We start from the raw sequence: 288,358 nt of genomic DNA, 5'->3' as shown, positions 1-288,358 counted from the left end.
AATGTGTGTGTGTGGGAACTATTATATATTTGTTTTCAAGCTGTTATTACCCAGTTGAAACACCAGACTAAGATGCATCCAAACTCAGAGGAAGGCAATGGTAAACCACCTCTGAATACCTCTCACCATGAAAACCCTATGAATATATTCAAAAAATATTGATAGGGTCGCCATACGTTGTAATCGACTTGCAGGCATATAACAACAAATTACCTATTAATTTTGTCAGGTGTCCTGGCAAACAAGTAAACAGATGATAAGGAGCTGCAGAGTGGGCTATTATCTTCTCCTAGGACTGGCTAATGGCATTTGACAAGTATTTAGCATCCCCGCCCTGCTAGAATTTTTCAAGGGAGGAGGCTCAAGAGGAGAAGGAGATATGTTCTGTTTGGACTCCCAACGCCACCCAAGATAAAATCCATCATCACTGAGGATTCCGAGGATTTTGACTCCAGGGTGAGGTGCTGAGAACTTTGAAGGGTGCTAAATAAGGAGGGCATTAGGCATAAAGAGAAAAAATCTTTATAGAGGGATCTTTTAAAAAGTCCCACCCATTTATTTATTATTTATTAAAGTTATATCCTGCCTTTCCTCCCAGTAGGAGCCCAAGGCGGCACCCCTTGCAGGTGTGAAGGAAGAGCACATTGAATATGGTCCATTTTGAACCTGAAACCAAAGTAGTTTACATAGGAAGTTACCTTACGGAGTTACGGAGTCAGACCATTAGTCCATCAAGCTCAGTATTGTCTGCACCAGTGTTCTCATCCCTGGTCCCCAGATATTGTTGGACTACAACTCCCATCATGACTAGCCAGCTGATCCAATGGTTAGGATGTTGGGAGTGGTATTCCAACATCTGAGGACCGAAAGTTGAAGAACACTTGCTACACTGAGTAGATCCCTAGGGTTTCAGACAGGGGGCTTTTCAGCTCTGTCAGAGGATGCTGGGGATTGAACCAGGTACCATCTACATACAAAGCAATTTTCTACCACTGAGCTATGGCCCTTACTGTTCTCAAGCATTATTTTACTTTAAGCATTCATATCCAGTTTTGGGGCCAAGACCTCAGGACCAGCTCCAGATCTGAGTCTCCAGTGTCCTGGCAGGACCACTGCTGATGCCTGTCATACTCCCCCTCCTTTCAAAAATAATCTGGCTTGGTGTTCTTAGCTTGGTCTAGCCACCAGTTTAAGAACTTAAGAACATAAGAAGAGCCTGCTGGGTAAGGCCAGTGGTCCATCTAGTCCAGCATCCTGTTCTCACAGTGACCAACCAGATGCCTTCGGGAAGCCCTCAAGCAAGATCTGAGGGCAACAGTACCCTCTCCTCCTGTGATTTCCAGCAATTTGTATTCAGAAGCATACTGCCTCTGACTGTGGACAATCTAGTCTCCCATAAAATGCTCCCAACACAGCATCAGTCCAGGTCAATGTGGGGAATTAAAATAGCAGCTAAACCCATTCTCCCAACACCCCATTCAGAGTTTTGCAATTTTGACTAACGTACACACTGTTGCAAGCAATGTCTCCTAATATAATACATTTTGTATGTTATTTTCACAAATATATAGTCACTTTCATGCATATTTTTCCCTAATATATGCATTTTTGTAAACATTGTTTGGTTGGGTACAGCGCTGAAAAAGTGGGGTAAGTGTGATTTTGAAGGATGGCTGTCTTTCAGTCCTCATGTCCTTCTGGCAAGTGTGAATTTGAAAGACTCAGCTTTAAATGTGAACTTCATCAAATCTCCCACCCTCCCACACCATTCCTACTGCCCGGTATGCCTGCCAAGGCTCTCTGATAGAGGAGAAGGCCCATCAGAGTGAGCTTTGTCGAGGCCCTCTCAAATCTGAAGCTAGTCTTGGCAAGTTAGATGTAAGCTATGAGCCTAGTAGACTTAGAACTACCACACACACACACACACACACACACACACACCATGCCAGATGGGTTGGATGCGAGGAGTCATTGTTGAGAAAAAAGCATTCTGGAGATACTCGGAGGCATGGTTCTAGTTATGCATGCCCCAGGGGTGGTTGCATAGAACACATTCTGGGATGAACTACTGGTGGGCTAGTCCTGGTTCCAAGCAAACCCTTCTTATAAGCATCCCAGAGGGGCCTGGCCATAAGTGCAGATGGTCCAAGATGGAGAAGCATGTTTTGCTTCACGGTTGTGAACTTAAGAAGAACTGCTGGGTTTCCGATCATGTGATTATTGAGTCCTTGTTTTGCTTCTCTGGAAGGAACCTCAGTCATTGTGGAACTGCAAAGCTGAGCTGCCATAAGACGATGAGGCTGAAACAGGCGAACCTCCTGCTGGGAATTTCCTTCCTGCTCTGCACTCCTAGCAGTCCCACAGGTAAGTCCAAGGGACGATGGGAAAACCCTGTGCCTGTTTTGATGTGGGATAAGGCAACGTATCCCCATATATGGATTCTATAAGCTTAGCTTTGGCTTGGAAGGGAAGGTATTTTCTATGTCTTTTGAATTCTGTCCCCAACTCTGAAAAGGAAACAATATCTAGCAAGATTATTGCAAAACAAACTGAGATTTCTCAAAAATATATCATGTTTTTCTGTTGACAACCATATCTTAGGATATTTGTACTAGTCACTGAATTTTAATCCAGATTCTGCATTTGCAAGATCAGTTCCCTAGACCTGCCCATCTGCAACCTTTTGGCAAACATGTTCTGTGGATTTGATTGCCCAGTACCTAGGACATATATGTGTATATATGGACATTCTGGCCCCTAGTTCTCAAACCTAATGCTCACTGTAATTTTCACTGGGTAATATTCAGCGCTTAGTCCTATTCAGAGTAGACACATTGAAGTTAATAGAAATGACAAACGTGTTGTATCCAACTAAGTTCCATCAGAGTTAGGACGATTGAAATTAATACCTAAATTAATTACGGCCATTAATTTCTCTCCTCTGGTGAGGACTAGCTTTGGATACAACCCATTAGTTCCAATGCAGAGGGACTATAACTCAATGGTAACAAGCTTGTTTGCACGCAGAAGGTCCTTACTTCAGTCCCTGGCATCTCCTATCAAAAGGGATCAGGAAAGAGGTCCATGACCTCTACCTGAATACTTGAAGAACCTCTGCCAGTCAGAATAGACAACATTGGGCTAGATCAGGGCTGGGAAACCTGTGGCCCTTCAGATATTGTTGAATTCCAGCTCCCATCAATCCCATCCAGCATGCCTGACAGCCATCTGATGGATATCTGAGAGTTATATGGAGGGCCACAGGTTCTCCACATTTGGGCTAAATGGACAAAATAATTTGACCAGTGTTATGGCAGCTTCCACTCTGCAAATGTTTGGATGTTCAAGCTATCAACCAGTCTCATTTGTCACGCAGCATGTCCTGACCCCAACAGCCATGGGTCAGGGATGCTGAAGTTGCAACCAACATTGCATATCCTACATTGGACAAGGGGTTGGACTGGATAACATCTAAGGTTCCTTCCAACTCTATAATGCTATAGCTCTGAGTAGCGTTACTGCCCAGTTTCATCAAAAGGGATTTTTTTGAAAATGGAAACATCTAGGGATTTTAGGGAAAACAAATACAATTTCTTCTGGGGGTGGGGGGTGGGGGCAGTCTGTACTTATAATTTTTTGGCATGTGTAATAATTAATAGGTCATCTTATAATAATGAGCACTAAGCACTTGGTTGCATGGAGGGAAAATCGGGAACCAATGACGGTAATTATCCCATTAGCAGCTCTGTAGACGTCCCTTCTATGAAATGCACCCTGTTCTTTCTTTCAAAGGCACAAATACACTCCATTAAAATGTTCTTGGTTAGCACAATATTCCCTGTATGGAACCCTGCTTGGCAAATGCTCTACTCCATGTAGTTAATAAAATCAGACCAAGATTTATTTATTCATTTGCCAGTTGAGGGTCAGACAGCTATCCCACAGTAAAAATTGTCTGCTGAGGGATAGCTCTCTGCAGATCCCAAATGAAGCCAGCCCTCTGTGTGTGTGTGTGTGTGTGTGTGTGTGAGTGTGTGAGTATGTGAGTGTGTGAATGAGTGAGTGTGTGAGTGTGTGAGTGAGAGAGAGAGAGAGAAATGCACCTCCCTTCCTTAATTGGCACCCATGAATCAGGGCAGGAAAGGCAACAGGGTGGTAGGAGTGACTGCAGAGCAAGGTGGAAGCATATCCCAAAGAAGACTTCTCCTTGGCCAAGCCAAATAGTTAAGGATGACTCAGGGAAGGTCCACAAATTAGGGATGGGGAAGAATTTCGATTCAGTTCACATTTCAAGCAGAATCTATCAAATTCACACTTTCTGAAATATTATGAGAACCAAAATGCAGCAGCTCCCGAAATTTGTACTTACCCTAATGTTGCTCTGCAGATCTCCAACCAACGTTTACCAAAGTGTCTAGATTTGAGGAAGGTGTACATAAAAAGGAATATATTTGTAAAAATAAAATAAAAAATGCACAAAAATGCATTGTACTCAGATAAATTCCTTGCAAGAATGAATACATTAGTCAAAACTGTTTATTAGGAGAAATTTGTGCTAAAATGCTGAAGAACTTTCATGAGGACTTTTTTTTAAAAAATCGCAAATTGCTGCAGAAATAGGAACTGAATTTAAGATAGGAAAAATGAGAGAACTGAGAGAACTGAGACTGACAGATCCTTCTATCCCTACCACAAATACAAAGAACCAGAGGGACATTGAGGAAGCCTGACTCTGGTTGTCGGAAGTGGGTCCTCTGCCTGAGATTGCTGGATGTTGATGCCAGCCCAGCATTGGGAGATGAGAACAAACTTGCTTCAAATAATTGAATCTTAGAGTTGGAAGGGACCTTAAAGATTATCTAGTCCAACCCACTGTCTATGCAGGAAGTCTGCCGCTACCGCATCCCTGATAGGGAGCCATTCAACATTTGCTCTACCCCTCAATCAAAACCAATCTGGAAAAAAAATAACATATTTAAGGCCCACCTAATATTGTTTACGGATGTTGCTTCAACAAACATTAGTTAGGCTTTATTATTGTTGTTGAGATTTTTAATGTTTTAATGTATTTGTATGTTTTTATTTTGTATGTCGCCCAGAGTGGCTGGACAGCCAGCCAGATGGGCGACTAATAAATTTAATAAATAAATAAAAAATAAGTTATTTACTTTGATTCAAGAAAATGTTACAATTTTAATTTCCAGAAAAAGAAAATGTGAAATGAGATTATGCCAGAGAGACTCAGGGCTTAATTTTAGAGGTGCAAGAGTGGTGTATGCATTCAATGATGAAGAAACGGCACTCATCATTTCAGAAGTTCAAAACGTTGGATCATTTTTCTTTTGACAATAAGGCATTGCCATATCAGTCAAGATTTGATTTAATTTAAAGAGGGAGGCAGAGAGCAGTTTGAGGAGGAAAGCAAGGGGACAAGGGGCCCACTGAGAGCCTGTGCCCACAGGCCCACAGAAACATGCCTTCAGCCTTGCAGATGGGAGGTGGAGTCCATCAACTTACATCAAGCGTGAGAGAATTTAATCTTCACTTTGAGCCCCACAAGACTGGGGTTTTTTTGTGTGTGTGCAGATGTATTCTGAAAAAAAAAATTTATTTATTTAATATCCCGCCCTTCCTCCCAAAAGAAATCCAGCGTAGCAAACAGGTGAGATAGCAATAAAAACATCTGTGGAAATGGACTGCCTTCAAGTGAATTCCAACTTATGGACAGAGCTTGGAAAAGTTACTTTTTTGAACTACAACTCCCATCAGCCCCAGACAACATGGCCACTGGATTGGGCTGATGGGAGCTGTAGTTCAAAAATGTAACTTTTCCAAGCTCTGCTTATGGAGACCTTACGAATAGGGTTTTCCTGGTAAGCGGTATTCAGAGGTGGTTTACCATTGCCTTCCTCTGAGGCTGAGAGGCAGCGACTGGCCCAAGGTCACCCACTGAGCTTCATGGCTGTGTGGAGATTCGAACCCTGGTCTCCCAGGTCATAGTCTAGCACCTTAACCACTACACCATACTGGCTCTATAGAACATCTTAAAAACAAATCATCTTAAAAAAATATTTAGAAACAAAACATCTAAAAAACATCTTTTACAAATTTTTAAAAGCGTCTTTAAAAACAATCCCAGCAGAGATGCAGACTGGGATAAGGCCTCTACTTAAAAGACTTGTTGAAAGAGGAAGGTCTTTAGTGGGTGCTGAAAACAAAGACTGTGCCTGTCTAATATTTAAAGGGGTTGAGTTATAAGGGGGTAGGTGCCACAATACTAAAAGTCCCCTTGCTATGTCATGCGGAACGGACCTCCTGATAAGATGTATCTTGTCAAAATGTCATTGTCACAATAACAGTGCATTAGTGGTGGATTTTTACTGGACCATCCACACGTCATTCCACTTTCTTGGTACATTTGTGGTATATAAAATTACAGGATTTCAGCAGGAAGTTAGGAGACATGCACCAGTTTTGCAGGCACAAACAATGTTGGGAGTTGGATTGAATATAACCACCCTGCTACCATCAAGAGCACAAATCATCATGCATGTGCAATAAAAAGGATGTCTGGAGGGGCCCTTAGGAGCCTCATCATGCCCAGAGAAGTGAACTGTGTGTCCTCCAACCCTGGATGTTTCTGTTTTGCCTTCCTTCAGCCCTCAGCACCAACTACTCCGTGGTCCAGTTTCCATCACAGGTCAGTGCCATTGTGGGAGACAACGTCACACTGAAATGTGCCTTCTCCATTCAGATAAAGGCCACCTCGGCCAAAGGGGCCATGTCCTGGTTCAAAGGGCCAAAGGGGACAGAATCTGTGATCATTCCGGGACACCGCTTCAGCCTGACTTATCCAGACACCTTTCTCAGTCCAGGAGAGGGACTGCTGGTCATCACCAATGTCTCCTTGGAGGATGCTGGGAACTACATGTGCCAAGTGATGTTGTGGGGAGAAGGGGAGATACATGGTAATGGGGTCAAGCTCAATGTTTATGGTAAGACAGACCGGTTACGGATAGTCTCACTGGACAATTTTGGCTGACCTCACTGGCAGCTTTGTCTTACCAAAAATTTATTCTGCATTTATACAGTATATTTTGCACCTACCATGCTTCTTTGTTCAGGGTCTCTGAAGGGCAGGGACAGCCAATGTGGTGCCCTCCAGATGTCGTTGGACTACATCTCCCATGCTCCCTGGCCATTGGCCATACTGGTTGAGGCTGATGGAAGATGGAGTCCAACATCATGTGGAAGGCACCAGGGTGACTACCCCTGCTGGAGGGACTCGCATCAAAAGACAGGTGTGATGGCAATGCTCATATATAGCAAACACTACAAAGGCTTCCATGGGATGGGGAGTCAGTTTTCCCTGGATGAGCCATAATCACCAGATTTCTAGATTTCATTTCTTAAAAAGTAAGTTAGTTTCTAGCACTTATAGAATATGCCAAATGTATTCGCACTATTCTTATTTTTGTGTGAGAAACTAGCCTGCTCCCCTCTTTCAATGTTTTACTTTGCCATCCCGCTAAGAACAAACAAATGCCAACACCCGTGAGACAATATCCTTGTCTTAATCATAGATGCATATATGGATTCTACACAAATGCGTTTAAAAATAAACCAATCCAACCTTATTATCCTCTTAAAAATTCTCTCCTCCATCCTGTTCCCGCAGAATCTCTTTTTACCAGTTCACTCTCAGTTCCAGAAGTCCTCTTTTGCAGCTTTTCCTGGCTGGTCACAAAAAGGAAAAGTTCTCTTTGTTTCACTTGCAAATGCACCTGAATTGTTGTCTTTCTGCTGTCCCCTTCAGGAGAAGCAGGGAAATCATGTGCACATATTAGCTGTCAAAAGTATATTTCAAGAGTCAGCTGGCTTCAGTTGTGCATGCTTACCTTTTCTTTATTTCATTTTTTTTATCCCCTGGTCCACCAGTGTGTTTTAAAGGTATAAAACAAGAAAGCGTACTCAGGAGCTCTTAACTGCAAAGACACAACTAATCTCTTTTAAGTTATTCTAAAACTGCATTCTTGCAAAGGGTTAAACAGGGGATGGACCAGGGCCTCGCATGCAAACCCCACCCTGTTGTGCACTCCCTGCTCTTTAGGTCTTTGCATGATTAGTGCAAAGGTCTGGAAGTTGGTTTTTTTTAAGGCAAGTTCAACTGAACATGTTTAGGAGCTATCTCTGTGATCAGAAACCCTGGTAAGCCAGGATCCCTCACTTGCAAGGAAGCTTTTAAGTGCGATCAATCAGGCTTAAAAGCTCTCTTCAGACCTTTCTGCTAATCCAACCTTTGTCAGCCTAGTGCCTTCCAGAGGTTTTGGACTACAACTCCCATCAATCCCAGCCGCATATTTCTGCATGAAATTTTCTGTACTGTATGTTATGTATGTAATTTTCATGAATATATGCATTTTGGGGGCACACTTTTTCCAAATTTGCACATTTGTGGAAATTATTTGGTTGGAGAACTGCATCACAACATTTAGAAAAGTGTGAATCTGGAAGTTTCAGTTTGCATATACCAGGAATGCGGAACCTCCCCCCGCCCCCTGAATGACAACTCCCATCAGCCTCAGCAAGTATGGCCAATGGCCAAGGATGATGGGAGTTTTGCAATGCAGTTCACCAACCAAACAATATTTTTAAAAATGTATGTGTTAGGGGGAAGTGTGCGTAAAAATGAATATGAGTGAAATTAACATACAAAATGCATTCTATTATGAGAAATTGCTTGCAAAAATGTGAATATTAGTCAAAATTGCCTACAAAATGTGTTTTATTAGGGGAAAGTCACACTAAAATGCTGAAGAATTTTCATGAGTTTTTTTTAAAAAAATCACAAATTGCTGTAGCAACGTGGAGAACTGAATTTCAGAATGGAAAAATAAGGAACTGTAAGAATTGAAATGTAGAGATCTTTCCATCCCTGATTGGTAACTATTCTCTTTATTTGCCTGTCACAGCTCGCCCCTCCCACCCCGTCATTTTCCTGCAGTTCCAAGCTAAGCCTAAGTCCAAATGGATCCTCGTTTGCGGAACTGACGGCTTCTACCCTGCTCCCGTGTGGCTGAAGTGGTATCATTCTGGACTCAAGTTGGCTTCCTTCCAGCAGGATTGTTCAGGCCCCACTGGGTTCTTCCAGGCTTCTAGCCTCCTGGACTTGCCTCATCCTGACCAGAGGGCAAGTTACACTTGCAGCGTGGAGCACCCATCCTTGTCCAAACCAATGAGTGTTCAGTACTTTTATGGTGAGTGGGTGCAGAAGATCCTGGATTATTTAGAGCACTTCCACCCTCTTGTGGTGGTGTGGGAATGGGCCCTAACTCGGTGGCAGAACATCTGCTTTGCATGCAGAGGTCCCAGGTTCAATCCCTGGCATCTCCAGGTAGGGCTGGGAGTGACGCCAGCCTATCTGAAATCCTGGAGAGCCACAGCCAGTCACTTAGCTAGATGGACCAAAGGTCTGACTCAGTACGAGGCCAGCTTTCTGCATTCCTATGAGCATGCACGGAAGGTTTAGGGTCTCACAAGCAGAACTGCAGTCATGTCCCTTCAGGTTATAGGGATGATGGCTTCTCTCAAATAGTTACAAACTCATTCAAACTGGCTTGCAAAAGTTCTAGTTTGTTTTTCTCAATCAAGTTTTCCCCCAATATTGTTTTTATTAGCAAGGTGATATCAGTGCCATTGCATTAAAATTCATCAGCACAACTGGATTTAAATGTTTAAAGAAAGAATACCCCAAAGTACAAAAGCGGGAGGCATAATTGCACAGACAAGCTCAATCTGGCAAGCTCATTTGTCCAGAAATGAAAACTAGCAGAAAAATGCCACAAAATCAGAATCGATTGCTTTTTAGAACGTAAGTATCTTCAAGCAACATTTCAACACTGGAAGGATTTGTGAGGGTTGGGAACCTCAGACATCAGAGGGGGAATGCAGCCCTTCAGCCCTCACTGTCTGGCCCTCAGGACCCATCCTTCCTCACCAGTGCCTTCCTCATGTGCTTTTGCCTGGCTGAAATGTAGCTGAAATGAACTGTCTTAGGGCTTGTCCACATTTGAGCATTATTTAGCTGTTACCCCACTTTTACCCCATTCGAATTAGACCAGAGTAGTCCATCCCACATGCATTTGAATGCATATATGAGGAGCAACTTTGGTCCCTTCCGTTCATACAGAAGTGATGATGGATCCACCCACCCCAAAACACTGAAAGAAATAATCTGCAACTCTGAGCAGAGAGGTTTGGAGCCTGATTTTCCCCAATTTATTGGATTATCTCTGTATCGGATTAAAGCCAAATTTACCGTGAAAAAGCATCGAGATTGGTGTTGTTTGAGGGTAACATATGGACTATGCATATTAAATGGGGATACAAACAGCTGGAAACATGCTGGAAATTCCTGTGTGGGCAAGCCCATAATGCCTCCTGCTGGAGGATGGAGGATGAAGGTGTGTGTGTGTGTGAAGGCATTTTTCATGTAATAGTTGTATGTCCAAATGGACACCTAGCTTTTGGCCACCCAGCGGACACAAATAGATACATAAAATGTAATTCATGAAGCAAGAACACAAATTCAGAATGGAAGCCACCGAAACATTGACTAGAGGTATGAAATGTTAGTGAAACTGAATAAATAAAATAAACAAACATAGGAGTAAATTGCACAATAATTCTTAAGTTTATTACAAGCCACCAGTCTTTCTGAAAAAAACTTCTTAACAAAATCTCCCTGTACACTGTGATGTCTAGTTCTCTGTATCTAGTTCTCTGTATCTTTATATATATAAGAATTCTGCTACAGCAGGGCATGGATCATATGCAGAAATTCTTAATTTTAATTTGCTTTTTAATTAATGTATTTACTAGTGGGTGGGAAGGCTAATAAGATTTTTGGTACGCTAGTAACATGTAAATGCATTTTCAAGGCTGTATTCACTTCTTCTTTTTAAGTTTGAACCACTTTCTCCTTAATCCAAATGTCAGGGCTCATACGTGCTAGAGAGGTTTCCATGTGCAAGCCATCAGAATAAAAAAATGGACACCCAGGAACAATTCCTTTAAAAATGTGTACGTGTGTGCCCGTGTGTGTGTGTATAATCTTTGACTTTTGCATGGTACAAAAGTGTCCCATTTGTTGCTCCACCAACATTTGCCTTTGCCTCTGTCCACAGCTGGCATATGGCCCTGGGAAGGTTCTCTATAAGGAAATGCAGCCTTCAGTCTGAACAAGGTTCCCTAACCCTGGCATTGCCTATTACAGGGATTTTTCTTGTTCCAATATTGGATAACCGCCTCTGCCCCCATCCCCCAATGCACCATTAACCTGCCCTCCCTTGGGAAAAGATGCATTTAAAAGTTTTACATTTTAAATGATGTTGATTTATTTAGAGATCAATCCTATAGGCGACCACACCAATCTACTCATAACACACCATAGATTCTCCTCTTTCTAGAGCCACAAAGTCAAGTCAGCCTATCCTCCTCAGTGATTGAAGTCCTGAATTTACTAAAGATTGGAGTAATCTCTGGTATCACCATTGGCTTTCTTATACCAGGTATGGAATAATCCTTTCCCTCCCTATCCCTCTCCTAGAATGCACTGAACTTAGGTATATCTGTTGTTGTTTTTCAACTGATGGCATGACTACTCTCCTCTTTTGACACTACTCATTCTTTCCCTGGTTAGTTCTGCTTGGATGTCATTTTCTCAGGCTGTGGTTTCATCCACCTTCTGGGTAATTCACATGGGCCATCCCACCCAATCACATGCAATGAATGGAATGAGGTCACAGTGCTACATACACAGCCAGACTTGATGATGTCACTAGGGCAAGTGAAGGCAGCTGTAAATGAGGGCATTGTAATTAACCACAAAACATTTTCTTTTCTTTTATGTGTTTATATGCCCCTGAGAACGATGGGATGAACATGAGGCAGAGGTGGCTTTCAGCATTGCCCAAATTGATTGCAAAAAACTTTTTCATTACTTTTGGTCCAGCTCTAATTTATATGATTTATATGATTAGGTTGGGTGACCAGTTCCAAAAAAGGACAGTGTTCCTGTCATTTTTCAGTAGCATGGAAAGGGCCATAGATTAATGGTTGAGCACATGCTTGCATGCAAAAGGTCCCAGTTTCAATTCCCACTATTTCCTGGTATGGTTGGAAAGGACCTCTGCCTGAAATCCTGGAGATCTGCTGCCAGTCAGTGCAGGCAGTACTGAGCTAAATGAATCAAAGGTTTGACTTGGTATAGGGATGGGATCTGCATTTTGGTGCCAGTTCAGTTTTCGTTCTGTCAAACTTCCTTCCAGAAGGGTTAACTATTTGTGATAAATACCTATCTGGAGGGGTTATTTTGCAAAAATATCAATATTGATGTTTTTTAAAATATCATTTTTTCATAGCTTTTTAAAAAAAGATTAATATTTTCTCCAAAGAAGGAAAATACTAATATATCAATATTTTAGGTGAATTTTTTAAAAAATCTGCTTCAGCTGCAAAGGACCACTAGAAAAAAAACCCAATCTGCAAGCACCAAAAAATACATGAATAAATAGGAAATCTGGTGTCAAGTTTGAATTTTGCAAATCTCAAGCACATCCCTAACTTGGTCAGGCAGCTTCCTATGCTGATGGAATTTCAATAGGTTCCACTTATCTCATATAGAAGGAGCCTGGCATCCTCTTCACTTAGCCACTCTAGGACTGAACTAATGTCCACATCATTGTAAATAGATCACTCTTACTGTCAGTTATGTATTGGTAAATCTCATGAACATCTATGGGGCTTCTCAAATGATTTTAGGGTTGTAGTCTAGAATTGTAAAGGTATTAACACACATCTCCGAGTTTTGACCCAAGCTTGTCAACCGATGAGAAAAAAAAACTGTCTTGACACAAAGAATTCAGCAGCAAAGGCTTTTTCACAGCATGGAAATTAAAAGGATCACCTGCCGATGTCTGCCAATTGTGCTGCTGTGCAAGGCAGAGCCTCGGCAGCTGGCTGAAAAATTGGCAACTTTAGCCGGCTCCACAGTTCAGTCTTTTCTTTTCATGTCAAGCAGACTATCTGTCAAGGAGATGGAGTGATGGGGAAATCTACTTCTCTCCCCATGCACACACTGTTTTAAGATACAGGAGCCCTGCAAAGAGGGGAGTTGACAATTCTGTCTAAGGCTCATATGGTTACCTGCTTCTTTGACAGTATGACTTTGTTTCTCTTCTACAGCATGCATAGGTTGCTGCAAAAAACATTCAAGAAGATCTCTGGTAGGTTGTGCCACAGAATCGCAACACTGGGCCCTAGGCTCTGCCATCAGGGGGCCCTTCTAAGAGCAAAGGCAGGTATAGTTTTTGAAGAACAATGAGGCTAGTTCATTCAGTACAAGCATGCTTTTGTTTCCAGAGTTGAAATCTGGGATGGAGAGAATTGTAGTTCTGTTTATTTGTAGCAAAACCCCTGCCTATTGGTTAGCGCCTGTGAAACTACCAAGACATCTTTCCCTGTACTTGCTGGAACAGATTTGTAGCAGTATTAAAAGTGTTTCCATTTTAAAAATATGATGCAGTATGAATGTATAAACAGATAGATGTGTACGTATGTGGTGATTTAAAAAAATATAAAGTAGGCTGCCCAGTAGCAGCATGGAATGAAGGGCAGGTTGACTCAGGATTCAGCTTGTGAGACTATAAATGGTAAAGCTGGGAATTAGCTCTCTCTTCACACAGAGGTGAATAATTCACCGTTTTCACTTTAAAATACTACATTTGGCTTCATTCTGATTTATGCTGCCTTTTGTATTAGCACTTCACCAGTCAGCTACGACGATCCCCAGTTATCTGGTTGCCAGCTTTTCAACTGACTTCTGTTGCAATGCCTTTAACAGCAGCTTAATGTACAGACCTGAGGTGCTAATGTCTGTTTCCTTGTTGTGAATAGCTATCTGCTGATTTCGGCAGATCAAGCAGCTGTTCAAGAAACAAAAGAAAATCAGGAAAATAAATAAAATAAATAATTAATAATAATGTATTGGCAAATCCAGAAGTGCAGGGTCCCTTCATGATAGTCATGCCATACCCCCTCACAGCTCCGCCCCGTTATTCACTTGCTTGCTCTGTCATCATCTCCACACTCCTCAGTCTTTCCCACACATGCCTTCTTCCACAATAGCAGACATCTCTATGAGCCAATTAGCATGAAAGGGGAGTGTGTTAGCTACTGAGAAAAGTCTTCTCAGTGGCTGACTCATTTTCACTCTGAATGGCTCCAAGCAGCAGGGACAAGGAAGCATGTTAGAAGACTCTTCTTAATGGATTCCCCTTTCATAGTGATTGGCTCGTAGGATGTTGGAGACATAGGGACCCTGCTACAAAAATGTGAGTCTAAGATCTCCCGAGACCCCGTATGACTATACCCCTAGGGGTTTTAAAATTGTAATTCCACCCCTCACCACATGGGGCTTGAAGTGGTTGAATCCAGGAAGAAGTCTGGCGCATGATTTTGCTGAGCATGTGAGCTGTCTCTGAGCTCTACCTCAGACAGCAGGTTTGGAAATGGAAGTAACAAGAAACCAAATCATGGTGTTTTTGATAAGGGTGATGTTGTTAGCTTGCTACCCACATATCACCAGGGAGTAGGGTTAGGGGAGAAATTCAGTTCTGTTTCCATATAAGGGTGAACGTACCTAATCCACACTTTTTGAGATAATTTGTGAACCACAACACAGTCATCCTTCAAAATTCACACTTATCTGAATTTTGCAATGCAGTTCTCCAGCCAAGTTAAGTGTGCAAAAATAACACACAAAAATGCATTATTAGCTTATCCACACAGGAGCATTACTTACTATAGATGCTATTTTTACCTCTACTTTCTATCTGCAGCATCCCCAGTAAAGGCTCAATGCCAGCTGCAAACACGGTGTTTTCTATTCACACTGAGGGGAAGGATCAATCACACAGTTTCTTAACGACCATATCCTGAAAGTTAACATTTCCACTCCCTCTGGTTGCTTGGCGACCGAGCATGTTCAGTTTGTTCTACCAGCTGCAATAGGCTCAATTTTAAAAAACAACCTGGAAGCACGATTATTTGCATTTTCGCTGATATGATACAGCTGAAATACAACTCTTTGTTTAAACAATGTTACACTTTTGCACACAACTTAGGGGGGAAAGAAAAAAAGGTACCATTTACAGCAACATAAAAAAGGAAAGTAACCCAAAGTTGCTTGTCAGCCTACAGGAAATAAAATGAACAAATGGAGGAGGACGGAGTGGGAGTGGAAAGGGAACAATTGACACACCCACCTAAAAGCATCAGAGCAAAACACCTGCAAGCACTAGAGATACGGAGTGAAGACTTTTTTTCTTCACTTTTCATATTGCCAGTGGATTGGGGTAGTACGGATTTATGAAAAACTGTGTGATAGCTTCTGTTTCCAGGTAAGATCATGTGAACCATGCAAATTAAAAGGAGATGTAAGTAGCACCAAACTGTCATGGCCCCATCAGAGGACTCATCAGACGAGGATGACTCAGGAGTAACAGCAGCAGACCCAGAAGCAGCAGACCCAGAAGGAGAAACGGAGGAAACTCCTGAGAACCCAGCTCCTTCTCCCCCTCAGCTGCAGAGCACCCCAGACACAGCTGAAGCCCTTCAGCCAGACGCAGCCAGTGAACAGGATACTCCCCCGTCACCTGCAGAACGTAGACAGCAGAAGGTCAGGCAGAAGAGGGGCAGGCCTGTCCACTTAAGGCCAAAATGCTGAGGGCTCACACCTGCTGACAAACCTGCTCCTTAAAAGACAAACCTTGGATTCAGCTTGTTGCTGACTACAATGTCAGGCGTGGCTTCGTGTGTTTCTAGTTTCCCTGAATCTTATCTTGGACTGACCCCTTGGCAATTGAACCTGGACCTCTACTGACCTCGCTTCTGGACTTCTGGCTTGGCACGTAAGCTTAGGAAGGGCCTTGCCCTTATCATGCTTCATCCTCGTTAGCCTGGCAGATTTACGACCAGACTGCCAGCTAAGGACTTTCCCGCCCTGATAACTACCCAGGAATTTCCAGCCCCCACCGGCACTGCTGTCTCAGTGCAGAGCTGACACAAACACACAGTAAATTACCGTAGGACTAGACAAGACTGGGAAAATGAGAAACTGACATTGACAGATTAGCCCATCCCTATCCAAGAGAGAGTAATAATGAATAAAGGAAGTTCAAAAGGATATCGTGAATGATAATATGGATCCAGATAGTCGAAAAACACATCAACTTTATTAAGAAGAGTGCTGTTGACATGGCCATTTATCTTACATGCGAACAGGATTATATTTACATGACCTGTTCTAGATAACTAACAAATCGCTTTCAGTGTCTCTCGGCAGACAGCACCTCTGAAGAGCCTCAACAAACTCACCTGCATCAAGAGACACTGACTGCAAAGGAAGACTCCACACCTCGGAAGAAGGAAGCTGATGCAACCACTGCTCACGGCAAAAAGAGGAGGGTGCTGGTGGTTGGAGACTTGTTGCTCAGGGGGGTAGAGGCACCGGTATGCCAGCCAGACAAAATGAATCGAGAAGTCTGTTGTCTCCCTGGGGCGCGCATCCGGGACGTCGCTGACAACCTGCCGAGTCTCATTGGGAAACAAGATAGGTACCCCTTTCTCCTCATCCATGTGGGCACAAACGACACGGCCAGAAACACCTTGGAACAGATCACCTCGGACTATGAGGCTCTGGGTAGGAAGGTCAAGCATTTGGGGGCGCAGGTGGTCTTCTCGTCAATTCTTCCCGTGAAGGATAGAGGACTACAAAGGGAAAGGAAGATACTGCAGGTCAACGACTGGTTACGCAGATGGTGTCAACGGGAGAGGTTTAGATTCTGGGACCATGGTCTAAGTTTCCTGGAGGGGGGACTGTTGGCAAGAGATGGGCTGCACCTCAAGAGGACTGGGAAAAATCTCTTTGGCAGAAGTATGGCAAAACTCATCAAGAGGGCTTTAAACTAAAGCCTCTGGGGGATGGAGATGATAGTTTAAAGATCGATCCAAAGACAGCGGGTTGTAAACGCAGCGATTTGAAGGGTACAGGAGACACTGGGAGAGAGAAAGGGATGCACGGCAAAGCTCACGGTATATTAATGGAGGAATCCAATCAGGACAAAAGAGACTTCTGGTGTCTATATACCAACGTGCGGAGCTTGGGAAACAAGCAAGGGGAGCTTGAAGTCTTAGTGCATCAAGGCAAATATGACTTCATAGGGATAACAGAAACTTGGTGGGATGACTCCCATGATTGGAATATAGCCATTCAAGGATATAAACTCTACAGAAAGAATAGAAGCAACAGAAAAGGAGGGGGAGTAGCATTATACGTCAAAGACAAATACACCTCTATGGAAATCCAAGAGAGCGAACAAAGTGGTCCGATAGAGACCATTTGGGTAAAAATAAATGGAGAAACAAATAAAACCGACATAGTAGTAGGTGTCTACTACAGAGCCCCTGGCCAAGAAGAGGTGGTAGATGAGGTCTTTCTCAAACAAATCTCTGAAATCTCAAGCAGGCAAGAAGTAGTAGTGATGGGGGACTTCAACTACCCGGATATCTGCTGGGAGACAAACTCTGCGAAGCACAAAGCCTCCAACAAATTCCTGATGGGCCTTGCTGATAATTTCCTCTTTCAAAAAGTAGAAGAAGGAACAAGGGGATTGGCAATCCTGGACCTGATCTTAACTAACACGGACGAATTGGTCACGGGAATTAAAGCGGTCGGTACCTTGGGGGAAAGTGACCACATAATGCTGGAATTCGGGATTCTGGGGAAAGCCAAAGAAGAATATAGTCAAACATGGACTTGGATTTCAGGAAAGCCGATTTTAGCAAGCTCAGGGAAATGATGGGTAGGATCCCGTGGCTAGATAGACTAAAGAAAAAAAGGAGCCCAAGAAGCGTGGGAGTTCATGAAGAACGTATTACAAAAAGCGCAATCGCAAACAATTCCAAAGAGGAAGAAAAATGGAAGACATCGGAAAAAGCCAATGTAGCTACACGGAAGACTGGTGGAGGAGGTAAAAGTAAAAAAGAGCATGTATAACGAATGGAAGGGAGGACACATCACCAAGGAAGAGTACCGACAAGCGGCTTGGGCTTGCAGGAATAGCGTAAGGAAAGCTAAAACTCAGAATGAGCTGAGGCTGGCGAGGGAAGCGAGGAACGACAAAAAGGGGTTTTTCAGATATGTTCGAAGCAAGAGAAAGACCAAGGAAACGGTGGGACTGCTGCTCAATGAGGATGGCAAAATGTTGACAGATAACGAGGAAAAAGCAGAACTGCTCAACACCTATTTTGCCTCCGTTTTCTCCCAAAAAGGGAACAGTGTGCAACCTTGCATCGGTAGCAATCTCAGTAAGGGGTCAGGACTGCAGTTCGAGATTGATAAGGAGATAGTCAGGAAATACCTAGTTAACCTAAATGAGTTCAAATCTCCAGGGCTTGATGAACTGCATCCCAGAGTATTGAAGGAACTTGCGGATGTACTCTCGGAACCTCTTGCCATCAACTTTGAGAAATCCTGGAGAACGGGAGAGGTGCCAGAGGATTGGAGATGGGCAAACGTCGTCCTGTTCTTTAAAAAGGGTAAAAAAGAAGATCCGGGGAATTACAGGCTGGTCAGTCTGACTTCAATACCGGGGAAGATATTAGAACGGATAATAAAAGAGTCCATTGACAACTATCTAGATGACAATGCTGTGATTAGAAGGAGCTAGCATGGGTTTGTCAAGAAAAAATCCTGTCAAACTAATCTCATCTCTTTTTTTGATCGGGTCACTAGCTTAGTAGATGGTGGAAATGCTGTAGATGTCATCTATCTAGATTGCAGCAAGGCGTTTGACAAAGTCCCCCACGACCTTTGGATTAGCAAACTAGTCAAATACGGACTACATGGAAATACTGTCAGGTGGATTCACAACTGGTTGGAAAACCGTACTCAAAGAGTGGTCGTCGGTGGCTCTGCTTCGAACTGGAAGGAGGTCTCGAGTGGAGTGCCACAGGGTTCTGTCCTGGGGCCGATACTCTTCAACATTTTTTTCAATGACTTAGATGATGGGGTGGAGGGAAGCCTTATGAAGTTTGCGGATGATACGAAACTGGGAAGGATAGCTAACACAATGGAAGACAGGAATAAAATCCAAAGGATTCTGCATTTAGGCCACAAAAACAAAATGCACGGGTACAGGATGGGAAATACCCGGCTTAGCAGTAGTGCGTGTGAGAAGGACCTTGAAATTGTAGTGGATCGCAAGTTGAACATGACCCAGCAGTGTGATGCTGCGGCAAAAAAGGCAAACGCGGTTTGGGGCTGCATAAACAGAGCTATAGTTTCTAGGTCGAGGGAAGTAATAGTCCCACTATATTCTGCATTGGTCAGGCCTTATCTGGAATATGTTTTTACATATGTTTATTTTGTATTTATTTTGTATTTATTTTGTATTTATTATGAGATTTTGAGATGTTTTTGTATTTTTATATTTTGTTGTACACCGCCCAGAGAGCTAATGCTAGTCGGGCGGTATAAAAATCTAATAAAATAAAATAAAATAAAAAATAAAATACTGCGTTCAGTTCTGGGCGCCTCATTTTAAGAAAGATATAGACAAGTTAGAGCGGGTTCAGAAGAGGGCGACAAGGATGATAGCCGGTATGGAGAACAAGTCTTATGAGGAAAGGTTGAAGGAACTTGGCATCTTCAGTCTGGTGAAGAGAAGGCTGAGGGGTGATATGATTGCACTCTTTAAGTACCTGAAGGGCTGTCACATAGAGGAGGGTACAGATTTGTTCTCTGCTGCCCCAGAGGGTAGGACTAGGTCTAATGGTTTTAAGTTGCAGGAGCGTAGATTCAGATTGGACATTAGAAGGAACTTCCTGACAGTAAGGGCAGTTCAGCAATGGAACCGACTGCCTAGGGAGGTGGTGGGACTCCCTTCACTGGATGTCTTCAAGCAGAGGCTGGACAGCTATCTGCAGGAGATGCTCTAGCTGTGGATTTCCTGCTGTGAGCAGGGGGTTGGACTGGATGGCCTACAAGGCCCCTTCCAACTCTATGATTCTATTCTATTCTATTCTATAACTGGTTGGGGGAGGGGGAACACATGGAGATGTGATATTAAATCTTTCTGCCTGACATCAGATCAGAAAGAGGTGCTCAATAGTTTTCCCAAGAAGTCACTGTTTAACTCCATTGAATGAGCTGATGAAGGAACCCACAGTACACCGGGGGCATAAAACCTGGAGTGATTGCAAACACTTGAGAGCTGCCACAAGGAACCTGTGGCTTAAGACTATTTTCGAGTGGCAGTTGTATTATCTGGCTCACCACATGCTGCGGGTTTATTCTTGCTTTCCAAACCACTTCTCTGGAGATTGCTTCCTCTTCGGCTGCTTTGCACATGTGGTTGTGGTTGTTGTTTTCTGTACAACAATTCTCCCCGAGAGCAGCAGAATGTTATCAAGCCCCATCACTCCCAGGGGGACTTGCTGTATTGCATTCAAAGCCTGCTGCAGCAAGGACTCCCATGCACAAGCCATGCCAGGCTACCGGTGGTGGGATTACCTATTTTTAAAAGTTTAAAAGACAGAAACCTCTTGTAGAGGAATAGGGGGACACAGGCAGGGTTGTAGCCCTGAAACCACTTGTAGAGTCATAAGCATTTTTAAAAATTAACTTGGTTTAAAAACATCCTTATCCAGTCTAGGATACTGCTTAACATCTCTCCTCCTGACAGCTGCTGGGAATGTGGCAGAGCGTGGAGACCAGCCAGTTTAAATGGGATTCCTCTTTCATGTTTATTCTAATGCATTTATGTCATGGCTACGGAACCTATGGCCCTCCGGATGTTGTACTCCAACCACATCTGGTGGCCACAGGGTCCCCAGCCTTGGTTTATGTTACACTCTTTTCCTCACCCCAAATGTGCAAAGCACTTCTACAATCATCCCCTTTATAAGGAACGGTCTGATGGAGGTCCTGATTATAGCCAGTGTTATTCACGATGAAATGAGGTTCCAAGCTTATGACGGATGTGAGATTCCTCAAGACGTATATGTTCCCTGGCTTGAGAATATGAAACTCGGCAACTCATCATCCTTGCCTAATATCAGAGGTGAGCATGATGGTTCCAAGAGAGTACCTGCGCAGAGAGAGAGAGAGAGAGAGAGAGATTTTAACCAAGTCTAATATGATGCAACCAACATTACTAATTTAGGAATCTTGGGGGGGGGGGTGTATAAAACATCCTAAACATTTTAAGCAGGGGTGGGGAATTGTTTCCAACCCAGAGGGCCACATTCCTTCTTGGGCAACCCTTGGGGGTCCATATGGCAGTGGTGGATGGGAATCAAGGATAGGATCCGTTGGCCAGTGGCGGTTCAAAAGCATTCTGTCGACCTAACAGGCTGGTACCAATTTGAGATTGTTCTTTGTCCACAAGCTGCTGCTTTTAACTGATCTGGGTTTTCTTTTTCCCGTCAGAAAAAAATATTGATATTAATATCGATATTTATAAAGGACATGCTGATAAATGAAAGGAAATGTCAATCAACTGAAAGAAATATCAATAAAAATATTGATATTAATATCACTATTTTAGATGTGGATTGTTAAAATTAAGAACCTGTTCCCAATAATAGCCACGGAAAATCACTGCCTAAAAATCCGATCTGCAACGATAGCAAATAAGCAAATTAATGGAAAATTCGGTACCAAATTCGAATTGGGTGGAATTCCATCACATCACTAGTGGGACCAGAGGCAAAAGTGGTCAGAGCAAATGACATGGCTCTTACTTCTGTACAGTAGGCTACATTCCAGCCATGCAAAAGCCGGTGGTTTCTATGTACACACAACTCCATCCAGGCAAGCAAAAGGTGGTGAGGGGTGTGGCTTGGGGTGGAGATGGGGTGGCCAGAGATGAGGCATAGCCTGGGGAGAGTTCCAAGGGCCAGACAGAGGGGTCTGGAGAGTCACATTCTGCCACCAGGCTTCCACCCATTTTAAAGTGCATACTGTAGCACCACTAGGCTGGACTGTATATCCTACTCATGCCCGTCGCTGTTGCAGATGTGTGTGGTTCCCTTTCCATCCCTGGGGTGCTGTAATGGTATAGCCTTTATCACATTATGATCTCATCTAAGAGCATCAACTGCCTTGCAAACATTAGCTAATTACATTTTCTTAAGCTCCGTTGCTACAGCCAAATTGTCCTCTCATGAGCAACGCATGGCAACAGCTACAGAGCCACAGGAAGGGGAGAAAGGGAATCAATGGACCCCCGAAGTCATGTATTTTGCCTCTTCGACCACCCATGCTCCATCGTGCACCTTTGGCCACTTTGTTCCACTTCTAGGCAATGGGAAGAAAGCCCGGCGCTCTTTTCCTGTTCTCGCCCAACCGGCTCCATCCAAACAGGCTGCCTTTAATGCAATTTAAAAAAATAATAAAAAAGGAAATGACCACCGTTACCCACCTTCTGATATGCTCGCTTATCGCTCCGTGAGCTGCTTTGCGTCACTAAGAAAGGGCTATGATCCAGGATAATAAATCTTTGGCTCTCAATGGCTGTTTCCCAGAGGTCTCTTTGTGTGTCACCTCTCTCCCAGCTGGGCAATGCCTGCCAAGTTCCTAATTAGGCACTCTGAACTGCAGAAGTGGCAGCAGCTCATAGGAGACATTAATTACTGGAGAGAAAGCAGAGAGCTATCAGCAAACTAAATCTCTCCAAGCCTGACCCAGTCGTTACACCTTCTCAATCTGGCTGAACTGAACTGCCATTTATTACAGTCAAAAAACCAGATACAATAAAATATTAGCAACAATATCAAAAGATTAATTCACGAAGAAATATAAAAGTTTTTATAAAAGGTAAATATTTAAAAATTAAAAAGCACACATTTAACAATCAGGGGTACATATTTTTCTCCAACGGATTGCAGCAACTGTGTATTTGGCAACTACAAGAGTAACTTGGGGAGAACAATCCCCTAGTAAATAATCCACATAAAATCTTTCTGGTCTACCGGGTAATGACTTTAAAATGGGCACGATTAGTTGTTGTCTTAAGTCTTGATAAAAGGAGCAACGAAAAAGCACATGCTCGCTAGTTTCTATCTTGTCATATCCGCAAGGACATAGCCTTTTTAAGTAAGGTATTTTATTATACCTGCCCTCGAGGAGAGCAGAAGGGAGTATATTTAGTCTAATTAATGTGAAAGCTCTCCTATAATTAGGTAAGTCCAAAGCCGATAAATAAGACATTAAAGTGCAAAATTTGGGGTTATGTCTTTGATTCCTAATTTGCATTAAATGCTCTTGAAAATCAATATCACTAAGACGCTTTTTAATCGTTGCGCTTGCCAAATTAAAGCCCATCTGTAAAATATTGGGAAGGGAAAATCCCAGATTAGATATTTTAGCGAGAACAGATTTAAACCAAGGGGAACCAGAAGAATCCAATAAAACTTGCGGGGCCAGACCTTTCGGATTGAATAGCAATTTGAGCCAGAACAATAGTTTCATTTTCCAAACGAGGGATTCAATGGATTGTAAACCGACTTCCAACCTCAGTATAAAACTAGGCACACATGTAGGTACTCCAAGAATAGCTCTGAGAAATGAGTTTTGGATAGATTCTAAAACTAAAATGTTCTCACTTGTGGTTATTTGTGAGCCATAGAGTAATTGAGGGACAACTGTTGCTACAAATATTTTTATAATGGGTGGAACAAATTGTCCATCCTTGTTATAAAAGAATGATAATAGAGCCTTAGTTGTTCGCTTAGCATTTAGCATAGAGTATTTAAGGTGCAATTGCAATGAGCCTGTTGATTGAAAAACAATTCCTAAATATCTGAAGGATTTAACTTGGTCTATACAATAGTTATTAATTCTCCATACATGATTTATTTTTCTCCTTGTGAAAATTAGGACTTTCGTTTTCTCATAATTTATTATAAGTTCTTCTTTCAAACAAAAAGAAGCACAAGTCCTCAAAAGTCTTTTCAAACTGATCGGTGATTGGGATAACAGTACTATGTCATCCGCATATAAGAGGCAGAATCTCGGTGAGCCAACTAAATTCGGAGGATGAGAGGGAATAGAAGCAAGGTTTTCCACCACTGCATTAATATAAATACTAAACAGTAGGGGTGCCAGTATACATCCTTGCTTTACCCCTTTAAAAGTAGGAATTGGATTTGTTAGGTGCCCCTTGTTATTACAACGAATTTGTGGGTACGTATCATCATAAAGACCCTGTATTAATATCAATAGGCGCCTATCTATGTCCAGGTCTAATAGTTTGGACCATAATCTTGTTCTCGATATCAGGTCAAATGCTGATTTAAGGTCGATAAAAGCCGCGAACAAGGCTCCTCTTTTTTTACAAGCATACTTAGTTGCCAAATGTTGCAAAACGAGGGCATGATCAAGAGTTGAACGCCCTAAACGAAACCCAGCCTGTTCTGGGGCTAAAATTTCATTTTGATTTATCCAATATGATAATTTTTTATACAGATAACTTGAGTATAATTTGCTTATTATATTAAGTAAGCTTATAGGCCTGTAATTTGCCGGATCTAAAGTGGAGCCTTTCTTATAAATGGGTACAATAATTGCAGTTCCCCAACCCTCAGGAATTTGCAATGTAGAGTTTATTGTAGTAAACAATACTGCTAGGATTGGGGCCCACCACTCAGCATTGGCCTTAAAGACTTCCGGAGGTATACTGTCCGGACCAGGAGCCTTATTTGGCTTCAGATCTTCTATAAGTTCCATCACTTCGACAATTGTAACAGGCGGCCAAAAAGGAATTTCAGATGGTAATTGCAATGGTTGCGAGAATCCAAAACTGGTCACTTGGAACAGATTACCATAGTAATCTTCCCATACAGTTGGAGCAATTGTACACTCAAACTTAAAAGATTATTTAGGCCATTGAAGGGCTAATTGCCGCCAAAAAATAGCCGAATTTTTTAATTTGGAAGCTTGCAAGAGGCTTTGCCAGGATTGTTTTAAAGCTAGGCGTTTTTTCTTTTTTTTATTAGGGATTTATATTGCCTTCTAGTTTTACAAAAATTGACCAAGTTTTGCTGAGTTCTAGAATTCTTATAGATTAAATGTTTGGCATTTAGTTGTCTTTTATATGTCAGGCATTGTCGATCAAACCAGGGCTTCGACTTAGGGAATCTGCCACTCAGTTTGGACTCAGTAGATTTAACAACAAGCAGTTCACGAACTTTGGTCAACAAAAGGTTAAAGCAGTTATAAACCTCCAAAGTTTGAGCTGTAGACATTAATTGAGTTTTTATAATTAGTAATTTGGTAGAAGTTAGTCTATTCAAAATCTCTTCCTCCAATTTAGGTAGCCACTTTATCCGTGCTGGGTGTATTATTACATCATCTATATCAAATGCTTGTTGATCTAAGAGTAAAGGCCCCTGATTCAAAGCAAGCGTTAGAATAAGTGGGTAATGGTCACTTTCGGGTCGAGGCGTGACCTTAAAACTATCAACCAGAGGGAACAGCTCTTGAGAGACAAATATCATATCTATTAGAGACGCTCCTCTAGTTGATAGATAGGTCGTTTCTCCCACCAAGTCGCCTTGCGCACGTCCATTTAGTAGCACTAAGTTCTGTTTTGATGTTAATTGCATTAAACATAATCCAGCATAATTTATACCCTTATCTATAGATTGTCTAGAAGGGATAGACATAGGGCCGTCAAATATTGGAACCTCTGATTTAAATTTAGCAAACAATGCATGGTCAGATATACCCATCCTAGCATTAAAATCGCCAGCTAAAATTAGCATGGCTTGAGGATGGGATTTTATTAAATGATTTAAATAGGCTTCTAATTTTTTGAGTTTTTTAACGACAGAGCTTTTATCTCGACTAGGTGAAATATAGACATTAATAAGAAGCAAAGAAATATGTGAAAACTTTAATATTACGGCCAATGCTAAGTCAGGCAGGGGTTTTAAATGAATAAACTTAGCCTTAATTTTGGTTGTAACAAACACACAAATACCCCCTTTATGTCTCCCCCCTTTTTTGCTTGGGGCAGCATCCAGTATGGCTGTTGAGTAACCATCGAGGTGCAAGACATCACCCATCCATGTTTCTTGGACTAAAATAACATCATGTTGTGAAATAGTACTCAAGAACGTCCGGAGTTGGACTTTATTAATCCACCCAGCAATATTCCAAGATATAATTTTTAAATTTTGGGTGGACTTCCCCTCGCTTAGTCAATTTAATGTTCTAGGAGCGGGGTCTTTTTCTCCGTTGTTAACAGTAGTTAATTGAGCATTGTTTGGAGAAACATGGCACTCGGTGGGACTTAATCTCTTTAATGCCACCATAAGATATTCAAGGCTATTCATAATATCAAATTTAGCCTCTAGTGGTAAAGTAGAATAAGATTCCAGAAGTATTAATTCTTCTGGGATAAAATTTTCATATACAATTGGCGGGTCATTTGATTCCTTCTGTTTCTGGGCAACTCTGAAGACCGAGTCAAGTTGTCTAGATGGTGATTTAGAAGGTCCATGTGTTTCCAACATCTGATTTGGCTCCATGGACAGTGTAACAGGGGGATGCGTTAATATACCTTCCTCTGGTATATTCGGCTGTAGCACTACTGGTGATTCTTCCTTTTCATTATTAGCAGTAAATAGATTTTGCATTACAGGTAAGCTTTGCATTACAAGCGACACATTTGAATTACTATGGTTAAATGCAATAATGCTCTGAGGTTTAACCAAATTATCATAAACCCGAGAAATGCCTAGATTGTTTTTAAAAAATAAATCTTTCTTACCATAGAAACGTTTAGCCTTATCTACCCCATGGAAAGTTATCATGGCTCTGGCATTAATATAATTATAAAAAAGGTATTCAATATTTACAACATCTTTCTTACATATAACACCGGGTGATATTTCATTGACGATCTTTATAAGATGATGTGTCCTTTCTTCCTGCGTTAAATATCCTTTCATTTTGGGGTAGTTTATTAGAGCCACCTTTTTGGTGTTTAATACTAGTTTCCAATTTCTGACATTTTGCTTGGGAAGTGAAGAGTTTATATTGTTTATATTCTTAGTAGTTTTTTCCAGATGTAATACAGCCATGTCACACAATGGAGATTTTAGCTCTTCAGTTTGAGCTTCTGGAGTTATTGGAATTATTGGGTCTTGAATGATCTCAGCTGAATTTGGACGGTTAAGTTCTTGTCCAATAAAAAGTTTACGCTTTGTCTTCTTTTTCTTTTTCTTTTTCTTCTTGGTCTTTTTCTTAATAGACAGGATTATCTAATAACTTAAATAACTTTTTAAACTTCATATGGCATCTACGGTGAGATCCACTCACTTTGATGTTTTTGCTCTTTTTAATGCATTGAGCTGATGATTTACTAGGCTTCTTATTGTTAACCATTGAAGGGCAAATTATCAGCAGTGAGGTTTGGCAAGCCTTTGAGGTTGTCTCTGTTGTCACAGACTCAGCAACAGGATGAAATTCTTTAGTTGCAATAAGTTTTGTCAGTGTTGTGAGCAACATATTCGATTCAGCCACAAATGAAGAAATTTGAATTAATGAATTGGACATTGCCTGACACCAGCTTTCGTTCATCATTGCTGTTCGTGTATTAGATGACACAGTGGCTTTTGCCACATTTTGGTGCAAGAGGGATAACGGTGAACTATATCGGGTTGCCTCAGATGAGTCAAAAGATTCAAGTGGTGGCATAGAACTGGCTGTGCTTATTGCTGAGATATTAAACTCTAGCATAGGTCGTAGTAGATCTCTTCCCTCCGTAGCCTCTTCGGCTTCTTGGGCTAAACTTAATGAATCAAACTCTTCATTGTTTAGCATCCAGAGAGGAAGGTTATTTTGCATCCCATTGTTAGTTAGTTTATCACATTGCTGGCTACCTTTTATCTCTGACTTGTTGTTTGTCTCATTGCCAAACTCATTTGGATGGTAATACTGTGTTATTTTAGCTTGCTTCCCTCTATTGGTAAGCGGCAGTTCTTCCGTTTTCAGCAGGATACCTAAGTCTTTGTATCTTTGTCTTGTTAGAACCATATTGATATTTGTTTCCTTTTCCTTTTGATACACAGAAATCCAAAGCAGCTTAATAGCTTAATTTTAAGTTTATCTGTATGTTGCAGGCTACAAGAGGATAGGCTGCATATCATCTCTTATTTTACATTCCAGGCTGATTTCCGGGCAGCTGTGTAACAAACAATCCGCTCTCAATTTGCAACAAGTTCTAGGGATTTACATTCCAGCTCTGGTAATGTTCTACTGTATTTTCATCGAAGATAACAGAATGACAAAACTGTTGGACTTACTTGACTTCTCTCAATCTGGCTGTGTTAATTAAACTGTCAGAAAAGTCTCTGCTATCTTTTCGGCGCCTTTTGAAGACTTTCCTCTTTCAACAAGCCTTTTAAGTTGAGACCTATCCCAGTCTGCGTCTGTGTTAGAATTGCTTTAATATGTTTTCTTTAATAATGTTTTTAACCCTTTTTTGTTTTTAAAGATGTTTTTAAAGCTTTTAAAAATGTTTTTAACGTTTTGTTTTAATTATTTTAAGGTCTTTTTATGATGTTTTAAAGTGTTTTTAGCATTTCTGTTTGCTGCCCTGGGCTCCTGCTGGGAGGAAGGGCGGGATATAAATAAATAAATATATATATAAATAAATAAATAAAAGTCTGTCACTGCTATGCATGCTTTGTGCCGGAAGATCAGCTTCAAATTGATGCGCTGAGGCAGGGCCTTCTCGGTGCACACACACACACACACCCCGATTTGTGGAATTCCTTCCTGAAGTATATACAGTTCTGGCTTTTGAATGGGCCTTGAAAACCCCATTTGTTTCAAATGGCTTTGAGCTGGGATGTTTTCCCATTCATTATTTATTCATTCATTTGCTGGACACAAAGATGGCCCCTGCATCACAAAAAACGATCACAAAGCAGTTTCCAAGATATTTATTTGTTTGTGTAGAAAAACACATTTAAAACACACATACAGTAAACAATAAAAGCAATCTCCCAACAAAGAGTAAAAAGGCAGCGGTGCAAAGTAAAACCTTGGGAGCTTGAACAACAAATCAATTTCCTCCCCAAACCAGGGAAAGAAATATGTGGGAGGCCGGCAACAGGATCCTAACGCCGTAGTTGTGATCTGCACCTCCAAGGGAAGAGAATTCCATAGGGGGGTCGCAAAGTCAAGAAGGCTCTACCTTGTGTCACCAATCAGTGGGTGACACCCTTGGTTTAAGCAAACAGAGATCCTGGCAGGGGCTAAAGTGGCTTTAACCCTTTGGGCTGTATTTAACTAAGCCCTACTCAGAGTAGAACCTGAGGGTTTCCCTGAAATTGAGGGATCTAAATTAGTCATGTCTATTGCCTTCAGTGGGTCTACTCTGAGTAGGACTAACATTGACTCCCAACTGGTCCCAGTTCAGATCCCTAGGGCACGCTATCTGCATTGGAAGAAAGACCTCCATTAGGGTTTTTCCTTCCAATGCAACTAGTAGATCCAGCCAGGGGAGGGGCAGCCAATCAAATGTGAACTATGGCAAAGGGTTAAGGCACCCTCATTGCTCTCTCCCCATTCCCAACGCCATCATCTAGATCAGATCCAGCATCAGCTATTTGCTTTTTAAAAAATACACTCATGTACTCCCTAATTTCTGTTGTCAGGTATAATTCAGCATCTAGGAATCCTCGGGAAGGTATCAAACCCTACAGACAAGATGTATATCTTTCCCACGTGAAGATTGTGGGAAAATTAAAAGGGTGGCAGGCTGCGTCCAGCCATACAGGCTTGGGATTCATAGGACCATGGTGTTGGAAGGTACCTCAGAGGCCCCCTCCCCAAAGCTGTGTCTACAACAGTCCTGACAGATGCTCATCCAGCCTCTGCTCATCCAGCCTCTGCTCATCCAGCCTCTGCTCATCCAGCCTCTGCTCATCCAGCCTCCTGCCAGCTTTGTCTACTGCCACTGTTAAGCTACTTCCCTACCTCTTGGTAAGCCCACTGGAGAGGCTCCTCACAGGACAATTTCCCAGGGCCCACCTTAGTTCCTGAGATCACTGGGATTCATGTAGCCCTCTGAATTCAGCTTGACAGTACTCCTCTCCTTTCTTCTGAAAGTCCATCATGTGAGGCAGGTGAGGTCACCCAAACTGCATAACTTACCCTTCACATACCATTTCTAATCATATGACTTCTGATGAATGTGATTAAAAAATAAATAAATTAAAACAAGAGGAGACCCACATCATTTTAAAAAAATAAATAAATAAACATTTTTACTGCAAACAGAGCTAATCCAATACCAGTCCTTGTTTTCACAGAAGAGTGTAGTAGAGGCTTAGGTCACATTTGCACTATACATTTGAAGTACTATGATACCACTTTAACAGTCATGGCTTCCCTCAAAGAATCCTGTGAAGTGTAGTTTGTGAAGGGTGCTGAGAGTTGTTAAGAGACCCGTTCCCCTAACAAAGTTCCAGAGTTCCCTGGGAACTGGAAAGAGAGAATGATTTTTAAACCACTCTGGGAATCATAGCCCTGTGAAGGGTACAGGGGTCTCCTAACAACTCTCAGCACCCTTCACAAACTACACTTCCCAGGATTCTTTGGGGGAACCCATGACTGTTTAAAGTGGTATCATACTGCTTTAAGCTGTAGATGTGGCCTTGATAGGGATCTAATTTGCATCACAATCCTCTGCCATCAAAATGTCCTCTCTTTTTCTCTGCTCTTTATCAGGGCCAACTCAAAACATTTTAATGCCTGAAATGTAGAATAAGATGCCTCCTCACCATTTCATGTACAGAATTCAACTGGATCTTACATCAACACTGGTGATAGGACAACATTCCCCAACATACCTGAGAGTAGCAGGTTATTTAGGGGATGCACAGCAGGTTAGCTTAGGGGGCAATGGTTGGTAGCTACTGTCACCTCCAGCATTTGCCACCTGAAGCAACTGCCTAATGTTAGGCCAGCCCTGCTCTTTGTCTATCCCCCCCAGTTTGCACATAATGCTAAGCCATGGTTTATTAAGCAATGGTTAATTAAACCATGGCTTAGTGTTATGTGTGAACCCAGCCCAGCAGCGTAACAATAGTTTATTAACTATGGTTAAAGATTTCTTGTTAACCCAGGTTTGTAGTTGGTTTATAAACCTTAGCTAACATTAACCATAGCTTAGTGTTATCTACAAACCTGGACTGCCTTCTTAACTGTGGTTAAGAAGCTATCATTGCCCAAAAGCTACAGAGTGAAAAGCAGCAAAAAAAAATCAACAGCTCTCAAGGCTTGGCTGCTCTTGCTGGTGCTTTTAAATATTCTGTAATGTAATAGACCAAAAGTTAAATAATTGTCTGCCAGATGCCTCAGCTGTAACTAGGTTTATTAACCATGGTTAACATTAAACATGGTTTAGTGTTGTATGTGAACCAGGCCTTTGAATTTCTGCAGTTTCTTATTTTTTTCCTCTTGAATTTTCTTTGTGTTTCAGAACTATGATTCTCTCCCTTTCTCCACAACTTCCTTAGCAACTCCTACCTATGTCACTAGGGGCCATTACATCTTGCAACTTCAAATTATGTGTATTCAGTACTAAGGAAGGGCTTCCCCGCATATCCTCCAGGGGGTGATAACACATCACATGGGGCTAATCATGGCTACTAAATCAGGCTTTTAGATTTTTCTCACATCTTCTGAGTGGCTTGAAGCATGACAAAATGTTTCAAGACAAGAAACATTGAGCTGTGTTTCCTCTTTTGGCAGTGCTGGGGTAACCAGCAAAGTGGGAAACATGCACTCAAGCGCAAACATGCACACCCCTTGGGGAAATGTATGTCCTCCATCTGTTCCTCAGAACTTGTGAAGTCATCCTTGACTGGATGTGGTTTCCTCTCTCGCTTCAGTACTATCACCCTCTATTCTCTGCAATTCTAGCATTTGACGTTATCCGTGCCAATGATCTGAATTCTCACTTCTTCAGAAAATCCATTTCCAGCAAGGATTCTGAGTACTCAGAAGCATGCATTGGTCCTTTCTCCAGCACAGCAGAGGAAACAAGAAGGAGTTCAATGCCCCATCATTCCTTTTTTGGAAACATTTGGGAAGTCTAAGTCTCTCTTGCAGGAGCCCTCCCCACTCCCCCTCTGTCTCCCCTCTTCCCCTCCAAACTTACCTGACAACACTAACAACAGGAAGGGTTGATTCCATTAGGATCTCCATTAGGCTTTAGATGCTGCTATGATTATGTATAGCAGCATCCAGGGTATCAGGAGCCATGGGAACTACATTTCATATGACTCCAGGTTTATTGGATGTCTCTGCAAGAATCACAGCAGTGCCTAGGGTCCAGTGGAGGCCCTGTTGTAAGCTACAGCCACCAACAGGTAACTTTTGGAGATACATATATAAAAAAGGAGTGGGGAAAACCTCATGGATAGAATGATGGCTCAAGGGATACAGAGAGGAGACCTCCAAGCCCCACTGAGCTCCTGATGGTGGGGCCTAAACTCAGAATCAGCTTGTAAATAAACCTGCCAACTTTTCAAGCAGTCCTCATGCACTTGTCAAATTAAATTGTTTTTCATCAAAACTTATGCTCCATCAGGCTGAAGGGAGGTGGATCTCCCCACTACTTCTAGGCTTCAGGAACGAAGAGGTGTGAGGCCCAGTTGTGATTCCTCAGTCCAGAGTAGAAAATGTACTCTGGAGATGCTCAGAGGCGCTGTCTCCTCCAGCAAGCCCAGAGGTGCCGAAGCTACAGAAGTGAGTGACATGAGAGTTTCATTTTTAGAGGTCTGAACCTATTTCAGTCAACCCTAGATCAAATGTAGCACTGTCCACTTGGCTTATAAAGAAACTCTCAGTCTCTGGGCATTTCCACAGATGTGGGAGGTCATAACTTTGAACAGCCAACTGGCTCCTGAGTACCTGCTCCCCCCAGCTTTTCAATCCCTCTGCAGAAGAGCTTACGGATGACAGGAGGGAAAGAGAAGACCCATTCTACCCGGGCCAGGAAGCCCCAACACGAATGCTGCACAGCAGAGGAAGAAAAATAGAAAATCACAGGATCCAAGCTAGCATTTAAGGTGCTGAGAAGCAAGGCTGCATCCCTCCATCCTGGATCTCTCCCCTGGATAAAGCCAACCACATGGGAGATGTTGTAAGGTGAGAAGCAGATGATGAAGATGGCTAAAGTGGCTGCCACCAGCCCTACAGCTCGCTGCTTTTTGCTCCTGCAGATGTGCGGCGAGGAGATCACGATCCTGATAAAGCCAAAGTAGCAGAAGAAGGTGATCAAGGATGGGACCAGGAAAAGGACGATGCCAAGCTCCAGGCGGACGGGGAGCAGGATTGCGAGCTGACCATCTGTGAAGTTTTTGTAACAGTTCTTACTGGAGTTGTCGCTTGGTAGAGTATTGTTGTCCGGTTGAAACTCAGTGATGTACACAATGCTGCAGTGGGCAAAGGAGCAGGCCCAGAGGCCGAAGCTGGCTACTGCCACGTAGGCCGAATGACACCTCAGCTTGTAGTGGATAGGATAGGCCACGCCCAAGTAGCGCTCCACGCTCACCGCCGTGAGGAAGAGAGTGCTGGAGTAGATTGTGCTGAAGTAGACGAGTCCGCTGAGGGGGCACAGAGGATCAGGGAGTGGCCAGTGGCCGATGACCTCCTCGGCCACCTTGAAGGGCAAGAAAGCCAAGAAGCAGAGGTCGGAAATGGTGAGGTTGAGAAGGAGGATGCAGTTGGGGGTGGCCTTGGTCTTCAGCTTCTGGATGAGGGCGCTCAGGGCCAGCAGGTTGGTGGGGAAGCCTGTCAGGATAGTGAGCAGGTAGATGGAGAGGTAGGCCTCGGGAGGCATGCTGGAGGCTTGCCACCTGTGGGGAGATGAGGCGTGTGAGAGAGAGGCAGTTTGTGAAGAGAGGATAGAGAGGAGAAGGGGAAAGAGATCTGAACCACATTCGCATCATACATTCATTCCACTATTATTCCACTTTAAACAGTCCCGACTTCCCCCAAATAATCCTGGGAAGTATAGTTTGTGAAGGGTGAGAGTTGCTAGGAGACCCTTATTCCTCTCACAGAGCTACAATTTCCAGAGTTCTTTGGGAAGAGGCACTGACTGTTAACACTCTGGCAGTTGTAGCTCTGTGAGGGGAACAGGGATCTCCTCACAACTCTCAGCACCCTAAACTTCCCAGGATTCTTTGGGGGAAGCCATTACTGGAAGCGTGGCAACAGCAACTCCCATTGGGTTCTCTTGGCATGCCTGAGAGAGGGTCCTTCAGATGCCTATCCTTACCTGTGTTCCTCTACCTGTCTTCCTTCCATTGTAAACTGATATTCTCCCAAATATGCCCATTTTACTATGCAATATGTGCCTCATATGCACAGTTTTGCAATGACATTTCCCTGAATATAATGCATTTTTGAATGCTATTTCCATATTCATTTTTATGCGCACATTACCTGAGTATACGCATTTTTGTACACTTTACTTGGCTAGAGAATGGCATTGCAAAATTTGGAGAAGTGTGAATTTTGAACGGTGGCTGCATTTTGGTTGGCATATTGCTTCAAAAAGAGGGAATCAGGTAGGCTCACCTTTGAATCTGAACTGAATTGATTTTTTCCTCCATCCTTAGCCCTACCCCCCCAAACACCCTTAGGCAGTATATATAAGAGCTCCAGTTAATTTGAAGGTTGTTGAGAGAAAAGATGGTTCTAAGAAGACACTGGAACATTTGGTTCTCTGTTTGCTTTGCAAGCCTCTTTTAATCCACCAAAGAGATTCAAATCTGCTGCTCCCTCTGAATTTACCACCTAGGGTGGCCCTGCATGGGCAGACAAGATCTACAGAGGCCCACTTATAATTGAGCCAGGGTAGGGAGGTCTGCCAAGAAGAGGTGAAGCAATTTCAACATATATATGCGCAATACACAGAAGCCGTGGGGAAATTGAGACAGCAAACATGGAGGCGTTTATTTGTCTACTTCGGTGGCTCTTGAGCAAATCTCTGCACCAGCCTGTCCCAATCTCCACCAGACTGGCTGTTCTGGGTCATGGGTTCTCTATGGTGGATAATTGGGAAAGAGCAAACTCCTGGTTTTATATATCCCCTTAAGTCTCTCGCTTTTCCTAACGTCTCTTTAGGAACCTAGGAAGCTGCTTTATACCAAGTCAGACCATCAGCTTCTCTAGCTCTGTACTGTCCGCACTGACTGGCAGAGGCTTTCCAGGGGTTCGGGCAAGGAATCTTTCCCAGCCTTACCCAGAGTGATTTTATAAGCCACGGTGGCTGAAGTTTGATCAAGTGAGGTCTGAAAAACCCGCTCTGAGAGAAGATGCAGTAGCATCTACAAAACTCCTCCGCCTCATTACTTGCTATATTCATCTCTGTTTGTCAGTTCTGTACTAGGACCTGAGTTGGCTCCCTCACCCTTAGGATGGCTTCAGACATCAGCTCAGAAGCAGGAAACCAGTAATGATGGATAGAGATGGCAGGTTAGAAAGTGGGAAATTAGGATGGAAAGAGTCAGAGGAATTCTTAGGGTATATATGCTTGGAGGGTGAGAAAGGGTGATTCAAGGGCAGTGTTACAGGAGAGTCCTGCAAAGGACCAGCTGGAATTCTTTAAAACTGCACCCCATTCCCCATGGCTCTCTATTAGTGGGATAGTTCTTTTTTTCTTGTCTGCCCTAATAATAACTGCATTTCAGGGTTGGCTTTGATCTACAACAATCTCTTCCAATTTGGCAGCATCCCCAGAAAAGGTCAACAAGGGATTTTGGTTTACAAAGCCTGCAACAAAAGAGCTGTCTGTTTGGATAGAGTGATATGGGCACTGGTCCAGCACCAACCTGCTGGCATAAACCATCCTGGCACACTTGGCATCATGCCCTGGGCAATCATTGCTGGTTTTCTCCTCACTTTTCTTTGTCCTTCCTGGCTGTCTATGCTGATGGGTGGCCTGATCCTAAGAAGGATCCAAGGCCACAGAGTAAAGGGTGCTTAGTAGGCCAGCCTTGCAAATATGCCCACGAAGTAACTTAGGCCACATTTGTTTATTTATTTATTATTTGATTTATATTCCGCCTTTCCTCCAGGCAGGAGCCCATGATACTCCCATCTAGTCACACATACTCACATGGAAAACTCCTGTCAACATATAAATACAAATGTTCCTAAGGCTTTCCTGTCTATTTGCTTGAAGATAATATATACACACAGTTCTGAAAGCAACAAAGGGAACTTCACCCAAGCTTGCTCTGGATTCCTATAAGGATTCCATTAATCACCTAAAAATATATGCACATAATTGTGATTAACAAAACAGAGGTTTTTATTGTATTACCAAAACGTTTCGGCTTCCTCCTTCATCAGCTCCTAACATACAAATGGTGGTGATACACTGATGACATCTTTATGGTCTGGACAAATGGTAAAGAGAGTTTAGAACAATTTAAAAATTACATCAACTCTATCCATCCATATATTAAGTTTACATTTAATAGTACAAATGATAATCCTCACATCCCTTTTCTTGATGTCCTTTTTACCATTGAAAACAACAAAACAGCCAATGATCTCTACAGCAAATCTTCTGGTGCCCACACCTATTTAAACTGGAAATCCTGCCATCCTACACATATAAAGAAAAACATTGTGTATAGCTTAGCTCTGAGAATCAAACTTATTTGCAACACTGAAGATAAATACCAGAGAAGGATCACTGAACTTAAAGAACACCTTCTTCTGAGAGGATATCCTTCATGTATTATCGATTGCAACATCCACCGAGCCTCCATTCTGTCCAGAGAAAACCTCCTCCATCATAATGAGGTGTCAAAGAACAAAGAGCAACGGATTCCATTTGTGGTAGATTTCCATCCAGCATCTCCTAACTATCACCGAGCAATCAGGGAGAGCTACCCATTGCTGGCAAACTCTGAACATCTTGCTACAGCCATCAGCAGCTCTCCTGTTGTAGCATTTTGCCAGCCTCCTAATTTGTGCAGACTGTTAGAGAGAGCTGTGCTTAAGCCACTTATCACCAATCCTGGGTCTCATCCTTGTCACTCCAAACGCTGTGTTACCTGTGTCAGGGAGACAGCTACTTTCACAAGCACTAGGACAGGCAGGACATATTACATCAAACAGAACATCACCTGCAGGTCCTGCAATATAATTTATGTCACTGAATGCTAAAGACCAGGATGTCATATCCAATACGTAGGAAAAACCACAACTGACCTACGCACACGCTTCAGAAACCACAAATTGGCAATCTTAACAAAAGAAGTGGAGCCACCAGTTGCAAAACATTTCAACATTGAGGGTCACAGCCTGTTGGACTTTTCTATAACAGCTATAGAGATGCCAACAGATCCAGCAGCATTGACTTGGATATACTCTCTGGACACATTGGCACCACATGACCTGAACCTGGAGGACAGTACAAACATTGCTTAGCTTCTGCAAAGGAAGGTCCTCTGAGCATTCCATCCTCAAAGCTCTATAGCTGCCACCTTGGTAACAGCATTTGTATGTTAGCCAGAGCTTGGAAGATTACTTTTAAAAAGTAATAAATTACAGTTACAGTTACATGGCCCCCCAAAAGTAGTAATTACTGTTACAATTGCAATTGCTCTGAAAGTAACTGATTACTTTACTTTTATTCAAAAGTGATTGCTACAATTACATTTTAGTTACTTTTTTTTAAAAAAAAAAGCCTACATGGTGCTGGCCTTGGCTGCTGCGTGTCTAAGTAGCCTAAAACAACATTAAAAATAAGCACGCACACACACAGAGGGTAGTAGTATATATATATTTTTATCCATAAGATTAACAGAATGGCATAACAGAATCTCACATCCCCTCACCCCACCCCCAGCAATGATACCCCAACGCACATATTATTGGATATATATTGCCTCCAGCTCTTTTCTCCTTCCAATCTTGTCAATTTTTAAACAATTGTTTTCTCCACCCCGTCTTGCTATCCACCTCCTCCCTTGTAGCCTCCTAAGCACCCATAGAGCATGAAGAACAACGCTGCACAGAAGCCCAATTTGAAGTACATGATTTTTATTCACAAATCAGAGGAGCAGAAGACTTCTCCTGCTCCCCCCCAAGTAATATGCAAAAGTAATGCTAGAAACATTACAATTACTCCTCAAAAGTAATTAAGTTACTACTCATTCTATTACCAGCAAAATGTAATGAAGTTACCCACTCGTTACTCAAAAAATAATAAATTACAAGTAATTCGTTACTTGTAACTAGTTACTTCCAAGCTCTGATGTTAGCAGCTGATGAAGGCGGAAGCCGAAACGTTTTGGTAATACAATAAAAACCTCTGTTTCATTAATCACAATTACGTGTATATATATGTATCCTTCGTAGTCCAACCCTCTAACCACTACACTGCACTGGCTCTCAATTATCACAGATAATTAATACCACAAATAAATGGCTATTTATAGAGCTGCCAAAGGTATAGTCAAGAGTGAAGCTGAGAAGGTAGGCAATGAGTTCAAGCCCCTCCTCCAAGGAGAACATAATAAGGACTCTGCTGGATCACACCAAAGCTCCACCAAGTCCCACATCCTCTTTCTAGGCAGGGATAGGTGAGATATTCCATTCAGTTTGCATTCCAAGCTCAATCTATCAAATTTGCACTTTCTGAAACAATATGAGAACTAAAACACAGCCACTCTTCGAAATTTGCACTGAATCAAATTTTGCAATGTAGTTTACCAACCAAACACTGTTACAAAAATGCGTATGTAAAGGGAAAGTGTGCATACAAATGAATATATGAGTGAAAATAACATACAAAAATGCATTATGATGAGATGCAGCTTGCAAAATGGGTACATCAATCAAAACCGCCTGCAAAAATGTGTTTATTAGGAGAAATTTGCACTAAAATGCTGGAGAATTTTCATGAGGATTTTTTAAAAAAAACAACAACATGCAAATTGCTGCAGAAATGTGGAGAACTGAATTTAAGACTGGAAAAATGAGAAATGGAGAGAACCAAAATAGACAGGTATTCCCATCCCTTTTTCCAGGCAGAGCTTGAGCAAGACATTTTGCTGCGTGAGGTGGAAGGACAGGCAACGGCCCCAGATGTCAATGAGGCTGCAGCCCTATATGTTGTGCTATGTGTAGTTGTGTTGCTTAATTTGGTTTAAAAGCAGCACCAGAGCAGCAGAGAGTAACAGCAGATGTTGAAATGCGAGTGTGCCAGCGTGTGTGTGTGTTTGCCTAAGAAAGCAGGGTTTTACCCTGCAACAGCATCACTGAGACTGGAGACTTAGTGAAATAAGAAAAGCTACTTTATTTATAGAAATACATAGTAGATAGAAAAGGCAAACCTAGTTCTAACTAACTAGCTAAGCTGGAGGCATAACTCCCAGGTGTAGGAGTCAGCCCCACGCTTGGAGAGAGAGCAGAGACAAAGGGAGTCTCCTCTCTCCTGGATGAAGGGAGTGGAAAAAGGTGCAAGGAGGAGGGGCAGGTAAGCTTCCCTAAAGGTGTCACAGTCAGTCAGAGCATCACAGGTAAAAGGTAAACAAGCCTATCCATCTGGAGGACCCTAGCTCTGTCTTCCTTCTGGAGCACAAACAAAAGAACAAAACAGGAGTTGCTCTTGCCCCACTTCCAACACTATAATCACTTACCTAGGAGTGAGCCCCACTGAACTCACTCTGGCATCTCTGGGACCTACTGCCTGATCCCAGAGGCTCCAGTTGTCTCTCTACACAGGGCCAGCTCTATGGACAGAAGGTTCCAGGAACTCCACATGCACAGCATGAACACAGTTGCTCTCCCTGCTGTTGGTTCTCCACAACTGGCCCTCAATGACACACTGCCTGTGTGAACATGGCCACTCTGGGTGGAATGCAAGATCCCGATGCTTTTGTCAGCTCAGCAACCCTGTAAGGTAGGTGAAGCTGAGAGACAGTGACCGGCCCAGGGTCACCCAGCGAGTGCACTGCAGCTGGGCAGGCATTTGACCTAAGGTTGGCATTCTTGTCACTGCACCACCATGGCAACAGCTTGACCCTCACCAGAGAGACACGTTGCTCAGATTAACAAGTCGGAGCGAGCTCAAAGAGGAGTACAAGCCGTCACATTGTCAGTGCCACCCTCTTCCACCATCCTCGGTCACCTGGCAGAAGTGCTGAGTCAGTGTGACTCTCAGAAAAGGCTGGCTTACTGTGCCTGCCGTTCCCCCTTCCATTTTGCTGTAGTGGCGGTTCTGGAGAATAGCAGATGGCAGGACTCCCCAGGCTAGCAAATGGGACTGGAAAGGCAACTTTACAATGAAAAGCGAGAGATGGGGAAGATCTATGGAGCCCTCTGTATGAGGTCAATAAAGCCCTTGAGAAAGCACATGGATGGATGGGGAGGTCAAAGCTCCGACGGAGGGTGGAAATAATTTCCTGTAACAAATGCTGACCCCAAAACACTGGCAGGGTGCCCACTTGGACTTCAGAGAAAGCTGATCTGTCTCAATCATGCTGTTTGCTTTGGAAGTGGGAGCTCTGCATCTTGCCAAGTTTGCACGTGTTATTTCTCTCTGCTGCTTCAAGGAACAGAAAAAAAGCTACTGCTTCTTGAAAATCAGCCCATTTGGGACTCAGAGATGCCCAAGACAGACCTGTTCATCTGCTTTGTCTAGGAGCAATTTATGGGCAAGCTCAATTAATCCTCCCATGAGAGATTCCAGAAAAGTAGCCCTGCTTGTCTTCTCTGTCTGTCCGTCTTTCTCTGTCTCACTCACACACTCACTCTTTCGTTCTCTGCAACAGACTAAGGCTCTGTGATACATTGGAGGTCTGTGATTGGATTTCCCATCTCTTAATATTTGCGCAAAAAGCACAGTCACCATATGGGTGTTTGGATTTAGATCAGAACTGCAGTACTGGAGGATAGTGGTTGACCTGTACCCAGGGATGGGAGAGAAATACGATTCAGTTTGCATTTATAGGCTAACCTACCAGCCTTGCAAATATGTCCGCAGACTTACTAGTTCCAGAGCTATAATTACAGAGTTGTTTAAGAATCGCTCTTCCCAGGGAACTCTGGGAATTGTGGCTCTGAGAGTGTAGTAGTGGTCTCCTCTCTGCACCCTTAACAAACTACACTTCCCAGGGTTCTTTGGGGAAGAATCCCAGAGCTACAATTACCAGAATTCTCTGTTAAACCATTGTAGAATTGTAGCTTTGTGAGGGGAACAGGGGTCCCCCAACAACTCTCAGGACTACACTTCCCATGATTCTTTGGTGGAAGCCATGACTCTTTAAAATACTTCTTCACCCAGAGCATCGTTAAACTACAGAATTCCCTCCCAAAAGAGGCAGTGATGGCCACCAACTTAGATGCTTTTAAAAGAGGATTAGACAAATTCATAGAGGATAAGGCTATTAATGGCTACTAGCCATGATGGCTATGCTCTCCCTCCATGGTCAAAGGCAGGATACTTCTGAATACCAACTGCTGAAAACTGCAGGAGGGGAGAGCGTTCTTGCGCTCAGGTCCTGCTTGTGGGCTTCCCATAGGCATCTGGTTGCCCACTGTGAGAACTGGATGCTGGACTAGATGGGCCACTGCCCTGATCCAGTAGGCTCTTCTTATGATCTTAAACTGGTATCATAGTGCTTTAAATACATAGTACAGATGGAGCCCAAGTCAACTCCATCTTCTATATCTGTGTTTCTCAAACAGTGGGCTGGGATACACCGGTGAGAGACCTCTTTCAGGTGGGCCTCAGTGCCACAGCCTGCCCAGTGCCTTGTCACCTGCCTGCCTTGCTCCCTAGCCATGCCATATCTGTTTGATTGGAATTACTCCTTGCATGCTGAGTAGAAGAGGCCAGGAGACAGAGAAGATTCAAGGGGCATGGAGGATAAAGGGGTAGGGGCTAGAGGAAGTGTTGAAGGAAATTAGAAACTGAGATATAAAATTAATATGCAATAATAATAATAATAATAAATAGAAAAGATGAGAAATGAGAACTGTTATAAGAGAGAAGAGAAAAGTGAATGTAAAAAGACTAGGGAGGAGCGATGAAAGAAACTGACAGTTGCGGTGGGAGATAAAGTACAAGCTGAGCGTGAAAGGAGAATGGGAGAAGAAATTACAGGAGAGGAATAAAAATACTTCGAGAGACATGTGGGGTTAAGGAAAATATAGAAGAAGAAGCCATTTAGAATCTTTGGACTAGCAATTACTGCCTATGATGGGGAGGCTGAGTCACAATACCTCTAGGGGGGGGAAATGCCTGTTCTTAGCACAAGGGAAGCTGAGCTATGGAACTCCTTGCCACAAGGAAAAGGCTGTGGCAAAGAATTTAGCCATTTCCAAAAATGGATTAGATATCAGTAGAAAATGATGTCACTAATTTTAACCAACTCTGTCTCCATCTGTCACCACTTTCAGACTGGTGCTGCCCCTGAACCACCATTTTGTGACTGAGGGGGAGCTCAGTAATTTTCAGCAGTTTGAGAACCCCTGCTCTACATGGCAACCCTTCAGATATCTGAAGACCACTGTCACGTCTCCCCTTCATCTTCTCTGTTCCAAACGTATCGCCACTGATTTTTCCAGGATGTTAGGGTTCTATTTGCATTTATTAATCTTTTGCCTTTTTTTGGCATTTGTTAATCCTGCTTTTCTCTTTTAGTTTTCTTTTCTTTTGTTTTTGGTCATTCAGCAAAACAATACACCCTCCTTTAGTAATGTCACAGTTTGGTAATGCTGTGGAAAGGTCACTCAAACAGAGCTGACGCTCTTGGGTAACAACTAGGAGGCTTGCACCCAATTTATTGGCTGCAGAAAGAAGCGATCCAACTGTTGACATAGGATATCAGACACTGTTGATGGTTGCCCTACTAAAAGATGCGTAAGCCAATGGTAATAATAATATGCTAACAGAAGAAGCTAATGAAATACCTGTCGTAAATGTCGATTGGAGATAAAAGAGCAGCTGGGGGTATTTGGCTCTTGCATGCACAGCTCACTGCAGTGCCAAGCTGACTGTTATCTAAGTTCAGGCACAGAGATGTGGGTTCATAGGGTGTGGGCAGAGAGGCAGATATACAGGGGGGAGGCAGATGGGGCAAAGTGTATTGGGTGGGTGGGAGCTTTGTCCCACACTAGGGGTGGGGGAGAAAATTTGGTCTGCATTTAAAGCTGAATCTATCAAATTTGCACTTTCCAAAACACTATGGGAAATTCACACTTATCCAAATTTTGCAATGCAGTTCTCCGACCAAACCATATTTTCAAAAATGCATATTTTTTTGGGGGGGGGGAATGTGTATTCAAATGAATACATAACATACAAAAATGCATTCTATTGGGAGAAACTGCTTGTAAAAAAAGTGTACATTAACCAAAACTGCAGACAAAAAAAATGTGTTTCCTAGGAGAAATCTGTACTAAAATGTTGAAGAACTTTCTTGAGGGTTTTGTAAAACAAAATGTACAGATTGCTACAGACATGTGGGAAACTGAATTTAAGACTGGGAAAGATGAGAGAGAACCAAACCTGACAGATTCTTCCATTCCTATCACACACATTAGATTACTGAACGGGAGGGGGGACAACTCTATATTTCACATTAAGGTTGAGCCAACATTTCTAAGAAACCATTTCTGCCAGCATTATGTAGTGGTTCAAGTAGGAAACCAGGATTCAAGTCTCCACTCGGCCCTGGTTCTTAAAGATCAGCTGTTGTGTGTGCCACTTCGTTCTCAGAGCTCCTCGAGAATTTTGTGCAAAAAATCAGAATGAATGCTCAATAAACAGATCATCTGATGATCTCACCACCTGATGACCATGGAGACAGTAAACATGGAGCACAGAGGCTTTGGAGGTGCCAAGGGAAGACCTCAAGTGCACCATTGAGTCCATGGGCACCACATTTGTGACCCCTGCTTTAAAGCATGGCCACAGAAGGAACAGGGGTCATTTAGGGAAGGGTCATAGCTCAGTGGAAGAGAATCTGTTTTGCATGCAGAAAGTCCCAGCTTCAGTCCTTGATAGGGCTGGGAATGTCCCCTGTCTGAATCCCTGGAGAGCAGCTGCCTGTTAGCATAGTTACTCAATGATCTGACTCAGCATGAGGCACATGGCACCACTTGCAGGGTTTGTTTCCCAGATTGCCACTTTCCTGGATGCATCACCACCCACACCATCCTGTGCAAAAAGGTCATGCTAGCCAGCCAGCCCTGTTTCTTGAAATGATCCATCTGAGACCGGCAAAGCTGTTGATGGAAGGCTATGAAAGCAAGAGGTGATAGGGATCAGATTCTGCCAGATCAGATGGCAAACTGTTGCTAGCTGTTAGCAGCTGACCTGTGTTCTCGTTATCTCTGGAAAGGAAATTGCTGAGGATCCAACTCTATTGCTTTTGTCCCTGATAAGGGGAATAATACATTTCCGGGCAGTCTGGCTGCATGGTTGAGTTGATTCATCCCTGGGATATGGCATGACATACATTGGGTTTGATGAAAGAACAGCAAGTGAACTTTGCCCTTCAGTTGCACAGCCTAAGGGCTCCTTAGGACTCCTAGAACTCAGGGCATGGTCTGAAGGCACACGAAGCAGCATCAACTCGCTAAGGTCAATACCTTGATGGGAAACTTGCTTGGGAAGACCTACGCACATTGTCTTGAATAGAATCTGGGGTTCATCAATCTTGGGGCAGTCAGAGTGGATTTTAATTATAGAAGTAAGGGTTACCTCTGAGTATGTATAACAGGGGTTGGGAACATTTTTCAGCCTGAGGTCCGGATTCCCTTCTGGGCAACTTTCTGGAGGCCACATACCAGTGGTGGGCAGTGCCAGAGACAAACGTGGGCAGTGCAGTAGTCTAGTTTATGCACACACATGCACACTTAGGCCACATCCACACCAGACATTTATTCCCCTTTAAACAGTCATGGCTTCCCCCACAGAATCCTGGGAAGTGTAGTTTGTGAAGGGTGCCGAGTGTTGTTAGGAGACCCCTATTCCTCCTCTGACAGAGGTCCAATGGCTGGAGTGGTTTAACAGTCAGCCCCTCTTCCCAGGAATTGGCGCTCAGTGAGGGGAATACTCTGAACATCTCTCAGCACCCTTCCCAAACTACACTTCCCAGGATTCTTTGGGGGAAGCCACGACTGATTAAAGTGGAATAAATGTCTGGTGCGGATGTGGCCACACACTCACACCTCTACGCCTATGTCTGCCATCCAGGCTATCAAGAGGCATTATCAAGGGAATTCTAGCCAGGGGAAAACATTCAAGAAGTTGTGAAGCAAGGGTGGTGAGGGGTGTGTCCTGAGTAAGAGGGGGAAAGGTGGGTGTCCTAGGAAGAGTCCCAAGGTCCAGATACAGAGACCTGGAGGGCTGCATTTGACCCACGGGCCTGAGACTCCCCACCTGAGGTAGACTGTGGTCCCCATTTTTATTAGTGGCAAGGGTGCTTTCACACATGGGGCTAATAGCACTAGTTTAACGGATTTAAAAGGTAGCACTTCTGTCTTGATTTCTAAAATCCCTTTCACACTTCAGTACCTCTTGCAATAAGGAACAGTACTTTTTCAGCCAATATAGCGGCATTTCTCGCAACTGTCTTTCACACAGCTTGTTTTCGTCCCATGCACACTGTTCCCCACTGTGTAGGAGGTCAAAGATCTTGTCCCGTCGCCATGCAAGCTCTCTCCCTTTAGGATCTGACTTTTTAAATTGTTTTAGTTGTATCAAGATGGGGTGTGTGTGGGAAATGCTGCTGCTATCTGCGCTGATGCCAGAATACCGGTACAACGTTCATCAGGCAAAAAACCCCAACAACCTGCGTGACTAAAGGGTGGGAACACACTGCATGCTGGGATGCCTGTCACATGAGCAGCAGCAGCTAGCAAAACACTCCTACGATCTTCCGGGTCCCCAGCCTTGCTAACAGATTATTTCTGGTATCATTTATTGCGGAAATTAGCGCTACACTTGCACCCCTATTTGGATGCTCATCATAGCTTGCTTTTTCCTGTGCCTTGTTTTCAGCAAGTTTTCCATAATTGGGCTTCTTCCTGTGAATTATGCCATGCCGTAATAGAATACGTAAGTCAGGAAATCAGACGGTCCTCAAGCCCATTAGTTCTAATGACTTTCACTGCTCTCTGGGGACATAGAAAAGGCAGGCAATTAAAGAGCAGTTTACTGCGGGGCCTGGTGATGACCCAATGATGTAAGTGAGGTCTGATAAATAGGAGTGTCAGAAGCTAATTGCCATGATGGGCAGGGCAATGCACCTTCATTTTGACAGTCAGTCCTTGAAAAGCTTTCCCTGGGCCTATAGGAGAAAGGGAGGCAATGGGTCACACACAGAAGGAGCCCCCTAACAAAGTTTCAGGACCCCATGGCAGTGGAGAGCAGAATGGGAAAGTAAGGCTGCGTACATACTATACATTCTGTGGCAGCTGGTGGCTCTTTCGACAGCTCCTTGAAAGTCTGGACTAAAACCTGGAGTGGATTCCCCTGCCCCACTGACATGTATGCCACTGCATACATTTAAAGTACCTCTTACGTTGCTGGGTCCCCTCAGGGTTATTTAGCAGTGGTGGTGACAGCAACACACAAAGCCACCATTTCCATTTCCCACAATGCCCTGGGGCAGCCAACAAAGTGGGGCATTGTGGGAAATTAAAATGGAGACTCACACATCTAGCCACCGGACATGATGAGCCTGGAGATGGTGGGCCCTCCTGGGTTAGTGGGGCCCTGGGAGTTGCCTTAGGATGCCACGTGTTGATGCCAGGCCTGGCCACAGGGAGTTCTGTCTGGGGCTAGAGGAATGTGACAATTCTAAGAATCACTCAGGATATTGGGAACAGGGAGAGACATCTTGGGAAAGCCAGCCTGATCCATGATGAATTTCCTGTCCCAAAGGAGAGCCACACAGAAGTTAGGGCAGAAGCAGGCAGACACTTGTAAATTCACCAGCCACTGGTTGGGCCTCTATATAGGGAGCCCTTATCCACAATCCTGATCTTTAAACTACAGTAGTTCTTTGATAAGATATCTGAAATATGGAAGCATCATATGAAGACACAGGATTGCAAACTGTTTCGCTCACCCACTTCAAGTCTTCATACCCTTTCCTTTTGACCTAAAAGAATTGGCTCTTTTCAGTTTGAAAAAATGTGTCAAAGGCGATGGAAAGATATGTGCCTTCTGGTGGCGCCTCTTTCAGTGTCAGTCAAGCAACAGAACTAGGCTTTCAATTGAGGGTGTCGCACCTTGCTTCTGATGATGTCAGATGAAGCCCTGGCTGGCTGGCTCCACAGAGGTGAGTGCACATCAGAACGCAATCCCTCCCAAGGGTTTAAATAGGCAATCTCCCATTCCCTCCTCACTGGAATGTAAAATCCAGTTATTGTCTGAGAGTGCCAGCTAAGGATGAAAGGTTCTCCCTGTTTCTCATTTTTCCAAACTTCAGTTCAGTTCCCCACATTTCTCCAGCAATTTGTGAATTTTCTTTTTAAAACCCTCGTGAAAATTCTCCAGCATTTTAGTGCGAATCTCTCCTAATAAACGTGTTTGCAGGCAGTTTTGACAAATGTATACATTTTTGCAAGACATCTGTCCTAAGAGAATGGGTTTGGGTGTGTTAGCTTCATTCATGTATTCCTTTCGATGCACACTTTCCCCTAATATATTCATTTTTGTAAACACTGGCTGGTTAGAGTAGTACATCGCAAAATTCATGTAAGTGCAAGTTTTGAAGGATGGCTGTGGTTTGGTTCTCAACTTGTTTTGTAAAGTGCGGATTTGATAAATTTAGCTTCAAATGCACACTGAATCAAATTTCTCCCCCATCCTTAGTGCCAGTGGTTAGGAAGTAACAGAGGTGGAGGAACTCTGGTTACCAGGGCTTCTGGGTTCTCTTTAGGGCTTCTGAAGGGAGATCCGCTGCAACAAAAGGGTGCAGTGCATCCTTGCCTGTTTAGGGTTCCTGCCAGCCAACCATGCCTCCCTTCAGATTACTATATGGTGGGAGAAGCTTTAGCCTGGCATTTCTCTTCCCCCACCTGCTGATTTCCCATAGTTTCCAAATGACATTCCATGGCTACTGAGCATGCTCAATCCTCATTGGGGTTTTTTGGGGGGAGGGGGGTCTCCAGGGTTTCAGACATGTGCCTTTCCCAGCTCTGGGTGGAAATGCTGAGGATCAATCCTGGGATTTTGTGCCTGCAAAGCATGTGCTCTAACCACTACAGCCCCTCCTTCCCTCCTGGCTGAGCAGGGATTTGAAGCAAAGTGTCCCAAATTCTAATCCAATACTCTAGCCCAGGTGCAAGGAACCTCTGGTCCTCCAGATGTTTCTGCACTACAACCCTCCATCATCCCTGGCCATTGGCTACAATCGCTAGGGCTGATGGGAGTTATAATTCAGCAACAACTGGAAGACCAAGGATTCCCCAATCCTGCTGTAACTGCTGCATCCCACCAGCTTTCAAGGGAGGGCCACCTGTCTCTATAACCCAACCAGAGGCTATCTGGGTGGGAAATGGGCTTACCAGTGAAAATTCTACAGACCCACAGGAGACATATGGCCCTGAATGGGGCAAAGTTGAGGGCAGGGTGGTTGGCAAGTTGCCCAGGTATGCTTCCTGGTGCATGATGGGGTCTGAGAGTTGTAGGGGCTCCTCTGCTATGCTATACACCAGTAAACACAGCGAGTCTGTCGACTACCATAACAAGATGGTCTTTAACCTCAGTAGCTGGGAGACGGCAGACAGCTTCAAGCCACTGGGAAATGTGTTGCACAGCGCAGCTGTTTGGTTTCAGGCATGATTTGTCACCTTTCTCCACTCTGCTCACATGATCACACACTTCAGAGCAGACAGAGGAGCCCTGGCAATCTGGGAGTCCAGGTGGCTGCTTAGTCCAGAGACTGGTTGGAGATTGGCAAGAAAGCACCTCTTTGCAGAAGGCCCCCGCCATCTCATATTAAAAAGGATCGTGGAACAGGCAAAGAAGAAAGACCCCTTTCTGCCTGGGAGCCACTGCAAGCCAGCCTTTCCCAAACTTTAAGTCCCCAGATTTGGCTGGACTACAGTTCCCATCATTCCCGACTGTCAGCCATGTTGGCTGGGGCTGATGGAAGTTGTAGTCCAACAACAACTTGGGCTCCTGCTGGGAGGAAGGGTGGGATATAAATCAAATAATAAATTAAATAAATAAACAACTTGGGACCCAAAAGCTGAGAAAGGCTGGAGCAGACAATGTTGGGCGATACAGACAAATTGTTTCTAGGTTAGTGTCATGGCCCCATCAGAGGACTCATCAGATGAGGATGACTCGGGAGTAACAGCAGCAGACCCAGAAACAGCAGACCCAGAATGAAAAATGGAGGAAACTCTTGAGAACCCAGCTCCTTCTCCCCCCCAGCTGCAGAGCACCCCAGACACAGGTGAAGCACTTCAGCCAGACGCAGCCAGTGAACAGGATACTCCCCCCTCACCTGCAGAACGTAGACAACAGAAGTTCAGGCAGAAGAGGGGCAGGCCTGTCCACTTAAGGCCAAAACGCTGATGGCTCACACCTGCTGACAAACCTGCTCCTTAAAAGTCAAACCTTGGTTTCAGCTTGTTGCTGACTACAACATCAGGCGTGACCACTGTGTGTCTTCCTATCCCCTGAACCTTGACTTGGACTGATCTCTTGGCAAACTAGACCCAGACCTTCACTGATGTCTCTTCTGGATTTCTGGCTTGGCATGTAAGCTTTGAATGGCCTCTGTCCTTATCTTGCTTCCTCCTTGCTAGCCTGGCAGATTTATAGCCAAGGTGCCGGCTGAGGACTTACGGCCTGGCAATTACCAAGGAATCTCCAGCCCTGCCTGCACCCCCACCGACACTGCTGTCTCAGTGAAGAGCTGACAGTTAGGAAGGTCTTTGAGCCATCTGCCTGGCATGTTGTAGTGCAGAGGGAGGGAATCTCATCCCAAGGGCCGCATTCCCTTCTGGGCAACCTGCTGGGGGCCACAGGCCAGGCAGAGGCAGAAGCAGAGGCAAAAGTGGGCTGAACAATGAATATAAATTTTACCTTTGCGCAGTAGGCTAGTATTGACACGCACTCACACACTCTGTCTTCCACCCAGGCAAGCAGGAGGCATTCTCAGAGTTCAAGGACACATTCTGGCAGGGCAACAACCCTCAAGGAAGGTGCAAAGGAGTGGCCTGGGGAGAGGGGGTGTGGTGTGAGTCCCAAGGGCCATATAGAAGGGCTTGGAGGGCCACATTTGTACCCCTAGGCTTGAGGTTCCCCACCCCTGTTGTAGTGGGATCCTGAATTGCAGCCCCTGCATGTGCCAGAGGGCTGGACTGGATAGCCTCCAAAGTCCCTTCCAGCTCTTCTGTGTTCCTATGGAGAAGTCACAACTGGTCTCAGTTATTGGTTCTGGTGCATGGTAGTGCCACAGCCTTGACCCAGGCTGAGAGTCGAGAGGTGAAACCAACAGAACCACACGATTGCAGCTCTGGCTGGACTGTACCACTGCAGCTGGGAAAATGTGTGTTTGGAAGACTCCCCTAGATAAAAACTCCCTGCAGAAAGAACAATAGTAGGTGAAAGGAAGGGTGTTGAGTACGCCACTGATATACTCATCCTTTAATGTGCAAAGAGGGTTTCTTGTTTGCGTCTTTTAAATTGTATGGGAAGCGTTCTTCAAACATGCAGTCCTCCACCTGTAGTCTAAAATGGGCTAGTCCAGTAGAAGCTGTACAATGTGATGCTCTAATTAAAAATTGTGTCTGAAACAGTCATGGGAACTAGTAGTTGGTTGCTGACCTTAAGCTGTGATTGTCCCTAAGACAACTAGTAGACATCTGCAGAGGATTAATCAGAAGATGTTCACAGCAGGGGGGGGGAGAATGAAACTTCAGTTCCCTAAAGGGCTTCTGAAGCGGAGCAGAAGTGCTGTGTGCCAGCTTGGATTCTCGCTGAACATCAAGAAAAACTTCCTAACTGTTAGAGTGGTACGACAATGGAACCCATTACCTAGGGAGCAGGTGGGCTCTCCAACACAGGAGGCATTCAAGAGGCAGCTGGACAGTCACCTGTGGGGGAATGCTTTAAGTTGGATTCCTTCATTGAGCAGGGGGTTGGACATGATGGCCTTATAAGCCCCTTCCAACTCTACCATCCTATGAGTCTATGATTTGCCAACTAGCCTAATGATCTAGCTGGCCAGGGTCTCAGTCACAGGTCTTTCCCATTGCATCTGCTACATGCTCCTTTTAACTCAGGGATGAGGAACCTGTGAGCCTCTAGACATCAGTTTTAATGAGATTCTGGCAGGCCTCAATACATGGCCCATGGGTTGAGGCCAGCATGGTGGTCTGAGTTACACAGGGCTAGTTTAAGACCTAGGTGGGCAACCACCATACCTGTAAAGTAATTTCTAGAAGAAGGGAGACATCAGGGCTCAACACCACTCTCTGATCTTCCTTTCACAGCTAATCCTTACTGCATGAGGATTCTCCTTCGTAGTGTCGCAATTTCATCTGTTCTTGCTTGATATGTTCCAGGGTAAGAGAGGCCTAGCTATTGAAAAACAGATGCTCAGACAGAATCCTGGCACCAATGAAGACCCAGCCTGCCCTAAATCATCTCAAATTTAAATATTTGGACTTCATCCGATTACGAATGGAGCCATTTAGGAGCATTTGGAATGTTGGGGTCGTTCAGCCACCTCTGGGGAAAAGAGAGCCTGGTTATCTTGTAAGAGGAATGGTGGAAGCCAGGACATCACTTGCGCCTGATGGGAAAGGAAAGTCCATTTGCAGCTCTCTAGGAACAGTGGGAGACATGAACTGTGTTCTCAGCAGACGGATGAAAGCTGTTTCACCTGCTGCATTAGGTGCTGAAGCCCATCACAATGCTAAACCTTCGATCACTCTAAACCCATGATTGCCAGTTCCTCTGAACATAAGGCAGTTGCTCGGAATCACAAATGGGGAGAGTGTTGTTGCATTCAGAGCTTGGAAAAGTTACTTTTTTTGAACTACAACTTCCATCAGCCCCAGCCAGCATGGCCACTGGATTGGGCTGATGGGAGTTGTAGTTCAAAAAAGTAACTTTTCCAAGCTCTGGGTTACATTCAGGTCCCCGCTTGCGGGTTTCCCATAGGCATCTGTTTGGCTACTGGGAGAACAGGATGCTGGACTAGAAATGGGCCTCTGGCCTCCTCCAGCAGGGCTCTTCTTATCTTAGTTAGCTCCATAGCCTCTTTGGGAAAAATCCCATGCCAACCTTGCTCCAACAGGCGGCATCCCTGGGTAGACACTGTGGCCCCAATAGGATCCAGTGCTAATGCTTGCCCTAGCCCATGGATATCAGCAGGGATTTTTCCAGGGGAGGGGGAGGAGGCTGATTTCTCACATGCAAACATTGAAAAGAATCATGCCTGTTCATTTTATCTCATCTCTCAGGTTCTACAAATGCTGGAAACTGTCTCTTATTAAAAAATGAATGCTGGAAATCTGGGGATTAGGGTTCATACAGGGGGCAGCAAGGGGGACAGTCACATCACTCCAGGGCATTGTGGGAAACGCTGATGCCAGCTTGCCACTTGGCTTTGACTGCAGTTCTGATGCCACTGTCATTCCCACTGCTGCCAGATAAGCCCACCAGGGTGCCCACTGATGCCAGAACAAAGCCGCCAGGGGCATTTTGCCAAGAGGCCAATCAAACTTGTAGCCAGCCCTACTCACTTCATTTTCAATGGAATGTCATTCTGAAGGGAAAACCATGTTAGTGTGTTGCATCAGACAACAATAAAGAGTCTTATTGCACTTTAAAGATGAACATATGTATCACGCGTAAGATTTTATGGCCCAGAGCTCACATCACGGCATGCCTATAGGGTATAAAGATCCTGACTACATACAGAAGAAGAAACATATTGCCTGCACGAACCAGCAATGCAAGAGTTAGATGGTGTGTCAAAGCACTACGGAGAGCACAAATGAAAACAACCAATCAAATGAATCCAATAAGCTTTGATATGAGCTGCTCAGCCACTGGTGATTAATAGGATGTTCAGCAGTGAAAGTATGCATGTAAAGAAGGCCAATTGCTCTCTGCTGTGAGCCTACCATTGCCAGGAATTGTTGAGACCAAGATCCACAGTGTCGAATCCACATATGAATTCCAATTTAGCAGGATACACTTTACAACATCTTCTTAGGTAGATTCAGAAGACACATGCACACACACACACACACACACACACACATGGCCACACAAGCTAGCTGAGCTCCCTCTCACCGCAGGCAGCAGCCAACCTTCCCCCAGTGCCTGAGCGTTTGGAGAAGGGCTCTGTGCACAATGTGCATGCATAGAGCTCCTGCATGCATGGAGCTTCCTGCCTCAATCAGTATGCATTGGGGGTAATCTGAACCCCCCTTTTTCAAACACAATTTTATTGGAACCATGGCAGTGTTAAAGGTATGCCACAGAACATCCTTGGAGATCAGTGAGATTCTGGTGGATGCCCCCCCCCCATCTGGGGGAAAGTTTCTTGCAAGATGCTGTTTTTAGATACGTTGTTTCTAACGTGGGAAGGGGGTACAGGTGCTTATGACTTTGTTGGGGTAAGTTCAGCTCTTTTTTTAATTGAACTATGTACAACACTGAAAGACTATATCTGTTTTGAACATTTTGTCATGTCAATCCACCTTTGTTTTTCAAAATTAATACATTATATATATATATATATATATATATATATATATATATATATATATATATATATAAATAAATTATGGAACGATCACACTGACGAGGTGTGCCTGGCGCAAACACTGTTATCTTTTCGGCGCCAGGTCAAGACTTTCCTCTTCTCCCAGGCATTTTAGCATGTGTTTTAAATTGTTTTTATATTGTTTTAAATTTTTAAATTGTGTTTTAAATTGTTTTAAAATATGTGTTTTAAATTGTATATTTGTTTTAATGTTTTTGGTTGCTGCAAACCGCCCAGAGAGCTTTGGCTATGGGGTGGTATACAAGTGCAATAAATAAATAAATAAATAAATAAAATAACGTCTGAAGGTTTACAATAGGCAACAGTTCTGGAGATGTTGGCCAAGATCCAAAACAACCATGCAATGAATTCTGCAAACTCATCAGAGCTTTGGATGTGTAGCTGTTTGCACAGCAGGGAGACCTGGGTTCAAATCCTCGCTCAGCAACAAAGCTTACTGTCATTCATTCTCTCTCTCTCTCCCCCCCCAAACTAAACCTACCTCACAGGGTTGTTGTGAAGATAATTCCCCCTCCCAGTATGCCACCTCTGAACTTCTTAGACTGAAAGCAAGAAATGCAAAATGATAACTGAATATCAGTTCTATCTCTTGCCTTTCATAGGTGCAGTCAGAGCTCTCTCTCTCTCTCCCCCCTGAGTTGGCATTGTAGCAATTCCTAAGATTTTTTGGGGGGGGGGAGGTATGGATTTTTCATCTCTTGTTAGGAGTCTCATGTTTTTGTGGACCTGAGTCAACAAGTATGGTTTGGCTATTCCATTCCTGGTTTGTAAAGAGATGGAACCAGATATACAGGAGAATCATAGATGTTGTAAGTCAGTCAGTCAGCCCCTTCTCAACAAATACTTTCAGTAGTGTAGTGGCAAATTCAGAAGTGCAGGGTCCCTTCATGTCAGTCATAACCACCACCACCCCATTTTTGCTGCTGGGTTGAGAATTAGATTCTTGTTAATGCCTTCTCTCACAAAAACAGACATCCCTAGGAGCCAATAAGCATGAAAGTGGCAAGTGTTAGCTACTGAGAAGAGTCTTCTCAGGGGCTGACTCACCTCCTTTCACTCTTTGGCTCAGCAGGAAGGGACAAGAAAGTATACTAGAAGACTCTTCTCAGTGGCAAACACATTCCTAACAGTGTGATTGGCTTGTAGGATGCTGGAGACATAGGGACCTTGCTTGGACCCTGCTCCCAAAAACGAAAGGGATCCAAGACCCCCTGAGGCCCTGGACGACTACACCCTGCACACTTTACCACTTACCTCCTTAGGTCGGGGCAACTGGACTCCTGGGTCGTTTAAGGAAAATAAAGCGACTGCATCACTGGTGCCCAGTCTTGTCCCCTGGATTTCTTTTGCAAGATCTCAGTTCTTCTCTATCCTGTATATTTGGAGGTAGTGCTAGCGGATCGCTTCTTGGCCCTTCTTTGCCGGGTCCTGGACTCCCCTCCCTTCCACCTGAGCCCTCCTCAATGCCCCACAGAAAAGCATTCTAGCGGACGGATGGAAAGGCGACAATCCCACTGACGGCGCGGGGGCGGAGCTAGGGAAGAGCGGGGGCGGGGCTTTGAGGAGAGCCGTCGCGCGGGAGAGGCTGAATGGGGTTTGACCGCTGCTGGTCAGGAAACACGGAGCCCTCACCAAAGAGTGCACGTGCCTCCCGATCCTCTGCAGGCTTACTCAGTCGGAGGTCGCTCCCACCAAGGTCAGTGTGAGACCATTCTCCAGGTAAGTATACATAAGGCTGTGCAGCCTTCATGAGCCATGTCTGCAAAATGTGGCTGTGAATGCGATCTTATCTACCAACATATACTTCTTGGGAGCAGTAAGGCTCCTTGAACTCAGCGGGACTTACTTCCGAGTAAACACGCACAGGACCGGGCTGCAGGTTGTTGGGATGGAAAAAGGAGGGGAGAGAGGACAAGAGGGGATGGAAGCGGGCATTGTTGTTGCTGTTGTTCTTATTTTAAAGCAAAGAGATGGGGAACAGGATTATAACGAAAAGGACTCGTATAGAGTTGGCAGGACTCAGCCAGGGGTGTAGTCATGCAGGGGCTGAGGAGGTGTCTTAGAGCCTTTACGTTTTTGGGAGCAGGGTCCCTATGTCTCCAGCATCCTACGAGCCAGTCAACATGAAAGGAGAGTGTGTTAGCCACTGAGAAGAGTCTTCTAACATGCTTCCTTGTCCTTTCCTGCCGACTGGAGCCAAGCACAATGAATGGAGGTGAGTCAAACATTGAGAAGACTCTTCTCAGTAGCTAACACTCTCCCCTTTCATAACTATTGGTTCCTAGGCATTATCAAGGATCTCATTCTCAACCCCACAGCAAAAAAAAAATCAGGGAGGGGGTACGGCTGTGATTAACATGAAGGGACCCTGCACTTCTGAGTTTGCATCTACACTACTGGACTCAACAGAAGGAAAATGAACAGTTGCAGTTTTCCCTGACATGGGTGTGCATCAGTGGGGGACAGACAGAACCAGCTGAACTTCTGCCTGTCATATCGCTAATCCACTTTTTAAAGGCAGAAGCTTTACTGGATTAAAAACGATGATATCTACTTTTAACGCTTTGGGGTTGACACACACACACACGTCCTATGCTCGTTGCTCTCCACGTGTTGTTGAACTCCAGCTCCCCACACCTGTGACCATTGACCCTGCTGGCTGGGGCTGATGGGAAATGGATTACAACAAAACAAAAGTTTATAAATTCTTTATGCAAATTTCACTTTGGACAAGGATTATGCCCTCTGTCCCTGACCGCCACTGTGTTTAAGATTCCACACAGGACACCGCCACCACACACATGCACACGCTCTTCATGTCCAGGAAAAAGAAAGTTATATGGATTGGAGGGGTGCACAAAAGGATGGAGTTTGGGGCCCCCAATCCTTGCATTCATTCAAAGTGGGCATAATTGGATGCATGGAAGAAGCAGGGTTGTGCGGGTCAACTCTGGGCGCTTCCAGACTTCTGCTCTTTTTGGGTGGGGTTCAACCAAAAACTGGCAAATCTGAGTGGATTGGGAGGTTTTGCTCAGCAAAGAAAGCGAGAAGGAAATGCAATGGAAAGTGTGGGATAACACCTGCTTTGTCATCTAAGTTCCCCGCAAACAAATCTGAATGAATGCTGCTTGCCATAATCTCCCTGCAAACAAAGAAGGATGAATACACAATAAACAGATGGTCTAGAAGTTCCCTCTGATCCTGATTGACCTGGAATTGACGGGTGGGGTGGGGTGGGGGAGCCTAAATGTGATTCTTAAACAAATACAGTCCTGAAAGGTCCATGCTGTAGCTATGCTCCTCTTCCCCCTCCCCCACGTGCATACACTTCACACTCTGTGATGAGCTCTTGACCTCTTTCCTCTAAGAGTGCAGTTCTCTGCCTGGAATGGACTTCTTTAACTGGACTTCCTCTGCTTTCATCAATGGGCTTCCAGTTCCAGGCAAATGAAGGTAGGCCGACACTACTATTAAGCAGAGTGAGTTAGCTGCTTCATGCAGTTGATGTGGGCTGTCAGGGTAGCAAATGTGCTAGCTCGTGCTAGTTGTAAGTGGGAGCTGCGACAAAAAGTGGCCACATGGAATGTTCCTTGTTCAGGATTCCAGCCACTCCATTCCATCCCCACCAGTGGTGTAGTGGCAAATTCAGAAGTGCAGGGTCCCTTTATGATAGTGACAGCCATACCCCCTCCCAGCCCTTCCCCCCCTCGCTGAATTCAGAATGAGATCCTTGTTATGCCTTCTCCCACAACAACAGACTCCCTAGGAGCCAATCAGCATGAAAGGAGAGAGTGTTAGCTACTGAGAAGAGTCTTCTCAGTGGTTGACTCACCTCCTTTCATTCTGATTGGCTCCAATCAGCAGGAAAGGGCAAGGAAGCATGTTGGAAGTCTCTTTTCAGTGGCTAACACATTCCGCTTTCATGTTGATTGGCTTGTAGGATGCTGGAAACATAGGGACCCTCCTGGGCCCTGCTCCCAAAAAGTAAGGGGTCTAGACCCCCCCGAGTCCCCAGATGACTACACCCCTGATCCCTACCACCCCAACAGTCAGTCAGCACCATGACCACTGAGTATGCTCAGAGGAAGCTGTGTTTTACCGAGTGGGACCAATGGTCCATCTAGCTCAGTATGATCTTCCCTGACTGGCAGCAGCAGCGCTCCAGGATTTCAGACTGGGGTCTCTCCCTGCTGTACCTGGAGATGCCAGGATTGAACCTGTGATATTCTGAGGGTCAGGTGGATGTTCTACCACTGAGGTAACAGCCCTTCCCCAAAAGGAAGTCGGTCTCAATGTCCAACCAGGCTCCAGGGAGAGGGGCCCTTGCGATCTCATTTCTTTCCCTGAGGCAGCCAGGCTGAAGGGGTGTGTGTGTGCAACTTCCCCTGCAGAACTTGGTTTTACTCTCCAGATTGGTACACCAGCTGGCTGGCAACCACAGCAACTTTCACCCATTTTAAGGTACTGGCTCTTCTCTCTGGGTGAGAACTTAGCAACCCTGCCTAGTGGTGAGGGTAGCCCTGTGTAGCCCCATCAGTTCTGACTGGAGGACCAAAGCGGATTCTGGGCTCATCCAGATGACTGCAAAATGTGTGACACGCCCGCTATGTGTGTTCATTATTTTTCGGTCGTCCAAATGACGTCTTGCGCTGTTACGCATTTTTGCGGGTTAAATCCGCTCCTTGCAATACCAGCAAAAATGCGATTTGCTGTTTAAAATCGGGAATCATCCGCTGTGCCTTCAGGAGTTAGGATGCAATACCGCGGACTTTACAGCTGATGGGCGGTTCTTGGGCGTTTACCCTTGCCCCTTCTCTTCATTCCAGCCAATCACGTATCTGCACTTTTGCGCATGTGCATGAATAAGCCCGGGAAAATTTATTTATTTATTTATTTATTTATTTATTTCAATTTCTATACCGCCCCTAGCCAATGGCTCTCTGGGCGGTTCACAGCAAGGAATAAAATACAATACAATAAAATAGACATCAGATAAAATCCCTAAAAAAGACAACTTAAGCATTTAACAACTTGATATAAAATTAACTTAACATTAAGCAATTAAAATGCCTGGGAGAATAAAAAGGTTTTAACCTGGTGCCGAAAAGATAGAAGAGTAGGTGCCAGGCGCACCTCATCGGGGAGACTGTTCCATAATTCGGGGGCCACTACTGAAAAGGCCCTGGATCTAGTAACAGCCCTCCGAGCTTCCCTATGGGACGGGAGTCGGAGGAGGGCCTTAGATGTTGAACGTAGTGAGCAGGTAGGTTCATAGCGGGAGAGGCGTTCCGTAAGGTATTGTGGTCCCGCACCGTGTAAGGCTTTATAAGTCAAAACTAGCACTTTGAATCTGGCCCGGAAACAAATAGGTAGCCAGTGCAAACGTGCCAGAACAGGTGTTATATGTGCGGACCAATCATCGCAATGGTGGGGTGTTGGGGGGGGGTCTGCAACTACTGCACAGATGCATTTAATTTTTTGCCAGCCTGCAAACTGGGCGGCCGCTCTGGGTGAGAACTGCAATGCACAGCAAGCGAGAAAGGGGGGTGGTCGGTTTCAGCCTGCCTCCGAAAGCTTTGTCAATTTCATTCTACTTGCTGGGGTTTTTGCTTCAAATCAGAAAAGCATACATTCCTTTAAGTATAATATGGCAAATACAAACAAGAAAAGGGCTTCTGGTCGGTTTCAAGCCTGCTCCAGAAAGCTTTGTCAATTTCATTCTCCTTGGGAATGAAAGGGAGAAGGAGGGGGGGGGGAAACGTTTCTTGCTTTTTTTGGAGAAATAAGTGCAATTGCCAGCGTGTGTATCTCCTTAAATATCAATAAAGACAGAAAAGCATAAATTCATTTAAGCATAATATCGCAAATACAAACAAGGCAGGCGTGAAACCGACCAGCAGCATTTCCTTCCAAGGCGAGAACTCCTTTACAGCCATATTGTGCTTCGTTGCAAAGGGGGAGAGGAGCATACATCATTTTTTTCCTGACCAATTGGTTGATAGGCGGAGGTTTTAGAGGCGGAGCTTGGAAAAAGCTAAAAGAATGTAGGGGTCTTACCGCTGCGTGTGCGGGTGCAAAAAAGCATTTTTTTTAATTGGGAAAGAGCGAACTAAAAGGCAAAGTGAGGACTATCAGATGACAAATCGAATATGGAAACCGTGGATTATCCCGCTCGGTTTGGATAAGCCCTCTGATTGCTTTAAGCGACCCCTTGACTCTTTCCCTCCCAGCAGCTGCTTGTGTGCCAATATTTGTGTATCTTTTCCTTGGTACACCCTTCCTATTATCTTAAACAACTTCCCCAATAAAAGCAGAGGGGGGATCCCTTCCCGGTTCCAGCAACCTTGTGACTCAGTATCTCTAGCTATCTGTGTTCTCCTTTTTACAGCTTGTTCCTTACAGGGTTAATAATGTCTCTCAAACAAACAGGAAGAGAGAATTACAGGAGAGCCAGTGCTCCCTGAACAATATTGGCCCAGCTTTGTTGCCCACAATGCATTTGGTGTCAGCTTCAAGAAGTGATTTGGGCTGAAAAAGAGTTGTCAACCATTTCATCTTTTTATTGGTTCACGGTAACCAGAATCAGGGTCTGAAAGAGGCAGTAAACTTCAGAGTGGCCCAACAAAGCTTTTTATTTTATTTTATGCTATAGAGGGCAGGTTCTACTTGGTGCTTGAGCACCCAGGCGTATTTATTTTATGGAGGACAAAGGCTGTCAGGGGCTTTCCATCAGACTGTAGGAGAAGAGGGCAGAGAAGGGGTGCAGGGCCATTCCATCGGTACAGTTGATTGACCAGCAATTTTTGGTCCCTTCTCTCTTCAGTTTTTCAACCCCAACTGGTCATTAGAACAACTTGTGTAACTAAGAACTTGAATCTGAGCTTGCTTATTTCTTCCTCCAATCCAATCCATTTTCCTTTTGTATGATGTGTTTTTAATTGGAAGCCTGAGAACAAGAACTGTCCTTTCCCCCCCTTTTAGTTTGATGAAAGCTGCTCTGGGAGCCTTATTTTTTATTTTTTATTTGCTAAAGAGCAGGACCGAAATAATACTTTAAATAAAATAAATAACTACATTGCTTGAAAGCTTCTACTGTTTGAAGGGCTATTCTTTCAAAGTCCCCTTGTGGAAAGGCAGCAGCCTAGGGGCTAGCAGCTTTTAAAGGGTCAAAGCTGGCAACAGGGTTAGGTGTTCCATTGCAAACCTTTACGTTTGTCTTGTGAGAATTTTTCTTTGATTTTCAACTAAGTCCTTGTCTGTTTTGAAAAGTCACTGGGAGCAGGACTTGAATGTGCAGACTGACAAAAACCAATGGAACCAAGTTATGGGGAAGGGCCATAGCTCAGTGGTAGAGCATCTGCTTTGCGTGCAGAAGGTCCCAGGTTCAATCCCCGGCTACTCCCGTCTGGGAGAGACTCCCTGTATGAAATCCTGGAGAGCCACTCCCAGTCAGTGCACTGAAATGGTCCGGGGGGGGGGAGTTTGAGAACTACTGATCTGGAGCAATCAACCCTGTTTTCACATTTCCCAGTGCTTGTTGCCCACCCTGCAGGGCAGGCTGTTTAAGTAGGTTGGTCTGGGGTGGCAGGCAGGATGCTCTAATGTATACCTGCACTTTTAGGGTGGGACCTATTCAACTCCTCTAAAGTGGGTAGGGATTTTCTGCTGCTGGCAGAAGAGGAGAAATTCAGATGATGGGAGGGGGGGAATTGGTGAAGCTTTGTTTTTTACCTTTCCCTCACTTAAAAACAATGTGTGGGTGCTCATAACAGCCTTCTGGGTCATAGACTCTTCCTGATCCAGCCCCCAAGCTAAGGATGAAGGGGGAGGAGTGAGTGTACTGTGCTGTGGCCATAGAATGCTGACTGACTGTTGATTGTGGGGTGGTGGAAAAGCTATGGGGAGAGGAACGAACATGTGATCATAAGAAGATCTCTGCAGGATCAGGCCAATGGTTCTTCCGGTCCAGCATCCTGTTCTCACTGTGGCCAGTCAGATGCCTTTGGGAAGCTCACAAGCAGGACCAGAGCGCAACAGCACTCTCCCTACTTGCGATTCCCAGTAACTAAGATTCCAAGGCATACTGCTCCCGACAGTGGAGGTAGAACACAGCCATTATGACTAGAAGCCATTGAGAGCCTTATCCTCCATGCATTTGGAAGGACCCTCAGTGAGAGGCAGAGAAGTGGAGATCTCTGTGAGAGACTGGGAAAGGAAAGGAAAGCTGTCAGGGGAGAGCTGGGAGGGTCTGCCATTTTCAGTGGGGTGTGGAATGAAGAGCTAGTTTTCCACAGAGAGAAGTATATGTACGTGTTCCCTGTTTCTGCAGTTAAGATATCCTGCTGCTAATTTTTCTATCCCTTGTTGGGTTTTTTCCAGAGGCAGTTATTATTATCTATCTATTGTGTTTTATAACAGCTGGTATAGCATAGTGGGGAGGAGAGCCTGGCTGGGAGGCCAGAGTCTGTGAGTTCAAATCCCCGCTCATGTCTCCTGGGTGGAAAGGGCCAGCTAAAGATCACCCCCACAGTGAGTGGCTCAGGGGTTACGTGCCCTTCATAGTCCCAAGGAGCCCAGTTGCGCCCCAGCTGGCAGTTGTGGACAAGGAAGGGGCTGGCTTGTGCAGCTGTGGCAAGCTGAGCAGGCCCTAGCCAGCTGGGGAGGACTAGCCTCAGAGGGAGGCAATGGTAAGACCCTCTGAACACCAATTACCATGAAATCCCTATTCAAAGGGGGAGAGAGGAGCAAGCTCTAGTACAGCCTTTCCCAACCAGTGTGCCTCCAGGTGTTGTTGGACCACAACTCCCATCAGCCTCAGCCAGCATTGCGAATGGTCAGGAAAGATGGGAATTGTGGTCCAAGAACGTCTGGAGGCACACTGGTTGGGAAAGGCTGCTCTAGTACTTCAACATGGCATGGCATTGATCTTGCAGCCGATCCAGCAGCAGGCAAAGCCTCTCTTTTCCTGCCCAACAGGTGATGGTGATGGGAGGGGGAGCCAAACAAACCAAAGAGCCAGGCAGCCAGAGCACTCTCTCGTGTGCGCATGCCCGGTGTGTGTGTGTGTGTGTGTGTGTGTGAGAGAGAGAGAGAGAGAGAGAGAGAGGGTGCAGTACTATAAATTGTGAGCCTGAAACTGACTAATCTGGGTCCTCCCTTTGCTAACTTGAAACTGAATGACAGATGATCTCTTGCTTTCTCCCATGGCGGGTGGTGGAGATGCTAATCCAATTGGGAGAAGAAGGCATAATAATAATAATAATAATAAATTTAATTTTTGTGTCGCCTATCTGGCCGAAGCCACTCTAGGCAACGTACACATTAAAATGCAATAAAATACAATACAAATACAAGATAAAATACAATGCAATCAACAAAATACAATGCAGTCAAATACTAACCATGTTAAATAGCAGCGGTATAAAACGATGAAGGAGATTTGGTGGGTGCACTGGGCAGAAAGCCCTTTCAAAACGGTAACACCAGGACATAGTGGGAAACAGTCAAACGCAGAAAGGGATTTGCCTCCCAGTTCGACAAATGCAGTGGAATCAGGAGTAACCACAGGCTCTCGTCCTTAGTATGCACTAAGTTCTATGTAACAGCCCAGACATTTATTTTGCTTGCACCTGGGGAGAGTCCATTAACTTTGCCCTTTTGCACAGCCGCATGTGGGGAATTAAAAAAAACAAGATATACGTTTTGGCGCTCTTCCAAAAAAACGCATGAAAAGCAAACAATCTTATGGGCCAATCACTGAAAAGGGGTGGACTTGTGGGAGTTGGCAATGCTAAACCGATTTAGACCCCTCAAAATGCCACATGTATGGAAGCTTGAAAATCAGGTTTTCACAATATAAATCCGGCCACAAACAGGACATATATGGATCTCGAGGCCACCAACCGAATATGGAAAACATGGATTTTGCGTTTAGGTGTGGATGGGCCTTAAGACTGGAGGGTATATTGCAAAGATGGAAAAACCTGTGGTCCTCCAGATGTTGCTGAACTATGACTCCCAAAAGCCCCAGCAAGCATGGGCAATAGCCAGGGATGATGGGAGCTGTCATTCAGCAACATCTGGAGGGCCAAAGCTTGCCCAGGCCTGATATATTGCAAGGATGGGGAACCTGTGGCCCTCCAGATGTTGGACTGCAACTCCCACCATCCCTGACTTTTGTGGCTGGGAGGGCTGATGGGAGTTGGAATCCAACAACATCTGGAGGGCTGCAGGTTCCCCAACCCTAGTTTATTCCCTTCTGCCTTATGCAAGGAAGCTGATTCCCTTTACTGCAAAGACAAGACTACATCAGTCTCAACACTGCATAAAACTGCAGCCCCATAAAACAAAGAGCTTCGTACATACATGCATGTGTGTGTGTTTGACATTCTCAATTTGGCAACGGTTTCTTGCCATGGAAAGAAGAAATCCCCAAGAAGTAGCTAATCCTTTAGGGAGGACTTTCAGTTGTATCAAAGGTGGTGACGTGACAGCATGCTCAGTTTCTCTAGATGTGGTACGCTGGTGCCCTCATGTGTTTGTGGTGTACATACATTGCAGTCTAAGGACTGGCGCATTCGTCAGTGTGTTGGAAGGATAGGGTTTATCAAGGCCCTTTAGTGGAAGAGGAAGAATTTTAGTATGTGTTGATTCTCTTGCCATGACACTCTCATAATAGAAGAGAGAAAGTGACCTCGCCAAAAATAACCCTCGTATGCAGTCATTCAAAGTGACTTACGAGAATGCATCTGGCAGCCTTGTAAAGTTTAGACTGTACACAGACTGTTTTTCTGTCTATAAGGCAGTTACGCTTCTGATGTGATCCATTTTTTTCCAAATGGCTCACTGGACAACCAAACAAAGCTAGAGAACCTTTGCTCTTTAACATGCAAATATACCACTGGATCTTTGCAATTCTTTCAAATATTCAGGAATTCAGGGTTGCAGTAAATTGGATGGCAGTTCCTAGCGTGGCTAGTAAGTGTTAAGCAAGTGTGAGTAAATGGGAGGATGGAAAAGGGAACATCTTCCCACTCCTGTTCTACTCCTATTGTCCCAGCCAGAGGTGGTTTTCAGTGATACAGCTCCTATTCCTAGAAGTTCTATTTAGCTATCATGGCTAATAGCCATTGTCAGTTTTTTTCCTCCATGAATGTGTCTAGTCCTTTTCAAAGCCATCAGTGCTAGCTGACATTACTGCATCTGGTGGCAGTGAGTTCCGTAGGTTAGGTAATTTACGAGTTGCATTAAAATGTACATTTTCACTGTCCTCAGGGTCTTGTCAGCAAGTTTCACTGGATGAACCTGAGTTCTAGTATGAGAGAGAGAGAGAGAGAGAGAGAGAGAGAGAGAGAGAGAGAGAGAGAGAGAGAGAGAGAGAGAGAATGTCTATCTGTATACCAGAAATGGGGAACCTTTTTCAGCATGAGGGCCGCATTCACTTGTGGGCAACCTAACAGGGGCCATGTACCAAATCAATATGCAAATATAAAGACATTCTTTAATACTACTGCAACAGAGTGATGAGAATGTGCAAGTAAGGATTTAATTGTTCATTCAGAGAAGTACATCAGGTGATATAAAGCAGCAAGATCTTATGATCTGAATCCTCATTTGTCTAACAAAAACAAAAATCAAACTGAAATATTTTAATAAAATGGCTGACTAAAGCAATCAGAATATTCCCTCAAACATGGACTGAGGGGGAAACCATTTGAAAACTATTTGAATTCAGAACCAGACAAAAGTTCAGACAAAATGATTCCTCTTTCATGCCACTCTCTCTTAATTGAATGGTGATCAGAAAAGTGTGGCCAAGTGTGTTAGAATTTAGGTTGAATAAAGTCACTAAAAATATGCTGATCAAACAGGAGCTGTACTTAGGAATGGCTGACTCTGTCCATTTTGGTTTCTCTCCAGTTTTTCCAGTCACATTTCCACAGCCACACCAGACCTTTATTCCACTTCAAATAGTGATGGCTTCCCCAAAGAATCCTGGTAAGTATAGTTTGTGAAGGCTGCTGAGAGTTGTTAGGAGACCGTTATTCCCCTCACAGAGCTACAATCCCTAGAGTTCTCTGGGAAGAGGGCCTAACAGGTTTAACTCTGGCAATTGTAGCTCTGTGAGGGGAATAGGGATCACCTATCAATTCTCAGCACCTTTCACAAACTGCACTTACCAGAATTCTTTATGGGAAACCATCACTGTTTAAAGTGGGATAATAGTGGAATAAATGTATGGTGTAGACGTGGCCACATTGATTTATTTTTTAAAAAAATAACACATTTTTGTGCAAATTTATCCTACTGTACACAATTCCATATGCAATTTTCCACGACTATATTGCATTTCTGGATGTTATTTTTACGAATAGATGCACTTTTATGCATACTTTACACTAGTATGTGCATTTTCACATGATGGAAGGTGGAGTCCAGCAACATGTACAAGTTTCCTACTTCTGCACTATGCAATTGCAAACTATTGGAAGCAAGGGTGTAGGTGTATTGTTACTGGCGTGTATATGCTAGATTAATATTAATATTAATTCAAGAGAAGCCATTATCTTTCCTCCCTCCCTTATCTCAGCAGGAACAAGGCAGAAGTTTGAGGGAGTCCTGATGAGATGTGGACAATGTTTTGTAGTGTACCTGCTACCGCTTACTTGCCACTTGTGGTTTTATAATCTTGGCTCTGTTTGCATGAGGCCAAACTCCAAAGAGTTCAAACATGTGTCCAGAATAGGGATGGGGGAAGAAATCGATTAAGTCCATATTTGAAGCCAGATTAATCAAGGATGCACTTTCTGAAACAACATGAGAACCAGAACAGTCGGCCCTCCTTCGAAATGCACACTTGCTTGAATGTTGCAATGCAGTTCTCCAAATAAGCAACATTTGCAAAAATGCATATATGAGGGGCAAAGTTTGCCATTCATTTTTGAATTGCAAAAACTTGAAGTGCAAAAACTCATTTTTGCAATGAGTGTGAATTTCGCAAAAATGTGAAATTGCTTGCAAACATGTATACAGTAGGGCCCCACTGACACGGCGGGTTATGTTCCAGACCCCCGCCTAAAAGCGAAACCCATCAAAAAGCGGAACTCCATCAATAAAATGGCGCCCGATGTCCGAAAAACGCTGTAAAAGCGGAACAAGCGCCATATGAGTGGGGCCTTACTCTAATTGAAAACCACCATATTAGCAGAAACAACATGAGAACCGAAACACTCAACCCTCCTTTGAAATGCACACTTGAACTTGCTTGAATTTTGTGATGCAGTTCTCCAACTAAGCAATATCTGCAAAAATGCATATATGAGGGACAAGGAGACCAGCAGGAGTTTATTTTTCAACTCAGAGGTGGCAAGCAAACTCATCTTTCAGTATTTCCACTTCCACCCTACAATCCAGCCCCAGCAATTTGGGATGCACAGGTAGGGATGTTTCTTATTCCTTTACTCATAAGTTTAGTTCTGCATATTTCCACAATTTCTTTTATTTTTTTAAGTCCTCATTAAATTTCAGCAGCATTTTGGTTTAACATATCCTATTATACACATCTTTGTATGCAATTTCCCCTAAAGTACTCATTTTTGCAAGCAGTTTTCCCATTTGTAATGTGATTTTGGTGTGCTGTATCATTTTTAAAAAAATCACAGATTGCTGCAGAAATGTGGAGAACATTTTTATGCAGACTTCACCCTAGTATATGCATTTTTGTACTCAGTACTTGGCTGGCTGTGCTGCAAAATGTGGAGAAGTCCGAGGATGGCTGTGTGAATTAGGCAGGTTCATCTATAAATGCGAACAATCTAATTTCTCTCCCATCCCTACTTGCAGGGCCACTCTTTTGGCCTGTGCATATCTCAGCTGGGCCACATTGCCAGAGGACTCTGGGGATCAGCAGTGGGGGCCCTGCCTGATGATGCTGATTCTTGATGCTGGCCCTGAGTGTTTGCTCTGCAGCCACTGTAGCAGGCACCTTGCCAGAGTGTGACAGGTGTTCCTGCGGGAAGAGATCACTGTTCATTCCTGAATATGACTCAAGCTTCAAGTAATGTGTTAGAACACCCAAAAAGGATTGTGGGAAGCTGCTCCTACTGTTTAATGCCTGGGACCCCATTTAAACCTCATCCTGGCATATATTGCAGAAAACTCTTTAAGCCCTGGGTCAGTTTTACAGATTATGCATATACAACAAGATAGGCTTTCTCACAGGGCAGAAATGCAGGGTTCAGCAAGATTGCCACAGGTTCCATATTCTGCAGATAGAAAGAAGGAATTGAAGTGGCAAGCTTGCAGACTCTTGCTGTCTGCATAGTTACGGTGGCATCATGTGGACCGAAAGCTTACAATGATGGGAGCAGCAATAAAAGCCAGGAATTCCTCTTCAGTGGGAAAGGCTCATTCCATCAGCTTTGCTAAAAGATCGGCTCCATCAGTCACCTCGTACCCCTGAAAGTGTTTCTATGGCAGACGGTCATTAAAAGAACTACTGTACTATTTAAGAATTGGTGCCTGAGTTTGCTTTTTTCCTCTTCCCTCCCTGCCCGTTTTCCCTTGTCATTTTTCTTAACTGTAAAAAAACTGTCTGGGTGCTCCCTCTCCACGATCCGCAGTTCCACAAGCCAAACTGCCGTGGATCATGGAACAGGAGATCTCTCCTCCCACCCTAGGGAGAGGCTTGTCTGGGCCACAGGGGCTCTCTTGCCCCTGTCGCTTTCTCTTTGTGCATGTTGTGTTTTTTTAGATTGTAAGCATGCAGGCAGGGATTGTCTTGTGTTAATTTATTGCATGTAAACCACTCTGGACACCTTTTCGGCTGAAGAGTGGGATACAAACAAACAAATTGACGGTTTCTTAATAAACTTCTCATCAATGGCCACTAGTAGAACTAGTGGAAAATATACCAGATGTTTGCAGGAAATAGGTAAATCCACCTGGAACTATCAGGTACAATGATCAGGGGCGTTCCCTGTACTTGTGAAGTTAAATCACTGAGATCAGCAGATACCAAGTAAAGCCGAATGATACACAGAAGGAGCTGCATGCTTGGTAGAGGAAACTAGCAGGGAAATCTACACCTCCCTCAATTATTTATTTATTTTATTATTTGATTTAAATCCTGCCCTTCCTCCCAGCAGGAGCCCAGGGCAGCAAACAAAGCACTAAAAACACTTTAAAACATCATAAATACAGACCTTAAAATACATTAAAACAAAACAGCATTAAAAACATTTTTTAAAAATGCTTTTAAAAAATGCTCTCACAGACCTGCCATTCAATTGAGGTGCTCACAGAAGAATGTCCTGGTGCCTCAGTGAGAGTGGGTATCCCACAGCAGCCACCCAAATAGGGCTGCCCATTTTTTTACAGGCCCCTGTTCTTGTGCCAAATAGCTGGATCTGCAGCCAGAAACTGGCAACCATGCTTATCTTAACCTGCTGATTTGCTCTTTGTTTTGGTGGTTTTGCAGATCAAGCTGCTGTTAAAGGCACAGCAGCAGCCTGGAGAGGAGCTTTTACATAGTTGGAAGCCGTACACCCAAAGATCAAGCCAGCCCTGCAAGGGGCCACAGCAGTTTTTCTCGTTAGCCCTTCTGAGTTGACATGTCCACTGCCCGGTTTTCTTCCCATCTCTCCCATCCAGCTTCTCACAGTGAATGTCTCTGGCAGCAACTTGCTCGTCTCCCATCTAAACAGTGTGTGGGTGAAGGAGGCGGGACTGCCACCCAAGTGGGAGGAATTATTTATCCATTAGTGTCTCAGAAAGATAAATCATGGGACGGGAAGTCAACACAATCCCTTGGGGGAGGCGAAAAACCAGGAGCCTGAATGTAAACAGGCGGGTAATAGAACACCCTTGTACTATCTCCAGCTAGACAGCCTGCTTGTAAAACTGTTTACGGGCCCGTGGCCCCTCGCCTGCTTTTACATCCTTGGCAGAAGTTCAGCTTTGAAACAGCCTGCCTCCATTTTCACCTGCTGGTGAAGACGCAGAAGTCGAGGGCATAGCCACCAAAGTGTCCTGATGTATCAGGGATAATCTTGATTATTTCCCCCTGCTATCAGAAACGGTTCTCCGTTTTTGCCTTTAGGGTACATCTTGTTAAAAGCTGTGGCTGCACCCAATCTACACCTTGCATTTCAAGCACCACTCTATACAGTTCTGACTTTGCTGAAAGAATCCTGGCAACTGGAATTTATAAAGGATGCTGAGAGTAGTTAAGAGATCTCTATTCCCCTCATAGAACCACAATTCCCAAAGTTCCCTGGGAAGAGGGATTGATTGTTAAACCGCTCTTAGAATTGTAGCTCTGTAAGGGGACTAGGGGACTCCTAGCAATTCTCAGAGCCCTTAACACACTACATTTCTCAGGATTCTTTGGGGAAAGCCATGACTGTTTAAAGCGGTATGACACTGTTTCAAATGTAAGTACAGAGGGGTCCGACACACACACAGAGAGCTTTAGATGCATAAAAAGATATTTGCATTTGCCATAGTCACCTTTAGTTTGGCCTTAAAGCAATAGTATGGCTGGGGCATTGTGGGAAATTAAAATGGTACCTTCACTCAATATTGGATTTCCTGCTCTAAGAGAGAGATCTCATGCATCCTATGACCCCCTGGGAAGAGGAAATGATTGTTAAACCAGAGCAACTGTAGTTCTGGGAGGGGAATGAAAAATGGAAATGGACTGCCTTCAAGTCGATCCCGACTTATGGCAACCCTATGAATACGGTTTTCTTTGCAAGTGGTATTCAGAGGGGGTTTACCATTGCCTTCCTCTGAGGCTGAGAGGCAGTGACTGGCCCAAGGTCACCCAGTGAGCTTCATGGCTGTGTGGGGATTCAAACCCTGGTCTCCCAGGTCATAGTCCAACACTCTAACCACTACACCACACTGGAGGGGAATAGGGGTCTCCTAACAACTCTAAGCACCCTTAATAAGCTACAGTTCCCAGGTTTTCTTGGGGGAAGCCATGGGTGTTTAAAGTGGTATAATACTGCTTTAAATATATAGTGCAGATGTGGCATAAGAGTCATATCCATTGCTCTACCCATTTTTGCTTCTTGCCCCACTCACCACTGCCATGTGCCCCCTGGAAAGTTATGCAAGAGGGAATGTGATCCTTGCCCTCAAAAATGTTCATATCCCTTGAGATACAGGGATTGAAAGCTGGAAACATCTGCTTACAAAATAGGTGTTTGACCACTTCAATGATGGTGTCCTCTGCAAACCCCCCCCCCAAAAAAAACAGAGCAGTTCAGCAAGTGACACTTTTCCTATCACCTTACCTCCCCATCAGGAAATGCTTCACCTATTGAATCTTCTGTGCGCCAGGCTGCTGTTCAAGGCACAGGAGCATGGCAAGGAAAAGAAGAAAAAGGCATGCTTGGAATTATATAAATGACATACGAGATGATGTCATGTGCTTGGTTTGTATAATCAGATACTGGGTTTTGGAAATATGAAAATTATATGTTGTAAACTGGAGAAGGATCCCACTTTCTCTTGCTGCAAACGTGCTGCCCATGCAGGAGATAACACAAGCCTGTTGAGAGGTGGCTTGGAACATGCAAAATGTCACAGAGCATCCTACTGCAAATGCAACAATGAAGGTTTCCTAAGAACCTATTTGTTCACTGTCATGTGCTGGGAGTTGGTGTGGAATCAACCATGACAGCTGCAGCATGGGAGGGAGATGGAGGAATTGGCTTCATTCCTTGAGGTCCAACAGTGGGTAGGGATGCAGTTCAGAGTAAGGATAGGAGAGAGATTTGTTTTTGTTTTGCCGCAAACCTGTCTCATTTGCAGTTCCCAAAACAATGGGTTGTATCCAACTAAGTTTTACTCAGAACAGACCCACTGAAATGAATAGACCTAAATTAGCCATGTCCACCGATTTTTCAGTGGGTCTATTCTGAGTAGAACTAGCACTGGATAGAACCCCATATGTGAACCAAAAGGCAGCTGTCCTTCCTAATTTGCACTCCTGAATTTTGCGGTGCAGATCTCCAACCAACAACTGTATACAAAAATGTGCATGCTAGGGGAAAGTGTGACTAAAAATCAAATCAAAATCAAATCAAATCAAATTTTTATTATACGGTCATAGACCCGATATACAACTGATTAGAACAACAGTTTAAAAACAAGTATTACAAAATCATCAGCAAAATGAACTTAAAAGTTATTAAGTACTATTTTTACGTATATTCTGGGCTACTACTAGAAACTGGGCAACTGATTCGGTAACACTCTTGTCCGAATCGGACAAAAGATAGTTTGTTAGCCACTTTAAGGACCTACCCGGGAAAGCTTCAGTACAGGGTACAATAAATCTAGTACGAGGATTCTTGTATAGATCACAGATAAGAAGAACATGATCAGTTGTTTCAATCTCTCCCTTATTACAAATACAAAAACGTTTCGCATTTGGGATTCTTTGAAAACGGCTTTCTAAGAGAGCTGAAGGGAGGCAATCAAATCTAGCCCTAGCAAACAAATGGCGGAAACTCGGGATGGTCAAATTTTCTAGATAAATTGCAGACTTAGGGAGTGGGAAGCTTATTCCAAAATGGGAAGGAGAACAAGTTTTACAAGCAGAGGCCATTGAATATTGAAGGGCTATGTCCTTCACACGCTGGCCTATGATATGGTTAGCCAAGTCACAACTCATAGAGGAAAGCAAGTCTAATGGTAAACCGAGCAACTTGAATTTCTCAATGAAAGTTTTGGACCAAGTGCTAGAGAATGGATCATTCGAAATTAAGTGTAAATAACCTGAAGAATGGTTGGCATAAGCAACTTTGGTCCAATATTTAAACGCATGTAACCATGCAGTACACTCAATTGGGTTTAATCCCATTTCCAGTCAAAGACCAGCTGCCGAGGCACATCGAGGCATTCTAAATATGGAACGCAGAAAGAACGAGAGCGTCGATTCCACCTTGGCATTGAAACCAGATACCCATATTGGGATTCCATAAAGAAGTTGGGGTAGAATTTTGGATTTAAAGATTTGAAGAGCCGCTGGGATATATTGACTAAAAATGCATATTTGATGGCAGCATATAAAATGCATTACATTATGAAAGTGCTTGTGTCCTTTTGGGTGGCACACAAGAATAAATTGAGATCATTCTATTGTTTACACTGGCAAGCAATGGATTCATATGTGAGCCCATACAGGTCACATAGGTATTTATTTGGCTACATCCTACCAAAAATGTAAATGTACTGCCTTCAAGTGGATTCCAATTTATGGCAACCCTATGAATAGGGTTTTCATGAGGCTGAGAGGCATTGACTGGCCTAAGGTCACCCAGTGAGCTTCATGGCTATGTGGGGATTCGAACCCTGGTCTCCTAGGTCATAGTCCAGCACCTTAACCACTACACCACACTGGCTCCCTAAGGAGGCAGTAAAAATCATTTTGCCTCCGCAGGTGAACACAGCAGGGAGCTGTGGCCAGTCTTAGTTCTATGATGTGTCCAGGGTTGGCATTATTTGTAAAGATGAGGGAGAAATTCAATTCAGTTTGCATTTAAAGGTGAATCTATCCAATTCACACCTCCCAGAACAATATGCGAAGTGGAACACCACCACCCTTAAAAAACTGCACTTCTTTGAATTTCTCAGTGTAGTTTTCCAACCAGTCAATGTGGACAAAAATGCATATTCTAGGGTAAAGTGTGCATAAAAAATGCACATATTGGTGAAAAAAAATGCAAAATACATGATATTGTATTATATATTAGAAGAAGTTCACACTGAAATGTTGCTGAATTTTCATGAAGGTCTTTTTAAAAATATGCAAATGGATGTGGAAATATGGAGAAATGAAGATCGGGAAAATTAGAAACTGACAGAAACTGAAATTGACAGATTCAGCCATCCCTACAGGGTGGCCTTAGGTATTTATCAGTATCACCTCTCCCTTCTGCAGAATGGGTACAATAATATTGACCTCAACCTACTCTACAAGGTTGTTGTATGGAAGGATAACAGGAACAATGTTATTCCAGAGGTTACCTTGCAACAAAGATTTTTATGACATTTTTAAAAGGCTGGTGGGTTTCTTAGGGCAGAAGCCTTCATGGATTAGAACCCATTTTGTCAGATGCACAAAGCATTCCCTTTTGTGGGCAGATGTCAAATTAAATAAAGTGGATAGGCCTGGGTATAGGGAAGGGGGTAGTTGTAAGCTCTGGGGTCCCAAAGCCTGGAATTGGGTCTTTTATCCCCTTTTGATCCTATCCTCCCTGTACATCCTGACCTGAGAGAGGGGGCTCTCACATACACACACACACACACCATGGCTGATATTTAAGTAACAAAAAACCCAGAGAACTTAAATGGAGTTAACATATCAGCTAGTTGGGCACAATGCTGACTGTGGGTCACATTTCCATGCTTCAGGGAGGAAAGAGAACGAGAGAGAGACTCAAGTCTGTGAAAGTTTTTGCCACAACAGCTGTGCACATCTTTAAAGTGTCACAAGATCCTTAATTGCATTTAATCATGATTCATGTTCAAGGGGACACTAAACACTCCAAAAGTCCTTATTGAAACCGTAAATAAGAAATAGCTGGGGATTTTTCCTTACCTCTCCTGTGAGCTCAAACGTTGCTCTGTCTCTCCACCAACGGGCGAGACTCCTTCCATGACAATCAAGCTGCCTTCTTCCCTCGCAGGAGTCAACTCTTTCGAACTCATTCCCATTGCATATCAGACAGGCACCTTCTCTATTGTCTTTTTGGCATCTGCTGAAGACATTCCTCCTCATAAAGTATGCCTTTAAAATATCCATTTATGTATGTGCTGTTTGAAAGTATATAATTGGAGGGGGTTGAAATTGTGTTTATACAGTATATGCAATTGTTTTAACTGTTTTTATAATTGTAACTGTTTTATAAATGTCATTATATTATAAATCACTTTGGGACGTCTCGTGGGAAGCAATATATAAATGAAATCAATCAACATCAACATGTCACTCCCCCTCTCCCAACAGCAGTGTCAGTGCTGCTTACTGGGACAGTGGGGGAGATAAGGAAGGTTGTGGCTGTGTGGATGCAAGAGTCCCAGATTGATTCTGACAATGCACTCATGCATCACTCAACCTCGCCGCTTTCCTGCTTCACCCCACACAGCCCCAATAACTGACAGCAATGTGGCTGTTTAAAAGGTGGTGGAACAGCATTGCCCCTCTGTGCTGTCGCTCCTCCCTGTGATCAGGAGCCCTGCATTATTATGGCCCCAAACATACATTGCGGTGCCAGGCATAGATCTATGCGGTGAGGCATTGCATTTTGGGTAAATTAAAAGAGCAGGTGACCACCACAAATGGGAGATGAACTCCCATTTCAATATGGCACTGCTGCCCATCCGATACTAAATTGCCTGGCTAGGGTGGTGTTAAGTGTGTCACTGCTGTGGCAGCAATGGCATGGAGGAAAGTGCATGGATGTGGGGGGATCTGCCAGCTCAACCTGTATATATGCAAATGAACAGATTTTAGAAAAACATCATACGTAAATTTCTACTAACATTTTTCCTTTGATGAATGGCTATAGCATCTCAGTGACAGAGCACCTGTTTTGCAGACAGAAGGTCCCAGGTTCAATCCCTGGCATCTCAAGGTTAGCCTCCTGCCTGAAACCCCAGAGGGCTGCAGCTATTCACTATCAAACAGTATCGCATGAAATGGACCGGGGTCTGACTTGGTATAAGGTGGTGATCTATATTCTCACCAAGGAACTGACTTTGTCAAAGCCTACTGCTCCTGCAACATCCCAGGAAAATGGGAAGTACAAAACACTAGAAGTGTTTGTCATCCTACAGAACTGTGCTATTGTTACCTGATTTGAGGTTTGTGGATGTGGCTTTTTTGTAAAGAAAAGGAAAGTCATAAATAAGTAAAGAAGCCCCAATATCCAGTCATGGCAATGAGTCCAAGAGCATCCCAAGATCCCAAACCTGAATGACAAGATGAATCCTTTTACTATAAAATAGAGATGGATGGAAGCAGGTGGTTTCACATGAAAATGTGATGTTTGGGCAGGTTTCTTCCTGGATTTTCAGAATGTGCCTGATTCCACCTATTAAGGTAATGCTGTCATTTGCCTTTGAAGAAGTCCCTGCTCTGGACCAGGGATAATCTCACTTCAATCTTTTTTTTTAACCAATTCTTGTGGTCCACCATTTCTTTATTTATTTATTACCATTCGGAACTCCCTCCCATTACATATCAGACATGTGCCATGTTTGTTGTGTTTCTGATGCTGTTGAAGTCTTTCCTCTTTCTCTCTTTCTTTATTGATTTTATACAAAGAACATAACGTAAACCATACAGTAAATAAAACTCAGTTCCAGAGACTCCAACAGGCCCAACAAAAGTCAACTCTCTACAAAGTACAGTGTAAAGATAACAAATGTCACCATTAAATTCTTCATGTTTCTAGAACATAAATGAACCAGTGGAGGCTGGTTCATTAGGCGCATGGGGTGCTGCCCCACCAACCTCACTCTGCACTCAGCCCGCCCTCACCTACCTGCCTTCTTACTTAGGACCAGTCCAGGGGATGGTACTGTCTGTCAGCTTCTTCCTTCTTAGTCTCAGTGATGCCCTTACAGAACTCAAGTGGGGGGAGGATGGAGACAAAACTAGAATTAGTTGTCTTCACCTGTCATTGACTCTGCCTCCATCTACTGTTGGGCTCCCTGCGTTCCGCCCCATCAGTCCCGATGGGCATGAGCCACCACTGAAATAAATAACGATGAGTTCTACAAAGTAGTACACTGAGCCGGCAACACTGCATGGCTCATAGCTACTAGAAGCTGTGAATTCAGTGTAGCGGACCCAAGCCTGTGGAACTCCAACTGTGATTAGACAAGCATGATAAATACTTTTGTATGTCAGCAGCATTTTAATGTGGCGTTCGGTTTCCTGACCATTTTAAATTGTTATTATTTGTATGCTTTATTTTTTATTATTTTTAACAATCTCATGTACACCACTTACGAAAGTTAATGATTTGGCAGCATATGCATACCTTCAGTAAAAGAAATAAGTAAAAATAAGCATTGGGTGTTTGTTTCCCCTCTCTTTCTCACTACGGAGCTGAAGCAAAACGTGGGGCGAAACGACCTCAAGCTATGCATGACAGAGGAAAAGGCTGCAAACACATTCTGCCCCCTGGTGGTTTCCTTGGGGGATACAAATCAGGTTTACTGATATTTTAATATCCAATCATCGGCTTTCTTTTTACAGAAACTGAAAAGATAACTGTGAAGCTTCTTGTCCTCTTTGTCTCCATCTTCACCTTCCTGCCTGGCCTTCCTTCTAACCTCCTGGCCGGCTATGCATTCCTGAGGAAAATGCGCCAGAAGTCAATCCCCACAGACATCTTCCTGCTCAACTTCATTATCTCTGACCTTATCCTTCTGCTCATTTTGCCCTTCAAAATGGTGGAGGCTTCCTTGCACATGACTTGACCTCTCCCTGGCTTCCTTTGCCCCCTCACCAACTTCTGTTTCTACAGCAGCATCTCGATCAGCACCCTTTTCCTGACAGGGGTCAACGTGGAGCACTACCTGTGTGTGCCGCCTTTCCTGTCAAGTACAAATTGGATTCTAGACCAACCTACGCCATCATGGCCAGCCTCTTCTGGTTGCTGGCCTGCTCCCTCCGCAGCAGCATCTACATTGTCGAACAATTCCGCAACGCCCGGCCTGGACTTGAGAACTCCATGTGTTACGAGTCATTGGGCTGATTCACAAGGAGGTTTAGTGTGAGTCTCATGCTACTCACAGCCCCTTCTAATCTTCATGGTTCACATGACATTACTGGCAAACAGAAGCTATCATGCGGTTTCCCTCCCATAAATCCATACTAACCCAATCCTTTTAAAATCCAAAAAGGGAAGGAAAAAAGGTCTCCGCTTCGTATCTCTAGTGCTTGCAGATGCTGTGCTCCAATACTTTTGGGTGGGTGTGTCAATCGTTCCCCTCTCCACGCCCACTCCCTTCTCCACTCTTTCATTTAAGGTTTGGCTGCTGGCTCATGTTCTGCAAGCCTGCTGCAAATGGTGCGTTATTTTTCTTTCCCCGCTAACCTGTGAAAAAGCATAACACTGTTCAAACAAAGATTTGTATTTCACCTGGATTGTGAAAATACAAATTTTCACACTTCAGGGTTTTTTTTTCTTTTTTAATGAAACTTACTCTGGAACAAACTGAGCATACTTGGTTGCCAAGGTAACCAGGGAAAGTGGAATTTTGACCTTAAGAGGGTGTGGTCATTAGGAAGGTGTGTGATTGATCCTTTCCCTTCAGTGTGAATGGAAAACAGCAGATTGGAAGGTAGGAAGTGTGAACCTTGCAAATCTATCACAATGGCAAAAGTTTTGTCTTTAATACAAACTTTAGCTCCCGTGTGAATGAGCCCATTCTCTGACAACCAACTCTGAATCCTCTTCCCCTGACTAGAGCTCTGCCTTGCCCTCTTCCTCCTTTTCGTCATCACCCTTTTCTGCTATGTTGGGTCATTTGCATCCTGACCTCCTTGCCCCACATCCAGCCCCAGAGGAAGCAATGGGCTGTGGGCCTGACCGTGGCCACCTTGCTCCATTTTGCCATTTGCTTTGGACCCTTCAACATTGTGGGCTTCATTCAGTCCATGAGCCCTGAATGGAGAGTGTACAGTTTGCTCCTCAACTCCTTCAGCACCACCTTGGATCCTGCCATCTTCTACTTCTCCACTGCCATCCAACAAACTTTTACTGACAGCTGACTCCCAGCTGTTGCGTCCTAGTGCTCTTTGCCTTGCTGAGGGAGTCCCAGAGTCAATGCCAAAGAAGCAAGAGGTGGCAGATTATTGAAAAACAGTGAATTGGCAGGGGCTGCCATCCCTATGGAAGGCTCATTTTTCAACACTGCGAAGGTCTGGGAGACGAGAGCATTGAGCACCTTGCAGCATTGACATGGTGCAGAGCCACAAGGTTATGCAGTGACCACCACACATTGCACAGAGATGCAAGACTCCAAAGCATAGAACCGCACAGATACAAATCTACAAATGGGACAGAACATCCCTACAGGGGGATTTGAAATTTAAATCATGAGTGTGAGCCTTGACATTTTAAAAGTGAGCACTGAAACTATGGAACTCACTCCCACAACAGGCAGTGATGACTACCGACTTGGATAGCTCTAAAAGAGGATTAGACAAATCCATGAAGGGTAAGACTACCAATCGCTACTAACCCTGATGGCTATGCTCTACCTCCACTGTCAGTGGCAGTATGCTTCTGAACACCAGTTGCTGGAAGCAATAGGAGGAGTATGCCCTTGTGCTCAGGTCCTGCTTGAGGGCTTCCCATGAGCACCTGGTTGGCCACTGTGAGAACAGGATGCTGGACCAGATGGGCCACTGGCCTGATCCAGCAGGATTCTTCTGGTGTTTTTATGGAGTTGTTGGCAACATTATCCCTATCATTTTCACAGCCACCCAAGATGAGACTGTGTCAGTCAGCAGTAGAGCCACCAGTCCCATGTGTTTTGCTGTCTGAGGCACAGGAAAATTTGGTGCCACTTCCCAATTCCCTGTACAGAAGCCAGCTGTTTTTGGCAGTTGACTGTTCCTCTAACAATGGGACAGAATCCTCCACCGCATTACAGGGCAGCCCGTTAGCTTAGTGGGTGCAGGATGGATTGTATGTTGTACACTCATTCCACTTTAAACAGCCATGGTTTCCCCCAAAGAATCTTAGGAAGTATATTTTGTGAAGGGTGCTAAGTGTTATTAGGAGACCCCTGTTCTCCTGACAGAGCTCCAATGGCCAGAGTGGTAGTCAGACTCCCCAGGGAATTCTGGGAAGTGGAGCTCTGTGAGGGAAATAACTGTCTCCTAATGACTCTCAGCACCCATTACAAACTACACACTTCTAAAGGGGTGCTAGAAGGAACGGCAGGATATCAGTGTAACAAACAAGCAAACCTCTTTCTGAGTTGCAGCCAGGTTGAATAGCTGTAGTTAGAGACAGGAGCCAAAAACAGAGGAAGCTGCCTTTTACTGAGTGGGACCAATGGTCCATCTAGCTCAGTATGATCTTCCCTGGATGGCAGCAGCAGCTCTCCAGGATTTCAGACTGGGGTCTCTCCTTGCTATACCTGGAGATGCCAGGATTGATATATTGAGGGTCGGGTGGATGTTCTACCACTGAGGTAACGGCCCTTCCCAAAGGGCAGTCGGTCCCAACCTCCAACCAGGCTCCAGGGAGAGGGGCCCTTGCGATCTCACTTCTTTCCCTGAGGCAGCCAGGCTGAAGGGGTGTGTGTGTGCAGCTTCCCCTACAGAACTTGGTTTTGCTCTCCAGATTAGTACAACACCAGCTGGCTGGCAACCACAGCAGCTTTTGCCCATTCATCAGTTCTGACTGGAGGACCAAAGCGGATTCTGATTGCTTTAAGTGACCCCTTGACTCTTTCCCTCCCAGCAGCTGCTCGTGTGCCAATATTTGTGTATCTTTTCCTTGGTACACCCTTCCTGTTATGTTAAACAATTTCCCCAATAATAGAAGATGGGGGAGCCCTTCCCGGTTCCAGCAACCTTGTGACTCAGTATCTCTAGCTATCTGTGTTCTCCTTTTTACTGCTTGTTCCTTACAGGATTAATAATGCCTCTCAAACAAACATGAAGAGGGAATTACAGGAGAGCCAGTGCTCCCTGAACAATATTGGCCCAGCTTTGTTACCCACAATGCATTTGGTGTCAGCTTCAAGAAGTGATTTGGGCTGAAATAGGGTTGTCAACCATTTCATCTTTTTATTGGTTCACAGTAACAAGAATCAGGTCTGAAAGAGGCAGTAAACTTCAGAGTGGCCCAACAAAGCTTTTTATTTTATTTTATGCTATAGAGGGCAGGTTCTACTTGGTTCTTGAGCACCCAGGCGTATTTATTTTACGGAGGACAAAGGCTGTCAGGGGCTTTCCATCAGACTGTAGGAAAAGAGGGCAGAGAAGGGGTGCAGGGCCATTCCATCGGTACAGCTGATTGACCAGCAATTTTTGGTGCCTTCTCTCTTGAGCTTTTCAACCCCAGCTGGTCATTAGAACAACTTGTGTAACTAAGAACTTGAATCTGAGCTTGCTTATTTCTTCCTCCAATCCAATCCATTTTCCTTTTCTGTCATGTCTTTTTAATTGGAAGAACAAGAACTGCCCTTTTTTTCCTTTTAGTTTGATGAAAGCTCTCCTGGGAGCATTTATATTTTTTATTTGCTAAAGAGCAGGACAAAATGAATACATTAAATTCAATTAATAACTAAATGTAAATGTACTGCTGTCAAGTCGATTCCGAATTATGGCAACCCTATGAATAGGGTTGTCATGAGGCTCAGAGGCAGTGACTGGCCCAAGGTCTCAGGACTGAAGGCCAAATGTGGCCTTCCAGGCCTCTTTGGTCCTCAGTCAGGGCTCTCTTAAGGCCTTCACCCCAGGCCACACCTCTCAGCGGCCCTGCACCCTGCCCTCCTTGAGGGCTTTGCCTGGCTGGAATGTTTTCTTGACCTGTTATAATTGTCTCTTGCTGGCCTCTGTGTATGCGAAACTGAGTCTTTCTGCATGTAAAACAGTTGCTCTGCGACTGAGCTATGGCCCTTCTCCAGGGCTAGAATGAAGGCTACTGTCCAAAGATAAGTCACACCTGTCTCTCCATTTACTTTTGCCTCTGGTCGCACTCACCAATAATATGTGGCCCCTGAAGGTTGCCCACAAGCAAATGTGGCCCTTGAACTGAAAAAGGTTTTTCTGTCCCTGAAGCAGAGTGGATCCCCACAGAGTAACTCTGTAGCCTCAAGACTCTTCAGACAACCCTCCCTTTGTCCCCTTTCAGGCATTCAAAGGCTCACAAGAGAAATGGGGAGCTGGCCGACTGGATCAGATAATTCAAATCCAGCCCCAGACAGACATCTTCTACTTGGCTCCACCCCTTCCTCCCCAGCTTACATGACGTCTGCAGAGGGAGGGGCTTCTCTTCCTTGACACCTCACTACTGTTCCACATCCCTCAGTAGCCTCCTCCTCTGCCTAATGGTAGGACCAGCCCTGAATCTGGTCCATATTAAGATGTCAACCTGTTGTGGACAAAGGTCCTAAGATGTGAAGAGTCCGTAAAAGTTATGATGGCCAGGTAGTTCCCTTTGCTTCCTCCTGCAGGGAATAAACAACATATTAAAATCTGGGGCAGGATGGGTAAACTCTATCAAGCTTTCCTGGCTTGGAATGAACACTCCTGGTCATAACGCCAAGATCAAAGATTTGTTCGTCAAATTCTCTCCAATTAAATGCCTTCTGCATTAATACCGCAGGCAAGACTCCCTTCCTGATATATACTCAATAACAATGGATTGTGTTTTGTTTTGCTTTTAAAATCTATGACAGCATTAACTGCCCAGAGGGCACCTGTTTGTGCAATCTGTCTGAAAAACAACCCTGCCTCTTGATAACAACACGCGCCAGCCTCTTAGTTGGCACAGGCAATTTGAGATCTGAATTTCCCAGTCCACACCCAAAGGAGAATAGTCTACTGCTGTTGCTAACAAACGGCATTTATCTCTCACTGCAGCAGGCCTTGATGCCAATGGTCCAGGGTTCAGATCCTGAGATGGTCTATGTGAGCTTTTACTTGCGTAGCCATGACAACTGTAGAGGATGAAGGCCAAACTTCAAGATGTCAACTGTGAGACAAGACCTGATATTCCATAGCAAATGGGTTAGTTGGAGGTTGAAAGGCTAGTGTAGTGGATTTTCTCCTTATGGAGTCCTTGACCAGGAAACGACACTGACGCAGGTTGAAGCTTACAGCTGTTTATTATACTTGCAATTGCAAGGAGTCCCTGCAAGCATGTGCTATGGCGGGAGACTGCCTTCTTCCCCAAATTGAGGGTCATTTATAGCTTTTTACAATGTACAGTCATGTGTCCCAAAGTACCCAGTAAGGGGCTTTACCTGTTTCCCGCTCTCACAGTCATGTGTCCCAAGGTACCCAATAAGGGGCTTTACCTGTTTCCCGCTCCCACCTGGCTCCGTGATTCATCAGGTAGTTCTCCATTAAGAGGAAGTATGGACACACATACTCATCTTTTGTTCCACCCCATCCTGTAGCAACGTCTGTCCCCTTCCACCTTATTTACATACTAGTACCATAGACCCCTGGGAGTGGAAAATTCTACTTCACGAGGATGGGGAAACTTTCTCAGCCTGAGGGCCACATTCCCTTGTGGGCAACCTTCTGGGGTCCACATACCAGAGGTGGGTGTGGCAAAAGTAAATATGGCTGGAGACACTCAGGCTGGGGCCTGCATCCCTGTTGAAAGGGTTAGTTCTGAAGAGGCAGCTTCCCCTCTGGTCCTCCTCTGGCAGCTGGGAGATGGAATGATTCATGGACCAACGGAGGACCACACAACTTTATCCCCAAGTGAGCCAAAGTGCTTCATTCAGTTCTTTGGAATCCACCACTTAGGGCAGCCATAACTTAAGGCAAGTCCCACAGGCAGCTGTGGAAAAACTGCATGCTGACCGGCTGAAACTCTGTGGAGGATCCAGGGAGGAAAAAAAAAACTCTAGAGAGGCACAGGACAGAAGGCCCTTCATTTCCCCACATTTCACTCCAAGTTCTGAAGTATGGCTCTCAGGGGGGGCTACCCAATCCTCTGAGGGGGCAGCTCCCCCAGGTTAGAAATGGAGGACTTGTCAGCCCCACTGCTCTCTCCCTCAGAATCACAGCAGTGCCAACACAGCTGATTACACCATGGTGTGAGAGCCTGGAAGTTGCGGGCCACTCTGGCAAAACAGTTGGCAAAGGTCCTTTGGATGGCAGTGGAGGAGAAGTAGAAGATTGCTGGGTCCAAGGAGGCGTTGAGAGTGCTGAGGAGCAAAACATACACTCTCCAGGGAGGACTCTCATTCTGGATGAAGCCCACAATGTGGGAGATGTTGTAGGGAGCAAAGCAGATGGCAAAGTTGAGCAGAGTGACCACAGCCAGCCCGATGGCTCGTTGCTTCCTGCGAGTTTGGATGTTAGGCATGGAGGCCAGGATGCGGACTAAGTTGACATAGCAGAAGAGGCAGACGAGGAAAGGGAGGCAGAATAGCATCACACAGAGTTCCAGGCGGACGGGGAGGAGGATTTGGAGTTGTTTGGGGGAGAACTTCTCATAGCATTTGGAGATGTTGGCTGGGAAGGGGTCAGTCTCATTGCTGAGGTCCTTCACCTGGAACTGGACAATGTAGACAATGCTGCAGTGGGAACAGGCGAGCAGCCAGAAGCAGAAGCAGGCCACCATTGCGTAGACTGGCCGGCGATTCAACTTGTACTTGATTGGATAGGTAGCACCCAGGTAGCGCTCCACACTGATTGCCGTGAGAAACAGGGTGCTGAGGTAGATGCTGCTGTAGTAACAGAAGCCAGTGAGAGGACAAAGGAAGTCAGGGAGAGGCCACGTCATGCCCGAGGCTGCCTCCACCATCTTGAAGGGCAGGAAGAGAAGGAGGATGACATCAGAGATGGTCAGGTTGAACAAGAGGATGTCTATAGGGGTTGCCTTTCGGCGCAATTTTGCTAGGAATGTGTAGAAGGCCAGAAGGTTGGCAGGGAGGCCGGCCACGAAGGCAAAGAGGTAGACGGCCAGGACAAGGGCATCATGGGGTGAAATAGCCATCCTTCCAGTATCTGCAAGAGAGGGATAAATTACTTGCAACAACAACAAAAGTTAGATCTAGCAGAAACAGATTTTTTAAAAGTAGTAATAGCATATTACGTATTAGACAGAGGTTATCTGAAACAGGAAATGAACTTTTAAAAAGTCACTTGCTCACAAGCTAGCGTAAAAGGACCATTGTTGCCCCAGGTGAAAAATATCTGAATAACTAGAGCTTGATCTAATGAGGAAATAGCAGAATAATGGGTAAAAATACTATAAAGGACTTTGCATTTCACAAAATCAATATGCAAATATAAAGACATTCTTATATTTAATACTACTCCAATGGAGTGATGAGAATATGAAAGTAAGGATTTAAATGTTCACTCAGACAAGCAGCAAGATCTTATTATTTGAATCCTCATTTGTCTAACAAGAACAAAAATCAAACTGAAATATTTTAATAAAATGGCTAAAGCAATCAGTGAGTTCCATCAAAGTGGGATATTCCCTCAAACATGGACTGAGGGGGAAACCATTTGAATTCAGAACCAGACAAAATTTCAGACAAAATGCATCCTCTTGCATGCCAGTCTCTCTTAATTGAATGATGGTCAGAAAAGTGTGGCCAAGTGTGTTAGAATTTAGGTTGAATAAAGTCACTAAAAATATGCTGATCAAACAGGAGCTGTACCTAGGAATGGCTGACTCTGTCTATTTTGGTTTCTCTCCAATTTTTCCAGTCACATTTCCACAGCCACAGCCACACCAAACATTTTTCCACTTTAAATAGTGATGGCTTCCCCCAAAGAATCCTTGTAAGTGTAGTTTGTGAAGGCTGCTGAGAGTTGTTAGGAGACCGTTATTCCCCTCACAGAGCTACAATCCCTAGAGTTCTCTGGGAAGAGGGCCTAACAGGTTCAACTTTGACAATTGTAGCTCTGTGAGGGGAATAGGGATCACCTATCAGTTCTCAGCACCTTTCACAAACTGCACTTACCAGAATTCTTTATGAGAAGCCATCACTGTTTAAAGTGGGATAATAGTGGAATAAATGTATGGTGTAGACATGGCCACATTGATTTATTTTTTAAAAAAAAATAACACATTTTTGTGCAAAGTTTATCCTACTGTACACAATTCCATATGCAATTTTCCACGACTATATTGCATTTCTGGATGCTATTTTTATGAATAGATGCACTTTTATGCATACTTTACACTAGTATGTGCATTTTCACATGATGGAAGGTGGAGTCCAGCAACATCTACAAGTTTCCTACTTCTGCACTATGCAATTGCAAACTATTGTCCTGAGAAGCAAGGGTGTAGGTGTATTGTTATTGGCGTGTATATGCTAGATTAATATTAATATTAATTCAAGAGAAGCCATTATCTTTCCTCCCTCCCTTATCTCAGCAGGAACAAGGCAGAAGTTTGAGGAAGTCCTGATGAGATGTGGACAATGTTTTGTAGTATACCTGCTACCGCTTACTTGCCACTTGTGGTTTTATAATCTTGGCTCTGTTTGCATGAGGCCAAACTCCAAAGAGTTCAAACATGTGTCCAGAATAGGGATGGGGGAAGAAATCGATTAAGTTCATATTTGAAGCCAGATTAATCAAACGTGCACTTTCTGAAACAACATGAGAACCAGAACACTCAGCCCTCCTTCGAAATGCACACTTGCTTGAATGTTGCAATACAGTTCTCCAAATAAGCAACATTTGCAAAAATGCATATATGAGGGGCAAAGTTTGCCATTCATTTTTGAATTGCAAAAACTTGAAGTGCAAAAACTCATTTTTGCAATGAGTGTGAATTTCGCAAAAATGTGAAATTGCTTGCAAACATGTATACAGTAGGGCCCCACTGACACGGCAGGTTATGTTCCAGACCCCCACCTAAAAGCGAAACCCATCAAAAAGCGGAACTCCATCGATAAAATGGCGCCCGACGCCCGAAAAACGCTGTAAAAGCGGAACAAGCGCCATATGAGTGGGGCCTTACTCTAATTGAAAGCCGCCATATTAGCAGAATGCTGAAAAGCGGGCCACCAGAAAGCGGGGCCCTACTGTATATTAGTCAAAGCTGCATACAAAAATGTGGAGAATTGAATTTAAGATGGGAAAAATAAGAAACTGAGAGAACTGAAATTGGCAGATCTGAATTCTCTTATGCATCAGGGCAGCTGCGCTTCTAAACAGCACATAGCCAAATGAGAGCAATTCTGTTTTTCAGAGTTATTTTTTCTCAATGGCTCTGTGTTGTTTTTTTTAAAAAAAAATCCGAAGGGGCACTCTGCATATTCTCAGAAGTACTTTGACTTTAAATTTTAAAAATAAGGGTAGGAAACAAATTTTCTGCAGGAGACCAGCAGGAGTGTATTTTTAAACTCAGAGATGGCAGGCAAACTCAGCTGTCAGTATTTACACTTCCATCCTACAATCCAGCCCCAGTAATTGGGGATTCACAGCTAGGAATGTTTCTCATTCCTCCACTCAGTCCTTCATATTTCCTCATCAGTTTGCAATTTTCTTTTTTTTAAAAGTCCTCATTAAAATTCAGCAGCATTTTGGTTTGAACATCTCCTATTATACACATCTTTGCATGAAAGTTTCCCTAAAGTACTCATTTTTGCAAGCGGTTTTCCCATTTGTAATGCAATTTTGATGTGCTGTTTCATTTTTTTTTAATTCACAAATTGCTGCAGAAAAGTGGAGAACATTTTTATGCAGACTTCACCCTAGTATATGCATTTTTGTACTCAATACATGGCTGGCTGTGCTGCAAAATGTGGAGAAGTCCGAGGATGGCTGTGTGAATTAGGCAGGTTCATCTATAAATGCAAACAATCTAATTTCTCTCCCATCTCTACTTGCAGGGCCACTCTTTTGGCCTGTGCATATCTCAGCTGGGCCACATTGCCAGAAGACTCTGGGGACCAGCAGTGGGGGCCCTGCCTGATGATGCTGATTCCTGATGCTGGCCCTGAGTGTTTGCTCTGCAGTCACTGTAGCAGGCACCTTGCCAGAGTGTGGCAGGTGTTCCTGCGGGAAGAGATCACTGTTTGTTCCAGAATATGACTCATGCTTTCAGTAATGTGCTAGAACACCCAAACAGGATTGCAGGAAGCTGCCCCTACCAGCCCTTGACCTACTGTTTAATGCCTGGGACCCCATTTAAATCTCATCCTGGCATATTTTGCATAAAACTCTTTAAACCCTGGATCCATTTTACAGATAACTCTATGCATCATACAACAAGATAGGTTTTCTCACAGGGCAGAAATTCAGAGTTCAGCAAGATTGCCACAAGTTCCATATTTTGCAGAGTGGAAGAAGGAATTGAAGTGGCAAGCTTGCAGACTCTTGCTGTCTGCATAGTTAGGGTGACATCATGTGGACGGAAAGCTTACAATGATGGGAGCAGCAATAAAAGCCAGGAATTCCTCTTCAGTGGGAAAGATGGGAAGCAGGGCTCATTCCATCAGCTTTGCTGAAAGATCAGTTCCATCAGAGCCAGGATCAAACAACTAAGGATACAACTAGGAAGAAGTTGCTCAAGCAAGGCTCAACTGCAATAGGAAGTCCTCTTAGTCTCCTTCCTGATGATCCAATAGCCAGCCTAGTTGGGTGGAGCCAGTCTGAGGCCTGAGGGGACTTCATTGGGAAACTGCCACGTACTTCAGTGTCTCACCACACAGGGCAAATATCCATAGATCCCAACAGCCCTTGACACATTCTGCTAGGTAGCAAACCTCTGTCTGGACTGGACTGTTTCAGACTGCAGATGAAGGCTCAAATGGCAGAATGCTTCTCCACTCCCACTCTCAATAAATCCCTGCACATAGAAAACTAGCATATCAGGCTTCTCTCTGACATGTTACCTTTCTATATTTAAGATTTATTATTATTTTCCAATGGAATAGGACTCAACTGTGCACACCTCCACCTCAGTTCAGAGACCACTTGGTCATCTAATCATCTGCTTGTGAGGACTGTGGCCTCTGTCCATTAGCATTAAGTCCCCAAGTGGCGTTTATTTAGCTGTCCTGTATAATTATTTATCAGTATTTATTTAGCTTTGCTTTCGGGTTGGATAGAGCGAGGCTGAAGAACCAGTGGGAAGGAACCAGGAAAAGAGATCAAAGTTGCAATATGAAAATCTGTGAGGAAATACACTGGACAAATATAGAGCTCTGGGGCCAAAACAAAAAGTCAAAATCCTTCATAGAATAAATGTATAAGCGACTGCATTGGCAAATACTAGCCATGTGAGCAAACAGGCGGGAGTCAGATGGTCAGGAAACAAACCTTTCTGCAACTAGTTCTGTGAGATCAAGGGGATTTTATGCTTTTCTTGAACAGCAGCCCTCTGTTCCACATGTCAGATTCCTTTTGAAGCATGGGGATGATTCCGAAGCACTTTGGAATGTAGGGGGCTGCTGAAGAGGTGCAGGAGATTTGTTTGTTTGCTTTTCATTTTGTTCCTCCATTCATTTTTCTTATTAAAAATAATAATTTGTTGCATCACTTGTTTAAAGTGCATTCATTTTTGTCACTCACATTCATTCATTCAGGGCATTCTGGGAAAATAAAATGGGAGCAACCACCCAGAAGAAAGGAAGTGCCCACCCCCAAATGGCTGACAAATGGGATGGGTGAATCCTTTCAGTTTCTAATTTTTCCAATCTTAAATTCAGTTCTCCACAGTTCCGCCTCAGTTTGTGATATAATCCTCATGAAAATTCATCAACAATTTAGTGAGACGTTCTCCTAATACATATTTTTGTATGCAATTTTGCCTAATATACATTTTTCTGCAGAGCAATTTTCCCTAAAGTAATAGATTTTTGTGTTTTTCCCCACTAATATGTGCATTTTTAATGCACACTTTCCCTAGACTATACATTTTTGTTCACATTACATGGCTGATTAACTCTGTTGCAAACGTCAGAGAAGAGTGAATTCTGAAGGATGTGTGCATTTCAGTTGTTTCGGAAAGCACAAATTTGGTAGGTTTGCCTTTAAATATGAACTGAATCAAATTTCCCAGCCATCCTTAAGAAAAAGATCAATCTTCAGGGGGCCACTTATCATGGTGACTGAGGCCCAGGAGAAAGATGGATAGAACAGCTAATGTAAATTTACCCTCATACAGTAGGCTAGTTTCTACACACACTCTCATGTTTTTATCATCCATCCAGGCAAACAAAATATATTATCAGATTTGCAGCATGCATTCCAACCAAGCAAAAACATACAAGAAGGGTGTGAAGCAAGGGCATTGAGGGGTGTGGCCTGGGAAGAGTCTTAAGGGCCTCCTACAAAGGCCTGAAGGGTTGCATTCAGCAGATGGGTCTGAGGTTCACCACCCTATTCTAGGAGAAAGTCCTGGCAAATATGATGATAATGGAAATTGGGGACAGAACGAGCTCTTTGCCAGAAAGGATGGGAAGATGTTCTCAAATCAGCTGAGGACACTGGCAACTAATACAAATGTATAGAAATGCTGTAGACAGGTAGTGCTTGCAGTCACTATTGTGGCAGGGAAGGGCCATAGCTCAGTGGTAGAGCATCTGCCTTGCATGCAGAAGGTCCCAGGTTCAATCCCCGGCAACTCAAGGTAGGACAAGGGGAGACTCCCTGCACGAAACCCTGGAGAGCTGCTGCAAGTCAGTGTAGACCAGCCTTTTCCAACTAGTGGGCCACCAGATGTTGTTGGACCACAACTCCCATCAGCCTCAGCCAGCATTGCCAATGGTCAGGAAAGATAGGAATTGTGGTCCAACAACATCTGGTGTCCCACTAGTTGGGAAAGGCTGGTGTAGACAGTACTCAGCTAGATGAACCAATGGTCTGACTCAGTATAAGGCAGGTTCCTATGTTCCTATTGCAGACAACCTGTCTAGAGAAATACCGCTGGTCAACAGATCCCCCTATATCCATATCAAAAAGCCTTAGCTCCTCATCGGTCAAAGAGGATTTGCAGTGGCCCATCCCACTGGGTTGTTGTGAAGGCAAAAACGCACTAGAGATCATCTTGCTCTCAGTAAATATGGGCTTCATTTGTAAGCATCAAGCAGGTAGCAGGCCTTATTGCTGAATTTAGCATGAACCCTCTTTCTGTGTAAATATGCTCAAGACAGGGCTGTAAAAATGCTATATAAACAAGGCTAGAAGCATGCTGTCGCTGCTAAACACCACTCAGGAACATATCCATCATAAAATTGCCCTGTTGTGATAATATCTGAGAGACATGGCATTAATTTCCCATTAATGAGCCTCTTATGAGCCATCACCTGAGCCAACAGGGAAGTCCTGAACTACATTCCTTCCTTTGCTTGGGAGTGGTAAGTAACAGCTGGGTACCGAGTGCTCTTATCCATTTAGAGGGAAGTTGCTGCACAGGACTCAAGCCCCGGGCTGAAGTAGAGAAATGGAATAAACAGGGATGTGACAGAGATGACCTGAGGTGGTCCGGTGCCCAAGGCAGAAAATGCAAATGGCATCCTTCTGTGGTGGTAAATATATCATGAACTCAATAACAGTCAATGGCATCCTTTAATGTGGGGGTGGTTCCCTTTAACCTTTTGCCCTCTAGTTGTTGCTGAACTACATCTCCCATCATTCCTCACCATTGGTCACACTTGCTGGGGTTGATGGAAGTTGCAGTTCAGTGACACCCGGACAGCCAAAAGCTCCCCACACCTGCTTTAATGAATTGCCCTCTGAATGGCAATCAGTCACCCAATGGTCATCAGTGTTTTGGAGTCCTAGAAAGAATACCACACATTTGTGGGAAATGAGCATGGTACTCAATAACTATTGTAACGAGCAACAAAATATTGGAGATTTTTAAATCTTTGACTCACCTCAGTGAACCAGAGTTTGGAAAACCTGCAACAGTGAAGATTGCTGGGAAACACGCTCTCTGTGACCTCTGAGTAGCTACGTATTTTGAGAGTCTGAGGGTGTAGGCTTCCTGACTCCTATGAGAATTTGAGGAAACATCGCCCAGTGAGAATCAGGCGCTCCTTTCAAACAAAGAAAAGTTTGCATAAGGTTTATGATAATCTTAACCTTTAGGAGAAGACAGGATAATGATTATCTGCAACATCAGGAATCAACACAGCTATTACCTGGGAACTTATTAGGGAATGGGTTCTGGGGGAAAACCCAGATTCCTTGACCAGTACTCCTAAACTCTTTTACTGTTCTTATCTGTCACGTCCACATCTTCCTGGTCAGGTTAACATTGGGATCAGTTCAGTTAGAAAAGGTATAAAACATGAGGGGTTTGAAGGGGTCAGCAGTTCCTCCTCCTGGAGGGCTCAACAGCTGCCTTACTTATCAACGCTCCTTAGCATCTTCAGGACAGTTGCAGAACTTCAGAGCTAAGGATTTGGGTGAGATCTTTCAAATCTAGCACTGGATACATGAGCATGGAGCCTTGGCTCATTGGGCTAGATACGAAAGTCTCTCAGCCTTAGACTCGCAGCAACTCTACAGGAAAAGTATACACAACTTCTGGATTTCTTTCTTTCCTTTTTTTTGTATGGGTGAGCTTGATGTGAAAGCGTGCATAAGTTTAGTCTCTTTGCTTTAGTCTATCTAGCACTACAAAACATGTGAATGAGTAATAGACACTGTGGAAATATTAATTGTAATTGTACACGGCGATATTTTCCTTATTTCTTCTCTTAATAAAACCACTCTTTATTTTACTTTCTGTGTGTGCCATTGGGTTAAGGGTAGATTTCTACATGCTTTAGGGGTGACGTGCGGGTAACTCCTGCGAAAGGTCCTTCTTCACTCACAGTAGGGGAACTTGCGTTTCTAGTGAGCTATGCTCATGAAGAAGTCCAAGGTCCATTCATAACACTATCAGGTAGAATAATCCGGAGCTAGCCCTACCATTAGGCAGAGTAAGGCACCCAACTCAGAACAAATTGTATTGGATTGTGTTTATTACTGTTATTGTTACTATGTGTTATTTTTTTTCTGCGAGAGGTGTGGAAAGGCACTTGTAAGGTTTTTCGCCATAGGTGCCAAAATAACTTGACTGACCTTGGCTACTTTGACCAGATTGGGGATGGGATTCCCTTATCGGCAGACACCCTTTTGTACAAAGGGTCCCCCCAAAAAGAATTATGATAGTTTGCCACCAGTCAGGCTGAATGTACGGACATACCCTACTGCCTAGCTGCTTCAGAAGCATTTAAGCCCTGCAGCCAAAGTTTTACTCCCTCTCTTATAACACTAGAACTTGGGGACATCCAATGAATCTGAACACTGGAAGATTCAGGAGAGACAAAAGAATGTACTTCTTCGCACAACACATAGTTAAACTATGGAATTTGCTCCCACAAGAGACAGTAATGGCTACTAATTTGGGTTTATTTATTTATTTATTTATTTATTACATTTGTATACTGCCCCATAGCCGAAGCTCTCTGGATGTTTTTTTCAAAAGGATTAGACAAATTCATGGAGGATAAGGCTACCGATGGCTACTAGACTCAGTGGCTATGTTGGAGGCAGTATGTCTCTGAATGCTGCTGAGAATTGCAGGTGGGGAAACTTCGCTTGCACTCAGGTCCTGCTTGCAGGCTTCCCACGGGCATCTGGTTGGCCACTGAGAGAACAGAGTGCTGGACTAGATGGGCTACTAGCCTGATCCACCGGGCTCTCCTTATGTTCTTATGTCATGTTAGCCAAATATTCAAGTATATATGAAAAAGTTTATTTGGGAAAAAGGAGAAAAGAGGGGAAAGGGAAGGCAACAAGAGAAAAGGGTCTCCTTTGGGTTTCCCACTTGAAGCAACATGGAAGAGTTTGACCACATGTATGTGTGTGTGTTATGCAGAACTATACAATATACAATACACTATACAAATGCAATACAGCAACAAACATAACCGAATACTGTTAAACACCTGACAGTTCTATCTTTCCATTATTTCTATCTGACACAGTCACACGTTCTCTTGTGCTTTGTACACAATTTTTTCCTCTCCTGCCCCTGTCCCTTTCTCTTTGTGCACGTCACGTTGCAAGTCTCCAGGCAGGGATCGTCTTGTATTAATTTATTGCATGTAAGCCACTCTGGACACCTTTTCAGCTGAAGAGTGGGATACAAACAAACAAATTGATGGTTTCTTAGCACCAATGGCCACTAGTAGAACTAGTGGAAAATATACCAAACGTCTGCAGGAAATAGGTAAACCCATCTGGAGCTATCAGTACAACAATCAGGGTCGTTGCCCTTTACTTGTGATCTTAAATCACTGAGATAAGCAGATACCAAGTAAAGCTGAATGATACACAGAAGGAGCTGCATGCTCCTAGCGGGGGAAATAGAGCAGAGCTCATGAAATCTGCATCTCCCTAAGTGCTCTCACAGACCTGCCATTCAATTGAGGTGCTCACAGAAGAATGTCCTGGTGCCTCAGTGAGAGTGGGTATCCCACAGCAGCCACCCAAATAGGGCTGCCCATTTTTTTACAGGCCCCTGTTCTTGTGCCAAGTAGCTGGATCTGCAGCCAGAAACTGGCAACCATGCTTATCTTAACCTGCTGATTTGCTCTTTGTTTTGGTCTGTTTTTGCAGATCAAGCTGCTGTTAAAGGCACAGCAGCAGCCTGGAGAGGGGCTTTTACATAGTTGGAAGCCATACACCCAAAGATCAAGCCAGCCCTGCAAGGGGGCACAGCAGTTTTTCTTGTTAGCCCTTCTGAGTTGACATGTCCACTGCCCGGTTTTCTTCCCATCTCTCCCATCAAGCTTCTCACAGTGAATGTCTTTGCCAGCAACTTGCTCGTCTCCCATCTAAACAGTGTGTGGGTGAGGGAGGCGGGACTGCCACCCAAGTGGGAGGAATTATTTATCCATTAGCGTCTCAGAAGGTAAATTATGGGACAGGAAGTCAACACAATCCCTTGGGGGAAGGTGATTAACGAGGAGCCTAAATGTAAACAGGCGGGTAATAGAACACCCTTGTACTATCCCCAGCTAGACAGCCTGCTTGTAAAACCGTTTACGGGCCCATGGCCCCTCGCCTGCTTTTACATCCTTGGCAGAAGTTCAGCTTTGAAACAGCCTGCCTCCATTTTCACCTGCTGGTGAAGACGCAGAAGACGAGGGCATAGCCACCAAGTGTCCTGATGTATCAGGGATAATCTTGATTATTTCCCCCTGCTATCAGAAACGGTTCTCCATTTTTGCCTTTAGGGGACATCTTGTTAAAAGCTGTGGCTGTGCCCCATCTACACCTCACATTTCAAGCACCACTCTATACAGTTGTGACTTTGCTGAAAGAAACCTGGCAAATGGAATTTATAAAGGATGCTGAGAGTAGTTAAGAGATCTCTATTCCCCTCACCGAACCACATTTCCCAGAGTTACCTGGGAAGAGGGATTGACTGTTAAACCACTCAGAATGTAGCTCTGAGCTTTAGACACTTTAAAAGATATTTGCATTTGCCATAGTCACCTTTAGTTTGACCGTAAAGCAATATTATTCCGTAAAGCAATATTATGCATTGTGGAAAACTAAAATGGTACCTACACTCAATATTGGATTTCCTGCTCTAAGAAAGAGATCTCGTGCATTCTATGTCCTCCTGGGAAGGGGAATTGATTGTTAAGCCAGAGCAATTGTAGTTCTGAGAGGGGAATAGGGGTCTCCTAACAACTCTCAGCACCCTTAATAAACTACAGTTCCCAGGATTCTTTAGGGGAAGCCATGGGTGTTTAAACTGGTATAACACTGCTTTAAATATATGATGCAGATGTGGCATAAGAGTCATATCTGTTGCTCCACCCATTTTTCCCCTTGCCCCACACACCACTGGCATGTGCACCCTGCAAGTTAAGCAAGAGGGAATGTGATCCTTGCCCTCAAAAATGTTCCTATCCCTCGAGATACCAGGGATTGAAAGCTGGGAGCACCTGCTTACAAAATAGGTGTTCCATCACTTCAGCAATGGTGTCCTTTGCAAAAAGAAAGCCCAGCACAGAGCAGTTCAGCAAGTGACACTTTTCCTATCACCTTACCTCCCCATCGGGAAATGCTTCACCTATTGAATCTTCTGTTTGTGAGGCTGCTGATCAAGGCACAGGAGCACAGCAAGGAAAAGAAGAAAAAGGCATGCTTGGAATTATATAAATGACATACGAGATGATGTCATGTGCTTGGTTTGTATAATCAGATACTGGGTTTTGGAAATATGAAAATTATATGTTGTAAACTGGAGAAGGATCCCACTTTCTCTTGCTGCAAACGTGCTGCCCGTGCAGGAGATAACACAAGCCTGTTGAGAGGTGGCTTGGAACATGCAAAATAAGCCACAGAGCATCCTACTGCAAATGCAACAATGAAGGTTTCCTAAGAACCTATTTGTTCACTGTCATGTGCTGGGAGTTGGTGTGGAATCAACCATGACAGCTGCAGCATGGGAGGGAGATGGAGGAATTGGCTTCATCCCTTGAGGTCCAACAGTGGGTAGGGATGCAGTTCAGAGTAAGGATAGGAGAGAGATTTGTTTTTGTTTTGCCACAAACCTGTCTCATTTGCAGTTCCCAAAACAATGGGTTGTATCCAACTAAGTTTTACTCAGAACAGACCCACTGAAATGAATAGACCTAAATTAGCCATGTCCACCGATTTTTCAGTGGGTCTATTCTGAGTAGAACTAGCATTGGATAGAACCCCATATGTGAATCAAAAGACAGCTGTCCTTCCTAATTTGCACTCCTCTGAATTTTGCGGTGCAGATCTCCAACCAACAAATGGATACAAAAATGTGCATGCTAGAGGAAAGTGTGCCTAAAAATGCATATATTGATGGGAGCATATAAAATGTATTATATTAGGGAAAACAGCTTTCAAAAATGTATATTAGGGGAAATGCACACTAAAATGCTAACAAAATCTTCATGAGGACTAGATTTAAAAAATGCAAATGGACTTTATCATTGGAATCACAAGAAACTGAAATCACTAGATTCACCTGTCCCCAATTCTGAGTATTATTAATTGACTGGTTGATTTGTTTAATTAAATTTCTTTCCTGCCTTTCCTTCCAAAGCAACCCAAGACAGCAGGATTGCATGTTGGGAAAGACCTCCTTGGCTCCTCTGACATTCCCATCCCAAGCAATATCCGTCCCCAACTTGACTTTTCAGAGACATGAGACCAGTATACATGTGAATGCCCACTACTTGATTTCCAGTCGTGTGTCTGAGGAACATCCTATGGCCCGCAGTGGAATGCCTGAATAGATTCCCTTGCGAAGCATCAATGTTGCAGGTGTTTTGAAAGCTTTGCCTTTGAGGGTTGCTGACTTTTTCACGCACTGACTTTGAAACTGGACATCAAACCAATGTTCAAATATTGGAATCAGAATTAGGCCTTGTCTGCATTATACATTTAAAGCAATATTATAGCACTTCAAACAGTCATGGGTTCCCCCAAAGAATCCTGGGAACTGTGGCTTGTTCAGGGTGCCCTGATTCCCCTCACAGAGCTACAATTTTCAGACTGTATCAACCCTTCTTCTCAGGGAACTCAGGAATTGTAGTGCTGTGAGGGGAATAGGGGTCGTCTCCTAATAACTCTCAGCACCCTTAACAAATGACAGTTCCCAGGATTCTTTGGGGGAAGCCAAAGTAGTATTTTAGTGCTTTAAATGCACAGTGCAGATACAGCCTTAGACAGGGATTGCTTGCTAATAGTTAAGGTTCAGGCTGCAATCATCTGCATCACAAGTGGAGGACCTTTCCTTAAAGCCTGCAGGCTCCTGCCAACCTGCCCTGCCCCTCCTGCTGTTGAAATTAGGCCTGAAAAGAAACCTACTGTAGCCACTAGAAGGCTTTTTTCAAATCTGATTTCAACAGGGGAGTTTTGGGAAGTTACAGCTCGGGAAAGGAGAGTGTATCATTGCATGCTTGCAATGCGTGCATGACAATTTCGCCAGTGTGCAGATGTGTTCATGGCCCCTAAAAGGTTGGTGGTTCCTGCTATGTGCACTTCCCAAGTCAGGCGGGGGGTACTTCTGAATAAACATGCAGTGCAAATGAAGAAATGAAGTGGATGCAACACTGACTGTGCACTATTGCGAGGCCAGCTGTCATATAGCTGTCAAATGCAGATTGCTACGTGCATTCAGTCTCGACTGCTACTGGTAAATAATTAGATTATAAATGTTTATGTTAAATATCAGATATTTGCTGACTGTACACTCACACAGAAATTCTTTGCTCTCCATTGTTTGCAGAAAAGAATTACCAAGGAGGGAGTGCTCCTTTTCATTTCTAGTTGCTGCAGCAGTCAGACAATGCTAGACATGCCTGTGTGAATTAGCCCTCTGGCAACAATCTAACCAGCCACGTAGAGCAGACTTTCCCAGTGTTTCGGTCCTCAGATGTTGCTGAACTACAGCTCCCATCAGCCCCAGCCAGCATGGCCAAGGGTCTTGAATGATAGGAATTGTAGTCCAGCAACATCTGGGGACACAAAGATTGGGAAAGGCTGTGGGGATCACAGCTTGACAATCCCCCTCTCTGCTTATGCCGGGGGGGGGACTAGATACCTGGGGGCTGAATGCGGCCCTCCAGACTTCACTATATGGCCCTCCAAACTCTTCCCATGCTACACACCCCTCCTCAGCCACACCCCTCACCTGCCCTACGTGGTACCTTTCTTGAGTGTTTTTGTCTGGGTGGAATATGTCCTTGTCTGATCATGCGTCCTCCTTGCCTGGATGGAGGATAGAGAGAGGGGCTTGTGAGCATGTGTGGAAACTAGTCCACTGTACAAAGGTGAAATTTACATGTGCTGTTTTTTATTTATTTATTAAATTTATTAGTCTCCCATCTGGCTGGTTGTCCAGCCACTCTGGGCGACGTACACAATAAAAACATTCCAATACATTAAAACATTAAAAGTCTCAAACAATAATAATAAAACCTAACCCTCTCCAAAAGCCTGACTGAAGAGCCAGGTCTTCAAGGCCCGGTGGAAGCTCATCATAGAGGGGACATGGTGGAGATCATTTGGGAGGGAATTCCACAGAGTGGGGGCCACAACTGAAAAAGCCCTGTTCTGACCACTTTTGCCTCTGGCTGCACCCATCACTGGCATGTGGCCCTCGGAGGGTTGCCCAGAAGGGAAAGCAGCCCTCAAGCTGAAAATGGTCCTCGATCCCTGGCCTAGGCAGTGTATAACAGCTGCTCCAGGGTTTATTCTGATGTGCAGCTAGACACATTTTGTGTACGAAAAAGTGGTGCAGGGTGAAATAGGCTTTTTGTGCAGTTGAGCTAACCGTCTTTTCCTCCTCATTGTTAGGCACATCTAGCCCCAACAGTAACAAAAAAATAATAGGTGTGCCTAAACTCTAACCAAAAGGGACCTGCTGGATAAGACCAAAGGCTGTTCCCACAGTGCCCAGCCAGATGTCTATGGGAAGGCCAAAGCTGAACACAGGATCTCTGCATAGGATTAGGCTGCACAGCCACAGTCCTCCTATTCCTGTGCACACTTACTTGGAATGGAAATACACTCCACTTAACATGGAGTGGGATTTAATAAGGAGCCAGGCAGTTTCTACAAAAGAAATAGATAAAAAGAAACAGAAAATGCATAGAAAATACTGGTTCCTTCCAAATCTTCATAACTTTATACTACTAGATAGTGCTTTTTTGGTAAAAAAAAAAAAAATGAGGTGCCAGTACTCATATCTTGATAAAAGCACGTTGGGTGTCAGCACAAAATGGCCGACACTGGCAGCAAAAAGAGAAAAAGAAAAAAGAGGTGTAGGTCACAGAAAAAGCTCTGTTAATAGTATATCATGGGAGTGATTACTTGATTAATTTGGAGGCAGGCAGCATGCTTGGCTGCTTGTGCAGCAGGAAGAAAAGCTTAGAATAAACTCTGAACTACTCTGGTCTCCCCAACTACTCTGGTCCCACAGTGGCAACCATACCTCTCTGGGGATGGCCTCCCCTTGAATGTCCATCATGAAATGAGAGACAACCCCCTCCTCCCTCCTTCATCCATTCATCACAGAGTACTCCAAGGGAATGAAGGGTCTCTCACTTTGCGCCGGATCATGTCCTTTTCACTCCAGCCACCCACCCTGTCCCCAAGTTCTCTGGCATACAGAGGAAGGGAAGAGTCAGTTTCACTTCACACAGAACTTAGGAGACACTTGGAGCAACAACAACTAATCTCTTTTATAACTTCCAAGAGCCCTTCTGAAGTGAGAGACTAACCCCATGCCTCAGGATCCAGGCTCGGATGATGTTCTCCTGCAGCACTGGCCTCTCTTCCTGCCCCTGATTGTCTTCAAAGCCTGCCATGGAGGATGTGACTGAGGCAGAGGACTTACTTAGGGGAGAGACAGGATAAGTTGTGGCCACTACAAGTAGTTCCCTACCAAGGGCAACTAACATATGTGGGCCCTGCTCTCTCTCTCTCTCTCTCTCTCTCTCTCTCTCTCTCTCATGCAATATGTAGGCTGGGCATGGGTAACCCTTTACACCACAGAGGGCCACATTCCCTTCTGGGCAACTTTCTGGGGGCCATATGCTGGTGGTTGTCAAGGCCAGAGGCAAAAAAAGGCAGAGCAACAAATGTGAATTTTGTCTTTGTACAGCAGGCTGGTTTCCACACACACTCACCCTCACCTCCGTACCCTCCATCCAGGCAAGCTAGAGGCACGATCAGAGTTTAAGGACACATCCTAGCCAGGCGACAATACTCGAGGAGGGAGAGGATCAGGACCAGAGAGGAGGTGTTAGTGGGGAAGGGATCTGGCTTGGGGAGAGTGCCAAGGGCCAGATAGAGAAGCCTGGAGGGCCGCATTTTGTCTCCAGGCCTGAAGTTCTCCATCCCTGCTCTACAATGCCATACTTTGTCCCAAGCACATCCCTGGCAGTAGCCACACCTATGATACAGATGGAGGGTTAGTCAGCACTGGGTTCCCCTATCCCTAAGCTCCCATAGTATTAGTTCTTGCTGAGGTTGCATATATGTGTCTAAGGGTTAGGGGTGGACAGATCTGCCCATTTTGATTCTCTCCGTTTCTCATTTTCCCTGTCTTAAATTCAGTTCCCCGCATCTCTACAGCAATTTTCATTAAAAAAAAGTCCTCATGAAAATTCGTCAGTATTTTAGTGCAAATTTCTCCTAATAAACATATTTTTCTAGGGAGTTTCGACTAATGTACACATTTTTCCAAGTCATTTTTCTCATCATATAATGCATTTTTGCATGTTAGTTTCACTCATTTTTATGCACACTTCCCCCAATATATGCATTTTTGTAAAGATTGATTGACAAACTGCATCACAAAATTCAAATAAGTGAGAATTTCAAAGGATACTTGTGCTTCGGTAAACACAGCAGGGAACTGTGGCCAGTCTTAGTTCTATGATGTGTCCAGGGTCTGCATTATTGCTAAGGATGAGGGAGAAATTCAATTCAGTTTGCATAATATGAGAAGTGAAATACCGCGTCTTTAAAAAAAGTGCACTTTTTCAAATTTTCAGTGTAGTTTTCCAACCAGGCAATGTGGTAAAAAATGCATATTTTAGGGTAAAATGTGCGTAAAAATGCACATATTAATGAAAAAACATATTAATGCAAAATATGTATATTAGGCAACATTGTATATAAATGTGTATATATTAGAAGACGTTCACATTGAAATATTGCTGAATTTTCATGAAGGTTTTTTTTAAATGCAAATGGATATGGAAATGTGGAGAACTGAAGATTGGAAAAATTAGAAACAGACAGAAACTGAAATTGACAGATTCGGCCATCCCTACAGAGTTTCTTAGGTACTTATCAGTATCACCACTTCCTTCTGCAACATGGGTACAATAATACTGACCTCTGACCTATTCTACAAGGTTGTTGTATGGAAGGATGACAGGAACAATATTATTCCAGAGGTTACCTTGCAACAAAGAGTTTTATGACATTTTAAAAAGGCTGGCAGTTTTCTTAGGGCAAAACTTCATGGATTAGAACCCATTTTGTCAGATGCACAAAGTATTCCCTTCTGTGGTGGATATCAAATTAAATAAAGTGGATAGGCCTGGGTATAGGGGAGGGGGTAGATGTAAGCTCTGGGGTCCCAAAGCCTGGAATCACAATTTTACTACAGACCTTTGGGGGCCACTGTTCTTTTATATCCTTTTGATCCTATCCTCCCTATACATCCCGCCGCCGCCCCTCTCACACACACACACCATGGTTTATATTTAAATAACAAAAAACCCAGAGAACTTAAATAGAGTTAACATATCAGGTAGTTGGGTGAAATGCTGACTGTGGATCACATTTCCATGCTTCATGGTGGAAAGAGAGACAGACAGATTCAAGTCCGTGAAAGTTTTTGCCACAACAGCTGTGCCCATCTTTAAAGTGTCACAAGATCCTTAATTGCATTTAATCATAATACATGTTCAAGGGGACACTGGACACTCCAAAAGTCCTTATTGAAACCATAGCCAAGAAATAGCTCGGGATTTTTCCTTACCTCCTCTGTGAGCTCAGACTTTGCTCTGTCTGTCTCTCCACCAACAGGCGAGACTTCTTCAGTGACAATCAAGCTGCCTTCTTCCCTCGCAGGAGTCAAGAGGCTTCACTCAGCTTCCATGCCCTGAAGAAGACCTGAAGGCAGCTTGTCTAGCCCAGTATCAGCATCAGTGATTAGTGCCTTTTGACAGAAGGAGCCCGTCAGACATAGCTGCAGGAAAGTGACCTATCTCTTCAAGCAGCACACGGGGATTTTTCTTCTTTTTAAAACAAGGAAACAAACTCTGAGATGTGGAAAAGAGGCGGAGGAGGCATCCAGTTTCAGCCTCACACTAAGGGTGCCACCCACAGAGTATTTAATGTGTTTTTTTTAGAATCAGAGATACCCCTAAAGAAAATTAACACGAGTTTACCTTTGTTTTCCCCATTGTAATCTTGCCATTGACGTTAAAACCATTTTTTTTAAAAGTTGAAATGCGGAAATGTTGGTTAGAAAATGAACTCGTGCTCATAGACAAGAACAAACAACCCTGTTCAAGTGTTTGGCCTGAACACATGAGTATGAATGTGTGTAGGATGCCAGGGGCCAGCATGATGGCATGTTCTCAAGGCCATTGCACTACAAGGTTCATTCCACTTTTGACCTTCCAGTGTTTAGTACAAAAGTCTGAAAGGGATTCTAAGCTCCTTTGGCAAAGTGCCTCCCAGGAGGCAGCTGGAGTGTGTGTGTGTGGTGAGTAGAACATGTGTGCAAGGCAAATCATCATCATCATCATCATCTGGCTGCTAATTAGCTACCAGGCTAGGTTCAAAAGACTGGTATTGGTATACAAAGTCCTATACAACTTGGGACCTGGAAACCTAAAGGATACATTCATCCCCTACATACCCAGCTAATCACTGTGTTCTGCAGGAAAGGGCCTCCTGCAGATGCTATCCTATCAGGATGTCCGTTGCACACAGTGTCAGAATCAGGCCTTTAGAGTGGTGGCACCAACTCTTGGGAACTCCCTCCCATTGCATATCAGACAAGCGTTGATTTTATGTATGTGTTGTTCAAAAGAATATAATTGGAGGGGGTTGGAATTGTTTTTATATGTGCAATTGTTTTAACTGTTTTTATAATTATAACTGTTTTATAAATGTCATTATATTGTAAATCACTTTGGGACGTCTCATGGGAGGTGATACATAAATGAAATCAATCAACATCAACATGTTGCTTCACATACACACACCCCGACAGCAGTGTCTACAGCTTACTGGGACAGTGTGGGAGGTAAGGCAGGATGGCAACAAGGTTGGGGCTGTGTGGATACAAGACTCCCAGATTGATTCCGCTGATGCACCCATGCATCACCCAACCTCGCCTCTTTCCTGCCTCACCCCCACACTGTCCCAATAACTGATAGCAATGCCACTGTTGAAAAGGTGGTGGAGCAGCATTGCCTCACTATGCTGTCAGACCTCTCTGCAATTTTGTTTTAAAGAACAGGAAATAAAATCATAAATAAGTAAAGAAATCCAAAATCCAGTCATGGCAATAGGTCCAAGAGCATCCTAAGATCCCAAACCTGAATGACAAGAGGAATCCTCTTACTATAAAATACAGATGGATGGAACTAGGTTGTTTGGGCAGGTTTCTTCTTGGATTTTCAGAATGTGCCTGATTCCATCTACTAAAGTAAGGCTGTCATTAGTCTTTGAAGAAGTCCCTGCTCTGGATCAGGGATAATCTCACTTGTGATCCACCATTTGTGGTCCACCATTTATTTATTTATTTATTTATTTATTTATTTATTTATGCCTCCAGTATCACCAAATATGCCGCCAAATAAGATCAGCCTCACAAGACCTTCTCTCGGTCCCACCGGTGAAAACAGCTAGACAGGTGCGGACCAGAGAGAGGGCGTTTTCTATCGTGGCCCCCACCCTCTGGAACTTGCTTCCATTTGACCTCCGACATGCCTCCTTCCTGATGGCTTTTCACCGAGCCTTAAAGACCTGGCTATTCAGGCAGGCCTATGGGATTTCTGGGGCGGGTTAGGTTTTTATACTGTATTAATTGAAGGATGGTTTTAGATGAATTGATGTTAATATTGTGATTGGTGATTGTATATGTTTTATATTGTATTTTATATTGTTGTACGTCGCCCAGAGTGTCTGTTAATTCATTGCTGCAGAAATGTGGAGTACTGAATTCAAGAGTGAAAAAATGAAAAAAACTGAGAGAATCAAAACTGACACATCCTTCCATTCCTACTTAGAGCATCTTCTCCAAGTGTCCCCCTCAAAAAAGGAAGGATCCCGGACAGTCCATTAAACTCTGCTTTGTCTCTTGCTCTGGGGTCTTGACCAAAGAAGTAGAGTTCTCACTACAAAGGGGCTTTTGGTCCAGCATATAAACAATATTTACACAGTTCACAGCCTCATGCTGGATTGTTGGCTTCTTTCCAAAGAGCTTTGATACATTTTCCAAAGCAAAAATAGCTCTCCTTAGAAGAAGACGAATAAGAGTGCTTGGGCTTTTCCATGTGGAAATGTAGTACAGAGTGGTGGCCATGCACCTGTTGAATTTCTCCCTGACAGGCACTACTTAAACGGCACAGGATTTCTGTTGGGGAAAAGGCTCTCCTCTCTGCGCCCAAACAGTCCCTGCCTTTCATCACATGCCCCTTGTCACATGAGATTCCCCTGAAAAGCATGAATTGTAGACACACATACTCAGAGTAGGCCCACTGAAATTAATAAACTGAAATTAGCCATGGTCTTTAATTTTGATGGGTCTCCTTTGCATAGGACTAGCATTGTATAGAGCTCTAAGTTTCGCGCCCCTTGACCTACTCTGAACATAAATCCAATTAAACTTTTTAAAATAAAATCTGCATTCCTTCAAATCACAGTTTAAAATAGGCCCAGGGAGCCTCAGGCCCAGGTGCTAAATGTGGCCCTCCAGGCCTCTCTACCTGGCCCTCAGGGCTCTATCTAGGTCATGCCATCCTAGGACACACTGCTCATTGGCCCTGCTCTGCCCCTCCTCTAGGGATTTTACCTAGCTGGTATGTGTCCTTCAGCTGTGATCATTCCTCTTGCTTACCTGGATGGAGAGTGATATATGTCTGGACACACCCACCCCTGGTATTACAGATAGGCGAGAAGTTCAATTCAGTTCACATTTCAAGCCAAATCTATCATTTGCACTTTCCAAAACAATAAGAGAACCAAACAAAGCCCTCTTTTGAAATTCGCACTTATTTGAATTTTGCAAGGCAGTTTGCCAATCAAACAATGTTTACACAAATGCATATGCAAGGGGAAAGTGTGTATGAAAATTAATGTATTGGTGAAAATAACAAAATGATTATATGATGAGAAAGTGCTTACAAAAATGTATATACTGGCCAGAACTGCTTAAATATGTGCTTATTGGGGGAAACTTGCACTAAGATGTTGAAGAATTTTCGTGAGGGATCTTTTAAAACACATACAAACATGTGGAGAACTGAATTTAAGGTTAGTAAAAATTAGAAACGGAGAGCACCAAAACTGACAGATCTTTCCATCCCTACCTGGTATGTAGCTCTCAGAAGGTTGCCCATATGGGAATGCGGCCCTCAGGCCAGAAAAAAAAATCTCCTCCCCTGGCGTAAATGTAAATTAAAAGGCGGAGGAACACTTTCAAGACCATTTTTATCACTACGTCTTTAATAGAGGGAAGAATGTCTTCCCTGCTCTAAGGTCTAGTCTTGACTGCGACTCATATGAACTCTTGCAAAGCTTATCTTCCATGTGCATGAGAGCTCAGCTGCGTGGAGTGCTGCATCACGGATGGAGCCCCTTGGATGCTGCTAGCTGTGTATGCTTCTTGAAGTATGCAGAACCACAGTCCCTTCTGTGGCATTACTTCCAGTTCCGTATAATCACCATCCCCTTCAACCTCTGCTTGGCAGCTGCGGGATTTTTGTTCTCATCCAGCAGTGCTGTTCTTACTTTCTTATATAATATGAAGTGAGAATGGCAAGGGAACATATGACTGGGACTACAGGCCTCTATTCATCTTGGTATATGGACAGCCAGTATGGTGAAGTGCTTAGAGTGTCAGACTAGAACCGTGGAGACCCAGGTTGAAATTCCTGCTCAGCCACAAAGCTCACAGGGTGATCTTGGGCCAGTCACTGCCTCCAGCCCAGGTTACCTCATGGGATTGTTGCGACAATAAAATGGGGAGATGGAAAACCATATCAGTCTCTGTGAGCTCCTTGGAGGAAAAGTGGGATGCAAATGTAAGTATAAATAAATAAATAAGCAACAGCAATATGCTATCATAATTGTGCAGAGTCAAAACTACTTAAATTGGAACTAATCAAAATGACAGTAATGCACTACTTGTTTTTTTCGGATGTTTATACTTTGGTTTTGCATTTATCTCTTTATGGAATCAATCCATCTCTTGTTTGGCCTTCCTCTTTTTCTACTCCCTTCTGTTTTTCCCAGCATTATTGTCTTTTCTAGTGTCTTTCCATGGCTTCTCCCAAAGAATCCTGGGAAGTGTAATTTGTGAAGGGTAATGATTGTTATTAGGAGACCCCTATTCTCCTAACAGAGCTCCAATGGCCAGAGTGGTTTAACTGTCAGTTCCTCTTCCCAGAGATTTCTGGGAATTGGAGCTCTGTGAGAGGAATAGCATTCTCTTAACAACTCTCAGCACCCTTCACAAACGACACTTCCCAGGATTCTCTGGGGGAAGCCATTACTGTTTAAAGTGGAATAAATGTCTGGTGTGGATGTGGCAATAGCAGCTGACTGACTATTAGGGTGCTTGAGAGACCTTGCTTGGGAATCATCTTTTCCCCCACCCTGCCCCACCCCCGCCCCAGCTCATCTCTACATTATTACAAGGGGAAAGGCAGAGGTTAGAAAAGAGAATGGGACTCGAGATTTCCAGTATATGTGAACAATTAGAGCCAATATAGTATATTGAGCTAAACCATTAAACTAGTTTCCCATTAGGGAACATCTGATGGGGCTTGAGTGAGCCTATTCTTAATGTCTTATCTTGTATTTAAGCTAGAACAATGGTTCCCATATTTTATCCCCATAGACCACTTGAAAATTCCTGAGGCTCTTGGTAGACCACTTAACAGATTTTCTGCCTCTTGTAGTAATTGTAATGTGCCATGCTAGATGCTGTGTGCTTTTTAATTGTGCTTTTACAGACACACCAAGAACCATCTGAATTAGGGTTGCCAGGTTCTTGGCCTGAGACTGATCCAGTATCTTTAGGAGAAGAGAAGGTCAGCCAAGTGCAGGTGTTCTTGCAACACTGTAATGGGAAAAACCACAAGGTGGAATTCTCCCTCCCCCCTCCACAACTTTTAAAGATACAGAAGACCTCTTGGAGGCTGGGCCTGGCAACCAAGAGGTCTTCTGTATCTTTTTCTCTAATCTGAATGAAGCTTGTGGACCACTGGTCTGTGGACCATAGTTTGGGAAGCTCTGACCTAGAGTCTGGTCCATTAGGGCACAAAGGGACATGCCCCACTGCCCTCAGCCTACCCTCAGCACCAGGCCCCACTTGCCTGCCTCCTTATTTATCCTTTGTCCAGGGGGTGGCACTGCCTATCAGCTTCCTCATCATTGCCAGAGTGGTTTAACAATTCATCTCTCTACCCAAGATACTCTGGGAATTGTAGCTTTGTGAGGAGAATAGGAGGTCTCCTAATGACTCTCAGCAATCTTCACAAGCTACCCTACCCTTTGGAAGAAGCCGTGACTGTTTAAAGTGGAATAGTAGTGGAATAAATGCATGGTGTGAATGTGGCCATATGCTAGAACATAGCACAGAATCCTCTGGAACACTGTGTAGCTCCATGTCAGATGTGCTATTATGGAAAATGATATCTGCAATCAGAGAAAGTCTCAACATCACTAGATAATGTGAATGCCTATCGTCTAATCACATCACTGCTTAAAAGCTTGCACTGGCTGTCCATATGTTACCAGGCCAGGTTCAAGGTTCTTGTATTAATTTGCAAGGCCCTTAAGGACCACCTGAGCCCTTATACCCCTGCCTAACCATTGTAATGTATGGAGGAGTCTCTGCTGGTGGTCCCCGATGGGTCGGCTGCATGGCTCATAACTACTAGAAGCCGTGAATTCAGTGTCGTGGGCCCAAGCCTGTAGAACTCCCTTCCAACTGAGATTAGACAAGCATGATAAAGACTTTTGTATGTCAGTAGCATTTTAACATGGTGTTTGGTTTCATGACCATTTTAAATTGTTATTCTTTGTATGCTTTATTTTTTATTATTTTTAACAATCTCATGTACACCACTTACAAAAGTTAATGATTTGGCAGCATATGCATACCTTCAGTAAAATAAATAAATAAAAATAAGTATTGGGTGTTTGTTTCCCCTCTCTTTCTCACTACGGAGCTGAAGCAAAACATGTGGGGCGAAACGACCTCAAGCTATGCACGACAGAGGAAAAGGCTGCAAGCACGTTCTGCCCCCTGGTGGTTTCCTTGAGGGATACAGATCAGGTTTACTGAAATTTTAATATCCAATCATCGCCTTTCTTTTTACAGAAGGTGAAAGGATGACTGTGAAGCTTCTTGTCCTCTCTGTCTCCATCTTCACCTTGCTGACTGGCCTTCCTTCTAACCTCCTGGCCAGCTATGCATTCCTGAGGAAAGTGTGCCAGAAGCCAACCCCCATAGACGTCTTCCTGCTCCACTTCACTATCACTGACCTTATCCTTCTGCTCATTTTGCCTTTCAAAATGGCGGAGGCTGCCTTGGACATGACTCGGCCTCTCCCTGGCTTCCTTTGCCCCCTCACCAACTTCTGTTTCTACATCAGCATCTACATCAGCACTAGGGTTGCCAGGTTCAGGGCCTGATCCTGTATCTTTAGGAGAAGAGAAGGTCAGCCAAGTGCAGGTCTTCTTGCAACATTGTAATGGGAAAAGCCACAAGGTGGAATTCTACCTTTCCCCTGCACAACTTGTAAAGATACAGAAGACCTCTTGGTTGCCAGGCCTGGCCTCCTTGTTTTTCCCATTGCAGGGTTGCAGGAACACCTGCACTTGGCTGACTTTCTCTTCTCCTAAAGATGCAGGATCAGTCTCAGGCCCTGAACCTGGCAACCCTAGTCAGCAGTGACACATGGGGAGAGGAGAATAGCAGTGGCACTGAGACGGCAAAGTTAGGGGTACTTTGGTGGAATGCAGCACTAGCCTGGAGGTATGTGCCTACCTGCTGCAGGATGGTGGTGCCGCCAGCCCTGAACTGGCAGGCACCTTGTCATTCAGTCAGTGGCAGTGCTGCTATTACCGGGAGAGCACTGCTGTTGCAGAGTCTGGGATCTATCCTCTGTTTTACTAGAACTCCAAGAGCCACCAACTACAGCCAGATGCAAAAGACCTACATCTAGTATGAAAGAACATGGTGTCTCTGAGAAGTTGCTGAGCACAGGGTTATCAGAACAGAGATGAACTCACAGTTTTTCCACACATAGGTCTATTCCTATTTCCACAAGTATTCTTCATTTCAGTTGTCAAATTTCCAAATGGGTGTGTGTCCTTTTGTTGCTATTGTTAAACAACTGGAAGCCAGAAGCTCTTGTCAATTGACTACAAATCTCCTGGGGATCTACCAATAGATTACAGTCTACCTTCTGGCCACCCCTGTGTTAAATAATTTGTATGGGCACAGGCTTACTTTGCAGGGTTGTTGTAGCATGGTTCAAAGGAGTGCTTGCGAGAATGAAACTACAATAGCAGAGGTAAGACTCTTCAAAACATTGCCGAAGAAAGCTACTGTGTACCCAGAAACTGAGAAGAAAAAAATGTGGATTTGCTCAACACTGTGCAGCTCTCACCTTTTGCGTCAAGTGTCATGCATCAAAATTAGAGACCCTTGATGGTCAAAACACATGATAATGGCTGCCTCCATTAGAAACTGCTGCCAGAAATAGCTGCATCACACTGTTTTATAGTAACACAAACCTGCCTTGTAAGGTTGTAATACTCTAGATCAGGATGGTTAGACTTCAGGTTTTTGGTATTGATTTTTTTTATCATCATTATTACAACAGCCCAAGATCCACCAACCAGAGCAAGCCACAAAATACATAAACTTAGAATTAAATAATTCTTAGCCCAGAGATTTGTTTTGAGTTCTAGAACTGAACTGAGCTCACAGTATTTCCACACAAAAATCCAGTTCTGATTACCAACCTCCAGCTTTCTTCTTTTCAGTGATATAATGGTGGGGTGGTCATTTTCTTGTTTTCATTGTGAAACAGGAGTCTGAAATCCTCACTGATCTTCTGCGAGTTAACCTGAGATATACCAACACATTTCAATCTGCTTTCTACCCACCCTGCATTTAAAGTGCTATTGAAAAGCTAAACATTACGACATAGATCATAAAAAGAGATACTGATGATCACTTTTTGATACTGAGCTGCAAACATTTCCACTGAAAAACCACAAAAACCACAGCCCAGAGCTCTCCTGTTTCCCTAATACTAGGAAAGGCTTTCCAGGGGACAGAGTATGTTACAGTGGGAGCAGCAGGCTGGAAAGCCCAATTGATAAATAATTTCCCCCACATTTATATTTTGAGTGTAGTTCTGTGTATTAAAACGCATGATATCCTCAGGAAATAATCAGGTGTACCATGTCGGAAGAATCATTTCAGTTCATACTCTTTTAAGCAGCTTGCTTTTGTTGCAGCCCCCTCCTCAAAATATTTTCATATATAAATATTTGATATATTTAGGTCTGGACTTACAAAGAGTTATCTATAAGTCCTACTGATCTCTATAGGCCTTATATCTCAGTAGACATGTATAGGATTGTTCCATGAGAGTCTGCATCAAAAAGCATAGATAGTTTAAGAATAACAGGCAATGAACATTGCAATATTTTAATAGCTATAATTATGATAGTTGCAGAAGTTATTTTCTTTTTAAAAGCTGGTGTTTTGATTTTAAAAATTTAAGAATCTGCAGGAAAAATGAAGAGTAAAACTACATCCCTCTTTCTGCCAAAACTTTCTATTGAATGTACGCCTTGACAGGAAACAGTTTCAGGAAGTATAACAGACCCAGCATTCCTTACCTTATTGCCAGTAAAAAGGAATTACTTCAATGGTGCATTTAATAAGTGTCATTGAAGCCATTTTCTTTTCTTGGCAGCAAATGTGTATATAATGGAGACTGTACACTAGTTGAATGCTACATGTGAATAACTGTATGAATGTACAGCCCAACTACGTGGGCACCCAGGTACACAGACTGTACTCTCATTGAATGTAATGTGTGAACAGGGCCTCTTGCTTCTCTGGATGAAGGGGTGTGTGTGTGTGTGTGTGTGTGTGTGTGTGTGTGAGAGAGAGAGAGAGAGAGAGAGAGAGAGAGAGAGACTCTGAATTTTGTGTGCTGGAATGTAGCCTTTGAGCTGACAAACTCTCCCCACTCCTGCCCTTTACAATTTGGGACCCAGGTACTGGAAGGGATATTTGCTGTCATGTCAATCTGCCCATGAGTTGAGGTCATACTTGTGGCTCACCTCCAGGTGAGATACATGGTGATCAGAGACAGAAACTTTTCAGTTGTGGCACTTCCCTTAGGAAACTCTGTCCCCAGGAAGCCTTGCCCTGTGCCAATACTACTATCTTTTCACCACAAGGCAAAGATGTTTCTCTCCTCTAAAGCTTTTCAATGTGTTTGACTGCTGCAGCTTTGGGGATTTTTTGGGTGTGTGTGTGGATTTTATAGTGTTGTTGTATTGTATTTTGTAACCCTTGTACATCACCCTGGTAGCGTCTCTGAAGGGCAGTATATGCTTTCTTATAAATAAACTAAAGATAAAAACCATCTGAGGTCATCTAAGAGCTTCCCTTTGCCTTGACTTAGTCATCCCTGGGCTACTTCTGGCCACAGGAGGAGTGTCTGGCTGCTATATCTAGCATTCCCTGGGCTAAATGTGGCCATAGAAGTAATGTCATCTGAACCCCAAAAGAAAACTGCTGTGTGGCAACAAGAAGCAGGTGACTTAGGAGGATGGGACCCTTGATGTAACTGTAGCCATTCATCTTGATCAAACTGGCTGCTGAATAAGGTGGCAAGATTCCAAAACTGACTAGATCCATCATTTGGCTGTGTGATGGAAGACATAAGCAACACTGACTGCTTTCACACTGCACTTTATTCCATTATTCTGATGAGTTCATACCTGGTAAGTGGTGCCTTATATTTGATCTTTCACATGACATACAAGCTAGTTCTAGAATTCTAGTGGAATGTAGTGCAAGTTTAGCACTAATTTTCATGAAAAAATAATACCAGAAATAATCCGTTTGCAAGCCTGGGAACCTGGAAAATAGCAGGAGTTTTTCGCTAACTGTAGCTGCTCACATGACAGGCATCCCAGTATGCAGTGCATTCCCACCCTTTACGTGTGCAGTTTTGTGTTTTTTTGCCTGACAAAAATTGTACCAGTTATTCCAGCATAGGGACAGATAGCAGCAGCATTTCACAGCATTGTGTCTATACAAGCAAAATAATAAAAAAGTCAGATGCTAAAGGGAGAGTGGTTGCATGGCGGTGGGATGAAATCTTAGACCTCCCGCACAGTGGGAAACTACAGTGTGCATGTGTATAGTGGGTGAGGGATTAAAACAAGACATTCATTGCAGCCATGTGAAAGACAGTTGCGCAAAATGCCGGTATATTGGCTGAAAATGCTATTGTTCCTTAACTCAGGCAGACAATACAGTGTGAAAGGGATTTTAGAAACTGGGACAGAAGTGCTACCATTTAAATCCATTAAACTAAAGCAATAAGCCCCACGTCTGAAAGCAGCCAGTGTGGTTTTTCTAATCTGGATGGAACTGGATGGATGCTTTTCTGAAACTATGGGTGCTTCCAGGCTGCCACTATATTCGGATGGGATTCAATCACACACCAGCAAATTCAGGTTGCACCATTATGTTTTGGCTTCCCCAAAATTTGCTTCTCCAAATGATCAGACTTTGGTGATAAGGAAAGTGACTGGAAACTGCACTGGAAAGTGTGGGGGAACATGCGCGGTGATGCAACATCATCTAACTTCCCCGCAAACAAATCAGGACGAATGCTTGATAAACAAGTCACCTGGAAGTGCCCTATACTGTATGTACATCTGCACTGTTGCCTATTTTTTAGGCCCAAACACCTGAACTCTTGTGATATAAAGAAGAGCCAGGCCATGGCTTTAGATCCAGTGGGAACTGAGGTTAGCTTTTCAGTATCTAGAGAACAGGATAGACAATAATTCCCAGAGCCTGAATGACATGATCTTCACTAGGACCCAGAGATATTCTCAAGGGGGTGGGGCACAGAATTCAGGGCCATCTTAAGAACCTGGATTGCTTTAAGCTAGGGATGAGGAAACTGTGCCCTCCAGATGTTGTTGGACTCCAGCTTTCATAATCCTAGACCAGCCTTTCCCAACCAGTGTGCCTCCAGATGTTGTTGGACCACAACTCCCATTAGCCTCAGCCATAGGCAATGCTGGCTGAGGCTGATGGGAGTTGTGGTCCAACAACATCTGGAGGCACACCGGTTGGGAAAGGCTGTCCTAGACCATTGGCCGTATGGCTGGGGCTGATGGGAGTTGGAGTCCAGCAACATCTGGAAGGCCACAGGCTCCCTACCATTGCTTTAAGCTACTCCTTTAGTTCTAAATGTCATGGAAGATAGGGAATGATTCAACAGAAGCCAATGTAATGTCTTGGTTTGTTGCTTGCAGTAACTTAAAACTTCAGCTGAGCTTTTAAAAATACAGTTTAGCCATCCAAATGCAAAGGACAGGGCAAAGTTACCAAGGGAATGTGAACACAGCAAGTGTAAGAGTTAAAGGTGTAAATGAACACAAATTTTGATGGATGGGAGAGGGAGTTGGTAAACCTAAGGGTTTGCAATTGGAGGAACGAAAAGTGGGAAGGACAGTATAGCTAAGCGCTCCCCTATAGTGCTCAACCAGCCTCTGTAGGTGGTGGGTGTTATTAATGCATCTGGTGGGTGTGCTTAGAGGGGGACTAGTATGTCACATGATTTGGAAACTATGCTTCTGTTAATGCAGCCTAAAATAGTGTTTGCCTTTTTTGTAGCCACATCACACTGTGGGCTCATATTCAGCTTGTGATCAACAACAATTCCAAGATCCTTCTCACAGGTAGTATTGCTGAGCCAAGTATCCCCCATCTTATAACTGTGCATTTGGTTTCTTTTTTCTAGAACTTTGCACTTATCCTTGTTAAATTTCATTCTGTTGTTTTCAGCCCAATGCTCTAGCCTATCAAGATCTCCTTGAATTTTATTTCTGTCTTCCAGGATATTAGCTATCCCTCCCTATTTTGTATCATCTGCAAATTTGATAAGCGGCTGCCTCAGGAGAACTGAACTCACAGTTCACATGCTTACTAAAACATTGTACCTTTACAAGGAAGCCTTTCCACGCATGTACACTTTGTATGCTGCAGGACTCACCTCTGGTGCATCTACAGCTGTGTGTAAAAATTCATTCTCAACTTTTACACATGTATTGACACCATACAGGCATTCCATACTTCATCAGAAAAAAGCAAACATAGTAAACTAAGTAACATATTTGCAGGGATTTCAAGTGAACAGTTCCTCTGCAAGCAGAGAAATCACAGCGCATTAGACTTTATTAACAGTTCAAATCATTATGGTAGGATGACTTCCAGAGCTTGGAAAAGTTACTTTTTTGACTAAAACTCCCATCAGCCCCAGTCAGCATGGCCACTGGATTGGGCTGATGGGAGTTGTAGTTCAAAAAAGTAACTTTTCCAAGCTCTGCTTGCACAAAATGCATTTACTTCCTAGCCACTGTTGTTTAGTTTACATAACTATTTTGCACGTGGAAAATACTGTATTTTAAATTGATTCACTTTTTTATAAACTTCACAAGTCATAGTTCCTAATTAAAATGCATAAATTGGGTTTAATTTTGTTATTACCTACGAAAACTTCCCCCCCTGAAACCTCTATTATTGTGGCTGATGCCCTAACCCTTCTGCCCCCCCATTTTTGTCTCTGCCCACCCAATGAAAATTGTTTCACTGCATTCCTGCTTTACATCCTACACATCAAGCAACGCACCTTATTTATTAACTCCCTTTTTAATATATATATGTGAGTTGCATTGAACATTTTCTATGAACCTATTTGACAGTGTTGAAAAACTACTCCAGATTCTTTTGCTAAATTTGGAGAGTGATTGCATCAAAACGGAGAAAAAGTATTCACACATTGCTTCACAGATTGGCTTTCTTTGCCTTCAGTGAGATCAGTAAGAAGACAAATCTAACTGGCTATGTAACATTATGACATCAGCCCCATTCACTGTGATTCCTGTCTGGCTGGAATTATTCCCGTGATTGGTTTAGGAAATATTTTCTTCTCTCTGGATTGGCTTTCTTTGTCCTCAATGATGTTCTTGCATAGCCAAGTATAATAGGCTCTGCAGAGTTGTGATGTCATGCCATTCGCAACACGACCCCTGATTTCCTACATGACTAAAGAAAGAAGAAGCAACAATTAGGAAAAAAAAGTTTGTTATGCAGAAAAGGGGAACGGTACAGCACACAGGAGCAAACTTTCTCACAACTTACAACAGGCTTTTGGGAATTGACTGCAATGGCTATTAATAGGGTGCTGTTTTACTGATTTTTGTTTTGTGGTTTTTTTTAACTACTATGTTTTCAGTGATTTTAATTCTATTGTTATAGACTGCCTTCAAGTCGATCCTGACTTATGGCAACCCTATGAATAGGGTTTTCATGGTAAGCGATATTCAGAGGTGGTTTACCATTGCCTTCCTCTGAGGCTGAGAGGCAGTGACTGGCCCAAGGTCACCCAGTGAGCTTCATGGCTGTGTGAGGATTCGAACCCTGGTCTCCCAGGTCATAGTCCAACACTCTAACCACTACACCACACTGGCTGTCTTTAATTCTATACTTTAATTACATTTTAATTATAACTTCCTGTACATTTTACTTATATGTATTTAGCTGTATTTGTTTTAATTTTTGTAAGCCACGTTGGGTCCCAGTTCTGGGGAAAAGCCAAGATATAAAATAGCAACAACAACAACAAATTTGGCTTTTCTTTCTCCCAGCAGTATTTCTCCCCATCACAAACCACAACTATGTGAAGATCAAAATCAAAACAGATAGGCTACTTATGATTCACACATTTTCCCTTCCAAAGATCTGGGCAGCAATCTAGCTTTAGACGTGGTCTGTTACATGTAACTGTTGGACCTGAATTGAGAGAGAGAGACACACACACACCTGCATCAGATACATCCCTCATTGTCTTTATGGACTAGGCTAATATAATATTCAGTGGAGATTTAAGGGGTAGCTTCTAGCCAGGCCAATTGATCCAGTGCTAGCTGAGGTGGTGCTGGATCCAAGCCCCATTGTTGAGCTTGAGCCTAACAGTCAAGAGTCCCTGAAGCCTGAGACATGCAGACCTCTAAAGACAATGCCGCCTGGGACAGATTCCCCTCAGAGCACTGGTTCCTAGTGTGACCACTGCTTGGAGCCTTGGGCTTCTCAGTGCCTGCTCACCAGTGCAGGCAATGAAACAGAAAAGCAATGGAATGCTCATCTCAAGGCCTATCCGGAAGGGCCACAGCTCAATGGTAGAGCACCTGCTTTGCATGCAGCAAGTGCCAGGTTCAATCCCCAGCATCTCCTAGGTAAGGCTAGAAGAAACCTTTATCTAGTACTCTGGAGAGCCATTGCCAGTCAGTGATAGCCAGTGTTTCCCAAACATTTCCCCCCTGGACCACTTGAAAATGATTGAGGGTCTTGGTGAACCACTTCATGGTTTTTCTGCCTTTAGTAGCAATTGTAATTCATACTTGTAGTACAGTAAAATACAAAGGAAGCAATAAAAGAAGCAATAAAATACAATTAAAAGTCAATATCTAATGTGATGGATGTGCCATCTCCCATCGTCAGTCACAAATCCATGGATATGCCACAGATCACATGAAGTACTAATTCCTCTCTGTTTGGCACCGGTTAAGCCTCATCTTGAGTACTGTGTCAAGTTCTGGACACCACACTTTAAGAAGGATGCAGACAAACTGGAACAAGATCAGTGAAGGGCAACAAGGATGATCAGGGGACTGGAAACAAAGCCCTATGAGGAGAGATAGAAAGAGCCGGGCATGTTTAGCCTTGAGAAGAGAAGACTGAGAGGAGATATGATAGCACTCTACAAGTACTTGAAAGGTTGTCACACAGAGAAGGGCCAGGATCCCTTCTCTGTCATCCCAGAATGCAGGACATAGAGTAATGGGCTCAAGTTACAGGAAGCCAGATTTCAGATGAACTTCCTAACTGTTAGAGTGGTAGAATGGAATCAATGACCTAGGGAAGTGGTGGGCTCTCCAACGCTGGAGGCATTCAAGAGGCAGCTGGACAAGTTGTATTCCTGCACTGAGTAGGGAGTTGGATTCAATGGCCTTATAGGCTCCTTCCAACTGTACTATTCTATGAATGAAGCTCGTGGGCACATTTTGGGAACCCCTGGTGTAGACAATGCTGAGCTGGATGAACTGAGCTAGTCTGACTCAGTATGAAGTAGCTTCCTATGTTCCTGTGATGGTGGCTTGTTTCAGGTAGTTCACTTCTTTGGTTATATCCAAGTAAGTTCTATTCAGAGTAGGCCCATTGAAACTAATAAACCTAAGTTATTCATGTACAGTATATTCATTCCAATGGGTATACTCTGTATGAGAAACAAGAGCTACAACCCTTTGCTTGTTTGTTTAGCACTCCATCATGGAACCCAAGATAGCATTCATGGGGTTCCCAGGCAAGTCTCCCATCCAGGTACCAGCCACCTGCTAAGCTTCAGCAAGGCAGGAGTCTTGTGTGACTTCAGGCCATACCTAGCACAGGAGTGGAATCTTGGGGTGGATCTAGTCCAAGCCCAGAGGGATATAAGGACTCAGTTACAGCTTAGACAATAGCCTCTTTCCAAATTACCAGATGGGGCTCTAGCGTTCTATGCACATGCATACTGCAGGGGGTAGCATAGTGGCAGCAGGCGCATTACATAAAAACATATGAAGAACCGGCTGGATGAGACCAGTGGCCCATCTAGTCCAGCATCCTGTTCTCACAGTGGCCAACCAGATGCCCATGGGAAGCCCATGAGCAGGATCTGAGCAAAAGAATATTCTCCCCGCCCTCAGCCCCTACAGTTGCTAGCAATTGGTATTCAGAAGGATAATGCCTCCAACTGTGAAGGCAGAGCATAGCCGTCATAGCATAGCCTGTTTTGTGATATTTTGTGGTGTTATTTATTGATACTGTTCTAGTTGATGATGATGATGATGATGTTCTGAATTGTTTTCATTATATTGTTTTGTTCTTGCTATGGAATTCGCTTTGAGGTCACCTGGTGATGAAAAGCAGCATACAAATATACTAAATAAATAAATAATAAATCATGGCTAGTAGCCTTTGATACTGTCATCTTCCATTGTGCCTTATCCTCTGCATTGTGCCCTGGAATGTGCATGTGGTGTGTGTGTGTAGAGCACATCCAACCTAAGTCCACTGAACATATGGAAGCCCAATCCATACTTCTGTTTAAGAGGCTTTTGGTGGGACAAGTAGTTTTCTCTCAGTGATCTGTCCAAGGTCCTGAAAGACCTATATCCATCTGGGAACCAAAGAACATACAATCATCACTGGAAGTTCTGTGAATTTTTTTTTTAATCAAAATATTTATTTGCTAGGGGCTTTGCCCCTGTATATTTTGCATGCCAACCACACCCCCAGGCACCCCCATACACCCCAACACAGTCCTTCTTCCAGATACCCCAAGCACTCCTACTCCCCCAAGTACCCCTACTCCCCCCAGGCATCCCTCAGGCACTCCCCAAGCACCCCTAGGCAGCCCTGCCCCCAGCATACCTACTCTGGGCCCACTTGCCTCACTTGTCCATGCACCATGGCAGGCCCTGCCATGGCCCTATGCCATCACCCACCTCAAGAAATGGCACCCCCCACCCTCTGGCCTTGAACCTAGTGCAGCTCAGTGGCTACAGTTTACAGTGCTACCTGTATGTGGCCAAGCAAGCTCCAGTGTAATGGGTTAGAGGCTTACAGTTTTATGTATATAAATTTAAACAATTTTCTTTGGAAAGAGCAAATGAGCAAAAGCAATGTGGAAGGAATGTTCTCTAAAAAAAGCGCAGGGAGCACTCATGAAAGAGAAACAAAAAATGAATGTTATATTTATCTTCATTTGCAGACTCTGAGAGGATGGCCCCCAAAAGTGTGTTCCTTGCAGTCTACATCTTCTCCTTCCTGACTGGCCTCCCTTCCAATCTCCTGTCCAGCTCTACATTCCTGAGGAAAATGCACCAGAAGCCAACCCCCATAGACATCTTCTTGCTCAGCTCGACTGTGTCTGACCTATTCCTTCTGTTTTTCCTGCCCTTCAAAATGCCGGAGGCTGCCTTGGACGGGACTTGGTCTCTCCCTGACTTCCTTTGCCCCCTGACAAACTTTTGTTTCTACAGCATTATTATTATAATTATTATTATTCCTCAGGTCCTGAGCTGAGTGCTGAAGAGGAGGCATCGTTGCACACAGATAGAACACTTAAAACCAGAGTCCAAATATCCTGGCATTAACCAGGCTCCATTCACCACTCTGGGTCATTGACTTTTATCCCCTTCCTTTCACTTCCTTCAAAATTTGTTAAACATTGTTTGTATTGCTGTAACCTGTCCTGGGATCTTCTGGTAAAGAGCAGGTAATAAATATCATCATCATAATCCACCCTGGGCTCCTGCTGGGAGGAAGGGCAGGATATAAATCAAATAATAAATAAATAATCACATTTGTTTTTGTGATGAATAAAAAATGACATTATTTAATGCTTCATTATGTATGTTTTCAGTTAGCAGAGACTAAAATTACAACAATTAGCATGTGGGGGGTCAGGAAAATGTTTGAGGTTCAGAAGGAGGTCACATACTCATAAAGGTTGGGAACCACTGCTCTAGACCACAGTTCCACATCCTTCTTTCTACTTAAATCTCCCTGTGACTTACAGGAGAACTTGTCTGGCAGCCTCCAAAAGCGATAAAGAGGAAGGATGCAACCTCTCAATCTCATCTATGCCTGGGTTAAACATATGCAGAACTAACACATTAAGACCGCTTAGTCAGATAATGATGTGCTATACGTGACATTCTTGAAGCTGCAGGCTTGTAATGCAGAACATGTCTGATGTGCACCTGTAGTTTGGGAACTCCTTTCTGGCACAGCAACGACATGTATTGAACATTTTATGTTATGCTTGGATTCCCATTAGGTTTCCCTTTTTCTCAGCCTAATGCAAACACTTTGAGTCTAGTCAGCAACGGGTAGTTCCACATATTAGGAAGGTCCCACCCATCTAAGTGCTGCCAACCAACTCTCCATTGTGGCTCACTAGGGGCTCAAGAAATCCTGATACCTGCCTGCTACTGCAGCAACAGAGGAAGTTGTCAAAGACCTGGTAGGTCAATGTACATGGCTGTGATTGGCTTGGTGTATCAACAGGATCTAAGGACCAGGCCTAAATTAATGTCAGCGAATTGGATTGATGGGCTAATAAAAAAATAATTGAAGGGACATAAGCACCACAGATGAGCATTGCTTACTGATAAACGAGTGCATTTGTCAATGTTGGCAGAGTTTTCCTTAGATCAGAGTTGCCTAACCTTTTTTGGTGTGAGGGCCACATTCACCCTTGGCCAACACTCCAGACTGAGAACCAGTGCTGGGTTTGGCTATTCAACACTCTTGCATGTACATGCACACGGATAAATATACAGTACACACACATGCAGAAAGCCGCCTCCTCCTCAGCTAATCTATGAAGCTCAGCTGAGGATGCAGGGTGTTTTTTTTAAAGTCCTCATGAAATTTCAACAACAAATGTGTCCAATATACACATTTTTGTACACAATTTTGCCTTAATATACACACTTCCGTATGACATTTTGCCGAATGTTCAGATTTTTTACAAGCACTCTTCCCTAATATACTGCACTTTTGTATGTCATTTTCACTAAGAAACACATTTTTAACACACTTAACCGAAGTATATGCATTTTTGCACACATTGCTTGCCTGGAGAACTACACTGCAAAATTTTGAGAAGCAGGGATTTTTGAAGGATTTTGGTTCGTGTATGAGTTCAGGAAGTCAGAATTTAAATACAAACTGAATGGAATTTCCCTGCTATCCAAGCATACTACACAAGGGCAGATGGGTAGGCGGCTGTGCTGCCCAGAAGAAGCTGAAGAAGGAGGCAGGAACACCCTTAAATAGGGCAATGCAGCATGCCCTGAAATTGGCTCCAAAGCAGGTGGGCACAGTCCGCTCTCTCTCTCTCTCTCTCTCTCTCACACACACACACACACACACACACACACATCCCCAAGGGAAGCCTTGTATCCATCCTCCTTTTACGAGTAGGGCAAAGCCATCCCTGTTGAACCCACAGCTTGGGAAAGTTACTTTTTAAAACTACAACTCCCATCAGCCCCAGCCAGCATGGCCACTGGATTGGACTGATGGGAGTTGTAGTTCAAAAAAGTAACTTTTCCAAGCTCTGGTTGAACCTGCAGCATTATGGCCTCAGCCAGAAGCCAGTAATTTAGTGTCACTAGTTCCTTGCTATGGAACACTCATCCAGCAGAGATTCAACAGGAATCCTCACTGTTGGCTTTCAGGTGTCTCTTGAAGATGTGTGTGTGTGTGTGCACCCTATTAGGCCTCTGCATCTGTTTTTGGAAAAAAAATGCAACCAGTAATTTTAATGATTGTTTTGTATTGCTTTTACATTTTTTATGTTGCTGTACCACCCTGATGTGTTAGGAAAGTAGGAAGCTGACTTATACCTAGTCAGACCAATGATCCATCTAGCTCAGTACTGTGTACTCTGACTGGCAGCTGCTCTCCAAGGTTTCAGGCAGGGGACATTCCCAGCCCACCCTGGAGATGCAGGGGATTGAACCTGGGACCTTCCACCTGCAAGACGGATGCTCTACCACTGACCTACAGCCCTCCCTCCTTTGTACGTATCTTACTGTTGTGATGCAGGTCTCCAACCAAACAATGTTTTGTGAGAGGGTGGCGGTATATAAATACTTTTATAAATAAATAAAGTTCAATTGTTGTTGCAAAGTCCTCATGCCTGTTGCAGAAGAGGGGGATCAAGGAACAGAGGAGCTAAGCAGGCTGGGACTCTGCAAACCTTAAGATAAGCTAGAAGTATCACTTCCTGATTGTGGGTTAAGGTTGATGGTTTTTCCATCCACCCCTGCAGCCACATCTTTAACAGAAGCTTGTTGTGTGGAGCAATGCTAACGTTTTTGATGCTCAGGCTACTTCTAAAGCACAAGAACAGCCAGAATTTCCATCTTTTTTTGACTTTTCACTATTGATGTATATTAGGGATGGAAGGATCTCTCAATTTTGGTTCTCTCTGTCTCTCATTTTTTACAATCTTAAATCCAGTTTCCACATTTCTGCAGCAATTTGCAACTTTTTTGTTTAAAAAAATCCCCATGGAAATTCTTCAACATTTTAATGTGAATTTCTCCTAAAAACACATTTTTGTATACTGTTTTGACTAATGTACACATTTTGCAAGCAAATTCTCCTAATATAATGCATTTTTGTATGATACTTTCATTAATATATTAATCCCCATGCACACTTTCCCCATATATATTCATCTTTGTAAACATTGGTTGGTCGGAGAACTGCATTGCAAAATTCGGAATAAGTGCGGATTTCAAAGGGTGGCTGTGTTTTGGTTCTCATATCATTTCAGAAAGTGCGGGTTTGATAAATTTGGCTTTAAATGCAAACCGAATTATATTGCTCCCCCATCCATAATGTATATACATTAACTTTCCAAATAAAAAAAAAGACATCCATCATTTGGGAGACTTAGAAGGCATCAGTTTTGATATTAAGGCACCTCTCTAAAAATATTTTTTATCCGTTCCAGAGAGGAAATTCTGTGGGAAGACTGCATGAAACTTTTCCCTTCTGCAACTTATCAGCCAAGTTCTGATTGAGGCCAGTCACAGTGGCTAATTGGCAGGAAGGATGTAGAATATAACAGCAGCACACCTCCATTAAGGGGCATTGGCTCCCAAGACAGAGTCAAATTGGACAACTGGCATGGCTTTGAAGGTGTGGAAGAGGAAGGATGCTACTTCTCAGTTCCATCTGTGGTTAGGCGAAATACTCCTAGTCACAGCAACCTAGGCCCACTAAGTGCTGGATTTTCCCCTGCAATAGCCATTTCCCTCTCATTTGCTCAGGAGACCAGGCCTGGACACTGTATAAACATCCTCCCATCATTTGCTTAATTGAAGCTAGGTACAAAATATACCTATTCGCAGGGCAGTTCTAGCAAACAGGGACAATGTAGAAGCTGACTTTGAGAGTGGAGAGGAAAGAGAATGAAAAAGATGCAAGAACTGGAAGGATCCCTTGGTTACGTGCCTAGAAAAGAAGGAAAACTGGTCGGAATTTTTGCTCCTAGCTCTTACTCTGGAGTAGCAAGTATTCCCAGAATGAGTTAGAAGAGGTTAGTTTTAACAAATTTAAAATGCTACAGACTTGGCATGTACCTCCCTGAGCTCTTTTTTAAAAAAATAAATAAATCCCAGTTTGTATCTGTAGTGGATTTGAAATTGATTTTATAAATGTAATTTGTCGTTTGAATAGATTTGTATGCCATTTTGTTTTGTTTTAATTCATTTTATATATGCAGTTGTTTCATATATGCTTTCATCATACCGTATATTGCTCTGAGATGCCTTATAGGAAGCGATGATGATGATGATGATTAGATACATTTCCTGCCCTTCACCAGAAGGTCTAACAATATAAAATAGGACGTGAAAAACAGATGTTTTAGGGCCCAGGTCTTGGGGGGATTACAGCTAGATGGCAAGAGCAATACACATGTGGAGAAATAGACACAGGCGCACTCATCTGATGTGCTGATGCAGCGGTTCCCTAACTCCCTCCCCCCATGGACTACTTGATTAGAAAAATGAGAAATTGAGAGGAACCAGAACTGGCAAACTTGTCTATCCCTATGTACATCTACTTTTTTGTTTATGGAAGAGGGGCCAATACACACATTACTGGACTAGTATGGGATATATCCAGTGTTAGTCCTCCTTAGAGTAGACCCATTGAAATGAATGACCTGGCTAACTTGGATCTATTAATTTCACTCTGTCTACTCTGGGTAGATCATAGTTGGATACAACCTTATGGTCTACCATTGCTGAGAACATGTCTGTGCAAAGATGCTATCAAAGTAGGCTGCATGATGCCCCCCTGGGCTCCTGCTGGGAGGAACGGCGGGATATAAATCAAATAATAAATAAATAAATAGTTAAGCATTGTGGCATACAGATAAACCATGATGATGATTATCTCTGTACTGAGTAAAGTGCTGCCTTTCCTCCCTGGCTACACTGATGTGGGGAGCAACACATAAACCATCCATCCCACATGGCCCCAGGATGATGTTGGCCTTGATCCTGGGCTTGGAGAACATAACATCTGCCCCACTGTGGCTATGCAGAAATCCAGGAGAAGTGTGGTCCAAGTGTGATAGGTTAAGAGATTATTTCCCCTTTGAATGTTAATGGGAACATTCTGTCAATTGTACTTGTAACATTGACTATAAGAATGTCTACTCTACAGCATCATGTGTTGGAGGTGTGGAGAGAAATTGAAAGTCTTAGTTAAGAAGAGGATTAGACCTGGTTTCAATACAGCTTTACACAACAGTGGGCTTTTGCAAACTGACTTCCTCCCTCTCTGCCACATGATTACCAGAATTATTTCTTTCCACTGATTATGAGTTCCTTTTTTCTACTGATGACCTCACTTTCTCCAGATTGTCACATAAAGATTCTCTTTCCTCCTCTGGACAGACGCTCCAGTTTTCTGACAGTGCCTGTGAATATGCCCAGTCACATGCTTTTGGAAGACAGAATTCAGACTGGTCTCTGAGTCATCTCTGGAAGGTTGTGATTCTACCCCTCCGTGGAGATCAAGCAGAGCGATTGATCCATTAGAACACAAGTAAGATTAGAAAATGTGGCTGGGATTGATCTAAGGAACTTTAGAAGAAAACATAAGTCGCAATTAAGATCATTGGTAGAAACAGATCGGAATGATCAGGGAGTGGAGTACCTCCTGTGTTAGGAAATGTCTTGTCATTTTACATTATGTGTTTGTTATGATTAGGAATGGACAAATTGCTCGGTTTTGGTTTCTCCCACTTTCTCATTTTTCCAGTCTTAAATTCCATTCTCTGCATGTCTGCATCAATTTGTGATTGTTATTGTTCTTAAAGTCCTCGTGTACATTTGTCAGCATTTTAGTGGACATGTATCCTAACGTGCACATTCTTGATTCTATGATTCTTGTATGCATTTTAACTAATATAGATGTGGGGACCCTTTGGGCCTCCAGATATTGCTGAACTACAACTTCCAACAGCCCCAGCAAGCATGGGAGGATGTGAGTTGTAGTCCAGCAACCCCTGGAGTGCCAAAGGTTCCCCACACCTGCTCTAATATAATGCATTTTGGTATTATGTTTTCACTAATACGTGCCTTTGTATGCACTCTCTTCACTAATACGTGCATTTTTATACACATTATTTGGTTGGAGAACTGCATTTCAGGGAAGTGCAAATCTCAAAAGATTTTGGTTCATTTATTTGGGAGGGAGGAGAGTCCAAATTAGGTAGATGCACATTAAAATGTGAAGCAAACTGAATTTCTCCCCCATCCCTAGTTAGGATGTCTTTCTGTGGTCTTCAGTCTATATCCTGAAGAAACTCAGGGATTCCTCAGTGACAAAACCCTGAAAGATGGCTTGCCCATCGGTATCAATCTTTCTCAGCAGCATGTGGCCAAAGGAGACTGTCTGGGTGTGTTCTGTGTTGCGCTCTCAGGGCCTGTGAAACTGACATGGCCCGGAATCCACTGCAAAGTGCTGTAGTTCTGCATCAGAGGAGTGAACGTAGAGAGTGCTCTTTGAAACTAAAAGTCTGGCGTATTGATAAAATGTTGAAGTGCAGGAGCTGATCAAGAGAAACTCCATAGCCACACCAGCTGTGCTGATGACCCATATATCACGAAGAACAGCAGTGCACAAGATAATACCCAATTCATTATTTTATTTTAAATGTATGCCCGCCCTTCCTCCCAGTAGCAGCCCAGGGTGGCAAACAAAAGTTTGTTTGTTTATTTATTTATTTATGATTTGATTTGTATGCCCGCCCTTCCTCCCAGCAGGAGCCCAGGGCGGCAAACAAAGCGCTAAAAACACTTGAAAGCATCATAAAAACAGATCTTAAAATACATCAAAACAAAGCAGCTTTAAAACCATTTTTAAAAAAACAACTTTAAAAACGGGTTAAAAACATTATTAAAAACATATTAAGCAATTTTATCACAGACGCAGGCTGGGATAGGTCTCAACCTAAAAGGCTTGTTGAAAGAGGAAAGTTATAGAATAATGAACTGGCAAGAGGTAGTGTAGTGGTTGGAATTTGACTGGGGAGACTTGGGTTCACATCCTTGATCAGCTAAGACCTTTGCTGGTTGACTTTAGGGCAGTCTGTCGGTCTGAGCCTAGCCAATCTAACAACACACCATTGATGAACACTGCTGGTATTAGGTGGATGTCTATTGCCTAATCCAGGGGTGGCCAATGTGGTAGCCTCCACATATTTTGGACTTCAACTCCCAACAGCCACATCCCCCTCGGTCAATGGTCAGGGATGATGGGAACTGTAGCCTAATGACATCTGGAGGACACCATTTCGGCTACTCCTTCTCTAACCATTGGGGAACCTTTTTTGTTCTTACTACAAAGAAGACTGAACACGTTCCTAGAGACAGGGCACCCATCTCTGAATGATACTTGAGGGATAAGAAACAGTTTCCCTGACTTATGCTATTATCTAATAATCTCCTCCATCATTTACAGAAGCTGAGATGAAAGCCACAAATAAGACTGTTCTTGCCATCTACATCTTCTCCTTCCTGACTGGCTTCCCTTCCAATCTTTTGGCCGGTTATGCTTTCCTGAGGAAAGTGCGCCAGAAGCCAACCCCCATAGACATCTTCCTGCTCAACTTGACTGTGTCTGACTTATTCCTTCTGATCTTCCTTCCCTTCAAAATGACGGAGGCTGCCATGGACATGACTTGGCCTTTCCCTGACTTCCTTTGCCCCCTCACCAACTTCTGTTTCTACAGCAGCATCTACCTCAGCACCCTTTTCCTCATGGGGGTCAGTGTGGAGCGCTACCTGTGTGTCGCCCATCCGGTCAAGCACAAGCTAAATCGCAGGCCAACCTATGCAATAGCAGCCAGCATCTTATTCTGGCTACTGGCCTGCTCCCACTGTGCCAGCATCGTCTATGTTGTTGAATACCGCAATGGGACCCTGGCCAAATTTGAAGGCACCACATGTTATGAGACATTCTCCCCAGAACAGCTCCGTATCCTCCTCCCTTTCCGACTAGAACTCTGCCTTCTCCTCTTCTGCCTCCCTCTCATCATCACCATTTTCTGCTATGTCAACGTGATACGTATCCTGACCTCGATGCCCAACATCCCACCCCACAAAAAGAAACGGGCAGTGGGTCTGGCGCTGGCCACGTTGCTCAATTTTGCCATCGCCTTTGCCCCTTACAACATCTCCCACATTGTAGGCTTCATTCAGAACCAGAGTCCTTCCTGGAGAGTGAAGTCTTTCTTCCTCACTTCCCTGAACACCACTTTGGACCCCATCATCTTCTTCTTTTCCTCTACTGCGATCCGACGAATGGTTGCCCACTGCTGGCATGGCACGTGCTGCAAGATCCGGGCTGTTGTGTCCCCTTGCTGCCCATGTTGGTGCAAGACCCCTGGAGACAATGACAAACAAGCAGGAGGTGGCCAAGAATCTGCTTCAAATCTCCCCAGCGGATTGGCAGGGGCTGCTACCCCCACTCCTTTTACGACTCAGCACAGATTCGGGTCATCAGATGACTGAGCAGTCTGGAACAAGCACACCATACGGAGCAGCACATTTGATGCGTAAGCCCACAGGAAACGAAGAACATTCAAATAAAAAAAAAATATTCAGACCCATAGTCTGCCAAATGTCCTGGTTTCCTGACGCAAGTTTGATTTTGAAATCATGAACTCACCATTCAGATGAGCATTTTGAATTAGAAATTAAAATCATCTTGGAACTTTAGAAACTTGAATGTTTTTGACTGGCAGGCATATCTCAGTTGTTTTCTCAAGCATCGAGCATGAGCTAGTGTCTGCCAGTGATTTTCAAATGTTCTGCCTATGGAGAAGGGATGGAGAAGGAATCAGTTTTCAATGTATTTATACATGGAATTTGGTAGTTCCAACCTGATTCAACTTTGCCTGTATCAGACGCTTGCATTTAGCACACACTTATGTCTGAGCTGATCATGCTTTATCAGTTTTTTTAAAAGAAACAACCTAACTATATGCAAAATTATATTTAAAAACTTATATAAACTGTCCAACTCCATGTAGTGTTATATTTCTGCAGCATGTTTCTTAAGTATAAACACATAAGTATATTTATATAAAAGAAGCCACAGACCTGAAATTACAAGATCTGGACAGGGTGGTTCATGACAGATGCTCTTGGAGGTCACTGATTCATAGGGTCGCCATAAGTCGTAATCGACTTGAAGGCACATAACAACAACAACAATGCATTGTTATATGTATTTGTTTATGTGCTGGTTACTTTAGGATATCTGTAGTGAATATGCATATAATAATGTGAGAACTGTTTGCATTTTTAGTGGAAGTGGTTAAAAACTCCTTGCTTCTCATAAAGATCAAAGAGTGAGACAGGGATTAGGAAAAAAATCTGGGTTGATAAACTTGACACTGGGATATTCAGCAAATGTCATCCCTTTCTAAGTAAACTAAAATAATGCAGGGATGATGTATAATACAAGATTAATTTGCATGGACCACTCACCAGATCTATTGGGCCTCATAATTGCCCATATAAACTGAGTGCATACCATAGAATATACCAAAACACTAAAGGTTACCAATGCCTCTTCTAAAAAGCTATTCCTCTTCCTGTTTTTTCTTGCAACAGCTTGATAATTTGCCACCCTGGGAGGAAGGGCAGGATATAAATTTAATAAATAAATAGTAATGGCGATAAGGTATATCTCCATTCTCTGAAAAGCTCCACTGGCTAGTTGCTGCTGACCAATCTGCCACTGTTAAAAGCACAAGAGCAGATCAGGCCAATCTGGGGGTGACCGGGTAATTGTACCAACTCAAGGCTGTGGTGGGCAAATTATATTTCGGAAAAGTTTGTCTGCCATTACTGCTCTCTCTTTCTCAAAAAAAAAACCCCAAACAAAACCCTGAAGAGCTTTGCAGAAACCCAGGGCTCCTTCCATCAAATTCCACCTACTTTCCACCTTTTCCTCCTTCAGCCTAAATCAGAACTGGGCTGGCGTATGTGGAGTAGTGATTAAAGGGCCAGACTAGGAAACCCAGGTTCAAATTCCCAGTCCACTGAGAAGTTCACTGGGTGACTTTGAACATAAAAAGAGCCTGCTGGATCAGGCCAGTGGGCCATCCAGTCCAATATCCTGTTCCAACAATGGCCAACCAGATGTCCAAGGGAAGCTGCAAGCAGGACCTGAGTATAAGAGCACTCTCCCCTCCTGCTGTCTCCAGCAACTAGTATCCGTAAGCATACAGCCTCCAACTACGGAGGCAGAACATAGCCACCATGGCTAGTAGCCACTGAGAGCCTTATCCTCCATGAAACCATAGACTGGTCTCTCAGCCTAACCCACTTCACAGGGTTGTTGTGAGGGTTAAATAGGATAGAGGGGGAGCTATATATGCTGCTTTGAGCTCTTAAGATCTTTTCAAGATGTGCTGCTATGTTTTTGTTGGGGGGGATTTTATTGTTTTATCTAGTATTATAGGGAGTTTTTTATTTCATTGTTTGTTTCATGGATAAATATATCCATGTATTTGTTATCTTTTTGTAAACCACTTAGATACTGTTTTGGTATGAAGTGATATATAAATATATGAAATAAAAGAAATAACAGAAATAAATAATTTATTCATTTTATTTATAAAAAATACTTGTATATTGCAATTTCATAATATCAAAGCAGTTTGCAACCATTATATGTGTACTATAAAAACATTTAAAAACCACATATCATCAGCTAACTATTACAGAAGATGTTTTCTTAGTTGTTTGCATAGGCCTGGGGGCACAGAAAAGGTTTCAGCATACGTTTGAAGGTTAAACTCCTGCTGAAGTTCTACTGGAAGAGCATTTTGCAGGACTGGGCTGATGACACTTAAGGATAGGTTTCATGTCAATGTCAAATGAGCCTTACCGACTTGGGGAATGATCAATGACACTCCTGCTGACAGTCTCAGTGATTGAGCTGAGATGTAAAGGTTTGGGCGGTCTCTTAGGTACCCTGAACCTAAGTTGTTCCGAGCTTCGTAATTTTTTTAAAGATGGAAGATATGCTAAATCACCAATTACTCAGTGTTTATGTATTTGTGGAGCCCTGCAACTAGAGAATATTGTCGGTATATGCTGGTTTGTGAGTTGCATTCATCTCCTAGAAAGATACTTGTTACTCTGTCAAAAGAATGTCTGGCAGAACATTGTCTGATAAAATATTCTGCTATTTGATCATGATCCGCACGATACCAAGCAAGTGGCTTTGTTTGCTATTGCAGCCAAGAAGATCAACGTTCCTAAGGTCCATCTATAAAGGGTAAAGGTGATTGTTTCATTTAGCTTACCTTTGTTTTAAACTTTTTGCAATAACCTATGGTTTATAAAAATAAAACTAATACTAATTATTGGAAGAATGTTGACCCTGGCTCAGTAGTGTTGGGCCTAAGCATAATATAAACATCCTCCCATCATTTGCCTATTTGAGGGTGGATACAACATCTAGCTATTCCCAGGCAGCCTATCAGACTGGAAGAAGAGATACAGAAGATGACCTTGAGAATGGGAAACAGAAATGCAGCCAGTTGAAAGGGCTAGAAGTAAGGATGGGAGGGAAATTTGCTTGGTTCTCGTTTTATTACAAACCCAAACTAATAGCTTCAGATTTAGATCCATTGTTTGTTCAATACAGGTGTATATAGTATTCATTTCAAATAAAGGTGGAAGGGAGAATCAGCAGTAAGGCTATGCCTACCTCCATCCTGACTGATTTGGTGCAACTGGCTTAGGACTTGCAAGATAATAATGCAAAAGCCAGCTTGCAAATTACCACTTACCTGGTCACCTGGGGTGAGCAAAGATCAGCTCTAGGCAACGCCAAGGCAAAGAGCAGCTCCTTCCAGGCAGGAAAAATGTGTGCAAAATGAAAAATGGCTTGGGGATGTGTGCTCAGACTCCCAATGCACTATAAATGACTAACAGTGGTTTCGATTCCTTTCTTTCTCCACATCACAAATTGTTTCAGTGCTAACTTCAGTACCACATGCTTATTGAAGAGGTGAGATTTGTCATGCAATCCTTCACTCTTCCTCCTCTGATGGTCCTAGAAATGGAAATGTGGAGAAATGGGCACCTGTGTGCTATTCAGAAGTGCACACTTTGCATCATTGTCAGATGTACACATGGGGTACCCTCCATTTCCTACACTGACCCATATATTTATCTGTGCCATGGCTTGCCACAGCTTTGCCTTGGCACTTCTTTTCCATGCTAAGTTCCAACCCTGGAACATGCCAAGTAAGAATTTATAGCACTTCCTCTGGAAATGTGCAGAGTGGATTTCCTTAACTCTTGAGTCACTCCAGGTAGTCCTCAGTCAAGGGATCAACCACCTGCAGAAGGACATTTTAAAAAAGCACACTTAAGTCCCCACATCTTTTATTGTAGAAATTCAGCATTACCCTGGAGTGATGCCTGTGCATTAGGGATGGAAGGATCTGTCCATTTCAGTTCTCTCAGCGTCATATTTTTCAAACCTTCAATTCAGTTCTCCACTTTTCTATAGCATTTTGCATTTTTTTTAAAAAAAAATCCTCTGAAAATTCTTCAGCATTTTAGTGCAAATTTCTCATAACAAACCCATTTTTGCAGGCAGTTTTGACTAATGTAAGCATTTTTGCAAGCAATTTCTCCTAATATAATGTATTTTGGTATGCTGTGTTCACTAACATATTCTTTTTTATGAACACTTTCCCAAACATATGCATTTTGGAAAACATTCTTTGGCTAGAGACCTACATTGCAAAACCAGATGTTAAGCATGAGGAAAAAGAATTAGATGAGAGGCTGACATTTGTAGCAGCAAGCACAGCTTCTTTAACAGTGCTGGGACAAAATCCTACATCAGGTGAACTTTTCATTGCACAATTTACACAAATTAGGCCTACAATGTAAGGTGTTGTGTTTTTTTTTTTAAGATCCCATCTCCTGCACAGCAGTCAACTTATCTCCCCAAATTCCAGCTACATGCCATCAACAGTTTTGTTTCTGTACACACAAAAAAGCATAGAATCATGGAACAGTAGAGTTGGAAGGGGCCTTTAAGGTCACCAAGTCCAACCCCCTGCTCAATGACGGATCCAAGTTAATGCAAGATCCAAGTTTGGACCCAAGCATGTGGAACAAAAACTATCCCATTGATTTTTGCCAACAAGGAGTTGTTCTGTGTGTTGTTTTGTTTTGTCCTGACCAATGTTAAGATATTAGGGGGGAAATGTCCGGTGTGATTTTTTAAACAACAAATGATTCAGGGAAGCAGACTTAAGTGCTTAAGACTCAAGACGCAACACACCCAAGTTTTACTTCCTCTCTCATAATGCTAGAAATTGTGGTCATCCAATGTTAGAAGTTTCAGGAGACAAAAGAAAGTTCTTCTTTCCACTGTGTAGAGTTCAGCTACAGAATTTGCTCCCACAAGATATAGTGACAGCCATAAACTTGGATGGCTATAAAAGAGGATAAAAGTTTCAAGGGCTACTAGCCATGAAAGCCATGTTCTACCTTCACCGTCTTCATTTCCTGGAAATCACAAGTAGGAAGACTGGTTTTGCACTCAGGTCCTGTTTCAGGGCTTCTCAGAGGCATCTAGCTGGCAACTGTGAGAATAGGATACTGAACAAGATGGGTCTTGGGTATGATCCAGCGGAGGTCTTCTTATGTTCCTACATTCACATTTCAGAAGGGGAAAGGAGGCAATGGACACAAAATTCACAGCTCTCACTGCTATTAGCTGCCATATTTATTTTTGGTGGCTGCCAGTGGATATTTCCCCCCAGACTTCCCCTTGAAATGGCACTGTCATAATGCAAGGATGTTCCAGGGCATTAAGGGGAACAAGATGGCCAGCATAATCATCAAGAGGGAGAGTTTCATGACCCTTCCCTCAAATAATAGCCAAAATAATAACCTTGAAAATAGCCAACATTGCCTCCAATTTCAATGGAGCCACCAAAGGGAAAGGACCATTTTTGCCCAGCCTTAATTGAATGAATGGTCTCATGAATGTGCTTTCAATGATGTTGCAACATGTAATGTCATAGGGAGCACAACAGGTGAACCCTATATATGGTACAGCTGTGCACGGCTCCCCCGGTTCACTTTGGGGCCTGATTCAGCCCCCTATTTACTTTGGAACACTTTGGATCAGGCCTCTATTCACTTTGGATCACTTTGAAGAGCCCTTACTTCGGGCAATATTTGGAAAACTGAAGCTTCAGTCCTCCCATTGATTTGCACTGGAAAACCCAAATCGGCACAAGTTTTGGTTCTGTTTGTTCACATCGGTGCATGAAACCTGCAGACATAGTAGCCCCCTAAAATGGGATTAAGTCTGCCAAATTTCATACATGTAGATCCAAGGGTTTCTTTGCTAGCCACTTTTAGTTTGCTCTCTTTCCCCCCAAAAAATACTTCTAAAAGTAAAACAGCCATCACTTTGTGGCGTTTTCACATAGGTATATGAAACCTGCAGATAGCCTTCTAAGGCAGGATTAACTCTGCCAAATCTCAGTCAGAGGGATCCAGTGTTGCTGTTGTTTCTGTTTTTTTCAAACAAAAAACCAACTCTGAATATCCTCAAAGAGCTCTATTTACTTGGGATTACTTTTTTGGTGGGGGTGAGTGGTTGTCTTGGAGGAGCTCTGCTTCAGTCTGAATGTGCCTGCCTCACCTCGGTATTGAGGATTCTGGTGAAGCAGTTACCCAGCACTAGTACATTCTACCATCATTCACATTAAAATATTAGTAACCATGCCAAAGACATATAGCTTTTTCCAAATAAAAGATCGTGTTTGTTGCTTCATTGACAGCAACCTCTTCTTCTTATTTGCTTTATTTTACAAATAAACCAGCTTAACTGTAAGAATTAAGTTAAATACATCCATATGTAGCAATTGGACACATCCTCTTCAGATATCTGAGCCACACGGTGGGGAAAATCATGTGATGCCACTTTTTTTAGACTATATCAATTCAGACTGCGTGTTCAGCATTGCGTGTTTGAATTCTTCCCGCAATAAAAAGCAGACTTTCTGCATGTGGAAAGCATTTCCTTGGCATTTATTGATTTATGTATGGATAAAAAAAGGAAGCCAGAGACCTGAATGTACAAGATCTGAACAGCATGGTTTATAACAGATGCTATTGGAGGTCGCTGATTCATAGGGTCACCATAAGTCATAATCGACCTGAAGGCACAACAACAACAAATTCTTATCCACCCTTCACCATAAGGTCCCAGGGCAGGATATGACAATATAAAGATACAATCAGTTAAAACAGTTTACAATTAGAAGAATAGGGTGTAGAGAGAGGGAATGAGAGAGAGAATTTGGAACTATCTAGAGTGCCCTCTGCCAATTGTTCAGCTATTAGGGCTTTAAACACTAATGTGAGCACCTTGAACTGAGCCCAGAGATGGGCTGCCAAATAGTTTAGCTGTTTTAGAACAGGGGTTCTGTGAGTTCTAAATGGAACCCCAACCAGTAATCTGGCTGCTGTTAATATTCTGTGCAGAGGGAGTTTTGGGGGAGACTTCATATTGAAATTCACACAAAAGCACACTTGCAGTCTGAAGGGCTGATGCCCAATAGAAACAGCTGCCTGTTCCCTGTGGGTTGTATCCAATGTTAGTCATATACCACATAGACCCATTGAAACTGATGGCCATGGCTAACTTTGGTCCATTAAGTTCAATGGGTCTACTCTGAGTAGAATTTCATTGACTCCAACCCAATGTAGCTTCGCTTTGGGTTTGACCAACTAAATTAGCACTGACTGGAAGAGGAGGACGAGGAGGAGAAAGGAATGGTTACACATGTCTTCATATACGCAAGTTGATGCTGAGAATGAACTATATACATAGCACTAATTTGGACATCTTGAGGATAACAGGGGTTTATAAGTCAAATAGTTATATATATATATACCCTGGTGTGTGTGTGTGTGTATATATATATATATATATATACCTGCTGTTCCTGTTTGTTACAGTTTGCCATGAAATGTGGGCAGTCCTTAGGAAGATCCATATGATGAGGGGGGGAATGGAAATGGGTGGAGTAATGGAAAGGAGGAGGAAAGTCCTCTGCAAGCAATCAGTTCTGAAGTATGGAGGGAGGGGAAGAGGAAGAAGCCAAACTAGAGGGAGGGAGGCATAATTGTATACTGCTGAGGACCAAACTCCATGTTCCATGGAAGGTAAGTGATTGGATCTCCTGATGTCTTTGATTTACTGCAGTGCTGGGGGCGGGGCCTCCAAGCTGGGATGGAATAGAGGCACGGGGGGGGGAAGATTTACCATTTTCTCCCACATTGTTTTCACAATCTAAATTGCCGTGGCATGCAGGGGATGAGTGAAAGACATAGGAGAAGGATTAGACACCCCTTTCCAGACCTTGGAAAAGTTACTTTTTTGAACTACAACTCCCATCAGCCCAATCCAGTGGTCATGCTGGCTGGGGCTGATGGGAGTTGTAGTTTTAAAAAGTAACTTTTCCAAGCTCTGCCCTTTCCCATCACCACTGCTCCCATCATAGGAACACAGGAGACTGACTTATATCAAGTCAGACCATTGGTCCATCTAGATCAGTATAGTCCACATTGACTGGCAGAGGCTGTCTAGGGTTTAAGAGAGGGGTCTCTCCCACACCTACCTGGAGATGCTGGGGATTGAACCCAGGACCTTCAGCACACAAAATCGATGTCCTGCCATTGAGCTACAGCCCATCAGCTTCAGAAAGTTTTAAAAAACAAAAACATCAAATCAATCATGGCGTAATGTGAAGTTTGACCCTGATTAGTCCTTAACTCACGTGCAATCCACAATTAGTGTCCCTTCATGCATCTAGTCCCTTCCATGTCTAGCATCTCTATTTTCATGTAGAGTCCTTAAAAATGAGCAAGTTGCTACTTTTGCTGGTCCCAACCTGAATTGCAGTTTAGTCTCTTAATCCAGTTTATCATTACCAAGAACAGCTAGAGGCTGAAGACTAATTTCTTTGGCTTACATCTCCACTCCAGTCAGAGACTTATGATGATTTAAATGTACGACACCCTCTTCATGGATGCTGAGAACTTCTGCCCTCCCAATCCTTTTCTGAAAAGTCAACATCCTGGTTACATACAGCCCCATCTGAGATGAACACTGACATTTCTCCTAAGGTTTTTGAGGCTGCAGAAGTGTGGGCACACGGAGGAGCTCTCAGCCGCTCAAGCAATGTCAAGTGCTCCCTGACAACTCCCTCCTTTCCCATGGGCTGAGGCAATCTTCAGCCGGATGGAGCTACACTTCTCCCTGAGGGAGCGCCACACTTGGGCAATCCCATCATCCATGGCCGAGGAGATGAAGAAGAAGATGAGAGGGTCCAAGAAAGCATTGCATGCACTGGGCAGCAGAGCCACACTGCGCCACCAGACATCCTCCTTGTAGACGAAGCCGACCACGTGGGATGCGTTGTAAGGACCAAAGCAGAGGATGAAGACAGAGAGCGTGGCTACCGCTACCCGCACTGCACGGCATTTCTTCTGGCTGTGGAGATGCGACCCAACCAGGACGCGGATGCAGCCAGCGTAGCAGAAAGAGGTGATGGCCAAAGGGAAAAAAAACAGTACCACAGACAGCTCTAGCCGCACAGGAACCAACAAGGCCAGCTGCTCTGTGCTGAAGTTGCGATAGCAAGAGGAGGCGTTGCTGTCAAAGAGGTTGGAATTGGGGTCCCTGGCGGTCTCCAAGGCCAAGAGGAGAAACACATGAAATCCAACTAGACTCCATATCCCCAAAGAGACCAAGCATGAGTAGCGAGGCTTTTTGTAAACCTGATATTGGATGGGATACACGGTTCCTAAAAAGCGCCCCAGACTGACCACAGTCAGAAAGCAGGTGCTGGTGTAGATTGTGCCAAAGTGGATCAGGTTGTAAAGAGGACACAGGAAGCCTGGCATTGGCCAGTCCACTTTGCCCACCTCCAGCATCTTGAGAGGTAGGAAGAGAACAAAGACCAAATCCGAAATGCAGAGGTTGATCATGTAGATGAGGTTGGGGGTCAGGCGAGCCTTGGCCCGGCAATAGAAGACATAGAGGGCCAGGGCATTGGAGGGCAGCCCCAGAATGATGGTAGCCCCATAGACAACCATAGAGATGGTGCTGCAGGCTTCCATAGCATTAGGATCAGAGGGCAGCCTGAGCTGAAAGCATTTGTTTTTATCGCTGCTAGCCTACCTGTTTCCTTTGCCCATTCTCCACCACCTTCCTAAGCTGTACCGGGGACGTCTCAAGTTGAATGCTGCGTGGCTGTGTGTGTGACAGCAGCAGAGGCAAGATGCAGGGAACAAGCAACACTTAAGGGGAAATGGACCATGAGAGATTGTGAGGTGCAGGTGGCCATGAGCCAAGGCAATAAACCCATAAACTCCCAGAAAGCCAGGCAACAGCAGGAATTGTTAATGGCCCATTGGGCTTCTGGATTGATCGAGGAGAGAGAAAAACAGGGAACAAGTGACTGGGAAACAGGAATAGATCTCCTTGAACATGTGTAGCTGGGTTACCTGTAGGGAAAGCACTGGGGGTTTTGGCTTGGCTCATGTTCTGGGCACCCTTGAGTCTGTCGGGCTTTGCTGTCTTCTAAAAAATTCTGCATCCCTGAGAAGCTTTTACACAAACCAAGTATCTAGCCCTTGGGAGTTTAGAGAATGGGGGGAAGCTTTGATATACCTCAGAGCTCATAAGGAACCTGCCCAGGTATTAAAATCCTCATCAGAGACCCTTCTGTGGGTCCCACCATCATCATCTAAAGTGAGGTGACTAGTGACCTGTGATAACTGGTGCCCTGTTACAACCTTCTCTGCTGTGACCTTCCAAAGAAGCTTACCTGGCACTGACTACATTTTCTTTTTGACACCAGGTGAAGACCTTCTGATTCATCCTGTCTTTTTCCTGCATCTTCATTTTTTCATCAATTGTTTGATTATCTGTCTTTGTTTTTTCCTGCCATTATGAGTTTGCTATTTATATCATTTTTAATGTTGACAGTTATTTTATTTAATTCTATTAAATGGAAACTACTTTGGGAGATGTACCAAAGTGCCAATGCAGATGTGACATTAAATGCATCTTTGACACTTCTAGAGGAATTCCTTCCATCCTGCCAAAACCAAATGGCGTCTTTTCAGAGCAAGTGTGGGGAACCTTTGTCCCTCCAGTTCGTGCTGAACTACAACTATTGGCCATACTTGCTGGGGCTGATGGCAGTTGTAGTTCAGCAACATCTGGAGGGCCAAAGATTTCACACACCTGTTTTAGATGAAGGATTCCCCTTAAGATCACAGCAGGAGAGAAAAGGTTTAAATCCACCCTCCACACCTTCTGCGATCTCAATCATTATCAGCACAGAGAGAGAGAGAGAGCTAATGATACAGTTCCCAGAGTGGTATAACAATCAATCCCTCTTCCCAGGGAATTCTGGGAATTGTACCTCTGTGAAGGGAAAGAGGAGTCTCCTAACATCTCTAAGCACTCTTCACAAACTACAATTCCCAGGATTCTTTGGGGAAAGCCATGACTTTTTAAAGTGGTAAAATGCTGCTTTACAGTGCAGATAGGGCCCCAAATGAGAAAGAACAGGGAATCTCCCTCCTACCTCTTCAGTTTTTAGGCACACACTTAGGGTTGTTGTCATTCCATAGTGCTGCAGATCCCCTAAGAATTCATGTTAATGGAATTGTGGCCTTTATTTACACCACAACCCTACACAACTATACAGTGCACAGTGCAGATGGGTCCTTTCTCTCTCTGATTCTGCCACCTCCTTTCCTGTTTTTCCCTTCATTGTCACACACATGAAATTAGTCAAAGGGCTGCCCTAACCCAGAGCCTTCAATTCTGCATCTGACCTCATATCTGTCACAATTTTGACAGGCACCAGATGCAGAGACTTTCTCATGGCACCTCTCTCCAGGAAAATCCACCAAATCCCCTCTTCCCCCATTTTTAGGTGGGCTCTGAAAACCTTTAAGAACATAAGAACAGTCCTGCTAGATCAGGCCAAAAGCCTATCCAGTCCAGCATTCTGTTCTCACAGTGGCCAACCAGATGCCTCTGGGATGCCCTTAAACAGGACACAACAGTACTTTTTATTCCAGAAGGATTTTTTTATGCTAGCGGTGTGTGTGTGTGTGTGTGTGTGTGTGCGCGCGCGTGCATGCATGCGTGCGTGTGTGCGTGTGTGCGAGCATGCGAGAGAGAGGGAGGGAGGGAGGGAAGGGGAATGATTTGTAACTGCTGTTTTATAGCAGGGGTAGGGAAGCTCTGTCAGCTCAAGTGGGCAGGGCCAGAGGCAAATGTGGGTGGAGCAACAAATGTAAAATTTACCTTTATGTGGTAGGGCAGCTTCTACACACACTCACACCCTCCCTCTTTCTCCTACATCTTGGCAAGCAAAAGGCATTGTCACAGTCCGGCCAGGCGTAAACAATCAAGAAGGGTGCAAAGGAGGGGGATTGCCTGGGAGAGAGGGGGTGGCTGAGGAAGATGTATGTGAGTTCAGCAGGCCAGATAGAGAGGCTTGGAAGATTTATGCCAAGGAGAAAGCAGCACTCAGCTTTGCCGTGGTAAAATGGCCCCTAACCCTGAGATTCCCCACCCCAGTTTTAGGTCTGTTATTTTTGACTTGTATGCTAGTTTGGGAGAAAAGCAAATTATCATCAATAAAAATAATAAGTGATTTGTTAATGACTCCAGAGCCTGATTCTTTAGCCTCTCTTTGCCCTGATGTTTCATAGATTACAGAAATACCTCAGTTAAATCCACCAGGAATGAAGCGCCTTTTAAGGAAGGCTTTTTTAAGGTGAAACTGACCGGCTTTGCTTTGCTGTGGATAAACTTTCAAGCCTGTGCCTTTGCTTTAAGGTGAAACTGATCTGCTCCTATCTTTGCTTTGCTTTTTGCTTCCCTAGGGTGAAACTGATAAGCCTATGCATTTGCTTTGCATTAAAAAGATCACTTCCTTTCTCCCAGGGCTGGGGAGGGAAGGATCCAATACAATTCAGAGGAGAAGGAGGGGAGGGAGGTGGGTGCCAGGTAGGCACCTTCAAAGCCCCAGTTGAAGTTGCTCCCACCATCTATGAGTGGGTGTAGGAACCTATCCCTCTTCTTTCCATGCTATTCCTACCTCTGGTACCAAAGTTTCTGTTAAAGAAGTAATGCCCATAATGTATCGACTTTGTTAACTGAGGTATTACTGTATTTTTTTTCTTTAGTTCATCAGCTCTCTGTAAATGTTAACTAAACCTTAACCCTTCCACATTTTAGACTTTATGGTCCCTAATAAAAAAGAGGGTATTTCAAATATGTTCATTTGAATGACGTATCACATGGTATTATTTCTGCCAGGGTGAGAAAACAGATTCAGTGACTCAGTGAGGAAGCACGCTCTGATGAGCGGTGGAAAGTTTATTCTCTAGAGAGCCAGCAAGAGAAGGGCAACCTGAGGAAATGGCCACACCCCGGATGTGACAATTCCCTGTTATTTTTAACTTAAGTTTGAATAAACACAACCGTAAGTGATTCAATCAAGATGCCACCACAGAAAATAGTGTTCATGGGAACCAAGGAAGGTGTCTTATACTGAGTCAGACCATTGATCCATCTGGCTCAGTATTGTCTACACCAGAGATGGGGAACTTTTTTTCAGCCCAAGGGCCACACGGCCTCATATGCAGCTTTCCAGGGGCCGTATCCTAGCTGTGGGTAGGGCCAGAGGCAACAAGTGGATGGAGCAACAAATGTGACTCTTAACCTTTGCTCAGTAGACCAGTGGTTCCCAAACTTTGTTGCCCACAGACCACCTGAAAATTGTTGAGGGTCTTCACAGACCACTGAATGATTTTTCTGTTTGTTGTAGCAACTGTAAGGCAATGTGCTAGATGCTGTATGATTTTAATTACATTTTTATTCTACTTTTTATTTATTATATTTTAGTATATTTTGATTTGAATTCTAAGGGATTCAGATTGTAATGCCATAAAACACAACATAAAAATGAAAGAAGCAATAAAAACACAATTTTAATTTAAGATGTATATTAAATATGATGGATGTCCCATCTCCCACTTTCAATCACAAATCCACAGAGATGCCAAGGACCACCTTAAAGAAGCTCATGGACCACTGATGGTCTGTGGACCACAGTTTGGGAACCCCTGCACTATATTATATTCTAGCCACACAAAGGTTAGATGTTTCTCTACATATATACCCCACATCTCTCCATCCAGATGAGCAAGAGGCATTTTCAGGTGTTCACATGTTCCAGCACAGCAAAATTACCTTAAGAAGGTGCTGGTGTGGGGTGTGCCCTGGAGAAAGTCACAAGGGCCAGACAGAGAGGCCTCAAGGGTTGCATTTGGCCCCAGGGCCTGAGGTTCCCCACCCCTGGTCTACAGTGACTGGCAGCGCTTCTCCTGGATTCCATGCAAGGGTGTCTCCCAGGTCGGCCGGAGATGCCAGGGGCTGAACCTGGACTCTTCCACATGGAAATCAGATGCTCTGCCACTGAACTATGGCCCTTCCCAACAACTAAATTTCACTTCCACCATATTGGTCATGAAAGATGGTCATGGAAGAAGTAATTAATTAATTGTAAGGAGTGCAATTAGCCACAAAGAAGCACTATTAGAAGTAAGTGAACGCTTGCAGACATAAAGGGAGCCCAGTTTTGATCAGACCAAGGGCCATCTAGTGCAGCAACATCTCACAGTGGCCAACCACATGGCTAGGAGAAGCCCACAAGCAGGACTATTGTTCCACAGAGGCTGGAATTTGCAGACATGCTGCCTCTGATCCTAGACGTACCCCACATAGCCATCACGACTAGGAGCAACATCCTCCATGAATTTGTCTAATCTGCTTTTAAAGTCAGTCTAAACTGTCAGGCCTCACTACATCTTGTGGTGGTAAATCCCATCGTTTAACTATCCAGCTTTCATTGGATGACCCCAGGTTCAAGCGCTATATGAGAGAGGGAGGCAAAACATCTCTCTACCCACTTGCTCCACACCATGCATACAGGTCAGGTTCCAGGCCATGTAGGGCTTTTTGAGTCAGAGCAGCTCTCGGCTCAAATAATATTGGAGTAATGCACTCTTACTAGCCAACTCCAACCAATAGTCTCACTGGTGCTTTGTACTAGCAGACTTTTTCATTTTTTTTAAAAAAGGGCAGGCCCATGCAAGGCACATTACTATAAGCTCAGTTGCTAGAGCATAGACCGGGGGTAGAGAATGGTTTTTTCTGTCCAAGGACCACGTTCCCTTATGCGCAATATTCCATGGGCTGCATGCTATGGGCAGGGCTAACATCAAAGTGTGCAGAGCCAAATATGGCAGTGGGTGCCTCTCTTTTTTTCATGTACATACATGCACATGCATGCATGCGCACGCAACATGCAACATACACACATGCATTCTGCCCTCCCCATGACCTCCCCCCAGCTGGGAAACAGCTGAACAGTAGGAAAGAAGGGACTGCGGAACAGTACTGTAATGGCAAATTCAGAAGTGCAGGGTCCCTTCATGATAGTCACAGCCATGCCCCCTTCCCCCCTTTTTTGCTGCTGGGTAGAGAATGAAAACCTTGTTAATGCCTTCTCCCCACAACAGACATCCCTAGCAGCCAATCAGCATGAAAGGGGAGAGTGTTAGCTTCTGAAAAGAGTCTTCTCAGTGGCTGATTTGCCTCCTTTCACTGTGATTGGCTCCAATCAGCAAGAAAGGACAAGAAACCATGTTAGAAGACTCTCCTCATTGGTAATACACTCCCCTTTTATGACAATTGGCTTGTAGGATGTTGGAGACATAGGGACACTGCTGGGGCCTTGCTCCTTCAGGAGACAGGCCCCAACAGAACCAGCTTCTCTTACCCCTCTCTTTTGCTGAAAAGGTAAGCCCAGGCAGCAGGGCTCTGGCTTGAGATTCCCCATTCCCTGGCATAGACAATCTTTGCCAGGAAGGGTCTCCGCTGGTAAAAGGCATGACAAGTTACCACCACCACAGCATGCAAAGGAAGTACCTGGACTGAGGAGCATCCCAGAGTTATAACCTGGTCCTTCAGGAGGAGTGCAACCCCAACCAGGCTGTACCCCTAAACCCAAGTTAGAAGGTCCACCCACCAATGGCGCCTCTGTCTTGTTTGGATTATGTTTGCTCCCTCTTGTCCCATCCACTTATTATTAGCACTGTTGTCTTTAATATCAGGCTAACCAATTAAAATTTAGCAAATCATGCTTTTCCAATAATATTGTCCCCCATCCCGGATAAATCCTCCCTATCTGAAATATGATGTGTTAAATGGCACAGCAGCGGGGCCAGCATCAGAGTTGGCAGCCCACAGAAACTAAGAGCCTTCACAGCTTCTGGAAGCGTCCAGGCTAAGCCCCAAAGACAGCTAAGCACTTCGCTACAGTACATTTATCTGCATTTCCTCCTCCCCCGCCCCTCAGCAACAACAACAAAAACTTATTTAAACCAGTAACACATTTGCAGCAAATCAGCAATGCTAAATGATTGCATGGCATAAAAAAAAAATACAAACATGTTTGCATTAACTGATAAAAGTATCGGAAGGTCAGGACTAGCTGGAGGGGAACAGGGCCTCTTAATGAGGTGCCTGACACATGTGCAGCCAACGACACAGGAATATTGACTCGCCAGCATTTTATGCCTCTCCTGCCCACAGCTGTTGTTTGCATTCCCTTCAATCTATGGCAAATGAGATGTCCCCTTGCCCCCTTCTACAATGTTTGTTGATTTGCTCGCTCCTGCTGCTGTCACTAGCCTGTAAAATACTTGACTGATGGAGGCTTTGTGCTTGCCCCTGCAGGAAGAGTATGAGAATTGCTCCCGACGTACATGCCCCAGTTTGCATGCCCAACACATGACAGGCCACAAGAGGCACAGGGGAACAACCAGCAGTCGAACTTTGCTGAGATGGGCCCGTAATGCATGGACTTACAATCAAGCTGAATATTGGAAGATTCAGGACAGACAAAAGAAAGTACTTCTTTGTACAGCGTACTGTTAAACTATGGAATTCACTCCCACAAGAGGCGATGATGGCCAGCAACTTGGATGTCTTTAAAAGAGGATTCGGCAAATTCATGGAGGATTAGGCGATCGGTGGCTACTAGCCATGATGGCTATGCTCTGCCTCCATAGTCAGAGGGGGCATGCTTCCAGATACCAGTTGGGGTGAGAATGCTCTTTGTACTCAGGCCCTGCTTGCGGGCTTCCCATGGATTCCTGGTTGCCCTCTGCAGCCTGATCCAGCAAGACTATTCTGATGTTTTTATGTCCTTAATCTTTCAACTGAATACCCCTTCAAGCAGAGGACTGTCCTCTGCAAACTGGGACTCATGGCCACCCTGATGTGTAGATCAAATTGATATTTAACTCCATGCCATGGAAAGCTTCACTTGCTGATTTCTGTAGGTCAGATTCCTGTAGAAAGAGCAGAAGAAGGCATGCCCATCATTGCACCCAGCACCTTCAAGCAGATCTCACCACCACTCATGTGTCCTGGCCCCTACGCCAGGTGGCTGGCTCTCAGAGCCACCGCTGAAATTTCCCACAGAGCAATGCTGCACCAGGGGCATTTTCAGAAATTAAAATGGTGGCTTCTACCTGGCACTGATCAGAGTACGTCTCCTCCCAGGTCAGCCCCTGGGGCCTCTGCAGTGTAGGCCAGGGGTCTACTATCTGTTAGGAGCTGGGGACACATTTGGAATTCTAAAACTCCTGTGGGCACCACACAATGCCCATTTCATGGAAGAAAAATTGGTGATGCTCAGACTCCTTCACACACACCCCAAGAAAAAGAACAGGCAAAACACCAACGCACACCCCAAAACAAATGCAACACAGACAAAAAAGGCCCTCCTTCCCCCTCCCAAATAAAAATTCCCCCGCTATCAATGAAAATAAGAAATTGGGAGGGACAGGGGGCTGCAGCAGATGCTGTGGTGTCCATAGACATCATGTTAGGGAGCCCAGATGTAGGTGATGGCCCAGCAGAGGGTTCTTACTGAGGGTCCCACTCAAATCTGAGTGAAAGTCATGGGTGGTCTCACCTCATTGACAACCCTAACTTAAACTTAAACCTCTACTGGAGCGGGGAGTGTCAGACCTGTCAAAAGAGATAGCAGTCTTTGAAAGTTCTGCTTCCTCTCTATTTCCCTAGAACCCAGAGTGTCACTTTGAGAAATCATATTTTTATTGCTACATAACCTCTCACTTTCAAAAAACAACACCATTTCAAGCTTCAAAACAGTGCAGGCCACCAGAGTTGTGAAAGAGATCAGTTTACCAAGTAAAACAGACAAAATTATATTGTGAAACAGCTAAACAGGTGCCATTGGGGAAGTAAGTTCCTATAAATGAGTGCATTTTTAGTACCACCACCACCACCCCAAAAAAAAGTAAAGGAGGAAAGAATCAATTCCCTTTATTTTCATGTTTGTAAAATTCTATGTATATGTGCAAGGTACACTGTGAGATTTCTTGAAACAACAAAAAAAATCAGATGAGTCACATCCCTGCGTAGTGCAAGCAGGGGAGGGTTTGTTTGTTTTTTTAACCTCATAGCGTACATCCCCACAGCTCTAATTCCCTGCTTCCATAATCCTTACTATAAGTTGTTAGGGGTTTGAGCAAGCCAGTTTCACCCATCCATAAGAAGTTCCTAGCTCCTGGTTCAAGCCAGTAGCCCATCTAGCCCACCATCCTCACAGTGGCCAGCCAGATGCCAATGGGATGCCCACTAGCAGGACCTGAGCACAATACTCTTCCCTCCTGAGGTTTCCAGCGACAGATATTTAAAAGCATACTGCCTCTAATAGTAAAGATAGAACATAGCCATGAGGGTTAGTAGCTATTGACAGCTTTATTCCCCATGGATTTGTTCAACCCTCTTTTAAAGCCAGCCAGGTTGGTTTCTCCACCCTTGAAACTATCACCTCAATATTTTGTCTGTCCTGAATATTTACAGTCCTTATATCATGGGGGATTTAAATTTTCCTTTAAAACTGCCCATGTTATCTATTGCATGCTATTTCTATATTGCCCTTCCTTTTGTAGAGCTTCTCTCATAGATATGTATCTCTGCATAGCAAGGGGAACCTGTCCCCCTCCAAGTAAGTAGAAACTATTCCGTTAGTTTGGGCTGGTCCCATTTTGCTTCCAAACTAATAAAGTAGGCACTCAATTAGAGGGCATGATAAGGTAACTGGAAACTAAAGCTTGGTTTCCATTTTGGTACAGGGGAATGTGTGTGTACGTGTGTGTGTGTGTGACAATGTGTGAATTTCCATCATATACTAATCAAAAAGAAATGTGTTTTAAATGAATGGCAGAATAGCATATTACATCAAAGAAGTTATGCCAGATATCAGATATATGCAATCCCTGTTTGTTGAAAGTGTCACGTGGAAAGCAGCAGATATGTATATTTGCGGCAGGCCTGCCCACCTGCAACAACACTGTAGAAAAGAATAAATGGAGCGACTGAGATATGATACCTGGATTAAAGCTATCATAGGATCCATTAGTATTTCTGCCATATGATACAAAGGCTATACAACTGCCTACCATAAACTACTTTCAGATATGATAACTGCTGCTAGGAGAAAGTTTTGCAAAACACTGGAGATGATTGTTTGTTCAATCAATAGCCGGATGCAAAAGCAAACTTCATGAATTTGCCATCATGTGAAAATGAACAAATTACAACTGAGTGAAACAAGAAAGGCAAAGATGTAATACTAAATGTTCAGCTATAGATGTCTTGCGCTAGTTACTGGCCAAACAGGGCTCATAGACCCACAAATCTACAACAAGCTTAGGGATAGCCATGGTTAAGTGGCAGAGTATATATGCTTGGCATGCAGAATGCCCCATCTTCAATCCATGGTCTCTACATTAAGTAGCAGGACTCCTCTCTGACACCTTGGAGAGTTACATCCACACCATACATTTAAAACACTCTTATACCACTTTATATAGGCCTGTCTTCCCCCCAAAATCCTAGGAACTATAGTTTGTGAAGGGTGCTGACAGCTGTTAGGAAACCCCTGTTCCCTTCACACAGCTACAATCCCCAGAGCAGCTGAACTAACAAACTCTCTTCCCAGGGAACTCTGGGAATTGTAGCTCTGTGAGGGGAATTGAGATTGTCTCCAAACAATTCCCAACACCACAAACTGTAGTTCCCATGATTCAGCCCCTGTCAAAGCACAGCAGTACCCTAACCAGCAACCACAGCTCAACAGAAGAACACACAAGGTCCCCAGTTCGATCCATGGCATGTCCATTGCAAAGGACCAGGTAGCAGAGGATGAGAAAGACCTGCCGCCTGCAGAGATGCTGCCGAGCCAGAGGTGATGATACTGGACAGGGTGAACAAATCATCTGACCTGGTGTATACAACAGTTTCCAATGCCCCAAGGTATGGATTGGCTTATAAGAAAGGAGGAAGGCAATAGCAGATCTTTTCCATTCAATCAGACACGAAAGACACAACTTCAGGATGCTTATCTCAGCCACCAATGGATTGTGTTGATAGGTGGAGAGCTGTCATGGCCACCACCCATTTATCTTCCCTGTGCTGGCTGTGATGCACAATATATCCAAACACCAGTGTGGTCAGATTCTCTTCCATATCCCCTTAAGCTCGGCTGTACTTGGTTGCAAAGAGCAAGCTATAATATAAGCCCAGCCAATGCCGCCGCCTCATCACGGATGGGAAAGAGCCCAGTTCCTGATCTCAGCTAGTACCAAGAGGATCAGTGCTTCAAGGATGCATACTGGATACTCTCCTCCGATTCGGAGTCTGTCTCCAAGTCTGCATAGGTGGGGCGGGGCTGTGGAGCCAGGTTCACCAAGGAAGAGTAATGCAGCTCCTCTTCATTCTTGTTCACCACATTCTCGTAGTCAGGCTTGCTGTCTTCCTAAAGCAGGGGAAGGTGTGGAGTTTAGTGGTAGAACACAGGCTCTGCGTGCAAAAAGGTCTCATATACAACCTCCAGCATCTCCAGGTAGGGCAGAGAAAGACCTCTGCTTGGAATCCAGAGAGCCGCTGCCAGTCATTGTAGACCAGGGGTAGCCAACCTGGTGCCCTCTCAATGGAATTGGACTCCAGCTCCGCTCAGCCCAAACAAACTTGGCCATTGGTCAGGGATGATGGGAGTTGTAGTCCGACAACATCTGGAGAGCACCAGGTCGGGCAAGGCTGTTCTTCTGCATTAAAGGGCCCAGAATTCACCCTGAAACAATATTTCAAAGAATGTCAAACACTGCCAATTTTCCAAGGTTTGGATTTAGTTGAAATTTTGACTGCAACATTTGAATTGATTTTTTTTAAAAAAACAAAACCCTCAAAATTTGTACATTTGCCTGTTTTGATTGGATGAATGCATGAAGTAAGTTGATATAACATTTCATTGTAAGTCATCTATCAGATACAATACTGTCAAACTTTAATTAGTACGTGGCAGAAGCAATGAAGATACTGACTGCTGCTGCCGCATAAAACTGTCCTGTGAGATGCTCTGCTGCAGGGATGGGGAACCTGTGGCCCTGAAGATTCTGTTGGACTTACTTCCCCCTTCATCCCCAACCATTGGCCATGCTGGTTGGGCATGATGGGAGCTAGAGTCCAACATCATCTGGAGAGCCACATGTTCCAGATCCTTGCTCTATTGCATGTTAGATACCAGAAATGGTCAAATAGTAGCTGCTGTCAAATTATGCCAAATATCAGATACTGGCCAGTACTGCATGTTCGCGATATCAGTTACTGTTAAACATTGGCCTCTACCTGTCAGATGCTATCAAAATGCTGACTGCTGCAGAGAATGTTCATTATCAAAATCTGCCGAGAATAAATTTTGACCATGGTGGAGGGCGGGTACTTTTATCTCTAAAACACACATCTAGGAACATAGGAAGCTACCCTATACTGAGTCAGACCACTGGTCTATTTAACTCAGTATTGTCTACACTGATTGGCAGCAGCTCTCCTGGGTTTCAGAACGGGGTTTCTCCCTGCCTTACCTGGAGATGCTTGGGACTGAACCTGCCACCTTTTGCACCAAAGCATATGCTCTGAGCCACTGAGTCATGGTTCTTCTCCAAAGCTCAGTGGCAGAGTATCTGCCTTGTGTGCAGAAGGTCCCATGGTCCATCCCCAGCATCTCCAGGTAGGACTGGGGAATACCCCTGCAGGAAACCCTGGACAGCACCTGTCAGGAAAAACAGACAGTACTCTGTCTACATTGGTCACCTCGCCTCAAATTGAATATTGCAGAGTTGTAAAAAGTTCAGAAAAGGGCAACCAGAATAATCAAGGGAATGGAGCAACTCCCCTATGAGGAAAGGTTGCAACGTTTGGGGCTTTTTAGTTTAAAGAAAAGGCAAGTCAGAGGCAACATGATAGAAGTGTATAAAATATGCATAGCATGGAAAAAGTGGATAGACAAAAGTTCTCCTCCTCTCTCATACCACTAGAAATCATTGACATTCAATGAAGCTGACTGTTGGAAGATTCAGGACAGACAAAAGAAAGGACTTCTTCATGCAGTGCATAGTTAAACTGTGGAACTCACTCCCACAAGAGGCAGGGATGACCACAGACGTGTATGGCTTTCAATGATTAGACAAATTCATGGAGGATAATGCTATCAGTGGCTACTAGCCATGATGGCTATGCTCTGCCACCATACTAAGAGGCAGTATGCTTCTGAAAACCAGTTGCTGGAAGCCACAGGAGGGGAGAGTGCTCTTGCACTCAGCTCCCACTTGTGAGCTTCCCATGGGCATCTGGTTCTGTGAGAATAGGATGCTGGACTAGATGGGCCATTGGTCTGATCCAGCAGGCTTTTTTTATGTCCTTATGTTTTTACTAAGGTAGATGGGCCAATGGTTTGACTCACTATAATGTAGCTTGCACTTAAAGCCTTGAAACATTTCACAGAAGCCACCTACACATTTTTCAGGTGCTCATTGCAAACTTGTGGACTAGCAGCTTGTTGTTGTTTTTTAAAAAATGGGGAAATACTTTCACATGATTGTACATCTGCTATAGCAGGTACCCCTATGGAATTGATTTTAAAAAATCACATTTTGGATTTAGTGATTAGGCTTCCTAGATGCTACAGATGCACCTTCCCCAACTCAGTGCCCTCCAGAAGTTGTTAGATTACAACTCCCACCAGCCCCAGTCAGAATAGTCAACAGTCAGAGATGATGGGAGTTGTAGCTTCATTAAAAGTGCCAATTAATGCAAGCATTTGTTGTTTTCAGTCTTTTGAATGGATCTTTGATTTGCTCCAACACTTTTTATTAAACAGCCACAAATTGAAGAGAGGCAGATTGCTCCCCACCATCACCACTGCTGTGCTGACCATGCCAATAAAAGCTTTGCCTATTGAATTTCTACTTCTCATGCAGCTAATAAAGGCAGAAGGCACAGTGTAAAAATGAAAAGGCTAGGAAAAGAGGGTGTCAAAAGCAGAGACCCCTGGGGCCATGTTACGCTCTGCAGAGATTCGATCTGAGTCATGCAAAGGAAACACATGTTCACCTTTTTTAGACAAATGATTTTCATTTCAAGGGTGATGGTTTCTTGTAAATTGCCAAAAGCAAAAAAAAAAACCAAAAAACACCCCAGCATAAAAGAGAGGAAACTGAATCAGGACAGCACATCCTATGCATTAGCAAGCCTGTTGGGCATGCTTTGACTTGGATTCCTGCAGTGAGCGGGGGGTTGCACTTGATGGCCTTATAGGCCCCTTCCAACTCTACGATTCTATGATTCTATGACTATTCGAGTTTCAGAGCAAGTAAAAAAAAGCAAATGGCACTTGCTCAGTTCATTTTTCATTAGTTCCAAATTCAATGAACTCAGCAGGTCCAGGGCAGTTTGGTCAGTGGTGTCCCTACTGGGATCTGAGCCTGTGGCATATGCCCAACCATGCCAACCCTGAAACCCTTCCCATCTCTTATGCAAATAGTAGGAGAGAGTCATTCACAACCCAAGGGATTCTGCCTTAAAAGGAGCATGTACCTTGGTGGGGAGCCCTGGTTTCTTTACCACACTGTAGACCACAGTTTCATCCAAAGGATCCAGTGGCGGTCTCTGCTTGCTTATACTGTAAGGAACCAAAGAGTCTGTTTAGAAAGGCATTTGGGGTGCAGGGGAGGGATTTAGCAGATAGGCTGCTAACTAGGCTCCCCAACTTGTTGCCCTCCAGATGTTGTGAGACTATAGTTCCCATCAGCCTCAGCCAGCATGGCCAATGGCCAAGGATGATGGCAGTTGTAGCCCACAACATCTAGAGTACAACAAGTTGGGAAAGACTGCAAGAGAACATTTGTTTTGGGTGGGTCCCATACTAATTTCATGCAGGTTGCAATACACAGGAGGAGAGTGATAGAAGTACCGGATGCAAGGGAAGAACAGGGCCCCTGAGTCTTTAAAAATCATGCAACAGAGGTGGTTTCAGGAGGGACAATTGTTCCCACCCACCCCATGACAAGCTACACCGGCTAGAATTCCCTCTTCTACACCGCTGATAAACTCACAGGAGCTCTACTCTCTTCCTATGCACCTGGCCCATCCTAGGGAAAAAAAAAGAATGGATATAGGTGGACCATAGGAAGGGCCTTTACAGTGGTGGCTCCTTACATGTAGATCTCTTTCCCTATTGAGGTGCTTCTGGACCCATCTCTTTTTGATTTTAAAATGTACCTTTTTTGGCAGGTGTTTCAAGCAGGAGAGATCTAGTCAAATGTATTAGTTGATGTTGCTGCTACTATCAGCAATTGCTATCTAGTGATTTGTTCTGCTGTTATTTTTAAGGAATGGGTCATTTTATGGATATTAGGCATTCTTTCATCATAACTGATGTTGTTGTAAACAGCTCTGTCTTGTGAAAAGGGAGATATACCATTAAACAAGGCCTTAGGTTGTATAGTTGGGATTAAAAGTGCCTCCTCCTTCCCTGTGTATGATAATCTTGAATATTACTATGAGGAAGGCAAGGGCTCCAGTGCCTCTAATGATGGTGTGGGAGAGGGAATTTCAGCAGGCGCAGTTAGGTATGCAAGGCTGAGCCAAAGTGTTGAACTTTCCCACCATTTAGTGCACACAATCACCCTAACAGCAACCTAGTATTCCCCTCACCCCTTGACTTTGGCACTAGTGGAGACTGGTGGCTTCAGTGTCAGTGAGGCAGTGAATCCACTCCGCATTTTAGTCCAAACTTTCAAGGAGCTGTCCAAGATACTGAAACCTATTCCCGGAATAGATTCAACACCTTGGATTTCTCCTTGAAAGTTTGGACTAAAACTTGGAGTGGATTCACTGCCCCACTGATATCAGAGCCACCAATCTCCACTGTCTGGCACCTACCCAGGGCTGGTGTTAAGAGTCAGCATTGCTGGGCACCTGCCAAGGCCTGTGCCCCAGTCAGGGTCCCTGTGCCAGTCAATGGTGCCTCCAGGCCTGCTCTTCCTGCTCTTGATTGCTGCTGTCTATTAACCTGCCTTTTCTGAGAGACGAGAGAGAAAAGAGAAGAACCAGTAACCTCACACCCTTTGTCCACTACCACCACCACCACCACTCCTCAGCTTCTCTCTTCTGGAAGTGCTGATGGAGCCCAGAGGGAGACACAAGTGAATGGGCAGCAGTAACAGGGGTGATAAGAGGAAGAAAAGAGCACACTCAGTGATGGATGTCGGAAAATTCCAACAGGAACAGGAGCAGAAATCACTGGCATATTGGCTTATTCTTCTCATGTCCAGAACGGAAATCAATCCAGCGAATCTAAGCAGTATTCACTGTTGCTATCTTCAGTCTGCAAACAATGTGCAATTGATGTCTCCCCTCGGTGCATTTGCTTGCGCTTCCTTTGCATTGCAATAGGGATGTGTGAGAATGTCGATTCGGTTTGCGTTTCAAGCCAAATCTATCAAATTCACATTTTTTGAAACAATATGAGAACTGAAACACAGCCATCCTTTGAAATTTGCACTTTGCCAACCAGTTTTTTTTTTAAAAAAAAATGAATATATGGTGGTGATGAAACAAATGAGATGGAGACTAGAGCGACGTTGGCAGAAGACTCGGAGCGAGTCTGACCAAACACGGGCTAGAGCCTATCTGAAGGCCTACTCCATGGCAGTGCGGGCAGCAAAGAAATTATTCTTTTCAGCCACCATTGTGTCTGCGGGGAGCTGACCAGCAGAGCTGTTTCAAGTAGTCAGGGGTCTCCTACATTCTGGCCCCCGAGAGGGTAATATAGGCCACTCATCAGCCCGCTGTCAAGAATTTGCACGGCACTTCGCAGACAAAATCGTTCAGATTCGTTCCGACTTGGATGCTATAGTTGATACAGGCTCAGTGGATGTAACTTTGGCTCCTGCTTGTCCAATAATAATGGATTCTTTTCAGCTTGTACAACCCGAGGATGTGGACAGGATCCTTGGAGAGGTGAGGCCCACCACATGTCTGTTAGACCCTTGCCCTTCTTGGCTTATTAAAAGTGCCAGAGGGGGCCTAGCCGAGTGGGTGAAGGAAGTGGCCAATGCCTCCCTACAATAAGGCAGAGTTCCAATGTGCCTAAAGGAGGCAGTTGTAAGGCCTTTGTTGAAAAAGCCCTCCCTGGACCCCTCTATTCTGGATAATTATCGACCAGTGTCTAATATCCCATTCCTGGGCAAGGTAATAGAGCGTGTGGTGGCCTCCCAACTACAGGGATTCCTGGATGAAACGGATTATCTAGATCCATTTCAGTCTGGTTTCAGACCTGGTTATGGGACGGAGACGGCTTTGGTCGCCTTGGTAGATGACCTACGCAGAGAACTGGACAGGGGGAGTGTGTCCCTGTTGGTTCTGTTGGACCTCTCAGCGGCTTTCGATACCATCGAACATGGTATCCTTCTGGGTCGCCTTACCGGGATGGGACTTGGGGGCACCATTTTATGATGGCTCCGTTCCTTCCTGGAGGGTCGAACCCAGAAGGTGGTGCTGGGGGATTCCTGTTCGACTCCTTGGCCGTTGGCCTGTGGGGTCCCTCAGGGTTCAGTTCTGTCCCCCATGCTATTTAATATCTACATGAAACCGCTGGGAGAGGTTGTCCGGAGATTTGGGGTTCGGTGCCACCAGTATGCAGATGACACCCAACTCTACTTCTCCTTTCCACCTAATTCCAAGGAAACTGTCTCGGTTCTAAACCAGTGTCTGACAGCAGTGGTGGACTGGATGAGGGTGAACAAGCTGAAGCTTAATCCAGACAAGGCAGAGGTGCTCCTAGTCAATCGAAAGGCGGATCAGAGAATAGGGGTTCAGCCTGTGCTGGATGGGGTTACACTCCCCCTGAAGATGCAGGTTCGCAGTTTGGGTGTGCTCCTGGACTCAGCCTTAAACCTGGAGGCCCAGGTTTCTGCGGTGGCCATGAATGCTTTTGCACAGTTAAGATTAGTGCGCCAACTGCGCCCATTCCTAGAGTCGTCTGATCTGGCTATGGTGACACATGCCTTAGTTATATCCCGCTTAGACTACTGTAACACACTCTATGTGAAGCTGCCTTTGAAGACTGTTCGGAAACTTCAGCTGGTGCAACGAGCTGCAGCCAGAATGTTAACTGGGGATGGTTACAGGGACCATACAACTCCCCTGCTGCAACAGCTCCACTGGCTGCCAGTCTGTTTCCGGACACAATTCAAAGTGCTGGTTATGACCTATAAAGCCCTATACGGCTTAGGTCCAGGCTATCTGTCAGACCGTATCTCCCTATATGAACCTGCCCGGGCCCTGAGATCTTCAGGAGAGACCCTTCTCACAATCCCAACACCTTCACAAGTGCGACTGGTGGGGGCACGAGACAGGGCCTTTTCGGTGGCTGCCCCTAGCCTCTGGAACTCCCTCCCTAGGGAGGCAAGAATGGCCTCCTCTGTGCAGTCTTTCTGCCGACAGCTGAAGACTTTTTCCTTCCGGCAGGCCTTTGGAACTGAAGGTTTTAAGGGTAGTGACTGAAGAGGATGCTGTATGTTATTGTTTTGCCTGTATGCTCCTAAACTGGGTTGCAGTATTTTAAGAGTAATTGGTTTTAACATCTTAATAGTTTAATCCTGTTTCAATGCTGATTTTATATGTTTGTATGTTTTATATTTTTATAGGTTCTTAACGATGTGTACTTGTTTTTATCTGGAAGCCGCCTTGAGTTCCAGTTTGGAAAAAGGGCGGGGTATAAATAAAGATGATAATAATAATAATAATAATAATAATAATAATAATAATAATAATAATAATAATAATGAATAATATATTAGAGGAAAGTGTGCATACAGATGAATATATGAGTGAATGCATCATATGAGAAACAGCTTGCAAAAATGTGTACGTTAGTCTTTTGCTGTTACTTTATTTAATAATTTGCATGTAGCCATTGGCTGTTACAAAAGGAACTATAAACATTTGTACAAAATGAAATAAAACGTTCTGAGTTAAAATACAGAAAAATTCAAACAATTTGATAACAACAACTGTTCGTGACATAGGAGGCTCTGAGTTTCTTAGCTGCCAAAGCAAAATTGGCAATAGGAATTATTATACATGGATCACTGGAAGATAATAGGGAAATCACTGGAAGATAATAGGGAAATCACTGGAAGATAATAGGGAAATCACTGGAAGATAATAGGGAAATCACTGGAAGATAATAGGGAAATCACTGGAAGATAATAGGGAAATCACTGGAAGATAATAGGGAAATCACTATCTGAGCACTACTATTGTTTGGTTGAATTAGTGGTAGTATAAATCTCGCTCTTGGGAAAGAAAACAATGGGCATTCTAGCATATAATGTATCAGATCTTCCGGGACTTTACAGCCTGCTATGCATAGCCTGTCGGCATGCGGGATGCCTTGGTATCTGCCATAGAGATACGCCGAGGACATCACCTGAAAACAGAGTTCAGTATATGCTCTTCTGAGGGGGGCACTTGTCAAAATATCCAGGTAGTGGGGCCACACTTGATTAGGTTTGATCTGAGGAAACCATTTGGAAAATTTTGAGGTAGCAATTACTGAGCTGTCTAGCTTTGCATCCTGATTGTAGTTAGTCAAAACGTTAGTCAAAACTGTCACAAAAATGTGTTCATTAAGAGAAATTCACACTAAGATGCTGTAGAATTTTCATGAGGATTTTTTTAAAAAAATCTTAAATTGCTGCAGAAATGTGAAGAACCGAATTTAAGATTAGAAGAAGGAGAAACTAAGAGAACTGAAATGGACAGTTTTTTTTGCATCCCTACATTGCAGTGAACAGTGTGGAATAACATAATTAATTACCCAGTTAATTACATAAAATTCTGCCATAGTTTTTGACATATTTTTTTTCGGAAGCTGAACATCAGAGGAACGGAAAGAGTGCTACATGAGACAAACACAAGTCAGGATGGAAATCAATGCCTTCCCACATCCCTATATTCAAGGAAGAATGCATAGTGAAAGCATCTTGCCCTAGCTGTTCTCCCCCCCCCAAAAAAAAGAGTGGAACAGGCAAAGCATCTACCACAAGTTTCCCTGACACTCTAGTCTGCTCCCCATCATACCTGGAATAAACAGTGCAGTCGTCAGAGAAACTCGGAGGCAATCTGAGTGCTGCATAAATAACCACATTTTCTGCATCCTGGTTCAGGAATCCGAGGGAGCCATCTGCTCCGCCCACTCTTGGCCTGTTGTTATTAGTACACAGTTTTCCTCCCTTGGCCTAAAGAACAAAGCATTTGTTACTCTCTTGCCTAGGAGGTCTTCCTTTTCTGTGCACAGAGATTCTGAGAAACACCTGAAGCTGCTGAAATCCTCAGTCGCTTTTCTACAGAGCAATTACAGCAGGGGTGGGGAATCTGTGGCTCTCCTGATGTTGCTGGAATAATGGCTTCCATCAGACCATTGACAATGCTTCTCCAACAACATCTGAAGGAGCACAGGGTCTCCAACCCATGGCATGAAAAGCATCAGTCTTCACTGATAAATCAGGTGAATGCACATGTAGGGATGAGAGCAATGTGCAATTCAGTTTGCATTTAAAAGTGAACCTACCAAATCCACACTTACTGAAACATTACCTAAAACACTGCTATCCTTCAAAATTCACACTTCTCTGAATTTTACAGTGCAGTTCTCCAGCCAAGTAATGTGTACAAAATGCATAAAAATATGCATATATTTATGCATATATTTGTGAAAATAACTAACAACAATGCATCATGTTTGGGGAACTTGCTTTGTAAAAATTAATATATTAGGCAAAATTGCATACAAATGCATATATTGGGAGAAATTCACTTTAAAATGCTGATGAATTTTCATGAAGTCTTTTTGTTTTTAAAAAAATGCGAACTGATGTGGAAATGTGGAGAAATGAACTTAAGAGCGGGCACATCCATATGCACAAATGAAAGCCAGTGTAGCATAGTGGCTAGAGCAGACTTCTTCAGCCTGTTGCCCTCCATATATTTGGACTACAACTCCCATCATACATGACAGTACTAGATGAAGCTGAAGGGAGTAGTAGTCCAAAACATTTGGAGGACACCAGGTTGGGTAAGGATAGATGTATATTGGGCTCATGGCCAAACTGCATGATACCTGAAATGTGTAGTTATATTCGACATGCTTGGAATCATAGAACAGTAGAGTTGGAAGGGGCCTACAAGGCCCTCGAGTCCAACCCCCTGCTCAATGCAAGAATCCATCTTGAAGCATGCCTTACAGGTAGCTGTCCAGCTGCCTCTTGAATGCCTTCCATGTTGGAGAGCCCACCACCTCCCTGCAAAATTGGTACCATTGTCATACTGCTCTAACAGTTAGGAAGTTTTTCCTGATGTTCTGCCAAAATCTGGCTTCCTAGAACTTGAGCCCATTTTTCCGTGTCCTGCACTCTGGGATGATCGAGAAGACACCCTTTCAAGTATCTGAAGAGTGCTATCAAATCTCCACTCAATCTTTTCTCAAGTCCAAACATATTTGTTTATTCCTGGTTTGTTTTAACTGTATTTTAATTGCATATTGTGTTGTGCATTAATTTTTGCAAGCCACCTGGTGAGAGCTTACTCAGAAGCATGGTATAATAAAATGAAGAACATTTCAAATGAACAGCAGCTGCAAAAGAACAAAAAAGCTTAATAAGAGTCCTGCTGGATAAGACCAATGGCCCATCTAGTCCAGCATCCTGTTCTCACAGTGGCCAACCAGATGCCCCAAATGGGAAGCCCTCAAGCAGGACCTGAGTGTAGCAGCAACTCTTCCCACTTATGATTCCCAGTAACTGTTATTCAGAGGCATACTGCCTCCCACAGTGGAGGAAGAACATAGTCATTGTGGCTATTAGTCATTGATAGCCTTGTCGTCCATGAATTTGTCTAATCCTCTTTTAAAGCAAGGGAAGGGCAATCAAAGGCTATGGGCACATTAGTTGCCTCAAAGGAAGCAAGAATGGTTTTTCTGGTTGCGTTTTGAAGTGACTCTACCCTCGGCTGGATACAACTCCCTTCCCTACCTCTGACTTCTGATCTTTCAGGATTGCCCACAGCAAAGTGTTGGGCCAATCACTGCCTCTGCCTGAACCTACAGCAAAGTGTTTCTGTTGGCCACACCTGGAGAGGCAACAGGTTGATCTACCAATCAGTTGCAAAATCTGTCTAAAGTTGAATTAAAAAAAAACACTCAAGCTGTTCTAGCTAGTTTTTGAAGCAAAAACAGACAGAGTTGGCAAGCGTTGTGTGCCCCCATTTTCAGAAAATTGGGACCATGGAGGGTTAACCATTTTCACTGCACAACAGTCCCATTTGAGGGGGGTGGCTCTCTGAAGTTGCTGTTTGCCACAGGAGAGAAGCAACTAACATCCTCATACTTGCTGAACTATGATGAGCTAATTAATCCTATTAATTCATGCTAATAATTGCTACTACCAGCAGCATCAAGTGGTCACTTTCTGGTCACAGAATGAGCCACATCCCTTGTTATCTGCCAACCAATTCAGTAACCTTCCCCTCCCACACAATACTGAAGTCAGCAGAGAATTGTACTTAACCTTCTTCACAAAAAATGAGCCTGGTCGTTGTGTCCTGCCTGTGCCTGGATCTGTCATTTTCTTCCTGCAATGGCAGAAAAAGAGAAAGTCCCAGTGGCCATTTGCTGGGCAGTTCCCTGGGGGGCTACCAGCTCTTCCACTGCTGATGTGCCACTTTGTGGGCGAGAGGTACCCAAACCCCTTCACCAAATGGAATGCATGTGTGAGATATTGAGGCGATGATAGGAACATAGGGACCTCCCTCGTACTGAGTCAGACCATTGGTCTATCTATTATTTATGTAGGTTTTTATTTATTTATATACTGCTTAATACCAAAATGGCTTGGAAGCAGTTTACAAGTATCAAATCAATTACAAAATCCAGGGAGCTGTAGTTTGTTAAGGATGTTGAGAGTTGTGAGGAGAACCAAATTCCCCTCACAGAGCTACAATTGTCAGAGTGGTTCAACTGTCAATCCATTTCCCAAGAAACTCTGGGAATGGTAGCTCTGTAAGGGGAATAGGGGGTTCACATGTCAAGCCGAATCTATAAAATTTGCACTTTCCAAAACAGCCTGAAAACTGAAACACAGCCATCCTTCAAAATTTGCACTTATGTGAATTTGTAGTGCAGTTCGCCAACCCACCAATGTTTACAAAAATTCATATATTGGAGAAAGTGTGCATAAAAATATGAGTGAAAATAATATAAAAATGCATGCTAAAAGGAGAAATTGTTTCAAAAATGTGTTTTATTAGGAGAAATTTACACTAAAGTGCTAGAGAATGTTCATGAGGATTTTTAAAAAAAGAAAAATTCACAAATTGTTGCAAAAATGTGGAGAACTGGATTTAAGATTGGAAAATTAAGAAACTGAGAGAACCACAAATGACAGATATTTCCTTAGGGGGCAACAATATTTTTTGTTCTTTCCAGCATCTGTGTAACGCTGCCAACCTCCTGAGAAAGTTGGCCCACCATGGGAAGGGGACCCTTTAGCTGAGGACTCTCAGCTGAAGACATCTTGTGAAAGGTCCCCCACACAGAAGAAGAAAAAAAGCAAATCTGGAGCTTGAGCTTGGGGGAGTAGCTGTTGTGGGAGCAGGGATAACTAGATTCACAGCAGCCCCTGCTCCTCATGCAGATCTCCACCCCTCTGCCTTGCTCCATTTAATGCAACAGGTACGGCCTTTCACAGTTGCAGACATTCAACAGGTACCACTTGACATGAACATGCAATGTCCACCATGGATATGCAATGAGAGGAAGAAGAGTTTACCAGCTGGATTTCAGCCTGTGGCTCTTTTGGGTTTCATCGGGAGCTCTTTGACCATCATATGAACCTTTTAAGGCACAGTGTTTTCCTTCAGTGGAGATGTTTTACAGCCAAGGAGGCCAATAGAGCAAGGTAGCATATCCTCCCTGGGAAGCATCATCACCAATTAAAGACCTGCTTGAATCAAAGAAGCCCTCCCTAGCATCACTTACCATCTCCACAGGCCATAGCACAGCATCCCCTTCAGGATGATCACGACAAGGACACTGCCGAGGCCAATCAGGCCACGCTTCACCATTGCAGCTCTGCTGTCTGCACGACACAAAAAGGAGAATGACCAGTGTTTGCAGGAACTGGATCTAGCAGTGAAGGTGTTTTTGTCTGATCCCAAGCAAGTCTGGGCTGGTTCAGTGTGCTCAGTGAACCTCCACCGGGTTCGTCTCACTCCTCCTTCATATGTGTGTGCCTTGCAAGCTGTGGGAAGGGCCATAGTTCAGTGGTAGAGCATCTGCTTCTCATACCAAAGATCTCAGGTTCAATCTCAGGTTGTGTTTTTTAAGTGCTCATGAAAATTCATCAGCATTTCAGTGTGAATTTCTCCTACTATCCCCCTTTTTGCAGATGAATTCCCATGGATTTTTGCATGTTATTTTCACCGGTACATGTATTTTTACAGACACTTTTCCCCAGCATGTGCATTTTTGTATACATTACTTGTCTGGAGAACTGCATTGTGGATGCCTTCTAGGATCCCTGCCCCTCAATGGCACTACTTCACTCTCCTTGAGTGTTTTTGCCCGGCTAAAATGTGTCCTGAATTCTGATAATGCCTTTTGCTTCCCTGGGTAGGGTATAGAGAGGTTTGTATGACTGTGATTAGAAATTAGCCTATTGTAAAGGTAAAGGTAAAGGTGTTCCCGCACTTGTAGTGCGAGTCATTTCCGACTCTTAGGGTGACGTCTTGCGACGTTTACTAGGCAGACCGTATATATGGGGTGGGATTGCCAGTTCCCTCCCCGGCCTTTCTTTAACCCCCAGCATATGCCGGATACTCATTTTACCGACCACGGATGGATGGAAGGCTGAGTGGACCTCGACCCCTTTTACCGGAGATTCGACTTCCTCCTTCCATTGGAATCGAACTCCGGCTGTGAGCAGAGCTTCGGCTGCGTTACCGCCGCTTACCACTCTGCGCCACGGAGGATCTTTAGCCTATTGTACAAAGGTAAAATTCACATTCAGCACTCTGCCCACTTTTGCCTTTGACACCATCCACCATTGACATATGGCTCTTGGAAAGTTGCCCAGAAGGACGTGTGGCCCTCAGGCTGACAAATGCCGGTCCCATGCTGACTGAAAAATAATGCCAGCCCCACTCACCCCTGCTGCTGAAAATGAACATGCCGTTAGCCACCCTTGCAGAAACCTCCATGGATCATAACTAACAGTAACTATCAGCATGCAGTTCTTAACAACGGATGGTCACCAAGCTACTGAAACAGTATTAGACTTCTGGACCTGCCATTACTAACTACTCACAGTACACAGTGAGGACTGTGGCTGGTGACTCCTGCTCAGAGATGTAATTGGCCGTTTTGCAGTGATAGGATCCTGATTGCTTGACCTGGATTTTTTTAAGATGAAGCATTTTGGAAGTCTCCTGGAGCAATTGTCCATTCCAGTACCACTTATAAACATCAGCTGATGGCTTGGCCTCACTGTCACATCGCAAGGAGACATTCATTTCCTCAATGATAGCATCCTGGGTATTCAGGAACAATTGGACATTACGAGGCCCATCTGTCAGAAAAGGGGGAAATGACCTGTTCAGCACAGTCTGGTATTTGTCCTCATGGATCTCCATATCACCTTAAGGCAGGCTAAGCTGAAGCCTGAGTTCAAGCAACCAGAACCAGAGAGTTACAGGCAGGACACGATGGATTCCACACAAGACCAAGATCTGGTCTGGGTGTAAAACTCCACATCCTGAGAATCTCTGCTGTCATTTTAAAAAGAAGCAGCTTTTGAGTTTCTAGTCCTTATGATGGCAAAGAGAGGTTTTAAAGGGACAAAGCAGGGAGATGTGCAGTTGCTGCTGAACATGGCAGCCACCATTCCCCAATGTAGTCAAACTATTTACTCATGTCATGATGTCACGACTATGTTCTATATTTCCCCACCAATCACCAAGATCAGCCAGTGATGTGGACTAGATGCCACATAATGCAGAAAGCTGTGGCATTGGGGCATGGGTAAGTTCTACAATACGGAAAATGGAGAAAGGCCAGATGTGGATGTATTGAGCAGCAGCTGCTGTGCATTTACTAGAGTGTTCAGTTTGACCCAATGCATGCACATATGTGTATTTGTGTGTGCAAGACCTAATGAAATCTTGGAAACCACAAGGAGAATTTCCAGGGGTCAGAGTGTGCCCCTGTATAAATTTTGGGTTCGCACCATGAACCACGCAAAAGCAGAATAAACTATGCAAATATATGAAAATGGTGAAAAAGGTATGTTGTGATCATAATTGTGTTTTAATCTTATTTTTAGTTTACTGCTGTATTAATTTTTAAAATAATTAATTGTTTTTAACTGTTCTTGTAAACCACCTAGAGGTTTCTTACAATCAAGCAGTATATCAGTTTTGCGAAATAAAATAAATAATTGCTATTATCATTCAAAAAGATGACACAAAAGATTGTGCCAAGCTGAATTCTGTTTGGTGGTGGTTATTTAAATGTTGAAGATGTTTTGTCTGCTAGGGATATACAGAACACCCTCTACTACCTACCTTAGGGATGGTTTAATGCAGATCTTTTTGCTCCTTTTAGAATTCCTTGGATGCTTTGCCCCATATGGGCATCTCCAAATTCATCTTCAAATTTCACTTTAGGCAGAGTTTGGGGGTAGCTCCAATTTCAGCTTTATCATTGTGTTTGGAAACACAGCTTACCCTCCACCTTCACGATCTTTGCCTTCAAAGTGCAGGGCTTCTGTGCCCTTTGGCCCTTTAGAGCAGTGGTACCCAAAATATTTTTCCCATGGACCACTTGAAAATTGCTGAGGGTCTTCTTGGCTTAAAGATTTTCTGCCTGCTATAGCAATTGTAAGGCATTGTGCTAGATACATACAGCCATGCTGCGGACCATTGGAATGATGCTTGGGTACCACAGTTTGGGAACCCCAGCATTAGAAGACTTTTTCCCCAATGCAAATTGTGGGCATGGGGACAGGTGTAAAAGTGTGAGGTGGCCCCAACCACTTTTGGCTCTGATCCCACCCACTGGCTGCACCCGCACTGGCATATGGGCCCTGACGCATTACCCCAAGGGGAATACAGCCCTCAAGGCAGGGAAGGATAAAGGTTCCCCAGCCCAGCCCAGCCAAAGTGCTGAAGACAAGATGTTGGAAGTTTGTACTCAGCTAGAAGCAATGCCTAGAGGCCAGAGCAAGGGAATCAAATTCTTTGGTCTGTTTGTTTTTCTCACCCTACAGGACTCTCTCCTTCTCATACTCACATTGGACATCCAACAGAACAGCTGCTGAGATGCGTGATGAGCCCACACTGTTTTTGGCTACACAAGTGTAACTGCCAGAATCCCTTAGATCCACTTTCTCAATGGTCAGCATAGACTCCAGCTGCAGCCTTTGCCTATCTTTGTACCATGTGTAGGTGAGTTCCTGGGGGTTGGCTGCTCCCGCTTCACATCTCAGCTGAAAAAAGCTACCTTCACTGATCGGACCCACTGGTCCTCGCACAGCTTTCACCTCCTTAGGGACAACTGCAGGAAGAGAGATCAAAGGTAAAGTATCACATGAGATGCCCCCACCCCTGCAATGGCACCTGAACCCTCTTCCACCCACAAAAAAACCCCACAACACCTTGGGATCTGCTGCACACAGATGTCACTGTGGTAAAGCTAAATTTAAAAACTTGGAACCTCACATGTCATCTCAAAAGGTACGTGCTGGCTGAACTCAGTAGCCCTGCTCCTGAAACTCACCATTCATTCTCATGCCACCAGTGGGTGCTTATTGCTTGCACCACCCTCAACTCCAAGGAGCACCAAAAGAAAGTTCTCCAAAACCTGGTTGCCCCGATGGGTCTGCCTCCATAAGGTTTAACTGACAATGGTTCGCAATTTCTATGGGCAAGGGTCCAAGACGTTCATGAAACATAACAGATATCAAGCAGTTGTCATCCACAGTATATCACCTGTCTAAACCAAGAGGCTCTATCTATACCAACAGGATATCATTCCCTGATTTGGCTAGGCCATATCAGTTCAGCATACAATTCTGTGCATGTCTTGTATAAACAGGTAGAGGAGATGCATATCCTGTGCACTACTGCCACACAGCATGTGTGGATCAAATTTGCCATATGAATGTGCCTGCTCTCTCACAGGCTCTCCCTCTCCCTGTAAACATGCTGTGTTTGAAAGTGAGGTGTTTCAGGACTTTGAGTAGCATTACTCACAGTGTACATCCACAATGAGTGGTGCAGATGAAGTACAGCTGACGGCATTGCATGCTTCACATTTGTAACTCTTGGCCTTTTCAGGTGGTGCAGAAAAGCTATACACTTGCTTAGTATGACGTAAAGGTTTCTCTGACTTATACCATTTGTAGGAGCGGTAACTGGGGTTACTGCTGCCTACAGTGCAGTTCAGTGTGATGATTTCTTCTTCTTTTATGGGCAGATGGTTATCCAAGGTAAGCTGGACATTCCTGGGAGCATCTGGAAAATCAGATCAATGCATGTTTTTTTCCCCATCTGAGAAACATAGTCCATGATGATGATGCTTCATTAAATGTACATAGTTGGGAAATGTGCAGAATAACCAGTCAAACACATTCACCAAAATAGCAAAGAATGAGCATAAATATCTATAAATGGGAATGTTCCACATTGGCCAGTTAATAATACTGATAATCTCCAGAATGACTTTGAGCAGAAACATTGAGAAAGACATTGGGGTAAGAGCAAGGAAGGAGACCTTGTGGCCCTGCAGATATTATTGGACTTCAACTCTCAACAGTGCCAGCTAACATGACTAATTGTTGAGGGTGATGGGAATTGTAGTCCTACAACATCTGGGGGGCCACACATTCCTCATCCCTTGAGTAGATAATTCTAGCTTAAAGAGACTAATGGTCTGATTCAGTATAATAGTTTGCAGAACAATTATAGAGAAACAAATCATATACAAAGAGTACCTGTATTGTACTAATATGTTTTCAACCGTATATAAAAGTAACATTACTACAGGACACTGGTAAACCATACATTTCAACAAATAGTCTTTTTCCAGTTCCTGCAGATGAACAGTAATTTCCAATTCCTTGTGGGGGAGGGAAGAACTTATAAGACTTCAACTTGCATGTTGAAGTGCACTAGTCTTTCCAGAATGGTGTGTGTTGTAAATCTGCCAGCTTGATGGATTTTTCAGAGCTTGGAAAAGTTACTTTTTTGAACTTCACCTCCCATCAGCCCCAGCTAGCATTGCCACTGGATTGGGCTGATGGGAGTTGTAGTTCAAAAAAGTAACTTTTCCAAGCTCTGCTTATTCTATAGGAAAACTACTACTGATTTCCAACCATGATTCGGTAAACAAGATAAGCTGTCTGGAGCGCTATCCTCACTCCACAGGCCCAAGGAAAGTACGGTGGCTGCTGGATCATGACCGATGAAAGCTAATAACAGGGAGGCAGGCATGATGTAATTACTTCCCACTTTGCCAGCCCCACTCACATGATCAGCATCATTCAGATATTACTGGCTGTGGCATGGGAGCACCCAACACACAGTGGGTCCCTCTCCACAGCACTGAGGGTAGCATATGTGGATGCCCCCAGGTATAAAGTCTGTACAGGTGGGCGAACCTGACAGTGCAGAGGTGGGCCTTGTGCATTCCACTTTACAGCACTTTAAGGAGAGGGCTGCAGCTCAGTGGCAGACCTTTGGCTGTGCCTACAGAAGGTCCCAGGTTCCATCCCTGGCATCTCCTAGTAGGGCTAGGAGGGCCTCCTACCTGAAACTTTGGAGGGTTGCAGCCAGCCAGTGTAGACAACACTGAACTAGATGGACTCAATGGTCTGACTCAGTATAAGGCAGCTTCCTCTGTTCCTAACTGAACCTCTGGGGCATCAAGGGCCCACATTCTCTTTACAGTGGCCAGCAAAGAAGGAGCTGCCCTGACTCCCTGGTAAGGGTGAGGAAATCTGCCCATTCTGGGTTCTCTCTGTTTCTCATTTTCCCACTGTTAAGTTCAGTTCTCCACATTTTTAAAAAAGTGCTCATGAAAGTTCATCAGCATTTTAGCATGAATTTCTCCTAATATCCCATTTTTTCCAGAGTAGGTTCCTGTAGCATCATGGATTTTTGCATGTTATCTTCACTGATGTATGCATTTTTATGCACATTTAATCCTTCTATGTACATTCTTGTGCACATTCCTTAGCTGGAGCACTGCACTGCAGAATTTGGAGGAGTGTGAATTTCAAAGCATAGTGCGTCTGAGTTCCCATATTATTTCTGAAAGTGCAAAATAGGTAAGTTCACTTTTAAATGCAAAAAAATCCCTTCCCCATCCCTTGCTCCCTGGCCAGCATGAACATGGAGAAGGCTGACACAGAAAGGGGTGAGTCTATCCCATCTCTCTCAAGTGAGCTCTGTCTGCATGATGACCAGTGAGCAAAAGATATGCTCCCATCCCAGCCAGCATGGTATGTGGTGGCTCTGCACCACAGGGATGGGTGAGAATTTCCATTCAGTTCACACTTCAAGCTGAATCTATCAAATTTGCACTTTCCAAAACAATATAAGAACTGAAACACAACCATCCTTCAATTTTTTATTATTATTATTATTTATTAAATTTATTAGTCGCCCATCTGGCTGGATGTCCAGCCACTCTGGGCGACGTACAAGATAAAAACAATACATTAAAACGTTAACTTTTAAAACCATAACAATAAAAACCTAACCCACCCCAAAAGCCTGCCTGAAGAGCCAGGTCTTCAAGGCCCGGCAGAAGCTCATCATAGAAGGGGCAAAACATATTCTTATTCAAAACATGTTCTTATTCAAAGTTTGCAATGTAGTTCGCCAACCAGACCATGTTGATGAAACTGCATACGTTGAGAGAATAAAAATAAATATATGCATAAAAATAAACATACAAGTAAAAATAACATACAAAAATGTATTCTGTGACCAGAAAATTCCTTGCAAAAATATGTACATTAGTCAAAACTGCCTATAAAAATGTGTTAGGAGAAATTCGCACTAAAAGGATTTAAATGAAAAATTCATGTATTGCCTCAGAAATGTGGAGAACTGAATTTAAAATTGGAAAAGTGAGAAGCGGAGAGAACCAAAGTTGACAGGACTTTCCATTCCTAGGTCCACCACATGGTTTGCATGCTGGACATCAATATCCTTGGCCTCTCCAAATTTATTGATTTTTTAAGGATCAGGTAACAGGTAATGGGGAGCCCAGCTGTGACCCTGGAAACCTGCTGGCAGTCAATGCCTCAGCTACTCTGTGGCAGCTTCCTATCTTTCTTTAGATCCTTCACTTCCTGAATCTGAAGTTACTTACATTGAACATCCAAAGTGACGCGTGAAGATGACGAATTGCCAATGTTGTTGTAGGCTATGCAGTAATAGCTATCAGGCTGGATTGCCTCAAAACTCAGCCACTCATCGTTTCCGATTACGTGAGATGCACTACCTTTGTACCATTTGTAACTATTGGTGGGAGGATTCCCTCGGGAAGAACACTGCAAACTGACATGGTCCCCTTTCTTGATGGTCCCAGATTGAACTGTAATCTTCATGTCCTTTGGTGGGTCTGGGGGAGAGATATTATTGACTGGAATCAGAACTCCCATTTCAAATAGTTCAGGGGAAAAAGATTTATAAGTCTGCTTGGGGGACTGAAAAGCAGCAAAAGAATAATATGTGTATGCAGTTATTTGAATAGATAGCAAAACTGGCCCCACTATTAGGCAGGGTGAGTCAGCCCACCCAGAAGGGACACTTTGAATACCATTAAAAAGGCAGAAGATGAAGATAATTAATCTTTACAAGCCATGGAGGAGTCAGAATTTTCTAATGGCATCAATTATTTGTTCTTTTGGTCTACTGAGAAAGTCCATATACAGAAAGATGTTGTGCAGTTCAGCACTACAGGAGTTAAAGGAGGGCCAAACTTGACATGATGGGAAGTATTTATATCGAAATTAACATGCCTCTTTATTGGTTGTGTAATAGGAGCCTCAGGTCTGGGGGAGGAGTTTAACTCTTTCTATCCCTGCCACGATCCTAGCGAAAATCAGAAGCAGCTACTTGCATTTCAAGGGAATCCCCAGCTGGGGACTGATATCCCAGTCTTCATTGCAAATACTCCAAGGATAATAGTTTTAGCTACTGCATCCTGGTGTGCAGAGCAATCCAAAATCTTGATCTGCTAGGTTGGAGAGGGTTGGGATGAGGCAGAGGTAGCCCTCTGTTCAGCCCTGCCTGGCTATGTCAGCTTCTACTGTCAGGGGAGAGCCTCCATCAAACTGTGCCCCAATCTGTGTGCCCAAACGATGGGTGGGTGAAAACTACCGCTGGCAGGATCCCCACCAACAGTAGCCAACATAAACCTCTGAAACAAGGAGGATCCTGACCCGCCCTGCTGCCATCACATGATGACAATGGGGCCCAGGCCAGGCCTCTTCACTGTACCAGCCTGGGAGCTGGCATAGCTTCTTCTTCCTCCTACCCCTTCCTTCCTTCCACCCTAGCTGGCATAAACAGCAGCACTGTGGATGTGTCAGTGTCTATGACAGTCTGTTAAGCCCAGCCACAGCCAGAATTTTATATTGTATACCAAAGGAGTATATTACATAAGACCAATGGTGCATTGATTTACCAGAGTGTACAATTGACTTTAAAGAAGCTATTTCCAGATTTTGCTCCTGCATTCTTGGTAGTCTCATAATGCATGGAATGCAAAAGAAAAAAGCCTTTCTCTTCTGATAGATGCAAAGGACCTCAGAGGAAGGGGAGAAAGAAAGAGGGAAGTAATGGCTGGCTGCAAAGTCTGATGGCATCATTCGCCAGCCCAATGAAGAAACTCACACTGGACATCTATGGTCAATGTTTCTGAACGGACAGTTCCAATTTCATTTATAGCATCACATCTGTAACGACCAGAATCCTGCTCTTCCACAGCATCCCATTCAATTTTGGAGTCGGTACAGTCAGGCTTCCTGTTATTCTCCCAATACCATTGGTATTTAACTTCTGGGTTGCTCCTGTCGATCGTACATTTGAGAGAGAGTTTCTCCCCTTCTCGGACTACGATTCCAGGCGTCGCAGTCAGGTTAACTCCTGGGGGGGCATCTGAAATAAGCCAGAATTCAGGATAAAATATAGAAATCAGATGTGTTGTAAGAAACCGACAGAAGCTACAAGGCTTGAGGTCCTGGAATTTAAGTAGGGATCCTTAATTGTGGCCCCTTCCAGTCTTTCAGGGACTCCCAATACATTTTGTACTCACTGACAGTACAGATATCCTTTCAAGTACAAAATATACATGCCTCTTGTCGGAAGGATGTGCTTGGTCTTGTACCCAGGTTCGTGTCCCCTTAGAAACGTAGGAAGTGTGCGTCAGACCACTGGTCCATCTAGTTCAGTATTTTCTGCTCCAGCCTCCCCCAACCTGGTGCCCTCCAGATGTTTTTGGACTAAAACTCCCATCAGCCCCAACAAGAATGGCCAATGGTCAAGGATGATGAATGTTGTAGTCCAAAACATCTGGAGGACACCATGTTGCGGAATGGCGGGATATAAATTTAATAAATAAATAAATGCCTGGCAGCAGCTCTCCATGGCTTCAGAGAGGAGATTGTTGCCAGCCCTACCAGGTGATGCCAGGGATTGAACCTTGGACTTTTGGCACGCTACTGCAGGCGTCACTCATAAGACACTTGGAAGTAGTGGCATGATTCTTTCCAAGCCTTGACTCCCCAGTATCTTAACTGTCCACGTCAACACCCTTCTGACTTGAAGTGAAGTGTATCTATCTCCTAATTGGATGTCAGCTACTGAGGGTTACCAATTGCAACATTTAATGAGGGTTAGACCCAGAGCTTGGAAAAGTTACTTTTTTGAACTACAACTCCCATCAGCCCAATCCAGTGGCCATGTTGGCTGGGGCTGATGGGAGTTGTAGTTTAAAAAAGTAACTTTTCCAAGCTCTGGTTGGACCATTGGATACAGACAGTGCTCCATCAAAGGATTCCTGGTTTTAATGACTACCAAACTGACTGCATATGCGCTTGAATAACGGGCTGAGGAATAGCATATAGGAACTTCTTCTTTTTCTTTCTACAAATGACTTCAAAGAGGAAAGTTCTTTGCTTTCACCCCATTCCCATGTAGTCTATTGTACAAAGATAAGAGCCATATCTGTTGCTCCATGCACTTCTGGCCTCTGGTCTAACTCACCAATGGGATGCGACTCCCAGAAGATTGCCCATGTGGCCTTTGGACTGAAAAAAGCTCCACACCCATTTTCATCACGTTAGTCAAAATGTAGTACAGACTACTGGCCACATGAAATTCCTTTGAGACTCCATGAAGCCTATGAGCTACCAATTAACAAACTCTGCCTTAAACCTCCCAATTCATTGGCAATCTGGATTATTATTATCATCATCATTATCATCATCATCATCATTATCATCATCATTATCAGCATCATCATCATTATCATCATCATCATCATCATCATTATCATCATCATTATCAGCATCGTTGTCTGCCCTCTCACCTGGAATACAGGTGGCTTACATACATTTAAAACAACAAAACATATATAAAACCATACATAGATTTAAAAATAGAAAACATACATAAAACCATACATAACCAAATCCATAAAATCCTTAAAAACATCAGTACGAAGGCATAAAGGGGTAGAAAGTTAACCAAATGCTTGCATAAAAAGATGGGTCTTTAGCAGCCGTCTAAAAATGGGGGGAATGGGGGGCTGATCTTGCCTCACAGCGGAGGGCATTCCATAGTCTAGGGCCTTAGAAGCAGAAACCAAGATGTACATCAAATGGTGAAAACCTATGCACTCTTTATAAGCCCCACTGAATACAAATAAGCACGCACAGGATTGTACTATTAAAAAAAACTCTGTGCTTATTTTGTACTCATGTTTACCATCCCAGTAAACTACCTATGGACAGAAAATGCCTGCGTTACTCTAAGCCACCCGCGTCACCATCCCTCACAGTGTGCACAATTCATAGTATGTTTGTTTTGCTGCATTTTGCTCAGGTCAGGCAAAATTGTATTTTCAGACGGCCCCACAGGTCCAGTTTCATGTCCACTTAATACTCACATTTCACATCTAGTTCCATGCTGCTCTGGGATATCACCCTCCCATTGTGGTCTTTTAGCAAGCATGTCAGTGTTTTCCGGTAATCCCTCCAAGTCGGAGTAAAGTGCATCACAGTCTGGACCTTCCCATTTTCAATGACTGATTCTAGGGGAGAAGTATGTGTTTCCTCCAAGCCACTGAGAGTTAATGCAACTGGCTCATCAGGGCAATGGTAAGGGACCGAGCAGGTCACTTTTATTCTCTCATTTTCTTTGATCTCCACAGGGAAGCTTTCCAACATGGGTTTTGGTGCTGAGTCTGTATGCAGAAAACAAAAAGGGAAATAAAAAGCCAGGCAGAGAGCCACATCAGGAAATTATGGCTCTCCAGAGACTGCTGGACTCCAACTCGCAACATGGCCAATGGCCAGGGATCATGGGAGCTGAAGTCCAACATGTTCCCCACCTCTGCTCTAAAAAGAAGTTGTTGGATAAATGTGAGCCTGATCTGCTTGATTCCTCACAGACACAGGTGCCTTGGCTACACATTCAAAAATGCCAAGAAGTCTCCAGAGCTATCTTTTACCAGTTCTCTGATGCAACAGGTTAGTATGGTTGCAGCTTTCCAGTTGGAACACAGAAGAAGTGTCACATTTTCTACAAAGTGCCTTTGTGGTTGGTCCATTAGGGCAAATGTGGTATTACCCTAACAACCTCAGTCTGCCATCAGCAGCTCTCCCCTCTCCAATCTGTCTTCTTACTAGTTACAACCAATCCAGGTGGTGGCAATCAGGAGTGTAGTCGTCCAGGGTCTCAGGGGGTCTTAGACTCCTTTTTGGGGGGGAGCAGGGTCCCAGCAGGGTCCCTATGTCTCCAGCATCCTATGAGCCAATCACAATGAAAGGAGAGTGTGTTAGCCACTCAGAAGTATCTTCTGATGTACTTCCTTGCCCTTTCCTACTGACTGAAGCCAATCAGAGTGAAAGAAAGTGAGTCAGCCACTGAGAAGACTCTTCTCAGTAGTTAACATTCTCCCCTTTCATGCTGATTGGCTCCTAGGAACGTGTGTTGTTGTGGGAGAAGAATGAACAAGGATCTAATTCTCAACCCTGCAATGAGTAAATAAATAAATAAATAAAAGATGGGAGGGGGCATAACTGTAACTATCATGACGAGACCCTGTGCTTCTGAATTTGCCACTCCGCTACTGGTGGCGCTGCCTGTCAACTTCCTCCCCCTTAGCCTTAGTTTGTCAGCAGGAAGCAGGGAGGATGGGGACAAACTAGAATTACTTGGCTCTGCCTGTCCCTGGCTCTGGATCCACCTACTTTGGCCTCTTTGCCTTCCACCCTATCAGCCTCAATGGGCACTAAGAACACAAGAACATAAGAAGAGTCTGCTGGGCCAGGCTGGTGGCCCAACTAGTCCAGCATCCTGTTCTCACAGTGGCCAACCAGATGCCCATGGGAAGCCGGCAAGTAGGACCTGAGTGCAAGAGTACTCTCCCCTCCAGTGACTTCCCGCAACTGGTTTTCAGAAGCACACTGCCTCTGACCAGCTACCACTGGTGACTCTGTCTGCATGAGTGAACACACCATGGGGATGAAAGGCACATGAGAACCAATTCTTCAAAGGGAGGAGATGGCCCTGGTGCTGGAGCAGTCTAGCTGCCAAACCTTCTTTCCTCATAGTCTGTAGGGGCTCCATATGGACTCACTAGCTGATATTTGGCCCTCTGTACATCTGTAGATGTTGTTACTATTACTTTATTTTTTCACAAAAACATAAACAACCATTTATATGGTGATGGAGGGGGCAGAGCTTGGAAGTAATTTGTTACAAGTAATGAATTACTTGTAATTCATTCCTTTTTTGAGGAACGAGTAATTCCTTTACATTTTGATTGTAATAGAACTAGGAGTAATTTTATTACTTTTGTAGAGTAACTGTAATGTTTCCAGCATTACTTTTGGGTATTACTTGGGGTGGCAGAAGCAGGGGAAGTCTTCTGCTCTTCTGATTTGTGGATGAAAATCATGTGCCTCAAACTGGGCTTCTGTACAGCATCGCTCTTCCCTCATGCTCTGTGGGTGGGTAGGAGACGACGAGGGAGGAGGTGGAGAGTGAGACAGGGTGGAGTGGAGAAAACAATGGTTTAAAAAAATGGGGGGTGGTGGTGGTGAAGAATGGAGTGGAGGGAAAAAGGAGCCGGAGGGCAAGAACATGGATAAAGGAGGAGAAGGAGGCAGCAGCAGAATGGAGATAAAGAACTGTGGAGGTGAAACATGACAACACGTACGTGTGTGTGTGTGTGTGTGTGTGTGTGTGTGTGTGTGAGAGAGAGAGAGAGAGAGAGAGAGAGAGAATGAGAATACTGTGTTTGCACTTGGCACACAAAGTGGCCTCCACCAACCCTCTCTGGCTGCTGTGCTGTCTTTGCAGTATTTTAACTCTTTTGCATCTCAGAGGAAAATGTTTGCTTGGGTAAGCATCCCTTAGTTGGTGGCAGGTCAGGGTCTGGGAGGTGGTTAAGTGAGAGAGATTATGCTTGCTGACTGAGTGGGGAGGGAGTTGCACTTGGTTTGATGTGCAAAGATCTGAGTAGTGGCCTCCGCCTCCCTCCCCACCTCCCTTACCAGGGGAGAGACCACCATTGCTATCTTATGGATAAAAAAAATTATTCTACTACATCTGTATGTGTGTTTTTATTTTTGATGTTGTTTTAGGCTACTTAGATGTGCAGCAGCCAAGGCCAGCACCTTGTAGGATTTTTTTTAAAGTAACTGAAATGTAATTGTAGTGATTACTTCTGAGAAAAAGTAAAGTAATCAGTTACTTTCAGAGCAATTGTAATTGTAATGGTAATAACTACTTTTTTGGGCCATGTAATTGTAACCATAATGTATTTCTTTTTAAAAGTAATCTTTCAAGCTCTGGGAGGGGGACAAATGATACAGAACATATTGTTCAAGAACTATACAAGTAAATTTCTGTCAAGCCTTAACCTTCCATAATAATCTACAATGCACATCCATTTTTTTTCAGCAGTCGTAGGAATCTGATCACTTCCACAACTTTTTGTGTATTGTATCAGTTAATTTGTCCTTCTCTGTGAGATCTAAGCAGCCTCATCCTTCATCCTTTCCTGGACAGGGATAATTTGGCCACTGTGACACTTGCATTAGTGACCTCACCTTTAGACTATTGTAGGGATGTGAAAGAAGTTCAAACCATTTTGCATTTAAAGCCAAATCTATAAAATCCACACTTTCCAAAACAATATGAGAACCAAAACACAGCCATCCTTCAAAATTCTCACTTATTCAGATTTTATGATGCAGTTTGCCAACCAATGTCTACAAAAATGCATGTATTAGGGGGAAATGGGCATTAAAATGATTATAACATACAAAATGAAAATAACGTACATGAATGCATTATAGGACGAGAAACTGCAAAAATGTGTACAATAGTCAAAACTGCCTATAAAATGTGTTCATTAGGAGAATGTCGCACTAAAATGCTGGAGAATGTTCATGAGGATTTTTTTTTTTTTTTAAATGCAAATTGCTGCACAATTGTGGGGAACTGAATTTAAGATTGGAAAGATGAGAAACTGAGACAACCGAAATTGACGGATCTTTCCATCCCTAAACTATGGTAATGCACTCTATGTGGGACTTCCTTCATGGCTGGTCTGGAAGCTGCAGCTGATGTAGAAAGCCTTGGTATTTCTACTTGCAATGAAGGCAGTATATAAATTATATTGTGGTTGTTGTTTTTATTGTTATTATTGATTTGTTTACAGGGCATTTATATGTCTTCCCATTAGTCATTTACATCCAGACTATTTTACCACTTTGGCATGAGATGGGGATAAAAGTTTTCTGAAAATATCTTACCATCAATATTAACAGTAGCTTCCATAAACCATTTCTGTAGGACAGGCCTATTTTCAACTGAACCGTAAAGTCTTGCTCCATAGGTGCCTTTGTCACTTTTTTGGAGTGCGGAGATCTTCAGACTGCAGTTTCTGTCGTTCCCAACAAACCTCGCTCGGCCCAGAAAGGGGGGACTACTTGGAGCTCGGTTGTCTGTGGAGAACATGGACCCATGGTACAACACGATACCGTTATACTCTTTCTGTTCATGATCATAAACAGGATTAAAATACCAAACCAGTTCCAAGTCATCAATCTTAAGGCCTTGATGTGTTCTTGTGACTTGGCATGGAATCACTATGCAGGATCCTTCCCATGCAGTCAGAGACTTGGGTTCAATGCTTAACACCTTGCTATAACACAGGATACCTGAATTGGAGAAACACATGAGATATTTGGGTCAGATTCCACCGCCCATCCAGAAAGACAATGCAAATGATCTGACGTCTTCAGTGCTCTCTCATCCAGAGGAAACTCATCCCAGTAGGTTTGCCACTTTACTTTCTCACTTCTCAGTGGGAAGCCTCTTGGAGAAGAGTTATGGCTCAGTGGCAGAGCACACGCTTTGTATGCAAAGTGTCCCAAGTTCAATCTCTGATACTTCCAGGACTGGGATTCCTGTCTGAAACTCTGGAGAGCCACTGCCAACCAGTGTAGACAGTACTGAGCTAGATGGACAAATGGTCTGACCCTGTAGAAAGCAGCTTCCTATGCTCCTATGCCCCCCCCGACTGGCCCTCAATTGGCCCATCACCTCCAAATCTCTCCTTGCTCAATTTATGTGTAAATTGCACGTCTCCTATAGAGGAAGAGCCACAGCTGAGTGGGAGAGCATCAATCTGATTTGCATGGAAAAGGTCTCAGATCCAGTCTCTGGCATGTCCTGTCTGAAATCCTGGACAGCCACTGCTATTCAGTGTGGACAATGCTGAGCTAAGGTCAGACCTGGTATGCCAGCTTTCTGTGATCAGAGGTAGGGAGTGCATCAGTCATCATCATCATCATCATCATGGTGTGCACTGGCTCTGTGTGTAACCTTAATTATGAGGGAGATTCAGAGAAGGTTCTCACATTTCTGAGTCAGGTCACACAGTGAACAAGGTGTCTTGCAAGGCAGACCAGGGACTTCCTAAACTTCTGAAGGCTCTGCAGCTTGGGCTCTCTCAAAAATGTACAGCCTGGTTTTGTGTTTTTCCCTGAGAAATGAAACCACAGTTCCCAGAATTCTTTGAGAGAAGCCATGACTGTTAGTGTGGTGTGAATGTGGCCCAAGCTGAGTATGGAAATGCCCAGAGGTCAAGAGGGGGAGGGTGGAGAGGGGGAGTGATCTTTCATTTTGACGGACAGGTCTAGCTTTTAATCACAGGATAATCACAGTGATTTGAGGGAGGGACTAAAATTGTATTTTCCGTGTGGATCTATGCTTTCCCCTATGCAAGTCAGTGTAGAGCACTGTATCTCCAAAAATCTCTGCCCCCCCCACTACCAAAGGCCTGTGGGGTAACAGGGTCCTTGCTGAGGGGGTGACATCTCCACCATCCCAGTTCTTCCTGATGATTTTCCCAGCCATCCACCTTCCCTTATCCAAATCAATGAAGGGAGATCTCTCTCCCAGGGAAAGAAGAGGCTGTATCCTGCTAACTCCATATGGGGGCAGTAATTCCCAGCCACCAGCAACAACAACCCTTGGAATAACAGGGTCCTTACTGGGCAGAAAGGTGAGATCTCACCAACTGATGAAAAATCAAGTATGGCACAGTACAAGGAGGGATTGGTTGCTGTTCGGGGTGGGGGGAATCTAACATCCTAATACAACCTTTCTCAAAGCTTGTACTGTCCAGATATTGCTGAACTACAACTTCCATCACTCCTGATCATTGGCCATGCTCACTGGGGTTGATGGGAGCTTGAGTCCAAGGGCATCTGGAAGGCACCAGGTTGCAGGAGGCAACTGTACACAGTTGCTTAGGAGTAAGTCTCACTGATACGATTATAAGGAATTGCCTTACACTGAGTCAGACTGTTGGCTCATCTAGTTCAGTTATGTTTACACGAGAGGTGGGGAACTTTTTTCAACCGAAGGGCCACGTTCCCTTTGGGCAACCTTTCAGGGGCCAGGTGTCAGTGATGGGCAAGGCAAGAGGCCCAAATGGGTGGGATAATGAACGTAAATCTTACCTTTGTACTGCGGTCTAATTTGGCACACACTCACATACTCCTCTCCAGCCTCATCCAGGCAAGCAAGAGGCATTCTCAGAGTCCAAGGACACATTACAGCCAAGCAAAACTCTCAAGCAGGGTGCAAAGCAGGGCCAGTGAGGGATGTAGCCTGGGGAAAGTCCCACATCCAAGACCAGATAGAGATGCCTGCCGGCCACATTCAGCCTCCACATCTGACATTGACTACCTGTGATCTACAGTGACTTGCAAGGGCTCTCCAGGATTTTAGACAGGACATTCCCAGTCCCACCTGGAGTTGCCAGGACTGAGCTGGGACCTTCTGCATTCAAGGCAGATGCTCTGCCACTGAGCTATGGATCTTTCCTTCCCTGATCTCCCTCAGAATTATCCTGGAGTTAAATGCATCAGAGGGGATCACTTCTTCTTTTTCCACATAAGGCATCTGTTATGATCTTGACCCTCTCCCCCCCATTTTTCCCTAAAGACCAAAGAGGGAGGGGTAAAGGTCCAATTCACTTTGCTGGCCCAAATCAAACCTGTGTTGTGCTTGCATTACCTGGAAGGAAAATCAGACAGAAGAAACTCCTCATTGTGGATCCATGCAAGTGCCAAACCTGGGAAAAGGGGGAAAATTCATTAAAGTGATCTCACATTTATGCAGATACAGTCTCTTCATGACTATAGAAAGAATGTTGCATCCAGAGTCTGGTTCTCTATGAGACTGGGAAGAGGATGAGTCTGCTAGGAGGACTGAAATCAAAGACCCCTTGAGGCTAAGCCCTCCTACCACGCCGTTAACATAAGGGTGAAAGAACTTAATTACATTTAAGGATGGATGGCTATGTCCATTCCAGTTCTCTCAGTTTCTCATTTTTTCCAAACTTAAATTCAGTTTTCTACATTTCTGCAGCAATTCTGCTAATCAGCGTATTTTTTGCATGCTATTGTGCCTAATAGACACATTTTTTGCCAAGCAATTTGCCCTTTCATAACGCACGTTTGTATGTTATTTTAGGTCGTTTATGCATTTTTATGCACATTTCTAGTATATACACTTTTGTATACCTCACTTGGCTGGAGAATTGCATCACAAAATTCGGAGAGGTGTGGCTGTGTTTTGGTTCACATATCGTTTCAGAAGGTGTGAATAAGGTAGGTCTGCTTTTACATGTGAACTGAATCACGTGTCTCTCCTGTCCCTAGAAGCGTTAGCTACATAGCTGCACCTTTCAGTGGAGGATTGCCTTCCACTATCAGAACTGAGAGGGCTATACCCATGCAGGCCCTATATATTTTATTTATTTAGATATCCATTTAGATCAGTAGCTCCCACCCTTTTTGGAATGGCAACCCACGAATCGAAATTTACTTGCTAAGATGATGCAACAATTTATTGTCACATCAGTTCTGGAGCTTGGGTCTTTCCTGCTGCCAACAAGTAGTTCCAACGTGTTCAAATATAAGACAGAAGCCTTTCCGATATTTGCTTACAACTGGTCAACACAGCATTTATAATATGTCAACAGAGCCACACGTTGTAAGAGGGAATCATCATATCAGTTAAAGAGGGGATGGGAATGCCACCAAACTCTGTGTTATTCACAGGCCTGCTTTGATTGTTTGTAGGAGCCAAGCAGCAACGAGAGAAGATTTTGTCTCCTGCCCAAGGAACTAGCAGCAAAGCGAAAGGACTGTGAACTCATTGTTCTATTTGGGGGTTATTTTTCTTTATATCCTGTTAATTGTTGGAAAAGAAAAGAGAAATTGTAGCTTCTTCGCTGCTATGAAGCAATAGCAGCCAGACTGTTAAGAGTATTATGATTGTTATTATTTATTTGTTCTGATAATATATGAGAACTAATTTTCTTCAATATATAGATATTTAATTTTAATCCTTGTGGGTGTGTTTTTTTTTTTTTACTGCAACTGTGGAAGGGAATCACACTGTCAGAAAAGACTGAACCCATCCACGTCTCCTATTTTATGTAGGGATATTTGTGGGTTACACTGGGATTCCTATTCTGATTGGGGAGGGTACCTAGTGATAATTTGTGTACACACACCTGCATTGAAAGGCACAGCTATGTAGCTGACATAACGTGGAGTTTATAGAAACCTAGCAGATGGAAGTTTCTCCTAGCATGGAGACACAGCACTGGAGATCATTTCCCCAGCTAATTCTTGCCTGTTGGACTGGCAATAAATGCCAAGCTAGATGTGGCACACAACAGCAGTTCCAAGCAGCAAAGGCTGGTAATCACTGAAACCAGAGGGGCGGCCGTGGGAGTCACCAGACCAATTAGTTCTGGCCAATTTGTTCTGACAATACCTGATGGAACGCCTCTCCTGATACGAACCCATCCGTAAACTACATTCAAGATCAAAGGCCCTCCTCTGGGTGCCTACTCCAAGGGAAGCTCGGAGGGTGGCAACAAGAGAGAGGGCCTTCTCAGCGGTGGCCCCCAAATTATGGAATGATCATTCTGACGAGGTGTGCCTGGCGCCAACACTGTTATCTTTTCGGCACCAGGTCAAGACTTTCCTCTTCTCCCAGGCATTTTAGCATGTGTTTTAAATTGTTTTTAAAATATGTGTTTTAAATTGCATATTTGTTTTAATGTTTTTGATTGCTGTAAACCGCCCAGAGAGCTTCGGCTATGGGGCGGTATACAAGTGCAATAAATAAATAAATTTTCTCCCCAACATCCTCCCTTCCAAAGATACTGCAGACACTTAAACAATGCAGCTGTAAATATACTGTGGGGCTCTGCCCTACCTTGCCCTGCTAACCAGCCTCCTCTAGTTCTATATTTAATCACAGAACTGTCCAAAAACCCATAGCCCAGGGTGGCTAACCTTTAGCTCTCTGGACGTTACTGTACTCTAGCTCCCATCCCTGACCATTGGCCTTGCTGGCTGGGGCTGATGGGAGCTGGGAGTCCAACAGCATCTGGAGGGCCAAAGGTTAGCCACCCCTGCTGTAGAAGGAGGGGGAGTCTGGTTTTTAAAGCAAAAGAGCCATGCAGTTGAGGAGTGCAGAATCTCTTTCACCACCTTCATCTTATCTCTCCACATTGGCTCTTCCAGAGCACCTTTCTTATCAGCTGAGCTCCCAGGTGACCAGAGATGGGCAAAAAAGCACTTGAGTGGAAGAGGCTGCAAGGGGTAGTATTGTTATGATCTAGTGCTGAGGTCTGTGATCTTGGGTTCCCAGATGTTGATGGACTACAACTCCCATCAACCTCAGCCAACTAAGACAACGGTCAGGAAGTATGGCTATTGTAGTCCAACAACATCTGGAGACTCAAGGTTGAAGAACCCTGATCTAGTGCACATACACAGTATTTATATCCAACCTTTCCTCCAAGGAGCTCAAGGTAGCACCCATGGCTTGTTTCCCCTCCCCTAATCATATCCTCACAACAAACCGGTGAGGTAGGTTAAGCCAAGATATGATGTCTAGACCCAAAGTCATCCAGGAGTGCATCATGGCTGAGCAGGGATTGAAGCCTCTGTCTCCCCAGCCCTAGACTCCTCAGACACTCTAACCATTATACCATACTGTCTTTGCTGTTGAATGGCCCAAATGAGAAGAATACAGCCATGTTAAAATCAAACAAAGGCTGCAGACACACCATACATTTAAAGCACGTTATTTTCCCCAAAGAATCCTGGAAACTGTAGTTTACCCTTCACAGAGCTACAGTTCGCAACATGCTTAACAAACTACAGCTGCAAAGATTCTTTGGGGAAAATAATGCCCAAAATTAATATGCTTTAAAAGTATGATGTGTACGCAGACACACCCTCACACACCCGTCTCTACTTTGGACATGATAGGGGCATTTTGGACATGCAAAACTGGCACTGTCATGTCTAGTTTGGCCCAAAGACTCAGGAGCAGAACCACTAAAAGGTGGCAGCCCCAAAGTGGCATGGGACACAGCTAACATCAGCACCTGGCATTCTTGGGCAGTGGCCGGGCCCCAGCAACCTGACAGGGCCCACTGCAGATGCCTGCCCTGGGATGCCCCGTGAACATTTTCTTTTTCCAGACAGATGATCTGAGCAGCACCAGGCTGTTCTATTTGCCATTGTAAATGACCTGATGTAGCATCATTTTGGGGCATTGTGGAAAATCAAGATACCAGTCCTCAGCCACTCAGTGCTGTCGCTGCCTGCCCCCACTGCCAAGTAAGCCCACCATGGTCCATCAAGCTTCTTCACATATTGCACTGAAAAGAGGTACAAACGGTATCTACACACGAACAAGTGTTTGCGCTAAAGCAGTGGTTCCCAGCCTTTATGACCAAGGGACACCCTTTATAAGCTGAGCATTTTTTGTGACCCCCTTCCCCCAGGGAGGCAGGCTGGCTGCCAGGAAGGAAGGGGGAAAGCAGCCTTTCTTTGCAGGCTTGCTTCTATTTGCTTCACAAAAAACCCTCTCTTCTCATTCTAAGTAAGGGTGTTGTCAATAGCGGCAGTTCAAGGAGAAGGGAGTCAGTGATAATCCCCTCTTCTTCCTGGTAGTCCCACCCTCAGCCTCCTTTGGCATCTGCCATGTATTTTGTAGGCAGATGCCTGCCCTTAGTGCGCCTGAAAGACGCTCTGGAGCTTCAGCAAAAGGCCTCCCCTCTCGTTTGGAGCAAGGGGGAGGTGTCATCTGCAGCGGCAGTGGAAAGCAGTGTCGAGGGAGTGAAGGCTTTTTAAAAAATTAATAAATAATTCATTTCTTTACTGTTCACGGCCCCCTCTGGATTACTTCGCAGCCCTCCTGGGGGTCCCGGCCCCCAGGTTGGGAACCACTGCGCTAAAGAATGTACACATAGTGATTTGTACAGCTCAACTCCCTGGGCTCCTGCTGAGAGGAAGGGCAAGATATAAATCAAATAATAAATCAAATAAATAAATAAAATAAAGCTATTGTGCACATAGGTAAGCGGTCAAGTGATTTTTACTCAGAGTAGACCATTGAAATGAATGAACATGACAAAGTTGGGCCCATTAATTTCAATGAGTCTGCTCCTGAGTAAATATTAGTTGAAGACCACCCACAGGGTACACTCATTGAATTTTACATGTACAAGTGTACAGCTCACCTGTTTATGTACACAGCAACACATATTGTACACTTGCTGAATGTAAGATGTGAACACCCCTAGCATCATGTCGCCTAGTGCATTGTTCATACCAGTTTATTGAAAGCGCAGGAGGGGAGAGTGCTCTCGCACTCAGGTCCTGTTTGCAGGCGTCATATGGGCATCTGGTTGACCACTGTGAGAACAGGATGCTGGACTAGATGGGCCACTGGCCTGATCCAGCAGGCTCTTCCTATGCTCTTGTGTTCATAGAATCCCCCTACGAAATCAAAGCATAAGAATAGTTTAATAGGAATCTGCCATTCATTTTCCTACCTGTGCCATCTGAGAGTGAAGATGTAGGCAAGTCAGCAGAGGTCAGCTTATCTATGGGAAGATCTTTCTTTCAGTGCTGAGCACAGCCTCTTGCCAGTGAGTTTTCTGAAACTCCCCCAAGCTGTAATGACAAAAAAATAAAAAACAACCAGTAGGAACTAAGGCCCTGCATCTGTCATGGTAACTTCCTTCTGGCCACACTGAGTAGGCAGCAGAGGATCTGAACGCATGTGGTTCAGCTGGTTCAAGCTTGGCTGAGTCTCTGCAGTTCAGGCCAAGGTATTTTTGTTAGAAATGCTGCCTACCCACATCGCTGATGGTATGAGAGTGTGACAGGTCCACAAGAACCCACGACAGCAGAGATCCATCCAATGTTTCACTGAAGGAGTGGGGAGCCTGTGGTCTAAGGGCCACCTGCAGGTCTCAGCCTAATTTCATGTGGGTGGCCACAAGGGAGGGAGAAAAGGGGCTGGCCAAAACAGGGAGTGAAATGGTGTGCCAGAGGAAAAAAAAAAGAGAGAGAGAAGCAAGTGGTAGAGAAAGAGACTTACACGTATGCCCATATCTTATATGAAACAAGAACATAACATCAACATTAACACATATCAATCTTTTGTTCTCTTTGCATAGGTTCTGGCCCTGGGGTGACTCCATTGAGGGTTTCAGAGTTATTTGATTGTATAAGTGACCATAAGAAAAAGCAATAAGGTGGCACCTTCTGAAAGTCAAGATATTTCTCTATATTATCTCTATATAATATTTGTACTGGTCTGTTGTCACACTGAGGGCAGTTTGACATGCTAAGGGGATCACAGTCCCCTCTGGGAAACCTTCCAAGGGCCACATGCTAGAGGCAAAATTGGCCAGAGCAACAAATGTACATTTTGCTTTTGTATAGTAGGCACCCACTCAGTCACCCCTCTGCATCCTCCATCCAGACAAAAAAGAGTTCAGGGACACATTCCAGCCAGGCAAAAAGAGATCAAATGAGGGCTAGATAGGGAGGCCTGGGAGGGCTGTACTGAGCCCCTGGGCCTAAGACTCCCCACCCATGTTACATAGACCACAGTGGCAGATCCATGTCTTCAAAGCCAAGTCTGTCCACCCCAACTATGCCCACAGTAGGGTGTGGAGTGCAATTTAAGACCCAGAAGGGTTCAAGGACTGGAAGCACTAAACCTTTGCCCCAGCCCTCCATCCTTAACCTGCAAACAAATGCGGCCACCTCAGTTCCCCTTTTTCCTCCAATTGAGCTCTGATACCAAAGGTGGTCCAGGCTGGGAGAAAAAGCATATTTGGTGGGAGGGGGGACAAGTCTTCCCTTTGAATTTATATTTATTTTATTTATTTATTAATTCAATTTATATACCACCCCATAGCCGAAGCTCTCTGGGCAGTTCACAACAGGTAAAAAAATCTGACATACAATTAAAACCTCATATTAAGCAGTTTAAAAATAAGTTAAAATATCAGGAATTAAAACATAATTAAACACACACTAAAATGCATATTAAATACTACTAAAATGCTGAAAATGCCTGGGAGAAGAGGAAGGGTTTTATCTGACGCCGAAAAGATAATAATGTTGGCGCCAGGCGTATCTCATCAGGAAGAATATTCCATAGTTCGGGGGCCACCACTGAGAAGGCCCTTTTTCTTGTTGTCACCTTCCGGGCTTCTTTCTGAGTAGGCACCCGGAGGAGGGGCTTCGATGTTGAGCGCAGTGTGCGGGTAGGTTCATATCGGGAGAGGCGTTCCCACTTCTGTTTCACTTCTGTTTCCACCATCTCCACTTGAGGCATGCTTGGAGCTAGGATGACCAGATGAAAAAGCAAACAAGCCTCCTGCTCCTCTAAAAGCTGTGCGGAAAAGGGGAGTTTTGGCAGCTGTAGCATGTGCCACCCTGCCCTCTTCTGCATCTGGCCACCCCTTCCTGTAGGATTGCCCACAGTGTTTCAGAATGAGCAAGGGAGGCTAACTTCCTTGCCAGAGCCAGCAGGAAGCTAGGAGGAACCTGAAGCCTCTGCAAGATTGCAAAATAACCTCTATGCAAAATAACCTCCATTATTCTGAGCCACTTTATTTGCATAGAGCATTCAAGATAGTATATGTGGCCCACTGGAGTCCAAGAAGGAGGAAGGAGTTAGATAACATGCTTCATGTTTAGTTAGCAAAGTCAATGTGTCATGTGTGATTTAAAGATGCTTTGATCAGCAATCTACAGGGTGAGACTAGAGTGGTATTTAATGCTAGTTGAGGTTCAATAGGTCTACTTTGAGTAGGACTTAGTTGAATCAGCCGTAAGTGCTTATAATGGAATTGCCAAGCAACTGCAAAGGTTGGATTACAACAGGAGTGAAGAACCTTTTCCAGCTCAAGGGTTGGGATGGGGAGATCTGTCCATTTCAGTTCTCTCAGTTTCTCATTTGTCCAATCTTAAATTCAGTTTTCCACAATTCTGCAGCAATATACAATTTTTTTTAATCCTCATGAAAATTTCCCCAACATTTAAATGAGAATTTCTCCTACTAAACTCATGTTTTGTATGCAGTTTTGATGAATGTACACATTTTTGCAAGCAATTTCTTCTAATGTAATGCATTTTATATGTTGTTTTCATTAATATATTCATATTTATTTATTTTATTTTATTTATTATTTGATTTATATCCCACCCTTTCTTGAATTGCAAAAATAAATGTGTGTGGGAAGCATTTAGTTGACTACAGATACATTAAGCATCTTAGGGGATGTGGGTCCCCCCCTTCCCATGGATTATTTGTTGTTAATTCATTGTATTAGTCACTTGCCATGGAAGAAGTCTCCAAGCAACTTACAAATGTTTAAGAGCATAAAGCATAACATAAAATTAGAAAGAACAATACTTAACCATAAAAGTCATACCATAACTGATAAAACAGACCCAACAAAACAGCAGCAACACTGCAACATCAAAAGCTTATAACCAATGAACAGCAAAATTTTCATGATCCATCAAATGCCCAGGAGAAGAGGTCAGTGTTTACTTGGGCCAAAAGGATGTTAATGATGGTGCCAGGTGGACCTCACTCGGGTAGAGTGTTCCATAAGCAGGGTGCCACAACTGAAAAGGCCCCGTTCCCTTGTCACCACCCTCCAAACCTCCTGACGCTGGCAAAAGGCATGATATGTGGGCAGAGTGCAGGTCTTAATTTTTCCAAATGAAGCAAATGGATACCATTCCTTCTAATTAAAAAAGTAGTGAACTGCAATTCTGAAATTGCAATTTTCAGGCAGGAGCAGAACTTTCCCCCATTTCAGACAATGGTGAATTCCCACCCACCCCACAACCACCAACAGTGTTCCAAAGAACACTGGCTTGCTTTTGACTGCAGGAATGGATTTGGTCTGTTCAACTGGACTTCGGGACTGTTAAAAGTTGGCTCTAGGGAGTCCAGGATATGCTGAGGTAAGGCCTCCTCCATTTCCATTTACTGATGCTGAGAGGTGGAGGGGTGGTTCTCCATCCCAGAGGTGGGGCATCTTCTTTGTTCCATGCTGCTGCTGCAGTATTACCTCTGAGACAGGACAGCTTTTGGAGAAAATAAGTTGATGCATGGACATTCAGATCTGATCCAAACATGCACCAGGATGAAGTAGTAGGTCCTTAAACGCTGGAATGGACTTCATTTATTTAATCCCACCCTTTCTCGGAGGAGTTCAAAGTGATGTACATGGTTCTTCCCCTCCTCAATAATACCCACAAACAACCCTATAAGGTAGGTTAGGCTGAAAGGCAGTGACTGACCTAAGGTCTCCCAATGAACGTCATGGCTAAGTGGGGATTCAAACCTTGGTTTCCCAGGTCCAACACTCTAATCACAAAACTACATTGGCTCTCATTGCAATGAGAAATTGTAATATGGTCGCGTTTCAAGCTGAGATTCATTACAGGTGACTAGAATTATAGACTAGTAGAATTGGAAGGGGCCACCACCTAGAAGGCCATCAAGTCCACCCCCTGCTCAATGCAGGAATCCAGGTTAAAGCATACCTCACAGATAGCTGTCCAGCTGCCTCTTGAATGCCTCCACTGTTGGAGAGCCCACCCCCTCCCTAGGTCATTGGCGCCATTGTTGTACTGCTCTAACAGTTAGGATGTTTTTCCTGAGGTTCAGCCAATATCTGACTTCCTGTAACTTCAGCCCATTCAATGTCCTGCACTCTGGAATGATCAAGAAGAGATCCTGGCCATCCTCTGTGTGACAACCTTTCAAGTATTCATAGAATCATAGAATAGTTGAGTTGGAAGGGGCCTATAAGGCCATCAAGTCCAACCCACTGCTCAATGCAGGAATCCAAATCAAAGCATTCCCAACAGATGGCTGTCCAGCTGCCTCTTCAACGCTTCCAGTGTCGGAGAGCCCACTACCTCTCTAGGTAATTGGTTCCATTGTGGTTTGGTTCTAACAGTTAGGAAGTTTTTCCTGATGTCCAGTCGAAATCTGGCTTCCTGCAACTTGAGCCCATTATTCCATGTCCTGCACTCTGGGACAATCGAGAAGAGATCCCGGCCCTCCTCTATGTGACAACCTTTCTTTTTTTTTTTTTTTTACAATAATTTTTATTCAAATTTTCATAAAACATACAAAACAAAATCATAAAACATTCAAAGACAAAAAACAAAACAAAACAAAAATGATTAAACAAAAAAAATAAAATGTTGACTTCCCATTTGTCACAGATCAAATCAGTTATAGGTCTACAATATATAACAATCCTGTCTCTTAAATTATATTATAAAATCACTTTCCTCCAGTAGTTATCTTAATTAATCATCAAATCTCATAAACATTACTTTATTCTTTCCACAAAAAGTCAAAGAGAGGTTTCAATTCTTTAAGAAATATATCTATCAATTTTTCTCCAAATAAACATGTCGATTAATCCATCTCGTTAATAATAATAATAATCTTATTGTCATAACCATAGTCCAAATAAACATATCGATTAATCCATCTCATCAAAATCTGTTAGGTCCAATAATTTCAATAGCCATTATTCCATTATCCATATTAATTCCATCTTCCATCTTCAATAGTCCTGTTAAGTCCAGTAATTTCAGTGTCCAGTCTTCCATTATCAGTATTCCATAATAATCTTGCTGTCATAGCCATAGTCATATAATAAGAGTCTGATGGGAATTTCCTCTATCCCAAATATTTTCTTGCCATCAATTCTGAATAAGTTGCTGAAATATTGTTGTAAAGTCATATCTCTGTTCTTCTTTTTTACAGAATGCACTGGCTCATCTCTTGAGAGTTTTTCCATTGTCACATGGCTGCAGTTAATTCCATAGATTTTCTCTATATCAAGCTCCATCACATCATTCCAGTCCAGAAGATTATCCAAGCCATTGATAACTTTATCTCTAATATCTTCATTAATTTCTTCAGAGATAACGTTAAATTCCAAACAGTAGATTTTATTTCTAATATCCATAAACTCCAGATCTTTTTCCAATTCCACATTTGTTCCAATCTCCAGGGCTTGTATCTTCCCTTTATTTTTTCTTTTCTCATCTCTGATCTCATTCTCCTCTCTCACAGGATCCCCTATTTCTTTAAGCTCCTGCGTCATTTTGCTCAGTTCAATTTTCAGCTCCTTACTGCCCTGTCGCAGGATTTGTTTCGTTATCTCAATCTCATCCATTATTTTCTGAAACATAATTACTTCCAGATTCTCAGCCACTTTCTTGATTGCCATTTTTAAAACCACAAAAACAAAACAAAACAAAAATAAAGAAGAACCACTTCTTATTTCAGCAACAATTGGGTTAATATTCCAGGCTTGATGACATCACAGTATAAACAGAGCAGCCTGCCTTATCTCTCTATGTTCAAGAATACAAAACAAATTTAGTTCCCAGCATCAAAACAGTTAGTGGCGTTGTGAAGAAGCAGATTCGTCAAAATAAAATAGACCAAAAAGAGAATAGTCCCAGACAATATAATGTTCCTCGGAATAGAAATCCCTCTTCTGTTTATATCTTTAGAATGCACTTCCAGGACAGCTTTTTGCAATAGAAACAGAGATAAGCTGTTAATTTTGTGAATAACAGAGAAGAGTTATAGCTCACCCAGAAGTTCTTTAAAGCTGATTCATTTGACAAATCTCTTTTTGCTGCAACAATTTAAACCAAGTAAAAAAAATAATAGAAAGAAGGGTGCTTGCCTGTTAGTCCGTTTTCTCTTTGAAGAAAAGATAAACGTATCGCATTAATCAGATAGAGCTTGTTCGGAAGTCCGTCCGGCATTGCTGGCTGGACCTTTTCTCATAAATTAATGAAATCCAGTCCTCCCAACAAAAACAGGCTTTTGAGGTTGATCTCTACGTTTCTCCCTGCCCGGGAGAAATTTCATCAGTCAAAAAAAAAATGTTCTGACTGATTTATATCTGAATAAGCTTCTTCTGCGGCGGGAGCCCGTCTCAAAAGCAGGCACAAGCGAAGTCACCCTTCCCGGAAGTCTCTATGTGACAACCTTTCATGTACTTGAAGAGTGCTATCTATTTGAAGAGTGTAAGGAGCTATGTCGCAGTTCTCTCAGTTTCTTATTTTTTCCAATCTTAAATTCAGTTCTCCACATTTCTGCAGCAATTTGTGATTTTTTAAAAAAAGCTCTTCATGAAAATCTTTAGCATTTTAGTGCTAATTCCTCCTAGCACACTTTTTAAATGCAGTTTCAACTAATGTGCACAATTTGCAAGCCATTTCTCAGAATACAATACATTCTGTATCTTATTTTCACTAATATATTCTTTTTTAATACACATTTCCCCCTAATGTATACATTTTTGTATACATTGGTTGGAGAACAGCATCACAAAATTCAGATACCTGCAGATTTTGAAGGATAGCTGTGTCTGAATCAAATTTCTCCCCCATCCCTACAGATAAGATTGTGGCTGTTTCTGCTGATTTTTCCTTCACAGCCTCTGGTCCTGGCTCCATGTAGATCGGTTATCTATAGACAGATAGATAATCAAAGCACATGTGATAACTAGCCAAGCAGAGAAAGAGAAGTCATATGATTTCCTGCCACAGGGGGTGGAAAGGCACCACTGCGCTAAACACACCCCATGCCCAAGGTCCACTTTAGTGATGTACATAATTCAAAATCTCAGCATATCTCTGCTTTCATCTGAGAGATTCAGCCAGAGTTGGATTTGGAAATGTGGCGAAGGAAGATCACCATTGCCCACCTGGCTTTCCAATGCCAAGTGTCACTGTGGTTAACTGAGAGGGAGAGGAGGAGGGACGAAGCGCAGGAAGCCCAGTGTGGTGTGCGCACAGCAATGGAGCCAATCTAACACTCTAGCCACCAGGCATGCACTGCACTGAGCTCCCCATGCCTCAGTCACCACATGACCCTCAGCGTTGAGAAGCCAGATGAGCATTGCTGCCTTGCCTCAGCTGCTCCACCGACCACTGCTGAGACAGGGGTCTTCCATATGTCGTTTGGGTGACATTGTCTCAATGCTGCCGAGCAAAGGAAATTGGCAGCTGCTATGAGCGAGGGGAAAGCCCATCCACTGCCATAGGCATAACAGCAATGTGACCTTCAGCATGCTTCTGCTTAGCCAGTTTGATATAAACCAACAGCTCTGCCTAGTGGCTGTCTGAGATACAAAACACTGAGCTGTATTTTTTACATAGCTCAATCTATTATTTTGTGCTTTCAGCTGTGTGGCATCTATCATCGCTTGTCCGAGATGCTGTCACAGCACAGTATGATTCATTCAATCTACAAAAGGCCTCCGAGCACTATGCGGACTTTCCAACTGCTTAGGCAACAATGCTTTCAGAATATCTGCAGTCCAGCTTCAGTAAGGGAAGGGAAAGTTGTCTGCTTGGGCTGGGATTCAAAGCAAAGAGATAGAAGAACCTTTTGAGGACAGAGACTTCAGGACATAGGAGGCAGAGGTTCCAGAAGATAGGTGCAGAGAAGCAGTAGCCTGAGGATAGAAACACACCCACTATTCTGCCAGTTCCAGTGTGTTTCCACCTCTCTCTTCTGAAAAGGGGGACACACGATGCTAATCAAACCCTACCTGTTTTTACTGTAAAACCTGGTGGGAGTTGCTTGAGTGCATTTTTTTTTTAAAAAAACTCAGCTTCAAAGAGATTTTGCAACTGATCAGCAGGTCAACCTGTTCCCCCTCCAGGTATGGCTAACAGAAATGCTTTGATCTGGCAACTAGTGTGTTTACAACCTGTGAACTAGAAATCTTAGCCACAGAGGAGAACTAAGGGGGAATGCACTCTATAAATGTGATATTTCTTCAGAGTCCCCTCTGTCATAAGCACTTATTTTCTTATTTAAATTCATAAACCACTTTTCCACTTTAAAGGAGACTCTCATACAATGTACACTTCCTATTCCCGTTCCATATGCGTAATCTAGAGTCCAACTGTGGAATAAGAGCCAATTTTATGTTATTTTTTCCCATGAATAGCCCGCCCAGGAGCTCCAAGCTAGATCATGACCATAGCTGCGAGAGGGGATTTAACTTTTTTTTTAAGTGTCCTTGTCTATACACGTATATGCATCCCCTGTACTCAACCAAGTAAGGTTTTGAGTTCAAGGAATGGTGCACCATAGGGAAGTTACACTTTACCAATTGTACCACGCACATTGCACTGAAATGAGTGGAATAACATAAGGACAACATCACTTATATAATTGATTATGTAAAATACATATTACATAGTTTCACCACAGCTGACTGCAAGGTGAATAATGTAGCTTTTGGTGGAAGGTGAACTGCAGTGGGACCAAAACAGGGCAGAATGGAAAATGATACCTTCTAACATCCCTGTCCTCCACAAAGGGGGAAATCTTGGCCAAATCAGGACACATGTAGAGCTCTACCTCATGTGTGCAAAATGTGCATCACCAGCAGAGGGCAAGGCAACCCTCCCAACAGACCCCATCACACATTCTTTGAACATGTCAGGTATGTGTGTGTCTGAACCAGAGCTTGGAAAAGTTACTTTTTTGAACTACAGCTCCCATCAGCCCAATCCAATGGCCATGCTGGTTGGGGCTGATGGGAGTTGTAGTTCAAAAAAGTAACTTTTCCAAGCTCTGGTCTGAACCCCTCATCCACTGGCAGTCACATCCTCCTAGGAACAGACTTCAATATGTTAATCAGGTGGCTCAGAATACTGGAAGGGAAGGATCATAATTTAGTTGCTACGTGCAGCACAGAACATGAAAACATGCTATTCTCAGCAACTACATTGTGGTTCTTCTGCTTCCAGTATTCTGAACCACCCAATTAACATATTTAAACTGGTGGTGGTGTTCAGATAGGGATGTTTTGCTTGCTGGAGTCAGAAATGAAAGAAGACATTTGATATGATGCTTTGATTAGCAACTTTGGTGCAAATACTTACTTAGTAATACATGCTTTGATCAGCAAACTAAACCAAGGGCATAACAAACTACAGTGGAACTGGGACAAGTGAAGCATCAGATCCAAGATATTGCCAGGTTATATTCAACATGGCCAATCTCTGCTTTTAAACTTTGAATACCAAAGACCATAAGAACTTAGAAAACTGCCTTATGTGAAGTTTGAGCATCGGCCCATCTACTTTAGTATTGTCAACACAAGGGGTGGGGAACTTCAGGCCCAGGGGCCAAGTGTGGCCCTCTAGGCCTCTCTGTCTGACCCTTGGCATTCATCCCTCACCAGCCTTACTTTGCACCCTCCTTGAGTGCTTTTGCCTCGGTGGAAATTGTCTCTCATCTCTGACAATGCCTCTTACTTGTCTGGACTGAGGACAGAGAGGGTAGTGTGAGCATGTGTAAAACTAGCTTACTGTGCAAAGGGTAAAGTCTGCATGTGTTGCTTTGCCCTCTTTTGCCTCTGGTCCCTTCCACCACAGGCATGTCTCCTCTGTTAGATTGCCCAGAAGAGAATGTGGATCTTCCTCTGAAAAGGGTTCCCCATCCCTGCTGTCCTCTGATTAGCAGAGATTCTCCAGGGCTTCAGGCAGGGGCTCTCTCCCTGCCCTATTTGGAGATGCCAGGGATTGGACCTGATTTTGGTACCTATGTGAACTCATGGCATTTGTGCTGATATTTGTCTAGGAAAGGAAACTGTCTTGTACAGGGCCAGACCCTTGGGCCACCTAGCACAGTATTTCTGCACCGGCTGGTAGTGGATCGAGGTTTTCAGGCGGGGGTCTCTCCCAACCCTACCTGGAGATGCCGCTGATTGAACCTGGGACTTTCTGCATGCCAAGCAAATGCTCTACCCCTGAGCTAAGGCTCTTCTCCACACCAGAAACAAAGGTCTGCTTCAGTCCCAGAGCACCCAATCATGAAACTAGAGACCCTGATAAAGGCTTCAATGATGAAGACTGTCCTCCTGATTTTAGCAACTATGTGAAGCATCTGGACATTCCATCTGCCTCTTTATTTGTGTGTTGGGAGCCAGTGTGGTGTAGTGGTTAGAGTGTTGGACTACGACCTGGGAGACCAGGGTTTGAATCCCCACACAGCCATGAAGCTCACTGGGTGACCTTGGGCCGGTCACTGCCTCTCAGCCTCAGAGGGAGGCAATGGTAAACCACCTCTGAATTCCGCTTACCATGAAAACCCAATTCATACGGTCGCCATAAGTCAGGATCGACTTGAAGGCAATCCATTTTTCAGTGACAGGTTGCCAAATGAGCAGGAGATTTGTAAAAAGCAGTTGAAGATGCTGCATCTCTCTTTGTGACCGCATTGTTTGGAGCATAAGAACCTGGTCCATCTAGCTCAGTTTGACTACACTGACTGGCAGCGGCTCCTCAGGATTTCAGGCAGGGGATATTCCTGGCCCTACCTGAAGATGCTGGGGATTGAGCCTGGGACCTTTTGCATGCAAAGCAGATGTTCTGCCACTGAGCTATGGCCCTTTTCCTTTGAGTAAGGGATCAGATATCCCACTAGATCCGTTTGAAGGGAACATGGATACGATTGGGTGTGTTGACCTATGTGATGTCTTTTGAAGGCATTGGCAAGGACAGCAGCAAAAAAGTATTCGGAAAAGAAACAGAATAATAAAAAGCGGGGATCTTAGTGATTTGAGTGCTGTTTACTGTGGTCTTTACTGTGGTCTCCTCTCGTTTAGACTACTGTAATGCGCTCTACGTGGGGTTACCCTTGAAAACGGTCCGGAAATTGCAGCTGGTGCAGAATGCGCCGGCACGCTTGATAAAGCATAGCCGTCGCCAGGATCACATCACCCCGGTGTTGGTAAACCTACACTGGCTGCCAGTGGTGTACCGGGCCCAATTCAAGGTGTTGGTGTTGACCTTTAAAACCCTATACGGTTTCGGCCCAGTTTATCTGAAGGACCGCCTCCAGTATCACCAATCAGGCCGCCTTACAAGATCAGCCACACAGGACCTCCTCGCGGTCCCACCGGCCAAAACAGCTAGGCTGGTGCAGACCAGGGAGAGGGCATTCTCGGTTGTGGCCCCCACCCTCTGGAATTCTCTCCCTTATGATATTTGACATGCCTCTTCCCTGATGGGTTTTCGCCAAGCTCTTAAGACCTGGCTATTCAGGCAGGCCTACGGGAATTTTGGGGTGGATTAGCTTGCTTTTGTATTAATTGATGTTTCTTGATGTTGGATTAATGGATATTATGTTTTAGATTGTTATTGTAGTTCATTATGTTGCTGTAAGTTGCCTAGAGTGTCCGTGAATTCGGACAGATAGGCGACTAACAAATAAAATTTTATTGTTATATTATTATTCCACCACTGAAAATGTATATTTCAAGGCAAAAATCAAAACATGTGTACAGGGAAATTAGCCCAAATGATAAGGATTTAAACCAAGGTTCTTTTTAAGGAGATGTTTATCAAGAATTCGTTCTTGTAAAAAATGGATGTTTACACAAGGCAATAGTTGAAAGAAAAATAGAAAGCACTGCAGAAGAATCAAAATTCAAGAGAAAGGAGTTTGAATCCTGCTTGCCTCTTCTTTATGGCCTCTTCTCATGCCTCTTGTCTAGAGATACATCCAGCCTCTGCTTCAGGCCATTGATCTGATCCTTTGTTCCCAAGAGAGTGGCCAGGAACTTCATGACTGCTGAAGCCACTTCTTTGAAATCACTACAAATCAGGCTGGGGAGCAGGGGAGAGAAACAAAATACTCAGTATCATACTACAACTAAAGGCCACCCCAAGTGCTATCTGGAACATTCCAGGAAGTTGGTGTACCTCACGCTCAGATCTCATAGGACATCCAATGCCACACACACAATCCAAGGGATTCTCATGTATATTGCTTCTGGGGTGGTTAGTGCCAAACCTTGCACAAACTGAAACTGGGCTCTATACTGTTCCCTTTACGACACTCCGGGGCTCATTCCTAATTTGTATGGGGTTCTCTGCCTTGCAAAATTCCCAGGCAAATTTTGAAAAGCAAAATGTCAAACATTTCAAAATGCAAGATATGAATTCTGAATATGGGGATACTTATTTTATTTTATTTATTTTATTTATTTCTATCCCACCCTTCCTCCCAGAAGGAGCCCAGGGCAGCAAATAAAAGCACTAAAAGCATTCTAAAACTTTTTGAAAACAAAAGACTTCAAAATATATTGAAACAAAACATCTTTAAAAAAACATTAAAACAAAACATCTAAAATCATCTTTAAAAAACAATATTAAAAACATCTTAAAAAGCATTTCCAACACAGATGCAGACTGGGATAAGGTCTCTACTTAAAAGGCTTCTTGGAAGAGAAAGGTCTTCAGTAGGTGCCAAAAAGATAACAGAGATGGCGCTTGTCTAATATTTAAGGGCAGGGAATTCCGAAGGATAGGTGCTACAATACTAAAAGTCTGCTCCCTATGTTGTGCTGAAGGGACCTCCTGATACGATATTATCTGCAGGAGGCCCTCACCTGCAGAGGGCAGTGATTGACTGTGTATGTAAGGGGTAAGGTGATCTTTCAGTTATTAGTGAATGCTTAGTGTATGCAACATTTTATTTGAGCCCCACAATTGTATCAGTGGATAAGTTGGCTTTTTCCTGCAGGAGGAAAGATCTTCTGCTAGAAAGGACTTTGTTTTGATGACCTGGGGTGGAGCAAGAACACCCACATCCTTCACTCCAAAACGTTACACCAACATGTGCCACTGGTTGCTGTAACAGAGACATAGTGGCTGAGATGATGAGGTGTTGTGCTCAGCTAAGGAGTAGGAGAGGTCTAGTGCCTAGATATTAGAACAAGGGAATCAGGCTTGAAGGTGTTATCATGAATCCACTTCCAACACTCTCACGTTTTCTTCAGTAAGGCAAACACCAGCAGCTGTAACTTCCAGGATGCTAGGGAAGAGGATTTACCATCTTTGCCCTCCCCAGCATTTCCCTTTTGCTGCTATCAAATTCCTCTAGAGGAGAAATGAGGGAATCAGCTGTAAGCAGGGATGTAGTCATCCAGGGTTGAGGGGGGACATAGACCTGTTACTTTTTTGAAAGCAGGGTTCCAGCCAGGTCCCTATGTGTGGGCCAATCAGCATGGAAAGGGAGCATGTTAGCCACTGAGAAAAGTCGTGCCCTTTTGTGATGATTGGAGCCAATCAGAGTGAAAGGAGGTGAGTCAGCCATTGAGAAGACTTTTCTCAGTATCTAACCCACAGCCTCCCCTTTCATGCTGATTGGCTTCTAGGGATATCTATTGCAGTGGACTTGCAAGAGAAAGTGGAAAAGGGGGCATGCTGTGACGGGCCATGGTGTAACTATCATGAAGGAACCCTGCACTTCTGAATTTGCTGCTGTACTACTGGCTGTAAGTCATCTGGATTGGCGAGAAGATCCCTCTCCTCTGAACCATTTAAACCAGGCTGCTGAGACTCCTTGGAGTGTAGCAAGTCCAGCACCTGGAACTTCATTGTCTGTTTTGTTTTGCTCTGTACTTATGCTTTAAGGTTTAGATTTTTAAAATATTGAATTTATTGTATGTTTGCTAAATTGTTGGCATTTGTCCTATTTGATTTTATTAATATGGTTGGTAAACTGACTCCTCTCATCCCAATGATTTGTATTTTCATAATAAGTGAACATTTGTGGTAAGCCACTTTGGGCACTGCTCACTGTGGAAGGCAGCATCTAAATAAACTCAATCAGCCTTACTCACAATGAACATCCAGCATGATATCTGGGGAGCGTGATGCACCCACACTATTCTTGGCTTCACACTGGTAGGTGCCGGAATGCTCTGAAGTCATATTATGGATGGTCAGCAAGTTATCAGCAGAGTCCAGAGGTCGCCCATCTTTGTACCATATGTATTTGAGTTTGGGAGGATTTGCTGTTTTCACTTGGCATCCCAGCTGAACTTGGCTATTCTCATGGATCACCCCTTTGGGCTTTTTCCAAATGAGTACCTCCTTGGGGGCAACTGCAAGAAAAGGGGACAAAGTATCACATGGAGACACTCCCATCCAAGCAAATGAATGCAAATCTGTTGCTTGCCAATTCCACTGCAGCAAAGCCAGTTTGTACAAGGTAGGAATTTCATGTCCAAAGACACATGTCTACAGCATGTGACAGCTCTGTTCTGGGCATCTCATTTCCTCTTGTGCAATCAGTGGGTGCTTACTGCTTATGTCATTCTCAAATTCTCCAAAGCATTTTTCTTCAATTGGTCTTTCTGTATAAATTGTAACTGATAATGGACCACAGTTTCCATAGGCAAGCTTCATGCAATGACAACACTGTCAAGCATCTGGCATCCACAGTGTACCAGCCATCCGTAAATGGATGGATGGTACAAATGGTCATAGGATTTAATCTCTTGAGCTGGCCATGCCTGTGATCCCTAAATTTGCTGAGTAAACAGGTAGTGGAGCTGCATGATCTGTGCAATGGTGATGCTGCATAACTTAAACGGATCAGGCATGTTGAATGAATACACCTGTTCCCAAAAGCTTTTGCTCTCCCTGTGAAAATGTTCATTTGTCAGATGAGTGTTTCAGGGCTTCCAGCAAGTATATTAAGTAGTATTACTTACAATGTACATCCACAGTGACTGTTGGAGATGAATTACAGCCAACATTGTTGCATACTTCACATTCATAAGATGTAATAGGTTCAGATACCGCAGAGAAGGTCAATAGCTTTGAACCACTATACTTATATTCAACTGTATGGGGATCTATCTTAAACCAGTTGTACCAATTTTCAGTGGGATCACTTCTGCCAGCAGAGCAATTCAGCATGACGGTGTCACCTTCTTTAATGGGCAGTTCATTTAAAATTGCAAGCTTGACATCCTTGGGACGATCTGGAACAGTGTCTCTTTCTGGAGAAAATATATTATATTACAATCAATCTGCATACTCAGGGGAATGTGGCTAACCACTCAACAAAATAGATATGCCTATATATACATATTGGAAATGGGGAATATGAGCATTGGCTGATCAATTAATATGCACCTTTGCTGATCATGGGTTGTTGTTTTCATTTATGGCAAATAATTCAAAATGGCAAGCTGGACATCTGGAAAATCAGATCAATGTGTCTCTTTGTGGAGTGCATATATTACGATAATATTACAGTGAATCATCATGTGCAGGGGAATGTGGCTAAAAACCAGTCTACAAATGTATGCATAACACACACATATAAGTACCTATTAGAAATGGGAGTTATGTGCATTGGTTGGTCAATTAATGTGCACTCTTGCTGATATTTGTCTTCAAAACATATGAAACTGTCTTATACAGACGATGCATCTAGCTCAATATTGGCTGCACCAACTGGCAGTGGGTCTTCAGGTTTTCAGATGGGGGTCTCTCCCAGCCCTACTTTGAGATGCTGGGGATTGAACCTAGGATCTTCCACATGCAAAGCAGATACTCTGCAACTGAGCCACAGCCTCATCCCCAAATGTTGGTTTCTTTTCTATATCCATATCCTAAGACTTGTGACACTAATATAACACAATGGATGGGGAAAGACCATCATTCAGTGATGGAGTTCATGCAGAAAGGTCCAGGATCCATCCCTAGCTTCTCAGGTTGAAGTATGTCAGTTGGCAGGACTCAGAATGTCTCTCCCTAAGAGAACAACTGCCAGATGGAGCAGACCAGCCTTCCCCAAACTTTTGGATTGCAATTCCTACTGACCCTAGGCAGCATGGAAATGATCACAGATAATAGGAGCTGAAGTCCAGAACATCTGAACAAATCAGTCTGTGTCAATTTTGCATGTGTTGCTTCTTAAGTCTGTTTTGAATAATTTCTGCATTAATCTGGTGTTTAAAAGAAACATGAAAAATTGTATTTCATGCATATTTAAAATAAATAAATATTTTCACAAAACACAGATTTCTAAACAGATTTGGCCTAAGCACACATTTTTATGTGCATTTTGCTACTTCAAGCCCTCACTGCCTTGCAACATTTAGTGAACTGCAAAACCCAGAAGATAACCATGTTCTGATCTGCACATTGGTCTGGGAGGTGTGGATCAGATTGGTTCATATTGGAATATTGCACATCCCTTGGACTAGATGGAGCAGTGACCATAGGCATGAAAGAGTAAGAAACTATTACTCAATTAAATTTAAACACAGGTTAAGTGGAGAGCTTCAGGACTGAGGACTGAATGTGACCCTCCAGGACCTTCTACCTGGTCCTTGAAATTCTCCACAGGCCACACACCCTCTCTCCCCAGGCCACATCCCTCACTGACCCTCCTTTGCATCCCAAACATATTTGGCTAGGTGAAATGTGTCCTTGAACTCTGATAATGTCCCTTGCTTGCCTGGACGGAGGATAGAGTGTGTGTCGAAACTAGTCTCCTAAACAAAGGTAAAATTGACATTCATTCCTCTACCTACTTTTGCCTCTGGCCCCACCCACATCGTATGTGGCCCTCGGAAGTTTGCACAGAAGGGGAATGTGGCCCTCAGGCTGAAAGAAGCTCCCCACCCCTGGGGCATAGATTTCAGCCTTTGTGACAATGTGGCTAATTGCAGCAATTGCGTTTTGCTCCCATCAGACAGGATCTTCTGAATCCACAAAGGGATTTGTCTTTTCCCACCAACGTGGTACACTCACTTCTTACGTCCAGCTTCATGGTTGTCTGGGATATTTCTGACCCTTCCAGATTGCTCAGCAAGCAGACCAGCATTTTTCCATTGTCCTCCCAAGTCGGTTCAAATGTCTTCCTCGTCCAGATGGTTCTATTTTCAATCATGTTTTCTTGTGAAGACAAGCGATGTGTCTCTAAGCCTCTGAGAGTCAATAGTATGAGCACATTAGGACAATGGTAAGGCACCAGGCAGGTCACTTTTGTTATCCTCTGTTCTTTGATTTGCACGGGGATGGTTTCCAGCTTGGGTTTTGGAGGTGACTCTGCATCCAAAAAAATAAAAAAATAAAAAATAGCAGTCCCTGTTTACAGGAATGTGACGATAAGAAGCCATTGGATAAACTTGGACATGTTCTGCCCAATACAGCACAGAACCAGATGCCTTGGCCGCAAATGCACAAGAACATACCATGCCAGACCATTGGCCCATCTAGCTCAGTATTGTCTGTGGGACTGACCCTCTCCAGGATTCACCCAGTCCTACAACTGCTTCATCTACATGATTTTTCATCCAATGTTGTGGGGTAAAAACCTACGCCGTTGCAGTTTTCATTGTGCAATGTGCACATAAGTAGACCTACGGGGTAGTCTTTCTAGGACATTGTCACAAATTGTCATCCATACAATGTCCCCGAATTTGAGCTAGTTACAACTTACCATTTTCTGTGTGGAAACAAAAAACCACCTGGGGCATAAAACATCCCAAAATTGCACTGAATTTTGCATTTGAGGTGCTTTACTACCCCGGCCAATATTAGCAGATTAGGATAGTAAAACACCCCTTTTTCATTTAAAAAAAATGGTCAGGGACAAGTAAACAAAGAGCACTGAAGTCAAATTTCTCCTCCCATTTTTGCAAGAGTAAACAAGTTTGCAGTCACATGACAAAGCAGTAAACAAACTTGTAATCACATCTCCAAGGTCCCATTGCTGTAGAAGGACACTCCTTTGGCTCTTGGAAGAAAAAAGCATGGCTTCTACAAACAAAGATTTATTTTACAATTGGTGGAAACTATAAATGCCAGGAAAATGATATGAATACCCCCCCTTTATGGCATTCAAAGGAGAGAAACCCCTTTCTTTGCCCAGTCTATTCCTCCACCCCAACCCCATTTTCTGGGAGATGATGGGATGGGATGGGATGGGATGGGATGGGAAGGGAAGGGAAGGGAAGGGAAGGGAAGGGAAGGGAAGGGAAGGGAAATAACTAATCTGCATCTAGCCACAGCTGATTCCAAGCATCCCTTATGGGTTGGGTGTGTGTACTTTGAAATGCCCAGGATATTCCCTGTGAAGGGCACCATCTACCTTGGCAGATGGTGAGATTGTGATTGACAGCCAGTGTGGTGTAGTGGTTAAGGTGTTGGACTACAACCTGGGAGACCAGGGTTCAAATCCCCACACAGCCATGAAGCTCACTGGGTGACCCTGGGCCAGTCACTGCCTCTCAGCCTCAGAAGAAGGCAACGGTAAACCCCCTCTGAATACCGCTTACCATGAAAACCCTATTCATAGGGTTGCCATAAGTCAGAATCAACTTGAAGGCAGTCCACCTTGGCAAGCAGCCTGGAGGGATGCAGGAAACCTAGTGTGATTGCAATGTTGTTACCAAGCTGATCGAACCGTGGTACAACAGTGGTGGGAATATATTTATTTATTTATTTATTATTGCATTTAGTCCCACTTTTCCTCCAAGGAGCTCAAAGTGGAATACATGGTTCTCCCTCTTCTATGGGATACAACTTTTTCAACAGCATTGAGTTGGCTGAGCATTTGCTTCAGAAAGATCTTACTTATGTTGGCACCATTAGAAGAAATAATGAGAGGGGTTTTATATATATATAAGCATACATGTAGTAAGCAAAATATATTCTCCTAGAAATGTATAGGGTTTTAATAAAATAAGGAAGCAGCAGGCCAGCTAAGTGATCCTGTCCTTGATACTGTCCTGAATGGTATGTGAGGTATCTATGGTAACCAGTGGTGGGGAATGCAAGAGGTCCAGCTTGACACAAGGAGAGAGAGAAGAGGGATGGACGAGAACATCCCTGTTACTTCTCAAGGGTCTGATAGAGATTAAGGCTGGAATATAGAATTTTGTGCTAGTATGAAAGTTGCTGTGAATGTTTTGATTGGCCAGGAATTAATGTAGACAGTATAACATCTATGTAATGCTTAAGTAATGCTTGGTTGGAGACCTGTGATTGGTTAATGCTAATTTCATTGTCCTGAAATGTATAAAAATGCCAGGCATGCAGTGCCACGTTGCAGAGCTCCACCAACATCATGGGAGTCTGACTGCTCATGCGTTTTCTTTTAATAAAGGCCTACTTTTTGCTGCAAGCCTTTCTTCAGGACTTCAATTTCTTCAGGACCCCCAGTCCATTGGACCCTAAAATTCCCCATCAATAAACCCTACATAACAATGGAACTGCTGCCAAATCCCCAAAGGCAAATTTGCTCTTCAGTCTCTTGCTTTGTGAACATACACTTGTATCATATGTCCCTAAAAAGGGAAATCAGTGCTTTTACTGTCAACCATGCATCATGACATTGTAGCATCTGGTGGTCAGCATAAACCAGACATCATCAGGCATTACAACACAACAAAAGGTGAAGTGGATACTCTGGACCACCTATGTAGATACTATGCATGCAAACGTAAAATTAGCAGGTGGCCAATGGTGCTTTTCTCCAATATGACTGATGTTGCTGTCATTGGTACCTATGTGCTATGGGTACATTACTATCTAGTCTGGAAGTGGACATCTCTATGACTTCAAGGGTGCCTACTGCTGGCAACTCTGCAGTTGGACCAGAGTTAGAGCAAAGGATGTAAGGTATACTTGCTCCAAACCCAACCATCTGGGCAGCGGTTTAACCCCCCCTTAGGACCAGGATGGGGAATTTGTGGCCCTCCAGATGTTGCTGGACTACAGCTTCCATCACCCCTACCATTGGCCACACTGACTGGGGTTGATGGAAGTTGGAGTCCAACAACATCTGGAGGACTGCAGGTTTCCCATCCCTATAATATGGTCTTTTACCCAAAGGTGGTTTGTACTTATGCAAACCTTGGAGTGCCCTTAGGCCTCCTGATACCTAGCACTTGTGCATGGGTGGTGGTGTTTTGGCTACATAAAGACCGACACTCTCCTCTGAACTTCAAAAATAGAAGGAATGATTCACTGTGTTAGCATCATTTCTGAGCTGAAAGCTGCCTGTTCAAACCCTCTGCTGATGACACTTGGAAAGGAAACATTCTCTCAACTAAAGAACTGATTTTACGTGGGATGAGGCAGAAATTGAAGTTGCTCTGCAAAGCTCTTACCTGTAACATTGACCGTACCACTAAGAAACCACTTGAACCGCCAAGGGTAGTTTCCAACAGAAGCAATGACTCTTACCCCATACCTTCCACTGTCCTTTGTCTGGAGCTGAGTGATCATCAAGCTGCAATCTTTATTGCCTAAATCACCCTCAAAGCTCACCCGACTCTGAAATGCAGGACTTGTTGCGATCACATTGTCTTCTGTGGTTTTGGAGCTGTCATATAACAGGCTACCATTATAATCATGCCAATTGTAATCCCAAAAAGGCTCAAAGTACCATGCCACAGCAATGACATTGACGGTAGCAGAATTAAGCATGTTACTAATGTGGCATGGAATCAACACACAGGATCCTTTCCAGGCAACCAAGGAATTAGGGTTTATGCTCAGTGTGCTTTCATCATGCAGGAAACCTGAAATGAGAAAAACACATGGGGGGTGCTCATCAGCTTCCCACTATCCACCTTGTTGTATCCTTAATTATATAATATTGCTAATATATCATTTATATATTATATAAAGCATCTACTATATATTAGCAAAGGTGCTTGTTTCCTATACATGTGGACATCTCTTCAGACATTGTAAGCAAATTTGGCATGATGGTTCCTGAGATCAGGAAGCAGGTTTTCATCTATGTTGGATACTGTTGGACACCATTCCTAATAAAGATGGCAGAGTGATTTGTGCAAGATGTCATTTTAGTCTTGTATGTGATTTTCACAAATGCATGCATTTTTAGAGACACTTTACCGAGCATAATGTATTATTGTGCACGTTACTTGGATGGAGAGCAGCATTGCCAAATTTGGAGAAGTGCAGATTTCAAAGGACTGCATTTCAGTCTGCATATTGTTTCAAGAAGTGCAAATTAGGTAGAGTCACCTTTAAATGCAAACTGAGTCAAATTTCGTCCCCATCCATAGCACAAACCTATGCCACTGGTGGCTAGAACAAAGAGTTCAAGGATGAGATGTTTGGTTTTGTGCCCTACAATAGAATGGGGTGGGCCTAGTGACTCAGAGTTAAAAGAAAGGAATCAGGCTCTAAGGTTTTATCATGAATACATTTTCAATACCTCTCCCATTCTCTTACTCACCAATAACATGGAGCTTGACTATTGGGGAGCGTGATGTGCCCACAGTATTGCTGGCTTCACACCAGTAGCTGCCAGAGTGAGCTGCAACAACTTCTGGGATGATCAGCTTTTCAGACGCAGAGTCCAGGTCCAGGTCCAACCGTTGCCCATCTTTGTACCATGTGTAGCTGAGATTCTGGGGTTTTGCCTTTCCCACATCACAGCTCAGCTTAACAGGGCTCCCTTCAGGGATGGTTCCTTCCGGTTCTTTCTGAATGTTTACTTCTTTGGGGGCAACTGCAGGAAGAGACCACAAAAACAAATCATATGAAGACACCTCCATACCTGGACAATTGGACCCATAAAAGCCATATTACCTAGGGATCTGCTGCATACTGATTACACTGTGGTAAAGTCAGATAAATAAGATAGGGATCTAACTTATCTGCCCTGCTCCTAGCACTCATATTTTTTTCTTCTGTCATTTGTGAGTACTCAGAGTTTACATTAACCTCAACTTCTAGGACCACCAACAAAAAATATAAATTCTCCAATATCATTTTTGCCTTAATGGGTCTGTCTGTGTAAGATGTAACTGACAATGGCCCACAGTTTCTATGGGCAAAAGTCCAAGCTTTCGTAAAACTCAGCACTGTTAAATATTTGGCATCCACAGTATATTATCTAGCCACAGATGGCCTGATGCTTAGGGAGGGAAAGGCAATGTCTGCAGCAACTGGACTTCATCCTGAATTGCCACTTGTATTCAACCTGAATTTGCTGCATAAATAGGTAGAGGAGCTGCATAAGCTGTGCACTTGTGCTAGGATGGAACAAGCAGGTGGAACAAACTGCTATATTTCTCCTTGTGAATTTGTCATCATAAACTAGAGTTCTTTAGAGGCCAAGAGTATCAGTACTCACAATGTACATCCATAGTGACTGTTGGAGATGAAGTACAGTCAATGATGTTGCATACTTCACATTGATAAGATATGATAGCTTCAGATACCGCAGAGAAGGTCAATAGCTTTGAACCACTATACTTATATTCAACTGTATGGGGATCTATCTTAAACCAATTGTACCAGTTATCACTGGGGTTACTTCTGCCTGCAGAGCAGTTCAGCACGACTGTGTCACCTTCTTTAATGGGCAGACCATTTAAAATTGTAAGCTCAACATCCTTGGGGCGATCTGGAAAAAGCAGAACAATATGTCTCATTCTGGAGGAAATACATAATATTGCAATCCATAGGGGGATGTGGCTAAGAACCAGTCAATAAAATAGGGATGCCTATAGGTATATTTATTTATTTATTTATTTATTTATTTATTTATTTATTTATTATTTGATTTATATCCCACCCCTCCTCCCAGCAGGAGCCCAGGGGGGCAAACAAAAAGTGCTAAAAACACTATAAAACATCATAAATCAGACCTTAAAATACATTAAAACAAAACAACATTAAAAAAGCTTAAAAAACATCTTTTAAAAGGGGTTAAAATATATTGTTAAAAAAACCATATTGAAAAGCAGTTCCAACACAGACTCAGACTGGGATAGGTCTCAACTTAAAAAGCTTGTTGAAAGAGACGCCAAAAAGATAACAGAGATGGCTCCTGCCTAATATTTAAGGGGGCGGAATTCCACAGGGTAGGTGCCACCACACTAAAGGTTCGTTTCCTATATTGTGCAGAACGAATCTTCTGATAAGATGGTATCTGCAGGAGGCCCTCACCTGCTGGGATCGACTGGGTATATAAGGGGTTGGACAGTCTTTCAGGTATCCTGGTCCCAAGCTGTATAGGGCTTTGTACACCAAAACTAGAACCCTGAACTTGGCCCGGTAGCAAATGGGCAGCCAGTGCAATTCTTTCAGCAGTGGGGTGACATGTTGGCGATACCCTGCCTCAGTGAGCAGTCTCGCCACCACATTTAGCACCAGCTGCAGCTTCCAGACCAACCTCAAGGGCAGCCCCACATAGAGCACATTACAGAAATCCAGCCTGGACGTTACCAGTGCGTGGACAACAGTAGTCAGGCTATATTAGGAATTGGGACTATGTGCATTAGCTGAACAATATGCACCTTTGCTGATTGTTACCTAAATGTTGGTTTCTTTTCTACATCCATATCCAGTTCCCAAGACAAGACCCTAATATGTACAGTGGATAAGTGCAGGCAAAGCTCATGCATACTTCACATTCATAAGGAGTGACTGGTCTAGGTGCTTCAGGGAGGATCAATAACTGAACCACTACACACAGGGCCAGCCCTAACATTAAGCCCAAGTAAGGCAGCTGGTTTTGTGCAGAGCTTGGAAAAGTTACTTTTTTGAACTACAGCTCCCATCAGCCCAATCCAGTGGCCATGCTGGCTGGGGCTGATGGGAGTTGTAGCTTTAAAAAGTAACTTTTCCAAGCTCTGGTTGTGTGTCACAAAATGTCACATTATTTAATTTATTCTTGTTGCCTCATCTTGAGCACTGCACCCAGTTCCGGATATTGCACTTTAAGGAGGATGCAGACAAACTGGAACAGGTTCAGAGGAGGGTCAGAATGATGATCAGGGGACTGGAAACAAAGCCCTATGAAAAGAGACTGAAAGAACTGGGCACATTTAGCCTTGAGAAGAGAAGACTGGGGGAAAATATGATAGCACTCTTCAAGTACTTGAAAGATTGTCACAAAGAGGATGATCAGGATGTCTTCTCAATCATCCCAGAGTGTGGTATACAGAATAATAGGCTCAAGTTACAGGAAGCCAGATTTCGGCTGAACATTGGGGGAAAACTTCCTAATTGCAGTACAACAATGATACCAATTACCAAGGGAGGTGGTGTGCTGTCCAGCACCAGAGGCATTCAAGATGCAGCTGGATAGCTACTGGCTGGGTATGTATTAATTTGGATTCCTGCATTGAGCGAGGGGTTGAACTCAATGGCCTTATAGGCCCCTTCCAACTCTACAATTCTATGATTCTATTGTTCATTGGTAGAGCCTTCACATACATAAGGGTCCAAATACAATCCCTGGCATTTACAGATAGGGCCAAGAAACACCAGTGCCTAATCCCCTGGAGAGTTGCTGCTATTCAGTTAAGACAAGGTTCTATTAATAAGACTTGTTCTGAGATAATTGCTTTAGGATTGCACTCTTTGCAGTTATGTGGTTCATCACAGTAACTGTATTTTGCTCACATCAAGCAGAATCTTCTTTCCCGGCAACACCAAAGTGCCTAGTTCAGGAGTAGCCATCCTAGTTCAGAGGCACTCCATATGTTGCTGGACTCCACCTCCCATCAGCCCCAGCCAGCATGGCCAATGGTCAGGGATGGTGTGAGCTGAAGTCCAACAGCAACTGGAAAGCACCATGTTAGCTGCTACTAGCCTGTCCCCTTCCCCATTGTACACTCACGTTTCATGTGAAGCTGCACAGTCCTCAGTGATATATCTGACCCATCCTGCTGGCTCATCAAACACACTAGGTCTTCTCCAGCCTCCTCCCAAGTTGGTTCAAAACTCATGGTTGTCTGGATCATGCCGTTTTCAATGGTCATTTTTTGTGAAGACAAACGAGGCTTCTCTAAGCCAAGGAGAGTCAAAGTTATTGGCTCATGAGGGCAATGGTACGACACTGAGCAGGTCACTTGCACTGTCCTTCCTTGTGTGAGGATTTCCATCTTGGGTTCTGGAGGTGACTCTGCATTCAGAAAATAAAAGGGAGAATGCCAGTCCACGGTTCAGACAAAGTGAAAGAAGAATCCATAGATAGATGTGGACCTCCTTTGCTAAATTCTGCTCAGAACCAGAAGCCTTGGCCACAAATGCAGAAGGTACCAGAAAAAAAATGGAAATGGACTACCTTCAAGTCGAATAGGGTTTTCATGGTAAGCGGCATTCAGAGATGGTTTACCATTGCTTTCCTCTGATGCTGAGAGGCAGTGACTGGCCCAAGGTCACCCAATGAGCTTCATGGCTATGTGGGGATTCAAACCCTGGTCTCCCAGGTCATAGTGCAACATCCAGACCTACCTTTTAGCACCTTCTCAGATCTGACCCACATTAGCATAGAGCAGGGCTGGGGAATTTATGGCCCTCCAGGCATTGCTGGACTACAACTCCCATCATCCCTGATCAGTGGCCATGTTGGCTGGAGCTGATGAGAGTTGGAGAGCAACAACATCTGGTGAGCAGCAGGTTCCCCATCCCTGGCATAGACAGTACTAGTCCCAGGTTTTTGCAGGGCCTTTGGGCAAGGTGCAAAGATCTGAGTAGTGGCCTCAGCCTCCCTCCCCCCCACCCTTACCAGTGGGGAGACCACCATTGCTATCTTATGAATAAAAATAATTATTCTACTACCTCTGTATGTGTTTGTTTATTTTTAATGTTGTTTTAGGCTACTTAGATGTGCAGCAGCCAAGGCCAGCACCTTATAGGTGTTTTTTTCTAAGTAACTGAAATGTAATTGTAGTGATTACTTTGGAGGAAAAGTAAAGTAATCATTTACTTTCAGAGCGATTGTAATTGTAATGGTAATTACTACTTTTTGGGCCATGTAACTGTAATTTATTACTTTTTAAAAGTAGTCTTCCAAGCTCTGCACTTTGTAAAGGAAAAGTTTGGATCCTAAAAGGCATTTTTTATAAGAGAGGAGGAGCAAATTGAACTGCTCTGCAAAACTCTTACCTGTAACATTGACCGTAGCACGAAGAAACCACTTATGCCTCCAACGGTCTTTTCCAACAGAAGCAACAACTCTTGCCCCGTACCTGCCACTGTCATTTGTCCGGAGCTGAGTGATCATCAGGCTGCAATCTCTCTTACCTAAATCACCTATGAACCTCACCCGGCCCTGAAAGGCAGGACTTACTGCAATCACATTGTCTTCCACAGTTTTGGAGGTGTCATACAACAGGTTACCATTATAGTCAAGCAGACTGTTATCCCAAAAAGGCTCAAAAAACCAAACTATGCCAGTGGCTCTGACTACAGCAGAATTGTGTGTTTCAGTGATCTGGCATGGAATCAACACACAAGATCCTTTCCAGGCAACCAGTGAATTAGGGTTTATCCGCAGTGGGTAATGGCAAAATATGGAACCTGAAATGGATAAGCACAAAGGAAAAGTTGGTCAGCTGCCCACTTTCCATGCAAAACTGCGACGATTCACTTCCATCTCCCTGATGTTGCCATTAAACCACATTTGCCTCAAAGAGCTGAGAAATGAATTGTGTTTTTTTGTCTCCTTGGACCATTAAGTCCAAGGGTGGGCTTGCAATTAGATTATGTAAAAGTATAAAATTAGCTGGAAATTAGGGATGGAAAGATCTGTCAACTTCAGTTCTCTCTGTTTCTCATTTTGCAAATCTTCAGTTCTCCATATTTCTGCAGCAATTTGCATTTAAAAAAACAACTCATGAAAATTTTCCAGTATTTTAGTGCGAATTTCTCCTGTTTAAACATATTTTTGTAAGGAGCTTTGATTAACGTATATATTTTCCCAAGTCATTTCTTGTCATATAATGCATTATTACATGTTATTTTCACTCATATATTTATTTTTATGCGCACTTTCCCCTAATATATACATTTTCGTAAACATTGGTTGGCGAACTGCATCGCAAAATTCCCATAAGTGTGAATTTCAAAGGATGACTCTGTTTCAGTTCTCAGATTGTTTCAGAAAGTGCCAATTTGATAAATTTGGCTTGAAATGCAAACTGAATCAAAATTATCTCCCATCCCTAGTGGAGATCTTTTTTTCAGCCTGTGGGCTACATTGTGTTTCATGGCTGATCTTCCAAGAGCCACATTCCAGCACCAGGTGGGGCCAAAACAAAAGAGAGTGGGTCCAGATCTGGCCGTGGATGGGCTCACCCCACACTCTTCCTCACTCTGCATGCATACACACACCAGGCGCCTATTCATTCTCTCTCTCACTCACATGCACGCTCATATTCAACCTCTCATTCCCACCTCACCACAATCAGGCATTTTTAAAAGCCTTCAGTTGGTGAGGCAATTTTAGTCAGAAAGGTAATCATTTATGGAGAAAGTTAACCCTTCCCTTCCCAACTGTGAACCCCACACATACACTATAAAGCCTCCTCTGTTCTGTAGGTAGGATTGGAAAAGCCCCCCATTGGCTTTAACAGAAAGCTTTTCCCCACAAGCATAAATGCTGGACTGGGAGGGAAGATGCGTAATTGCAACGAGAGGTTGCTACATATAAGGCCATCGAGTCCAACCCCCTGTCCAGTGCAGGAATCCAACTTAAAGCATTCCCAACAGATGGCTGTCCAGCTGCCTCTTGAATGCCTCCAGTGTCGGAGAGCCCACTACCTCTCTAGGTAATTGGTTCCATTGTTGTATGGCTCTAACAGTTAGGAAGTTTTTCCTGATGTCCAGTCGAAATCTGGCTTCCTGGAACTTGAGCCCATTATTCCGTGTCCTGTGCTTTGGGACGATCGAGAAGAGATCCCGGCCCTCCTCTCTGTGACAACCTTTCATGTACTTGAAGAGTGCTATCATATCTGAATTACTCTAGAGTAAATGCATAGAAGGATTCCCACTTATCCCATGAGCCACTTAGTATGTGATCTTCCATCCCTTCTAGGTTGCCCCATAGATCAAAGACAGCAGTGTGGCCTGATACGCTCCACATGCACGTTTGCTGGCACAAATCAAAACCAGTATTGTGCATGCATTACCTGCAAGAAACAGCAGCCAAAATAAGCACTTCATTGTGGGTCCATGCAAGTGGGACATCTGTGAAAGGAGAAGTGGGCTGTTGGTTAGAGACTTCCCTCATTCACATTGTGCATTATGCATAGTCACATACATGGGGAGAGAGAGGGAGATGGAATGGAGTATTCTGCAGAACCATTTTCAGCCTGAGGGCTGCGTTCCCTACTGGGCAAGTTTTCAGGGATCACATGACAGTGGTAGGTGGGTCAGAGGCAAAAGTGGGCAAAGCAACCAAGATAAATTTGACCTTTGTAAAGTGTAGTGGTTAAGGTGTTGGACTACAACCTGGGAGACCAGGGTTCGAATCCCCACACAGCCATGAAGCTCTCTGGGTGACCTTGGGCCAGTCACTGCCTCTCAGCCTCAGAGGAAGGCGATGGTCAACCACCTCTGAATACCACCTGCCATGAAAACCCTATTCATAAGGTCGCCATAAGTCAGAAACGACTTGAAGGCAGTCCATACCTACAGTAGGCTGGCTTCTACACACACTCACACACCCCTCTCTATCCTCCTTCCAGGCAAGGAAGGGGCATGAACAAGGGAACATCCCAGCCAGGCAAAAACACTCAAGGAGAGTATGAAGTAGGGCTAGTGGGGGATGTGGCCTGGGCAGAGTCCCAAGGGCCAGAAAGGGAGGCTTTGGGGGCACATTTGTCTCCCAGGTCTAAGGTTCCCCACCTCTGGTGGAGGACATTGTGACTGGCTGGAAAGCTGAAGAGAAGCACTCCACATGGTGACAATTTGTTGCATCGCTAAAATGCTGTCCACCAAATAATGGCAACGTATACAGCAGGGAAGAGGAATCAGCAACCTTCCAGAGGCTGCTGGACTACAACTCCCATCATTCCTGATCCTTGGCCATGCTGGCTAGGGCTGATGGGAGTTGTAGCCCAACAACTTGTGCAAGGCCACAGGTTCCGTATCCCTGGTGTATTGAAAGCTGCCCACAAAGATGGGCTGAAGCTGAGTGGCTGGTTGAGTGTCTGCCACAACATTCCTTCCCAGCTGGCTTTGTCCTAGCTTCTTCCCTCTTGACCTCTTTCTCCCATCACAGAGCTGCAGTAATTCCAGCCTCAGGCTAAGGCTGACACCCAGTCTGGGCAATCAGGGAACACATCCTTTCCCCTGCCCCTTATTTTCTCCATTTTTTTTAAAAAAAAAGCTTTGCACTTGTGTATTGCATTGGTTACCACAGGTCTAGGCTATGTGTAATGCAACTAATAAATCTGGAGGCATTACTAGGTGTTTAAAGGACTCAGCACTATATTACACATATTTACATGCAGTTTACATATGCATATGAACTAATTAAGACAGCAAGTGACTGGAGTCTCCTTAGCACTATACTTTGCAGTGTGCCCAGCCAGGGCTGGCGCCAGGCATGCCGGAGCCCTTGGGCACCAGCTTGTCCTGGGCTTCGGTGCACATGCATGCGTGCGCACCCCACCTACCTGTCTCTTCTGTCTTTTGCAGCTGTGCATGCTGGGCTGCCATTATCCAAGATGGCGGCTGAGGTTTTCCCTAAGGGGCTGAAGTCTCCCCCACCATCTTGGTTGATGGCACGAGTGCGTGCTACGCACTCGCATCCCTGCCATAGTACTCTGCTGCAGATTGCAGAAGGGGAGCTCTACTCCTCCTCCACCCTATCCAGGTGCCCCTGTGGCCCCAAGGGCCCTTGGCCAAGGCCTGACCTGGCTGCCCTTTAGCGCCGGCCCTGTGCCCAGCAAAGCTAAGCATTTTATTTTATTTTATTTTATTTACAAAAAAGGCTGGGGAAAGGGCTAGAGACACTAATAGTTCCATGTGTTCAAACACAGAAGTGCCTCGATCGTGTAGAAAGAGGTGGATGCATAGTGTTCAGTTCTGAAAGCAAGAAAGGCACACAGCATGTAGGTTAGCAATTGGGAGCTGCTGGGATCTGTGGAAAGCTCCCCCTGTGGTGAGCTACTGAACTGCAGGTGGTGGCTTCTCAGTGAAGTGTCCACAGGCCCTGGACTGACTCCACCAGCCCAGACTGGGCACTGGATTGTCTGGGACTCAGAAAGGAGGATAAGAAGGTTTCCTGTGTCATGTGAACCTTGTTCAAGGAATGTGGTCTTCCTTAGCTCTAGTATCTACCCGTCTCCTTGGTTGTTCTTTGGTTCTGATTTCTGACTTGCTCCACAAATCTGGCTTGTCCTTCAATTCTTCTGACTTGCTCTTCAGTCCTGAGTGACTCTTCCTTGCAGGGTTAGTGAAGAACCCCACAGAGGAGGGCCAGGATCTCTTCTCGATCATCTCAGAGTGCAGGACATGGAATAATAGGCTCAAGTTACGGGAAGCCACATTTCCGCTGAACGTTAGGAAAAACTGAAATTCCTAACTGTCAGAGCAGTACAACAATGGAACCAGTTACCTAGGGAGGTGGTGGGCTCTCCAACGCTAGAGACATTCAAGAGGCAGTTGGACAGCCACCTGTCAAATATGCTTTAAGTTGGATTCCTGCATTGGACAGGGGGTTGGACTTGATGGCCTTATAGGCCCCTTCCAACGCTACTAGTCTATGATTCTGTGATCCCCTGCCCATGGCTTACACAGCTTGTGAAGCTCTTCCTGGAATGGAGATAAAGTGATGTGAGCAGCTTCAGCTGCCCGATAAGCTATAGGACACGAGGGTCACTGAACTAATGCCAATGCAACATTCCTCTGTGAATCATTAACAGATTAGAAGCTGCTACAAAATAGAACCATTTGAGGGTGAATTGCTTCCTAGGAATGAACCCTTCATTTCTCCAACTGCTCAGTGTCTTTAAAAATGTTGCTTAGTCTAAGGAGATCTGTCCATCTGTCTAGCTTAGAGTTCCCAAGGGACCAGAAAACCTCAGCCCAGCCTGGTTCTGCACGTTCAACTGTGGTGTATTCTGCTAGAAACAGGATATCCACCTTTCCACTGCATGGAGATACGCACAATCATCTGCTAGAGATGTCTGCAGATCAGGTCGCTGATTAAAGCACAGGAGCAGGGCTTGTTCTAAAAAAAAAAGACTGACAACTTTTTTCCAGATCTGGAGGTAAACCTGGCAATTTGTAAGCAAGACGTGTGGGGTTTTTTTCATTCTGTGCTATCTCTGGAGCTTCCTGAATTTGAAAGGAGACCCAAATTATCTGGAGCAACAACAACAAAAGCAAACTCACCTGTGAATATAGAAGTTGAATTCTGACAGTTGTTTTTGTCTGGAAATGAATATGTTGCTAAGGTGAGGTGTATCATATAGAGGAGGCACACATCAGTTTGTCTCTCTGGTGTGTGTGTGTGTGTTTAGATCAAATGTTTGTGTATGTGGGGAGAGTTGGGGCTCGCCCAAAAAAGAAGTCAAGGACAGTTGTTGGCATCGAAATTGCTTGCCAAACATCCTTAGTTTGCTCTTTTGCTTCCGCACCTGTGGGATCAGGCTTGATTTCTGGGGTGCCAAGAGAAACTGGAGAGCCAAGGGATAAAAAGACTGTACAGTTTGGGAGGTTCTGGCTACCTATACAAGTACCTCTGTTCTGCTCCTAATCTGAGTGTTGGGAGCCACTGGGAACCTTCCACTTTCTACAAGGCTGCCCCTTGTGGTTGGCTACTGGAACTACAGCTTGTAGTCTCGTCCTGACACAGGAAACTGCCTTATGCAGAGTCAGGCCATCTAGCTCAGTTCACTGACTGGCAGCAGTTCTCCTGGGTTTCAGATGGGGAATCTTCCCCAGCCCTCCTTGGAGATGTTGGGGACTGAACCCAGGACCATGTGCATGCCCAGCAGATGCTCTGTCACTGAGCTATGGCCCTTCCTGTGACACAGAAGTATTCTTAGGCACTGGGACTAGCCCTGCACACACTAGCTGCCCATTGTGTAGGGGTGAGGGAGAAAATGGGTTTAGTTTGCATGTAAAGGTGAACCTACCTCATTCACACGTTCCAAAACAATATGCAAACCGCAACAAAGCCATTCTTCAAAATTCACACTTCTCCAAATTTTGCAGTGCAGATTTCCAGCCAAGCGATGTGTACAAAAATGCATATACTAGGGTAAAGTGTGCATATCAATAATATATTAGTGACAAGAACACACACACAAATGCATCTTATTAGGGAAAACTGCACTGCAAATATATGTTCGGCAAAATTGCATATGAAGATATGTATAGGAGGAGAAATTACTTACAAACTTTCATGTGGACTTTTTTTTAAAAAAATTACAAACTGATATGGAAGTGTAGAGAACTGAACTTAAGGGTGGATACAAGGAGAAATCAAAATTGACAAATCTGCCATTCCTAGTTGGAGCAGAGTGCAGGGATTGGAGAGAAGGCAGCTCCTTGCGGGCGTCCCTTCTCTGGCTGATGGATGAAGCCAGGTTGGTTTCCTGACATAGGACGCTGCCTTATACTGAGCCACACCACTGGCCCATCTAGCTTAGGATTCTCTACCCCAAGGGTCAGGGACCTTTGACCTTCTAGTTGTTGCTGAGCTGCGACTGCCATGAGCCCAAGCAAGCATGGGCAATGACCAGGGATGATGGGCCTTGGAGTCCAAGCACATCTGGAGGGCCAAAGGTACCTCACACCTGTGCCACACTGACTGGCAATGGCTCAGCAGGGTTTCAGATGTGGCTTTTTCTCCCAGCCCTGGGACCTTTTGAGCCTGGGACCTTTTGCATGCAAAGCATGCACTGTTCCACTGAGCCACAGCCTTTCTGTCATCAGTGTGGAGAAAGGTTTTCATATAGAATCTGCAAAAACAGCAGACCCATGTCAATCCTGTGAAAAGGTTCTGTGAAAACCAAACAGGGAGATGTTCCTCGGGCTGTTTCCTCTGCACACTATTGCACACTAGGTGGTGCTATCTGCATTCCAGCAGCACCTAATAATGGGCATTAGAGGAAAACCTGTGTAAATGACACACGGACCAATGTGGCTTTGTTACTTTGGGCACGATGTTGCTATGGTTTCTCCTGAATTAAGATACAAACATGTTTTGTCAATCGGCTTCCAGAACAAATAGACAAGCATCCTTCTTGCAATTGCAGGAGACACCAGTTCATATTTCCTTCATCAGTTCCCAGTAATGTTGGCTCGAGGATGCACTATGCTTTCAGGGCAATAGGGATGTTCCCGGGATTCTCCTGCCTTATCACCTGTAGCACAGCCTACATCCGAGGACCTGGTGCATCTGTATTCTCACAGGACTATGTCACTGCTAGTGTGGTGTAGCGGTTAGAGTGTTGGACTAGGACCTGGGAGACCAGGGTTGAAATCCCCACTCAGCTATGAACTTCACTGGGTGATCTGGGACTCTCATGGTCTCTCAGGGTAACGTATGTCACAGAGTTGTTGTGAGGATAAAAGGGGGAAGAGGAAAGCCATGTATATTGGGGGTGGGGAAACTTCCCATTCTAAGGTAGACATGGGTAAATCTGTCAATTTCAGCTTCTCATTTTTCCAATCTTAAATTCAGTTCTCTGCATTTCCTCAGCAGTTTTTTTTAAGCTCATGAAAATTCACTGGCATTTAATGCAAATTTCTCCTAATATTCACATGCTTGTACGCAGTTTTCCCAAATATACACATTTTTGCAAAAGCAGTTTTCCCTACTATAATGCATTTTGGAGGTTATTTCACCTAATTTATGAATTTTAATGCACCAATTCTTGTACACATTACTTTGGGTGGAGAAATGAGTTGCAAAATTTGGAGAAGTGCAAATGTCAAAGGGTGGCCATCTTTTGGATCTCACAGTGCCAATTAGGTAGGTTCACCTTTAAATGTGAATTGAATCAAACATTTTCCCCATCCCTACTCTGCGGGGCATAGAGGAGTGGATGCATCCAATATGGGGGCTGGTGGTTCATGACACAGTTCAGTCCTTCTCTTTCTAGGTGCATTGGTCTGCACCAGCTATAGTTTGGGGATTCTGGCATGAGCACTAAGTTGGTTGCCAAACGTTCCTGTCTTTTCACTTAAGAAGCCACATTATTCAAAAGCCTCTCTTAAAAGATCTGAAGGGGGTTGTTATGGCAATCAGGTAGGTCTATTGTTAAGATAATATAACCACTTGATTAAGCTCATTTGATATTTACAAGGGGCTGGAACTTCTTGTCCTCTCGTAGGTGTGTGAGCATAAAGGCTTTGGCAGAGAATACTGTTGTTGCTAAACAGTAAGGTCCTTTCAGCTATGATATGTTACCTGCATAGGTGTTGAGGGAAAATGTATAATCTGCAACGTGTGAAGATTGTGCACAGTTCTCTTTTAGCTCATAGCCACATTCACTATAATTGTACTGCATTATAGCCTTTGTAGTCAACCCCCAAATGTTTTCCACAGCATCATGAGTTTTGTATACTGCAAAACCACTTATGCAGTGTGGTATGACTGTAAGTGTGCATATGTATGAAAGCATTCAAGGCCTAACTACAAAGCCCATAATACAGTGCAACTGTAGTTTAACATACATATCCAGGGCTTTGGTAATAGTTTAATCCTGGAGTCTGCCAACGTGCAGTGGGTTTCCATTCCTTATGGATGTCACCACCTTTTAATTTCCTCCTAGGACAGAAAGAATTCCAAGGGTTGCAGTTTAATTTCACCCGTAAGGAGGCAGATATCAGCTAACACACACACCCCATTCTCTGTACCGCTTGAATGAGCCATCAGGCTCGCAGGAAACACACCCCTGGGCTACCAATGCATGCAGTCAACTCTAGGCTCCAGTTTTGAAGCTTTATTAAGATTAAGGATAAGGGATGATGGAGAGGAGGTAGCATAAAAGGAATAAAAGATTACCCTCCATATTACCTACACCAGGCAATTCTAAGGAGAGACCCAAGCACTTTCTTGCTCAAAGCAAAGATCACCCATGAGTTTGGAGATGGCAAAGGGATGAGAATAGATCTCATCTCTGCATATTCAAGGAAAGGGGGTTGCCAGGTGGGAGAGAATCTGGCCAATCAGATGCAGTCATAGTGCTCCTGATGAGCTTTTGCAGTGCTGTCATAGCACATAGGCAGGTAAACTCGTGGAAATGAGCTATTAGCACTTTCCCAACAACCCAGGCAAGTAGACTTAAGAGGTGTGAATGGGGGAAGCGACCGCCAGTCTGCTCCTAGTAGAGAGAAACTATGAGGGCAGGGGTAAGGAATATGTGTCCCTTCCAATGTTGCTAGACTCCCGTTCCCAGCAGCCCCCATCAGAATGGCCAGTGGTCAAGGATGGTGGGAGGGTCAAAGTTTCCCCATCCCTGCACTGGGGCACCTTTCCCCAACCTAGTGCCCTCCAGATGTTGCTGGACTGCAGAAGCCATCATGCCTCACTATTGGCCACAATGGCTTTGGGTGATGGAAGCTGGCGTCCAACAACACCTAAAGGGCTTCAGGTTAGGAAGACTGTGTCAGAAGGATTCTTAGCTGTTCTGTATGCTTGAGATGTGATGTAATGAAACGGAGAGTTAAGGCCAGAAATAGCCGAGTTTTAGAGAGAGAGAGCAGCACTGTTTCCTCAGCCCAAAGTAACCTCTGTACTTTTTTCTTTTTATATACAGAGCTAATCCAAACTTGGATGCATAGTTCCATCTCCTTGCCCTCCACAATCGAAGGTCATTGGGATAGACTCATCAGGCCTCAATGCCGGAGACATTCACCACAGTGCTTTTCCCCGACTTGGAGAGCATTTTCCTGTAGAAAGAAGGAATGGGAAAACGTGGATGAGCAGATGGTGGGCTATTTATTTATTTATCCAAAGCGAATTTTGTCCCAATCTTCCACCAAAAAAGACTCCCATAGCCGCGTACAGAGATCAAAGACAGTCTATTTGACCTTCCTTCTTCAAGGATGCCAATGTGGTGAACCGGTTAGAGGGTTGGACTAGGGCCTGGGAGAGCAGGGTTCAAATCCCTACTTGGCCATGAAGCTCAATGGCCCAGTCATTATCTCTCACCCTAGCCTACCTCACAGGGTTGTTGTGGGGATAAAATGGGATGGGAGCCGTGTATGACACCTTGAGCTGTTTGGAGGAAAGTTGGGATACTACTACTACTACTACAACTACTACTACAACTACAACTACTACTATTACTATTACTACTGATACTGATAATAATAATAATAATAATAATAGAATTCCCAGGAAGTTCTCAGAATGCTGTGGCACGAATGCTCACTGGGGCAGGGTATTGCCAACATGTTACCCTGTTGCTGAAAGAATTGCACTGGCTGCCCATTAGCTACTGGGCCCAGTTCAAGATGCTGGTTTTAGTGTACAAAGCCCTATGCAGCTTGGGACCAGGATACCCGGAAGATCATCTTACCCCTCATATACCCTCCTGGAGATGCCATCTTATCGGGAGGTCTCTCTGCACAACATAGGACACGGACCTTTAGTGTAGTGCCACCAAACCTTTGGCATTCCCCCCTCTTAAATATTAGACGGGCTCTATCTCTGTTACCTTTTTGGTGCCTACTGAAGAGCTTCCTTTTTTCAAGAAGCCTTTTAAGTAGAGACTCATCCCAGACTGCGTTTGTGCTGGAATTGCTTTCAAGATGTTTTTAAAGTTGTTTGTCAAAAAGATGTTTTTAAGATGTTTTAATATAGTCTTTTGATTTTAAGATGTTTTAAAGTGCTTTTAGTGTTTTTGTTTGCCACCCTGGGTGCCTTCAGGGAGGAAGGGCGGGATATAAATTTAATAAATAAATAACAGTAGTAGTAATATCAGGGAAAGCACAGTTGCCATCAAAAATTAGTTGCTTTTTAAAATAAAAGTCTGTGAGGTTGATTTTAGTGCTCTACAAAATGATCCACCCTACTCAGTCCCAATCCCATCCCAGCCATGAATCTTTGTGGGTTGTATTCAACATAACGCTAATTCGCTCATTCCATCAGCACAAGGATTGCTCTTTATGCAATAGAAAGTTCTGCCCCTCCCCTCCACTTGCATGCTCTCTAAATCTGTGCTGAGATTTTCCAGAACCCTCTGAAGCAGATTTGGGGACAGTGTGGGGCATGCACATGAGAAGAGGGAAGTCCTTTTGTGCTAGCAGTAACCCTTCTGTGCATGCAGCTATTTAGATGAATACTGCCCTGCGAGTCTAATCTTCAAAGCATTGTGACTGCATTGATTCAATAAATGATGGAAGGACATTCTTCACATGGTCAGAGACACTCGGCCCAGCTGCAAAAACCATACCAGCCAACCTAGGTGGATAGCTGTTCTAGTTCCAACTTCAGGGGTGCAAACAATGCATAAGACAAGGGATTCTGATGTTTTTATCTTACCTTAAGCAAGCACTGGGGGTTGCAACCTTGAATGGAGCATCATCAGTGAAGAAGGGGAATTAATCCTCCCTTCCATTTTCCAAATTGAAATTCCTCCTTGAAACTAGCCCCAAATTGAGGGGGGGAAATACTTCTCTCCCTCATTGCTGCTGTTTCAAAATCACCCCCCACTGGCTGCACTAAGGTGCAAATAAACATGTTCAGAGGTCCCCAGAGGGAACACCCTCTACCAGTGTCGGCATGCAGGAAACTAGCTCCTTAGTGGGCTCTTAAAAATATTGCCTACTACCAAACAGGCTGGTGGACGAGCGCCTGCTCACTCACCTGCAAGAAATTCCTGGCCACCCTTTGGCGACCAGGCAAGTGCTTAAATTCATGGCTGATATGAATATATACACTTTGTCCATTGCCTCTCATTTCACCTGAGGAAGCAAAACAGGGAAGGGAACCAGTAGAAACCACTGCTACCACGTCAGTCAGATTGATGTTGAATTATCCAGGTGTCAACCAAAATGTGGGATGGGATCAGTAGATAACAGACACGTGGGGGACGGCCACCACAGGAAAGGAATAAGATGGGATTTCCATCATTGCTGTGCCAATTTTGTTTCCTTTTTCTACAGTGACCATCCTTGTCTCCTCTGTACTAACTCACCCATTGTTTTCTGTGGCTGCTCCAGATGAATTTTTGCCCAGGATATTCCTTCTGCAATACATCAGCAAGCCTCGCTGGCGCTTGTAATAGCAAAAGACATCCATCACCAGCAAAAGGGCCAAGAGGATTACCAATACAATAGCCAAGATGCTGCCAATTCCCATACCTTTGTCTGGAAGGGGAGAAGTACATCTGTTTGCAAGAGCAGATGGGAAGGGGGACAGAATGCATGAATCCTATAACTAGCCCTGAACAGAGGATGACCCTGTTGTAAACATGGACAAGCCGGAAAGGGAATGTCAAGGTAAAGGCAAGTCAAGGGAGACTTCTTGGCTCATACCATGTGCCATCGGGAAAGTGTGGAATAGAAATTTAAAAATAAATAAATAAAATTGCTGACTGGGAGTGAGACGGGACTGAGCATTTAAGGACAGATGAGAGGAGTGCAAGTGTAAGAGTAGGTGGGAGGCAATCTGGTGCAAATAAGGCTCAAGAACAAAGGAAAGGGTAAGCAGAAGCAGAAGGGAGTTAAGTTATACAAAGGGGGGAGAGGAAGGCTGGGAAGAAAACTCTGGGTGTCCTGTGGTATTCACCTAAATGCTGTTTCAAGAGCCACCAAGAGAAACTTTGTGATGAGGAGGATCCTGACCTTTCTCAAAAGTGAGGAGTTCCTAAGGTACACTCTGAAGTAAGAGGGTTATCATTATAAGGGAAGGTTTTGCATCTGATGTAGACCAAGAGCACCATCTACAGCATGGGTGGGGAACCTTTGGGCCTCCAGATATTGCTGAACCACCACCTCCCTCAGCCCCAGCAAGCATGGCCAATGGCCAGATATGATGGGAGCTGGGGTCCAAGCACATCTGGAGGGCCAAAGGTTCCCCACCTTTAATCGACAGCCTTGTGGGTTCTCAGTCTCTGCTGGGAACAAACCTCTTGGCTTAGATTCAGTCTACTTTCATTTCATGCAGAGGCCTGCGGTCCTCTAGAAGTGGCTGGACTACAGCTCCCATCACTTCAGCCAGCATGACCAATGGTTGAAGATGATGGGAATTGCTGTCCAACCACACCTGGAGGGCCATAGGTTTCCCATTCTTGGTTTGCTCTCCTGTTCATAACAGCCACACACAAAGGCCTCCTTTCAGCCCTATCCAAGCTTCCCCTGGGCAGAAATGGCCTCTTGAAATTCACCACGTTATGGGGAGGCATTTTGCTAAATATTCTCAGCAGGGAGAGGTAATTTTTTTTCATCAGTTTTGCTCTGATAGATCACCATTAGCACCACTGGTGTGGCTTCCTTCTACTTTCTTTTTCTTTCTTTCCTTCTTTCCTTTTTGCTTCTGTCATGCTCCTGAGTTGGCAGCCCGGCCTCCATTTTGTTTCACTAGCCACAAAGACTATACTCTACGTCCAGTGTCTGAGGCAGCGAGCTTCTGAATGCCAGTTCCTGGGAATCACACAAGCGGGGAGACTTCTGTTGAGCTCAGGTCTTGTTTGTGGGCTTTCCTTTGGGGCATCTGGTTGGCCACTGTGAGAACAGGATAGTAGACTAGATGGGCCTTTGGCTTGATCTAGCAACGCCCCTCTTAAGTTCTTATCCCTCACAAAGGCCCAGTCATTGCATCTTTCTACAAAGATGTAGAGGTAAATGGCAGCTGCCACACAAAGGCAGGGGAAGATATTGAATAAATATTTAACAAAATGCCCCTTGAATTCAGAACAGGGCTTGAAACAAGGGCCTTCTCCATAGTTTTTCCCAAATAAAGCTTTTTGAAAAGTGTTGGCCCAGCTGTAAATAGATCACACCATACATGTAAAGCACATTCAACACACATTTAAAGCACATGACTTCCTCCAAAGAATTCTGGGAAATGTGGTTTTCCACTCACAGAGCTACAACTTCCTGACTTTCTTAACAAACTACAGTTCCCATGATTCTTTTGGGCAAGTCATGTGCTTTAAACATTCATTGGATGTGCTTTAAATGTACGGTGAGAATCTGAGTATATCTACCTTATCAGCTCAACAGTAGTAGCTTTCCCAAATAACCCAGAAATCGACATATTTGGTGATGCTCAGAATTCTCTAGAGCAGGGATGAGGAACATGAGGCCCTCCAAATGTTGCTGGACTACATCTCCCATCATCTCTTACCACTGGCCATGCTGGCTGGGCTGGAGCTGATGGGATCTGAAGTCCAACACCATGTGGAGGGCCACAGATTCTAAAGCTGTGCTCTAGAGATTTCCTTGCCTCCCTCAAAGAAATGTAGTTTCCAGAGTTCCTTGAGGAGAGGAAATGTGTGTTAAAATGAGTTTCAACCTGTATTGTCAAAATTCTGACTCCTAGCTGTTGAAGAATGTCTAAGAATAATTATTTGCAACTCACCTCCTTGGAGAGTAACTTTCTTCTCTGTAGTGCCCAGATCATTGGTAGCTGTTATTAGCAGTTCTGAAATATCTTTTTGGGATGTTGGTGTGAACTACAGCCAAAATTAAAAAGGAAAACTTAAGCTTCCTGCCTAGTAAGATGCATTAAATGCATGGGAATGGTATTCTGCTGTGATAAGCGAAGAAACACTTATCAAGGTTTTTGCATAGCTTATACCAGCCTTCTTGCATAGCTTATACCAGCCTTCTCCAAATACTGCTGGACTCACACCATCCTTGTGTTGGAAGTGCAACCGCTGGGATCATTCAGTTTGTAAGTTAAGGGTTAATTCTGTTATCAATAAACCAGCTAACCAAGAGGGATGGTGGTGGTAGAGGTGTTGCTTGGCAACCTTGCTGAGCAACATGATCTTCACTGAGGTATCACATGCTCTAATTAGTTGTGTAGTTCTGAGGGAGTTTTAATTTTGAATGTGTTCAGTTGAATGTCTGCTTGACCGGTAACAAGGCCCAAACTGAAAGACAAAACCTTGCTGTTCCTTTCTCCACAAAATTATGCACTGTATTTTGTTCAGTTTGCTTAGCAAAGTGTTACAGGGAATTTTCTCTCTAGATTGTGTATTATTTAAGTCATTTGCCTAACACCCTGATGATTGGTGTACAAAAATGCATATATATTAGGGGAAAATGTGCACAAGTGCATATATGAGGAGAAATGATTGCATTAAAAATGAAGGAAAATTGCTTGCAAAAACGTGTACATTAGGAGAAATGCAGACTAAACTGCTGATTAATTTCATGAAGACTTTTTTTTCTTAATGCAAACTGATGGGGAAATGTGGAGAATTTTCCTCCTTAAGCATTTGTACTTCTGTAGACCTTGATGTCACCTCTTGAGTGTGGATGGTGCTGTGTAGGGTACATAAGGATCCATACACGGAGAATGAGTTGACTCTTTGGATAGCTCTACCGTCACTACCAATCTTTCCTTGCAGTCTTTCCTGCCACAAGAGAGTGTTGGGGCATGTTTTCATATGCCCTCTACATCCATTCAGGGGTACTGTGAAGCCCTAGCATGCACCTGATGCTGGTCTCTGAAATCCAGTGACATGTCCATGGCTTCCTCCATAAACTGGACATTGCAAAGGAGACTCTGAAGACAATTTAAAGTTAGATGCTTTGAAATATATTGCTGGATTACCAATTTGGTACGCTCCAATTGTTTCTGGATCCCAACTCCCATCAGCCCCAGCCAGCATGGCCAGTGGTTAGTGATGATGGGAGCTGTAGTCCGACAACATCTGAAGGGCCACAGACTCTCCTCACCTGCACTAGAAACAGGTGAAGGAAGGAGTGAGGCTCTTGGCAACGACAGCAGTAAGAATTATGGAAGAGCCAGAGGGTCAAAACATAGAGGTAGGAAACGGCTTGCGAGACACACAGCCTGCACTTCTTGTTCCCATTTGAAAGCTGTCATCTCGGTGACAGGTCTATGATGCAACTAGGTGCAGCTGCTCTGCCTCTGCAGTTCTATGGGGCAAGCCTTGTTTGTTCAGTATTGGTCATCATCCACATGACCACATTCCATTGGAGGCTGGGAGGGCCAATCACTGGACGGAAACCGAGACCCTATGGACTGGAGGACTTGTAGCCTACCCTTGAGCTTGTAGCTCAAAGATCTGGAAATACATTTTCAGAAGGTTAGTTTTTTCCCATCTGAGGCCCAAATTGATTCTGAGCTTCACTATTTAAATGAAATCTGATTTGTCATTCATGTGGAAGAGAAGCATTTGTAATTCAGATGAGTAGTTCAGCCAGCAACATGTGTGCGCGTGCGCGTGTGTGTAAAAGAAAATACCCAAAATCTCAGGTACTTCTGAGTGCCATGACTTAGGAACATAGGAAGGTGTCGTATGTTGAAACAGACCATTGGTACATCTAGTTTAGTAGTGTCTGCACTAACTGGCAGGAGCTGTCCAGGACTGCAGACAGGGGTCTCTCCCAGCCCTACCTGAAAATGTGGGGATTGAACCTGGGACCTTCTGTATGCAAAGCAGATGTTCTACCACAGAGCTATGATCCTTCCCCAATTCCCATCAGCCCCAGCCAATATGGGCATGGTGTGAGTTGTAGCCCTAAACAGTCTTACCGCAAAGGAGTACGTATATCTGTCACGGTCCTGCGCCAGCTTCTTGATGTCATCACCTTCAAAAACCTTCCCCTTCCAAGCGATAGAGACAGAAGGGGAAGGGCTGGCCAGGATGGTGAAGTTGTACTGGGTGGGATTCCCAATCTGGATGGGAAACGATTCACCTGTGGGGAGCTCTATCCTTGGAGAGACTGGGAGAGCAAACCAGTTGAATATCAGGCATTGGTTACATAGGAAGCTGCCTTATACTATTGGTCCATCTAGCTTAGTATTATCTGCACTGACTGGCAGCAGCTCTCCAGGGTTTCAGGCAGCCCTATCTGGAGATGCCAGGGACTGAACCTGGGACCTTCTGTGTGCAAGGCAGATGATCTACCCCCGAGTTCCCTGAGAAGAGGGATTGACTGTTAAACTACTCTAGGATTGTAGCTCTGTGAGGGGAATAGGGATCTCCCGCAACTCTCAGCACCCTTCACAAATTACGGTTTCATGGATTCTTTAGGTGAAGCCATGACTGCTTAAAGTGGTATGATGATGCTTTCAATGTAACGTGCAGCTGGGTCCTTGGACAGGACAGGCTGTCAGTTAGTGGACTGTCCTCTGTAAAGTAGTAGAACACTTGGCCAGCCTGATATATTGCTCAGGTACCCATATGTTTCTTAGGGTAACACAGTGGCTAGGAATGAGGCATAAGCAGCAGGAGGGATTTTGCAAGCCTGACGTAGTGCATCAGCTGCATCTTGAGAAACAGGATGGAGAGAAAGGCTTGTATGCACCACCCACTGCTACACTTTTCTCATAAAAAGAAGGCATTGCAATCACTGTTGCATCAGTGGAGACATGGTAAATCCAAAGACAACAGCAGAAACACTGTCTAGTTGAAAGGATTGCATTTGGCTGTCTCTATCACTTTACGCTGTGGATTGTGCAATATTCAAATACCTGAATAGGATCCCTGTGGGATCTCTGTGGCTTGGCAGTTGAAGTTGGCCCTCGTGCATTCGACAACTTCCTTTGTAGGGTCCAATCTGGTCACAAATGTGGGACTCTCTATAAATAGCAACACGGGAAGTTGATTTGTACCAGAGCCAGATCATTGGCCCATCTAGCTGAATATTGCCTACTGCAAGGGTGGGGAACTTTTTTGCCCTGGTGGACCAGTTCTTTACCTCCTCCCATCTCCATTGACCAACCCTGACAGGTGGGTGGAGCCACCCACCCACCAATCATCTGGTATCACATTGACATTAGGTGACTGATGGGTGGGAGGTCCCATCCATCTGTCAAAGTTAAACCATGGGGGACAAAGGTCTGTGTCACCCAGGGGTGTAGTGGTCCAGGGTCTTAGACCCTTTACTTTTCTGGGATGAGTGTCCCAGCAGGGTCCTTATATCTCCAGCATCCTACGAGCCAATTAGCATGAAAGGGGTGTGTGTTAGCCACTGAGAAGAGTCTTCCAACATGCTTCCTTGTCCTTTCCTGCTGATTGGAGCCAATCAGAGTGAAAGGAGGTGAGTCAGCCACTGAGAAGACTCTTTTCAGTAGCTAAAACGCTCCCCTTTCATGCTTGTTGGCTCCTAAGGACGTCTGTTGTTGTAGGAGAAGGCATTAACAAGGATCTCATTCTCAACCCAGCAGCAAAAAAAAGGGGGAGGGGAGGGACTGTGACTATCATGAAGCGACCCTGCACTTCTGAATTTGCCACTACACTACTGGTGTCACCAGCACATTCCCTGCAGGGATCATTCTAGTGAAGCAACACCCGGCAGGAATAAACTCTCTGCTCGCCAACTGATGCGTGGAGGGTTCAGTCCTGCTGGCTGCATCACCAGCACATTCCTCGCAGAGAATGCACTGGTGAAACGGACCCCAGCAGAATTGCACCCTCCACTCACCAGCTGGTTGCTGGGTGCAGGGATCTGCTTCACCAGTTCTTCTCAGGGAACACATTGGGGAAGCAGACCCTAGAAGGATTTAATCCCACCACCCAGGCCATCAGCAGGCATGGTTTGGGAAAATGGCCTTCTGGGACAGTTTGGAGCCCCTGGTGGCCAAGGTTGACCCACAGCCCAGAGTTTCCTCATCCCTGATCTACTTGGAAAAACCCAGGGAATGAAGCTGGGAATCACAACCCGGATAAACACGAGGATCAGCTGCACAGTAGTGCACTTAGGAGCATCATGGTATCATGAGCTATGTAAACAATTCCATTTAAGGAGGTGCAGGGGGGACCCAGCCTTACCTTTTTTGTTGTCCCCCTTAACTCCTTTTTTTTTTAGAATTCACAATTTGACTCAGATGGCGGCAGAGCTTGGAAAAGTTACTTTTTTGAACTACAGCTCCCATCAGCCTAATCCAGTGGCCATGTTGCCTAGGGCTGATGGGAGTTGTAGTTCAAAAAAGTAACTTTTCCAAGCTCTGGATGGCGGGGGGAGGACACGGGAAGCTGCCTTCTACACTAGACACTACACTAGTCAGGCAAAAGTACACGAGTGATGGGTGTAGAGGGGCCTAGAGGGCCATGACTGATCCCCCCCCCCGAATCAGAGCTTCCCACCTTTGCTCTAGGACACTGTAGGAATGTCAATGGTATGTCACTTACGGACCACACGGATTCTGATTTGGGCAGTTGCAGTCTCTCCAGAGTCAAAATCCCCCTTGCATGTGAAGATCCCTCCCTTCTCTTTATCCGAAAGAGTTATCTCCATCCCCTTAGACTGTTCATCGATTGCCTTCACTTTGTACAGTTCTGAATCCTCAATTTCAACATCCTCTGGGTCATTCCAGGTCAAGGCAGCGTCTCCACCAGCTCTCACTGACAAGAAGGGGAATTAAAATACACAATGAGTAGACTGCCCAGTTGAGTGGTGGCAAGGAAAGGACAGAGAGAGAGTGCTGACCAGAATGATAGGTCTATCCATCAGATCATGGAGGCAACAACATGGTGCCCACAGGCACACAAGTGCCCATCACGGCCTTCTGTGGCACCCACAGGGTCCCTTTCCCCACATGGAAATTAGGCTTCACAGAAGCATGGTGTGGGCTTGGTGTTGGTTGCAGTATGTGGCCTACAATAGTTTTTTTCTCTTTGCAAACATGCCCATGGACCCAAAAAAGTGGCATCAGATGAATAAGTTATATAACAGCAAAGTTTTTTTTTTATTAAACCAACTTAAAAAGATGGATGCATCGATGGATGTTTTAGGGAAAGACCAGAATTTCATAAAAACACAAGCCACTCTGCTCTAGAGAACAGTCACCATGTAGTTGTCAAACATAGCAATTGTCTCTTGAAGACTGAAACCGCATGCAGACCAGACTTTTAAAGCACATTCAAAGAACATCCCCCCCCAAAGAATCCTGGGAACAGTAGTTTACACCACACACACACACACACAGAGACAGGTCCAATTCCCAGCACCCTTAACCAACTACAGTTCCCAGGATTCTTGGAGGGTGCTTTCAGTGTCAAGTGTGTACACAGCCTGAGTGCAGGTGGGAAAGGAATGAGTTCTGTGAATCTGAAACAAAAGGTTCAGTGCAGATAGAACATCAACTGGCTGGGAGCCTGCCACATTACAAAGGACACGTCCTGCCTTCCCAAAGGAGTTATTAAGTTTAAAAACAAACCATCATACTTTCAAAACAAACAAACCAGATGTTGCATGATTATTTAAATATAGAACCAGTCAAACAGAATTTTAAACAAGCGTTAATTTTTTTAAAGGCAGGCAGCCCATCAGAAGCACAGTGGGAAGAGAGGCCAGACTAGAAAGGAAAGCAACCTTCACTGCGGAGGGAAGCGTGAGTGTCATCTGACGCGCGGAGAGGAGGCTGGTTTTTACTGAGATAGACCATTGGTTCATCTAGCTCAGTACAGCCTCCTTGGATTGGCAGCGACTCTCCAGGGTTTCAGGCAAGAGTCTTTCCTACCCCTTCCTGGAGATGCCAATGGACTGAGTAACAAAAAAGGACATCCAGAGGATGTCAAAGGAACCCAAGTGACAATAAAACGATAGTGATTATTAGAACATGAACAACTATACATGTAACCACCAGCTTCTTCAGAAACACACTGAAAAATGACTCATGGATGGCAGCCATTCATCCCCTTGTTGCCTCAAAGGTTTCTTTCAAACATTTTGTTTCTTTCAGGAATATTATTCTATGATTCTTCTACTAGCACCCTCTCATATGAACTCAGTCCAAAAGGTTGTTACTCTAAGAATGCTTTCAACAAGCCTTTTAAGTAGGAACCTTATCTCAGTCTGTGTTGGAATTGCTTTTTAAGATTTTTTTAACACTTTTTTAAAAAATATGTTTTTAAAGGTGTTTTGTTTTAATATATTTTAAAGGTGTTTTGTTTAATATGCTTTTAAAGATGTTTTGCTTTTATATATTTTAAAGTCTGTTTTTAAGATGTTTTATTAGAGTGTTTTTAGTATTTTTGTTTGCCACCCTGGTCTCCTACTGGGAGGAAGGGTGGGATATAAATAAATAAATAAATAAAATGGTAAGAACTGTGATTCAAAAGTAAAGAATTTGCAACTCATGAGCATGAAACGAGATACAATCCCGGAGATCTTGTCAATTATTATTGGTATCATCTGCGGAATTTCATTGTAGATATAGCTATAGCTATAGATATATCAGCCTTTCCCAACCAGTGTGCCTCCAGATGTTGTTGGACCACAACTCCCATCAGCCTCAGCCAGCATTGCCAATATACTGGCCACAGCTTAGACTACTTATATTTTGTAATTTTGTACACACATACTTGCATATGATTACATGTTTAGTTGTTCACATAATAATCATATTTTATTGTCACTTGGGTTCCTCTGACTTTGTCTTTTTTGTTACTTATATCTAGGGACCCCCTCCTCTGTTTTTTGCTTTGCAACTTTGATGTTAGGGGTTGAACCTGCATGCAAAATATGTGCTCAGTCACTGTGTTATGGCCCTTTCCAATAGGAAAGTACCTTATACTGAGTCAGACCATGGGTCTATCTAGCTCAGTATTGTCTACACTAGAGATTGGGGACCTGTAGTCCTCTAGACATTGTTGGACTACAGTGCCCATCATCTATGACTATTGGCCATGCTGAGATTTGGAGTTCAACAACCTCTGGAGGTCCACCAGTTCCCATCTTTGGGGTACATTGACTGGCAGCAGCGATCTTAGGTTTCAGACAGAGGTCTTTCCTAGACCATCCACGAGATGCCAGGGAATGAACCTGGGATCTTTTGCATAAAGTATGTGCTCTGCCACTGAGATCATCCTGCAAAGCCAAAATTACTGTGCTGGCTCCTGGTTTTATGTATTTCTGTACATACTCTGTATGTACTTTGCCACCCTGGGCTCCTGCTGGGAGGAAGGGCGGGATATAAATAAAATAATAATAATAATAATACTCTCAAATATCTGCTTTCACCTTTGCACAAGAAATACTTTGGCTTGCCCAACTGCACATCCCCATTGCTAGGAATAATCTCCAGGGATTCCTTGGCAGAGTGAACTGTCCCTAGGAGAGAAAAGAAACATGTAACAGAAAAGATGGTCCCATGAGAAGGTAAAGTCCAGCATTTAGTCAGGGCTGAGCCAATAGCAAAAGCAATTGTTTTCAGCAATAATGTTTAGGGCATCGTGGAAGCAGCAAATTATTCAAGAGGCATTCCTTTATGATCCTTGGCAATGTCACAGATGATGAATGGGTGCAGCTTTACGATTGCTTGGTGCCAAAAAAGCGCCTTGGACCAGTCAGGTCTAGGAAAAATCAAATTAATTGATTATGAGAGTTTTCCTTGATATGCTGATTAGTCAGCTAAATTTGTTTTCTTTGTGTGCCAAAGATACATCCATGGGTTCCAGCTAAGAATGCATCTTAGAAGTGGTATTCTCGCGCAAGCAGGAAAGAATGCCTATTCTAAACTCACACTTGATACCTACCGATTTTAATAGCCCTTTGTGTTAAAAGGTTAAAAATCTGGTTCTTGATTAATGAAGGCCATTTTTTATTTTTTTAAAAGAGTTCTAAATCTAACTGATTATTTATTCAAATGTGGCAGCCCTACTAAAGAAAAAAAAAATTCAAATCTCTGGCAGATCTAATCCTCCCTATCAGTTCTGCTAGAATATCAAAAAATCTTTCCCAGCCAAAATATAGTGACCAGTTAGATACTGGGGCAAAGTCTACACACGGGCCGTTCAACCAAGAAATTTGGGGCATATCTTACTGTGGCTGTGTATGATGCCCCAGAACAGGAATGGTCAACTTCTGTGGGGCTTTTTGGGGAGGGTGGGGGCACTCTTTCATCTAGATATGAATCTAAGGCAGGGGTGGGGGATCTGTTTCAGCCCAAGGGCCACATTCCATTCTGGGCAACCTGGTAGTAGTGGCAGGGCCAGAGGCCAAATTGAGTGGAACTTTGATGGAAATTTGATCTTTGTACAGCAGGCTGGTTTCTACACCCACTCGCTAGGGATGGCGAGATCTGTTAATTTCAGTTCTCTCAATTTCTCATTTTTCTCACCTGAAATTCAGTTCTCCACATTTCTACAGCAATTTGCGAATTTAATTTTTAAAAAATCCTCATGAAAATTCTCCAGCATTTCGGTGCTAATTTTTGCAGGCAGTTTTGACTCATGTACACATTTTTGCAAGCCTTTTTTCATCAAATGCATTTGTATATGTTATTTTCACCCATATATTCATTTTTATGCATACTTCCATCTAACATACGCACTTTTGGAAACGTCGGTTGGTGAACTGCATTGCAAAATTCGAATAAGTGCAAATTTCAAAGGGCGGCTGTGTCTCGGTTCTCATATTGTTTCAGGAAGTAAAAATTTGATCGATTCAGCTTGAAGTGCAAATTGAATCAAATTTCTCGCCCATCCCTACCACTCACACGCCGCTCGCTCCATCCTCCCTCCAGGCAAGCAAGGCGCATTATCAGAGTTCAAAGACATTCTGGTCAGGCAAAAACACTCATAGAGGAAGTGAAGCAGGCCTGTTGAAGGGTGGCGAGATGTGTGACCTGAACAGAGGGGGTGTGGCTATGTAGGGGGTGTGGCCTAGAGAGATTCCTAGGACCAGAGGGAGAGGTCAGATAGATATTGATGATCTCAGGGTGGACAATCAGATCTTCTCCTGGCTATCCAGGTGCCATGGCCAATGCCATTGGGAAGCAAGGTGGGACAGTTGCAGAGACAATGAGGCCAAGAGGAGACCCACCAATGAGATCTCAGAAAACTGGACTGACAATGCAATCCAATATATGTCTACCCAGAAGTAAGCTCCATTGGGTTCAATGGGACTTACTTCCAGGTAAGTGTGTATTCGATTTCAGCCTAAGCTATTCTCATTCAAAGGTTTGCCCAGTCATCTTACCTAGGGATTGTATCCAACAAAGTTCTACTCAGAGTAGACACATTGAAATTAATGGCCCTAAATTAGTCTGGTCCATTAATTTCAGTTGGTTTACTCTAAGTAGGGCTAGCATTGGAGGCAACCCTAGACCTGTTATTGCCTTCAGATATAGGAGAAGATGCCAAATTTCTATGCATACCTTCATAACTATTAGTAGTAGTGTAGTTGGAGTAGCAGTACCTCATTTATTAAAAGTTCACAAGACAGTTTACACTAAATGTCAAAAAAATACAGGGTGCACATAAAAAGAATTCAAATGATTATCAATAAAATACAGATGAAATCAACAGAATTTAAAATCAAATATACACAGTTGAGTTATGCATCCGGGTAGGCTTGGTGAATAAAATATCCAAGGAGAATCATTGCTCCCTCCCCTCTCAGGAGTTTAGTCATCTGGGATCTTGGGGAGTCTTAGACTCCTTACTTTATTGGGCACAGGGTCCCTATATCTCCAGCATTCTACAAGCCAATCTTCATGAGGAATGTGTTAGCCACTGAGAAGAGTCTTCTCACATGCTTCCTGGTCCTTTCCTGCTGATTGGAGCCACCCAAAGTGAAAGGAGGTGAGTCAGCCACTGAGAAGACTCTTCTCAGTAGCTAACACTCTCCCTTTTCATGCTTATTGGCTCCTAAGGACCTGTGTTGTTGTGGAAGAAGGCTTTCACAAAGATTTCATTCTCAACCCAGCAGTAAAAAGAGGAGGGCTGTGGCTGTGACTAACATGAAGGGACCCGGCATTTCTGAATTTGCCACTGAACTACTGGTGAAAATGCAAGCAAAAGTGTTTCACCACGTCTTCATTACAATTGCGTAGGCTCATCAATGACCAAACAAAGATGCTGGAGGAACTGGAGGTGGCCAAGGGGCAACTCATAGCCACAGGCAGAAAGAAGCCCCATCCAGGCTTTTATTTTGTATTTAATTTTTTAAAATTACATTTATATCCTACCTTTCCTCCAAGGAACTCAAGATGGCGTGTGTGTTTCTCTCCATCCCCATTTTATCCTCCCAGCAACTTTACGAGGTCGGTTAGACTGAGAGAAAGGGACTGGCCCAGGGTCACCCAGTGAGCTTCATGGCTGAGTGGGGATTTGAACCCTGGTCTCTCCAAGACTAGTCTGACACTCTAACCACTACACCACCTTGGCTCTCAAGCAAGTGCTGTCTCTGGAGCACTTGTGGTAGCCAAGAGGTGGCTTGTCTAGCTGCAGCATTTGGTACCACACTCAAGAAGCGAAGGCATCAAGAAGGAAGAAATATTCACACATTCCCCAAGGTACAAAGCGCATTTCCTTTACAGAGCTGGCTTAATTCTCCCAACAATTGCTAGCAAATTCAACACAGAGAAGTTTTTCGAACATAGGAAGCTGTCTTATACTGAGTCAGACCTTTGGTCTATCTAGCTCAGTATTGTCTGCACTGACTGGCAGCAGCTCTCCAAGGGTTCAGGCAGGAGGCTCTCCCAACTCTACCTGGAGATGCTGGGGATTGAACCTGGGACCATCAGCATGCAAAGCAGATTCTCTACCACTGAGCCAGGCCCTTCACAACAGTCATTGTGCAGTGTTTAGAATGTCAGACAGTGAGAGTCCAGCTCAAATCCAACTCAGCCATGAATCTCATTGTCTAATCCTCTCTCTCTCTCTCTCTCTCTCTCTCTCTCTCTCTCTCTCTCTCTTTCATAGAATCATAGAATAGTAGAGTTGGAAGGGTTCAATGCAGGAACCCAAATCAAAGCGTTCCCAACAGATGGCTGTCCAGCTGCCTCTTGAATGCCTCCAGTGTTGGAGAGCCCACCACCTCCCTAGGTAATTGGTTCCATTGTCGTACCACTCTAACGGTAAGGAAGTTTTTCCTGATTCCAGTCAAAATCTGGCTTCTGGCTTCCGTTCTCTCTGCCTAACCTACCTCACAGGGTGGTTGTGTTGTAAAATGGTTCAAATCTCTGGGTATTTCCAGATGGAGGTTTATAATAGGATCTATAGCGCTCCTGCACAGGTAAGCCAGACTGAGAGACAGTGACTGGTCCGAGGTCACCCAGTGAGCTGATTGGGGATTTGAACCCTACTGTTCTAAGGTCATAGTCTGACACTTTAACCACTACACCACGCTGGCTTCCAAGATATAAAGCAGCAGCATTTAAAAAAAGAAGCATATTTCAGACATTTATCCACCTTCGCACCCATCACTGACCCAGAAAACAGTTTCATTAATTTGCCCCTATAATGAGATGAAAGAACAGAGCTTGGAAAAGTTACTTTTTTGAACTACAACTCCCATCAGCCCAATCCAGTGGCCATGCTGGCTGGGACTGATGGGAGTTGTAGTTCAAAAAAGTAACTTTTCCAAGCTCTGTGAAAGAAGGAGAACCAGCATAATGACCTTCCCCTTTCACCACCACCACCCTCCTCCGCTACTCCTGATGAAGTGTCTGGAGATCTCAACGCCTGCACAATATTTTGTAACATTTCAGTTGCCCTAATAAAAATATCGCCCTAATGTGGATGTGGACACTAAATTTCCATTTTCTATCCATTGGAACATCAGAATTTCCATTTAGCATAGGAATCTGCCTGATTCCAAGTCAGACCACAGCTCAACGTTGTCTACACTGACTGGCAGTGGCTCTCATTCCCAGCACCACCTGAAGATACCCAGGACTCAACCTGGGAGCTCCCGCGTGCAAAGCAGATCCTCTCCCACTGAGCTATGGCCCTTCTACCAATACTTGACATTTCGAATCCTTTTTTTTAAAAAAAGCATACATCTTAACTCTTGTAGATGAATTTGAAGACCGCTATATCAAGTTGTTAAAGGCAATACTGCTACAAATTCAGAAAATAATGATAATCAGTCGCTGAGCATGCTGATAAAAAGTTCCAGTGAGGAAAATACACATAAAGGAAACACTTGTCCGCAGATTTCAGTTAGAACAAAATGCTCCTTGAGGGAGAGCGACTTGGAGGAACCCCAGAGTTTGCAGAAGGTTTTTATTTGTTTGCTTGCTTGCTTTAAAAAATAAATAAATCCCTAACTTAAAGGGGGGAGACAATGGATGAGGGCTATGGTCAGTGGCCACAAAACACTGGGTGTTTGTGGGGAAGAGGGGAGAGAGACAGAGAAGGAAAAGAAAAAAATTGGAGGAAGGATAATGGAATGGAGTGTCCTGAAAGAGGGCATGTCACATTGCCTGGGACCTTAAATAGAGCCCTCCACACTGCAACATTTTGTTGCAGGTGCACTTGTTCCCTTCAAAAATAATAAAGAGGAATGAACGAAATAGCATAAGAGCTAATGTTAAGGGGCTGTGGGGGCTGCAGTCTGGACTCACACACACAAAAAACCTCATCTCCCCTCCCTGAACAGCTCCCTTTGATTCATTCACCTTACCTGCAGCAAACATGAAAATGAGAAATCTTCCTGGTTCCATCTTTAAGGGGTGGGGATATGAACTGGGCTCCTTGTCTTTCAGCCCCAGCAGTGTGGAACAGGGACTCCTGGGCCCTGGTCTATTTATAATGCTTTCTCCCCCCACCCCACCACCTCTCTCTCCCATTTTCTTTCCTCCTCCCAGACGCGTACCCCTCTGGCACCAGTTGGGGGGAAGGAAAGGAAGGGGCTGGAGCAGGAAGCCAGGCTGGGAGAGGGAGACAGAAAAGCTTATACAAATGTGCCTTATCAGGGAAAAATGTATATGTGTGCTTGCACTGTCAGGTGGATGTGTATTTCCAAATGCACATTTCTAAGGCATGCATTTTCAAATGTGCATTTCCACAGATTATCATTTTGTATGTACTACCTGTCACCTCAGGGGCTGGGCTAGGATGGCTGCATATCCAGTCAGGGCCACTGAGATACAAGAGGGTGGCATCAGCATGCTTAAATGGAAGAACCTCAAGGTCTGCAGATGTAGAAAAAAATTGGGGGGTGTTCCTTGTTAAGTGGGGCAGCCACATTTCCACCTGGGACATTGGGGGGCAGAGGCACATGGCGCTAGGCAATCCTCTGCCCCAACAGACACACACATTCTGGTGGAGAGGGTGTGAGGGTCAGGCCTAGGGAAGGGGAAGATAGTGGCCGTCCCCGCCACTCCACCTCCATCCAGAGAGTGTGTTAATTTACATGAATCTTACATAATCTTACATAATCCAAGTTTAACTTGGATGGCTTTAAAAGAGAATTAGACAAATTCATGGAGGATAAAGCTATCAATGGCTACTAGCCATTGGTGCTCTTCCATCATAGTCCAAGGCAATATGCTTCTGAAAACCAAATGCTGGAAGCTGCAGGAGTGGAGAGTGTTCTTGCACTCAGGTCCTGCTTGCAGGCTTCCCATGGATATCTGATTGCCCACTGTGAGAACAGGATGCTGGACAGATGGGCCACTGGGACTCAGAAGCTTTCCTTTGCCTATACCCAGGGGTGTAGTCGTCCAGGGTCTTAGCAGGTCTTAGACCCTCTACTTTTTTGACAGCAGGGTCACAGCAGGGTCCCTATATCTCCAGCATCCTATGAGCCAATTAGCACGAAAGGTTGTATGTTAGCCACTGAGAAGAGTCTTCTAACATGCTTCCTTGTCTTTTCCTGCTGATTGGAGCCAATCAGAGTGAAAAGAGGTGAGTCAACCACTGAGAAGACTCTTTTCAGTAGCTAAAACTCTCCCCTTTCATGCTTATTGGCTCCTAAGGATGTCTGTTGTTGTAGGAGAAGGTATTAACAAGGATCTCATTCTCAAGCCAGCAGCAAAAAGAGGGGGAGAGGCATGGCTGTGACTATCATGAAGGGACCCAGCCCTTCTGAATTTGCCACTACGCTACTGCCTATACCTACAGTCCTCTTTCACCTGTGGTCTGTCCCTGTGTTCTGATTCTTCATTAACTGAACTACTTTGGTAATGACAGTGAGCTTCTGAGCTTGGCTTTGATGCTGCATTAGGTATCTCAGTTTTAGATTCCACCTGAAAAACACACTTTTCCATACAACAGGTATAGAGAAGGGCAGAGAAAAAATATATATTTTAGGGTGTGTTTGTTCAATCCTCCTCAAGAGTCTCTCCTTCTAATCTTGTTCCTGACCTTTAGATTTTCCTTCCTGTTGGACAATCATGGGAAAGCTTTTTAACTGGCTGCTATTTAAACTAAGCAATTGGAAAGTAATTGTGGGAAGCAATTGGGTTTTTTTTCTGTTTGCTGAGTTGATTTTTCTACCCACATACCCTGAAAAGGCCTCATGCTAAGCTGCACATATTGGGAAAATCAGAAATTAGCATGAAAACCCTATTCATAGGGTCGCCATAAGTCGGGATCGACTTGAAGGCAGCCCATTTCCATTTTTCAGTTGAATTAATCAATTTGCCTTGACTGGCAACTGACTGTCTGACTTAATTTATAAGCCACCTTTCAGAGGAAGGCCTGCCACAGTGGTATTCAATACATATATATTTTAAAAACAGACAATGCAGCCACATAATTGCATTGCCACCCTGGGGTTCTTTTGGTAGGAAGGGCAAGATATAAATTTAATAAATAATAGTATTAAAGACAGCATCAAAATAAAAACAGATTAAAATCTATCAACTGCTTGATCAGAGAAAATGGGGTTTTAAACCCCATTTAAAACTCTGAAGTGAAAGAATCAAAGTCACCTTATTATCTAGACAGTAAAACCTTATGTTGTTTAGGAAATGCTATCATATTCTATTTCTTGGATGTGTAATCATGTGTAGTGGTTAGAGTGTTGGACTGGGAACTGGAAGACCAGGGCTCACATCCCCACTCAGCCATGAAACTCACTGGGTGACCTTGGGCCAGTCATTGTCTGTCAGCCTAACCTACCTCACAGGGTTGCTGTGAGGATAAAATCAGGAGGAGAAAAACCATGTTTGGATTTATTTATTTATTTATTTATTTATTTATTTATTTATATCCCACCCTTCCTCCCAGCAGGAGTCCAGGGCAGCAAACGAAAGCACTAAAAACACTTTAAAACATCATAAAGAAGGACTTTAGAATACATTAAAGCAAAACATCTTTAAAAACATTTTTTAAGCTTTCAAGACATCTTTTTTTTAAAAAAAGGTTAAAAACATGTTTAAAAAAAGGTTTAAAAACACTGAAAAGCAATTCCAACACAGACGCAGACTGGGATAAGGTCTGGATGGATGGCACCTTGAGCCTGTTGGAGGAAAGCTGGGACATAAACATAATAAATAAATAAACAATAATAAATAAATAACAGCAAATGCAGTTCTCCAGGTGCCAGTTCCTATATAGTTGAAACAGCACCATTCCGTACACAATTAGGGAAGGGTGAATCTGTTGATTTTGGTTTCTCTCATTTTTCCAGTATCAAGTTCAATTCCCTACATTCCAACATAAGTTTGTGATTTTTTTTTTTTAAAAAAGTTGTCATGAAAATTCACCAACTTTTGAGTGAATTTTTCCTAATATACACATTTGTATGCAATTTTGCCTTATATACACAATTTGATGCATCGTTGTAGAGTGTTACTTTCACTAATAAATACATTTTCATGTACACTTTATCAACGTATATGTATTTTTGAACTGCATTGCAAAATATGGAGAAGTGTGAATTTTGAAAGATGGCTGTGTTTCACTTCACATATTGTTTCAAAAGTAGGAATTGGATTGATTGGCCTTTAAACGGCCTTTAAACTGAGTTGAAATTGTCCCCCATCCCTACAAACAAGAGGGAAGTGGGGAACCTATCTTGGGGGAACCTCAAGGTTTACAGAAGTGCAAAAACAAAGGATCTTTAGAGAAAAAACAACAACCTAGAAGTTGGAGGGGGGGAGAGAGAGAGAGAACAGAAAACAAAACAGGCCAGTGATGAGTGTAGGAGTGGGGACCTAAAACCAGGTGGAAGAAGGATGGAGTGACATACCAGAGATCTCCATGCTGCAACATTTTGTTGCACATACCATTTGTCTTGCTACTATTGTTGATATAAGAATGTTTTTAAAAGGAAGGTAGGAAATAGTTAACTTACAATTACAATAACCTTGGCATGGTTTCTATACAATTGTATAATACGACAGACCAGTAAATCTAAATATTTCCTTCCTCCATAATAGTTATGCATTTAAAACTAATAACAGCAAACTCCACCAACTTGGGCCAGTATCTAAGCCTGCAGAACAGTTCATAAAACAAAGGATACCTCTTTCCCTTTCCTGGACACAATGAATATATAAAAATAGCTGAATATGGCATTGCAAGTTCATGTTGAATGGAGGATTTTGTGTGTGTGTGTGGTAGAGCTTGGAAAAGTTACTTTTTTGAACTACAACTCCCATCAGCCCCAGCCAGCATGACCACTGGGTTGGGCTGATGGGAGTTGTAGTTCAAAAAAGTAACTTTTCCAAGCTCTCTCTGTGTGTGTCATGCTTTTGGGGGGACTGTAAATTGTGCCTTTGAGAGGATTTTCATACATTTTTTTCCCAACATGGAACCCATCTCCATACCAGAAAAAAAATATGTGGTACAATTCAGGGGTCGCCAACCTTTTCCAACACGTGGAACAACACCTGGTTAAGAAGGGGCGATTGAGGGGCAATCCTGCATTAATACCTCCACCCATCATGATGACTGGAACTTACTCATAAGCGGACACTCTTTAACAGCAGTGGGGAACCTCTGGCCCACGGGCTGCATTAGGCCTGCAAAAGGGGATTTGCAGGCATCACCAGTCAGCTGATTAGTGGTTCCTGCAAAGTCCTGTGCAAAGCCCTAGGCAGGGCATTTTGGAAGGCCCAACAATCAGCTGAGAGTCTCCAACACAGGATTGGGGACCTGGCTCAGCTGACGGGTCTAATCCTTATCTCAGCACATCCCAATGGGTCAAGTTTGATAGGCAGGTGGGGTTGCCCACCTGTCAATCACCTGATGTCACAATGCTATCGCTTGACCCATTTTTGCCCGTGTGATTTGAAATCAAGCTGCATGGGCAAAAAAGTGTGGATACTCTGATTGGCCCCAATCAGCAGCAAAGGAGAAGGAAGCATGTTAGAAGATTATTTTCAGTGACTAACACACTCACCTTTCACGCTGATTGGTTTGTAAGATGCGAGAGACATAGGGGCCCTGCTGGGACCCTGCTCCCAAAAAGGTAAGGGGTCTAAGACTCCCCAAGACCTCAGATGACTACACCGCTGCATACCATTAATAAAACAAAAACAAGTCCTTTCCATCACTGGAAAGTCATAGGGTAGTGGCCTAGGCTTCCTTTTGCTCATGGTTGCTACCAGAATCTCACGCCTGTTCTCCCCTTGCTAGTAACTGCAAGGGCTGCTCACTCTTTATGGAAGTTAATATTTGCCCTCCCCGTGCCTACTCCCTGCTGGGGGTGTGACAGCAGAGACTATTGCCTTTGAGTGGTGATCTTTTAGTGCAATTTTACTAAACTCCAGGAAGATCTTTGCGGATGAGAAATCAGGACCTCCCCCCCCCCCGGCTTGCACTCCTCTCTTCTAGGCTTGCTGTGTAACACAGTTCATGCTGAATTGTTGTAGCTGTATTCAACAAAGTCGTACTCAGAATAAACCCATTAAAATGAATCAAAAGCCACATCCACACCAGACATTTATTACACTTTAAACACTCATGGCTTCCCCCAAAGAATCCTGGGACATGTAGTTTGTGAAGGGCGCTGGGAGTTCTTAGGAGACGTCACAGAGCTCCAGTCCCCAGAATTCTCGGGAAGAGGGGCTGACTGTTAAACCACTCTGGCCACTGGAGCTCTGTGAGGGGAACAGGAGTCTCCTAATAACACTCAGCACCCTTCACAAACTACACTTCCCAGGATTCTTTGGGGGAAGCCACCACTGTTTAAAGTGGAATAAATGTCTGTTGTGGATGTGGCCTAAGTTAGCTATGTGTGTCAACTTCAATGGGTCTACTCTGAGTAGGACTAACCTTGAATACCCCTTGCTTCACATAAATATGGATACTACTGAACTTGGTTACATGCACTCACTTAAAAAACAAATGCCATCTTATTGATACTTGCTAATAAACTTTATTCTTATATATATATATATATATATATAAGATTTACATAAAACAATATAAAGCATTCATAAGAAAATACCAAGGAAATAAAACTTTTATTTTGTCTGTTTAGTCCTTGAGACTCTCCCAAGGCCACAGCCCTCACTGGACCTGCTCTTTGCCATTTCAAATGCTTCTGCCTGGTTGGAAAGTGTCTTTGAACCACGGTATTGCCCTTGCTTGCCTGGATGGAGGGTCGACAGATCTGTAGGACAGTGGAGGCTGGTGCCTATTGGGACAGGTAAGGCGGGAGGCAAAGAGCCCAAAAGTAGGTGGAGCCAAAGCAAATAGCTGGCAGAGAGAGAACCAACAAAAGACAGAGTTAACTAAGGCTGTGGGCATGCTTGTTGCTTCAAAAGCAGCCAGAATGGCTGCATTTTGAAGTGACTCTGCCCTCTGCGGGCCGCACGTCCCTTCCCTTTTGCTGACTTCAGACCTTTCAGGACCGCCCACAGCAAAGTCTTGGGCCAATCACTATCTCTACCTGAGCCTACAGCAAAGCGTTTCTATGGGCCACACCTGGAGGGGCAATGGGTTGATCTACCAATCAGTGGCAAAATCTGCCTGAAGCTGAATTAAAACAAAAAAATACAGTCGAGCTGATCCGACCAGGTTTTAGAGTAAAAAAGGGGCAGAATTTGACTAGGTTGGTGTGCCCCCATTTTCAGAAAAGAGAAGTGCAGATGCACTGGAACTGGCACAATAGCAAAGGTGTCTCTACCCTAATTCTGGCTTTGTCCATATGCACCTCCCTGTTGATTTCTATAAAGGCAACACTGAGATTAAGGAGGAGGCCAACAGGTGGGGCCAGCCCCTAGGCTGGTTGTAAGTAAGGGAGTAGGTAGGTAGGGGCTGCCTGAAGACAGATTGGTCTATGTGGGGCAATGCCTCACTTGCCCTAATGGATCAGCCTCATTGCTGTGGGAGTATGTGTGTGCACAGAAACTTCTGACTTTTGCATGGCTGGAATACAAGCTACCGGACAAAGGTCAAAGTCACATCTGTTGCTCTACCCACATTTTGCCTCTTGCATCTGTGGCATGCAGCTCCCAGAAGGTTGCCCAGGAGGGAAGGCAAGCCTACAGACTGAAAAATGACCCCCACCCCTGTTTTGAATTAACCAGAAAGGTGTCCTCAAGTAATCAGTCAACGGATCTACATGGACCTTTTCATAAAAGCAAAAGTGGCAAGCACCATCTCACATGAGGCATTCCCTCCTTTTCTTTCACATCGAAAGGGATGCCTCTCCTGAGATGATGCCTGCTATGACACATACTTGCATCAGCAAGGAAAGCATGCTTCTTGCTTCAGAGACAATGGCTTGCATCTTAAGATAAAGGAGTTAATGGCAGAAAAGGATCCCATCCCCTCCTTCCCCCCATCCTGCAGCCAGAAAAGCCTGGTAGAGCATCTGCTTTGCATTCAGAAGGTTATTGGTTCAACCCCTGATGTCTCCAGATAAGGCTTGGAGAGTCCTCTGCTTGAAACACTGCTCAGTTGCTGCCAGTCACTGTACGATACTGAGCTAGAAAGACCAGCCATCTGACTTGGTATAAGGCCGCTTCTTGTGTTCCTCTGCTGGTATATTTGTAAACGAAGTGAAAATTCCCAAGTCCCCAGTGATCCCTTTTGCAAAGGAAGCCAAACCTGGGTCTGTAATGGTGAGCCTGGAATTTCTCATCACTCATGGAAGTGGAGAATGCCCAACAATATTATAACCACAAGATTTCAGCAGCAATTTCATGCTCTGTTCTCAAGCATGTTTGAAAAACAATTTTTGTGTGTGGACCATTCCAAAGCTGCTTGAAACTGCTTCTGTCCTGCTAGATCAGTCTTATATGAAATGTACTTGTGTTTGGTTGTAAGTCGCCCAGAGTGGCAGATTAACCTCTGCCAGATGGGCGTCTAACAAATCTCATAAATAAATAAATAAATAAATTCCCCATGTTGGGAGTAAAGCACCAATGCATATTATAAGTGACTTGAACCAGTGGAGGGGGTGCAATAGCCAGAAAGGCAAGCTATTATTCCCTCTGCTGATTCCTCCTCTAAAGAGCTTGTTATGTTTGTAGGATTTGCTCCTCCCCTTCCTCCCTTTTCTTCCTATGTTTGTTCTCAGTTAGTTACTAATCGCTCCCTGAGTGCAGGCCACATGACTGCTTCAGCATGTATGACTCGTCCTAAACATCAAGTGTCTTTATTCTTTCAACAACCAGTCTTCACAGATCAGTTCTTTCTACACTCCACTGCAATATATATCTACCAAAAACTCCTAACACCCCAACCTGATGTCCTCCAGTGGCCCCATCAGTCCCAACCAGTATTACCAACAGTCATGGATGATGGGAGTTGTAGTCCAAAACACTGGGAGGGCATTAGGTAGAGGACGACTGTCCTAGGTAGAATTACCTATGTGGTGTCAGCACATAATTTACTTTTCTGTGTAAAAACTGGTGCAGAATTTGAGAGTTGGGGTGCAAAGACCTATGTAGCATATCACTGAACAATGGGGGTGGCAGCTTTGGATTCTAGAGTTTTCTTCCCAGTTCTAAGGAGAAAAGATGTCCAGAGGCTTGGGGCCTGGAAGAAAAGGCTCTTGACTTCCACTCCTAATTTTGTGATGCCAAGTTTATTTACAAGGACAATGCGTCACCCAGATCCCTATTACATTTTCCCCTTACATATCTGGGTGCGGTTTCAGAGATGGGACAATAAGCAGGATTACTGGAAAGAAAACAAGACAGGATGTTTCTGTCTCTTGACAAAGCCCATTGTTTGGTGGATGCTTTATTTATCTCTGCTGTCCTCTGTTCTGATGTTTACCATGCACAGGGATGTGGATAATGGTTTTTCAACCTGTCTCTACATCCAAGCCTGAGAGAGGCCCTCCTCACCACCTGGGAGGGATGAGACCACAGGCTTGCATCACAATAATCTCCCATTGTTTTCTGAGCTTTCAGTCTAAATAACATGCGTGCCCTTAGGATTCCCCATGGAATTATTTTACGTCTATCCCAGTGGGAAGGGAGTTTTATCCTTGAAGCGAAAGCACTCATACATGGTGCATGCAGCCCCCATTAGCAGTCTCCTTCTTTAAAGCAGGTTTACAGTTGTGCTTCTGACAAGTGTATGAGCTAACTGTCCTTACTTAAGCGGGGGGGGGGGGAGGAATGCCGAGTATAGGGAGGGGCAGAAAAGAGGAAGATAAGGCACCAGGGATATCTAATGGGCCTTTTTTATTTCACTGGTGACTTCCTTTCTCTCTAAACTCTGGTGAAATTGACTCAAGGAAGGGAATGCCTTGCTAATTTCATCTCTGGTATCTGGTGAAGATTAGGGAAGATCTTGTCAATTTCATATACCACTCCTCAGTGTTTAGTTTTTTAAAAGAAGAAGAAAAAAAGAATTACTATGGGCACTGACCTGTGTGCTCTCTTCACATGCAGTTTGGAAGAAGGGGAGGGGGAGGAAACCTCAGGAAATTGTTAAGGCTTTCCCCCCAATGTTGTCAATTTCACTGGAGACCAAAGAGTTGGGGACAAGGAACTAAATGATTATTCCACAAACGCCCACAGCAATGGAAACGGAGGAGGAATTGGATTAAAAAGCCACTCTTGCTAAAATTGTGTTCAAAGAGAGACTTCAGTACATGGAGGGGTCATTCCCAATCTATAGAGCTCAATGAAGAAGAAAAAAGATAATTGAGGACTAAGAATTAGGACTGAGATGAAATTTCTCAAGCAACGTGATTGTTTTCCGCTCCATTGCCCAGTAAGAGCATTAACATCAACAAATGGAACCCATTTTGTCTTACTATGGCCTGATGATTACCAGCCTGCGGTAGCACCAAGGTGGTCTTTTTCACTCATGATACTGGCGTTGTGAAATCAAATGCACTATGAGAGGCCCCCATCTGTTCTGGTATTCTACCAGCTTTTGAAGCTGTTTGCACAGACATTCTTTTGAACGCTCAGCCAACTCTCCCATTTTAATTCCTGTGTTGTTTGAATGGAATTGTTTGTTGCACATTTTAATTATGCATGTTTGTATTTTAATGTGTTAATGGAAGTGATTTATTGTGCATTTTAATTATGGATATTTATGCTTTAAATGTTGTGCAATTGGTTTTCGTTTCCTGGGAAGCACTTCGAAGCCTATGTTTTGTTTTAATATGCTGCCAAGCCTTCTTGTGTGTGGGTGCTATTGCGATTGCATTGTTGTCGTTTATTGTTATGTTTTTATAGTGTGTTTTATTTGTTTGTGTTTTAACATTGTGTAAGTCGCTTGGGGACCATCGGGTATCAAGAGAATAATTAATCACGTGTACTTTGATCCTTAGATTGCCGGGTTTGGTCAGGGGCCACTTGTCAAATGTGGGCAGCACTGAAGCCAGCAGTGGGTGGGGCCAAGCTCTTTTCACTCTCTGCTACCCCTTCTCTCTGTCCCTCTCTTTTCTTTTTGCCACCCTCTTTCTCCTTCTCTCAAAGTGCCACCCACTTCTTTCTCTCTCCCTCTTCCCCACACCTAATAGGCAACCAGGATAGGGGCGCATCACTCTTGTCAGAGCTCTGAAATGATCACTTGCAGAGTCCTTTTGAAATTAAACTGAGAGTCACATAAAATTAGGCCATGGCCACAGGCTGCCCACCTGTGCCATGGACAGTGATCCACATGCTGTGCAGCCACACAGATGGCGAGACTGGGAGTAGACACAGACTACTTCAAATGCACCCACACCTTCGATTTATATAAGGGCATTTGCTAAACTGTCCTGCCAAAGGTCTTGAGATAAGCATATTAACGCTGACATCTAGAACTATTATCTATAACTGGCAGCTTTTTTTATTCTTCATTTCCTCATAATCGCTGACCATGGACTTTGCTTTTTTCACTGATGCTGAGTTGCCATTTCCATTCTGTTATCTATCAGAATGCCACTGTCCCTTTCCTAATGAATTATCACCAGTTGAGACTCTGCTGGTGTTTATGAGAATCCAGGGCTAGGTTTTTTTTGGTTTTTTTTACCCCAATATTGGAGATCTAGAATAGCATATGCATAACCAGAGAGAGAGAGAGAGATTGTATCTTGATTAATTATGGGTAGAAAGAGGCGAAATCATGGGGACACCAAATAATTATGGGGATGCAGACTCATGGAACTAACACAAAATCATAGCTTACAGCAGTTAGGAACACCCAAAATATGCAGAGGTGAGGATTCTTGACAGGATAGAATTGATGGGTACAGGCCTTAAGTAACAAATATGTATAAGCTGTAGATTTCAGCATTAATATGCTTAACTCAAGAGTTTTGGCAGGACAGTTTATCAAATGTCTAAGAAGAAAAGAGGAATTGTGGAGGGTTGGGACAGGATGAAACAAAATTTGTCTAGCTTGTCTGCAATGATGATGATGATGATGTGTGTAGGATCCCCAAAGAACTTAGGAATCTGCATTATACTGAGTCAAACCATTGATCCCTCTAGTTCAGTATGGGATGCACTGACCGGCAGCAGCTCCTCAGGGTTTTCGACAGAAGTTGCTTCCAGCTTGGGATTGAAACTGGGATTTTCTGCATACAAAACAGGGCCCTATTACCGAGCTGCTGCCCTTCCCCTAAATTCACAGGAATGTAGAAAGCTGCCTTATTCCAGGTCAGACCATTAGTCCATTTAGCTGACTGGCAGCAATTTTCCAGGATACCAGACAACAGGGTTTCCCAGCTGTGGATTGAAACTGGGACCTTCTACATGCAATGCAGGTGCTCTGCTGTTGAACTACTGTCCTCCTCTTAAAAGCATAGGAAGCTGCTTATATCAGACCATTTGGTTTGATCCCGTTATGTTTGCTGCCTTTTCTCACCCCTGAATGGAGGAAGAAGTTCAACGGCTGCTGCGTAACCCCTGCTGAATTCCAAGGCATGCGCGCCCCCAACCACCACCACCCTGGCCCCTCTTTGTCTGGCTTCCTCCCTCTTAAACACTCATGTTTGTGTGAGGCACTTTCTAGGATCTCTTTCCACCATTCCATCCAGCACCGCAGCTAAAAATAAGAGTCCTGGAAACATGCCCACTTCCTCTCCAGATGCATCCCCCTTTGCAATGTCTTCCCCCCCCCCCGGATGGCACAGTGAACAGGTGAGGTCTTCTGGGAAAGAGAAGGCAGGGCCCAAGATGATCATGTAAATTGTTTAGCTTCAGCGTCTCTCTTTGAGGGAGACAAGGTGACTGGCAAATCAGGGAGTGGGATCTTAGCGACAGTAAGTGGGGAGGGGGTAGATAAAAGAGAAGCCGGATCCACTGGGCCATTGTATATTGTTCTTAGAAGGGGTAGTAAATCCTAGTGGTTAGTACAGGAAACCTAGGAGTCAGGGAGGGACCTGGGTTTTCTTCCAGGCTCCAGGGTTATGTAGGAACATGACACCTGTAGTCTGCCATTTGGCCCAGCCAAGCGGACTCTGCTCCCTGGCTTGGGGCCAGTTTTACGTTCCTCCAAGAGTTGTGCAACTGCTCAGCAGAAAGATCTTTTCCTGTTGGCAGATGCACACACACGTCTCCCAGAACCAGCTGCTAATGCTTGACTTCTGCTCTGGTCTTCCCTCTACCCATAAATCCTCATCAAATCACCTTGTGATGTAGTAGCTACAGTGTATCAGATTAGGTTCTAGGAGACCCATCTTCAAATCCCAGCTCAGCCCTGAAGCTCACTGGGTGATCCTAAGCCAGTCATTGTTTCTTGGCCTAATCTACCTCATAGGGTTGTTGTGAGGATAAAACGAGAAGGGGGAAAGCCACGTAAGCTTCCTGGAGCTCCTTCGAGGAATGGTGGGATGAAAAATCAATAAAGGTAAATGTTGCTTCACATGGGTTGCACATGAAGGGAGGGGAAATCTCTTCTGACACATTTGGTTTGGTAATACACCCCCCTCAACACTCAAATAATAAGGGAGCAGGTAGAAAGGTTTAATACAATCCACAAGTCCATCCCTTTTCACTGAGTTTATCCAAATCACGCCCCCTGTAGCCTTCCCAAAACAGTCACTGGGCAGGTGGCATAATGTTATATGGTTTAGTCATTAGATGACAGTGGGCTTAGTTGTATCTGGGTGGAGCCATTTCCTGTGTCTATTCTGTGCTTGTTAGAGAAAGGCAATAAATCTCTTGTCCAGTTTTCTAACCAGTCTATCCTCTGAGTCAATATTTTTCAACCTCCCCAGATGTTGCTGGCCTACAACTACAAGTTCTGTCATCCCTAGCCAACTTAGCCAATGATCAGGGACGATGGGAGTTGTAGTCCAACTTCTTTCCCAGTGCAATTCTAGGGGCAAGATTAGTGGGTTTAGTTTCCTTTTAGATTAGAGACCACTAAGACTATAAGTGTCTTTGTGGAATTTTGCAAATATACAAAGCAGCAGAAAGGCCAACATGTAAAGTTAAATGTGTCTTTGTCTCTGCTGCAGGGATGGAGGATAAATTTGATCCAGTTTGCATTCAAAACCGAATTTAGCAAATTCACACTTTCTGAAACAATATGAGAACTGAAACACAGCCATCCTTTGAAATTCTCGCTGATCCAAATTTTGTGATACAGTTCTCCAACCAAACAACATTTACAAAAATGCATATATTAGGGGCAAGTGTACATAAGGGCAAGTGTACATAAAAATGAAAACATTTGTGAAAATAACATTCAAAAGTGCATTATATTAGGATAAATTGCTTGCAAAAAAATTAGAAAGCTGCATACAAAAATGTATTTATTAGAAGAAATTCACTTTACCATGAGGATTTTATTTTAAAAAAAATGTCAAATTGCTGCAGAAATGTGGAGAACGGAATTTAAGATTCGAAAAATGAGAAACTGAGAGAACCAAAATTGACAGATGGTGAGGGTATGCAGATTACAGCAGCCATGGAGGCAGAATTTAACCCTTCTCTTCTGCAGTCCTGATTGAAATCCCTCTTCTGGAGTTAATATTTGCCATTGAGGACTCCCTCCATTGGCCTGATGGGTATCTCATTCAAAAACATAGAGAGTTCCCCAACTTTCAAGAGACCAGGTATTTCCTAACCTAGATGGGGGAAACAATGTTGCTGAACTAAACTCCCATCATCCCCGGCCATTGGCTATGCTTGCTGGGGCTGATGGGAATTGTAGTTTAGCAACATCTGGAGGACCAAGGAGCATATATGTATTTCCTTCTCACTCTCTCTCTCCCTCTCACACACACACTTTTAAAAAATCTTAAAATGTTCTTTTTACAGCATACCAAAACCAAATGGCAAAGTTACAAAATTTATGTTTCTTTCATTGTGATATGTTCACAATGCTAACTCCACTGCGCAACAAAACATTCATTTATCAGCCAGATTCAAAATGTGACAAGATCCAGATCTTCTGTGTATCATGTGGGATAAACTGACTGATGCCATACACAAGATATTAGAATCTTATTGAATAATAACAATAATAATAATAATAATAATAATAATAATAATAATAATAATAATAATAATAATAATAATAATAATAATAATAATAATAATAATAATAATAATATGGGCCTGTTATAGGAAAACTCCTGATTCTCCACTGATACAGCTTATTAAAATCCCTCAACAGTCTCTTCCAGGTCCAGGGGTTTTAATAACTCTTTGTTCCTATGGAATGGAAATGGACTGCCTTCAAGTCGATCCCGACTTATGGCGACCCTATGAATAGGGTTTTCATGGTAAGCGGTATTCAGAGGGGCTTTACCATTTCCTCCCTCTGAGGCTGAGAGGCAGTGGCTGCCCCAAGGTCACCCAGTGAGCTTCATGGCTGTGTGGGGATTCAAATCCTGGTCTCCCAGGTCATAGTCCAACACCTTAACCACCACACCGCACTGGCTCTCTCTTTGTTCCTATACCAGAGGAAATATGAACTTGTGAGCTTTGGTTTAGATTAAACCCTGCATATCCTGCTGTTGTATATAAACTGCAGCCTGCCCCCTCCTTCTTGTGCTATAAACATGAATTCCATAGTTTATAGGTTTGTTTGTTGGATGAGTAACAGCCTGGGATGGCTGGATCCAAACTTTTCAAAGCAAAGGAAATCAACAGTTGTCCTTCTCAGTGTTTCTATGCAGTGTCCAGCCTGAAGAAATGAACACAGCATTCCATGAGAACAAACCCAAAACAAAAGCACAATTTGAGCCAAATCATCCCCCTTCCCCAGGAACTATCTAAAAACAGTTCCTAAGCAGGGTGTTAGAACATGTAAAATACTGGGAGCACTGCATGGAAGGTAATGCATTGGTATTATCAACCTGTTACATCTGCATCCTGTAGAACAGAATGTGCCCACCAGAGTGTTTCATCAGGCCTATGGCAGTCCTGCCAAACTGGAATCCAGGTATTATTCTAGAAAGCTTCCCTGTGGATCCACTGTGCAAAATACAGCTGTAGGCCCAGGGCCCAAATGCAGCCCTCCAGGTCTCTCCATCTGGCCATAGGGACCCTCTCCAGGAGCTACACCCTTTCTCCACAGGCCACACCCTTCACCAGCCCTCCTGGAGCGTTTTTTTTTTCTGTTTGAAATGTGCCCTTAAACTCTGATATTGTCTTTGGCTTGCCTGGATACACAGGGTTGTGTGAGTGTGCATAGAAACCAGCCTTGCATACAAATGTAAAATTTGCATTTGTTGTTCTACCTGCTTTTACCTCTGGCCCTACCCGCTACTGGCACATGCAAGCTTGCCAGGTCAGAAGCATCCCAAACCCTGAGACGTCAGAGATGAGCCCTAGTAATGTCACAGGGGTGGACTCTAGTGATGTCATTAAGCATGATACATTAAGCACCAATTCATGGAGCATACAATTCAAACAAAAACATTTCTCTGATTGGAAACCAAGATAGAAATCTTAACTAAAAGATGGTGTTCCCAGGTCCAGCTGAAATGACGGAATCATTCCTCCTCCCTTGCTTAGGGAGCCTGGGTAGGGAACATTTAATTTATTTATTTATTTATTATTTAATTTATAACCCGCCCTTCCTCCCAGCAGAAGCCTAGGGCGACACCTGCCAAAAACATTTTTGTTTAGGCAAGCCTACCCAGGCATGCAGAAGGCATTAGGTTTTTTATCTGTTTTTAATTCATTGTTGGTGTTATTATTTTGAATGTTTTTAAATGCCCGTCTTTAACTGTTTTTGCCAATAATTTTATTGTTTTAATTCCTTCTGTAAACTGCTTTGAGGGTTGTTGTTGTTTTTTACAATAAAGCAGTATATAAATGTTGGAAATAAAATACATAAATGTGTCTTGAACAACACTCTGACACCAGGGGAATGCAGTCCTGGCATAGAAATATAGCACCGGGGAAAGCTTCATTGTATAAGTTTGTGTGAGAGAGAGAGAAGGGGGAGGAGGTTGCTGGTTTTTTTTTAAAAAAAACAGGCACACTGCTTGAGCTACAGAGGCCCATCCCCCTTGTGCTCTGTGATGATCCCCTTAGCTACTGTTCCGCCCCCCAAGAATATGGTGGAGGGAGACAATGATTGGCCTAAAAGGGGGGGATCAGGGACTTGTAGATTTCATTGCCGATTGAGACCCCTTTCTTTCCAGCCCACCCCCAATAGAGTGAAAGGTTAAAAAAAAAGGTGTCCATTCCTTTTGCATGTCCTTGATTAGAGTTTGGACCATTCAAGGGAACATACTGAGATATCAAGTGAGTTGCGACAGGGCAGGTTAATAGTTAACTAAGAGAACATTGGGTGATCAAACAAAAATCATTGCACTGGAGAGTGTTATACATCGGCAGTGGCGTCACTGGAGTGTTATTGGGATGTTGACTGTATGACACATACATTTAACCTATGAGTAACAACACTATCCCATTCCCCTCCTTCAGTCCCCCCCCACCTCACTTCTGCTCACTGTGGAGTTCAAGCTGCATCATCATTTGCCAACATGGCACCTTTCAGATGTTTTGGACCACAGTTCCCACCAGCCCAAGTTTTGGCTGGGGCTGAAAGGGGTTGTAGTCCAAAAACATTTGGAAGGCACCAAGTTAGCAAAGGCTCGTCTCCATCTTCCAGCCTTTATATGGAAGGAGAGGCGCTGACTTTTTTATTGGCTCTGGCAGTGGGCCATTAGTGGGTACCTGGAACTCAGAAAAGAAGCTTTGTTTCCCCAACTGAATAAATAACTTCCTTGTTCCTTTAAAGGTCATGGAATAAGAGAAGAGGTCCTCTTGTGGATAAGAAATTGGTTAAGAAGCAGAAAGCAGAGAGTAGGAATAAACGGACAGTTCTCCCAATGGAGGGCTGTAGAAAGTGGAGTCCCTCAAGGATCGGTATTGGGACCTGTACTTTTCAACTTGTTCATTAATGACCTAGAATTAGGAGTGAGCAGTGAAGTGGCCAAGTTTGCTGATGACACTAAATTGTTCAGGGTTGTTAAAACAAAAAGGGATTGCGAAGAGCTCCAAAAAGACCTCTCCAAACTGAGTGAATGGGCGGAAAAATGGCAAATGCAATTCAATATAAACAAGTGTAAAATTATGCATATTGGAGCAAAAAATCTTAATTTCACATATACGCTCATGGGGTCTGAACTGGCGGTGACCGACCAGGAGAGAGACCTCGGGGTTGTAGTGGACAGCACGATGAAAATGTCGACACAGTGTGCGGCAGCTGTGAAAAAGGCAAATTCCATGCTAGCGATAATTAGGAAAGGTATTGAAAATAAAACAGCCGATATCATAATGCCGTTGTATAAATCTATGGTGCGGCCACATTTGGAACACTGTGTACAGTTCTGGTCGCCTCATCTCAAAAAGGATATTATAGAGTTGGAAAAGGTTCAGAAGAGGGCAACCAGAATGATCGAGGGGATGGAGCGACTCCCTTACGAGGAAAGGTTGCAGCATTTGGGGCTTTTTAGTTTAGAGAAAAGGCGGGTCAGAGGAGACATGATAGAAGTGTATAAAATTATGCATGGCATTGAGAAAGTGGATAGAGAAAAGTTCTTCTCCCTCTCTCATAATACTAGAACTCGTGGACATTCCAAGAAGCTGAATGTTGGAAGATTCAGGACAGACAAAAGGAAGTACTCCTTTACTCAGCGCATAGTTAAACTATGGAATTTGCTCCCACAAGATGCAGTAATGGCCACCAGCTTGGACGGCTTTAAAAGAAGATTAGACAAATTCATGGAGGACAGGGCTATCAATGGCTACTAGCCATGATGACTGTGCTCTGCCACCCTAGTCAGAGGCAGCATGCTTCTGAAAACCAGTTGCCAGAAGCCTCAGGAGGGGAGAGTGTTCTTGCACTCGGGTCCTGCTTGCGGGCTTCCCCCAGGCACCTGGTTGGCCACTGTGAGAACAGGATGCTGGACTAGATGGGCCACTGGCCTGATCCAGCAGGCTCTTCTTATGTTCTTATGTTCATCCTTAACCCCAGTACTTTTCTGTTTATTGCATCCATGCACTTCTCCTCTAACTCTTCCCTAACAGTGGAGCAAACTGACAGAGGACGCTCATTCCAGGAAATGTGTATAGGGATTAGATTCATCACCCTCCACATCATTTGAGGACCTTCCTGCAGAGCCAGCAAGAAGAACAGAGAGGGTTGTATCTAAAGTTAGTTTCACTCAAAGCAGACCTATTGAAATTAACGGTCATGTCTCACTCGGGTCCATTAATTCTAATGGGTCTACACTGCATATAACTTAGCTGGATGCAGGCCAAACTATAGAGCTGTTTATTCTTCTTTCTGGGCAGGTGACTTTTCAAATACATCTCGCCTTATTTATTTACTTATTTGTTGACCACAGTAAACATGCAGATGAAATGAGGGCTATTTCCTTTCCCCTGTCCCCTTTCCTGCGGCTGATGGCTGGTTCCAGGGGTGGTGGTGCAAGGGAAGCTGGCAAAGATCTAGGGCCCACAGAGGTTAGTAGGATACACTTGGGGGTACAAATGCATAGCCTGACATGCAGAAAGGAAAGAAGAAAAGCATATCACTAGTTCTCAGAGTGCAGACTGTTTCCCGCAGAAGCATTTCATCCTTGCTATTCTCTTTACCCAGCAAGTGGCAGCTGGTGTGGTGAACCAGAGCCACAGAGCCACCTTTCCAACACTGCAGTTTACATGGATGGGAATGGGGGCTTTATATCCAGTGGATCCAAAGACCTTTGCACACCTCCCCTTCCCCTGAAACACTGTTTTGGACTGTTCCACATTCTACCACCAGAGGGGGAACCACCAGTGGGAGATGATAGTGATGCAATGAAGAAATTCAATTCAGTTTGCATTTCAAGCAGAATCCGCCCATTACTAAGCAACTTGAGAACCGAAACACGGCCATCTTTCAAAATTCACACTTATCTAAATTATGCAATGCAGTTCTCCAACCAGTGCTTACAAAAATGCATAGATTAGGAGAAAATGTGTATAAAGATTAATATATTTGTGATGTACAAAAATGGATCATGTTAGGAGAAACTGCTTGCAAATATGTGTACATTTATCAAAACTACTGGCAAATATGTGTTTCTTAGGTGAAACGCGTACTAAAATGTTGAAGAATTTTCATGAGAATTTTGCAAAACACCGTTTGCAAATTGCTGCAGAAATACGGAGGCCTGAATTGAAGGGCTGGAAATACAAGTAATGAAGAGAACCAAAACTGACAGATTCTTCCATCCATAATGATGATTATGATGACTTGTTAGTTGCTTGTAATTCAAAAGTCTCCAGGCAACTTACAAAATATTAACAACCCAAATAGAACTGAATAACATCAGTCCCCATAACAGGAAACTTAGCAACATAGTAATAATAAAAACAGCATAGTCTCAGTCGGTCAAATGCTTGGGGGGGAAAGGTAAGTCTTCACCTCGCACCGAAAAGATATAAACAAAGTTGCCAGGCAGACCTCACTAGGGAGAGCATTCCAGAAATGGGGAGCCACAACTGAGAAGGGCCTCTCCCTTGTCACCAGCCTCCAAGCCTCCCTCAGAGAGGGGACCTGGATAAGGGCCTCAGAAGAAGATCTAAGAGTCCAGGCAGGTGCATATGGTGAGAGGGGTACCAAAGGATACTGGGGTCCTAAGCCACAAAGGTCCAAAGCCAGCACTTTGAATTGGGCTTAGAAGCATACAGGCAGTGTAGTTGGAACAGAGTTGGCATTATATGACCTGTTTGCCTCAGACCTGTCAACAGCTGGGCAGCTGCATTCTGCGCTAATTGAAGCTTCCAAACTGTTTTCAAAGGTAGCCCCACATAAAACTTACCACCAACCTAAGCAGACCTGTGGGTGAGTTTGATCCCACCAACCACACTTTGCCCCAGCAGGCACCGCATCGCTGTGTGTTTCCTCTGTCGAGCGCCTGCTCCACATTGCAGCTGGTTACCAACCCTTACCAGGCTAACATTGATGGTGTCAGGCAAAGGAGGCTTTCCTAGCTTTTTAGAGCAGCGCTACTGCTGCTGCTGAACATTTGCAGAGCACTTTCAGGGGTTCAAAGCAAATCATGGGAGAGGGCTTTCCAACTTCCCTACCACCCCCTGCCGTTGAAAGCCTGATAAGAAGTTGCTGCCGAACTGGGATTCTGAGTAACATCATGGGATTTTTAGCGTTTCCACGGAGCCAAGTGAAACTGTCAAAATTCTCTTATTTCTGCTATTGCCAGAAAGTGTAATGTTGCCTGCCAAGAGATGTGATCTTGTCATGTTCATCATATTGAAACCTTGCTTTCGTTTGCTGTTATATTTGCTGTTATGTTACTGTTTTATTATTTTTTGTTGTTAGGACATTGTTTTTGCAGTTGTTGTTTTTGAGATGTATTTCTGTTCACCGTGTTGTAAGCCTCTTTGAGCACATTTTTTTTATGGAAAGGTGGCATACAAATAAAATGATGAATGAATGTATGAATGAATGAATGAATGAATGAGCCTAGGCAGGGCTCAGGGCTTCTGCAGAGCAGACCCTGCTGCAGCAGCTAGGGATGGGTAACTATGTCAGTTAAGAGCATTTCTCCACATTTCCACATCACTTGGCAATTTTTTTTAAAAAAAAGTTCTCCTGTATATTCGTCAGCATTTCTATACACATTTCTCCTACTATAAAAATGTAAATGCGCTGCCTTCAAGTTGATTCCGACTTATGGTGACCCTATGAATTTGGTTTTCATGGTAAGTGGTATTCAGAGGTGGTTTACCATTGCCTTCCTCTGAAGCTGAGAGGCAGTGACTGGCCCAAGGTCACCCAGTGAGCTTCATGGCTGTGTGGGGATTCAAATCCTGGTCTCCCAGGTCACAGTCCAGCACTCTAACCACTACACCACGCTGTCAACCCCTGCGCAAAGCACTTTGCCAGCCCTATGCTCTGTGACTGGGAAGTTGTAAAGATTACAGCTAAATAATGCACATTGCAACACTGTGAACTTTTCACAGTTCAAAACACTATGCAAATGCTAAGTAGTATAAAGTGCTCAGGGTTGGCCCAGAATATTTTTGTACCCAAGGTGGAAAATAGTCTTTTTAAAAAGTACACTTAAGGCTTTCTCCCATGTGAGTGCAATAACACCATCAATTGCCCGCTGTAATGAGTTTGCGCGACACTTTCTTGATAAGATCATGAACATCCGCCGGGACCTTGACTCCATTATTGTAGCAGTTGATCCTAATGAGGTGTCCAGAGCACAGTCTTGTCCTGTTTTACTGGATGAGTTTCAGTTGGTACAGCTCAAGGATGTGGACAAGGTGCTCGGACAGGTGCGGGCGACCACTTCTGCTCTGGATCCTTGCCCCTCATGGCTAATAAAAGCTAGCAGGAATGGAACAGCCGGCTGGGCCAAGGAGGTGATTAATGCCTCTTTACGAGAGGGAGTGGTCCCACCCTGCCTGAAACAGGCGGTGGTGAGACCGCTCCTAAAAAAACCCTCCTTGGACCCTGATAATTTGGACAACTATAGGCCGGTAGCAAATGTTCCATTCCTGGGCAAGGTCCTAGAGCGTGTGGTCGCTCGCCAACTCCAGGCTCTCTTGGATGAAACTGATTATCTGGACCCATTTCAATCGGGCTTTCGGCCGGGGTTTGGTACAGAAACGGCCTTGGTCGCCCTGTATGATGACCTCTGTCGGGAGAAAGACAGAGGGAGTGTAACTCTGTTGGTTCTCCTTGATCTCTCAGCGGCGTTTGATACCATCGACCATGGTATCCTTCTGGAGCGACTTACGGATTTAGGAGTGGGAGGCACTGCTTGGCGGTGGCTCTGCTCCTATCTCGGGAATCGTCTCCAGAAGGTGATGCTGGGGGAACATTACTCGAGTCCCTGGGTACTCCAATATGGGGTCCCGCAGGGTTCAGTTCTGTCCCCCATGCTTTTCAATATCTATATGAAGCCGCTGGGTGAGGTCATCAGCAGTTTTGGAGTGCGTTTCCAGCAATATGCTGATGATACGCAGCTCTACTACTCCTTTTCATCTTCGTCAGGTGAGGCTGTTGATGTACTAGACCGCTGCCTGGCCGCGATAATGGGCTGGATGAGAGCTAATAAACTGAAACTCAATCCTAACAAGACTGAGATGCTGTTGGTGGGAGGGCCCTCTGCCCAGATGGTTGACGTTCGACCTGCCCTAGATGGGGTTACACTCCCCCTAAAGGAGCAGGTACGTAGTTTGGGGGTCTTATTAGATCCTCTCCTGTCACTTGAGGCTCAGGTAGCCTCGGTGGCACGGAATGCATTCTACCAGCTTCGGCTGGTAGCCCAACTACGACCCTATCTGGACAGGGAGAATCTCGCCTCAGTGATCCATGCTATGGTAACCTCTAGATTGGACTACTGTAATGCACTCTACGTGGGGCTACCTGTGAAGACGGTTCGGAAACTTCAGCTAGTGCAAAATGCTGCGGCCAGAGTTCTCACTGGGACAAAGAAATTTGACCATATAACACCTGTCCTGGCGCAGCTGCACTGGCTACCGATATGTTTCCGGGCCAGATTCAAAGTGTTGGTTCTTACCTATAAAGCCCTAAACGGCATCGGACCGCAATACCTGGTGGAACGCCTCTCTCGCTATGTACCTACCCGTTCACTACGCTCGACGTCGAAGGCCCTTCTCCGGGTCCCAACTCATAAAGAGGCCCGGAGATCAACAACTAGATCTAGGGCCTTCTCGGTGGTGGCCCCTGAACTATGGAATGCCCTCCCAGACGAGATACGCCTGGCGCCTTCTTTGTTATCTTTTCGGCGCCAGGTAAAAACCTACCTTTTCGCCCAGGCTTTTTAAACATTTTAAATTTAATTTTAAACCTAATATGGATTTTAATTTATAAACTCAATGGCAATTCTATTTTGGATTTTTATCATGTTTAATGTTTTTATAATTGTATTATATTTTTCACACTTGCTCATATTTTAATTGTGATTTTATTTGTTGTACACCGCCCTGAGAGCTTTCTGCTATAGGGCGGTCTAGAAATGTAATTAAATAAATAAATAAATAAATGTCATCATTAGGATCATTAGGGGAACCTGTGGCCTTTGAAAGAGAGAGGGGGAAAGGAAGTGGAAGAAAGAGAGAAAAGGGAGTGTCAGAGAGAAAGAGAGAGAAGAGGGGTGTCAGAGAGGAAAAATGGAAATGGACTGCCTTCAAGTCGATCCCGACTTATGGTGACCCTATGAATAGGGTTTTCATGGTCAGCGGTATTCAGAGGGGGTTTACCATTGCCTCCCTCTGAGGCTGAGAGGCAGTGACTGGGCCAAGGTCACCCAGTGAGCTTCATGGCTATGTGGGGATTTGAACCCTGGTCTCCCAGGTCATAGTCCAACACCTTAACCCAGCCTTTTCCAACCAGTGTGCCTCCAGATGTTGTTGGACCACAATTCTCATCTTTCCTGACCATTGGCAATGCTGGCTGAGGCTGATGGGAGTTGTGGTCCAACAACATCTGGAGGCACACTGGTCGGGAAAGGCTGCCTTAACCACTACACTACACTGGCTCTACTTCTTCTTTCTTCTACTTTCTACTTTCTTCTCCTATGCACATTTTTATATGCAATTGTCCCTAATATACAAAGCAGTTTTCCCTAATATAATGGATTTTGTATGCTATTTTCACCCATATATGCATTTATAGGCACACTTTAGTATATTCATTTTTGTACACCTTACTTGGCTGGAGAACTACACTGCAAAATTCAGAGAAGTGCAACTTTTCAAGGATGGCTGTGTTTCAGTTTGCACATTATTTTGGGCAGCGCATATTAGGTAAATTCACTTTTAAATCCAACCAGAATCACATTTCTCCCCCATCTCTGCCAACAGCACTCCCCTCTTCTGGCAGAGGCTGGTGGACAGGAATCTGTTTGCCATCCTAAGCACTCCCAGGTACCAGCAAGGGAGTGGAAGTAGGATTGCCATAAGCCCCCAGGATTGACCATCTCAAGCTCTACAATCAGCAAGGGAGGCCCTGTTGGCGGTGGTGCTGTGGTTGGTGTTGACCTGCGACATGGCCTTCTCAGTGGCAGTTCCCCATTTACAGCATGCCCTCCGTGTTGAGGTGTGTCTTTCTAAGTCATTATTAACATTCAGGAGGAACTTAAAGACATGCCTGTAAGGAATAGGTGAGAACTTTGATTCAGTTCACATTTCAAGCCGAATCTATTAAATTTGCACTTTCCAAAGCAATATGAAAAAGGCAACATAGCCATCCTTTGATGGCACTCTTGCTACTGGGAAATATCTTCCCCCTTCACCTGAGTTGCCACACCCAGTCTTAATCCATCTGTCTAGGTTATTCATTGCCTAATCCCTCAACTCAATGCACTTTCTTTTTGGACTATGTGGCACGGGGAAGCCATTCCGTCCAAGATCCTGGGGGATACACAAGAGTTCCCCAAGCAAGGAAGCAGAGCAAAGCATCTCTCTCAGCAAAGGCCAACATCCTGACAAAAGGAAATCTAGAGCAGTTGGCCAGGTACCACAACAGCAGGAAGGCAAAGAGTAGGGAAAGCCTTTTGAAGGTGCAACCCAGGAGAGAGAAAGAGAAAGGAGGACACCCATCAGGGACGTGGAGAACTGAGAAAGGAGAAGAAACCCTTCTTGCAAAGTTGCAAAGCCAGGAGGAAAAGAGGAGAGCAGACCTGCAGTATGAGCGCTGAAAACCCACCCATCCAGTCTGGAAAACAGCAAGTGCCTGATCCGCTGCAACCTCCAGCTGGGCAAGCACCCCCAGTGGGCTTTTTGGCACCTTCCCCTGTGCCACCCCCATACTATGGTTATTATGGCCCACCTGGTGCAAGATTGAACCAAGGGCCAATCCTTCAGCCACCACAGCCCATCATCATCACAACCGTCCAGCCTAGACACGAACCTGATTACCTGGCCTACTCCATCTTTACTCTGATTTGTTGTTGCCTACCATTGGGTATTGCTGCCGTGATATACTCTGTACAGGTGAGTCTGCATGACAGAGAGTGAGAGAGAGCACAAGGGGATTCATAGATTCTTAAGACATTGCAGAGTGCAGGACACAGAATAATTGGCTCAAGCTACAGGAAACCAGATTCTGAATGAACATCAGGAAAAACTTCCTAACTGTTAGAGCACTATGACGATGGAACCAATGACCTAGGGAGGTGGTGGGCTCTCCAACCCTGGAGGCATTCAAGAGGCAGATGGACAGCCACCTGCCGGGTATGCCTCAAGTTGGATTCCTGCATTAAGCAGGGGATTGGACTCGGCCTTAAAGGCCCCTTCCAACTCAACTATTGTGTTATTCTATGATAAAGCATCCAGGTAAACAGTTAAACCAGATTCAGCTCCAGGTTTTGGAAGGCCGTCTTTGGTGGGCACTTCCAGTGCTGACTCCCCTCCCCCCTGGCACCTTCCACCACTTGGGCCACCCTGATGATGGGGCTTCTGCAACCATCAACATCCCCCTTGTGCTCACACTCACAGGCAAGTGGGCGTACGCGGCAAAAGTGTGGGTGATGCATCCTGATGGCTGCAAGATGCCAGTCAGAATCAGACAGCTGCTCAGCTCCTGGTTCAAAATACCACTGCTGCTGTCACTGGGTTAGCCCTTGCTCACACTGAGGGTTAGGGTTAGGGTCAGTGATAGCAGAAGCACTACCGCCACCAAGGGATCCATGTAACTGTGGGAGATGGAGGAGGAAGGAGAGGAGGTGCTAATCTCGGCTGGCCCCACTGAGGCACACTGACAAATGCCCCAGTATGCTGGATACTGACTCCTGGCTTATGTTAAGTTGTAAGGGCTGTTCAGGCCAAGTCCAGTTTAAAGATAAAAGATCCTAAAAAGGGACGGCATGGGCCTAGAATGTGCCTATAATCGTTAGCAGCCCCTGGCCAGCAGGCTGAGCAGGTTGCTCATCACCTGCTCAAAATGAAGAGGATCTTACCCGCTATGCTGAGATGTATTGCACTTCTATTTTTACATTTTCATCTATGCTTATAAATTAGCATCTGGAAATGAAATGCAAATCTTTTTCTTTCTTTCTTTCTTTCTTTCTTTCTTTCTTTCTTTCTTTCTTTCTTTCTTTCTTTCTTTCTTTCTTTCTTCCTTTCTTCCTTTCTTTCTTTCTTTCTTTCTTTCTTTCTTTCTTTCTTTCTTTCTTCCTTCCTTTCTTTCTTTCTTTCTTTCTTCCTTTCTTTCTTTGGTGATGAGTAAGTAGCCGCCCTACCCCCTCACCAGCCAGCTCTCCAGTCCTACACCTCCACATAGAAATGTAACATTCACATATTGCCTAACATAGCAAAATCCAATGAGGGCAGGCTAGGGATGGAAGGTCTGGCAATTTCAGTTGTCTCAGTTTCTCATTTTTCCAATCTTAAATTCGGTTCTCCACATTTCTGCAGCAATTTGCATTTTTCTTTTTTTAAAAAAAATCCTCATAAAAATTCTCCAGCATTTTAGTAGGCAGTTTTGACTATTGTACACATTTTCGCAAGCAATTACTTGTCATTTAATGCATTTTTATATGTTGTTGTTATGTGTCTTCAAGTCGATTATGACTTATGGTGACCCTATGAATCAGTGACCTCCAAGAGCATCTGTTATAAACTGTTCAGATTTTGTATGTTCAGGTCTGTGGCTTCCTTTATGGAATCAATCCATCTCTTGTTTGGCCTTCCTCTTTTTCTACTCCCTTCTGGTTTTCCCAGCATTATTGTCTTTTCTAGTGAATCATGTCTTCCCATTATGTGTCCAAAGTATGATAACCTCAGTTTCATCATTTTAGCTTTTATTTATTTATTTCTTTATTTATTTATTTATTCGATTTGTTAGACGCTCATCTGGCTGACTTCCCAGCCACTCTGAGTGACATAGCACATCAAAATCAAAATTAAACCAGAACTGTCACTAGAAGCTAAAATAATGAAACTGAGGTTATCATACTTTGGACACATAATGAGAAGACATGATTTACTTGAAAAGATAATAAGGCTGGGAAAAAACAGAAAGGAAGACCAAACAAGGGATGGATTGATTCCATAAAGGAAGCCACAGACCTGAACTTACAAGATCTGAACAGGGTGGTTCATGACAGATGCTATTGGAGGTCACTGATTCATAGGGTCACCATAAGTTGTAATTGACTTGGAGACACATAACAACAACAGTAATTTCAAAGTTTCAAAAGTATCTTACTAGATCTGCTAGTAGTTCTAGTGATAGTTCTAGTTTAATTTGTTCTAACACCCAACTATTTGTCTTTTTCACAGACCATGGTATGCGTAAAGCTCTCCTCCAGCACCACATTTCAAATGAGTTCATTTTTCTCTTATCCGCTTCATTCACTGTCCAACTTTCACATCCATACATAGAGATTGGGAATACCATGGTCTGAATGATCCTGACTTTAGTGTTCAGTGATACATCTTTGCATTTGAGGACCTTTTCTAGTTCTATCATAGCTGCCCTCCCCAGTCCTAGCCTTCTTCTGATTTCTTGATTATTGTCTCCATTTTGGTTAATGACTGTGCCAAGTCATTGATAAACCTTGATAAGTTCAATGTCCTCGTTGTCAACTTTAAAGTTATGTAAATCTTCTGTTGTCATTACTTTAGTCTTCTTGACTTTCAGCTGTAGTCCTGCTACATGTTAGCATGCATATATGTCATATGTTAGTTTCACTTATTTTCATTTTTTTGCACACTTTTCCCTAATATATACATGTTGGTAAACATTGTTTACTGGCAAACTGCATTGCAAAATTCAGATCAGTGCAAATTTTGCAGGATGGCTGTATCCTGGTTCTAATATTTTTTCAGAAAGTGCTAATTTGATAGATTCAGCTTGAAATTCAAACGGAATTGAAATTTCTCACCCATCCCTAGTGCAGGCTAATGTTTTCTTAATTTCCCAGATCTAGGAATCAGCAGCAGCATTTGAGCCTACACTCTTTGACAGTTATGTGCATTACCCATACTGAAAAGTCATGTCTCTCAGTGAAGCTGTGGAGATTTGCAGGTGCACCAGAGGGGCATGGTGCAATAGGCCAGACCAGGGAAGAAATACTAATCACTTTACCCAAGTGATCCCTCATTTATCTCTTTCTTCCCAGACCCGAGAAGCCAACAAGATTGGAGACACCACGGCAGCTCAGCAAAACTCCAGGCTGGCACGTATCTTGGCCCATACAGCACTTGGCATAGGGATTGCATTCATCATTGTGTGTATCATCATAGCGGTGACCACTGGTTTCTGAACAGGCTAACTGAGGATGCAGCATTCATATCCAAAACAACTCACCCTAATCCCCAATGCATAAGTCTTGGTTTGACCACATTCCATAAAGGGACCTGCTTCACTAGCTCACGCATGTGTGCAGATCACATTATTTTGGTACTCTTGGCTTGATGGGAAGCAACAGAATCTGTCAACTGCAAAGTGTGCTGTTCTTGAGACCTTGCCTAGCACCAGATGTTGCTTCTAGATCCATGACGGCCCATCCACGTCAAATGATGAACATCCTGCATAACCCAGAACTACACTACACAAAGGTCCCAAACCATGCCAACAGAACAGCCAAACTGCTGCACTTCAGAAGCCAAATACATAACACTGGCCATTTGATGGCTTGAAAATGTTGGTATGAACCATTGCCATTATCATGCTTCGTGTCCTTAAAATCCTGAGATTTTAGTTTAGTTTAAGATTTGGGTTTTAATTGTGATTGTATTTTTAAAAACATTCCAAAAATAAGTTTTCATTTCTGAATGCATACCAATATTAAATGAGTGTGGTTAATCAGATATGATTACTGATACTGAAACATCAATGCATGGACAGCCCCTGATGACTAGTCCTTGCTCTGCCTCCTCATCTGCATGCTCTCCGTGTTTTCATGGGATGCTGGAGGGCAGAGAACTTGGGAAATGGCTTTAACAGGAATAGAAGAGAGGGTGCATTTCAAGTTAGCGTGCAAAGAGGAATTTATTGGAGTGATTTTAAACGGGGGCTATAAATGTCCCTCAAAGAAGACACATGTTGATACTACACAAGATGTGTTTATTCGCTCCAATAAATCCGTGATCCTGCAGCAGCTACACATTCACCCTAGTTTGGGGGTTTTTTTGGCGCCATCTTCTTTCACAACTAGCAAAGGAGGACTCGCCTTTATCATCACAGGCGTAGCAAATTCAGCCCCACTGCCTTGCCTTGGTGGAGGATCACAATGAAAGCTGCTCCCTGGTAACTGCCAGCTTCCAGCAAGGGAAGATTTGCTAAGTGAGTTCCAGCTGCTCAGCCCCATTCTCTCATCTTGGAGGCTGTGGTGCAGCTCAGACTGAACCTTGGGGGCAAAGTCCAGGACCTCAAAGCTCAGGAGAGCCCCAAAGGACCACTGAGAGAGCAACAGGCAATGGGGCCAACAGCAAACAGGCATCAGTTCCTGGGCCAGAGGGCTGGTGGCGTTTGCTAAAGTATCTTTTTTTCTTATTGTTTTTTTAACTGGCGTGGGGGACAGCTGGACACGTACAGTATAACTGGTGCTCCTTTCATTATTTTCACTTTTAAAAGCAGAGAATCCTTTTTCTACAACAAGTTGGTGCCTACGCCCAAGTAAATGTGATTAGCATCGTAGGGCAGGAGCAAACTCTCTTTTATTCGTGTAATGACAATGCTGTGGTTTAAGTGAATTTAAAATATGAAACCACAGAGAAAAGACAAGGAACCATAAAAAGGGAAAGCAGGAGGCTTTGTCTGTGAACAACTAGAGATTATGCCCATCTATATTTCACCCGGTGCTCAGTAACTTCTTCAGTCTAAATATCAATATAAAGGGGTAAATAGAAGCACTTGGGAATCTACATTACCTCAAATATCCCCAGTCTCCTGGAAAAAAATAATATGAAGCTAAGTGGCTTCATTAAGACAGAGCTAAAATAGTGGAGAAAACTGAACGTATCGTGACATCAGAATGTATGCACTTAAAATGGTTGTGTGGCCAAAGTTTGTTTTATTTTCAATATTTACTGGTGATGGTCCCTAGGGAAACTCATTAAGAACTGGCAAAAGCTGTTGGATATTTTCATAGGAAATAATAAGAATGCTTAGAGAGCTTCAAAATGGAAATGGACTGCCTTCAAGTCAATCCTGATTTATGGCAACCCTATGAATAGGGATTTAATGGTAAGCGGTATTCAGAGGGGGTTTACCATTGCCTCCCTCTGAGGCTAGTCCTCCCCAGCTGGCTAGGGCCTGCTCAGCTTGCCACAGCTGCACAAGCCAGCCCCTTCCTTGTCCGCAACTGCCAGCTAGGGGGCAACTGGGCTCCTTGGGACTGTGCAGCTTGCCCATGGCTGCACAGGTGGCAGGGCACGTAACTCCTGAGCCACTCCCTGTGGGGGTGAACTCCCCACTCAAGTACGCTTGAAAAGCCAGTATCTTGGGGGTGTTTAAATGTTTCTATCTAGGCGAGTCAGCCCAGCCTCTTAGTTTAACCATCATACTAAACTTAATAGTGGCCTTTAGAAGAAATTGATCTAGAAGGCTACATGCTGGAGAAAGTGCTTTGTTTGTTTATTATCTAAATTTGTATACCACTTTTTCATGCAAATAGGTTGAAAGCAGCTTACAATAAAACAGCAAAAATGCAAATCAATGCATATTTGCCATAACAATCAAACACCAAATTATTTCAAAGCATAACACAACACTCCAACAAATAACGCATTTTGATTATATGAACTTGGTAAGATGTTAAAGTCATAAAACAAACTTACTTATTAAAACATACCAATTAATGACAAATAAAATATCCCAGTGCAATTGCCTGTCATCAATAGTATAACAAGCAGCTGCTACATGGTAGTGCTATTCCAAACAGTACAAAAACTGACCAGGTGTATAAAAATTTCCATAGGGGCTAAAAATGTTAAGGGCACACAGTTCATGACTTCTTTTAACCATATCAAATGAAACTGTGTTCTTTAGAAGAAACTGACCTAGAAGGCTAGACGCTGGAAAAAGTGATTTGAATCAGCTTTTGAATGGGCTATAAACACAGTCTGCACCACATCCAAATCAATCCACATTTATTGTCCTCCCTCTATGTTTGAGGCAGATAGCAGGAAAAGTTGACACTGTGTATTTGCTCTATACGTAGCTGGGTCAAAAATTCTTCAAACCATGGAGACAGGTTCCCCAGACCTGAGATGGGTTTTTCGGAAATCTTGGGAAGGACAAGATGCAATGATATATAGTGTGATCTCTGCATGTTTCCCTACCCCAGCAAACAGAAACTCCAGGAAGGTAAATCAGATCAGGAAAATGGTGTAGAGGAGGAAAGGTTAAACACACACAAACACACGGCACTGTAGCCCTGATATGAACTGGGAGGCCTAACAGCTGTTACTAACATTTTTTAAAAGCATGGGAGATCCAATCAGGGAAGGGCTGTAACTCAGTGGCACTGCATCTGCTTTGCATGCAGAAGGTCCCGGGTTCAATGCGCAGCATCTCCAGATAGGGCTGAGAAAGACACATGCCTCCAAGCCTGGAGAGCCACTGTCAGTCAGCATAGACAATACTGAGCTGGATGGGCCAGTGGTTATACTTAAAATAAGTAATCAAGGTTCCTTCTTATCTATGTGGTGAAGTGGTTAGAGTGTCAGACTATGACCTGGGGGATCAGGGTTTTAATCCCCATTCAGCCATGAAGCTGACTGGATGACCTTGGGCCAGCCACTGTTTCTCAGCCTAATCTACCCTACAGGGTTGTTGTGAGGATAAAATAGAGAGGGGGAAGAACAATGTGTGTCACCTTGTGCTCCTTGGAGGAAACATGGGGTATAAATGAAATAATTAAATAAATACCACTGCTCTCCTAGTGTTATGTCTCATATTTTGATGATGGGACTTTATGTAGAAAACCAAACATAGAACAATCAGAGAGATATAAAACAAGGGACATCAAAGTTATGTTGCAAGCAGCGGAGGCTGGCCCCTGACGGCCAATAGGGCAGTGTCCCACCTACCTCATTCTGCTCTCAGCCAACCAACCAGTCAAGGGCTGTCCCTCCAGCCAGTCAGGCTGGCTCTTCATCTCATTGATTCTGGCTTCATCTAGTGCTGCTCTCCCTGCCTTCCTCCCTACCACCCCCATTGGGAACAGACCACCACTGGCTGTAAATAATGGCGAGGAGGCTTTTCACAGGTCCTCCTGATCCTATAGCCCCGGCCTTCCACATTTATCCCAAAAGTCACAACTGGCCAAAAAAAAAGGGGGGGATAAGATAAATGCAACTAGGACTAGCCAGCTGGTTAATGACCCTGGATGTTATTTCCCTGAATTTGAGAGAAATAAGAAGAACATTGTTAGATCACATCTGTTGCATCAGGTAGCCTTCCCGTCCAGAGCGTTCTTCCCAGAATTGGCCAGTCAGAAGCTTCTGGAACAGGGATGGGGAACCTTTGTCCCTTCATATGTTGTTGGGCTTCCCTATCATCCTTGACCATTGGCCGAACTGGCTGAGGCTGATACAAGTTGGAGTCCAGTTCCATCTAGAGGACCACTACAGGTTCCCCATCACTGTTCTTGAAGCTCACAGACAAGGCATGAAGACAACCTCCTTTGCCCACTGTTTCCCCACTGCAACTGGTCTTCTGCAGTATACTGCCCCTGAGCATGGAGGTACTTCTTTGCTGTTGCATCTCATGTATGTATGTATGTTCCCCCAGAGTTTGAGCCAAAAAAGTCTCCCAGAGTAGCCTACAGATAAATTACAAAAAAAATCCCTGCACTCAGGCTTACAATCTAAAAGACACAAAAGGAAAAGGGACTGAGAGGGAGGAGAGAAACAAAGAAACTCAGCGCTACTTCTTAGGGGGCCTCCAGATGTCCTTTTTACTGTGCATTCTTTCTTGTATAAATGTATTTGTATACTGCCATATATATACTGCAAGATCAGGGCTGAGTACTGAAACAAAAGTTAAAACATCATTAAAAACAGTACAAAACAATCATTAAAAAATCAGTCAAGAAAGTTCTAACAGCTGCATAGGCCTGTCAACATTTTTTTTAAAGTCTTTAAGAGATTGCCAAAGTTCAAAAGCAAGGATGCATACCAAATATCTGCTGGAAAAGGGTTCTAGAGCGTTTGACCGGTGACGCTAAATGCCCAACTTCTATTTTTTTTAATAATACTGTGGGAAATCACATTGTTGGAAAAGCTGTCTCATAAATTGTGATTAATTAAAAGAAAAAGAGAGAGGAGACCATTTTACTGTGGAGGGGAGGTATTTATAGCATAAAACCGCTGAAGACAATACTCAACAAGCTCCAAACCTCTTAAAATGTTATGGCTAGGAAGATCACCCAAACTGTTAATTATATATGCTATTGTATACTCCTTACCTTATGAGAAAGAGTTGTCATATTGTTACAATACATTAATGTCTCCACAACGGGAGGGAGGGAGCGTGTGTTGTGAGTTAAAAATGTGAGGGTGCACTGTTTAGGAATGGAAAGATCTATCAATTTCAGTTATCTCATTTTCTCATTTTTCCCAATCTTAAATTCAGTTTTCCATATTTCTGCAGCAATTTGCAATTTTTTTTTAAAAAAGTCCTCATGAAAATTGTCCAGCATTTGCGTGCTAATTTCTCCTAATAAATACATTTTTGTAGGCAGTTTTTGCAAGCCATTGTTCATCGTATAATGCATTTTTGCACACTATTTTCACTCATATATTCATTTTTATGTACTCTTTCCCCTAACATATGCATTCTTGTGGTGGGTGAACTGCATCACAAAATTCAAATAAGTGCAAGTTTTGAAGGATGTTTGTGTTTTGGTCCCAATGTTGTTTCAGAAAATGCAGATTTGATAGATTTGACATGAAATGCAAACTGAATTGAAATTCTTGCCCATCCCTAGTGCTGTTATATTATATGAACACGGAATAATAAATAAATAAATGTCTAACTTCTGGTTGAGGCCAGTCGGGTCTCTGTAACATGGAGGAAATTCACAATAAGTTGTGCTCATGATGGTATCAGGCTAGTTATATATGAACCCAGCAAAAGTTGCAGGGTGGAGATACTGCTTCATTTCCAGTCAGTGCATATCCTGTAACTTCTTGCAAAAGTCCTTTTACTTTTTGTACCACAACTGTTCCGGAGTGGTTTTTGTCAGATTTTTGTTGTGCCGTAGTGCAAGTGCGCCACTCAGAATAGCAATAATGTGGTAACACTGGAGAAGCATTGCAGAACAACTAATAAAGCAAAGGGATGTGTAGACAATCCAGGATAAATCCACTACTAATGCACTGTTATTGTGTCAATGATATGTTGCAGAACACACCCAGCCACCCAAAAAAGAAATACTGGAGGTGGCCAAAGATTACAAAATCCCCAATGTGGTGAGGAAAGAGAGGGAAGTCCTTGCCATTCAGAAGGCCATTGAGAGACAGCAATGGACCAATCTTCCTAACAAAAGGAAGGGAAATGTGGCCACTTTCCCAGGGCTCTTAAAGCAGTTTCCAGCAGCACATCTGCATCCCTTCACCTCTCCTGTCTGAAGTTCCAACATTACAACCACATGAATAAGGAGAGTTAAAAAAGCATGTCTCTATTTTCAGCTGTGAAATGGGGCAGGTTATGGTGTGCCAGTGTGCATAGGTGTGTTTGTCCATCCCCATAGGAAGGATAGGGATGGATGAATCTATCAATTCTGGTCCTCTCTGTTGCTCAGTTTTCCAATCTTAAAATTGCTTCTCCACATTTCTTCAGCAATTTTTTGTGAATCCTCATGAAATTTTATCAGCATTTAATGAGAATTTACGCTAATAAACACACTGTTATACGCAGTTTTGACTAACGTACATATTTTTTGCCAGCGATTTATCACAATATAATACCTTTTTGCATGTTGTTTTCACCAAAATGTGTGTTTTTGTGCACATTTAGATTAGATTAGATAGATAGATAGATAGATAGATAGATAGATAGATAGATAGATAGATAGATAGATAGATAGATAGATAGATAGATAGATAGATAGATAGACAGACGGACGGACGGACGGACGGACGGACGGACGGACGGACGGACGGACGGACGGACGGACGGACGGACGGACAGACAGACAGACAGACAGACAGACAGACAGACAGACAGACAGACAGACAGACAGACAGATAGATAGATAGATAGATAGATAGATAGATAGATAGATAGATAGATAGATAGATAGATAGATAGATAGATAGATAGATAGATAGATAGATAGATAGATAGATAGATAGATAACTGTTTTAAAAGTTGTTTTGGTGTATTTTAGGGTCTGCTTCTATGATGTTTTGATGTGTTTTTAGTGCTTCTGTTTGCCGCCCTGGGCTCCTGCTGGGAGGAAGGGCAGAATATAAATCAAATAATAAACAAATAAATAGATATAGATATATAGATATAGATGCATTTTTGTGCCTGTTGCTTGGTTGGAGAACAGCGCTGCAAAATTAGAACAAGAGCAAATTCTGAAGGACCGTTGTCTTTTGGTTTGTGCATTGGCTTGAAAAGTGTGAATCAAGTTAGTTCCAAGTGACAGTGCAGACAAAATTGCATTTCTCCTCCATTCCTGGAGAAGGCTGGGGAATATCAGACGCTTATTGGGGTTACAGCATCAGCCTGTTTGTCTGAGTTATTCATTGTCTAAGTCCTCATCTACCCACTCATTTGGGCGTGGAGGGGGGAGGGCTGCAATGTACAGTGAAGTTGTTTTGTCCAAGAGACAGAGCAATACACGAAGCTGCCCTAAAGCAGAGCAGGAAAGCTGAGCAGCCTGAGGTGTAAAGCAAGCACCCAGCCAAAAGATTCAGAGGGGCTGTCCTGGTACCACAGTAGGAGGAAGGCAAAGGGCAGGGAAAGGATTGATGGTGCAACCGAGGAGAGAAAGCAGGTCACCCAGCAGCTCATCAGGGTAGCCAAAAAGGCAGAAAAGTGAAATACTAAGAGAAAAGCAGATTCTGCCCTATCAAAACAGCAAAGAAGAGAGGGGAAGAACGGAAGCAGACCTGCACCATGAGCACCATCAAATATGAGAGGATGGACAATGAAGTTCCTGCCATTCAGAGTCCACCCCCCTATTCTGAAAAACAGCCCGATGCAGAGTCTCCCCCTATGCCGCACCAGAACCAACCTTATTATAGTCCATATAGTGGAGCGCAACCTCTGCAGACCAACTTCGTTGCAACTGTCCGGTCCACCAGTGAACCTGATTACCTGGCCTACTCCATATTCACAATGCTTTGCTGTTGCCTACCACTGGGCGCTGCTGCCGTTGCTTACTCGACACAGGTGAGAGTGGGTATGTGGACAGCTGTATGGAAGAAAGAGACTGAAAGGGCTGGGACACATCCCTGTGCAAACATCTAATAGTGGAGATGGTGAGACTTGCAACATGATCCTTGGTATGGTAGTGCTCACCCCACTTATTGGGGGGAGAGACAGATGTGGAGTGAGAATAACAGAGGACAGAAGGGACTCAGCCCCCTTACCTTTTTTATCAGGTTCCCCTTAGCAACAGTTCTTAGAAAACTACAATGTGAGAGTTTGATTAAAACTGGTGGATAGGGGGAATTAGGACCTCTGGATTTCATCACGAGCGCCTTCCCTCCAGCATCAGGTTTTGCCGCCCTGGGCTCCCACTGGCAAGAAGGGTGGGATATAAACCTAATTCATCATCATCATCATTCAAGCCCTGGTGTGGTGTGCACTTCCCTGCCACAGGGAAAGGAGCCACAAAAGGGGAAAGAATGATATTGTGGTTGAAAAAAGAGCAGGTTTGCTAAGGCATATGTTACGTACCCTGCGGAATGAGTAAGTTCCAGGGGATGAGTAGTTAACAGGGCCGGCCTTACCATTAGACAGAGTGAGGCAGCTGCCTCAAGTGGCAGATGTGGAAGGCAACAGCTCCCTCCCCTGTTTCCTCTGAGACCCCAGGTGGAAGACAGAGTGCAATGGCCAGTGTGCAAGTAAGATTCTACTGCCCATCCAGTTGGATTCTATACATGGAGTGGATGGGGGCCATCTTGTCCTCAGCCTCAAGCAGCAAAATGTCTTGGTCCAGCTCTGGGAGCTGTGTCAGTCTGTTGCGGCAAGACCAAGAGAGAGTCTCATGGCCACTTAAAAAGACAAACACATTTATGGTGGCATCTGTTTATACAGAATAGAGCCTCCTTCAGTGCTTTATCTGAGCCACAGCACGCCACCATTGAACTATGGAATCCAAACATTGTTTTGGATGTTTGCCTGAGTTTTGCTGATATGGTTGTTTACTGCAACTGGGAGTGCGGATGAATCAGGCTACCATTTAACAAGAGGTATCTTAACACAAGACTTCTGCACATTATCACTTGGCAAGATGATTGTCTGGAACATTCTGTCAAGCAGCCAGGAGAATTGTACCCCTTCCTTGTACAGTATCTTTGGATCAGGGGCTTGGCGTGATGTCACAGATGAGCAGTAGTTCACCACACACTATAGTAAGTTACCACTTAGTATATAGATGTCTGGTTTCTATGCACATCAAGGAAGAGAAAAGGGGTCAAACTGAACAATGCTCTCCTGATCCAGTTAATTGTCTCTTTCTCTGCAGACCCGATTAGCCAACCGTGATGGAAATAGCATAGCTGCTCGGCGAAGCTCCAGGCTTGCACTCACACTGTCTCACTCAGCACTTGGGGTGGGGCTTGGGCTCTTGATTCTGTATATCATCTTTTGGATAACCACTTCTCAGCAGGTATTCGAAGATCCACTGAACAGTCCCTGAGGATGCACAATGGGATGTCCATATCTGGCTGACCCAGATACCCACGTCTGGATTGAAATCATGCTCTTTGAATCATTCTCTAAAGGGACATACTCTGAGCTGGGTCACATCTGCATGCACATCATGAGTTTTCTGTACACTTGTTCTAACTATTGATAGATTTGCAATGATCCCAAGTGATGAACATCATCTGTGATTCAGCTCTGGGAGACCCCAATGTCCCAAACTGAAACTGACAGACAAATTGATGGGTGCCATGGATCAAACAGGAAAAATTGGGTCCTTTGATGGCTGAACAATGTCCATATTCGTTGTTCTGTTATTGCCATTGATTAAAAATCACAATCCATCCCCTTAAAGTCATGAGATGCATTTAGGTCAGTGTTCTTCAACCTTGGGTCCACAGATATTGTTGGATTACAGCTCTCATCATCTCCAACCAAGGATGACGGGAGTTGTAGTCCATCAATATATGGGGACCCAAAGTTGAAAAACACTGGTTGAGAATGTCTCCTGCAAGGAGTACCTCTCCTTTCTCATTCTCCCAACTAGATTTCTTTCAGTTTCCAAAGTGTTCCAGGTCTTGTCCCCCTTGTCTGCTCTCTTTTCTGATCCTCTTATCAGTGCTCCCCGGCTTCCCTAGGTCTGCTGTCCATACTGTTCAACATTTCACAAATAAAAACAGGGGCATGCTTGTAACAGCCCAGTTGTCATAACACAAATTTCAGCCCCAGCCCTGGCCCCCATCTGACCCCATTCCACATTGCTCTACTTGCTCTGCTCCTTGCTCCTTTATCCCAAAATAGCCTCTTTGTGTTTTTGATGCTTGAAGGCATTTGTAAGCTGCTTGGAAAGCCCTTTGGGGCAAAATAAACAACAGGCAATCCTGGTGATTTCAAGGTCTATTTGCTGTGTCTTTTCACTAAACTGCTTTGGGTTCCCACATTGAGAAAGGAAAGTGGGATAAATGTTCTAGAAATAAATAGGATCTGGTAAAGCCACCGTGGATCTGTCCAGAAAAGGGCTATGCTGAGCATTTCTTCCCTGTGGTTGCTTGGTTTTTACTATTCACCATCAATGGCTTAGCATAGAAATGGTATCAAAGGGAAGAGAAAATTCTGGTGACATTTTCATGGGTGGGATGTGAGTTTTTTTGCAGCGTGTACCTTACTTTTGAGGTGGCTGAAGGGTTTTGTTAGTATCCTTTCTCTCATTCTACAAATTGTCTCTCTGGTGGTCGACATTCTGCAGCTTTCCCGGCTGCCTATATTTCTGGAAAACCCCACATACATTGATGCTTAAGGAAAATGGCAGGATGGGGAGGGGATAAGGTGGAGGGAGAGCTCTGTTGTGACTCCAAGGAATAACAGAGGGAAAGTGATTCCCTTTCTTTCTCCCCAAAATCATCTCTGAAGGTGCCTGGCACAAAAGCCTCCAGACCTCTTTGCCTGTGGGCACACTAGTCGCTTCAAAAGCAACGAGAATGGCTTTTCTGGCTGTGTTGTGAAGTGACTCTGCCCTCTGCTGGGCACACCTCCCTTCCCCACTGCTGACTTCAGACTTTTCAGGACTGCCCACAGCTGAGTGTTGGGCCAATCCCTGTCTCTGCCTGAGCCTGCAGCAAAACATTTCCATTGCCCACACGTGGAAGGCAAACAGCTTGATCTACCAATCAGCTGAGAAATCTGTCTGAAGCTGATTTTTTTTAAAAAAAACACTCAAGATTATCCAACCAGGTTTTAGAGTAAAAAGGGGCAGAGTTTGACTAGCATCATGTGCCCCCATTTTCAGATTAAGGAAGTGGAGACACACTGGAACCGGCACAACAGTAAATGTGTCTCTACCCCTTGTCTGCAGTTTGGTAGGTTTCTTCCTGGGGCACTTCTCTTATGTCTGTTAGATTCAGGATTACCTACAAAACACATGGGGAGATAAAGCGGTTCCTTTTTATGCATCCCCAAACTGCAATGGCTGCCCTTGCAGGAAAACCATTGCAGCTATACTTCTGAAATTTGGCAGGACTCGTGTCCTCAGAAGGGGCTACCTTGCCTATCATCCAGTAGAGTTGAAAAATTAAAAATATAGAGATTTTTCCTTTTTTAAAAAAAGAAAATCCAACTGCAAAGGTGCACAGCACAAAGCCTATTTACCTGGGCTTAGTTGCCAGTAATTTGGCAGGCTTTATCCACTCGAGAGAGGCTACCATACCTGCAAATTTCATCCACTTCTGTCAGAAGGAATAAACATTACTGCTTTTGTGATATGGGGAGGGGAAACAAAGTGGACTTGCAAGGACCCATGTCAAATTGGACAGACTGCAAAAGCACTTCAGGATAAGGCAGGCTATTTTACCACACAACAATTCTGGATCCAAACCAATCTTTTGACAGGTGCACACCCCTAGTCATTATGGATATGTTAAGAAGAGCCTCATTGCATCAGATTTGCTATATCAAGGGCCTTCTAGCCCAAACACATCTGTAGGGATGGAAGGAGCCAATCCCCCCAAATTAGCACAATCCCCAGATTCCCAGCCTTCATTTTTTTAAAAAAAAGTTTCTATCATTTGTCAAACCTGAACTGAGGCAAAACGTGCAAGAACTATTCATCTCTGTTCCTGCCTTCAAGAATTTTTACCCATTGAACTAAGTCATAGCAACAGCTGACATTTAGAAAAGGAGATCTGGTCAATCTAGAGAAGGCTAGAGTGACACATCCATTACCCTCGACTTTAGAGAAGGAACTTCTTGGTACGTTTTTAAGCCTTTTGTGCTGTTTTTTTCTGGTGGTGAATCACAACTGAGGTATCCAAGATTTTACCGTAGCTGTGAACGGGAAATAGCGTTTCGACTCAAAAACAAAACATTACAGCAAAGACCAAAGGTCATTATGTTTCTAAGTCAAGTCTTAACATCATACCTAAAAAAGTCTTGTTTGTCCTGAGGTTGTAAAAAAAAAAAATTAAACCATCTGCATCATTGTTATACCAATATTGTAGGGAGGGAAGGCCACATGACTGAGGGAGCATTACCCAAGCTTTGCAAAGTAACCCACTGTTACTATACCCATTATACTGAGGGGGCAGGGAAGAGTAGAGTATGACAACCCTAATGTGTAGTCCAGTGTTATTGTCTTGATATGTTGAGATATTGTTGCTGTTTGGGGAGGGAAAGGCAGTGGGAGGGGGGCTGTGAAGTTAACTGTAGCAGCACTGCAATTAATTCAGGGCTGGAGGGAGTGAAGTGAGCCAGGGAAAGAACTGAGGGTGTCAGCAATGAGTGGAAAGATGTGGTCTGGATGCCAGGCCTACTCACTGAGGGAAAAAATATATGTGTAGACCTGGAATACAAGTTTCTTAGAGGCCAAGTCTACCCATGCTTCACCATTGCTCAGTGGCCAGCTGTACCAGAAATGGTAGACCACCAATGCTAGTTATGTATGTTTTTTGTTTGTTTATCTGGAGTATTTACTTTCTCACCCATTCACCCCCCAAGAAAATTCTTGTCGTTGCCCATATACCAGCCCTGCTTTTTTTTTCTCCCACAACTTGACCAGACAGAAGCTTCTAGAAGTTCACAAGCAGGGCATGAAGGCAACAATCTTCTCCTCACTGCAACCTGTCTTCTGCAATATACTGCCTCTACATACGGTCTCTAGATGGTCATAGGAACATAGGATGCTGCCTTATATTCAATCAGACCATTGGTCCATCTAACTCAGCATTGTCTACAATAACTGCCAGTGGTTACAGGCAGGGGAAATTCTCAGCCCTTACCTGGAGATGCAAGGGATTGAACCTGGGACCTTCTACATGCAAAGCAGATGCTCTACCACTGAACTCCTGCCATCTCCTGGGTGGGTGGGTGGGTGGGTGCATCTTGCCTGTAGTGCACAGGTATGTAAACATATGTGCATGAACATTAAAGCTTCATGGAATGGGCAGGCTGCCATTTTGTACACTACAGTTGCTGAGGGATGGTTCTGAACAGTTACTATTGTTGTACAATTATGTATTTTTCTCATATGTGCTTAAACAATATCTCCACACTGCCCTCTTGGCATTTTTCCAACCAATGGAGAGTCAATGAATATAGATAATGTCTATGAATACAGCAAACCAGGACATCAATACTGAGTAGCACAGGTGGTGAGGGTTTCAAGGTTATTCTTGGCGTGGTTGTGCTCACCCCACTTCTCCAAAAGGTGAGACGTTCATGGAGAAGTTACCTAACTTTTGGTTCTTTTTGGAAGATCGTTTGGGACTCATGGGTGCTGTGTAATATTTGTATTTATTCACAAATATACAGATTAAGTATAGGTGGTAGCACAGCTTAAACACTCCAATTGAAAGCCAAAGTCCACTGCTCCCACAGCAGATCTCCCAGGAGACAGCAGACGCTTACAGAGCCCAGAGATATCTCTGTCTTCAGGTGCTCCGAGATGGTCACTATTTTCAGATATCGCAAACATACGTTAGATAATGGAACGGAGCAAGGAATTTCAGAAGGAAATCACCTTGTGCTTTATAGATTACAGCAAAGCCTTTGATTCTGTAGACCATGAAAAACCATGGAATGCTTTAAAAGAAATGGGGGTGCCACAGCATCTGATTGTCCTGATGCACAACCTATACTCTGGACAAGAGGCTACTGTAAGGACAGAATATGGAGAAACTGATTGGTTCCCAATCGGGAAGGGTGTGAGACAGGGGTATATTTTATCACCCTATTTGTTTAATCTATATGCAGAATATATCATACAGAAAGTGGGATTGGACCAAGATGGAGGTGTGAAAATTGGAGGGAGAAATATCAATAATTTAAGATATGGAGACAATACCACACTACTAGCAGAAACCAGTAATGATTTGAAATGAATGCTGAGAACAAATTAAACCAGAACTATCACAAGAAGCTAAAATGATGAAACTGAGGTTATCATACCATGAGAAGACATGATTCACTAGAAAAGACAATAATGCTGGGAAAAACAGAAGGGAGTAGAAAAAGAGGAAGTCCAAACAAGAGATGGATTCCATAAACGAAGATGCAGACCTGAACTTACAAGATCTGAAAAGGGTGGTTTACAACAAATGCTATTGGAGGTTGCTGATTCATAGGGTCGCCATAAGTCATAATCGACTTGAAGGCACAAGACAACAACAAGAGCATTTGAAACATTTCTCTGTCTGCAGCTGTGAAATGCTGCAGCGTGGGCGTGTGCCTGCATGCATGTGTATCCATCCAACTGCACAGAAAAGAGGAAGAAAATAAAAGCCACACTCAGTGTCAACCTGGCCGGTTTGGGTTACTCATTACCAAATTCCTCCTTCCCACCCACTTATTCGTCTGGGATGCAAGACCCAGCAGAGTCATTCTGTTCCAGAGCTAGAGCAGTCCCTTGGGGTTATAGAACAGGGCAGCCTGCATTATAGAGGAAGCAGCCAGAGAAAAGTAGTTAAAAGTTTACAGGAGCAGGAGGAGGAGGCGAGGGGTAGGGGGAAAGGACTGAAGGTGCTGCCAAGGGGAGGAAGAGCAGAGCATCCAGCCGCTAATCAGGACAGGCGAGGAGGACTCTGAAAACTAAAGGAAGGAGAGACTGCTCTCGCAGAACACCTAAGAGGAAACAAAGGAAGAGAACAGGGCTGCACTATGAGCGACCATGAGAAGCTGAAAGACGATGCCCCCTATGCTCCGCATCCACCCCCCTACTCTGAAAAACAGCCCCACAGAGAGCTAGATCCGACTAAACCTCTGGTTGGACCAGCACCCAGCCTGAGCAACAGGCAACCGATCCCTGTGCCATCCCAGTACCAACATTATGGTGCAGTTGGCGCAGGATCCTACCAAGATCCCATCCTTCAACCTCCGCAGATCACTGTCATCAGACGTGGCCCGCCCACCCATGAACCTGACTACCTGCCCTACTCCATCTTTACCATGCTTTGCTGTTGCCTACCCCTGGGTATCGCTGCCTTGGTTTACTCTATACAGGTGAGTTTCCCCCATCCCTCCCTTCCTCTCTCTCTTTTTCTTGGGGGAGGGGGGTGAGATGACAACAGGGGGGCCAAGAGAACCCATTCCATTTTCTGACTGCAACTGCTTTTAGAAGCTAGAGGGTGGGCAATGATGTAGCTAAAATTGGGGGGAGCCAGGGCTTCTAGATTTCTGGCTTTGGGGGACCCTTTCCACTCATAGTTCAAACAATGGCTCTGTGTTACAGGGAAGGAGGTCAATAAGGGGGGGGAGGATAGAGCACAAAGTGGGTGGCTGCTGCAGGGAGAAGAGCATATGGGGATCACAAAGATGTAGTTATGCTCTGTGCTCAGGCGAGGTGAGTCAAAACTCAGGCAAGGGGGCAGGGTGAGGTTCCAGCTGGGGGTCAGCAGACCAATGGCAAGAGTAGGAGTAGCCATGGCAGCTGATACTTACTGGGGCTGGTAGGGCAGAAAGCAGAGAGGGACTCAGTAGGTGACCCAGTAGACACACAGTAGGCAGAGCCAAAGCCAATGAGAGGCAGGGCCAACTCATTCTACCTTTGATCCCATTCTCCTCTCTGCTGAGCCCTAGAAGGGCAACACTGAGAGGGAGGCAACAGAGGAGGAAGCTGGCAGCCAGGGCCACCCCTTAGACTGGGAGGCAGGTGGGTGCTGACTGAGGTTAATAGGACAGCACTGGCCTCCATTAGCCCTACCAGTCTCCACAGGCATGTGGGGCCACATTCACATCATACATTTATTCCTCGGTTATTCCACTTTAAACAGGCATGGCTTCCCCCAAAGAATCCTGGGAAGTATAGTTTGTGAAGGATGCTGAGCGCTGTTGGAAAACTCCTATTTCCCTCACAGAGCAACAGTTGCCAGAGTGCTTTACAGTCAAGCCCTCTTCCCAGAGAACACTGAGGATTGGGCCTCTGTGAGGAGAATAAGGGTCCCCTAACAACTCTTGCCAGCCTTCACAAAATGACACTTCCCAGGATTCTTTGGGGGAAGCCATGACTGTTTGAAGTGGAATAATAGTAGAATAAATGTATGGTGTGGATGTGGTCTAAGAGGGTTCCAGCTGAATGCAAGGTCTCAGCCTGATCTCTATAACCACAAAGTCTGAACTCTATAGCCACAAAGCTCCTGCCGTCCTGGGCTCCTTCTGGGAGGGAGGCAGGCAGGGAGGCAGGGAGGCAGGGAGGCAGGGAGGGAGGGAGGGAGGGAGGGATAGATGGATAGATGGATAGATGGATGGATGGATAGATGGATAGATGGATGGATGGATGGATGGATGGATGGATGGATGGATGGATGGATGGATGGATGGATGGATGGATAGATGGATAGATGGATAGATGGATAGATGGATAGATGGATAGATGGATAGATGGATAGATGGATAGATGGATAGATGGATAGATGGATAGATGGATAGATGGATAGATGGATAGATGGATGGATAGATGGATAGATGGATAGATGGATAGATGGATAGATGGATAGATGGATAGATGGATAGATGGATAGATAGATAGATAGATAGATAGATAGATAGATAGATAGATAGATAGATAGATAGATAGATAGATAGATAGATAGATAAGATAAGATAAGATAGAGAAGCTTCAGCAGGGAACAAACTGGGCTCTTGCTGGAAGGAAGGGCAGGATATACATCAAATAATAAATAATCAACTTAGCCTTGTATAGGAGCCACAGCAGCATAGCTGCCTACACTCATACCAGAAATTGTTTTGCTTAAAGGGTCCCAGTCTCTTGCTGCAATGGAGTGTGGAATCTCTGGTTGTACTGGGTCCTCCATAGAGTCTTCCAAGTCCGAGGATGTCAGCGCCACATCCTCTGGCTTGGGGAGACACTAGCCCTGCAGGCTCCTCAGGTAGCAATGTTTCTGGGGTGCGCCCTGCGTGCCGTTCTCCTTCTGTTTCAGGATCCTCCGGTTCATCACCTGAACAAGCTTCAGAGTCCTGGCCCCTGACAGGTGCACGATTCACTTACTCTTAGGTAGTAGCTTCCAGAGAGGTAGCTGTGTTAACCTGTTGCAGCAAAACAAGAAAGAGTCGCTTACCACCTTCAAGGGAAATGGATCTGTTGTGACATTCGTCTTCGTGAACTAGAGCCCCCCTTCCGTGTTCTTTCTGAGCTATGACAGGCCACCATTGAAATCTGGAATCCAAACATTGCTTTGGATGATCCTGCAGGGATGGGGAAGAAATTTGATTCAGTTCATTTTTAAAGGCAAATCTACCAAATCTGCACTTTCGCAACCAATATGAAAACAGAAGCACAGCCATCCTTCGAAATCCGCACTTCTCCAAATTTTGCAGTACAGTTCTCCAGGCGAGTAATGTATATAAAAATGCATATTACTAGGGAAAGGCACATACTGGTGGAAATAACATGCAAAATGCATTATTTTAGAGGAAATTGCTTTGTAAAAATACGCATATTATGAGAAATTTGCCCTAAATCGCTGGTGGATTTTCATGAGGACTTCAAAAAAAAAAAAAAATGCAAGATGATGTGGAAATGTGCAGTACTGAGTTTCAGACTGGAAAAATGAGAAACTGTGGAAAAAAATGAAATTGCTAGATCCACCCATCCCTATTTGGATGTTACATCTGTCTGGGGTTTTGCTGATGTGGAATCGTCATTTTTATGGTAACTGAGAGTTTGGATGAATCAGGCAACCCTTTAATAACAAGCAACTTACCATAGCATTGGTGCATGTTATCACTTAGCAAGATGATCATCTGTAACATCCTTTCATGCAGCAAGGAGAATTGTACTCCTTCCTTGTACCTTTAGGTACTGGCCTCCACTTGGCACAATGTTACAGATAAGCAACTTACCAAATGCAGTTTGTGGTGCTTAAAAAGTAACACAGATAACTACATTTCCTTCTGTCGCACACAGGGATGTAGTTGTCTGGGGTCTCGGGGTGGTGGTCTTAGACCTCTTACTTTTTTGGGAGAAGTCCCAGCAGGGTCCCTATGTCTCCAGCATCCTACAAGCCAATTAGCATGAAATGGGAGAGTGTTGGCCACTGAGAAGAGTCTTCTAACATGCTTCTTTTTTTTCCTTTCCTGCTGACTGGAGCCAATCAGATTGAAAGGAAGTGAGTCAGCCACTGAGAAGACTCTTCTCAGTAGTGAACACTCTCCCCTTTCATGCTGTTTGGTTCCTAGGGACTTAAGTTGTTGTGGGAGAAAGCATTTACAAGGATCTCTTTCCCAATCCAGCAGCACAAAAAAGTAGGGGAGGGGTTTGGCTGTGACTATCATGAAGGGACCCTGCACTTCTGAATTTGCCACTGCACTACTGGTCACACACATAAAGGAAGAAAGAAAGGGACAGATTGCATGATCTACCCTGTTCTGGCTGGTCACATGGAAGGGACAGAGAGCACAGTTTCCTCAGGTACCCATTGCCCCTGCTGTGCCTCCAACAACCTTGCACTCACCTAGAGATGTAAGGTTCACATGCTACAGGGATAAGGAACCATTGTGGACCACAATTCGCAGTCTCCCTCATCATTGGCCATGCTTGCTGGGGCTGATGGGAGTTGGAGTCCAATAACATCTAGAGGTCCACAGGTTCCCCCATCCCTGGCAGAAGAAAAATAACCCGGAATGTGCAAAATCTAATGAGCATTTGGCTAAAATCATGCAATCCATTCTTGAAATACAATCAGAGTGATTTGAGCCCATGCACTTTTGATTTATGTCCAATAGGCTAGGACAATTATTTTGCTGAATACTGTCCTATGTATATTTGTTTTTAATAGTTCGGTGGAGTTAAACTGTGTTTATCAACATTTCTATTATGTGCATCACTTAGAGAGCTCTTTGAGTAAACCTGAAACTGCCTTGGTCACCCTGGTTGATGACTTTTGTCAGGAGAGAGATAGGGGGAATGTGACCCTGCTCATTCTCCTTGATCTCTCCACAGCATTTGATACTGTTGACCATGGTATCCTTCTGGAAAGTCTCAAGGAGGTGGGGATTGTGGGCACCATGCTTGAGTGGTTCCACTCATACCTCCAGAGCTGCTTCCAAAAAGTAGTTATGGGAGGCTACTGTTCAGCACTGTGGGAATTATCCTTTGGTGTTCTGCAGGGTTCCATCTTGTCCCCCATGCTATTTAACATCTATATGAAGCCACTGGGAGCTGTCATCAGGAGATTTGGAGTGAGGTGCCATCAATATGCAGATGACACCCAGCTCTACCTCTCTATTTCATCTAAATCAGGAGAGGCAGTTGAGGTGTTGAACCAGTGCTTGGAGGTAGTGATGGACTGGATGTGGGCCAATAAATTGAGGCTGAATCCTGTAGAGACAGAGGTGTGTCCAGAGTTCCCATGTCCAGGAGTTGGGAAGATGGCTTGTTCTGCATAGGGTTCCTCTTTCCTTGAAGGAGCAGGTCTGCAGCCTGTGGGTACTCCTGGATCCAACACTGTCACTAGAGGTTCAGGTGACCTCAGTGGCTAGGAGTGCCTTTTTCCAGCTCCAGCTGGTTCACCAGCTTCAGCCCCTTTTGGACAGAGGAGACTTGGCCACAGTGCTCCATGCTCCAGTAAGTTCCACCCTGGATTATTGCAATGCCCTCTATGTGGGGCTGCTCTTGAAGATGACTTGGAAACTTCAACTGGTCTAAAATGCAGCAGCCAGATGACTGGCTGGGGTTCCCTTTAGAACTCATATGACCCCTGTTTTAAAACAGCTGCATTGGTTGCTAGTTCATTTCTGGGCCCAGTTCAAGGTGTTCACGTTAGTGTTTAAAGCCCTAAATGACTTAGGTCCCAAATATCTGAAAGACCGCCTCCTTCCCTACAGATCCTCTTGGGGGTTGAGATCCACAGAGGGGGCCCTTTTGGTAGTTCTGCCACCCTCAGAAGTTTGGGGGGCACCTGGGACAGGGCATTCTCTGTGGCAACCCGTAAGCTGTAGAACTCCCTCCCCACCGAGGTCCATCTGGCAACTTCATTGTACAATTTTGGGCAAATGCTGCAGACACACCTCTTTAGTCTGGCCTTCAACACTTGAGATGTATATTTTTAGGACCCACCATATTCTCTGTGATGTTGTTTAGGTTGTTTTTAACTGTTTTTAATTATATGGTTTAAAATTTTTGTAACCCACTCTGGGATCTCTGGGTAATAAATTCTAATAAGAAGAACTTCCTCCTTCAGCTCTATGTACATTTTAAGGGATAAAAAGGTAACCACTCTCACACTGGATGACCAAGGAGAGAGTGAGGGGTGTTGGCAGGGCTGGCGCCAGAGGGCGGCCAAGTTAGGCCCTGGGTGAGGGCCCCTAAAGAGCCCCTCCTTAGGGTGGGTGAGTAGCACTCCCTTCTGCGATCCACAGTGCGGATCTTGGAAGGGAGCACTTCCCACCCACCTTAAGGAGGGGCCTTTCAGGGAGAGGTAGGTGGGGCATGCATGTGTACATGCATGTGTGTGCTGGGGCCCAGGGCAGGTTGGGGCCCAAGGGCCCCGGCATGCCTGGTGCTGGCCCTGGGTGTTGGTGTGCTCAGAGGCTTTATGGGTGCCAGGGGAAGACTTCAAAGGTGCCATTGCACCCATAGGGTCTAAAGTGGTGATGCCTAGATGAAGCAGTTTATAAATCTTTCTAAATAAAAATAAAATGCTGATAACTACTTTGCTGCCCATGACAATAGGATTCTTTGTTAGCCAACACAAGGACAGCTATTGTTCAACTGCTCAGGACCACCCACTTCTGCAGATGTTCTCCAGTTGCATTTGTTTTCACAGATCCGTCACCTGTTACTCTTTCTCCACAGACTCGAGAAGCTAACCACAATGGAGATCTTGTGGCTGCTCAGCGAGCCTCCAGGGTGGCACGTACCTTGGCCAACACAGCCCTCGGGGTGGGGATCATCTGCACCATTGCGTACATCATCATACTGGCATGCCTGTATAGCCACATAAAAAATCAACCACCGCACAACTGAGGATTCACTACACAGGATTCATGCCCTCCCTTCATAGTTTCAGCCAGTCAAGAGGTGGCTCTGCATGTGATTGGCTCTGGTTCCACCTAGTGCTGGTCCTCCTGCCTTCCACCCCACCACTCCCAATAAGCCCAAGCCACCACTGCATGTTTTGTGTGTATTTTCTGTGAACTGCTTTGGTTTTCCACCTTGGGAAAGGAAAGTGGGATAAATGCGTTTGAAATAAAATGAATGAATAAATTTGAAGGCCCTGCTCCTTGTTGCTGTGAATACAGAAGATTCATCAACCCAGAAGTGTATTGCAACACATTCTTGGCTCCTTAAACAAAGGTCATGCAAACCACAGTGAGTTTGTCAAGGCCAACACCTTTTTCTCAGTTCATTTCATTTCAGAACCTCGCCTTCTCATGACTAATTTATATGTGTTTGCTACGTGCACACACTTCATGTTGTCCAAAAACTTCAGGCTTTCATTCTATAAATCCAAACAAGGACAACAGGTAGATTGAC

At 44.0% G+C, this 288,358-nt stretch overlaps 10 protein-coding genes, 1 long non-coding RNA gene and 1 pseudogene across 13 annotated transcripts; 6 read left to right on the top strand and 6 right to left on the bottom strand.

Moving 5' to 3' along the window:
* Positions 1 to 2,289: 2,289 nt before the first annotated feature.
* On the top strand, positions 2,290 to 11,581 carry LOC133370852 (signal-regulatory protein beta-1-like). Its single transcript, XM_061597729.1, has 4 exons — positions 2,290 to 2,364; positions 6,660 to 6,995; positions 8,973 to 9,257; positions 11,469 to 11,581. Exons 1-4 carry the CDS (start codon positions 2,295 to 2,297, stop codon positions 11,579 to 11,581), a joined length of 804 nt encoding a protein of 267 aa, XP_061453713.1. The 5' UTR covers positions 2,290 to 2,294.
* Positions 11,582 to 32,352: 20,771 nt separating this feature from the next.
* Positions 32,353 to 69,600, bottom strand: LOC133370491 (free fatty acid receptor 3-like). 2 transcript variants are annotated; one of them, XM_061596890.1, is made up of 2 exons: positions 69,238 to 69,600; positions 32,353 to 34,008 (listed from the first exon to the last, which is right to left on the bottom strand). In XM_061596890.1, the coding sequence occupies exon 2, from the start codon at positions 33,990 to 33,992 to the stop codon at positions 33,027 to 33,029; it is 966 nt and encodes a 321-aa protein (XP_061452874.1). In that variant the 5' UTR covers positions 33,993 to 34,008; positions 69,238 to 69,600; the 3' UTR covers positions 32,353 to 33,026. The 2 variants fall into 2 exon arrangements, with proteins under 2 accessions (XP_061452874.1, XP_061452875.1); XM_061596891.1 differs by lacking the exon at positions 69,238 to 69,600 and adding an exon at positions 55,216 to 55,394.
* On the top strand, positions 47,442 to 78,763 carry LOC133370851 (free fatty acid receptor 2-like; annotated as a pseudogene).
* A 4,909-nt stretch (positions 78,764 to 83,672) lies between these two features.
* On the bottom strand, positions 83,673 to 84,692 carry LOC133370850 (free fatty acid receptor 2-like). The gene has a single exon (XM_061597727.1). It carries the CDS (start codon positions 84,690 to 84,692, stop codon positions 83,673 to 83,675), a length of 1,020 nt encoding a protein of 339 aa, XP_061453711.1.
* Positions 84,693 to 125,313: 40,621 nt separating this feature from the next.
* Positions 125,314 to 130,415, top strand: LOC133370349 (free fatty acid receptor 2-like). The gene is made up of 2 exons (XM_061596537.1): positions 125,314 to 125,459; positions 127,380 to 130,415. Exon 2 carries the CDS (start codon positions 127,388 to 127,390, stop codon positions 128,429 to 128,431), a length of 1,044 nt encoding a protein of 347 aa, XP_061452521.1. The 5' UTR covers positions 125,314 to 125,459; positions 127,380 to 127,387; the 3' UTR covers positions 128,432 to 130,415.
* A 6,746-nt stretch (positions 130,416 to 137,161) lies between these two features.
* On the bottom strand, positions 137,162 to 138,109 carry LOC133370849 (free fatty acid receptor 1-like). Its single transcript, XM_061597726.1, has one exon. It carries the CDS (start codon positions 138,107 to 138,109, stop codon positions 137,162 to 137,164), a length of 948 nt encoding a protein of 315 aa, XP_061453710.1.
* An 8,349-nt stretch (positions 138,110 to 146,458) lies between these two features.
* Positions 146,459 to 191,274, bottom strand: LOC133370363 (B-cell receptor CD22-like). The gene is made up of 15 exons (XM_061596574.1): positions 191,159 to 191,274; positions 184,282 to 184,402; positions 179,424 to 179,481; positions 176,648 to 177,055; positions 172,768 to 173,064; positions 170,493 to 170,756; positions 168,964 to 169,215; positions 165,837 to 166,097; positions 164,875 to 165,138; positions 162,893 to 163,153; positions 161,566 to 161,665; positions 160,097 to 160,160; positions 157,614 to 157,771; positions 152,061 to 152,145; positions 146,459 to 148,944 (listed from the first exon to the last, which is right to left on the bottom strand). The coding sequence occupies exons 2-15, from the start codon at positions 184,288 to 184,290 to the stop codon at positions 148,780 to 148,782; spliced, it is 2,646 nt and encodes an 881-aa protein (XP_061452558.1). The 5' UTR covers positions 184,291 to 184,402; positions 191,159 to 191,274; the 3' UTR covers positions 146,459 to 148,779.
* A 4,890-nt stretch (positions 191,275 to 196,164) lies between these two features.
* On the bottom strand, positions 196,165 to 215,914 carry LOC133370898 (B-cell receptor CD22-like). Its single transcript, XM_061597792.1, has 11 exons — positions 215,777 to 215,914; positions 212,563 to 212,620; positions 210,539 to 210,952; positions 209,268 to 209,552; positions 206,772 to 207,044; positions 205,869 to 206,144; positions 204,769 to 205,182; positions 201,404 to 201,700; positions 199,348 to 199,638; positions 198,472 to 198,735; positions 196,165 to 196,450 (listed from the first exon to the last, which is right to left on the bottom strand). The coding sequence occupies exons 2-11, from the start codon at positions 212,618 to 212,620 to the stop codon at positions 196,446 to 196,448; spliced, it is 2,577 nt and encodes an 858-aa protein (XP_061453776.1). The 5' UTR covers positions 215,777 to 215,914; the 3' UTR covers positions 196,165 to 196,445.
* Positions 215,349 to 266,238, top strand: LOC133370902 (uncharacterized). 2 transcript variants are annotated; one of them, XR_009759208.1, is made up of 5 exons: positions 215,349 to 215,838; positions 220,156 to 220,328; positions 222,566 to 222,844; positions 236,200 to 236,354; positions 266,165 to 266,238. It is a non-coding gene; the product is annotated as an uncharacterized LOC133370902 (long non-coding RNA). The 2 variants fall into 2 exon arrangements; XR_009759207.1 differs by lacking the exons at positions 236,200 to 236,354; positions 266,165 to 266,238 and having other exon boundaries at positions 222,566 to 228,441.
* On the bottom strand, positions 219,331 to 238,011 carry LOC133370900 (uncharacterized). Its single transcript, XM_061597793.1, has 8 exons — positions 237,905 to 238,011; positions 232,514 to 232,603; positions 229,681 to 229,893; positions 228,021 to 228,128; positions 227,079 to 227,269; positions 224,928 to 225,021; positions 222,541 to 222,712; positions 219,331 to 220,288 (listed from the first exon to the last, which is right to left on the bottom strand). Exons 1-8 carry the CDS (start codon positions 237,942 to 237,944, stop codon positions 220,228 to 220,230), a joined length of 969 nt encoding a protein of 322 aa, XP_061453777.1. The 5' UTR covers positions 237,945 to 238,011; the 3' UTR covers positions 219,331 to 220,227.
* A 7,585-nt stretch (positions 266,239 to 273,823) lies between the features above and the next one.
* Positions 273,824 to 276,771, top strand: LOC133370343 (synapse differentiation-inducing gene protein 1-like). The gene is made up of 2 exons (XM_061596523.1): positions 273,824 to 274,398; positions 275,699 to 276,771. The coding sequence occupies exons 1-2, from the start codon at positions 274,123 to 274,125 to the stop codon at positions 275,870 to 275,872; spliced, it is 450 nt and encodes a 149-aa protein (XP_061452507.1). The 5' UTR covers positions 273,824 to 274,122; the 3' UTR covers positions 275,873 to 276,771.
* A 4,462-nt stretch (positions 276,772 to 281,233) lies between these two features.
* Positions 281,234 to 288,088, top strand: LOC133370901 (proline-rich transmembrane protein 1-like). Its single transcript, XM_061597794.1, has 2 exons — positions 281,234 to 281,865; positions 287,678 to 288,088. The coding sequence occupies exons 1-2, from the start codon at positions 281,524 to 281,526 to the stop codon at positions 287,846 to 287,848; spliced, it is 513 nt and encodes a 170-aa protein (XP_061453778.1). The 5' UTR covers positions 281,234 to 281,523; the 3' UTR covers positions 287,849 to 288,088.
* Positions 288,089 to 288,358: the final 270 nt, after the last annotated feature.

Source organism: Rhineura floridana, chromosome 15 (genome assembly GCF_030035675.1).
Source record: "Rhineura floridana isolate rRhiFlo1 chromosome 15, rRhiFlo1.hap2, whole genome shotgun sequence".
Classification (NCBI taxonomy): Eukaryota; Metazoa; Chordata; class Lepidosauria; order Squamata; family Rhineuridae; genus Rhineura; species Rhineura floridana.
Note: the sequence above shows the minus strand (reverse complement) of the source record. Positions and strands in the feature narration are given on the sequence as shown.

Bases quoted from the DNA above. Each gene is read 5' to 3' on its own strand.
- LOC133370852 (XM_061597729.1), top strand. From the start codon at position 2,295: ATGAGGCTGAAACAGGCGAACCTCCTGCTGGGAATTTCCTTCCTGCTC. The intron at 2,365-6,659 runs GTAAGTCCAAGG...GCCTTCCTTCAG, and splicing joins CACTCCTAGCAGTCCCACAG to CCCTCAGCACCAACTACTCC. The intron at 6,996-8,972 runs GTAAGACAGACC...TGCCTGTCACAG, and splicing joins GGTCAAGCTCAATGTTTATG to CTCGCCCCTCCCACCCCGTC.
- LOC133370491 (XM_061596890.1), bottom strand. From the start codon at position 33,992: ATGCCTCCCGAGGCCTACCTCTCCATCTACCTGCTCACTATCCTGACA.
- LOC133370850 (XM_061597727.1), bottom strand. From the start codon at position 84,692: ATGGCTATTTCACCCCATGATGCCCTTGTCCTGGCCGTCTACCTCTTT.
- LOC133370349 (XM_061596537.1), top strand. From the start codon at position 127,388: ATGAAAGCCACAAATAAGACTGTTCTTGCCATCTACATCTTCTCCTTC.
- LOC133370849 (XM_061597726.1), bottom strand. From the start codon at position 138,109: ATGGAAGCCTGCAGCACCATCTCTATGGTTGTCTATGGGGCTACCATC.
- LOC133370363 (XM_061596574.1), bottom strand. The intron at 170,757-172,767 runs GTGAGTATTAAG...GGCTTATTTCAG, and splicing joins CATGGAACTAGATGTGAAAT to ATGCCCCCCCAGGAGTTAAC. The intron at 148,945-152,060 runs GTACATGCTCCT...CCCCTGCTTTAG, and splicing joins AACCAGGGCTCCCCACCAAG to GAAGACAGCAAGCCTGACTA.
- LOC133370898 (XM_061597792.1), bottom strand. From the start codon at position 212,620: ATGTCCCACTTGCATGGACCCACAATGAAGTGCTTATTTTGGCTGCTG. The intron at 209,553-210,538 runs GTAAGAGTTTTG...TTCTGAATGCAG, and splicing joins TGCTACGGTCAATGTTACAG to AGTCACCTCCAGAACCCAAG. The intron at 198,736-199,347 runs GTAAGTAATACT...CTTTTCTTGCAG, and splicing joins AGTCACTGTGGATGTACATT to TTGCCCCCAAGGAGGTACTC.
- LOC133370900 (XM_061597793.1), bottom strand. From the start codon at position 237,944: ATGGAACCAGGAAGATTTCTCATTTTCATGTTTGCTGCAG. The intron at 232,604-237,904 runs GTAAGGTGAATG...TTTCTCTCCTAG, and splicing joins CATTTTCATGTTTGCTGCAG to GGACAGTTCACTCTGCCAAG. The intron at 222,713-224,927 runs GTGAGTTGCAAA...CTCCCCTTCCAG, and splicing joins GAAAGTTACTCTCCAAGGAG to ACAAAGGTATGGGAATTGGC.
- LOC133370343 (XM_061596523.1), top strand. From the start codon at position 274,123: ATGAGCACCATCAAATATGAGAGGATGGACAATGAAGTTCCTGCCATT. The intron at 274,399-275,698 runs GTGAGAGTGGGT...CTTTCTCTGCAG, and splicing joins CCGTTGCTTACTCGACACAG to ACCCGATTAGCCAACCGTGA.
- LOC133370901 (XM_061597794.1), top strand. From the start codon at position 281,524: ATGAGCGACCATGAGAAGCTGAAAGACGATGCCCCCTATGCTCCGCAT. The intron at 281,866-287,677 runs GTGAGTTTCCCC...CTTTCTCCACAG, and splicing joins CCTTGGTTTACTCTATACAG to ACTCGAGAAGCTAACCACAA.